Source organism: Lygodium microphyllum, chromosome 5, assembly GCF_053477565.2.
Source record: "Lygodium microphyllum isolate KBCC chromosome 5, Lygodium_microphyllum_v1.1.10, whole genome shotgun sequence".
NCBI lineage: Eukaryota > Viridiplantae > Streptophyta > Polypodiopsida > Schizaeales > Lygodiaceae > Lygodium > Lygodium microphyllum.
Genome location: NC_141139.1, coordinates 122,440,211 through 122,728,568, shown reverse-complemented (window position 1 = coordinate 122,728,568; position 288,358 = coordinate 122,440,211). Strand labels below are relative to the sequence as shown.

Sequence of the window (288,358 nt, the reverse complement as noted above, 5' to 3'; positions counted from 1 at the left end):
CCAGACCAGATCGCCAGATTCAGAGAGATGGCAGACCAGGAGCTGTCTGGGTCTTCATCGAGGCGCTCTGCTAGATGTGCTTCAGTGCGATCGGATGCTTCGGCTTCGAGCAGACGAGCTCGACGCTCACAACTTGGGCCAGAGGGAGGGAGTGCATCGGGATCAAGGGGATGCTGCAGAGATACAGAGGCAATAAGCCCGTGGTCGACACGGGATACAGGTGCGACTCCTTGCTCTCATGGCCCTTCCAGGGAGCGTGCCTCAGGCTCAGGTGGATGCTATGGAAACACAGATGCGGTGTCTCCATCTCGTCGTTCAGCTGGAGCTGCGTCACCTCCAGGATTTGTCACACCTGTGGGGACGTCTACTCTAGTTACTTCGACTTTTGCGCAGCCGTCAGCAGGCAGGTGGCACTCCTGTGGATGCCACTCCAAGAGATATTACCCCTGTCGGTACACCGGATGCACAAGGGTCTCCTGGATATGTCCAGGAGCGTGGACACATATGAGAGAGGACCCATCTTAGGTAGACTCCAGGGAGTTATGGATATCTAGTCGATAATAGGTCAGGAGCCATCATCATGAATGATGAGGGGAGGAGGGTGATGGCTCGCATGAGAGAGTTATGCCAATAAGTTTTTCGGCACAACGTATTGGATCATTGGAAGAACATACCAGAGGGGAGCAAGGACTACATAGTAGCATCCTTGCACGAGGAGTTTCCGGTGCCAACCGCAGTAGATAGATTCTCTACGGGCTGGATGATGGATTACATGCGTGCATACATATCACATAGACGATCTGACGCATGCAAGGCAATCAAGAGTGGGGCCGTAAAGCCTGAGTGGTTAGATGCGGACGACTGGCGCCGACTGAGGGAGGAGGCTACAAATTCTCCAGGACGTGGAGTCAGCAGCGCGAGGCGGCGAGGGAACGACTCGAGGCCGGAGTGGTCCATCATCTTGGGAGTGGCGGCCACCACAGGACATATTTGGAGGACTTTGTAAGTTTTTATTTTGTTTTTCTTGTTTATTTTTTTGAAAGATTCTTTGTACTGATAATCGTGTTTCTAACAATTAGCATTTTGTTTTCTTTGCAGCACTCCATTACAAATCGTGATCCGACTGGCTTTAAGACTCAATATGCAGAGAAGCACGGTCTCACTGCATTGATCGACTGATTGTATAGACGCGGCCGCCCTGTAAGTCACTCATCTTTCTTGTCCGTAGTTACCATGAGATATTTGAATGCATTATTATATGGTGGATTGATGTGTTGTTTCTTTTTTTGTAGAGTCCGTTCGATGCTCCTTTGTGGTGGGACGAGCTTTCGGGGGATGAGGATTTGTAGCTCGCCCTTGGATCCCAGGAGCTCATGCACCTTTATTTTTGAGTCGCCTGCTCTATGTAGATATTTTCTATGTATTAGTGATATCCTGTCATGATTGTACCAATCGCTTTTTATACAATCATGTATTTATTTCATGTATCAGTTTTATGATTTCAGTATACACTGTTTTTGTTTGCAAGCGCATTGTACACAGTAGTGCAGAAACTATTTTGTATGGCTCTCATAAAGCACATAGTGCTATATGTGGCACGGCAGCTTGCTACCTTGCCACAAATTTTTTTTTCCCTGTTACCGTCGCTATTAGCATCGCAAATTTTACTGCTCATGTCGCTATTAGCGTCATTATAGGTGTCACAAACCGTCACTATCAGTGTCGGTATTGGCATCGCTATCAGTGTCGCTATCAACGTCGCATTTGCGATACTGATAGCGACGCCAATACCGACGCTAATAGCAACGATAATACCAACTATTCTATGACATCGCCAATAACGACGCTTTTTGTGACGACGGGGGTAAATTTTGTTATTTGCATTTTTGTCGCTTTAAACATCGGTATAAGGCCTATATCTTGTAGTGAAAGAGGAGAAAACAACGAAAACAACAACAGTTATGGGTGGTTGTGGACCCTAAGAACATTGAGATCAAGAGCACTGGAGAGTTGAGGAATAAAGCATCAAGTCCATCCACCAATGAACCCATTGATGTCTCTTCTAATAGCAGTGAAACCTCAAACACATCCATGTGCTCTAAAAAATCAAAGCAGTCGTTACCATCAATGGTTGCTTGCAACACTCAATCCACCAACAACAGAACTCACATTGACCAATCAAGAGTGGATACAACACTGTCACAACAGGGTAACAAATCTATACCAGTCACATCTGAGGAGAACCATGACAAAATAGCAGTAAAATCTTAGGAAAAAAGCACAAACCCCAAGAGCATAAGCAATCCTAGAGTTGACCAATCTTGCTTATCTAGGCATGAGCCCCCAGCTATGCTAAAGCCTAGGGAAACTCCTAGAACCTTGCATGAGATAGCAACCGAGCAAGCCCTCGTTGAATATAGAAGTGTCACAGAATGCTTAACCGAGTTGGATACTAAACTCAAAGTATTCGCACATGTCTAAGTCCTTGCGGACATGGCTGCATTCCCCAAGAATCAGCTCGGGAAATACTTGATATTTCCCCTATGCTGGGAAGAGCAAGAACATCTTGACAAGCACTATGACAGGCTCCTGCATGAACACATGAGACTCATCTCTGACGAGGAAGCCGACAAACTATGCTTAAATGTGACAATCAATTATGTGTTTTGCCAACCAAATCTCTTAAAGATAGAGCAACTAAAGCGACAATTAGAGGGTCGAAGTCAATTTGAAAAACGTTGGTTTGAAAACCGCATTGCAATGGCCGAACTAGGAGCCCAGATTATGACAGTCTCAGAGGAGAAATTGGCCAAATGGCGGTCTCAAAGAGACCCAACCTATGTGGCACCAACTTTGTTTGAAGTGCTGACTGCCCTTCGGGGTACGGACTCAGCTGAAACTAGCCAAGAGTACTCTCTATCTGATAAGGTTTTCACTGAGGAGGAGTCACATGTTACCCATAGACTCGAACAAGGTTCCATGCTACTCGATGATATTGAGTAAGCTGCCACACGAGTACTAGATGTGTGTGCCACACTCCAGTACAATCCGAAGTTCTACAATTGGATTTTATCCTCGTGAAGTGACATGGATTTGTAAATATGTATATAAATAAACAATGAATTTTGTGACCCTATATAGACAATATCAACACACACAAGCAATGATTATCAAGCGCAAAGAGAAAAGTTGGGTTTGACAGCAGGCTAAGCTCTTTAGGTCCTCCTCTCACCACACATTTAGAAGTTGTGTGACCCGGCCAGGGACTAAACCATCCGAGTCCCAGCCGACATCTTCCCCACCCAGCCTCATAGGAGCCCCTCACCAGCACAGCCTCAATCGCCCAACCACCTGGACTCCCCCACCTCATGCAAATAGAGTAGCCCCTATGATATATAAGCAGCTTAACAAAGGCCATCCTGCCATAACTTTTTGTCTTTAAATGGTTAAAGGGGCATGCTCCCCACCTATATACACTTTCCTTACCTATTGCTAATATATGCCACATCTTTAACAAGCACCGGAATATGCATCGCAATGAGTATCATAGGATTTTGATAAAGTAATATCTTGACATGATTGCATCTATTCGTTGTATTTGAACCATGTGACTTGCATATACTCTCATGAAGTGACAAGTGGATGCAGGACAATGCAGGTCTTCGTGTGAACTTGTTCAATGCCAAGTCACCGCAAGACCACCAACCTCACAAAGAGCTGCAACAAAGCTATGACGTGTCTGCTTGTCCACTTCTGGGACACGTCTTAGCAGCCTATCAGGAGGGGAGTCTAGAAAGTGCCACCTAGCACTCACAAGGAATGTCATAGGGTTTGCAATATAGGTCTTCCTGAGTCTACCTCGAAGCGGAAGTATCCGGCCGTTCCCACTTACGACCGACCTGAAGTCAAGGTTTCTTTCCTATCATTTATCATAGTCTTGGAATACATCAAGTATCATGCCCGAAGGCTATCCCAGCAATCAGTAGGATTGCTGCTCCAAGTTTCGCCCGTAGACTAGTACACAGGCCTCGAGATCCCATCTCGAGTCATGTCGACCTCTTGTGTGGGATTCGAAGGCAAGGAATTTACAGCCAGAGCCTCCCCTAGCACCCAAGCATCCTCCCGCTCCAAGCAGCACCCACGAAGAGACCTCTCGCGATGGGTTCAGTCCATGTACCCGGTGTGACTAACAACCCCCTTGGATAGGGCCATGCAGGCAGTCGGAGGTAATTGAACCTACCTCTCCCTTCAAGCTATTAACCTGAAGCATTAAGTGTTTGGCCTTAAATTAGTTCGTTGTGCAAAGAAGTTCAAACAATGTGCCTAAGTGTACAATCATGATCATTTCTGTGGTTGTTCGTACGACCAATTGTTAAGGTGTGATTCCTTTTTCCCGAATACTCCCAACATTTGATCTTGAATCGTTCACAACCTGGAGAGATTCCAAGGGCTTGGCAAGCTAGGTTGTTTGTTTCCCCTTTTTCTTTGGGTTAGGGTTTGTACCCTACTGTCCCCAATTATCCTTACCTTAGGTCTCCTTGTGAAATAGATCTTGGACAACCTCGTCGTCCTCAATTGGTCAATTTGCTTCTTGGCAATTCACAATTTCCCTAAGTTTGAAAAATCGGTCCCCAAGAGAGAGAGTTGTAGTAGGGCGACTACTCGACTTCTTAACAAAACTAGCTTGTAATTAGATCTCACCTCCCTTGGCCTAAGATGTAGTAGTAGCATCTTATGATTTAGTTGCAATAGCATCTGACCTTGCAGACTAGTTGCATGAGATAGGTAGCAGTGCCTATCTTGAGGAACTACATCCCTTTGTCAATATTACTAGTATTCGTGTCCTAAGGCCTGGTACCCTCTCTTACTCGCAACATAGAACGATCTAAGTATGAGAATGCTGGAGGACTAACTCTGCAAGCGCAATACTAAGCAACATTTTAACTTAACTTAACCTATCTTTCATATTGAATGTAAATGTCATTTCATGCGTATTATATGATTTTCATCAAATGAAATATAACCCCTTTTTCTTTTCATACATCTACTTATGTGTGCAAGTTGCTTATGCATGCAAGTTATGCTATGTAAATTTATGATGTTATAAAAATATAATCTTTTCTTTTTCCATGCAAGTCACACGAATAAGAATGTAGTTGCTTATGCGAATTCTAAATAAAATATAACTCTTTTATTCCTCCCCATAGCAACTATCTATTCATTAATTAAACATCCTTCTATGAAATAACCTATTTACGGTCGTTACAAGGGGTTTTTTTAATTGCACAAATGTATTGTATACAACATAATTCATTCTTTCCAACGTAAATTACCCAATGCAAACCTTCCAGTGCACAAGAACATTGCAATTTATATTTAACCTATATGCGAGATGCAACTAGGACATTATTGCATAAGTGCATCTTTTAACACATGAACCATATATTCAAAAATGCAACAACCTTTCATCATGATGGTGCGAGAAATATAAGTACCTTGTCATGCGATTTAAAACTTTTCCGAACAACATTCCTACGATCTTTTTTTAAAACAAAGCGTTCTAATTAAGTTTTCCTTATGCGAATTTATACTTAATGCACCCATATCATGTGAAAACGAAAAGGGTGAATTTGATGGCACCTGAACATCTGCAGGAGGGGTATTATCGATTCTTGCGCTTTGGGTGGAGACTCCTACATGTGCCCCTCTTACTCCTGTGTGTGCTCCTCTTGTGTGGCGCTTTGGGGCCATCACAATTGGGACTTGGGAATAAGTCGGGCAGGTGGAGGGTGTGCTGAAATTTTCTGCAAGTTGGCAGTCCTCCCTTCCCGCAAGGGAACTCCCTTTGCGGTCTGCGGGGGTGAAACACCCCCTAGGAAGCTTTTTTTGTGGAAGCTTCTAGGAAGCTTCTTAAGAGACTTTTTTTTTTAATTTCTTGTTTTCTTGACAGGGGCCCTGACAACGTCGTGCTGAGAATGGCAATGAAGATGAAATGATAATGATGAGGATGGCCCTATCTTGGCAGCTTAGGGGGTGGCACAGCGTGTCAGGAGGAGGGGCGCGCGTGACGTGTAGGCAGAGCAGGAGGGGGGGCACCATTGAAGACCACCGGGGGGGGCTCTCCCCTTAAATAATGGGGAGGGGGTGGTTCATGAGGGGGGAGACGGCCGTCTAACGGCCGCCACCCCTACACGTAGGGGGTGCATGCCCCCTCTCCCACTCATACTCCCTCTCTCTCTCTCCCTGCCATGCTGTCGACAGGGGGAGAGAGAGAGAGGTAAAAAAATTTAAACCAATTTTAAAATTTTAAGAAGGGGGGGTTCTCATGGGGGAGGCACGGGAGAGATATTACATCCTTTCCCCCTTAGAGGAATCGAGATCTTCTCATCTCAAGAAGACCTGGGGGTATTGTTGATTGAGAGTATTTTCATCCATCCAGGTGGCATCCTCTTCGGGATAATCTTTCCATTGGATGAGGTATTCTCTCAAGGTCCTTGATCTCAAATGCCTCTCCCTAACATCTAGGATTCTATCAGGCCATAGCTCAAGGACTCCTTGGTTAGGCATTACAATTTGCTGATCATCAAGTACATGATCCAGATTAGATAAATACTTTTTCAATAGGCTAAGGTGGAATACATTATGAATCTTTAGAGTTGCGAGCAACTGTAGTTTGTAAGCATTAGGCCCTAGGCACTTGATGATCTTACAAGGTCCACAATACCTCGGACTTAGCTTCTTGTACTCTCCCAAGGACAATGAAGTCTTTTTAGGGCGTACCCGGATGAAGACCATATCACCTTCGATAAAGGATCTGTCTTGCCGTTTCAAGTCAGCGTAAGCCTGATAGCTTGAATGTCTTGTCTTATTGATTTGATTTGATCTTCCATATCTTCCAACATCTATCTTGAAGCTTCTACCCTCAAAGTTGGATCCGAGAAGTTCAAAGGGGTACGACAATCATGCCCATACAATGCTTGGAAAGGGGTCATCTGAATACTCTGTTGGTAAGAAGCATTGTAAGCAAACTCAACCAGTGGTAAGTATTGAATCCACCTTTTGGGTTCGTGACAACAGTATGCCCTAAGCATATCTTCAATGACTTGATTGACTCGTTCAGTTTGACTGTCAGTTTGGGGATGGTAAGCTGTGCTGAAAGAGAGTTGAGTTTCAATAGCCTCAAAGATAGCCCTCCAGAAGTGTGATGTGAAAAGAGAGTCACGATCACTAATGATTCTTCTAGGTAACCCATGAAGTTTGAATATCTCCTTGGTGAATAATCTTGCGATGTATGAAGCTTTATAGTTTGTCTTGACAGGGATGAGATGTGCGACCTTGGTGAGCATATCTACTACAACCAAAATAGAGTTATATCCTCCCTGAACTTGGGGTAAGCCAACATAAAGTCCATACTAATGAACTCCCATTTCATTTGTGGAATGTCAAGTGGCTGCAATTTTCCAGGCATTTTAACATGTTCTGCCTTAATGCGTTGACAAGATAAACATTCCGTGATATATTTGAGTACATCTCCCTTGAGCCTTTCCCAATAATAGCTCTTTCTGACCGTATTAAGGGTCTTGGCATAACCAGGATGCCCTGAGAAGGGGGAGTCATGGGCTTCAAAGTATCTTCTGCTTGAGAGTTTGGCTTGCGGGGATACATAACCTTGGCCTAAAGTAGACAAGTCCACTACTGATGGAGAAGTCTTGATACTTCATCTTTAGCTTCGGGTCTGGATCCTTGATGGGGATCTCCCTTAGCATTTTCTGATAGACTGGGTCATGATATGCCCCTTCTTTTGCTAGCTCAAGAATCGGGTTGTTTGGAATTGATACCTTTGTGGCTAGAGACCTTGATGTTGATGGATCTTGCAAAATTAGAGAATTTAGAAATGCCTTGTGACCGAGTGCATCGGCAACTACATTCTCTTTTCTAGGCCTATATTTGTTTTCAAAATCATATTCTTCCAGCACTTTGATCCATCGACATTGTCTCATATTGAGCTCATTCTGAGTGAAAATCCATTTAAGACTCTTGTGGTTCATTACTAAGGAAAATATGTTACCTAGTAAGTAGTGTCTCCAAAGTTTGAGAGCATGGATGACAGCCAACAGCTCCAGGTTGTGGGTAGCATGATTCCTTTCATGGCTCTTCAATTTTCTTGAAGAATATGCTACAGGATAACCTTCTTGCATAAGTACACATCCTAAAGCAAGTGCGCTAGCATCAGTTACCACTTCAAACTCCTTACTAAGATTAGGAAGTTTCAAGATGGGTGATGATACTAAGCTTTGCTTTAGTTTATCAAAGTTGGCATGTTCAGTAGGTGACCATACAATTGCTACTTGCTTCTTTAGTAGATCAGTCAGAGGTGCTGCAATCAAAGCATAATCTTTGATGAAAATTCTGTACCATCCTGTCAACCCAAGAAAACTACTTATTTCTTTGACAGAAGTTGGTGTTGGCCATTCCAGAACGTCTCTAACCTTATCTGGATCACTGAAATTCATTCTACTGATACAATGAATCCCAGATATTCAATCTATCACTTGAAAAATGCGCACTTCTTCTTCTTGGCATAAAGCTTGTGTGCTCTCATTGTTTCAAGAACAATGTGAAGCTAGGGTTCATGAACCTTTCCCTGTTTTGAGTAGACTAGGGTATCATCAAAAAAGACGAGTACGAAGTCATCAAGATAGGGCCTAAAGATATCCTGCATTAACCTGTTGAAGGTAGCAAGAGCATTCTTCAGCCCGAATGACATCACTAGGAGTTCGAAGTATCCATACCTTGTACTGAATGCAGTCTTCGGCATATATTCTTCTTTGATCCTTATATGATAATATCTAGATCTGAGATCTATCTTTGAGAAAATATTTGCCCCTTGAAGATGATTAAGTAATTCATCTATTCTTGGAATGGGGTATTTATTTTTTATGGTTGCTTGATTCAATCCTCTGTAGTCAATGCATAGGCGAAGCGTTCCATCTTTCTTCTTTTGGAACAACAATGGAGCTCCCCATGGAGAATTGCTAGGACGGATGTAGCCTTGGTCTAATTGTTGCTTGAGTTGCTCTTTTAGTTCGATAGCTTCCGGGATGGACATCTTATATGACCTCTTTGCGACCGGTGTAGCTCCTGGCACAAGTTTGATTTTGTGGTTTACTTTCCTTTGGGGAGGAAGTTTTGTCAGATCTTCAGGGAATACGTCTGTGTATTCCTTTAACCATGAAGGTTCTTCTCTAGATTTTTGATTCTGATCTAGCTTATTCAGCTTAATCAGATAGACAGGTAGACCCTTTTGAACACCTTTTATTATCCATGTTGCTTTTGCCAACTGTATTTTTGGCTTATCAACCTCACCTTGAGTCGTGACTAGTTCCCTTCTTGAAGCTTTTACCTTGATATTCTGATGGAGTTTGAATCACTGAGAATTGGCGATTTGGACCCTTCTTGTGAAGAGTGGCGTGAACCGTTGCCCTCTCAATGTCAACATCCATGGATGTATCTTCTTCATTGTCCAGCTCCTTGATGTAAACATTGGAGGTTCTCTCTCTAGCCATAACGGTTTGGCCATGAGCGGCTCTATTTTGACCTTGGAATTGCCCCTGGAGATGCCCTCTGCCAAGCTTGGGACACTCCCTCTTGAAGTGTCCGCTTGTTGCAATGGAAGCAATGTGGGTTGAGATCATTGCTTTGTGTTGGAACAAAGTTTTTGACAGCATTGACCCTAGCTTTCTTTCTTTGGCCCTGATTCTGACCCTGTACTCTCTTAGTCTGAGCCTTAGACATGCCCTTATTCTGATCTTTGTAAAGCCAAATCTTGTCGTTCCCTGGTTTGGTCTACACCTCCTGTATTGTTGGAGCAGCTCGAATGAGTGTATCTTGTAGGTCCATTGGGCGCATTGATTCCAATCGAGTATTTATGGGTGGATTCAACCCAATACAGAATTTTGACACCTGTTGTGTCATATCCATTGGAGGTGCATACTTTAGGAGTGAAACAAACTTCGAATAATATGCTTCAAGGGATAATCCTAGCTGCTTCAAGTCATAGAATTCATTCATCTTTTGTGTGCGGTAGGCAAGTGGCAGATACCTCCCTCGCATAGCTTTCTTAAGCTCATTCCAAGTGACTGTCCCCTCCGATATCTCTTGGCTCTACACCACTGTGTCCACCAAAGTCTCGCTTTACCTGTTAGCTTAAGTTTGGCGAGCATGGCTTGGTTAGCATGTGCACTTCCTGCCGCCTCAAAATAGTCCTCCATGGACTCAATCCAGATCTCGGCGTCGGCTTGAATAGTCCTTCCCTTGCCATCAAACTTGGGTGGCTTAATTTGTTTGAGAAGGAATTTCTTCTCTTGAGCCGCAGCTGGACTTAGTGCAGGACTCGGATTTGGAACCTACGCTTGGGGTTGCGTTTGAAAAATAAGATTCTTTATGTTAACATCTTATCATACATTCTCATATTACGTTAATATGACTAGCACAACTTTTTAGCTGAGTGATTTAATCACCTAACACCTCAGTTAACATTTATGATCAAGATAGACAATTGTAAAAAGTCTTATTTATTCATGAGGGCATATCCCTTTGAGTACATTTATTTGGATAAGTAGGACAGGCTGATTGATACATCAGTTTGGGAAAAATAGGATTGTGTTACAATCGGCTACAGGGACGGAATAATAATACGGAGTGGGGTCATGGATTTTGAGGAAACGGTAAGTCATAGGAAGCTTGGGATATCCCTTCCTTTGATACCCATTCTTCTCATAGTGCCCTAACACTTTGATTCTGTCAGCAGAGATCACCTGGGTCACTTCTTCATAGACATACTTGTTTTGATTGATTTGTCGACCGCTAACATACAAAGTTGCGTTTACGCGAGCTTCGATAAAGATGAACAGCTTCACGATCTTTAAATCCTCCATCCACTTGATTATCTTCAAGTTGGTTTGAAGGTAGGCGAGTCGGTGGGCTGCTATGTAGTATATTCCTGAGTCTCCCATCCATCTCCACTCTACATATAGGGGCGAAGGATTATAGATGCGGTCCAGAATATTCATCAAGCCAAGCCTCTAACGATAATTCGAAGCATGCATTGCAGTCATGAACATGACCTGGAACACCAAGAACTTGCTCCAAGCTTCGTGACTCTACAATGCAGCATCCATAAGTGAGTAAAGAAATGTTTTCAACAGAAGACACTGTTCTATTCTACTCACCCTCCCCTGTTTACCCCCTTATTTCCTTTTTTCCCCTCTATTAAGTTCCCTTATAATCTTTAGATCTCGTTGGTTCGCTCTGATACCAACAGTGACGTGTCCGCTTGTCCACTTGTGGAACACATCTTAGCAACCCATCGGGAGGAGAGTCTAGAAAGTGCCACCTGGCACTTGCAAGGAATGTCACAGGGTTTGCGATCTAGGTCTTCTCGAGTCTGCCCCGAAGTGGAAGTATCCAACCATTCCCACTTAGAACCGACCTGAGGTCAGGGTTTCTTTCCTATCAGCCAAGTCTCTAGGAAGTCGCTAGCGTCAAGCTCCAGATGAACCCCTTTGCGTAGGAACAATGGAGTCAAAGCGGATTTATGTTGCACTTGGTTTATGGAGAATGGGAAACGAGAGGGATGCGAAGCTCAACCTTTCTGCCCATAAGGCATAGTCCCATTCCGCTCCCCTAAAACAGCATAAATCAAGATTCTAACTCTACTGACTCTAGGTCTTCACAGTCTCGTTATCATGTCTTTTGAGAAAAGTTTCCAGCTAACCAGGACCACCCTTCTGTAGGATGGACCCAAGTCACATCCACCGCACTTTCCTCGGGTTGCTTAGTTATCTAATTACCTATCACATTATGTTTGACATGCAAAGGTAGCTTCCTTAATTAATCAATTTAAACACATGTTCCTTCGCTCAACTTAGGCACTGACATCAAACAAAACAATGTCAAGCAAGTTTCTTTTTCAAATATTTGACCTTTATTTATCATAGTCTTGGAATACATCAAGTATCATGCCCAAAGGCTATCCTAGCAATCAACAAGATTGCTGCTCCAAGTTTCTCATGTAGACTAGTACACGGGCCTCGAGATCCCATCTCGAGTCACATCAGCCTCTTGTGCAGGATTTGGAGGCAAGGAATTTATGGCCAGAGCCTCCCCTGGCACCCAAGCGTCCTCTCACGGTGGGTTCGGTCCATGTACCCGACACGGCTAACAACCCCCTTGGATAGGGCTAGGCAGGTAGTCGAAGGTAACTGAACCTGCCCCTCCCTTCAGGCTATTAACCTGAAGCATTAAGTGTTTGGCCTTGAATTAGTTCCTTGAGCAAATAAGCTCAAACAATGTGCCTAAGTGTACAATCACGATCATTTCTGTGATCGTTCATACGACCAACTGCTAAGGTGTGATTCCTTTTTCCCGAATACTCCTAGCATTCGATACTGGATCGTTCGCGACTTGGCAAGATTCCAAGGGCTTGGCAAGCTAGGTTGCTTGTTTCCCCTTTTTCTTTGCATTAGGGTTTGTATCCTACCGTCCCCAATTATCCTTACCTTAGGTCTCCTTGTAAAATAGATATTGGACAACCCTGTCGTCCTTGGTTGGTCAATTTGCTTCTTGGCAATTCACAATTTTCCTAAGTTTGACAAATTGGTCCCCAAGAGAGAGAGTTGTAGTAGAGCGACTACTTGACTTCTTAATGAATCTAGCTTGTAATTAGATCTCACCTCCCTTGGCCTAAGATGTAGTAGTAGCATCTTATGATTTAGTTGCAATAGCATCTGACCTTACAGACTAGTTGCACGAGATAGGTAGCAGTGCGTATCTTGAGAAATTACATCCCTTTGTCGATATTACTAGTATTCGTGTCCTAAGGCCTGGTACCCTCTCTTACTCGCAACATAGAACGGTCTAAGTACGAGAATGCTGGACTAACTCCGCAAGTGCAATACTAAGCAACATTTTCAACTTAACTTAACCTATCTTTCATATTGAATGTAACTGTCATTTCATGCATGTTATATGCCTTTCATCAAATCAAATATAACCCCTTTTTCTTTTCATACATCTACTTATGCATGCAAGTTATGCTACGTAAATTTATAATGTTATAAAAACATAATCTTTTCTTTTCCCATGCAAGTCACATGAATAAGAATGCAGTTGCTTATGCGAATTCTAAATAAAATATAACCCTTTTATTCCTCCTTGTAGCAACTATCTATTCAATAATTAAACATCCTTCTATGAATTAACCTATTTACGGTTGTCACAAGAGGTTTTTTTAATTGCACAAATGCATTGTATCCAACATAATTCATTCTTTCCAACGTAAATTACCCAATGCAAACCTTCCAATGCACAAGAACAGCGCAATTTATATTTAACCTATATGCAAGATGCAACAAGGACATTATTGCATAAGTGCATCTTTTAACACATGAACCATATATTCAAAAATGCAACAACCTTTCATCATGATGGTGCGAGAAATATAAGTACCTTGTCATGCGATTTAAAACTTTTCCGAACATTCCTACAATCTTTTTTTTTAAAAAGCGTTCTAATTAAGTTTTCCCTATGCGAATTTATACTTAATGCACCCATATCATGCGAAAACGAAAAGGGTGAATTTGATGGAACTTGAACATCTGCAGGAGGGGTATTATCATATCTTGCGCTTCGGGTGGGGACTCCTACATGTGCCCCTCTTACTCCCGCGTGTGCTCCTCTTGTGTGGCGCTTTGGGGCCATCGCAATTGGGACTTGGGAATAAGTCGGGTAGGTGGAGGGTGTGCTGAAATATTTTGCAAGTTGGCAGTCCTCCCTTCCCGCAAGGGAACTCCCTTCGCAGTCTGCGGGTGAAACACCCCCTAGGAAGCTTTTTTTGTGGAAGCTTCTTAAGAGGATTTTTTTTTTTAATTTCCTATTTTCTTGATAGGGGCCTTAACAACGTCATGCTGAGAATGGCGATGAAGATGAAATGATGATGATGAGGATGGCGACGGTCTTGATAGCCTGGGGGGTGGCGTTGCGTGTCAAGGAGGGGGGCGTGACGTGTAGGCAGAGGAGGAGGGGGGGCACTATTGAAGACCATGGGGGGGAGGGGGGGCTCTCCCCTTAAATAGTGGGGAGGGGGTGGTTCATGAGGGGGGAGACGGCCGTTTAACGGCCACCACTCCTACACCTGGGGGGTGCATGCCCCCTCTCCCACTCATACCCCCCCTCTCTCTCTCTCTCTCTCTCTCTCTCTCTCTCTCTCTCTCTCTCTCTCTCTCTCTCTCTCTCTCTCTCTCTCTCTCTCTCTCTCTCTCTCTCTCTCTCTCTCTCTCTCCCCGCCATGCTATCGGTAGGGGGAGAGAGAGAGAGAGGTAAAAAAATTTAAACCAATTTTAAAATTTTAAAAAGGGGGGTTCTCATGGGGGAGGCACGGGAGAGATATTACAAAAGCCACGCTGTCGAAAGTGAAAATCACCCTTGTGAGTGCCCACGTCGCATGGCCCAAAGCATGATCTTATCCACTTCCTCTTTCTGGGTTACACTCTACACTAGGCACTCATGACAGCTGTTACCTCAATTGTACCAACATTGCACGTTCCAAAGAGGGTTGCAATATCTCAAGTGTATCTCCCCATCTCAACAACTGCTTCTCTAACAACGAGGCTAGGACACAATCATCACTGTAATATCCATTTCCTGAGCCTTCGAAGCTTGACATTTTCCAACCCATTGAAAGGCTGATAGCCTCAACATATTGCAATGATTGTACTCAGGTAAGTCCAAAAAAAAAAAGAAAGAAAGAAAGAAAGAAAAGAGCACTAGAAAAAGAAACGAAAAAGGAAAAAAGAAAAGAAAAGAATGAAAAGATATGAAGCACCCACGATCATAGCACATCACCTAGGGGTCCTTAAATAAGGTACCTCCAGTGACCTTGGTCGGCTGGCTCCGTCCCTAGTCCCCTAGCCCTTTAGCATCACCCACAATTGTTCAGGATACATCAAGGGCAGGACATACCTAGGGAGCTTGTCTTGCCTATGGTTAGACCAGTCACCCTGACCCATTCACACGATTCCCTCCTGCACTCTACCTTAATACCATTGCAATCAATTGTGGTAAGCACTGCATGAATGGCCATGAAAATCACACTGTCCTCATCAAGCAAGTCCAATAGCTCTCTACTGAAAGTGCGATGTCCCTGTGTTCAATTATGCTACGTCGTGCAGTCACAGCGCAAAGGATGTCTCATACATTATTATGAGGAACCAGCCCGCGGTCTTCTAACTACGTAATATCTAAGTATGCACGAGCACTCATATAATATCTGCACCAAAATATATACACAGTTTGGGTCCTCAAGTGCAGGACAATACTCTCAGCTTGCTTAGAGTTCTCGACTTGTCTCCCAAACTAATTGAACTATGTCTTGTGCATGATAGAGAAGACTAGCACTACCCCTAGGGAGAGACCACCTATGAGAGGTTTTCAATTGCAGGTATTGAAGACTCCAACGAAAGTGTCATTCGCTCTTCATCGACACCCAACTCTGAATTCTTATCCTTTATGATCCTGCAAGCCTGCCAAGAATCGTCATGTGCAGAATTTCCAACAAATCAGCACTTGTGCTGGCCATCAATGCAATCCCCAACAAAGAATAATCCTACCACCAACTCCAACAACCCTACCACCAACCACCTAGGCCACCAACGTGCCCCCAACGACCTTCCTCCACACCACCACCACCACTCCTCCATGGCAACCACCGATGTCCCTTCCACCCATGTCTTCAGTGCAAGCCAAAGCCTACTACCTACGACGGTGAGTACCATGGGACTGACACTCGTTTAGGAGGGGGGTAATGTTAATCGTCAGACGAACAAGGTGGAAAATATAGAAAATCTAAAGCAGAAGACAAAGACGAAGGCAAAGTGAAACAGAAGACGAAAGCACGCCAAGAAAAATCTAGAAACACAAGAAGTGTAGAAAAGTCCTAAATAAGGGAAAAATGCGCACAAGGAAAAGAAGTCAATACTTTTGTAAAAGAGCGCAAGCATATCATGATTTAATTTAAGGAGTGTCGGGCTCTCATTGGTGCAATTTGTAAATGTAGAGGGCAGTGGAAAGGAAGCTAGAAAGATAGAAGGACAATGGGAAAAAGGGCCTAGGCCACGACCGGCCATGTAAAAAAGGGGATAAGGGAATGACTACCCAAAAGGGATTTAGAGTTTTGTATATAAAGTTGAAAAGTGAATGAGAAGCTCATTCTTGTGTGTGGCCAAAAGTGGGTCTCCTCCTCTTCTTCTTCTTCCTCTTCTTGCTTGCTTGAGCTTGTGCTTGAGAGAGGGAGTGTGAGACGTGAGGGAGTGAGTGTGTGAGGGTGAGGGACCGGGGAGGAGAAGCTCTCCATCTTCTCCTCTCTTCTTCTCTTCTCTTCTCTTCTCTTCTCTTGCTCGCAGCAATGGAGCTTGGAGCGTGGAGCTTGAGGATGGAGCTTGCTTGAAGCTTGCACTTGGATCGTGGAGCTATCGGAGTGTGCGGGAGAGGAGATAACTCGATCGGTATGGAGGTAAGCTCACTACACCCGTAGATATGGATGGCGCGTCGGCTATGTGAGAGGTAGCCATTAGTCCTCGGCTTGGAATGCTTGAAACAATAAGCAGTCCGTGGGTCTTGGTGGTTGAGCGAAAGCTCCCACATACGCAGTGGCTTATCAGATTAGCAGACTAAAGCAGAATTAAACCATTGGGCATCCTCCCATACATTAAAACAACCCTTGCAGGAAGAGACTATTGGCTGACATATTTGGTGGTCAAACCAAATGCTTGTGGGATCTCATACCCTCTACTATTGGGAAGACCTTGGCTTTTTGAAGCGAGAGCCAGGACGAACTGGTTCAAAGGAACTCTAACGCTAGGCAAAGGATCCAACAAGGTGGTGTTGAAATTGTATGGATCGCAAAAAGGCAATGGATCCACATCCCTCGAAGTCATAACAGATTCCTCCAATGAAGTAAGAGATGGTACATGAGGAGAGGAAGAGGCTTTTAAACAGATCTTTCCCAAGAAAACAGAGGCACAATCCCTAATAGTGGGCACTATAAGCCAACTACCAAAGGAAGCCAAGTCTTTGTCTATGGGAGAATACCTCCTGCCTCAACTAGAATTGACTTTTGAAATCACCTCTGACAGCGAAATAGAAGCATGGATAAACTGTTCTCCCTGTTACATGGCAGTTGCAGAGATAGTAGCAAAGACAGAGCCAGAGCCAGAAGCAAAAGAAAAAATAGACACAGAGGTTGAGGATCTGTTCTTCTCCTATAGAGCCTCTACAGAAACAGAGACAGAGCTTCCAGAGGAAGAGGAAGAAAATGAAGCAGGTTATGAAAGTGTGGTTGAAGAAGATCCTCTGATAGCGAATGATCTTGTTGATGTCCCTATAAAGACTTCAGAGGCCGAAGATCTCGGGGTTTTGGAGGGAATGACCATGGTTCCATTTGGGTTGACCAATGGACCACAAAGTATGCAGAATCTGTATAAGCAATGGATAAAAGGCATAAAAATTAAGTTCACCAGTGGCTCTTGTCACCCTGACCATACATTCTAAAGAAAAGATGAGGATGATGCCCCTTGTTAACAAAAGCTAGAACCATCAAAGCCACGGCTTATAGAAGGTCCGTGCTATGTGACATTCCTAGATGCATCCTCTGAAGATGAATCCCTAAGTCCAGAAGAAATCACCACTCATACAGAAACAAACAAAGCTCTTATACCCTTCCAGCAATCTCAACAGACAAATGAGTCATCTGTTCAGAAGGAGGACACTGGTTCTAGTGGAACATCAGACGATGACACTACTCCCTTGAAGGAGTCAAACCTCTATCCAAAAGCAATCCGTGGGACATTGATATGCAAAGTGGAAGGTGAAAGGCAAGTGATGTTCCTGGATACTGACGGTACTGAACGTCACCTGAAAGTGGGTCTCAATCTTCTAGAAGAATAACTAATGGTCCTACGAGATCTACTAAAGGAGAACTTAGACGTGTTTGCTTGGTCATATAAAGACCTAAAGGGGATTGATCCCACAGTATGCCAACATCATATTGACCTAGAGCTTGATACTAAACCTGTAAGGCAAAGAAAAAGGCGTATGAATCCTAATTATTTTGCTCTGGTGAAGGCCGAATTATTGAAGCTTCTTGAAGCCAAGTTCATTTATCTTGTGGCTAACAGTGAATGGGTCTCGCCCATTGTGGTTGTACCCAAGAAGAATGGAAAACTTTGAATATGTGTAGACTTTTGAAAGCTGAACTCGAAGACGAAGATTGAGAAGATTGCCGCCTTGACAGCACCAACAAATCTCAAGCGATTGAGAGGATTTGTTGGCCATGTGGAAGCAAGGCAGCCTCTCTGCAGAAGCTCCTAAGAAAAGATGCAGATTTTCTTTGGACTGATGACTGTGAAGAAGCCTTTAATACCCTAAAACAGTGCCTTATCTAGGCACCTATCTTGCAGTCTCCTGATTGGACGAAGGAGCTTCACGTGCACACAGAAGATGCATCAGTTGAAGGGCTAAGTGTTGTCCTATGTCAAAAGGGCCCCTCTAAATTAGATCAACCAATATATTATGAAAGTCGGAAAGTAACCGACCGTGAGAGAAACTACACACTGACAGAGCTTGAGTGCTTAGCAATGGTGTTTGCACTGGAGAAGTTTCGACACTATTTATTGTCAACGCATTTCAAGTTCTACGTGGATCATGAAGCCATGTCCTTCCTGATGAACAAAGTAGATGTCAAAGGACGACTGATGAGATGGTTGCTCCTATTTCTAAATAGTATTTTCCTGGCATCTCAAGCTGAAAGCTTCCATTAGAATCAGCCCCCTATACTTTGCTAGGCGGTGCAGTGTACAAGAGAGGCAAAGATGAAGTATTGCGAAGATGTGTTGCAGGAGATGAAATCGGCAGAGTATTGAAAGCATGCCATGACGAACCATGTGGTGGACACTTCGCAGGAGAAGCGACAGCCAGGAAGGCTCTATTGGCGGGATACTGGTGGCCCACCCTCCACAAGGCTACACATGACTACTACAAGAGATGTGATGCTTGTCAACGAATGGGGAATGTTGGGATAAAGGCGCCTCCGCCGTGCCGCCCCGTGTATTACTACACTGACAGTACCTGCCACTGCACACTGCAGGTGGCGGGTGCCCGTCACGTCACTTTATTCTTTACATTCATTTTTTAGTGACTAGTAAATAAAGGAAGGCCCGGTCACACATTGTGACTGTTGGAGTTTCCATTTTTTGTCTCTCTGTTTCTTGCTCTTGCTCTCCCGCCATAGCTCGCGTGCAAGCTTCGATCCTTCTCACCTTTCAACTGGTATCAGAGCTTGGCTTTCTCTTGCTCGAGCTCGACTCGGTGCTTCTCTACCTTCGCATCGACTCCCTTCACGTATTGGGTCTCCATCCCGGCAGCCATATCCGATCTCCCCGAGCTCCCTCACTCCCTGGCTTCCCGAGCACCTTCCCGGCCTATTGAGGCACCTTCAAGGCATTGGTACTGAGGTATTTGATCATTCTTTCAGGGTTTTATTTCAGTCTACAGGTTGCAAACAGCAAGGGCAGCCATGGCTTCAAACCCTTGAAGCTTATTCCCCTCATATTGTGCCTTACACCTATCAAGGCTCAAAGAGGCTTATCATAGGCCTTTGATAGGCCCTTCTTGAGCCCCCCATTACCCCCTTTTCAGCCCATGTGGAGCAGCAACAAGTTCAGCACCAACAGGGCAGATTGCACCATTTTTTTTTAGGTTGTTAGCACTCGTCTACTTCAGCTCCACACTTGGCCATTGCTTCTTGCTCTCTACCTTGATCAAGAGGGCTATTAGACTTCATGTTTGATGTCATTCAAGCTTTGGGAATTGGTCTTGATCATTCGGGGCTACTTTCTTCAGATTTGGGACTGTCATAAACTGACATAACAGGCTGAAAACAGGCCAGCACCATTGGCATTAGCATTTGTTGCTTATACTCCATTCCGATTGTGCTATTTGATGCCCGTATGCGGTCTACATGATGCCTAGTGCCTTGGGAATGTATGAACATGATTATGCCATGATTTTGGCCTGAAATATTGGCTGATTTGGGACTATTATTTACTGTTATACAGTGCTGGAAACAGGGCAGCCACACTTGGCATTGGCATTTGATACTTATACTCTACTCCGGTTACCTTGTTTGATGCCCGTATGCCGTCTACATGATGCCTAATGTCTTGGGAATGTATGCATTTGATTTGCCCATGATTTGGCATTGTTTTTGGGCTGGAAATTGACAGTTTTGGACTGTTTAGAGCTGCTGTACATGAGGGGGCTGAAGCTCATTTGTCACATGTATTGTTTCTCTATCGATACCGGATGTATGCTATGGGTTATGTCATGATGTATTATACTTTGGGGATCGACTTCGAACTCATGATCGTGATTCCAGAATGCTTTTGAGCATCGCATTTGCTCCGTTGTTATTGGTTTGTCATTGGCAGTTTGGTCGACTTGACTGGCATTTGGGCCACTTATGCCTATTGTCTGTACTTGACGGATAAGCTCTATGCATTACATGCTTTGGTCCGTGGTTGATGCCTCTTAGTTTTTCCATGCTTGACAGATATTTTGGAGCTCCGATTTGGATGTTTTGAGCACTTTCGACTCACAGGGATATTGACTTTGGCTTGCTACTGGATGTATTGACTTGACAGAGATCTTGCCATTGGGATTATGTCTTGCTTAGTGGTTGCTACATCAGTTGCTTCATGTATGTCATGCTCTTGGGAAGCGTATGACGCATTGACTTGGTCACTTGTCACTGGTACTTTGTCTTGGGTTGCTTGAGCCCTTAACTCATTTGTACACCTTTTGTGCCAGTGGGAGCATCTTGCATGCTTACTTGACCTTGAGCAGGGATTACATGCTATTGGAGCAGTCTATGTCATTGAGCAGTTATAGATGTATTGAGACTTTGGGATTATACTCCGACAATTGGATGTTGCATTGAGTATATGTCTTGGTTCACAGGATGCTTATGAGCTGAGTCTCAATTTTGGATCCGCTTTCTTTTGAGCAGACACCTATTTGTGTCAGGTTTTGGCAGTTGGTTCTACATTTTGCCTAGATTGTCTGGGGGTGTGCCTCTTACTGGTAGATGCTATTTGACATCTCTCGGTGTTATGCTCATGTATTTTCACTGTCATTTGGCTTTCCTTTGTCCTCTTTATGCCGGCTTTGGACCTAGCATTGTTTAGTTGACATTAGATCCAGTTTTGGGACAGTTTGCTCTCATTATTGCAATTCTGAAATTTATTACAGCAAGCATTTATTGGTGGAATGAGCAGTATTTTTTATGCTGAAATATCCTAATTTGGTATACCGCACCTAGTACTAAGTGGGCAGCATCTTTTGGCACACTTTTCTCGCCATTTGGAGCTCATTTCAGCGGATTTTGAGCATTTTCTGCAGTAAAACAGCCAGTAGTTTTACATTGTCTGTGCATTTCCAACTTGCATTATGGCATCCTCTCGACTGATAATGCCATATTTAACATCACCAAGTTGGATGGTACCAACTACTCTTATTGGAAGAGTCAAATTTGGCAGGTCTTGGTGCAGAAATCTCAGATTAAGCCACTTCGGTTGAGCGGGGAGCAGCCTGAAACTATGGACAATGACAACTGGCTTGAACTTGATGAGCTATGTAAGTCCACGATTGTATTGTCTCTCACTGAATAGTCCATTATAATGTATTTGAGGAAGCACAGAGTGCATGGGATCTATGGAATAAGATCAAGAATCTTTATGATAAGAAAAGTCCTGCGAGTCAGATGTACTGGTTGAAGCAGCTTATGGATCTACGCATGAAGGATAATGCGACTATGTCTGCTCACTTGAGCCAGTTCCATGCTATACTGAAGAACCTGACTTCGCAGGATATCACCTTTGGAGAGGAAATAACTCCTCTTTTCTTGCTTGGGACTCTGAATGAGTCATGGGATGTATTCCGCACTGCCCTATGTGCCTCTAGTGCTACTCTGAAACTGAATGATGTTGAGAGTGCTCTTCTGCAGGAAGAGGTTAATCGCAAAAACTTGGATTCCCCTCGTGTTTCACATGCTTTGACAGTTAGAGGCAGGAATGACAGGAATGATCGTGGTCATGGCCGTGGTCGTGACTCGTAGAAGGGTCGGTCTAAATCTAGTGGAAAGTTGCGTAGTAAGTCGCGTGGGCGCAACGCTAATGTCACTTGTCATCATTGTGGGAAAAATGGCCATATCAAACCACAATGTCATGAGTTGCGCAATGAGAAGTGCAAGGATAAGGGAAAAGAGAGTGCAAGAAAAGTCCTCTGATCGCAGCATAGTACCTGCGAAGTCCAGCGTCAAGATTGAAGAAATTAATGTCACGTAGACCGAGGATTCCGATGGTAGTGATGAGTTCATACTTGCAGCTAGTTCTTCTGATGCCTCACACTTGATTGAGACACCTAGTATGTATGCACAGTGCTGGTTATTGGATTCAGATGCGTCCTTCCATGTGACGCCTTACCATGAGTGGTTTCAATCTTACCGTACTGTATCTGGATCAATCAGACTTGGAGATGACAGGTCTCTTGATATTGTGGACTGTGGAGATATTCAGTTGCAGTTTTCCACTGGCAGTTCCTTTTTGCTCAGGGATGTACGTCATGTACATGCGCTTACACACAGTCTTATGTCTGCAGGACAGTTGGATGATGCAGGGTTTCATGTCTGTTTTGGGGATTCTGCCTGGAAGATTACCAAAGGTAGACTTGTGCTTGCTAGAGGTGCCAAGGCTGGCAGCCTCTATCCTCTTGTTGTATCTGGGTCTTCTATAGACCATGTTTTGGCAGTGGGCTCTATCCCACATGTATCACTTTGGCATGCTCGTTTGGGGCATATGTCTTTGAAGGGAATGAGAATATTGTCTGGTTTGCAGTATCTTCCGCCTTTGGACTATGCACGTTTTGACTCGTGTGATCATTGTCTTTATGGTAAGCAGAATAGGTCTACGCATAAGAAATCGGGTAGGCCATGCATGAGTGAGCCCTTGGCTTTGGTGCATTCAGATGTTTGTGGGCCCATGCCGTGTATGTCTATGGGTGGCGCAAAGTACTTTGTTACCTTCATTGATGATTTTTCTAGGAAAGTGTGGGCTTATCCCATAAAGCAAAAGTCCGATGTCTTGGCAGTCTTTCAGCGTTGGCTTGCTCTTGTTGAGAACCAGATTGGGTATAGGCTGAAATGCCTTAGGATTGACAATGGGGGAGAATATGTCTCACGTGCTTTTGAGCAGTTTTGTGATGACAGGGGTATTAAGCGTCAGTTGACCGCCCCTTACACCCCTGCCCAGAATGGTTTGGCTGAGCACATGAACAGGACTATTCAGGAGCGTGTCCGCTCTATGCTTGGCCAAGCAGGCCTACTATAGAGCTTTTGGGCTGAGGCAGTTAGTACGGCAATGCATGTCATAAACCAATCGCCTTCTAGTGGATTGGATTTCCAGGTTACGGAGGAAGTTTGGGCTGGTAAGCCACCCTCTTATGCGCATCTCCGTGTCTTTGGATGTGAGGCATTCTACCATGTGCCCAAGGACAAGAGGAGTAAGTTGGATCCAAAGAGCATTAAATGCATCTTTCTTGGTTATGGTGATTCAGGAGAGATGGGCTATCGCCTATGGGATCCGCAGGCGCGGAAAATAGTACGCAGCCATGATGTAGTCTTCCATGAAGACAAGATACACAGGCAACCTGAGAAGGTGGTTGAGATCCGTAGAGTGATCTTTCAGGAGGAGCCTAGAGCTCCTGCACAACCAGTTGGACAGCCTACAACTGCAGCAGATACTCATGGTTAGGGTGTTGGACAAGCAGCTGGGCAGGTAGCAGCGCCTGCAGTGAGACGGTCTACTAGAGATAGACGTCCACCTGATAGATTTCAGCCCTCTATGCATTATATTTTGGTTACAGATGCAGGAGAGCCTTTCACTTATGATGAGGCTATGCGCAGGGGTGACAGTCACTCCTGGGAGAGGGCTATGCAGTCTGAGATCGACTCCTTACATAAGAATGAGACTTGGGATTTGGTTGCCTTGCCTAAGGGCAAGAAGGCTTTGCCATGCAAGTGGGTGTACAAGCTGAAAAGTACCCCTGGACACCCCAAGCCGGCATACAAGGCTAGATTGGTAGCAAAGGGTTTTAAGCAGGAGCATGGTGTAGACTTTGATGAGGTCTTTTCTCCTGTGATTAAGATGACCACCCTGCGCTTGGTCTTGGCTTTGGTTGCTCAGCTTGACTTAGATCTATATCAGATGGATGTCAAGACGGCTTTCTTACATGGGGATTTGCATGATGAGATCTATATGGAGCAGCCTAAGGGCTTTGCAGAACCTGGCAGGGAGCACCTAGTGTGCAAGTTGAAGAAAAGTCTTTATGGCTTGAAGCAGGCACCTAGGGAATGGTATTATAAGTTTGATGCCTTTATGCAGTCACAGGGCTATAGCAGGAGTGCTATGGATTCGTGTCTTTACACGAAGAAAGCCTGTGATGGTTCATTGCTTATTTTGGTACTCTATGTGGATGATATGCTGATAGCAGGGAAAGCTCGTGATGAGCTAGATGCTCTTAAATCTCAACTGAAGAAGAGCTTTGAGATGAAGGATTTGGGACAGGCCTCTCATATACTTGGTATGCGCATTAGACGCAATAGGCATCAGGGACTCCTCTACTTGTCACAGAGGGAGTATATTCATAAAGTCATTGAGCGCTTCCGCATGCAGGACGTAAAGCCTATTGGCTGTCCATTGCCTTCTTATGTGAAGGTATCACAGGCCAATTGTCTGCAGACAGATGAGCAGAGGGCCGAGATGGCCCAGATCCCTTATGCTTCAGCCATGGGCAGTTTGATGTATGCCATGATAGCCACTCCTCCAGATATTGCCTTTCCAATTGGTGTTGTGGCACGCTATATGGCTACACCTGGTAGGAAACATTGGGATGCCGTGAAGGGTATCATGAGGTACCTGAAGGGCACAACAGATATGTGTATTTGCTATGGCAACCAGGATACAGGGGTCATGGGGTACACTGACTCTGATTATGCAGGACATGCAGATAGTAGGAAGTCCACTTCTGGCTATGTATTCACCTATGCTGGAGGTGCTGTCTCTTGGATGTCCATGGTTCAGAAGTGTACGGCTTTGTCTATCACTGAGGCCGAGTATGTTGCAGCCATTGAGGCTTGCAAGGAGGCCATATGGCTAGGCCGTCTAGTTTTGCTGACCTTGGGATTGATGCTATACCTACAATGCATTCGGATTCTATGAGTGCCATTCAGTTGGCTAAGAATCCGGTCTTCCATGCGAAGACGAAACACATTCAGGTGAGGTATCACTTCATACATGGTGTCGTGGAGGACAAGTCTGTTGACCTTGTCAAGATCTCCACTGACGAGAATCCTGCAGATCTGCTCACGAAAAGCCTCACTACTGAGCGCTTTGCCTTCCTCAGGAGATTGATGGGCATTGGATGAGATGCTGCCTTTCCTCATCCCTTGTACCTATGTACAGTTGTACTGTCTTTTTCTTTTCTTTTCTCTCTCACTGGGGCAGATTCGCCTTTAAGTGAAAGGTTGTTGGGATAAAGGTGCCTCCGCCGTGCCGCCCTGTGTATTACTACACTGACAGTACCCGCCACTGCACACTACAGGTGGCGGGTGCCCGTCACGTCACTTTATTCTTTACATTCATTTTTTAGTGACTAGTAAATAAAGGAAGGCCCGGTCACACATTGTGACTGTTGGAGTTTCCATTTCTTGTCTCTCTATTTCTTGCTCTTGCTCTCCCGCCATAGCTCGCGTGCAAGCTTCGATCCTTCTCACCTTTCAGGGAAACCCACCAAAATAAGTGCCATGCCATTGTACCATTTTCTTCCCCTAAAGCCATTCGAGAAGTGAGGGATTGATTTTGTGGGTCCCATTGATCCACCCACCAGACGGAAGCAAAACAGATATATCTTAGTATGTACGGATTATGTCACAAAGTGGTATGAAGCTAAAGCTCTAAAGCGGGATGATGGTAACAATGTAGCTCTGTTCATGTACGAGAATATTATTACCCGTTTTGGTAGTCCCCTTGAGTTGGTAAGTGACAGAGGTACTCATTTCCTTAACAAAAGTATGGAGGAGCTGAAGGAGCTGTATAAGATCCGCCATCGCAAGTCCACTCCTTACTACCCCAGAGCCAACGACCAAGTTGAAGTCACCAATCACATCCTTTGCTTGATCTTGACAAGAACGATTGCCACACATTGTCGCAATTGGAACCATCGACTTACAGAGTCCCTCTGGGCATACAGAACCTCCCATAAGGCAACTACAGGACAGACCTCTTTCAGGCTAGTGTATGGTGCAAAAGCCGTCTTCCCCATCTTCCCTGTTAATCTGGAATTGCCCTCTTTGCGAGTGACAGTTAAAGAATGCTTAGGAGATGATGAGTCACTGCAACGTCATCTCCTGCACTTGGAATGTTTGGATGAGATTCGGCGGATGGCCCTACAATGTATGGAAACCGTTCAAGCGCGACGTAAGGTCTATCATGACAGTTTCATCAAGCACAAGGAGTTCCAAGAAGGTGATCTTGTCCTAGACTATGATTTGAGATTTGGCAAGTTTCCTGGCAAGCTTCAACAATGGTGGATGGGCATGTACAAGGTACTTGCTGTCAATCCTAAATGGCTATGTTCAGGTGCAGACCGTTGATGCCTCCTTTTCTGATCAATGGCTATCGTCTGAAGAAGTACTTCCCTCCTTGGGGATCTTGACAATCACAGTCAACCTACCCTCTCCCTTTTGGGCGTCGCACTATCATTTTCTTCGTGCTTCTGATAGCCCTTATGATCTTCCTCATGAGGCGGTCTCATTCTGCTAGCCCCTCATAGATACCTCTCAACCCTACCTTGTTCTCTTGTCGTATGATCCAACAACGGTGGTGAGGTTGGTCTTGACACATGGTATTTCTACCATTCTCTCTATTAATGAAAAAAGAGAGAGAAAAAAAAAACACAACAGACAAAACTATTATAGGAGGAAAGGAAATAAATTCCCTGTCATAATAGGCCTTGTTCCAAGGAAAGGTGGAAACACCCTTGGGCGGGAAGCTAACTGTGGAAAAGGTGGTAACACCCCGTAGTTCAGGATAGCTGACTCACCAACAAAACCTTTCCAGCAAGTAATTTGAAGCCACCTCCCTTGGTATGCTGTCTCTACAATATCAATTCGTCTGACTTTCTTAACAGACGACCTTTCTTACAAATCATTGAAGTACCAGACTTATTGGCTGCCTCCCTGGGTACACCTCGTCTTCAATATCTTGATGACAACAACAGCCGACACGATCTTCATCACCAACCCCTTGAGTGATGTGAGCTTTCATCCTAACAGGATGGGGATGTGAATATGGACTGCCCTCTGTATCTATTAGTGAGCATGAGACAGAGGGTGGGCTGAGTGACCAATTTTTCCCTTCAAATCAAAAGAGAGGTGAGATGTGTGACTTGAGTGTTGCACGTATGCGATGGGCCTCTCAATGCACAACACACGATCAGTTCCTGTGCAGCACTGCACCATAAGGCTCTCTGGCCTTCCTTCTTGCATTGTATGTTGACACAGGATAGGATGCACAGTTGCAGCATCAAATGCGCACAAGGTATACAACCTCTGCACAAGTGACAATGAAGATTACATCAATGGGTTTCAGGAACGGGTTGCCCTCCTCCTGGATCTTTCAACAGAGAGTGAGACACAGGATAGGATGCACAGTTGCAGCATCAAATGCGCACAAGGTATACAACCTCTGCACAAGTGACAATGAAGATTACATCAATGGGTTTCAGGAACGGGTTGCCCTCCTCCTGGATCTTTCAACAGAGAGTGAGACAGAGGATGGGTTGAGTGTGACTGGTGTTTCTTCAATCAATTATTGAGAGGTGAGGATTAAGGGACGTTATGACAATTGGTGTCAGGTACATTTTTGTTTTTCTATGCACCCACGGGATGGGTCTCTGCCAGTAGCACATGACATGTCACTTTGTTTTATGCACTGCACTACAAGGCTCCCTGGCCTTCCTTCTTGCACATATGCCAGACGGGTTAGACGCACTGATGCACCATCAACTGTACACCTTGGCATACTCCCTCTACACCATTCCTTGGGGTTGTTCCTTCTCTTTTTTCATTTATCCCTTGTTGTAATGTTTTTTCATGTGAACGCATCCTACGATCACCAAAACCCACATTCCACCTTACCACCCTGTTCGTCCCTATGACCTGACCATTTTTCCTTTTTTCCACCCCTTGTTCTAACCACCGGTTCTTGAGTTATTAATTTTTGAAGCATTTTTCATAAATTGAATATTTTTCCATGTGAACACATTTTTATTGTTTCGGAACAACAATCTGATGTGACAGTCTTATTGTCCATCTTTCCCCTGACATTTTTTCTTTTTGCTCCCCATCCTTTCACTGCATAATTCATCTGACATTAATTTTTACGTGTTTTCGAGCTATTTTCGTACATATTTTTAACATTTTTCCATGTGAACATGTCCTATTTTCATCGAAATTCCAGTTTCATTTGAGTGCTGTGTCCTGCCAGCCTTTCCCCATATTTTTCATTTTTTCTCCACCCTATTTCGACTGCTGTATTTTTTGTTATTAATTTTTCAATATATTTTTGAATTTTTTTTTGTGTTTTTCTCATATGCACCCCTTCTAACTCCATCGGAAGTGAGTTTTGACATGACAGCCCTATGCATCCCCTTCCCACGGACATTTTTCCTTTTTATTGCCCTTCATTTTGCTGCTCAATTCTTTCCACGCCCTCCCTCCACGCCCTTCTCCCTTCCCTCTGCGCCTCCTCCAGTGCGCCCTCCACGCCCTCCTCCCTTCCCTCTGCGCCTCCTCCAGCGCGCCCTCCACGACCTCCTCCCCTTCCTCCGCGCCTCCCGCCGTGCCTTCCCTCCTCGCCCTTCGGCCGCCCGTGGCGTTGCTGCCTTCTCTCTCCCTCTTCCTCCCCCTCCGCTGCCTCTCCTCCTCCTCCTCCTCCTTCCCTTAACCTAACCTCCCCTCCCAACCTTAACCACACCCCCAACCAAACCTAACCCCCACCCTAACCCCCCTTCCTACCCATAACCAATTTTCCCCTACCCTAATCCCCCTTCACACCCCTACCCCATTACCCCCCTCCTAGCCCTCGTTCCCACCACCTCCACCTGCACCACACTTTCTTTTCCACACTTAACACTTCCATAAAACATCGTTCATTAGACTCCCAACCCTTTCTCCTCTCGTCTCCTCTTTCTCAAGCTAATAAACCATTAGAATTCCCCTCCTAAATCACCCTCAAATCATCCTTAATCGTAGTAGTAATGTATGAATCCTCACTACTCTCTCTCCATTATTGCTAGATATGATCTTATTTTATGAAGATTCTCTATATTTTTTTATAGGAGAGCTCTTGGACTCAAGCTATGGGGGAGAGAATGGAGACAACTCACCTATGATGGAACTTGATTAAGTACAAAATTGGTCAACAAAACATCTAGATGGAGCTTCCACATTGGTGGAACCGCCTTAATGCAGCTGTGGTAGTGTTAATTCCTATTCTATCTTAACCTCCTCCCTAAACACCCTCAACGCCTATATAAAGAGGCTTTCTCCTTTGTAATTTGCAAGAGAGAGCCAATAGGTCTTCTTTAGCCCTATTGAGCCTTCCCCATTCTCTCTCATGAGCTCATGTAGTTCATTCCCTTACTATAGCTTATGCATGCTCTACAATGTAATAAGCCCATGCTATTGGTGTCCATATTGTGTATATTGGTTATGTCTTGAGGGTTCTCCATCTCTTGTGCCCTCTTAAGTTTTATTGATTCATCCATTTTTTGTAGTTCTCTCTCTCTCTCTCTCTCTCTCTCTCTCTCTCTCTCTCTCTCTCTCTCTCTCTCTCTCTCTCTCTCTCTCTCTCTCTCTCACACACACACACAATTTTCCTCTCTTCTCCCTCATAAGCTCCTCTCCCTCTTGCATAGCGTCCTAGTCCGCTCTTCCATGACTAGGTGGTGCCCTTATCTCATTCACTTTGTGGTAGAAGGGAGTTTGGTATAGTATAGAGGCTGCCATACCGAATTTCCTTCGTCAAAGTGTATGAGGGCAAGGGATCAAGGAGAAGAAGCCCTCCATCATCTTCTCTCTTCTTCTCTTCTCTTGTCTCATGCGCAACTATGGAGGATGGAACTTGAAGGTGAAGGCTTGAGGTTGCTTGAGCTCGCATCTAGAATCGTGGAGCTACCCGATTACTTGAGGGAAAAAGCTACTCATTCGGGAAACAAGGTAAGCTCACTACACCCCCATAGAAGGATCGAAGGTACATCGGCTAGGTGAGAGATAGCCATCTGTGCTCGCTTGAAACGCTTGAAAGAATAAGTGATCCGTGGGTCTTGTTGGTTGAGCATGAGCTCCCATTACATTTTGGTTTCACATTTGGAACCAACGAATTCAAGCTTTAGCACTTGCGTGTCTCAAATCGAGTGACGAAGTAAGGGTTTCATCTGTGAGCTAGAGCTTGAGATAGGTAGGAGATTTGGGCTTTTAATGTTCAAAACAAGTAAGTATTTCAGTTTTTTTATGAGTAGACAAGTAGGAGGATTCATTTCAATATTTGTGCTTTGATTTTTGTTACATCTAGAGTAGGATAGGATTAAGAAATCGAAGGAAAAAACTTTAGGGTTTATGTTGTCAAACATGCTAAAATAGTGTAAAATCGAGGAAAAAAATATGCTTGTAATTTGTTGATAAGGCATGAGTATTAACGTGGCAGCATTTGGACATTAGGACAAGGGCTTAAGACCCAAGGAAGGGGGTTGAAAGGCTCATTTTCAGTTTTGCAGTACAGAGAGAGAGAGAGAGAGAGAGAGAGAGAGAGAGAGAGAGAGAGAGAGAGAGAGAGAGAGAGAGAGTGTGTGTGTGTGTGTGTGTGTGTGTGTGTGTGTGTGTGTGTGTGTGTTCTATCTTTCGGCGAATCAATCGGCTTTCCCAGGAGTTTTTCGCTTGGATTAGGTATGTAGAGACCATCTTGTGTATCTACCCTTGGATTCTGGAATCCTTGCTTGTGGACATGGCCAAAATTATTGCCACAAATCGGTTTTTTGTTGGCCGCCGTTGTTTGCATGCTGATGGAATCTGACACGGTGTCGTGTCACTATGCAGACACAGTGTGACAAACTCTAGAGTGCATCGTCATTTAGCTTTCTTACTAATCTAGAGAGTCAATGCCATATTAGTCATTAGTGTCAGTCCATGGTGTGGATGGTTCAAAACTACTAGATTTTTGGACAAGTTTAGCCTATTTTTGATATCTTGGATATTATTTCTTGTAAATATTCAAAAGCTATAGACAACTTCTAGAATAGGATGACATGTATTAAAAAAGCAAGTGACTTTCAGCCATTTTTGAAAAAATTTATGCAAAAAGAAGGATTGGCAAAATCGCACAACACACGATCATAGTTTACAAGCAACAAACAGCACTTCGAACTGGGAGAATAAGAAGAATTCTAACTAGGTATCTTGGTATTTTACCCCCCTATTGGAGCCAACAAAAGCAACAGATTGGCGATCTGAGCAGTAGAGAAGAAGCTACTGTTTGATGCATGTTTTTTTTTTACAATTTATTTATCTTCTCTGAATGTAGAAATAAATTGGCATGCTTTACCTCTATGAGTATTCTTCTACAGTTTCTATTTCTTTGAACCCCTTCTCTTTCATCAATTGCTCTCCCTGAATCTCCCTTCACCTTAGTGTCTCTTACCCTCGTGGTAGACTTTCAATTCCAAACACACCGACAGTGGTGAACCTGATGTGAAAGTCAACACTAGGTGTGTAACGATGGGGGATTTTGCATGTTCAAGTGGTGGTGATGTGTTATAACAGATGATTGCTTTGTTGTAGCAACAACAATAGCAGTAATTATTACAACAACAGATGCAAACTCGACTTGAAGCAGAAATAAGTGATTCCTTAGTTGCAAATGCATTGCTACATGTAGTAGTGGGATAAGAATTGAAGCAGTTTAAGGGTCAAAATATTTTTTAGAGAATAGTTTTTCTTGGAAGATGCAGGATTGGTAACTAAAAAGACATTTATAGATTGGATTGAAAAACCCAATAAAGGGTTGGCTGCTACAGCTTTGCTCCGTGAATTTGAAAGTCGGTATGTGGAGCAGTTGAATGCCGATGAGCAGCAATCATTGGAGAGTTAGAAAATTGATTTGTTTCTGAAGACTGCAGATCCTGTCTTGCAAGAGAAGCTACGTGATCGTTTAGAAGATCCCTATTCTGAAATTGGGCTGAAATTAGATTGGGCTAATGTAATTGAGGCACTACATATATTGGTAAAGAGAGAGTGGATGAAATTAAGATGGGGTACAAGCACCACATCTGCCAGTGCTCAGAAGGGGACTGAAATTGCAGCCAAGGCGCTTGTGGCTATGGCAGAAAAATTGGCTATACCTATTGGTCTGACTCTGAAAGGTGATGTTGTGGATGAATTAATCAAAAGCATGAGTGATTTGAGGCTAAATTTGACAAAACCCTATGTAAAGGTCAAAAAGTTGGATGTTAAGGTACAAGAGAAGGGCGAGCAATAGCCCAAAGACCGTACAAAGAAGGATACAAGAGGAAATACATTTGTGTGACAGTTTACAGCATAAAAAGCAAGATTATACACCCTACCATGAAGCAAAAGCAAAAAGGTCAGTCTTTTGAAAAGATGAAAAAATACACGCAACAAAAACTAGTTTTCCAATAGAGTCAAATTTTGAAAATGGTGGCATGTAGAAGAGGTTGGAAGAGATGGCAGCAAGGACAACATTTGTTGCCATAGATGCAGCCACATATGGGTTGAGAATTGAAAGGGACCAAGAAGCTCGTAAAGGAGTTATAGCTGAAGCAAAATCTTGCATTTGGATGCAGGCATTAGATTGCATGGAAAAAGGCAAAGTAACAAAGTTTGAATTGTCTGATGCAAGTTAGAGTATACAAGGGAGAATAGGATGGAGTGCACCAATGGATTCATTTTCAACCTATTCTTATTTGACTGAGGTTCATAATCAAAAAGCTCTTGTGGAAGAAAAGAGAAGAAGAGATGAGGACACTGTTGGTCCTTCCTCTTAATGCCCATCTAAATGCATAACATGAAGTAAAATGAAGCAGTAGAAAGAGACTGAAAAAGTCATATCTGAGCATGCTATGGAGGATGCATCTCAACAAAAGAAACAAGAAGGGAAGAAAAGGGGCAAGCAACCCAATTACAAGTTACAATCAGATCTTGAGACTGCCACAAACCTTAAAAAGGTCTTGGAAGATCGCATACTAGACAGTAGAGTGGAATTCACACTTGGCAAGTTCTTGGAATTGCGAAGCGTGAATTTCATGATACAATCATTGATATGTTGAAATGAAAAAAACAGTTTGATGGTGAAGTTTTGCAAGCATTGATACAGATTGACAAAGACATAGAGAAACAACTTCAAACGTAATACGATGATGCATGTAATGCTGATTTGGAGCAGGTTGATGTTGAAAATGGGTTAAATGGGAGAGTAGACAGCAAGCTTATGGCTGAAATTGGTCTTATGGATAGCAATAAGCATAGAAAGAAGGTTGTGTATAATGGGCATTATCCATCAACAAGTACATGAAGAAAAAGATACTCATTTTATTCCAAGCAGTCATTATTCACGAACGCATTGGGCTCATGCTATAATAAAGACAATTGTTAAAGTGGGAGAAAGAGAGACAACTTGCATAGCTCTCTTGGATCATGGTTCCAAAATCAATGTTGTGGCACGCAGCTTGTATGAGAATAGACGTTGGTTGACTGATGTAGATACGGGATGGCACATGGGGGCAGCAAACAATTCATTAGGGGATCTTTATGCAGCTTGTCCAAATGTACTCGTGACTATCGGAGATGTTAGGGATGAATATCATTTTTTTGTGTAGGATTCATGTAGTTATCCAGTGATTTTGGGGCAACCCTATATTTCAGAATCAAGGATGGAAACAAAAGCCTTGGATGATGGGTTTTTATATGCTCGGGTTGTTTGGAGTAAAGACAATACAAAGGCGGTATAGTTTCTCACTATTTGTGTGAATCATCCCTGCAATCGGGATAGGCTGCGGGATAATCCCATGCCACCTAATGCATAAAAGTTTAAGGGTTTTTAGATAGCACTGTTGTAAGCGAAGGCTATGCCAGTGCCTCTAGGAAGATAATTATGCCTCCAAGAAAGGGGAAAACTACGTTTGTGTCTAGATTGTAGAAATGGACATCATGTTTTAAGAATATTTTAGCCATGTGCAAGACTAAAAAGAAATATGTAGGATGGGTTGAAAAAGAGTTCAAGACATATGGTTTGATGGCTATGCAAATGAAGGTATTTCAAGGTTGTTTTCAAGGCTACCTGATGTTGATACAGTAGCTGAAATTTCTGCAGCAATTAATGCTGAAAACAGGGCAGAAAAAGAGGTTATTTATGTTGACACTTAGAGATGTATGAAGTCATTCAAGAGTTTTCTAAGCGTGAATGTTATGGACTACAAAATAGGGCTGAAGCAAGGGTGGATACAAAGTACAAAACAGTTGCAAAGAAGGTTAAGCCTGTGGCTTTGCCTTTACCACCTGAAAGTGATGGATTGACTGAAAAAGTGTCTCAACAGCCAAGTTTACAGGATCCACATGGAGTACGACATAAATTTACAGCTAAAAATTTACAAAAGATGAAAATTGGTGATACAAGCTTTCTTTTGCCTACAGAAAGAGCTTGTTTCTTGCAGATATTGGCAAGGCATGGGAAAGCCTTTCCGTTTCAGCCAAATGTAATTGGATCTGTTGATTCGAATGCACCTATGGTGATATTTACAATACCTCATGTGCCATGGAATTTAAAGCCTATTCCAGTACCTCGGGCATATTTGCCTAAGTTGGAGCTTTTGAAGAAGAAGATCAGGATGTGGATTTTGGAGCCCTCTTTAGCTCCATATTCGAATCAGTGGTTTACTACTCCAAAAAAGAATGGTTCTTTGAGGTTTATACAGGATTTACAACCAGTTAATAAGGTCATTGTAAGAAATTTTGGATCAAGCCCAATAGTGGATAAATTTGCAAAAGCATTTACTGGCAAGTCAATTTGCTCCATGGGAGATTTATATTCATGATATGATCAGTTCCAGCTTGCATTATAAAGCTAGGATATCACTACCATGAAGACACCACTTTGATTGGTTAGGATGTGTATACTTCCACAGCAAGCAACCAATTCAGTGGCGCATATGATGCCCTCAGTTGACCTTACCCTTTCTTGATGATGTACCAATAAAAGGGTGTGATATCCATGAGAAAAATGTAGAGATGAATGATCAAGGATGTAGAACGTTTGTGGTTGATCATATTGTTGATTGTGACAGGATTTTGAGCCGTCTTGAAGAAGTGCATTTGACTCTATCAGGACAAAAGTTGGTTTTTGGAGTGGAGGAAGTATTAGTTATTGGGCACATGTATGGACCATATGCAAGAAAGGCTTCACCAGTAAAGATTGATGCCATAAGCAGGGTGCAGGAGACATGTTTGAATATATCCAAGGTAAGAAGATTTTTGGGTGCATGCGTCTTTTACTTGATATGGATTCCGCATTTTGCTCATGTGGCTGAAAGTTTATATCAGCTCTTGAGAAAAGGGCAAAAGTTTTGGTGGGGTAAACAGCATATGAAGGCAATTCAAAAGTTAAAGAGCTTATTGATTTCAGCCCCAACACTAAAGAGAGCAAATTATGAGAATAGATAGCCTGTTATTCTCACTATGGATACATGCCCAATTGGTTGGTCAAGGGGTCAAGATGATGATGGTGGGAATAGATATGAAATTTAGTTTGGAGCAAAGGTCCTCAATGAATGGAAATGGTGGTATTCTCAAGTCAAAAGAGAGCTTTGGGGTGTAGTGACAACCCTTAAGTGTGATAGGGAGTATTTTATGGGAGCTCATGTAGTGGTAGAGACTGATTGTCTACCTCTGTTGGGCATGATAACTCCTAATGTTGCCATGTTACGATGGATTTTTTCATATATAAAGTCACTTAACCCTAATTTTCAACATATTGTAGGTAGAGAAAACCCCATGGCTGACATGTTTTTACGAGCAAGGTTTGAAGATGAAAAGGAGCTAATGGAAGAAGAGGACGATGTTATAGCTATTGAAAAATGACTTTATGACAACAGGGAATGAGTATGCAGCTGATGTTACTACAATTACATATCTGAAAACAACAAGTACATCTATCATTAATGCAGATATAGCTGTCATAACAATAAATACAATAGGTATAACTATTGTAATAGGGATTTCAGCAATAAGAAAAGAGCTTACAGCCATGGAGAAGAAATGGGCGCAGTAGAGAGAAAGCATCATCAGTGTTATGCTTCAATGAGAATATAATTTTTGGAAGAGTTGTATGAGGATGATTGGCTGAAAATAGACTAATATCTCAGCCTCATGACAAAGAAGACTGGGTGGTCTGAAGCTGAATTCAAAAGGATTAAAAGAAAAAATTATGGGTTTTTCTTGAAAGACGGGTATTTATGGAAGCATGCAAAGAAAAAGAGAGGAGCTCCAGTATGTGTGTTGGGAGATAAGGCTTCTCAACAACAGGTGATGCAGGAGTCTTGTACTTGCACGAGAAGACTTGACAAATCAAGTGGAACGTTGAGCTCTTAGTACAAAGACTAGTCAAGTAGTTTGCAAGTTCTTATTGGAAGAAGTCTTTTATAGGTATGGTTGTGTTGGTAAAGTGGTTGTTGATAGAGGAGAATTGGATGCAGATGAGGCTCGTGACTTCTTTTCATGATTGGGTATCAAGCTGGCTTTAACTTCAGTCTATAATCGTGAAGCAAATTGCAAAAGTGAAAGGGGTCATCTGCCTATCATTAAGGCATTAGCAAAGTCATGCAATGACAAGATGAAAGAGTGGCCAAGAATGTTACCTTTTGCTTTGTGGGTTGATAGGACAGTTCAGTTGCAGGGTATATGCCTACTAAAGTAATGTATGGACAACGAGGAGACTATTGCTACTTGGAGTGTTCTACCATGGGAAGAGGGTTTGAATAGAGAAGAGTTGTTGGTCCTACGCATTAGACAGTTAGAAAAACGGCTTGAAGACATTGAGAGCCATGAAAATTTTGAAGATTACAAGGATCAAGAACAAAAAGAGGATTGACAAGCGACACAGACTTCGACCAGGAGCTATACAAGAAGGGGATCGGGTGATGGTTATGATAGTACCTTGGAAAATCAGCATAGTGCTAGTCAGAATATGGCAAAGCAGTGGTTTGGTCCATATGTGGTAAGTTTCGTTTTTGACAATGCTACCTATGCATTAAATGAGATGGATGGAACAGCTCTAATGATTCCTGTGGTTGGAAAATGTATCAAACCTTTAAATGTAGGGAGTCTTCCAGTATATGAGTTGAAGGAGTTGGATATTGAGCACATGAACATGAGAATATGGACGAAGAAGAGGTAGAAGATGAAGACATTGACATGGCAGAGGATACGTCTTCTAACACTACAGATCCATAAGACTTTGGCACATACCGGAGGATGTGCAGGCTAAGAGGGGGTGGATGTTGTACTGCTACTCGGACACAATGTGAAAAACTCTAGAGTACGTCGTCATTCAACTTTCTTATTGATCTAGAGAGTCAATGCCATATTAGTCATTAGTGTCAGTGTCCGTAGTGTGGATGGTTCAAAAATACTAGATTTTTGGACAAGTTTAGCCTATTTTTGATATTTTGGATATTATTTCCTGTAAATATCCAAAAGCTATAGAAAACTTCTAAAATAGGATGATATGAAAAAAAAGCAATTAGCTTTCAGCCATTTTTGGAGAATTTTATGCAAAAAGAAGGATTGGCAAAATCGCTCGACGCACATTCGTAGTTTATAGGCAACAAACAACACTCCAAACTGGGAGAAGAAGAAGGAGTGATTTGGGAGAATTCTAACTAGGTGTCCTGATATTTTACCCCCCTTTTGGAGCCAACAGAAGCAGTAGATTGGCAATCTGAGCAGCAGAGAAAAAGCTACTGTTTGATGCACATTTTTTGTCTACAATTCTCAGGATGCAGAAATAAATTGACAAGCTTCACCTCTATGAGTATTCTTCTATTTCTTTGAACCCCTTCTCTTTTATCAATTTCTCTCCCTGATTCTCCCTTTACCCTATTGTCTCTTACCCTCCCGTGGTAGACTTTTAACCCTAAACGCTCTGACAGAATCAGACGCTCGGACATCCGATTCTCGAAATTCGGATGATCAAACTCACAAAAATCAAATACTTCTAGATTCCAATAGCCACTTTGGGCCGAGCCCCAGAATCGGCCCTCGGCCATTTGGCCCACGGCCATTTGGCCCAGTCACATTCTAACGCTCACATTTAGCTCACTCAGCCCAACTAAACTCAACCACTTGAAATTTGGCCCACTTGATTTGGCCCCATCTCACTCGGCCTGGCTAATTCGGACGATTGGCCATTCGATCCACCTTGCCATGTGGCATTCAGACAACCTTACATTCGGCCCTTGGACACTCGCTCTCAAATGTTTGGCCCTAATATGATTCGGTCCTATAGGCCACTTGGACGAGTCCAATCTAACACTCGAACCCTGCAATTCGGACCAGCTAGTGCGCTGAATCTAGAAATTGTCAGATTTGATTTTTGTAGGCCCTGACTGACCTGGACCATAGCCGGATGAACCCTCAAGAGTGATATAGATAAACAAAACACCTTCCTGGTGCAAGAAATGAGAGAACCACTGAATTACAAATCTAGCAATGATGCTAGCAAACTTGCTAGTTGTCCACCCCACTAAGAGCGCCAAACTGAGTCGTAGACCCTCAATTAGACCTTGATTGAGTGGAAAGACATAGCCTAGAACTTAGAGACCAACGAGAGCAACCAATGACCGAGCTTAAAGCCCTACTAGGCCGAGAACGTAGACGAGGGTGTTGAAGCTGCATTTACCATTCTACATTGCACCCACATTGTTTTTCGACACTTGAAGTGCATCTGAAGAAAAGCTGAAAGCCTGATTTTGCACAGTGCACAGAATAGAGTGCACACACACACACATAATGATGGTAAATTGAGGATTGTCTACAAATAATAAGAAACCCATTCAGACTTAAGAACTTGAACGAACCCATCAGTAGGAGAAGACCCTAAAACTTAAATGGGTGACCGAGAACCCCAAGTGATAGGACCAAGAGGAAGACGCGAAGTAGGAGCTAGGTGAATCAAAGGTCTAACATCATTGTTGGAGTGAATCCACCTGATTTAATCAACCTCATTGACACCCTCATAGAACAAGAAACTGCATATATGGTAGAGACCATCACGAACTACAGACACAACGAAGAGCTCAATCTAGGGGATTTCCTGTATGAACTCTACAGATGGTGAGCAAGTACGACTTGCAAACCTGAATGGACCACCATAATAAGCCAACTGAGAATATCATAGCGGACCTTGAAGAGGAGAGGAGACTAGCACACAGGAAGCTTTGCAAGGCATAGTGGCCTACAATCAAGAACAATAAGCTAGAAGCTTACGATAGAACATAGAAATGCAGGAGATCCAACAAGTGTTAGCCTTAGCAAACAGAAATTGATCAGGATGACCTAATGCGGAGAGAGAGAGCATGCTAGAAGGAGAACTTACGCTAAATAAGCTTCTAATGAAGTGAGATTAGACAACACATCTACAGAGTAGATCACAACAACACTTGGGGCCTCATTGCTCACAGGACTAGGAGTCAACCAAGGTTCAAAGAGCCAATCGAAAATCCCTATCATTGCTAAGAAGTTAGACAAGTATTAGCCAAACAACAATCCCTACAACTTTATAGAGCAGTTCGAGCAGGTCTATGAGGCCAACAACCTCACCGATCTTACCCAATGCTCGCAAGACTTTGGCCTATACTTAGATGATAAGGAAAGGACTTGGTATACCAGCTTAGGTGCCGCAAAATGTAACAACTTCAACCATCTCAAGAACCTCTTCATTAAGAGATTCTCGGAGGCTAGGTACTCAGACAATCTGATCATATAACTCATGAATGTGAAGTAGAGAGAGAAGGAGGATATCAGGGATTATGTGACCCATGTGAGGAGTCTCTTTAAGAGAATCCTGGCAAACAAACAACCCATAAAAAGAGCAGTATCCACGATCTTCATCAATAGAATACTAAGTGAGGAACTCTACAAGGCCTTGGCATGCAACTCAAGCTTGCAGTGAGACACACTAACTAGGGTATTTGAAGAAGCTATTCAAGTGGATGACCAGCTTAAGGAGAGGAGCTTCAGGAGCTCAAACCGAGACAAGGCTAGCTCTAGAACCTCAAAAAGGGCAACCACATTCTACGAACGGTCGGTCCCAAATAGCCAAGATAAGGGAAAGAGCGCTGAGAAATAATGAGGAAACCAATGCGCCCATACATCCAATGTGTATATTGTGGTAGAAACTACTTGCTAGATGAGTTTCAAGACCCCAAGTCCTAACCTTGCGCCAATTGCGGTAGGTTCGATCACGATGCCATGCATTGCAGACTACCGAGATGACTCCCATACTCGCAACCTTATAACCAGCCTTACCTAGGGAATGGGCCACAAAATTCCTTCAGGAGGGGAGCCCCATTGGCTCTCCCAACACCTAATGACGCTAAACTAGTCATTCCTAGGATGGAGATAAATCCCATAGGTATACACCAGCCACCTGGACCTTTCGTAACCTATCCATCGAGCAATGCTCCAGTCGACTATGTGGAGGAGCCGAATGATGATGAGCCCTATGTGAACCCTTACATCTTGTATGACGAAGAGGGCAATCCAATCCTCATGGATGATCGACCAGTACTATCGGTGATGGTGCTAGGTAGAGGTAGAGGCAGAGGCTTAGGAGGATAGGCCCAAGAATAGATTTCTTGTTGGATTTACAGTCACCCAGGACACATCTCCTCACGTTGCCCCAAACGAGAGCAAGCTAATCAAGAAAAGGTTGATCTTAGGTGCCGAGAGTGTGGAATCACTCACTTGTTTGCCAAATGCCCTAGATGAAAGCCACCCTCTAGTGTGGTGAACAAGCCATCAGTACCATTGGGGCTATTTGGAGTTGAGACATTTGACGAAGAGGACACATCTATCTTGTTACATGTCATGACTTGGGCACAGATGAAGCAAGCTACCTGGACCCAATAATCTAGACGCAGCCTCAATAGGGGAAAGAGTCATAGGAAAAGGAAGAAGAGAACGAAGGCCAAAGTCACACTTAAAACGGAGAGTGCTACAACACTACCCACAAGAAAAGAAAGTCACTGAAGTAGAGGCAGAGACATTTGCTTCAAGGATTGCTGAGAAGGGGAGTGCTAGGGTGGGGGAGTACCCCAACCCAAAATGCTAGCTCGAAGCCATAAAGAAGGTTAAGGAGTGGGTGAAAGAGGCCCATGAGCACCTAAAGGATGCTGAGCCCATCTTAGAGGATGAGAGCATGCAATATTGCTAACATCTCTTGCTCATAAACATGTAATTGACGCTCCTTCTTATCAAGCTTTCAGCTCTCATAAGCTATGACTCCATGATCTTGATATAAAACAGTCCCAATTCCTCTTCCACTAGCATTCGCACATATGATAAACTCCTTAGAGAAATCCGGGCATACAAGGATGGGTGTTGAAATTAGGAGAGATTTCAACTCATTGAAACTTTGATCAGCGATGGAGTCCCAAAAGAAAGCCTCCTTTTTTAGTTTGTCCATCAATGGAGCCGCCACATGAGCATAATTCTTGATGAATCTCTATTAAATAATGATACCCAAGGAATCCTCTCAAAGAGGTTGCATTCATAGGAGTAGGACATTCTTTAACGCATTTTACCTTATTGGGGTCCACTCTAATGCCTTGCTCTCCCACAACATGGCCTAAGTATTCAACTTCATTTTCCATGAAAGAACACTTTATCATCTTGGTAAAGAGTGTGTGTCTTCATAATGTGTCAAATACCTCTCGAATATGCTTCAAATGATCATCCTTGGATTTGTTATAGATTAAGATGTCATCAAAGAAAACAAGGACTGTTTTGAACAAGAAGGGCTGCAATAATTTATTCACGAGGGCTTGAAAAGTAGCGGGTGTGTTGGAAAGCCCAAATGGCATAACTAAGAAGTGGTATAACCCTCTTTTAGTCCTAAATGCTATTTTGAGCTCATCTCCTTTCTTCATTTGAATTTGATGATAACCAGATCGAAGATCTATTTTGGTGAAGACCTTTGCATATTTAAGCTCATCCAAAAGATCATCAATTCGGGGAATAGGATACCTATTCTTGACCGTTGAATTGTTCAAATCCCGATAATCAATACACATGCAAAATGACCCATCCTTCTTTTTGACTAAGAGCATGAGAGAGGCAAATGGTGATTGACTTTGCTAAATTAAACCCATTTGCAACAATTCTTTGACTTGTCACTCCACTTCTTCCCTTTCAAACATGGACAACAAGTGATAGGGAGGTTTGTTGATGGGCTTTGTGTTAGGCAACAAATCAATAGGATGGACAACCTCTCGTTTTGGTGGTAAAGATGATGGTGGCTGAAATAAATCCTTGTATTCCTCCAATAGCTCTTCCAATCTTGGATCCCTTTTCTAAGAAGAAGAAGATGGCTGGTTTGTTGATTGCCCTTCATCTACTTTCGCAAGTAAAAGATTGAAGATGCATGACTTGGCATTGATTTCTTTTCGCAATTTCTTCATGCAGATGAGTTCTATTTGTTTGTGGTTTGTGCCTTTCAACTCTATGTGCTGTACTTGCCAATTAAAATCCATTTGCATTTGCTCCAATTCTAAGGTGAATTTGCCAAGTGTTTTTAGTCAATTACATCCAATGACAATGTCAATAGGCCCCATATCCAAAGTAATCAAATCTACATTTATTGTGCAAGAGGGCGATAACTCAATTGAAGTACATGGACACACTTCTTTACTAGACTCATATGCACCATTGGCAACTTGTATCCACAAGAAAGAATCCATATCAATGGGTAGCAACTTCAGCCCATTCAAAGATTTGGTGTTGACATAGCTATGAGTGCTGCCCGTATCCACTAAAATATGTGCAACCTTGCCATTAATGAAACCTTTGAGTCTAAGTGTATTTTCCTTTTTGCAACCAGTCCATGCATCATGTGAGATGGTACACAAGGAAGCATGAGAATCATGAGTTCCACCTGGATCAAATGGAAATCCATCCATGGGATCATAAAATTCTTCATTGGTGGCATGCTCTTCTTCGTGAATCTTTTCAACCATTGGGTATGCATCAACATGCAGTAAATTTCCCTCTTGATCTTCTTATTCTTTAACTTCCGCATCTTGAGTGATCACCATGTTGATTTTTGAGTTCTTAGCTTTACACTTCAGATTATGATCTTGTGACCTCTTCTCCCCACATTTGAAGCATAATCCTTTTGCATGCATTTTTCTAAGCTTGTCGTGAGGAAGGAAGTTGCTATTAGAACTATTTTGGGGCAGCTTAGGAGCATTTTCAGCTCTTGAAAAAGTACCTCTTGGCTCAGCCACATTTTTGAAAGTTTGCCCCTATTTTTGCACAAAATTTCCACCCTGTTTAGAGGCATAAATAGTGGAAAATATTGGCACTTTGCTGATATAACTGTTTTGACTATTATAACCTTTGTTTTTTTGCCTAAAAGAGTCTCTTGATTGGTTGAAAACTTGCCCATACTTTGTAGGTTGATTGGAAATATTATTACCCATACTTCTTTGCTAGAAATTTCTTGCATCTCTCTTGTACTTCAAGGAATATCTTTCAGCCAATTGTATGGCCTCATGTAATGTTTTTGGTTGTTGAGCTCCTACCTCTGATGATAGAACAGGGTCAAGACAAAAAATGTATTTATTCAGCTTAGCAAAAATCTAAAATGCATTCAACATACATGGAGAGATTCAAGTAGGTATTGAAATAGTCTTTAGCGGACATTCCTCTTTGAGTATGTGCCTAACCTTCAAGATGAAGAGCCGAGAAATAAATCTTGGCTTCTTCACTTCTAGGATAAAGGGTGAAGTACAATCCAAGCTTATCGATGCACTCCTCCCATTTCGAAGGTGAAGCATTATCTCCTTTGAAATTAGTGATATTGATCTTTTCCTTATATTCTTTTTCATTAGAAAATGACTGCTCATAAGAATGATATCTCCATGAATCTTTGTTCCATGAATTTTGCCTAAAAGTAGGTGGCCCAAAACCATGAGATGAAGGTTGTCCATTTGAAACATACTCTTGGTTTGGGATGTCATGAGCTGATCTTCGCTCATCATGCCTTCCACCTTCATGAACTTGATTGTTGACTGCATTCCCTTTTTGTGCATTTGAGGGCTGATGATAAAAAGTCTTGTAGAAAGGGTCACATCCATGATAATCATTATTCCATCGAGTGTTGTCTTGTTCCCCTTCATGTCTATGATTATCTTTTGGGCTGCTAAACTAAGGCCTTGGGGTATGAATGCCATGAATTTGTGAAGGATGATGGTTGCCCCTCACTCTAGATGGTTCTCCCCTTTCAAAAGTGTGCATAACCGGCTAAGACTTCTCTTTGCTTGGATGGGAAGGATTGCCAACAAAGGAAATTGCATGGAAATCTACAATAGTTTGAGGTTCTCTTTGTGGCTTGCTTCCAATTTCCTTAGTTCTTGGAATAAAGATTTGTTGCTTTGCTGCAAATCAGAGATTCTTTGGTTTACTTGTGCCATCCCTTGCAACAAACCTTGATTCATATGTGTTAATCCTTCATTCAAAGCCTTCAAATCCTTAGAAAGGCCGTCATTGGCATGTCCCAACTCTTTTGACAATAAGAGATAATCATTCCCTACATGCTCTTCATGTATGTCATGTTGTCCTTGGTGTGTGCTGTAAACAATCCCAATGCTTAAATCTTCATCTATTTGTTCAATATTATGGGCTTCATTTGTGTAATTTTAATCCTCTTGAAAGTAATTGACACCATCATTCAATGCCTTAGTAATGGGATCTTTCTTCTTATTCCTACCCATTAGGAGACAGTGATGTAATACTAGACAATTTGTCACTTAATCCCTTTTTTCTCTCAGAATATGGTACCAATCCCAATGCTTAATAGCTCTATGGGAAGCTTATTATATGGGGATATACCAGATTTCAAAAGATATGGACTCAGGTTGGATACTTTGAGTGGAACAATGTAGAAAATTAGCAATAACTTGAGCTCCCGATATTAGATCACCAAATTTTTTTATTCAAATCGAAGCTTAGGATTCCCTCTTCAAATGGAGCTATCAATTTCTCAATTTGGATTAGGACATAATTTTCTATGATTGAATCTTCAGGTCTAAACATGAGTTTCTTGCACCCTATCCACCACCTGTAAGTACCTTGTAAGTACCATGTAAGTACCCTGTTTGACCTTGTAGGAATACCCTGAGTGGAAGAAACCCTTATAAACCACTATAGAAACCAAAAGAGGGTTATGGGGCACCAGGACCCACTGTTAGGGTTTGGATCAGTGGTGTGAGCACCAGAGAGAGAGTATTGCCAAACCTGTTTAGGGTTAAAAGGCCCACTTTGGGGGCTACCAAAGCCATATGGGGCCTTGAATAATTGTGCCCCCTACAACCCGCAACACGATGCTGATCTTCACATTGTCAAAACTACACCTAATTTTGGAAATGTGGCAATGCCATGCTGTATGGCAATGAATGCCAAGTTTTGAAGTGCCAAGATGCTGCATCCTGAGTTGAAATGTGGCTACACCAACTCCTCTAGGGTCTATAGGTCCAGAACTGGCTATGGAGGTTGAGAGGATAAGGTGAGAAACCACACACATGTGTGCACTTAGGTCAAGTTGGAGTTAGGGGAAGCTTATTGGATTAGAGATGGCTTTGATACCATGTTAGAATATCAGAGTGGCAATATGGAAATGTGTGTACAAGAGGGAGAAGAGGGCTCAAAGTATAAGAAAAGGATCTTGCTAAGTAAGTTGCTCAAGTACAACTAGAGTACACTCTCTCATCTATTGAGAGTGACCCTTATGGCTGCTTATATAGCCTTTGAATGGCTAGGGTTAGGATTTTCGTGCCCTTTAGTCCATTCACATCATCTCACCTTCTCTTATGCATCCTTGCTTACACAGGGTTCCCATGCTATACTTCTAACATTAAGCAGTCAAGCATTTCGCATTTTCCTAATTCTAGTGCCTTGAAGGAAAACTCTCGACTTATCAAAACCACCCATCCATAGGATGAACCCTTTAGGGGTTTTGCCCTCCTGCTTTTCTCAAGGGTGTGTTTTAGTTATTTAATTATCATAACACGTTAATGTTTGACATGTGAAAACAACTTCTCTAATTAGCCATTAGCATTGGTTTCTTTACATAATTTATTACATAGACACAAAGACAATGTCAAACAACCCTTTGAAAGCTATTATGAAACAATATATTCATCCTACATCTTCTCTAAGGTACAATGCCAACTCGATATTCTATCCCTTAATCCAAGGCTCTTGTCTAAATCTCATGGCACATGATCCACCAATCTGCCATTATCTAGCATAAGGGCCCTCTAGGAAGTCCATCATGGACTTGTAGGCCATGGACCCAAGGGATTTATGACCACATCCCCCCCTATACCCTTATCGCTTCCTAGCCTAATGTCTTCCCTGTGGAAAAATCTCTCATATTTGGGGTTGGTCCTAGCCTCCAATAAGGTCATACCATCCCCTTGGTGAAGGGCTCCCACCACTAACCTTGGGGGAGATTTAGTGTGTGACTAGAAATCTACTCATGAGGATACAATAACTTTTGTACAAATACACAACCAAGGCAATTAGCCTATCAGCAACAGCTAGGAAAACATAACTTTTCTCTAATTTCAACCAAACAATCACTTTGATTGTTCCATAAAAATCAATTCAATTTATCTTTGGATAGGAAAACCATCTCTTCCCCAAGTCCATAAGCCTTATCTTAAAAGACAAAGTTAACAAACCAAAAAGAGATCCTTTGGATACTTCGATAAAGAAGATGCAATCCACAACATCACAAACTTATTCCCTAAATGGTTCAACATTTCATCATACATAAAACCATGCATAGGTCTTTCTTTATTCTAACCCCATGAATAGCCTTTATTTTTAATGAGTGATTGTTCCTTCATGTTTCTAATCATCTTTTAGGATTTCAATGGGCTCTAGACTTCATCATTATCTGATTCTTGGGGAAAACCAAATGCTAAACTTGTGCGACTTCACTTAGCTGTGCGCTCATCATCTACTTGATCCAACTTAGGACAATTGTCTTGGATATAGTCTAGCTCATTGTGTAAGGGAAGGTCAATGATTGGGGCCGCTCTTTCAAATGTTCCCTATTTCACCACACTCATGACACTTCTTGTTGTTGCCTTGGTCCATTGAGTCATTGTAGTCTTCTTCAGTGTTTGTAGGGAGGTAGATATCTTCAAGAAGTTGCTCTCATTGAGCCCGATCAAAGCTTTGTCTCATATAAGAGTGTCTTGCAAGTTAATCAGCCTTAGGGACTCTAGGTGAGTATCCAATGGCTGGTTCAATCCATGGTAAAAATCCGCCACCTTATTGAGTGACATCCATAGGTGTATATTTATGCAGTGTCATAAACTGAGAATAATAAGCCTCTAGGCTTAATTCTAACTGGTGCAATGTAAATAATTTTTTTCATCTTGATGGTACGATAGGAAGACAACAAGTATCTCTATCTTACAACCTTCTTGATATCTTCCTAGCTTATAAGGGTTTCGATGGTAGTATTGTCTTGGTACCACCGTTTTCATCATAAGTGTACCTCACCTATCAACTTTAGCTTGGCAATCATGGCTTTGTTGGTTGTGCTTATTCTTGGCACATCAAAATAATATTAGGGTGTTTTGATCTAGATTTCAACATCAGTATCCACATCGGATCCTTTCCTCGTGAACTCATGCAACTCGATTTTTTGCTTCAAGAGGGATTTCTTTTCCTGAAACTTGGCCTTCATGGTTAGGGAAGGTACTTGATAACAACCAAGATCATAGTGTTTAAAACATCCCTTTAGGGTGGCTTTAGCTCTCTTTTTCTTGAACTCATAAAACAAATCATTAGGCACATAGGTAAAGTTGTTTATTTTTGCACTCATAACATTTTGCTCTGATACCACATGTAACGTGCCCCGATTGAGAACCTCTCAGTGATACAAATTTTAGTGGTCCATTAAGAGATATTCCTAAATGACATTGCTCGAGATTCCTTGGAAGAACATTAGGTTTATTATCTAGGTTTTCTCGAGTTCACTTCGCAATAGAAGGTCTCGGCCATAATCCACAACAGTCGACTTGAATCTAGGTTTCTAATTTGATAATAAGGTCACCTAACACCTTATCTAGCATTAGTCTTTGAGCCACTACATTTGCAAGTCAACTCAAACTGAAGTAGATTAATGCTGCACTTGGTTTATAGTGAGGGAGAAGCTAAGAGGAGCGATACACATCAATCCCTTTACCCATAGAGTATAGTCTCGACTTCGGTTCCCTAAAACACTATTGATCAGGACCTAAGATGACATACTAGGTAGCCTTTTCCTAGTTCTATCACCTTGAAGGAAAACTCTTGGCTCACTAAGACAATCCATTAGTAGGATGGATCCGTCAAGGGTTCCATCCTCCTGCTTTCTTGGAGAGTGTATTTTCGTTATTTAAGAATCCTAACACATTTATGCTTAATATATAAAGATAGCTTCCTTAATTAGCCATTAACGCTGGTTCCTTTACGTAATTTATTATCACAAACATAAAAACAATATCAAACAATCCTTTAAAAGTAGTTATAAAACAATTGCATGTGAGTGCACCCTTGTTGCTTAGAAAGACAAAATTTGCTCCCATGTCCAGATGCTAAGATCCTAGTGTTCACCATAGATATTTTTGGTAGTAGATAAAAAAATCTTGAACTCAACTCTGATTTTCTGAACACTAATTCTCCACAAGTACAGGAATAAGAACAATTTTGTATGAGTGTGGACAAGTGTATAGAGTAAAAGCACCCCAAAGGAATGTCCTTCGAGGTGGAAAGTTGCTTGGTCTGGGAAATCCAAGAACTCCACACATAGAGAGAGTGATGAATTCCTCGCAGTGAGAAATGGGACACGCTCGATCGCAGCCGCTGAGTAATTATCATCATCACCACCATGCATGCCCTCCATGGAAGCTCGAAATTTATACATGGACAATTCGATTCAGACAATTTCAGAGTTGGGTTTGGGGTTGATCCTGCCGGTGCCCCCTCGGTGAACTGCATCGGTATGTATAGACAGCCCGCAGCTTGCTTGAAGTCCTTAGACGATCGCCCATATACTCCCTTCTTCAGACGAGAGGGTTTCCTGCATCCTCCTCTGGGCTTGCCCAAGGTGGTTGTAGCCAGAAAGAGGAAGAAGAGGAAACTTAGGTTTGCCAATCCTTTGCTTTCAGCACTAGGGCAGGACATCTGGATGCTGCCGGCGAGAAACTGTTGTTGCACCTGCTCAATTCCCAGTTTTGCAAATGGATTGGCCTCCACTTTTCACCCTGCATATCGGGTCCCAAGATGCTTTCCATATGGATTAACCTCCACTTTTCACCCTGCATATAGGTTCAGCTTGAGACCAAGGAACCTCCACGGTTTTTTAAGCTTCCTGGATTCAATACCGAGAACACAGACGAATAATTTCAATTTGCACAGAAGTGTAACTTGCCAGTGCCAAAGCCAGATGCGAGATGCGGGCCGCTCTATGGCGACTATGGCTGGGCAGTTTCTGCTTGGTAAGGGCACTCTTCTTCTTAGAGGCTTTGCCATTGCTGGGGCAATGGTGCTACTTGGAATTTTGTCAGTATATGCACAGGCCAAAGCCCAAGCTCACATAGAAAAGCATGTTCTTCCTCCAATTGCAAATGTTGTGGGCGCTCAAATTGGTCGCAATGTCAGGTTTGGCAAAGTTCAAAGTGTATCGCCATTGGGTATTACCTTGGAATTTTGCTCAGTGGGTCCTCACAATGAGGAATTTTCATGCGGGGAATTGCCCATTGTTGAGATCCGAGTGCGCCCTTTTGCCAGTATTCAGAGAAGACAGGTCATACTCAATGCTGTATTGGTTCAGCCCAATTTACTAGTGTGCCAAAAGGAGGATTGGACTTGGCTTGGTTTGCCAACCCCCAATGACAAATCATTTCATCGGTCTAGCTCTGAGCAGGGCCTGGACTTTCGCACACACACCAGGCGGTTGTCAAGGGATCAAGTTGCACTTAGGTTAGCTACATGTAGACGTGAAGATGCAAAGAAATCAGCCAGTTCTGGTTATATTCTTTCTGATGAACAACAATCATCTACCAAGTTGGAAGGATTTCAGAATGCTGATGTGGATGGTAGAGGGAGTGATGCAAATAATTTGGAATCTGAAATCATAAGGAAGCATGGTGCACAGCAAAGGAGTGGGGACTTGGAAAGGAGCTGGTTTGAAACAATGAGAGCAGAAGAGGAAGAGAGCCTGCATCCTACAGAAAATGTTTCACTCAATAGAAAACCCAGCTTTGGCAGGTCATTTGTTCTGTGCAGATCATGGTTAGATGAACATTTAGTAAAGCCAGTTCCATTGTTCAAACACTGGAATTCTAAAACTTCAATAAAGAAAGTGGAACTTCGGAGGCGGAATCTTGATGTTAGTGCTGCAGCTGCAAGAGCCTTCTTCGAAAAGTCGGAATCATTGAACACGAGGTTAAATACAAGAGGAAGGAATCACAGGCTGAATACTGAAGGTTCTTTTTATTCTCAAGTTGAAAACATGACTTCTGCAGACGCAATCAATGGAACAAACAGTAGTGGTATTTCACCTACATCTTCTGAGCCTCTGCAGGAGTTTCAGGAACTGCCACGTACTGTTGATTCAGATCAAATAAGAGAGTCAGATAAAATGGTGGATAACATAAGAAAGAGGTCAGAGGAACAAAGTACAATTGAAGATAGTAGAAATGACACCATGAATAAAAGCTTTTTATCAACAAGTGAAGGATATACACATGGTGATTGGCTGAAACCTGATGAGTTAGGTGAGAAAGGTGCAGCATTGTCAGTGTCAAAGCTGTCTGGAGACTCCATTCTAGACAATACAAATGGGCAAGTTGATATATGCCTAGACAATATAGCAGATAAGTTGTCTATTCTTGATATTGGAAAAAACAACACTCAAGCTATCAATTACGGGCATGAAAATTCTGGGTCAGATGGTCTTGGAGGGAATCAGTATTCTGGAAACAATGAAGATGGTGGAAGGTTGTCTTCTAATCCATACAGTCGGCATGCAATCCTGTTGCCTCGAGTTGCAGGTGATGTCAAAGCAGATGCTGGCCAGGCACCAATTCCTGAATTTGCTAATTTAAGTTCCTACAACCATGGCCGTGTAGATACCAGGCCACCTGAAGGAATTCCCTTGATAGAGAAAGACATGCGAAAGCATGAGTTGAAAGTCTCTAATAACAACCAAGGGATACGAACCAGAGCCATTGTAGATAGTCTTGTTGCGCAGGCGAAAGCCAACCTTGAAGCAGCCCCTTTGCAACATTGGTTACCTGTGACACTTGATTCTGTCTATATAAGAGATGGAAGTTTGATGCTATTGGCATTTGGAGATCGTGAACCAAGGTAATGGTGTCTACTGGTGCAGTTCTATTGCAATGCTACTCCAGGTTATGTAGGATTGTAATAGGATTTTGACCCAGTGTGAAGTTCCATTTATTTTGTGCCCCCATCTGAATATCATATTATTGTCTTGCCTGGCTGTTGTAGTTGCCTGCAGTTTGAGTTTTTTTCTCTGTGCCATCACCTCTCCTGGGCTGGCAGAGCTGCTCTGCTATCTAAGTCTACATGTCTGCGTGCTACAATTTTTGTTTTGTATTTTTGCAAAAAAAGAGGATATTTTATTAATTGCCCCTTTAGGACAAGAATGATAAAAGTATAAAATAGTCTCTGAGGCAATTGCTCACACAAGAATTTCTAGTAAAAAGGCTATGTGAAAAGCCAATCTGTTGGTCTATATGCCAGACCATCTATGGTTCCAGGTGGGAGTAAGTGACTGTATCCCATGTCTCAAGGAAAGCATTTCTATTCCCCCTCATATGATCAGAGCATTTAGGACAAGTGCTGTTATCCATCTCCATTTACTGGCAGACCTCTTGAATTTTGTGGAGGAGTTGTTAAAAAGCAAGAAGCAAAGCATGTGTGGAGATGCTCTAGGGTTTGCAAAAGAAACACTGTGTATGAACACAACTGAAACACAGTGAACAAAGACACTAATGCAAAAAGCAAAACTGAAGAACGAAGATGAACTGAATGAATGAGTAATGCTGAATATTGAATGAATAAATGCACACAATGTTCAAAGGCATAGCGGTCCAATAGCAGATGACTCTTCTGGAAGCAGGCTGAGGGAGGAGTGTCATGAGAGTGCCATCCTCTGCTGGTGATGGATCTTGAGTGCAGCAACCACTATGTTGAGGTAGAAGATGATTAGGATGCAGTAGACTGGAGCTGAGGGTGATGAAATGCAGCAGATGTGGGCAATCATACATTGTATTCGCAAACTAATTGAATATTATATACAAAGACATTGGATGTGGTCGTAAAATTTATTACAGGGAGGTGACATCTCATCCCAAGGAGGAGTACACCCTTTGTGGCCAGTTAGAAGAGTTCGCGGGGGCATGTGATAGATGGAGTACCTGATCCAATCCACCACTTGGAAGGCACTACCAAATCTATACCATCAATACCAAAGGAGATAGGCAGCCTTCCAGACTTTCCTACAATCTTGGAGCCTGAGATGGAGGCAATGATCGATGCATTGATGCCCATGGATGTCGAGACATGTGATTCACTTAGAGAGGAAGCATCCATACCATTATATGATGGGTGAAGGCTGTGAACAGTGTGGCAGCAGGGTGGAAACCAAAATGCAACAGGTCTTTGAGATTGGAGAAGGTAAACACAGCAATGTATTGCCTGGCAATAGTCTAGATGTTGTTGGAAATGAAGCGCAACAGTGAAAATAAACACTAGGGGGTAGACAGCAGCAGGCAGTATCATTGATCCAGAATATCAGAGTCCAGCCTTGCTGGGCAAACTTGTGGTCCAAGGACTTACCCCAGGCAGACAGATGTTGATAGTCCTTCTCTAGGAGGGCGTTTAGGAGTGCAAACCTTGCCTAGGTGGTGTAGTGGAGACCATCCCTTAGGTCGATCACCTTCTCGTGATGCCTGTGGGATAGTTGGAGGCTATGGGGGGTGTCCTACTTCATCTGGTTTCTTGCACATGGGGGCTTGGCAGTAGGGAGCTGGTTGGCCCAATGTAGCAGGATGGAGTTTGCAAGCATTGTCCATAGTAGTGCTTGGAAACTCCAAAGCATTGCCCTTGGGCATATGAGGCAGCCCAGCTGGTGTGGAGAGGGGTTTACTGTATTCTCCATCATGTGGCGCCTAGCATGCGGTGCATATGTTGGGGGCCTTCTGCTGGCAGGTGGTAAGCCAAGGCCACCACTTACTGTATGAAATTGAGATGTATGACATGATCTTCATCATCAAGGCAAGTTCTTGTGGTGTGGTCGGCTTGGATGCATCATCCATCTGTCAGGTGTTGGAGCTTGCAGCAGAGTGCTTAAGAGGTGTGGGAGATAGTTGGGAGCTGCACAGGGTAGCACATCTGGAAGGCATGCTGCCAGCTGATTTTTGGCGGTGAGTGCCTCTCCGTATTCGCGACCTTGGTAGAGCTCTAGACATCCATCATCCATTCCCTCTGCAGCCATTAGGGTGATTTGCGGCCCGTTACGAGCTCTGACATCAGTTCTTATGCACTCGGGGCGGCCATGGCCTGTTTTTCATGATGAAGGCTGGCAGCCCCCAATGGCAGTATACTCCTCCGTGGCATCTTTCCCACATATCTCCTAGGCCTTGTGAGGCTTGTATATATGATTGTTTTGTGACCTTGAGTCACGCTCCAGCTAGACTACTGAGCACATGTACTTTGTAAAATTCTTTTGAGCAATAATTAGCCACATTTTTACCACAAAAGAAAAGAGGGCTCACAAGGATATTTACCACTCTCAGTATACCAATTTTGATATCATACGATAAGTTTATGATCTCCATATCAAGACGAATGGCTGGAAATGAACATGGTGACCCTATGCCTGCCTATAAAGAGACGAAGCACTGAATTTTGTAGCAGATGAGAGTAGCCCATGACTTGGGTTTGGAGAAAGAGGGATTCTTTATGTGTAGAGCAGCTCATAGGGGCTGTTTTGAAGGTGTGAGAGGTTTTTTTGTGCTATGAAGGCCTGCTCCTCGTGTGAGAAAGGGGTAGTGGTTTACATTTTATGCAATGATATTGTGTGTTTTAGGTCTGGTATAGCAGCAAGGAGGGAGCTGTCCTCTTTTTGAGATTCTAGGTGAGTGATAGTGAGTTTGAAGAGAAGAAGGCTATTTCATCTAGCTTCCTTTCCCAGTATGAGGTTTCTATATCTATCAAACTTGAGATTTGAGAGTCTAGAGGAGACAAGTTCATGAACTTTTGGAAGACCAAATTGAGTTGCAAGTTGGAGTTAAAAGTCTCCTTGAACTGCTTCTTGGGGTTTGTGTTTGCATGTCTGTGGTGAAGAGTTTTGATTTGTGGGAAGCTTTGAGAGTTTGGCTCCCAAGTCCTTTGGTGGTATTCTTGTGTTGGTGTTATTGTCTTGCTTGATTTCTTGTTGTATGCTCCAAAGATGCTCATCTTGATTGTGTGTGAACCATGGATAATGGGTAGTGGATTATTAGTTTGTGTATCTAGATTCCAAGTTTGAAGGAGTTCTGATGTCAGATAAAGTGACAATCTTTGTGTACACGGTGCTTGATAGTCTCTCTTATCCCATGTATTTCAATCATGGCGTTAGAGGTGTGACCTTTCTTATGGAGATATAGGATTTTGTCAATGAACTTGCCCTTATACATCGAGTTCGGTCATAGTCTTGATGCTCTACATGTGTTTCTAGCTATAGAGAGGCAAATCAAACTTTGTAGTAGGCTATTCCTTATATGATCATCAGCTTTATCTAATTTTAGCCTTTGAGTTATATCAGTTTGGTGCCTCTCCTTGAAGAACTTTCTTTCATAGCCTTTGTACCATGGAATTCAAGCTATTTTTTGGTACAAAGGAAGATGTACTCCAATTTGTGGAAGACTTTGAGGTGACTTGCATCACAGGGGAACTAAAGGAAGACAAGTGATTGATGCTCTTCAATAACAAAATAAGAGGAGTAGTAGGAGAATGGTGTGGGAAGCTTTGTGAATTTGGCTCGCAAGTCCTTTGGTGATATTCTTGTGTTGATGTTATTATCTTGCTCGATTTCTTGTTGTATGCTTTGAAGATGCTCCTCTTGATTGTGCGTGAACCATGGGCAGTGGATTGTTAGCTTGTCATAGTTGTTAGGTACAAAAGGTACAATACTGTACGGTACAATATGATGGGAGTGGATACATCTTACCTCATACATCAATGATCATACAAAAGGGGCAGGTTTTGTTGTACTTCAAGGGGACATTTTTCATATTAAAAGGGGGAGGAAAAAAAGGGTTAGTTTTTTCATACTGAATCGTATGAATATGTACAGCTTGATACCATATGGTTGGTTTTGTACTAGGTATAGATGCAACTATGCAATTTGTGTATTGAGATTCCAAGTTTGAAGGAGCTCTCATGTTCAAATAAAAAGAGAGTCTTGGTGTACATAGTGCATGATAGTCTTTGCTATCCTATGTAGTTTAGTCATGGCGTTAGATGTGTGACCTCTCTTAGGGAGATATAAGCTTTTGTATACGGACTCACCCCCACATTGAGATCTGTCATAGTCTTGATGCTCTACATGTGTTATTGGCTATAGAGATGCAAATAAGATTTTGTAGTAGGCTATTTTTTATATGATCATCACCTTTATCTATTTTTAGCCTTCAAGTTGTGTTAGTTCATCTCTTTTTGGTGCTCCCATGCTTATGAATAGTTCCTCACAATGTGTCTTAAGTGTGGAGGCCAAGACTACTATACATAGATGAAATCCAAGTGACTAGAAATTCAAAACAAGGAAAATATGATTCATTGCTGAAGAATTTCTGCTAGGGAAAATATGAGTTCCAGACTTGGTCTCTAGAGTCCACCCAAGCTCATTGGCAGCATCTTTAGTCAAGACAAGAACATGACTTGAATGGATGTTGTTTCTTTGTACATCGCATGTAGTCAGCTTGGTTGGGAGTGTGGCTTTCCGTATCTTGGATGGTTCTAACTCAAATCACAACTATATTATAATAACCCATGAATTTGCTTCTAAGCAAGGGGATTGCATGGATTTATAATTGAAGCTGCATTTCTTCAAAGCCATAGGGTTGAATGGTTTTAACTTGGAGCTTACAATCCTTTCAATCCATGATTCTTGTGATGATGACATGGACTCTTTTCTGATCATGGAGATTAGTGTATCCATTTGTCACGAGGACGTGAAATTTTGATGCTTTGCTTAGCATTTGATTAAAAGATAATCAAATGTGCAAAAGTGACTTGCACATGTGATGTGTGGGTTAGCCAGAATTTGTTAGCTATAAATGTTAGTGGTGACACTAGGGAATCGGTATTAAATAGTCCGAGACTACTGAGTGCTCAAGATTACTTGGGTGATAAATTGGCCTAGTCAATTTAATTGTTGGAAGATCATATCACTTTTCTGAGCAGTCATTTTAGGCCTCCAAATAGTAGGCGATTGAAGGAATACACTCTAGGACAAGGTAGCAACTAGTGACCAATTTTTGGCGTGATGAAATTTTGAATTCTCTCTCTCTCTCTCTCGCATTCTGTCTCATCCGGTAACATTTCTCATCCTTTCTCAGTAAATTTCAGCAATTCCAGCCACGAGAGGTGGAGATTTTGATGAATCTTTACCGTAAACCCTAATTTACAAGAGACATTAGGGTTTGACAACCACCTTGGGAAGCATGCTCAGAAATGAAGTCATGGAGACTTGAATTTTAGTCATTGGAATTGGGGATTTTGGAAGATTCAAGTGGCCATTTAGCTACCAAACATTTGGGGTAGAATTTCACCCAAGGAGCACAATTGAAAGCCAATCCATGAGCAAGCCAAGGGATAAATTGGTTTGAAGCCTTGCTGGTCATTTATGCCAGCAAAAGGCACTCGGATTAGTGGAGAAGATTAAAGAATCTCAGTGTACTCCATCCACTTGCAATAAAAGATACAAAAATACCACAAGGGGCCCCAGTTTTGGGACCAGAAGGTTGTTCATTGTCCAAGATTAAGTGGTAAATTTGTATTTTGAGTTTATGTGATTCTTTGCTTGCTATAATTATTGATTAATTGGGTTATTACGACCATCTCCGAGGAGGAAGGCTAGTTTCATGGTTCTGTTTGCAGGGACACCATAAACTCTCTTGAAGTGGTAGGCTTGAGGCACTTGATTGAAGGTTAGAAGCTTTGCTCTAGTGCTGAAATTGTATTGAACTGAGCTTTTATAGCAAGAATGTCTTCTTACAGTGAGATGGAATCAACTAATGATGATGCATCTCATCCTGAAAATGCACATACTGAAGGACAAAATGCAATGCCTAATCTTGGACAAGGCACTCAGTATGGATAGCAAGCTGAGAATGAGGGAATTGGACAAGAGGTGGGCTCTTCTTATTAGAATGTAGCGAATGTGGAAGCATATGGACAAGATGAAAGGACAATGAACAGAGAGAAGAGGGAGAGAGAGAAGAGACAATAGAATGCAAAAATTTGCAGTAAATAAATGCTAATGTGGGAAGAAGGCAGATATACAAACAGGCTGTTGAAGTATCTTTGCAAGCCTCTCTCTCTCTCTCTCTCTCTCCACCTAAAAATGACAAGTGTGGTGACCTATGCAGGCTGCCTATAAATAGCCATAAAGAAATACAATAAAATAATCAGGTCAGCCAGTTTCAAATTGGTCGACTGCTGCAAAATTGCAATCACTGAATAAAATAATGAGAAAAATGCAGCACATCACTGTTAGCTGCCACATGGCAACTTGGTCAACATGCTGAGCCTACTTGATTGCCCGGTGAAGCTGACGAACACTTTAGATTGCATAGAACTATCTGACTTGATAAAAAGAAATGCGTAACTATGCCCGAGAGAACTAACTGTACAATAGTAGCTCGACAATGCCTATCTAGGGGTGAATAAATCTCTAACATCCCCTCTTTGATCCTGGGTAGGGCATAAGGCTTAGGGATCTGGAGTGTTGTTGAAGAACGGTTTGAGGAAGAGCCTACATTAACAAATCTATCAAGTTGTCCTCTGTCTTGTAGCAAACCACATCAACGGTTCCATTTAAGATCTTCTCGTGAATAAAATAGTAGTGTGTCTCAATGTTTTTTACATAGAATAATTGGTTATTTTATGCTTAAAAGATAGCCAAAACACTTGGGAAAGCTTGCAAAACATCCATATACCTTTGGGAGTGCTGAAATATCATTAATACATTAGTTTTATACTAGTTTGATATTTGGATATGTGTTGCTTGGCTTTGCAGGGCACTCCTTTGTAGTTCATTGGTCTATTTTGAGCCTTTAGGTTGAGTATTCCTTGTGGTTTTTGGTATGTATACATACTTCTATTGATATGGCTTCTTGATCAAGTTTAGAGAATGCAATGTTCAATATTGAAAGGCTTGATGGTACAAACCTTTCATATTGGAAAGAACAAATATACAATGTATTGGTCTAGAAGCACATAAAGATGATCTCTCTACTTATAATGTTGGAAAAAGAGGATGTGTCAGTCTTTGAAATAGCTATGCATGCATCATTGTTGGCATCGAGGATATACACTCATCATTGTTGGCATCGAGGATATACCCCTTTATTATTCAATTTGTAAATAGTCTCTCGATCTAGCATGGAATAGAGGATTCTATGCCGAAGCAATGCTACTCTCATTGTCACAATGTAGTGTAGTAGGACTTGTTTGAGGATAGCCAAGCTCTCCTAACATTTGCCAAAGCTACACTATCTCACGTGGTGGAAGATGCCGCTCGGTACTCCGCCTCTATAGATGATAGGGCAATTGTGGGCGGCTTCTTGCTACTCCAAGAGATAGCACTTGCACCCAAAGTAAAGCAATAACTTGTTGACCTCCTGTGGTCAACATCTTGAGCCCAATCTGAATTCGGTCAGCCTTGGAGAACCAAGGCTGAATCTCTTGAACTTGCTAGGGCTTCCTCTTCCTGTCCTCAAAGAGTCTCACCTGTTAGATGTGAGGAAAACTCAAAATATTCTAAAAAAGGCTGAAGACACAGCCTTCTCTCCTCCACCATTAGCAAAAACCTGTAAAAAACGGCAACTTCACTCCTTCCCCGCGCTTCACTTGTTCACCTGAGCCGTTGAATGCTGAAAACGCAAACTTGTGTTGCGAAGAATCCTCCCATTCAGGTGTGCCAACAATCAATCAGCCCTTCTATGCTGCTTGGATATCATGTCAAAGTGTAGCAAATGCGGAAGCATACGGAAAAAAGTGAAAGACCATGAATGTGAGAAAAGGGGGAGAGAGAAAAGAGATGCAGAAATCTGCATTCAATGAATGCTGAAATGAAGAAGCTAGATATACAAATGGGTTGTTGAAGTATCTCCTCAAGCTGATCTCTCTCTCCACCACTTAAAGACATAAGTGATGAAAGTAAGCTGCCAACTGACAATAAATAGAAGGGAAAGGGGCAATAAAATAATGAAGGGGCTAGCAAAATTGGTGGACCAGCACAAAAACTGCCGACTGCTGCAATAAACAATAAAATACTCAGCAACCAGCCTCTTGCCTGCCATGTGGCACTACCACCTGCTTGGCTAATGTCGATAACCTACCCAGTAAATGATGATTGCATTTGGCGATTGCTGGAAATGCCCAAAATTGACAGGAAAAATGGATAACTCCACCCAACAGGACTAACTACGCAAACTGTAGCCTGAGAATGCTAGTCCAAGAGAATGACTATCTCTAACAACCTACCGTGGCTGATGTAGGGGATTGACTAAGGATGTGGAGAGCGGTGGCCACTGCTTCGGCCCATAGACACTCGAGGGGTTTGCTGATGCTCCATTATAGACTGCGCCATCTTGATCATAGTGCAATTCTGTGCAGGGAATAACATCTCTATGCTTCTTGCCACGAATGCAAGATACACATGGTGGGTGGCTCACCCCAATCTCCGGCAATCCATGCACAAGTTGACCATGAGCTGCCTTCCAAAGGTAGTCATAGTTGAAGTGGCCGAACCAAGCATGTCATAGCTTGGTCTGAGTTTGTGAAGAAAGAAAAAGAGAAACAAAAGTTGATGAAGTCCGCATCTTATAGCTCCATTCTCCTCGTGACTTGCACAAAGAACTTGTCGAGAATGTTCACTAAGAACTCGGAAGAGTCCTTATCAAACTCAACTGTTAGGCCAAAAGCACAAATCTTGCTCCTGAAAGAAGATGATATCCCAAGCCCAGCACATAGAGAACTTCGAATGTGTGGGCACTACCTTGCCCATCCAGAATTAGTTGCATATCACCTTTGCCTTTGATAGGGACCAAAGGGTTGTCACCTATGAGAATTTTCCCATGCATTGGATGCATATGGGCAATACCATCTGAAGAAGGAGTTATTCATGTGGTAGGAAGTGCCACTATTTACAATCCACTTATGAGATTGGGAGGCCAACATCATTGCATTAGTGGCTCTTGGGGGAGCATTCTCAATCACCTCCAAATGGAGGAAGGTGGTTGTTGGCCGATGAAGGAGCAAGTACCACTCCAGAGTCTTTTGTATGTTTCTTCTTCTTGGTGTCCTCCTTGTCCTTGTCAAGGCAATCCTTCTTCCAGTTGTAAAGAAATACCCTAATACAGAAATACAAATAACAATCGTACGACAAAGCACAGACTGATAGAAGAACATAGTTAGGGTTAAGGTAACTCAGAGACAATGAACACAGTGAATAAATGAAATGATATGACTACTGGTAGATAGAGAAAATTCAGAGTTTTGTCACAAAGAATGACTGAAAATCAGTCAAGTGTAGTTGTTGCCCTGCCACAACAGCATGTAGATGCAAAGAACTGAAGAAAATCAGTCATTTACTGCTGCTGCCTTGCCTCAACAGCCTGTAGATGCTGTCTCCTGCTGTTGATTGGTCTTCTTTTGCCCCTGGCTGCCTCAGAAGGTCCTCCAATGGCTGCAAATCAGACCAACAGCCTCCTCTCCCTCCCTCTTGCAGGCTGAATGTGACTCCAAACTGATCACAAACTCATTGTAAAACTGACCAGCAATCAGTGCAAAAACTGATGCACAACTGATCCAAAAAGTGACAAAAAACGCTTCTCAAGCTGATTAAAATCTGAGTTGAAACTAATCAGAATTTTTGTCTCAAAATTGAGGCAAAATTCATACTAAATTGATCATAAGCTGATGCAAAAGTATAGTTCCAGTGCTTGGACGAAACTCATACTCATCTGCATACATCTCACAGTGACTAGTACACTAAGTAGTGAGCTCATGGCAAACATACTGTCAACGCAGTACCTTAGATGCGTGCTGAATACATCTGAGAACCTCTACATACGAGAGCTGTCCATAACTGGAGGAGGGGAAGTGCTACCTCCCCCTTGAGCATTAGGCATACTCCGGACCCTTGTTCTGCTGATCCTGAGGGAGCCCGAACTAAAGTCGGCTCTAACTGAAAGGCATCTAGGTAAAGTTGCAACAACTGAGGATGGTCTGTCAAGTCATCCTCTTCCATCGATTTGGCATCCATTGGTGAATAACTCTAAAATTTCACCAAGTGTCTCCTAAAAACTTTACCTTTGACCATTCTTTCCTTATGTACCAAAATCTGCTCAGGTACCAAAATCTCATCTAGCTCCTCAACCTCAGGCTGAATTTCAGCATACATATTCTTTGGCACATCACCATGAAAAGGCCTCAACAAACTGACATGAAAGGCATTATGTATCCACCAATGTGGAGGTAATTTCAGCCGATATGCCACATCGCTGATCTTCTCCAACACTTGGAAGGGCCCATAGTATCTCATACTCAACTTCGGATACAATCTTTCTCTTCCTTTCATCTTTTTCAGCCTCGTCTTTTCAAAACGTAACAATACATAATCACCCTCTGCAAATTACAAAGCACGTTTGTATCAATCAACTGCCCTCTTTTGCTTTTCTTGCGATCTCTGAAGTGCATATTTTATCTTTGCATAGGCTACATCCAAGTTTTCCACATAACGATCAGCCTCAAAGATCTTATCCTTAGTTTGCAGAATAGGTGGTACCTTGTTGCCACCCTCAACCACCTCAAATGGAGCTTTGCCCATAGAACTATGCACTTTGTTATTGTAAGCAAACTCAACCAAGGGCAAATACTGCTCCCACTGTGTCTTGTGGTCTGAAACATAGCACCTCTAAAGATCTAACACTGTGGAATTTGCTTCCTCAGACTGACCATCTGTTTGCAGATGGAAGGATGATGAGAATTTCAGCGTGGTACCCATATTCTCAAACAAGCCCTTCCAAAATAAACTGGTCATCCGAGGGACTCGATCACTAATGATGGACTCTGGCATACCATGATATTTAAAGATGTGCTGCAAAAACAATTGTGCCATATGATCATCCTTTATTTTCTTCCTCACTGGAATGAAATGGGCTTGTTTGCTAAACATGCGAATGATAGTCTATATCCCATCATTCCCTGTAGGTGTCAGGTGTCTTAGGAAGCTCAAAAATAAAGTCCATTGCAATGCTCTGCCAAGGCCGATCTGGAATAGGCAAGGGCTGCAATAAACCTAGCAACTTTTGCCTATCGTGCTTTATCTTCTGGTGTACGATGCATGTCTTAACAAACTGTTCTACATCATGCCTCAAAGCTAGCCAATAAAAGAAATGCTCCACTACCTTGACCGTGGCATCAATACCTCTGTGTTTTGCATACGGAGGAACATGACTTTCAGTGATAACTCTAGGCCTTAACTGCTTTGTGACACATAGTCGTCCATGCATCATTAGAAATCCATCTCTTAGCACAAAGTGTTTATGCCTTTGGCCATTGCAAAGTTGATCATAAACATTAGCAAAGTCTGAATCAGCAACATATTGCTCTTTCATGGCATCCAACTCAGTGTAATAAACCATGCTGACAGCTGAAATTTGTGGCTTACATGACAGTGCATCAGCCACAACATTCTTTTTACCATCAATATGTACAATCTGAAAATGAAACATAGAGAGAAAATTTGCCCATCTCATATGCTTCTCTGACAACTTTGTCTGCGTCAAAAAGTACCTCAAAGTTTGATGGTTGTCTGTATTGTAAAATTAGCCCCCAACAAATAATGTTTCCACGTAGACACTGCATGAATTACAGCCAAGAGCTCTTTCTTATAGACCTGCAAATTCTTTTCTGCACCATGGAGATTTCGGCTCTCATAAGCCACAACTTGGCTGTCATAAGAATAGCCCTAATACTGTTACCACATGCATCACATTGAACTATGAATGACTTCCTTAGATCGGGCAAAACAAACACAGGATCTGAAGTCATCTTTTCCTTCAACTTTTCAAATGCTGAAATTTCCATTGTTGTCCATCTAAATGGCACATTCTTCTTCTGCAAGACATGCAATGGAGATGCAATTTCAGCAAACCTGTGTACATACTTCCTGTAGTAAGAACATAAACCCAAGAAGCTGCGGATCTCATGTACATTCCTTAAAGGGGTGGCCATGATCGTATTGCTTCAATCTTTGCAGGGTCCATGCCAATACCATTAGCCGATACAATATGCCCCAAAATGTGGATTTCATGTAAAAAGAATTCACTTTTCTTGTCATCATGTTGTATATAAGGTGATCCACCTACATGTGGCAGCCCCATCCTAACATTTCTTGGCTCTCCTAGCCCTATATCATGTGGGTCTAGTTGTACATGGCACTCACATGGTGACTGTCAATCTCTTGGAATATAACCCGATATATCTCAATTGTCTTGATGGATCGTTTATGCATCAACTCCTCAGTATCCATATCCAAGAAAAATGCACTTCTTAGACTCAATATCATGGCCGTTCTATTTGTCCTTAGAAATGTGTATGCAAGCCTCACATCCAAACGCTCCCAAGTGATCATAAGAGGGTTTCTTACTAGAGACAATCATGTCATCAAAGAAAGTGCCCACAAATACTCTATGTGGCCTGAAGATACGATCTTATCATCCGATTAAAAGTGGCAGGAGCATTCGTAAGTCCAAAAGGTATAACAAGAAACTCATACAATCCAAAAGATGTCCTAAAAGCTGTCTTAGGCACATCTTCTGGTCTAATGCATTTCTGATGATACCCACTTTTCAAATCTATACGGCTAAATATGGTTGCCCCTTGTAATCTATCCATAACATCATTGATTCGAGGAATCAGAAAGCGATTTTTTGTTGTGATCTTGTTCAAAGCACGATAATCAATTCACATATGCCATGAACCATCCTTTTTCTGCACCAAAAGCATTGGAGAACAAAAAGGAGATGAGCTGGGCTGAATCAACCCTTTTTCTAACAGCTCATTTACCTGAGTTATAATCTCTTGTTGGGCTGCACTGACTCTATAGGGTGGCTTATTAGGTGGGCTACTTCCAGGGATAAGATCTATGCCATGATCTTCTGGCCTTTCAAGCGGTAGCTGCCCTGGAAGTGACTGAGAGAAGCAATCAGCATACGTTTTCAGAAATGACATGCGATCCTTTTCTAACTTAGATGACATGTTCCCAATATTCTCACTATCATCTTTATCCTTAGTAAAAACCAAGTACGTTGAAAGATGATTTTCATTACTTTAGAAATGGCAGCTGTGCAGATACAACAGGGACAGATTCACCTTTTAACTTTACATCAAGTGTGAGTACCTTTCCCTTATGTTGAATAGTGATCTTTTTTGCACGAGAATCAATCATTACATGCATACAGTGACACCACGGCATACCACGGCATACCAAGCAATACATCACAATCGTCAAGTGGAGCAATGAAGAACTCTTCACTGTCCACATATCCTTGAATGTGCAACCGAAGCTTTCCAATGAGTGGTGTGACACGCTCTGCATGGCCTTTACATGCCATTCCAACTTCCCCCATGGGTCCCATCTCATCCTCTCTGATGCCTAGACGGGCGGCCATGTCAACAGAGATGAAGTTGGCTCGTGCACCATATTTTGCTCCATGCTCTGCACAACTCAGTAGCATCACCATTGGGCTAATCACTAATAACATCGGGCACCAATCCCAGTGATGTTTTAGGCTTCTTTCCTTTAGAATCTCCTTGATTTTTTGATTTTCCAGCTTGTTGCCTATTGGGACAGTCCCTTGCAATGTGACCCTCTTGTTCACAAATAAAACATTTATTTGCAGCCATCAATTTCCTACGTTGTGTCAATGTTTTCGAGCCCTTTCTTTGTTATTTTGGCCGCTTTTCAAGCTAATATTCAGATCTGCCCCTTTTCTCAGCCTTAAACAACTTTTTATTCGGCTTCTCCCCACTCTCTAGGAAGCCCGAATCCTTCCCACGCAGCAAAGCATCGGCTGTAGCAGCAATCTCTATAAGCTGAGACATGCTAGACACGGTGGATTTAATACAAAAATCCATGATTCCTTTGGGCAGCCCACAAACATATTTTTCCACTTGCTCATGAAGGGGTACGGGACGATAAGAAGTAATAGGCAGCAATGCATCCCAAAACTTCTTATTATATTGCTCCAAATTCTTACATTCCTTAGTAAGCAACTTATTCCAAGCTTTCATGATGTCCACCTCAAAGATACTTGTCAACCAATTCGATGGAAACATTTGCTTGAATTGTACCCACGTTGATGGTGCTCTACCTTGCATCAAAAGAGTGGACCACCAGTGTAATGCATTCCCTTTCAAGAAAGTGGCTGCCTTTCAAATCTTTGAGGACTCCGTGAAGTTCCCCCTTGAATAGGCTGCATCAAACTGCAGAATGAAAGTCAAAGCTTTCAGCCTATCTTGTACACCGCGGAAGGACTCAAACTTCACTCCTTTTCCACCCTCATCATAGTCTTTTGTTGCCCCTTTGGGTGTTGAGTTGTCATACACTGGTTGCTGCAAAAAGGGTGCATTTGCTAAATTCACATTAAAACCAATGTGACATGGAGCATTTGCATGACCAACATTCATTCCTTGAGCCCCATAAGCATTCGGGGGTGCAGATGCTGTACCAAAGATGCTACTTTGTGCCCCAGGGATCAAGCCAATGCTGCCATACATAGGGTTTTGCATATTTCCAGCCATACCCATATACATTAGGCCTTGCACTCCATGCATTGGTTGCTGCATACCATAGCTTTGGGAGCTTCAAATGAAGGGTTTGGCATTCTCTTCGGTACATCTTGCTGTCCTGAAGGTGTAGAGGACATCTTCTTTTTCTTGCCTTTGCTGTCATTCTTTGGAGCATTCAAAAATCAGGTAAATTGAGGATCCTTTGCCAATTCAACAAAGAGATTTGCTGCTGTCCTTATCCGATTCTTGAACTGGTCATCAAATTCCTCTTCACTTTGCTGTTCATCAGCCTCCTTATGCCTTGAAGGCCGTGCATCTTGCCCAACAGCAACATTTTCAGCTTGCTGTCCATGGTCTGAGCCTTGTCCAAGGTTAAGCATTGCATTTCCTTCATTCCCATATGAATGTTCATATTGAGAGGCATCATCATTGCATGAGTCCATCTCAGTGTATGAAGACATATTGCTGTAATTTCTCAGCTGAGAGTAAAAATCAGCACTAGCACAAAGCTTTGGCTTGCAATCAGACGCCTCGGGCCCACCAAATCAAGGGATTGAGTGGTATCTCGGCAATGGAACCATGAAACCAACCTTTCTCCTCGGATAGGATGGTAAATCCCTGATTACAACTTAATTACAATAGCAAACAATAAATGCAAATTTGAAAATACAAATTTACCTACTGATCTTGGACAATGCACACCCAATTGGTCCCAAAATTGGCGCCCCTTTCGGTAATTCTTTAGCTTTATCGAAGAAAAAGTTGACTTACAATGGGATTCTCCCAATCCCTTTCAGTATTTCAACTCCCCTTGCTGTCCAAAGTGACCAACAAGTCTTTAATCTATTTTGCCCCTTGATTCGGGCATTCAATTGGTCTTCATCCACTTCATAGACGATGGAAATGCCAAACTCAATGACTGGCTAGTCCTCCACTTGAATTCAGCTGAAATTCACCTTCAGCAGCCTTGTTGAATCCAAGTCTTGGAGCTTTTAATTTCTAGCATGCTTCCTAAGGCTGTTGCTAAACCCTAATTTCTACAGCAGAGAAATTTGCAATTTCTCAGTCTCCAAGGGTCCAAATGCTAAGATCTTGGGAACAAGCTATGAAATGGCTAGGAGATGAGAGGGAAAGCTGTAGAGAGAGAAAATTCAGAGTTTTGTCGCGAAGAATGACTGAAAATTAGTTAAGTGCAGTTGCTGCCTTGCCACAACAGCATGTAGATGCAAAGAACTGAAGAAAATCAGTCATTTACTGCTGTTGCCTTGCCTCAACAGCCTGTAGATGCTGTCTCTTGCTGTTGATTGGTCTTCTTTTGCCCCTGGCTGCCTCAGAAGGTCCTCCAATGGCTGCAAATCAGATCAGCACCCTCCCCTCCCTCTCTCTTGTAGGCTGAATTTATAGAAATGTCTCTCTCCAGTCTCTAAAGACGTTTTTCAGTCTTGCATGGGTATTTTTCACAAGTGGCAGCCTTCCCAAACGGTTTTCCCAGCATTTTTCATAATTAAATATTAATTTTCAGCCTTAAAATATTGAAAATTAATCTAATAATTATTTCGGTGCCCTGAAAAATAATATGACTAGCCAATAATTAAATTGGCTAGGCAACTTCCATTCCCAAGTATCTCTGCGTCATCTTTGACCATCAGATTGGCATTAGGTACCATTAAATGCCATTTCTTTAGTGTCACCAACAACTGATACTTATGGCCAGATGGATGACCTAGGCCAACAACTGGCACCAGATACCACCAAGTACACGTGGAGCATAACTTATAGCAACTTTTCCCTTTGACATCCCGTGATTTCTTCGAGTCCTGGGCTTGCAAATTTACTTTAACCCCAGTTGCGTCTCACATGTGCATCATTTACTTAATCATGTGATTAAAAATTAATCCACATGTTAAGTGAGGTTTCAAAAATACATGTCCTCATGACAGTTGCAAATCATTTTTCGTCCTATTGAGTATCCGTGTCCCAATATAGGAGAGTGATATGGGATGGTCAGATCCAAGACCTTCACAAAACAAGCATACTATCCCTACCATTATTGGGTGTCGGTGAAGAAGGAATATAGCTAAGGTGTGGGTATAGTAAATATGTGAAGTAAGTAAGACAAGCAAAGCAAGCAAGCAAGCTAGGGAAAGACTGCCTTGGAGACTGCCATGGGCAATGCCACGAATATGGTGGATCTAGAGTCGACCACTCTAAAGGACCGAAAAGGGATGAATGCACACATATGCATGTTTAAACTTTACATGAATAGAATGCCAATGCATGGGGTAATGCAAAGGGAGATGCAAGATGTCATGCTTACGCAAAATGCAATGCAATGGTGCCACTTGGATAGTGCCCTTACAGGGAAATTGTTCACTTGTCCAAGCTCCCTTTTACAATCATATTATCCGGACAATGTGGATGAAGTTACAACTGTCCATAATACAATACAAAAGAATAAATGAATGAATGTCTAAAAACTATAAGCATCATCGCTGTCACTATCAAGAGAAGAAGCTGCTTCCTCTCAAACTGGAAGGGAAAGCAAGAGGGAAGTACCCTCTCCCCGTCAATTTGAAGAAGTAGGGGAGGGTGTATCCAAGGCTCAAGCTAATCTTGGGTAGCAGGTACTGAAGAACCAGCCGGTTGATTGCTTTGGTCAAGATATTTGCAAAATTATCTGACGAAGGCACAAACTCTAGGCGGATAGTACCTAGCTCAATTTGCTCTCTGGAAAAGTGGAAGTGGACTTCCACATGCCATGTTTGTGGTGTGATGATCGGATTGCCTGCAAGGGCAATAGCACTCTGGTTGTTGCAGTAGACAACAGTGGAAGAGTCACAAGGAAAATGAAGTGTGACTAGTAATCTCCTCAAGTGCAAAATTATCTGACGAAGGCACAAACTCTAGGCGGATAGTACCTAGCTCAATTTGCTCTCTGGAAAAGTGGAAGTGGACTCCCATATGCCATGTTTGTGGTGTGATGATCGGATTGCGTGCAAGGGCAATAGCACTCTGGTTGTTGCAGTAGACAACAGTGGAAGAGTCACAAGAAAAATGAAGTGTGACCAGTAAGCTCCTCAAGTAGATGGCCTCAGTGGTGCCATTGAAGAGAGACCTATACTCAGTCTCGGCCATGGAAACTGTCATTGTCTCCTGCTTACAAGTGGACCACGAAATGGGACCTGTGCCCAAGGTAAAGAGGTAGTCGCCATGGGAACACTAGGTGTCAGGATCTCCTGCCCAATTAGAATCAGTGTATCCTTGTAAACATAAACTAGAACCATATGCCAAGCCATAAGAATAAGTATACCGTAAATAACACAACACACGAAGACATGCAATCCAATGTGACATCCTAGGTGCTATGAAATATTGATTGAGTATGCTAATTGAGTAAGCCAAATTTGGCCTAGTGTGAATTAACCAAAGAAGTTTCCCTACAACAGATCGATAGGTGTGTGCATCAAAGGGTTGACCTAGGGTATCCTTCAACAAGTGAACAGTAGGATCAAGAGGCCGTGTCTGATCCGAAGTGTGTTGTTTCATGAGCTAAAGTGCATACTTCTGCTATGACACAAAAATATAGCCCCCAAATTGAACTACCTCCATTCCCAAGAAATAAGACAACAAACCAAGGTCTGTCATCTCAAAGGTAGCACTAAGATTGGCCTTAATTTTTGCTATGGCAGCAAAATCTGAGCCTATGATAAGTAGGTCATCAATGTACAGGAGGATATAGCTAACCACCCTCGGGTTCCCTGAAGGCGAACCTGGTTGCTGCTCCACATAGACTTTCTCCTCCAAATAACCATTGCGGAAGGCACTCTTGACATCCATCTGATATATCGACTAGCACGTGACTAGCGCGAGAAGTAACCGAAAAGATATCAACTGCGCAGTAGGGGCAAAAGTCGCTTCATAATCCATCTGATTAGCGCTAGTCCCATCCAGAAGCTTCTCCCGAATGACTTCTTGTGGCCAGTGACTAGCGCGAGAAGTAACTGAAAAGATGTCAACCGCGCAGTAGGGGCAAAAGTATCTTCATAATCAATGCCATGCTTCTGTTGAAACCCTTGCACTACAAGAGGTGAGCCTTATACTTGTTTAAAGTCCCATAAGCTTTTAGCTTGGTCCTAAAAATCCACTTTGTCCTGATGACTTTCTTGTGGCTTAGACGATCGTCCAAGTCTCATTTTGGTCAATACTCTCTAGCTCCTTTTCCACTCGCCATTGAGGATGCTAATGAGCTTCTTGCTATGTATCCGGCTTAGAATGTGCTATGTAATCAGCTGTAAATAGCGACACAAATGATGCATGAGGAGCAAGCCGGGTAGATCGTCTAGGTCCCTTTGGAGTGGAATCCAATGGTAGGATTCTCGAATCCCGCATGGTCTGTTGGTACCAGTGAGGTAACTGTCAGAGTGCAGCGATGCGGAAGCGTAGGACAAAGATTGAGAGAGAGTGAACACACAGAGAGAGAGAAAAGGAGACATTGTAAACATAGAAAATCTGTAGTGTAGTATGGTGTATAAGAGTGCAGAAATATACTCATGGGCAGAGAAAATATCTGTGTGTGTCTCCGGCTTGATGACCTCGATCTCCGTCAGCCCGAGCACAATCTGTCTCAGCCAACAGATCTCAAGACCATAATCTGAACGAATGACTAAGTGTACCACCAGCTGGCTATTTATAGCCAGAAAATAAAGAATGCCTGCATCAGGTCGGTTGCATGTAGCCGACTGAATAAAATAATGATAAAATAGTCCAACTGCAGCCTGCACTGTCCGATTGCAGCTGTTGATGTGGCACCCTGCTGACGTGGCACTGTACTGCCTGCTGCTGACGTGTCCTTTGCTTGCTGGCTGGGAAAACATGCTGTACCAAACCCTAACTGTGCAGAAACTCTCACATAGCCTGTCCAGGGAATGACACTACCTCTAATACCCCCTCTCAGATCCTAGACGAGGCATCAGACCGAGGGATCTGGAAAGCTGCTGAAGAAGAGCATGGGGAAGTGCCTTCGTGAACAAATGTGCAAGATTATCCTCCGTCTTGCAGTACTCCACATCAATGGTCCCATCCAGAAGCTTCTCCCGAATGAAGTGATACTGGATCTCAATGTGCTTTGTCCAGGCATGGAATATAGGATTCCGTACTAAGGCAATGCAACTCTCATTGTCGCATCGCATAAGAGTAGGACAAGTCTGGGGGCAGCCAAGCTCCTCCAACAATCTTCGAAGCCACACCTTACATGTGGTGGAAGACGCTGCCCGATACTCCGCCTCAGTAGAAGAAAGGGCTACTGTGGGCTGCTTCTTGCTACTCCAAGAGATAACACCGGTACCCAAGGTAAAACAGTAGCCTGTAGTAGACCGCCATCGGTCCACATCACCAGCCCCGTAGTGACAGGAACCGGCCAGAACGGCCCCCCGGCACGTGGAATCGCCATCCCCGGAATGTATCCGTCATGGACTGCGTTCCCAAATGATGGAACGTTCCCTGTCCCGTTTCAGACAGGAAACGTAGCAGGGATCCCTGCTGCATTCCCTGTTTGAAACGGGACAGGGAACGCCACGTGGCAGGCGAAACTTACCTGCGCCCGGTCGCCCGCATTCTGCATCCGCCTGTGCTTCGCGTTCTACTCCCGCCCGGCGCCCAGACTCCTGCCTGCATCCTGCTCTTCTCGTTCTACTCCCGCCTGCATCCTGCTCTCGGGACCCGCCTGCATCCTGCCCCGAGCAGCCAGCGGCCCAGCCACCTTCATTCTCTTCCTTCTTCTTCTTTCTTCTCTTCCTTCTCTTCCCTCTCTTCCTTCTTCTTCTTTCTCTTCTTTCTCCTCCCACCTCCAACCTCTTCCTTCTCTTCCTTCTTCTTCTTTCTCTTCTTTCTCTTCTTTCTCTTTCTTCTCTTCCTTCTCTTCTTCCTTCTACCTTCTCTTCTTCCTTCTTCCTTGAACCTTCTTCCTTCTCTTCCTTCTTCTCCTCTTCTCTTGAGTCTTCCCTTCTCTCTCGACTCTTGAGTGAGTCTTGACTCTTGAGCCTTCTCCCTTCTCTCGAGCCTTCAATTTTTCCTTCTCTCGACTCTTGAATCTTCAATTTTCAGCCTGAAATCATAAATGGCTTCATCTTCCTGCCTCGCTCGTCGGGTTGGTGGTCGAGGAAGAAGGTCTGATGATTGGTCATGGTGGGAAGAAGTAAATGCTGACCGCCCTTTGAGTGGTGGAGGATCTCGACCATGGACTTGCAAGCTTTGCCCATACAAGCGAACTAGTGGAGCAAATAAGGTAATCCATTGAGCCGAGTATTTGTATTTCAAATTTTTATTGATTTTTTTCCAAGTTCCTTAAATATTAGAATATGGACTACCAATTGCCACTTGTTCTATTTTAATATTTATGGATAATCAGGTCCGAGCTCATCTCCTACATGAGCCAAATTCAGAGGTGCAGTTTTGTCCAAATGTGACCTTGGAGAAGCAAAGGGAGTTTCGTGACTGTGTAGCAGGTCAACAAGCTTATCTTGCATCTAGACCACGACATGTTGCAGTTGACCCTGCAACTTTTGTGACACCATCCCCATCAGATGTATCTAGAGCAGGGTCAGTATCAGGAAGTGCTACCTCCACACCTACTGCAGGCATTGCATCGGCCATGGCATCAACAACGCCACATGTTGCACATAGACAAAGCACACTTGATGCTAGTTGGGATCCCAAGAAGAAGGAAGAGGTGGATACATCAGTGGCACGCTTTTTTTATCATGACCACATTCAATTTCGTGCAACCAGGTCAGAGTATTTTAAATTGATGTGCAAGAAGATTGGTGAGTATGGCCCTTCGTATGTACCTCCATCATCAGAGACCTTATGCACCACTTTGCTCGATAAGGAAAAGTGCCTTGTTGAGCAAGCAACAGTGACTAGAAAGAGCATGTGGGCTAAAAATGGAGTTTCCTTGATTGCTGATGGTTGGAGTGATACACGCAAGCGATCCATTCATGGTATAGTTGCTTATTCTCGTGGAGAAACGTATTTCATATCTTCACATGATGCATCGGGGACAGGAAAGTCAGCAGATGTACTTGCAGCAGAGTGGGTTACGGGTGTTGAGCTTATTGGCCCAGAGCATGTTGTGGGATTTGTTGCAAATGGAGAGCCTGCAAATAGGGCAGCAGGTGCTATTATTCAGGGATATTATTCGCATATCACAGTTTCATATTGTATGGCTCATTGCTTGAACAACCTACTAAAGGATATTGGTAACCTGTCATGGATTGCACCTGTCATAGAGCAAGGAGCTCAAATGGTTAGCTTTGTTTTGAATCACCAGTTTCTTCGCCATCACTTCTCTTTGCGGTTGAAGAAGACACTTTTAAAATACTCTGATACCAGATTTGCCTTTAACTTCTTGATGCTAGGCAGGTTAAGAGAATGCAGTGGTGCCTTGAGGCAGTTATTTCTTAGTGATGAGTTTACCTCATCAACATTGGCAGATACTCCTACAGGTATCTTATGCTTGGAGAAAGCAAATAACTCCACTTTTTGGGATGATGTAAAGCGGATAGATGCTATGGTATCACCCATTGTACATTTATTGAGGGTTATGGATGCTATGCAACCTTGCATTGGCAAGGTATATGAGGCTATGGATAGGCTGAATGAAAAGTTGCAGGAGTTGGCACCAAATGATGAGGCGTATGAGGAAATACACCATTTAGTTGTGACGAGGTGGAACTCCTATAGCTCACCCATGCATGCAGCTGCATTTGTTGTGGATCCTGAGTTCCAGGGCAAGGGTCAGGAGAATGACACTGAGGATATGGATGCATGGAGACTTATATTGTCTCGTCTAGTGCCTGATCATGGCACTAGACGAAAGATCAGAGATCAGCTTTCATGTTATAGGACCTTTTGGGGTTCTTTTGGTTGTGGGGATGCACAGGAGGATCGCTGTAAGATTGGAGTAGCTTTGTGATGGGAGGACTATGGTTCGGATGGTCCTGAGTTGCAGCAACTAGTCATCCGTATTTTGAGTCAGTCAGTTAGCTCCTCTTGTTTGGAGCAATTGTGGAGTACCTACGCTCACATTGCTTCAAAAAAGAGGAACCATCTTGGTGTGGAGAGGGCAAACGATCTAGTATTCGTTAGTGCTAATTTGAGGATGTTATGTAACAGTATGAAAACAAAGCCTGATCCATTCACAGAGTGGGAGATGCAGCAAGAAGAGGAGACACATGCTGATGTTGAGGAGATGCAGCAATTCATGGTATACATGATGATGAGACTGGCACTTCAGGAGTGGCTAGAGCAGCCTCAGATCATGATCATGATCTTTGATTTAGCTTACTTATCACGAGTCTCATGATACATGAGTCATGACACATTTACATTATATATGATATTATGATCATTGATGACACTGTGACACTTGGGCTGTTGACAGTTGTGCCATGCCGATATTATATTTGTACTTGAGTCTTGCAGTCTTGCAGTTGCCCTTTGGGCTATTTTGGCATGCCGCATTTTGCTTAAGTCTAGAGATTAGACTTTATATTTGTAGTCTTTTTTGGGGCAATGAGCATGTTCTTTCAAAGATTAGACTTCAATTTCATATTTGTAATCTTTTAAGTTTTTTGGCAATGGTACCATAGGCATGTTCTTTTAGCTTAGACTTTAAAGTTTAGTTCATTGTCCATTGTTTTATCATTTATGATTTTTGGCATATGCATTATGGATTTTATTATTTATAATTGAATAGCTTACCTCTTGAGCCTTGTAAGTTGCAATTCAATTTCTAATGAGTAGTTTTAGAATAATGCATGATATCTTAAAGTTAAAACTTAAAATGATTTGTCCTTGTGGACTATATACCTTGGTTTTAAGTTTTAACACTCCAAAGTCCACATGGATTATAAGTGAAATATTAATTTTTTTTCATGAATTTTGATTTTTTAAATGCCGTTCCCGTTCCCACGTCCCCCCTGTCCCCGTCCCCGTCCCCGTTCCCTGTTCCCGTTCCCCGTTTCATGTTTCTATGACCAGCCCAATCCGAGTCGCCCCAACTTGCAAAAACAAGATTTGAAGCATCTGTACCAGCTGGATAAGAAATCCTGAAGTCAGAGGTCCCCCTCAAATACCAAAGAATCCTCAAGGCAGCCTGCCAATGCACCTGTTGGGGTTCACTCATGAACCCCGCCAAAAGACCCACAGAAAAACAAAGATCAACACGAGTGTTGAGAAGCCAAATCAAGGACCCAATCAACTGACGATAGCGGGAAGCATTAGTCACGGGAGAATTTGAGTGTGAAGTGGCCTTCCAATTCGGGTCCATAGGAGTAGTAATGGTTCGACAAGTCTCCATCTCAAAAGTCACCAAGAGCTCCTGAACATACCTTTGCTGAGAGATGAAAATCCCTTTCCGAGACTGATAAATCTCGTGACCCAAGAAGAAACGAAGAAGCCCCAAATCCATCATCTCGAACGTCTGATGTAAAGTTATTTTGGTTTCTTGGACTTTCTGTGTATGATCCCCTATCAGAATCAAATCATGAACATACAACACAAACAACACACGACCAACCTCGGAAGTGTACACATAATGTTGCGGATCGGCCTTGGAGCGCCCATATTCCAACTTCGACTGAAGAAATGAGTTTATCTTCTCGTTCCATGCGCGAGAGCCTACTTGAGGCTATATAAGGCCTTCTTCAACTTGTAGACTTTCCCATCCGAGGACCCAAAGCCATGAGGTTGCTCAACATAGATCTCCTCTTGCAAGTCACCATTGAGAAATGCCTTCATATCCAACTGATAGATAGGCCATCGCCTATGGCCAGCCAAGGCAAGAACAGCTCGAATAGTCGCCATATGAGCAGTGGGGGAAAAAGTATCATGGAAGTCAATGCTTGGGCGCTGAGCAAAACCTTTAGCAACAAGGCGAGCCTTGTGCTTGTCCAAAGAACCATCGCTAAGGTACTTGGTCTTGAAGACCGACTTGACACCAATCACCTTTTTGTGAGAGGGATGAGGCACAAGAAACCAAGTGCCATTCCTCTCAATAACCTCCAACTCGGCTTCCATAGCGTTCTGCCAATGATCAGACTGCAAAGCCTTCTTCACTGAAGTGGGCTCACGATCCTGCATAACACGGGTCATCAAACAATAGTTAGAGCAAAGAAGCTCCGAAGAATGTGCTTGATTCCTCCGTGATCTCCGTGGTCCATCCTGCGGTTCCCACTTCTCAGGGACCCCCTCGATCCCTGAATCTCGGAGTGTGTCATGGGCCCAACGAGGAGGAGGCCAGACATCTCTCGGACCTGTCCCCATTGCTCTCCATCTGCTAAAGACTTGGTTACATCCACTGACGGAAGCTCCACCTGGGTGGCTGGTGGAAGAGAAAGCTCTGAATCAAAAGAAGAATCTCCATCAAAGAACTCTGGCTCCAAAGGAATTGTCTCAGGAGCCCAACTCTCCCGTGGATCTCCAAGAACGAGGTACTCCTTAACCCCCCTTGGTGGCCGGAACTTCCACGAACCGTACATCTCGGCTCGTGTAGACATCCCGCTTGACGGGATCAGACATACGATAACCTTGGAACTGGGAGCTGTAGCCAACAAAAACCTGTCGTTGGGAAGCCGCCTCGAACTTGTCACACTGTGTCTTCGAGATGTGCGCATAGGCGTCACACCCAAAGATCATGAAATAAGAGACATAAGGCTTAGACCCAAAGTAAGCCTCAAAAGGTGTCATCCTGTCAACAGCCGAAGTGGGAGATCGATTGACGACGTGAACTGCGGTAGCCACTGCCTCGGCCCACAAAAACTGAGGTGTCTGTTGTCGGTTGTCGGTGCTCCATCATGGTGCGTGCCATCTCGATCACACTTCTGTTCTGCTCCAAAATGCCATTCTCTTGAGGAGTGTTGGTGTTAGCAAACTCCTAGTGAATGCCCCAATCTGCACAAAAACGAGCAAACTCATTAGACATAAATTCACCGCGCTTGTCTAAACGCAAGGTCTTCAATCGCCAGCCAGATCGATTTTCCTTAAAAAGAAGCCAATCCTTGAAGTGAGAGAAAGCCTTTGACTTCAAAGTCAAGAAATAGGCCCAAGTCATCTTGCTGTAGTCATCTACGATCAACATGAAGTACAAGCTCCCCTTCAGGGACTTAGTCCTCATCAAGCCACAAAGATCCGTAGATACAAGCTCCATGGGTGCAGTAGACCTCCTCGAAGCTGTGTTGGGATCCAAGGTGGGTACCACCACGTCCATTTGGAATCAGCTGCATCTCACTCCGTGCAGCAACAGATACAAAAGAGTTGTCTCCAGTGAGAATCTGCCCACGCAAAGGTCGCAAATGGGCAATACCAATGGGAGAAGGAGTCATGTGGTGGGAGGTACCACTGTCCATGATCCACTCACGAGCTTGGGGGGGACTGTCATCGCAGCATCAGAAGTCTTCGGTGTAGAGTCCTCAATGATTGCTAAATGTAGAAAAGCAGCTGATGAGGGTGCAGCCACTGCTCTAGAATCCTTCGTGTTCTTCTTGTCTTTGTTGGGGCAATCCTTCTTCCAGTGACCGGTCTTACCACAAATACGGCAAGTCGATTCCTTCTTCTTGTCCTTCTTGGATTTGTTGTCCTCCTCCTTCTTCTTTTGGTCTTTCCCCTTCTTCTGAGAGGCTTGACCAACCAAAGCCTCCGATTTGGAATTCAACTATTCCTCTTGGCCCAAGACCATAGGAACCAACTCTTCCCACCGAAGAGTCGACTCCCGCCCTGATGCAATAAGAGCGGAATAGAAAGTACCGAATCGTGGCGGAAACTGGGACAGTAAAGTGATCACCATGTCTTTGGAGGAAATAGCCTTCCTGCAGTTTGAACATGCATTTAAAGCTGTCGAAGCTTGTTGATGTGTTCCCGAAGCGAAGAAGACCATGGACAAGGTCTGCATCTGCACCTCCAAAGAAACCCTCTTCATCAAGGTCATCCGGTTGTACATTTGGTCGAGCTCCAGCCATATCTCTCGAGCCACCGTCAAGTGCTCGATGTGAGCTATCACAGATGTAGTGCAAGACAAAAAAAGAAAAGAACGAATCCTGGCATTCAGTTTGTTCCAATGAGACTGGTCCTTGGTCAACTTTGCATGAGCACTGGAAGAGAGTTTGGACAATTCTAGCAACGAGGGTCGGTTGATCTCCTCCAACACAAGCTCCTCCAAATCGTAAGACTAAAGGATGGCCAACATCATCACCCGCTAGATGCGGTAATTGTCACCATCAAGCTTTTGATCCGATGGAAGAGCTGGTAGGATAGGCACCTTCCTGTCCATGATCGCTTGGAACTCCAAATCAGCCTCTGTAGACATGTTCACCTGCAATGCTTGCACAAACGCAAAATCAGCCCCCTCTGATTGTGTAAACGCAGCCTGTTAGGGCTGGTTCCTCCGCTGCCCAAATCTTCTTCACTTGCTGGAGGTGATGAAAAGGTAAAATCTGCAGTGGAAGGCCTAAAACGCAGCCTTCCTTCCCTTCGAACAGCAATAACCTGCAGCAAATTCACCAGTTACACTCCTTTCCCGCAAGCCCACCCTCGCTTCAGCCTTGATTCGATGCGCAACCCTCCCGCTCATCCTCGAATCCTGGAAACTCAGCCTTGTGTCGCGCTGAAATCTCCTCTTCAGACAGGTTCAACGCTCAGTCAGTCCGTCTTCACTGCTCTGATACCATGTCAGAGTGCAGCGATGCGGAAGCGTAGGACAAAGATTGAGAGAGAGTGAACACAGAGAGAGAGAGAGAAAAGGAGACAGTGTAAACACAGAAAATCTGCAGTGTAGTATGCTGTATAAGAGTGCAGAAATATACATGGGGGTAGAGGAAGTATCTACGTGTGTCTCCAACTTGATGATCTCGATCTCCATCAGCCCAGCACAGTCTGTCTCAGCCAACAGATCTCAAGACCAGAATCTGAATGAATGACTGAGCGTGCCACCAAATGGCTATTTATAGCCAAAAAATAAAGAATGCCTGCACTAGGTCGGCTGCAGTAAATGCAGCTGACTGAATGCACCCTGCTGACATGGCACTGTACTGTCTGCTGCTGACGTGTCCTTTGCCTGGCTGGGAAAACATGCTGTACCAAACCCTAACTGTGCAGAAACCCTCACACAGCCTGTCCAAAGGATGACTACCTCTAACAGTAACAGCTCTTGTAGAGGGGGACCTGGGAGCTGAAGAACATGCAGGAATGTTAGGAGCGAGAAGTAGACCAAGCTTAGTAGGCATGATCTCCGATGATGTGGAAGGAGGAATCGGATCGGAATTTAGTACAGAGGACTGCACGATATCCCTCTCGTAAAAAATGACCTCTCTTCGAACGATCACCTTATTTGTCCAAGGTTCAGGCTTTCGCTTCAGAGGAATATCCAACAAAGATAAGGAGATCAGCTCGGGGAGTGAGCTTTCCTATCTTATCATTAGGTGTGTGTGTGTGTGTAGGCATGACATCCAAAGACTCTGAAGTGGGAAATGACAAGTTGAGAGCCAAAGAATGCCTCATACGGGGTCTTCTGAGGAAAAGCTGCAGTCGGGCACCGGTTGAGGATGTACACCGAAGTGTTAACAGCCTCGACCCAAAGGCGCTCAGGGAGCTTTCATACGAACAGTATAGAGCGTGCCATTTCCATGATTGTTCTGTTCCTATGCTCTACAATTCCATTCTGAGAGGGGGAGTTGGTAGAGGTGAGCTGGCGAGATATGCCATGCTACTGTAGAAACTCGGAAAACTCGTGGGAGATAAAACTCACCACCGCTATCACTTCTCATGCAACCAACATGACGTCTAGTCTGGTTATGAACCAGCAGCACCCAAGCAAAAAAATATGTGAAAGCATTTGACTTATGCTTAAGGAAGTACACCCACATGTATCTAGAATGATCATCCACTATCAAACAGAAGTACAGTGCACCGTTCAAGGTGGCAGTGGATGTCGGCCCACAAAGATCAACACGAATCAATCTAAGAGGCACCTCAATACTATGTGTTGACTGCTGAGGGAATGGGGTACGGTGCTGCTTCCCAAGCTTTATAGATATCTCAACCTAGCTTTAGGTGTGGAAGGCCCTTAACCAATGCACGGTGTGAACACTGAAAACTCATAAAGAGAGTCATAACCAAGATGCCCTAATTGAAAATGCCAAAGACGCTCATTGTTCGTAGGCTCCCAAGATGTGGCTAATGCCTAGAAGCTATGGATCACGGAGCCTTCGGCTGTCAGCTCGGTCAGAAAGTGTGTCATGTGGTATAGGCCATTAGGCTGTGCCTCACCGCGAGCTATCACTAAACCGGTCTGAGAGTCAAGGACCTCGACTGCGGTCGCTGTAAAGAAAACTACTCGCCCCAACCGGCAAAGCTGTTGAACAGATAACAAGTTCACCCCAAGCTGAGGGACATGGTATACATTGTTTAGCGAAGCCAGATCATCTGGACCCTTGTTAGTGGCAAAATTGATGCAACCTTGATCCTGAATCTTGACCGGGGAGTTGTTTCCTATGCAAGCCTGCATGGCTGCAAGGGCTCAGGTATGGAAGATGTCCTCTATATGAGTCATGTGATGGGTAGCTCCATTGTCCACAATCCAAACAGGAGCTGAAGTGCTCGGCTGTGATGAGTGGGCCTTTGCGGTAACCTCGTCGGGAGGCAACTCACACATATGAATGAGACTCGCATCTAATATCTCCACGGAGATGATGTGGGCCGCTGTAGACCAGTTAGACAAGCCCTCTGGAGTTGAAAATGTTGTCGACTAAGATGGTTGAGCGGTGGCAGTATGTCACAAGGACGTGAAAATTTGATGCTTTGCTTATGTTTAATTGACATTTGATTAAAGGATTAATCAAATGTGCACTTAAAAGATGCACATGTATTGCACATGTGAGGTGCAAGCTACTTTTTCACAGTTGAAGGCCAAAGGTCCTTGTGAAAAAGATAGGTGTCAAAGGAAAAAGTTGTAACAAGTTACACTTGTTAGATTCTAGGTAAATTTTGGTGTCAGTTTGCACCTAGGACCATTAATTGGCCATTAAGTGTCAGTGGTGACACTAGGGACTAGGCATTAATTAATAGATTAATGCTTGTCCAAGGGTCAATTAATGCATGGGACCACTTTGGGCTGCAAATGGCCTAGCCAATTAATTTTTGGATGGGCAAGGTTAATTTTCTGGGCATGGATTAAGGGCTGAATTAATTTTCAGAATTAATTAATTCTGAAAATTTATTAAATGGCTGGAAATTGCTGACAATGGAGTAAGAAAGCTGCCACTTGGCAAAACTTTCCCACGCAAGTGGGGGAAAGGCTAAATAGGGCTGAAGGGAGAGGGAAATCTCGTTTTTTCATTTTGGAGCTGTTGGAAAGAGGTGCTGGATTGTTGCTGCTAGCTTTTGGGGCCAACTTCCAGCCATTGGAGACCATTTTGGTGATGGAGATTGCATATTCTTGACCTTGGGAAGTTGACAACTGCTGCTAGTGCACTTTCTCCTGAAGATCACAGTCTCTGATGCTCCTATTGTTGGTGGTGCATCCGTTTGGGGTTGGTACAGCAGGGCAGCAACTGATTTTGATCAGTTCTTCATGACAAATCTCAAAATTTTCTCTCTTTACAGCATTCTCTCATCTCCTTCAGCCTATGCTCAGCCATTCTCAGCAATTCTCAGCCATTTGGAGGAGATTTCAGCCATTTTTGGTGGGCTGATCTGTAATTTCTGCAGTAAACCCTAATTTACAGCAGAAATTAGGGTTTAGCAGCCACCTTGGGATCCGTGCCAGAGTTTGAAGGCTCAAGGGACTGAAATCAGTAGAGCTGATAATTGAAGATTATCAAGGGATTTCAGGAGCCAGCCCATCCCAAATTGATTTGGGGTAGCATTTGGCCAGCCAAGGGTCAAATTGGAGAAGAAGTCCTGGATGAATCAAGGGGCAAATGACCCAAAAGGCTTGTTGGTCATTTATGACAGCAAGAGCAATTGGTTAGCAATAGAGATTGAAGAATCTTAAGTTGTACTCCTTTCAATTGAATGAAAGCTAAAGAAATACCGCAAGGGGCGCCAATTTTGGGGCCAACAGGGTGTCTATTGTCCAAGAATGTTATGGCAAAGTGTGTATTTCATTTTATGTGCATTTATTTATTGTTGTAATTAACTCTTAAATCAGGTTATTACCACCCATTCCAAGAAGGAAGGTGGGTTTCACAGTACGAGTTTGACCTTTAAACCGTCCCTTGCTATCACTCTACCTTCCCTGTTGGGGGTTGCCCGACTGAGGGGCGGGGATTTGAGACTTGGGTTTTGGTGCTGTGCCTCTTGCCTTCGATCGATACTCGTCGTCAAAATGGCCAGCCTTTTGACAATGTTGACAATACCTATTCTTTTTAGGTACATTCTGCCACCCGGGTTTGAGTTGTGACTGGGAGTTTTCTTGTGAATTCCCGGACTGATTTTGTTTATCCTACCCTTGTTACCCCTTCTAAGAATGAGCAATAAGATCCCCCTCTGAGGTAGTATTCACATGAAATTGTTTGAACAACCATGCATAACGCAAGAGTTAACATTCAAATTCATAGAAAGTAGGCATGGTGGGCTTGGAAACTATACTTTCCACAAAATTGAAGAATTTCCTGGGGAATTTGTTTAGAAACAGTGCGACCTGATCGTCAGAGGACTTGGGAGTCCCCATAGTGGAGAATTTGGCGAGAAGATGCCGATACTTAGCCAACTTGACTTTCAAGTCATCCCGGTCAGAGATTTTGAAATTTTGAAGCTCATGGTCAAGATTTATACGACGAGCCCTATCCTGAGCTGCATAACGGTCAGTCAAGTGTGCCCATCGCTCTGACGCTAGGTCAAAATGCTGAAGTTGAGAATGAAACTCAGGCAATAAGCCCTACATCAGCTCGACAATAGAGGAGGCATTCCTAGCCTTCCATGAGCGGACGATCTCATATGGAATAAGTGCGGGATCGGGTGATCCCAACCCCTGTACAAGATTCCATAGGTTCTCTGTGGGGAATAAAGGTCCTCGTGCCTTTAAATGTGCTCGGGTGTGAACACACCCTTAGCACTTGTACTTACACATATGTATCTATCTAAAAACCTAAAGCGGTACACTCGTCATTGTACCCACAAAACGTGCACACTCTCTACTCTGCTCTCTCTCTCTCTCTCTCTCTGTCTCTCCGTGCGTAAGGAACACCGACTGTCTTGATCTTCGTGCCTCTCGGTCACTACAGACTGGTATTAGAGCTACAGTTGAGGTGTTTTGTACTTTTCGGAGTTTGTACAGGTCAACGGGTTACGTCTCTGTCAGGCGACAGTTTCAGGGTGTAGGCGTAGGACAAAAACGTGATCTCTAGACAGACGATAGGTCGTGAGCTGCAGAAGGCGGGTTGTGGAGAGTGTGAGATAGGGCTAGGCTCCAACGAGGAGACGGGACCAGCGGGGCATCGGGTGCGCAACGAGGACAGGGTGTTGAGCAACAGCTGACGAGCTGCACACGGGACGGGCCTCCACACGTGACGAGATGGTGTTAGGCAAGCTACACACGTGACGTAATTGTGGATCTTTCGTGGCGTGACAGGCATCTGGCTAAGGTCAACAGCCTATTTTTTTTGTTTTCTTCTTCTTTTTTTATCCCTTTTTGCCGGGTGTTCACACTTACAAGCACACATAAAAATCTGTCTTAAAATTTGGGGGTTTTTCCAAATTTGTGCCCGACACGCATTGCAGTGTTCTTTGGACCAGAAATTGCAGACATTGAATGCGCATGCCTTAGAATTTTTTAGGGGATTCTCAAATGCAAGCGAGATTTTTTCTTGGATGAGTCAATTTCACTGAAATCTGTGCAATCTTGGCCCGAAAATTTGGGGCTTTTCCCGGATTTGGGGATTGTGATGCAAGACAAGACAATTTGTCTTAGAAATTGTAGGAATTTTGTGACATCTTGCCTCCGACATTTGGGGCTTTTCATGTACATGCACAAATTGGGCTGAAATTTACCCAATTTCTCGACATTGATGCACATTGGACCTCGTACAATTTGGGGTTTTTGCAGTTTGGGCAAAATTTGTGTACCATTTGGTCATTTCATGTACATGCAGGTTCAATTCCATGTAATTTGGACATCCAACACTTGGAAAGTTTGGGAGTTTTGCTGAAATTGCTCTATTTTGGCCAAATTGGTTTGTTCTATGCATGATAGAGAAAATGCAGATGTGTGTTTGATGCTTTGAGCACAAAAATTTTGGAGCTTTTGACCGTGTGTGTCAAATTTTATGCCCGTGGGTACAGGTACAACAGAAATTGCAGCTAAAATTTGGGATTTCTCATGTAATGTGATGCATATGCGCTTGGAACAGCTGTAATCAGTTGTGGAATGCTTGTCGCACATGGTTTGGTGCTTTTGAAAATTTAATTTCAGATCTGAAATCTTTACTTCTACGTGGTCATCTATTGCTGGTTGGTACTCGTTTGTACCTTGGTCATTTGAGTGACAGTTTGGGATTGCATTTGCTGAATTTTTTGGTAACATTTGGGCTGAAAATCATGGCTGGCAGCAATGACAGCAGTAATCTCATGCACATAAAGAAGCTTGAAGGAGCACACAACTTTGTAGTTTGGCAAAAACAGTGCTACAATATCCTGTTGCAAAAGAAGTATGCAAAGCCGATTAAAACCAAAGGGGCAAAGTCCGTAGACATTGAACAGGAAGATTGGGATGAGTTAAATGAGCTTGTACACTCAACCATCGAGCTATTGATTTTTGTTGCCTTGTTGTTTAACATTGAAGGTTTGGATTCTGCATATGCTATATGGATTCGTTTGGAAGAACTGTATGCATAGAAGAGTGCTACAAGCAAAGTGTATTGGTTGAAAAAGCTTATGGATTTGCGTATGAAAGAGGGTACAACAATGTCTACTCAGTTGAGTGAGTTTAACTCCATTTTCAGCCAGCTGGTTGCCTTGAAGTTTTTGATTGATGAAGAATTTAAGGCTGCGTTTTTGCTTTGTACTCTTCCAGAGAGTTGGGATACATTCATTACTGCTATGAGCAATTCCGATGCGATTCTTTTGTATGCTGATGTAGAGAGCGCTCTACTCATGGAAGAAATGAATTGGTAGAACAATGCATCCAGTAAGTCTTCTAGTGCTTTGCATACTAGGGGCAGATCACAACAGAAAGGCAAAACTGATAGCAAGGGACACAGTAAATCATGTGGCAAAGATATTGAATGCCACCATTGTGGTAAGAAGGATCACTTTAAATATGATTGCTACAAATGGAAGAAAGAGAAAGAAAAGGGCAAGAAGACAGATGATAGCAAGGAAGAGAAGAAATAAGGTTAACCCAAGAAGAGCAGTGCCAAAATTGAAGAAGTAAATGTAGTCACTCATGACAGTGAGGACAGTGGGAATGAGGTACTCTTGGTATCTTCACACTTTGGTGCACATGCTTTACTTGCAGATACAGATGAGGATATGCATACATGGATTCTCGATTTAGGTGCTCCCTTTTATGTCACCCCTCATCGAGAGTGGTTCTTTGCCTATACAAGGGATCGACATGGTGTTATCCATCTTGGGGACAACTATGCATGTGACATTGCAGGTGTTGGCAGTGTGTAGTTTCAGTTTCAGCATGGCTCTATCTTCACACTTCAGCATGTATGGCATGTACCTCAGCTCATGAAGAGCTTGATTAGCACAGGGCAGCTAGATGATGATGGTTTTCATACCACCTTTTGTGATGGAAAATGGAAGATCTTTAAGGGATCTAGAGTGATTGCCAGAGGTTGTAAAAGTGATACTTTGTATCCTCTACATGTATCTAGTGTCAGTGATCGTGTTGTTGCCGTGACCGATCAGCCAAGCGTTTCTTTGTGGCATGGTCGGTTGGGACACATGAGTCAAACATGAATGAAAGTGCTTTCTCGTTTGGGTTACTTGCCTTGTCTTCGTTATGCTGATTTTGAGCATTGTGATCACTGTATTTATGGTAAACATGCACAGATGTCTCACAAAAAATCTATTTCTTTGAAATCTTCTCCTCTAGAGTTAGTACATTCAGATGTATGTCAGATGCCAGGATTCTCTTTAGGGGAAAATAAATATTTTGTCACATTTATCAATGATGCTACACGAAAGGTATGGGTTTATCCTATTCGTAGCAAGGATGAAGTGCTTGACAAGTTTAAAAAATTCTTGGCATTGGTTGAAAATCAAACGAATAAGATACTCAAGTGTCTTCGCTCTGATAATGGTGGGGAATATGTATCCAAGGCCTTTCAGGCATTTTGTGATAGCAAAGGGATAAAGAGGGAGCTCACTGCCCCTCATAATCCACCCCAAAATGGAGTTGCAGAGTGTATGAATCGGACCATACAAGATAAGGTCCGTAAAATGCTGTCTCATGCTGCATTACCCGATGGTTTTTGGCAGAGGTTGTTATGACAGCCGTACACTTGACTAATCGGTCACCAAACAGGTCTTTGGGGGGGAGGGAGGGAGTTTCCCAAGAAGCGTGGTCGGGCAAGCCACCTTCATATACTCACCTAAAAGTGTTTGGCTGCGAGGCTTTTGTGCACATTCGTAAAGAAAAACACAGCAAACTTGAGCCAAAGTCTTGTAAATGCATTTTCCTAGGATATGGTGACGAGGGTGAAATGGGGTATAGACTGCGGGATCCCGAGAAAAGGAAAGTAGTACGCAACAATGATGTTATCTTCTGGGAAGATCGCATGCATAAACAACCCTAAAAGACTGAGGAGGTCCGTAGGGTTATATCCCAGGAAGAAATACATTTTGGACAACAAAATGTGCTTGCTGTACAGCATCAAATACTTGCTGTAAATGAACCTGTAAATGCAGAAATTAATGCTAGAAATAATCAACCAGCTATTGCCCATGATAATGAGCCACTACATGTGCAGGGACAGCCAGGACAGCAAGCTGTTAATGCTGATTTGCAGGCTGAAATGCTAGGATAGCAAGCTGAAAATGCTCAACAGCCAGCAAACAATGATCATAGGGTTAGGAGGTCATCTAGGGCTACTAGACAACCTGATAGATTCATTCGTGGTGCAAATAATGTGGCTGATTATGTCATGTTGACGGACTGTGTTGAACCGTCTTACTTCAAGGAAGCAATGGACATACAGGACAGCAACAAATGGTATAAAGCCATGTTGTCAGAGATGGAATCTCTTGAGAAAAATGGCACTTGGGACTTGGTGCAGTTGCCTTAAGGGCAGAAAACACATCGGAGGAGTGTGTTTTGCCACTAGAAATAGAGCTCCCCACTGTGCGTTTTGCCCTCAATCATTCATTGGGAGAGGAAGAAGCGTTACCGGAATGGTATACTTCTTTAGCATATTTGATGAGTTTGGATTGCAAGCTTTGCTACATCAAGAAGTAGGGAAGAGGCGAATGAAAGCCCTTCGTGATCTTTGAGCTAAGAAGTATAAATTTGCGAAAGGTTAGTTAGTGCTGTATTATGATGCTCGTCGGGAGCTCTTTCCAAGAAAATTGGAACCCAAATGGGATGGGCCATATAAGATTGTGCGTTTAGGAAAGAATGGCTCTACGGCCCTTCTAGCAGATTTACAAGGGGTAGAGTTCAAGACTAAAGTTAACTTTATTAAGCTAAAGCCTTATTATGTGTAAGGGCTGCCCATGCTAATGGGTTTACAAGATGAAGGTTATTTCTGGTTCCTCACCAAAGTACAAAGCAAGATTGGTTGCAAAAGGGTACAAGGAGGAACATGGAATTGACTTTGATGAGATCTTCTCTCCTGTAGTCAAAATGACTACATTGAGAACCATTTTGGGCTTGGTTGCAGCTGAAGATATGGAGCTCATACAGATGGATGTAAAGACTGCATTCTTACATGGTGATCTGCATGAAGACATATATATATACAATAGCCTGAAGGGTTTGTGGAAAAAGGGAAAGAGAAGATGTTATGTAAACTCAAAAGGAGTTTGTATGGGCTGAAATAAGCACCAAGAGAATGGTATCATAAATTTGATACATTTATGCAATCTCAAGGTTTCTATAGAAGTCAAGTAGATCACTGCTTGTACACTAAGAAGGCAATAAATGGCAGCCTAATTATCTTGGTTCTCTATGTTGATGACATGCTGATTGTTGGCAGGAATACTTATGCCTTGGACTCACTAAAGCAAAGTGTTCATGGCAGCTTTGACATGAAGGATCTTGGTGATGCAAATCACATTCTTGGCATGCGAATACTCAGAGATAGGTCAATAGGCTTACTCTATCTATCTCAGCAGGAGTATATCTCCAAGGTTTTGCAACATTTCAATATGGAGGGGAGGAAAACAATTGGGGTTCAATTGCCTCCATATGTGAAACTCAGTGCAGAGGACAACCCTACATTTGATGATGAGAAGGTTGAAATGGCTAAGATACCATATGCTTCAGCTGTTGGCAGTTTGATGTATGCTATAGTTGTTATACGTGTTGACATTGCCTTTGCAGTGGGAGTGGTTAGCAGATACATGGCAACCCTTGGCAAGAAACATTGGGATGCAGTGAAAGGTATTATGAGATACCTCGAAGGCACAAAGGAGTTGTGCATCTGCTTTGGGGAGCAAAAGGCATCTGTTGTTGGCTTTACGAATGTAGACTATGTTGTTCATGCGGATTGCAGGAAGTCCACTTCTGAGTATGTGTTTACTTTCATAGGAGGAGCAGTCTCTTGGATCTCCAGGCTATAAAAGTGTGTTGCATTGTCTACTACAGAGGTAGAGTATGTGGTTGTCATTGAGGTATGCAAGGAGGCTTTATGGCTTTCACTTCTGGTGGGAGAGCTTGGCACCACGGAGTTACCTGTTCTCCATTGTGATAGTCAGAGTGCTATCATGCTAGCACGGAATCATGTCTTTCATGCAAAGACAAAGCACATACATGTGAAGCACAACTTTTAGAGATGTACTTGACAGCAAAAGCATTGACCTTGTCAAAGTGCAAACAGATGATAATCCTGCAGACCTTCTCACGAAGGGTCTTCCAGCAGAGCGGTTTGCTCATTGCCGACAGATGATGGGAGTTGGATAGATATATGTATTTCAGCTTTGTATATACATAGACTTAGCTAATTCTTTTCTCCTCTTAAGGCACATTGCCTTTAGGTGGGAGGTTGTTGGGAATAAAGACCCTCGTGCCTTTAAATGTGTTTGGGTGTGGACACACCCTTAGCACTTGTACTTACACATATATATCTATCTAAAAACCTAAAGAGGTACACTCGTCATTGTACCCCCAAAACGTACACACTCTCTACTCTGCTCTCTCTCACTCTCTATATCTCCGCGCGTAAGGAACACCGACTGTCTCGATCTTTGTGCCTCCTAGTCACTACATTTTGTGAGTCAAGGACATGTCTCATCAGATTCGACCAAGGGTAAAGTTTGACCCGTTGAAATGAGTCTTGTCATTAAATGCATGGTTGATTGAAGATGAGGTAGAACCATGAGGTGTCGGGAAAGTGGGGTAATATGGATAGGGAGGGTAAGAGGGTGGTAGTGGAGTTGGCCGATAGGAAGGAGGAAGGGGAAGAGTGGATAGGCTGAATTAGGCTGTGAGTGTCCAATGAGTGCCGATTGAGGCGTAGGCATTGGAACATGAATGTTTCCATAAGGTGGCGATGGAGGTGGAGGCACTGGGACATGGAAGCCTTGCCCAAAGTTCTGGCAGGGGCACAACAGAATGACTAGAAGGTCCACTAGGTAATGCTATGGAGGCAAGTTGAGGTACCAACTGATCCACACTTGGGAGAGATTGGGGGGGATACCCATGTTGCAATGATTCCGAAAGTGTGTGAGAAGGTAGAACACCACTCGACTGGGGAAAGGATGAGATCCGAAAGGCGGTACCTATGTTTCGATAATTCCCTGGTGTGATGTGTAGTGCAAGATAAGGTATTTGAAAAGGGAATGTAAATGGTGTAAATGGAAGTGCAGAAGTAGCAGAAGAATGTGGTGGGATGGGTGGGTTTTGAATTTGTGGTGTGAAAGGTGCAGATGTATTTTGTTCAATTTTACCATTTAATGATTGAAAATGAAATGATGATGATGATGATGCACCATGCAATGTAGAAATAGGAACAACAAATTCATTCTAATTTTGAGAAGTAAACTGAAAAGAAGGAAGGGTAGAAGAAGAGGCGCCTAGCTTTTTCTTATAATCCCCACGATGTGTGTTAACATACAAGAATTGATCCTCAAGAGAATCTTTTCCGTAGTCAACGGATTGTACTTTTTCTTCCTCACGATTTCTACTAGTATATTGCAAAGTAGAAGAGGTAAAAGATGAAGGAACAAAAGACGAATCTAAAGTACATTGCATCTGAGTGAATGGAAGAGGATGAAAGAATGGAATATACTTTGGATCTCTTTCTCCAAAAGGGGGACCCATCCTTGATGGAGGTCTCGACGGCCCTGCAATATCATCAGATTTATGTGCAACATCTGAAGAGAGAAATTCATGCATACCTTCATTGAGTAGCTTTTCTTGAAGGGCAATCATTCGATCGAGCTCCTCAATCTTCTTCCGTCTAAAAGCCATGATCACATGATATTCTTTAGTGGATAACTTGTATAGCTTTTCTTCTGTGTGGTTAGAAGTGTCTTTCATCATGTCGGAACTTTGTTGAGCAAGCTGATCTGCCCACTCTCGCTCGGTTCTAGGCATAGTTGGTTTTGGAGACTGAATTGGTGTTGTTGTGTTCGAAGTCATTTGAACCTATTGTTGTTCTTGCATGTGCAAAGAGCTTTTAGATCAAAGGCCTAGGTTTCTCAGAGATTACCAGACTTTGATACCATGTAAAGAAATACCCTAACAGAGAAACATAAATAACAATCGTATGTCTAAGCACAGATTAATAAAAGAACATAGTTAGGGTTAGGGTGACTCAAAGACAATGAATACAATGAATAAATGAAATGATATGACTACTAAATATACAATGCTCATGTAGTAAACACACCATGCAGTGAATGAATACTGAACCTCGAACTCATGTATCTCAAGGATTAGGGTAGAAATAATGAGCTGGAGAGTCTGTCATACTTTGAATGGATCTTGAATCGTAGCAAGGCAGCCTTTGGATGTCAAACTCTAGCAAATGCGGCCAAGAAGGATCTGATGTAGATGGTAGTGTAGGAGCGAGAAAGACTAAAAATGTAGGTGAGGAGAGAGAAATACTAAAAACGCAGGCTGTAGGAGAGAGAAAGATTAAAAACGCAAGAAAAACCAGCAACAGCAGTCAGTATGCTAAAATCAGCTCCGAACAGTGTGGTAGGTTGGAAACAGGCACTAGAGTGTAATAGACAGCAATGACCAGCTTGGACCGCAATGTCCTCCGCGTCCGGGGTGTGGGCAGCAAGCTAAAATACCTGAAATCTATGTAAATGAGATTGTTTTCTGAATGGAGAGTGATTAGAGAGAGAGAGAAGGAAGGAAATAAAGATTTATTAACGTGTCTAGAAGGCTAGGATGGCCTATGAGACCATAACCAATACAACTGGTATCATCATCTCTCATCAGAGAAGAAAAACAAAATTATGTCTAGATCTACATGATAAACTGAAATGAGAAATGAAAAATAAGGAAAGAGTATAGAGTATCTCCCTCTTAGTCTATGGAATCCACCAAAACTTTTCCAGCTATCTATGAAAAATAAGCAAAGAGTATAGAGTATCTCCCTCTTAGTCTATGGAAGCCACCAAAACTTTGCCAGCTATCTTTGATTGAGTCAGCATGGTGATCTTCGTCTGTAGCGAGCAATTATGGCACAAATGTGTCGCATATGAGTATGCGATGTTGTCGAGCAGGTACAATAGGGTGTCGTGCTACGCATAACGCTGTAGCTCAGTCTACTGTGATGCCACCTGATGATGTCCCTCAATGGTGCCTATCAGTAGGAGATGTAGTGTCTAAGGTGGTAGTGGCCGGGGGTTAGCTATACTAAAAAAGTCTATAACTACTCTTTGGAGGTGTGGACGTGGCTGAGATTGGCTTCGATTCTATAACAATGCTACTTTGCGCCGTTGGAGCTTCAATAAGAAAAGACCCAGACATCTCTGGTCATCATAGTCCATCACCTGTCTCAATGGTCTAAAGCCCTGCTTAAAGAGGCAATGGTAGCGGCCTCGGATATCGTAGTATATAGTACATCTACAAATGTAGTGCTCCTTCGTCTTTGGCTCCCATTCACAAGTTGGTATATCCTCTCATCTACTGCAACACGACTCTGTTGACTTGTCTCAATAATTAGCTGATGTGATGAGGTGCGGATCTATCCAATAGCAACTCGAAGCCCATGAGAGAGTTGAGCATCCATATATCTCGGCCTCACTATGAGACCATCATGGGAAAGATGCAAGAAGTGACACTGGTATTGTGCCATCTTCGTGCCTAATGGGAAAGGGGGACTTGGACCAAATCCTCTTTGTCTCCACTTTAGTGATATCTACTGTGATCACTCTATTCAACTCTGAACGGGTGAGACTCAAAGTGGGACAATCAAGACTGTAATCGAATGGTGGCAATCTGTCTATATTCATGGCATGCAAGTTCAGCCATGTGCTCATATGTGCGTACCAACACTGGCTATCTCCCTCTGCTACAAGCTATCTTGAAGACTCCAAAGCTAGCCTAGAGAGAAGAACGGATGTGGGCATTTGGATTATCCTAATGTGCTTGTACCTTGAGCAACTCAACTTTCTCATCATCAGCAGAAAGCTTGGAAGGATCGCGAGCTATAGGACACTCACTCTATAGTCTCAGCGCGAGTTTTGCCAAATCATAGGACTCCAAGATGGCAAGCATCATTACTTGCTAAATATGGTAATTCTCCCCATTGAGCTTCTAATTTGAAGGAAGAGCCAGAAACACGGGGACCTTATAGTCCATAATAGCTTAAAACTCCACGTCAATCTTGGAAGACATTGTCACGTGAATAACATGCACAAAAACAAGGGCAACCCCCTTTGAATCCGCAAATGATGCTGAAAACGCGGCCTTCTCTCTTTCATGAACAGCAAAACTTCACAAGAAGAAACAACTTTGCTTCTTTCCTATGCTTCACCTATTCGCCTGAGCTTCTGAATGCTGAAAACACAAACTTTTGTTTGTGCTGAAAGCTCCTGTTCAGGTTTGCCCTTGATCAATCAGCCCTTCAATTTGCTCTGATGACATGCTCTGAAACCATGTCAGAGTGCAGCAAATGCAGAAGCGTATGGATAAGATTGAAAGACAATGAACATGAGAGAGGAGGGAGAGAGTAGAACACAGAAATTTGCAGTAAATAAATGCTGAAATGGAGAAGGAAAATATACAAACGGGCTATCAAAATATCTCCGCAAGCCGAATCCCGATCTGTCTCTCCAATTGAAAAGGACAAGTGCCACCTATGCAGGCTGCCTATAAATAGGCGTAAAGAAATATAATAAAATGATTGGGTTGGTCAGAGTTTAAATTGGCTGACTGCTACAAAATTGCGATCACCTGAATAAAATAATGAGAAAAATGTTGTGCAGCACTATCAGTTGCCATGTGGCAACCTGCCTGCAAAACTGCAATCGCTGAATAAAGTAATGAGAAAAATGTTTTTAGCAGCACTGTCAGCTGCCGCGTGGCAACTTGCGCAACATGCTAAGCTTGCTCAACTTTGTGGTGAAGCTGATAAATGCTTGTAGATTGCATAGAACTGTCTGACTTGATAAAAAGAAATGCACAGTTGTGTTCAAGAGAACTAATTGTACAACAGTAGTCTAACAATGCCTCTCTAGGGGATGAATAAATCTCTTAACACTTCTAGGCCTCTTAAAGTTGATGACTTGCAAGAGAAAGAGGAATTTGAAAAGATCAGCTAAGGACAAAGCACCACCCAACGATTTCACGGGTATACTACATACATCAGAATGCACTAAGTCCAAGACATTGGACTTACGGGAGACACTAGAGTAAAAGGAAATTTTAATTTGCTTTCCAAATTGACAGTCATTACAAAAATCAAGTTTAGAGCCTTTTCCATCAACCCTCTTCAAGGAGATAAGGATATCAAGTCCTTTCTAGCTCATATAGCCTAATCTCTTGTGCCACAACTCCAAATGATAGCCAATTTCAGCAACTGCAAGAAACTTACCATTCAAAGCTTTACAATGCAGACAATACAAAGTGCCCTTCTTGGTTCCTTTTGCAATTAGCATGGAACCCTTTTTCAATTTCCACAAACCACCACCAACAGTGTAGTGTAACCATGCAAGTCTAGCTATCCAACAGATAGTAAACTCTTCTTGATGCGAGGCACATAGGATAGTGTACAGTGCCTATCCCATCAATGTTGCAAGCATGGTTATTTCCAAGATATGCTTTTCCATAACTGCCTGCATTGAACATAGCAAAACACTCCAAGCAAGGAGTTACATGGAAAAAGGCACGAGAGTCTACAATCCAAGTCTGAGTGACACCATCATCAACTGACAAAAGTGCATCAATCACATCAGCCTTGGTAATCTGCATATCTTACATGTGACATACAAGGGTATCATAATCTACTGCACATAGTACATCAACCTCTGTATCCGAGAGCTCCTCTATGACTACACTAGAGGCCACATTGGCCTTTTCCTTGCCTTTGGCTGCCTCAGATACATTTGTCTTATCCCCTTTCTTCTTTTTGTCTCTTGCAGTCTTATTTCTCTCTTGTTCCTTCTTGTAGTATCTGCAATAAGGCTTCTTGTGGCCCTTCCGACCACACTGATTGGAAGTAACATCACTATTTTCTTTTCCTTTGCTCTTGCTTTTGCTTCTCTGTCCAACATTTGCATTTTTCTTTTCAGCCTTGCCTCTAACATTGTGAGCTGAGTTGCTGCCTTCTTTACTAGACTTACGTCTAATTTCTTCATTCAAGATTGAACCCCTCTCACCATCATATGAGAGATTGGGGTTATTACTGAGAGAAACTACCAAGGTCTCCCAAGAATCAGGCGGTGTCATGATCAGAAAGATCGCCCTCAACTTATCATCAAAATCCAAATTGGCATCCTTGAACTGATTTAAAATACCAGTAAATGCACTCAAGTGCTCAGATGCAGGCTTGGACTCATTGACCCGCATATTCACCAACTTGTGTATTAAATGCACCTATTTAACAGGTGTGGTAATCTCATAGGTAGTTTTCAATTTCTCCCATATTGCATGACCAATATCTAAGCCCTCAATGTTTGTCAAAATTTCATCAGTGACACCCATCTTTATATAAGCCACGGCCTTTTTGTTGACTTTGGCCCAATTTGCATCAGACATTTGTGCGGGTTTATCTTCCTACAAAGCATCCTCACAATCCTTCAAGAACAATATGCCCTGCATACGGTCTTTCCAAAGGTCAAAACCCTGACCATCAAACCGTTTGATTTCCATCAGACTCTCAATGTCAACTCTGGAAGAAGTTGCAACCATTTTTATCGCAAATACAAGTGTAAATGCACTGAACTGCAAGAGCACAAGCTTAAACCAACAAATACAGTGCTGTTCTTGCCCAACCAGCAATAAACCCTTAGCTGTTTTTACATAAACCAGCCACCACATGGGCAAATACTGCAGAAATTTACCAAATTCTGCACAAAATCCCAAATTTCCAGGTCCAACAGTGCATAAATGTCAGGCAATCTTACCCAGCTGAACAAAATTTCATCAATACATGAAAAGCCCCAATTTTTCTAGGTCCAATGTCAGGAAATTTTACTTGGATGAGCAAAATTCCAACAAATTTGGCAAAATCCTCAATTTAACTGAGGTCAACATGCACAATGTATGCAATTTCTGACACAAATGTAATTGTCAAGCATAAACAACATCAAATCTGGGAAAAGCCCCAACTTTGTGGAAGCAGATTTGCACGGATTTAAGATGTGTGCTTATGCGTGTGAATGCCCGGAAGAAGAAGTAAAAAATGAGCTGGAATTTCTGATTTAAAAAAAATGCGTTGTATTGCGTTCGTGCAGTGGGCCCATGCCTCCTGTTGCCTGCCTACTGGTGTCGCGACCTGTTGCCTTCCCGTTCAACGGCCCGTCACGCGACGCGTGATTAGAAACGGCCCATATCGCTCGCTGGCCTGGAGCCCACATTACCCGTTGGGGACTGCCGCTGAGCCTCTGCGTGCTCCTGTTTCTTGTCGTTGGTCCTGGTCGTGAGCAAGTCCCATCTTGTCCGCCTTCGTGCGCTTGTCAGTCTGCAACTTGGTTGGCAGCTTCTCGCGTGTCGAGCTTGCAATTGGTGACTAATGCCTGTGGCTTGCGTGAACCATTGTGGCTTTTATACTAATTGTTGTGAGTGCGCATATAGAGGAAGCGTGAAGATTTGCAGGAGTGTGCAAGTGAGTGAGAGTGACAGAAAGAGAGTACGAGCTGATTTGGGTGTACCAACAATGTGTTGGTACACACAGAATAAAATGTATTTATACTTGGGGCACGCAAGGATGCATTCACACGTACAACATAATAATACACATATACGATACACAGAGGTGAATAAAGGACCTTTACATCCCAACATGCTAGTCAATTTCGACAGCAATAGGCACTTGGATTAGCATAGGAGATGATATAATTTAAAGAAATACAGCAAGGGGTGCTAATTTTGGGGTCGACAAGGTGTCCAATGTCCAAGATTAAAGTGGTTAATTGTGCATTTTCAGTTTACATGAATTTTATGTTGCTTATATTAGTGCTTAATCAGGTTATTTACCACCCTATCAGAGGAAGGTTGGTTTCAACCCATGTATAGTAATGTTGGCATGATATTGGGACTTTGGCAATGCATACATGTGCTCCATTGTATTTCGGATTCATGATATTGATGTTGGTCATGCAAATGTCCCTTATAGTGCTGGTCATGAGGGAAATGCAGCCAATGTACCATTTTTGGCAGTAATGTGACAGTCCCAATAATCTTCATTGTCTAGAGGGACAAAGGTCTAGAACTTGGTGGAGGTTTTGACACAAGTGAAGTTAAGGTATTGGAGCACTTCTTTTATTGGCCTTCTTTGAGAGAGAACGCAAAGTAGTTTGTCAACACATGCATTGTATGTTAGAAAGTGAAATATGATAAGCAAAGGATGTTGGGTTTATTGCAGCCCTTGCCTATTCTAGATAAGGCTTGTTTGAGCATTGCTATGGACTGTATCTTTGAGCTTTCTAGGACACAGTCACGAGGACTTGAAATTTTATTACTTTGCTTAGCATTTGATTAAAAGCTATCAAATGTGCAAATGTGACTTGCATATGTGAGGTGCACGTCAATTAGTTCATGGTGTGGAACCTAGGACCCCAAGATATCAGTTGGTGCCAAAGGTAAAAGTTGTAATAAGTTATGCCTGACAGGTACGGACTGGGTGGTACTGGGTGTTAGAACTTGGCTTAGAATATTTAATTAGCCATTAGTGTTAGTGGTGACACTAGGGAACTAGCATGAATTAATTAGTTAATGCTAGTTTTGGGCTAATGAGTGCTTAGGATCAATGAGGTGATAAATTGGCCTAGCTAATTTAATTGTTGGTTGATTATATTAGTTTTTTAGGAACAAAAATATTTATTAAATTATTTTTTAGAATTATATTCTGAAAATTAATTTAAAGGGCTGGATAATGCTGGAAATTTAGTTTGAAAGGCAGCCACTTGGCAAAACTTGCCCACATAAGTTTGGGAAAGTTGAATTGGGAATGAAGAGAAAGAAATCTCATTTTTGCATTTTTGAGCTATGGGGAAGAGGGGTTGGTGGACTGCTGCTGTCTATTTGTGGGGCCAGCCAACCGGCATTGAATTTGGGGCTAATTTATTTTCCAAGGAGTACGCGTGAAGATCAATTCCTTGGCAAATTAAGGGCCAAATTGATTTGGAGGCTTGCTGGTTATTTATGACAACAAGGGGCACTTGGATTAGTAGTGGAGTTTGAAGAATCTGATTTGTACTCCATCCATTTGCAATATAAGTTAAATAATTACCGCAAGGGGTGCCAAGTTTTGGAGCCAATAGGTTGTCCAATTTCCTAGATTAAGTGGTAACATTTACATTTTCAGTTTATGTTAATCTTATAGTTGCTGTAATTAGTGTTAAATCAGGTTATTTACCACCCTATCCAAGAGGGAAGATTGGTTTTAGACACCTATGAGGAATGATGTGATATTGACCATTATTTGTAGGTTCAATAAGCATGCAAATTTTATTTCCGCGAGGAAGAAAATAAAGGCTGATCATATGGCACATTTATTTTTGCAACATGTGTTAGTATCATAGCATGCCAGAGTCAATCATTAGTGATCAAAATCCTCGGTTGACCATTTTGTTTTGGAAGGAGCTATTTGAAAACATGGGCACCACATTGAAGCTGTCTTTGTCATTCCATCCACAAATTGATGCTCGGTTTAGAAAAGGCAAATTCTAGTGTTTGATCTCTTGAGATGCTATATATTTGAGTTCGACCCATAGTGGGAGTTGTATTTGCCTTTGGTAGAGTTTGCATACAATAATACAGTGTATAGCTCCATTGACAAAGCTCCATTTGAAGTTGTGGAGAGTGGCAATAAACTACTTTCTATTCTGCACACAAAAGACATTTTCTTTGAGGCTGATCGTTATGTGGAAAACATGGATGTAGCCTATTCAAAGATTAAGGATGCTCTTCAGAGGTCTTAAGAGAAGCAAAAAAAGGCAGTTGAGCGCCATAGATCTGCTTTGTAGTTTGAAAAGGGTGATTATTTGTTGCTGCATTTTGAAAAGGTAAGATTAAAAAAGATGAAAGGTAGAGAGAGGTTGTATCTAAAGTTGAGTTTGAGATATTTTGGGCCCTTCTAGGTGTTGGAGAGGATCAAGGATATTGCTTATAGATTGAAATTGCCTCCACATTGGTAGATACACAATGCCTTTCATGTGAGCTTGCTGTGACCTTTTCATGATGATGTGTTTGAGGATGTATTTGTTGAAATTCAGCTTGAGGTTGAGGATCTGGATGAAATATTCGTACTTGAGCAGAGTTTGACACATAAAGAGAGAAAGATCAAAGGTAAAGTTTCTAGAAGATATTTGATGTAATCTCAAAATTATTCACCAATGGATGCTAAGTGGAAAGAAGAGGACGACTCCGTAGACCATCCTTAGTTATTGCAGCTTTACCTCCAAGCTTTTCAGCTAGAGCCGACTTTGGATTAGGCTCAATTAGATCCAATAGAGCAAGTGTCCAGAGTATTGCTTGATGCTCAAGGGGGTGGTAGCACTTCCGCTTCCCTAGTGATGGACAACTCTCATGTATAATGGACGTTGGATGTATTTGGCATGCATCCAAGCAATTGTACTGACAATATGTTTGCCATGTGGTCACTATTCAGTGTATAAGTCACTATAGTTGGTATGCATATGGTATGATTTTTCACGTACAACTTAGAAACTATACATTTGCATTAGAGAACATTAGTGTGGATGGTATACATTAGTGTATGATCATCAAAGATTGATTATTAGTCGTTGATTTTTATTGGATGATTATCAGTTGTCAGTGGTATTCAATTTGTTTTATGGATAGCAGTATGTATTATGAATGCCATTGAAAGTTTAATCATGGTTTATGTTTAGTTTTAGCTTTGCTATGGTTGTTTGGCTAGAATAGTTGAGATATGCTAATGAGAGATGCATTCTATGAGTTTTTGGTAGAAGTTTTGGATTCTTTATAAGTCTTATGTCTTGGTTTTGTTGGCTGGAAATTCTTCAGCAAGTGTTTGCATTAGCATGGTTGAGCAATAGTGGTTGATATTGTTTTTACTATGATGCCTTACGGAAATTTTAGGGCAATATAATTTGCTTTGGCACATTGTAGTGCAATCAAGGATGATTGCAAGGATTTCAAGGGGAAGGTTTGTCTCAAGAGGATATGAAATTTTGATGCTTTGCTTAGCATTTGACTAAAGGATAATCAAATGTGCAAATGTGACTTGCACATGATATGTGCAAGTTAGTTATTTCACAATGTGGGACCTAGGATCTTGAGATATTAGTTGATGCCAATTTGATCAAATCTTGGTGTGATGAAATTCAGAATTTGCTCTCTCTATGGCATTCTCTCTCATCCTCTAGCCATTTCTCATCCTTTCTCAGTAAATTCCAGCAGTTCTAGCCACGGGAGGTGGAGATTTTGATGAATCTATGTTGGTAAACCCTAATTTACAACAGAAATTTGGGTTTGATAGTGACCTCGGGAAGCATGCTTATAAAGACTTGAATTTCAGTCATTAGAATTGGGGATTTCAAGAGATTCAAGTGGCTATTAAGCCAACAAACATTTGGGGTAGAATTTGTCACGCAAGGAGCACAATGGAAGGCCAATTCCTGAGCAAGCCAAGGGCAAATTGGTTTGAAGGCTTGCTGGTCATTGATCACAGCAAGAGGCACTTGCATTAGTAGAGGAGATTAAAGAATCTCAGTGTACTCCATTCATTTGCAATAAAAGATAAAGAAATACCATGAGGGTCATCAGTTTTGGGGCCAACAAGCTGTCCATTGTTTGAGTAAGTGGTAAATTTTTATTTTCAGTTTATGTGCTTCAATTGCTTGCTTTAATTATTGATTAATCAGGTTATTACCACCCTCTATGAGAGGAGGAAGGCTGCTTTCACAATTTCTAGATTTTGATGGATCTTACAACTTTTCTTTAAATCTGCTTTCTTGATTCTCTATAGGAACTTACTTTCCAAGATCGTGTAGCCAAGCTTTTTCACATGCTGTGGAATCTTCATGTTAGCGCTTAATGTTTACTTTGGTGACATTGGCTTTTGGTTGAATGCTAGTTGAGTTTCTCTCTTCATTTTTCAGAGTGATGGAAAAGATCAATGGACAAGTAAAATTTGGGAACAAATATGAGCAGATTGATGTGCATATTGCTGGTAAACTTAATACGTGGCGGACAAAAGTGCCAGGATGGGCACGTGAAAGGGACGGAGGCAGGCTTCTTGTGAAAGTCTTTGCAGATACTCGGCAGCAGAAGTGGCATGTGAAATTGAAGGGAAATAACTTGTTTGCTCCAGTTAAGACTGTCAACCTGAAGCCCAGCTTGATTTGTAGCCTTTTTCAAAAGTTACTCTTTTGTTTGATAAAATGTATCACATATCATTGTTTTGATCAAATGGCAGTTATTGGAAAGGCTGTTGGAAATACCTTTGGATTGGTCGGATGGGCGAGCTTCAGGTGAGGTAAGAGGATTTTACTCAGAGGAATGTAATTTATTTGGTATTCGGATACTTCTGATTTATTGTGTGAATCTGGAAGTATTTCTTGACCTTGATGCATGCTTGTGCAGCTGAGTATATGGGCGTCTAAAGGAGATTCTTTTCCCAATCTGGCTGGAAGATTGAATGTTTCAAAATTAGGTTTCCGGATTTGGGAGTCGCCATCTGCATTTAAGGTGTTTAAAAAATCATCAGTGCTCATCACTTACAATTCTAGTTGATGTTTAATGTTTTTCAAGGCGAGAATTTGGATCATGAGATGCTCATATAGGTAAACCAGATGTTTGATAAGCCTAATGACCGGACTACATATATCAATAATATGCAACAGTATGTTGACAAGAAATGTGGCCCTTTTATTCAACCTTGAGGTTCTTGTATGCTGACAATAAATATAATTTTCATAGCACTTGTGTTAACTATATTGGGGGGCTTTTCTTACTTCATGCACTCTCAAGTTCAAGAACAGTATTCAACCTTAAGGATTTTTATATTCACCATGAATGCATATATATAGCACTGTTGGGGACTTATTATGTCGGGTATCCTTCATTTTTCAAGTACTCTTAAGGGTTAGCATTGTTAGGCCAATTTGAGGTTCCTAAAGTTTGGGTATCCCCAATCTCGTTATCATATGAAAATTATTTCAAAATACAGTATATAAATCCCAAATTGAGAGTTATGCAAATACATGCACATTCTAAACTTTCAATTTACCTATACACATTGCAAAAACTTTTCAATTTCAGCCATCTTGCTGATTGTAACTATTTATTCTAGCGAATCTGGCCCACACTAAAAGGCATTGACTGTTTTACTATGCAAGTTGGCCTTGATATTGGTGTCCTAGTCACTAACACATTGCAAAAACTTTTCATTTTTAGCGATCTTGCTGATTGTAACTATTTGTTCAAGTGGATCTAGCCCACATTGAAAGGCATGCATCCTTTTTTGTCCGCAAGTCGGCCTTGATATATTGGTGTTCTAGTCACAGGTGTCCAATTGGTTTTTATACGTGGAAGTGTGCACCATCTTTTGTGAATCAACTCAAGGGATTTGTCAATGCAGGATACGAAGATCATATTTTCTGCTTGTAGAACGCCCTTTACAACCTCAAGCAGGCCTCCTTTCATGGGAATTTGTCTACACCTAGCTAGATGCAACTTTTTATTTGTATTCAGTCGATTCTCTTTTATGCTGCATTATGTTGTATGTGGAGGATTTGATGATTATATTTTCTACATTGGCATGGCTAATTGTACTCTATGACCACTCCTAGGTGTCTGTACTCTAGTTGATTCTCTTTATGCTTTATATATTGTTTATGGAGGGTGGATTCATTATAACTTTCTACATTTGGTTTGCTAATTGTACTTTGTTAACAATGTATTTGAACTCCAAGCTCATGCTTGATGATGGTTTAGAGCTGATGGATGGCACCAGGTACTGTAGTTTGTTGGGTCCCTTATAGCTAGCCAGCACTAGGCTGGACATCTCCTTCTCTATCACATCTGTGAGACAGTTTCTCTTCTCATTACTTATTGGCAGGCTTGTGTGTGCGCACTTTAGTAACAAGAGTGTTGGGGGTAAAGGCGCCTCTGCCTAGCCGCCCGTGTATTACTACACTGATAGTACTTGCCACTGCACATTGCAGGTGGCGGGCGCCCGTCACCATTACTTTATTCTTTATTCTTTTAGTGACAGTTTGAATAAAGGAAGGCCCGGTCACACATTGTGACTGTTGGAGTTCCCATTTTGTGTCGCTCTCTTTCTTGCTTTTGCTCTCTCACCATAGCTCTTCTAAGCAAGCTTCAATCCTTCTCACCTTTCAACTGGTATCAAAGCTAGGCTTCCTGACTTCCCGAGCTTGGTTCGTGGCATTCTTAGCTTCCATTCAAATATCTACAGCATTGGGTCTCCTCGGCAGCCATAGCCGACCTTCCCAAGCCTCCGTCACTCCCCGGCTTCTCGAGCAACTTCCCAGCCTATTGAGGCACCCTCAGGGCATTGCTACAAAGGTATTAAAGTGTTCTTTCAGCGCTTTTATTCAGTTCTCAGGTTGCAGTCAATTAGGGCAGCCATAGCTCAAACCCTTGGAGCTTGTATCTTGCTCCCTCTTGCATTTTGGCACTTGAGGCTTGTTGTGTGCCTCCCTGGGCACCCCTTGGACCCTCTCATCATTATCATTGAGGCCACGTGGATGTACAGTAATAGAAGCATACATCAGCAAATTTGTGCCATTTTTTTGGCTAATCTGGACAGCATAACACAACAGCACACCTACTCCTCAGTGATGGCTATGTCATACTTCTTCGGGCTTGGCAATGCACTTGGCAACAATGGTCTCTAACATGTGTTGAAGCTTGCTGGATCATTGGCATTGGATTTGGGTCTGATCTCTACATTTCCAGGACTGTTTACAGCAGTCCCACAGTCATGTTATGCAGAAGTAACATTGGCATCTAATGCTATGCTTGTTTGGGCACTTCTACTTAACGGGTTTGGTACCTATTAATGCCTGATTGTTCGGGGGATACAAGGCACATGTTATGCCATCATTTTGGACTGATTTGCTTGCTGAAAATACTCAGTTTTGAACAGTAAATCACTGCTGTACAACAGTGAGTTGAAGCCTATTACTTCATGTTTGGTTATGCCTATTGGTTTCGGGCTATGTCTTTGGGATATGCAATGAAGTATTGACATTCGGGGTACGACATCGAGCTTGTCTTTGGTTCCGGATCTTCATTTGAGCTTGAGCTCAACTTTGGAATGTATTTGATGCTCCATCTTGGATGTACATATGGCATGTATGTTACCTATGTTTGACCAGTCTTGACATGATTGGCCTATGCCACTACTACATGCTAGTTACATTGTTTAGAGCCGATTGCTACTAGTGCCTTGTCTTGGCTTGTATCTGGATTTCCGGAACTCACTTGGGATATTTCTTGGCTTGCCAGAGTTGTATTTGGGATATAGTTGATGTCTATGGATGCTCTAATTGGAGGCTACAGAGCCTATATGCTCATGATGTCTTATTGATATCTGGTCTTGGATCTTTCATCACTGGTGCTTTCATATGCCTTTCTTGAGCTTCTTGGCTTGATCCATATGGCTTTTGTGCCGGTGGGAGCATGTTTGGATGCTTGACAGACATTGAGCAGGTGGTCTATGTTGCTGAGCTTTGAGTCTTCTGAGACTGGGATATTCTTTACTTGGATGTTGCATGGTTGATATGCCGTGGTCCGCACACATGTACTTGGGCTAATTTGGGCTTTGCACTCCTTGAGCATACACCTCTTTGTGTCAGGTATTGCCAATGTTGTGTACACTTTGCCCTATTACACAGGGGGTGTGCCGGCTTACTGACAGATTCGTTTGACATGCTTGGATGTTTGCTCGATGTTCGTATGACTGTCATATGTTGATTTATGTCCGCTTGATGCTGGTTATGCTTTGACAGTCAGTGGTTGACTTGGTGCATTGATTTTGCCTATAGTTTGTTCTCATTGTACCTGACTGTAATTTATTATAGCAAGCATTTATGCATAAACTGATGTGGAATTTTCATACTAAATCATCTTGATTTTATGTACTTTTGATGGTACTTGGTAGGCAGCATCATTAGCTATCAGTTCGTAGTCATTTTGCCTTGGTTTTGGTGGTATTTTGGCTTTTTACAGTAGAAAACAAGCAGTTTTGAACTGTCTGTACTGTTTTGGACTGCATTATGGGTTTTTTTTTCCACTGATAGTGCTATCTTCAACATCACTAAGCTTGATGGTACGAATTATGCCTATTGGAAGAGCCAAGTTTGGTAGGTATTGGTGTAGAAATCGCAAATAAAGTCACTAAGGATGCATGACGAGCAGCCTGAAACTATGATTGATGACGAATGGGATGAGCTTGATGAGTTATGCAAGTCCACCCTCATCTTCTCTCTCACTGAACAAGTGCATTATAATGTGGTTAAGGAAGCACAGAGTGCTTGGCAGCTTTGGGATAAAATTAAAAACCTCTATGACAAGAAAAGTCCAGCAAGTCAGATGTATTGACTGAAGCAGCTTATGGACTTGCGCATGAAGAAGAATATGACAATTTCTGCTCATTTGAGCCAGTTCCATGCTATTCTCAAGAACTTGACTTCGTAGGGTATTACCTTTAATGATGAGGTTACTCCATTGTTATTTCTTGGGACTCTAAGTGAGTCATGGGATGTATTCTACACTGCCTTATGTGCTCCTGTTACTCTTTGAACTTGCCTGATGTAGAGAGTGCTCTTCTGCAGGAAGAGATCAACCATAAGAATTTGGATACCTCTCGTGTATCGCATGCTTTGACTGTTAGAGGCAGAGATGGTAATGGCAAGAATGACCGTGGTAGAGACTCGTAGAAGTCTAGGTCCAAGCCACGTGGTAAGTCGTGCAGCAAGTCTCGTGCGAGAAATGCTAATGTGATATGTCATCATTGCGGCAAGAAGGGTCATACACGCCCATAGTGTCATAAGTTGTGCAATGAGAAACACAAAGAGAAGGAGAAAGACAAAGTACATGAAAAGTCCTTTGATTGCAATATTATGCCTGCGAAATCCAGTGTGAAAATCGAGATAAATGTCATGTAGACTAATGACTTCAATGGGGAGTACATACTAGCAGCTACTTCTTGTGATACTATGTCGTTGACCGATGTTCACTCTATGTATGCGCAGTGTTGGCTTTTGGATTCTGGTGCTTCATTTCATGTTACACTATGCCGTGAGTTGTTCCACTCCTATCGCACTGTCTTTGGTTTAGTTCGCTTGGGTGATGACAGGTCACTTGCTATTGTTGGTATTGGGAATATATGACTGCAGTTCTCTATTGGCAGTACTTTTCTATTACAGGATTATGCATGTCATGTACCTGCACTTACACGTAGTCTTATGTCTGTAGGGCAACTTGATGATGCTGGGTTTCATGTTTCATTTGGGAATTTTACTTGGAAGATCATCTGTGGCAGCCTTGTGCTTGCTAGAGGTGTCAAAGTTGGTAGTCTCTATTTTCTTGTAGTTGATGGGTCCTCTCTTGGCTATGTTTTGTCAGTGGGTTTCATCCCACATGTATCTCTTTGGTATGCCCGTTGGGCCATATGTCCTTGAAGGGAATGAAAATGCTCTTTGGTTTGCAATACTTATCGCTCCTTGACTACGCATGTTTTGATTCATGTGAGCATTGTCTTTATGGCAGACAGACTAGGAATACACATAAATAAGAAGTTTGGTAGGACAGACATGAGTGAGCCCTTGGCATTGGTACATTCGGATGTCTGTGGACCCATGCCCTGTCAGTCTATAGGTGATGCAAAGTATTTTGTGACGTTCATTGATGATTTTTTGTGTAAAGTTTGGGCTTACCCCATTAAGCTTAAGTCAGAAGTCTTGGCTGTGTTTCAGAGATTGCTTGCATTGGTTGAGAACCAGACTTGGCATAGACTGAAATGCCTTAGGACTGACAATGGGGGAGAATATGTGTTACGTGCTTTGAGCAACTATGTGATGAGAGGGGTATTAAGCGTCAGTTGACTGCTCCCTATACTCCACCTTAGAATGGCTTGGCTGAGCGGATGAATAGAACCTTTCAGGAGGGTGTACGCAGTATGCTTAGCCATGCAAGATTACCAAAGAGCTTTTGGGTTGAGGCAGTCAATACAGCTGTGCATGTCATAAATAGATCACCTTTTAGTGGTTGGATTTCTAGGTTGTAGAGGAGGTATGGACTGGAAAACCTCCGTCTTGTGCATCTATGTGTCTTTGGATGTGAGACATTCTGCCATGTGCTCAAAGACAAGCGTACTAAGTTGGATCCTAAGAGTGTCAAATGCATTTTCCTTGGCTATGGGGATACATGTGAGATGGGTTACCACCTCTGGGATCCGCAAGCCCGGAAAGTCATCTGTAGTTATCCATGAAGACAAGATGTATAGGTAGTTTGAGAAGGTGGTAGAGATACGTAGGGTTATATTCCAGGATTAGCCACGTGCTCTTGCACAACCAGTTGGACAGCTTGCAGCAATAGTTGGTACACATGGCCAGGGTGTTGGACCAGCCGTAGAGCCTGCCGTGAGACGTCTACTAGAGATAGACGTCCACCTGATAGATTTGAGCCCTCGATGCATTATGTCTTGGTTACAGATGCAGGAGAGCCTCTCACCTATGCTGAGGCTATGCGTAGGGGTGACAGTCACTCTTGGAAGAGGGCTATGTAGTCTGAGATAGACTCCTTGCATAAGAATATGACTTGGGATTTGGTTGCATTGCCTCAGGGCAAGAAGACTTTGCCATGTAAATGGGCGTACAAGCTGAAAAGTATCCCTGAATACCCCAAGCCGGCTTATAAGGCAAGACTTATTGCTAAGGGTTTTAAATAGGAGCATGGAGTTGACTTGGATGAAGTCTTTTCTCCTGTGGTTAAGATGACCACCCTACGCTTGGTTTTGGCCTTAGTCGCGTAGCTTGACTTGGACGTGTATCAGATGGATGTCAAGACTACATTTTTGCATGGGGATTTGCATGATGAGATTTACATGGAGCAGCCTAAGGGCTTTGCAGAACCTGGCAGGGGCACCTAGTGTGCAAATTGAAGAAAAGTCTTTATGGCTTAAAGAAGGCACCTAGGGAGTGGTATCATAAGTTTGATGCCTTTATGTAGTCACAGGGTTACAACAGGAGTGCTATGGATCCGTGTCTTTACATGAAGAAAGCCTGTGATGGCTCATTGCTTATTTTGGTACTTTATGGATGATATGCTGATAGCAGAGAAAGCTCATGATGAGCTGGATGATCTTAAATCTCAGTTGAAGAAGAGCTTTGAGATGAAGGATTTGGGATAGACCTCTCACATTCTTGGTATGTGCATTAAGTGCCACAGGCATCAAGGACTACTCTACATTTTCCAGAGGGAGTACATTCATAAAGTCCTTGAGCGTTTTTGCATGCAGGACGTAAAGCCTATTGGCTGTCCATTTTACCTTCTTATGTGAAGGTTTCACAGGCCAATTGTCCGCAGACAGATGAGCAGAGGGCGCCGAGATGGCCAAGATTCCTTATGCATCAGCTGTGGGCAGTTTGATGTATGCCATGATAGCCACTTACCCAGATATTGTCTTTGCCGTTGGTGTTGTGGCACGCTATATATATGGCTACACCTGGTAAGAAACATTGGGATGCCGTGAAGGGTATCATGAGATACCTGAAAGGCACAGCAGATATGTGTATTTGCTATGGCAACCAGGATACTGGAGTTGTGGGGTACACAGACTCCAATTATGCAGGATATGCAGATAGTAGGAAGTCCACTTCTGGCTATGTATTCACCTATGCTGGAGGTGTTGTTGCTTGGATATCCAGGGTTCAAAAGTGTACGGCTCTCTACCACTGAGGCCGAGTATGTTGCAGCCACTGAGGCTTTCAAGGAGGCCATATGGTTGGGCCGTTTGGTTCATGACCTTGGGATTGATACTATACCTACGTTGCATTTCGGATTCTATGAGTGCTATTTAACTAGCCAAGAATCCGGTCTTCCGTGCGAAGACGAAACACATTGAGGTGGGGTATCACTTCATATGTGGGGTCGTGGAGGACAAGTCTGTTGACCTTGTCAAGATCTTCTTTGATGAAAATCCCGTAGATCTACTCACGAAAAGCCTTACTACTGAGCGCTTTGCCTTTCTCAGGAGATTGATGGGCATTGGATGAGATGACAGTTTTCCTCATCCCATCGTACATGTGTACATTGTACTGTCTTTTTCTTTTTCTTTTCACTCCTCACTGGGGCAGATTCGCCTTTATGTGGGAGGTTGTTGGGGGTAAAGGCGCCTCCGCCTAGCCGCCCGTGTATTACTACACTGACAGTACCGCCACTGCACACTGCAGGTGGCGGGCCCCCGTCACTATCACTTTATTCTTTATTCTTTTAGTGACAGTTTGAATAAAGGAAGGCCCAGTCACACATTGTGACTGTTAGAGGCCCCATTTTGTGTCTCTCTTTCTTGCTCTTGCTCTCCCGCCATAGCTCTTCCAAGCAAGCTTCGATCCTTCTCACCTTTCAGAAAGAAGTAACAGTTCTCTTGGCTCAAAACCATTGAGGCACCACTGCTTGAAGCTATTAAGATTCAGATTGGGCTGGTGACATCAACACCAAGTGTTCTCATGGGGAGTTACTGCATCACTCTCGGCCCATGCTCATTTGTTGGTCCAGGTGGAAGCAGCTTACAGTTGCAGTTCTTCATCAAAGGCAGAGTATTGGCCAGGTTATGTTGTTGCCACCCTTCAGCTATTGTACCTTCACTAGTTCCTTTAGGAGTTAGGGCACTCCTAGGATCAGCCTTCCACCATGTTCTTCTAAGCTTGAAACTTGGTTTTCGATTGGAGAACCAACCGCATTTTGTTCTCCTATTGCTATTCACTCCACTTTTGTACCTTTGCTTTCATCACAGGTTGCATAGGGGGGATCCAAGAGATCATTGCCAGACATCAGTCAAGGGTCCCATGCATTTAACTTTGGAGAGATTGATTACATGGTAGACAGATCTTTGAGGAACCTCATCAGCTGAAGGCTATTACCTCATATCCCATTGTCCTTCTCACCCTTATGTGTACCTTTTGGCAAATCTCTCTGGCACTTTCTTTTGCACACTTCAGACAATTGTATTTCATTAGATATATCTTGTAACATTTGGTCAATAAGTCATTTTGGCTGTTTGTAGAAGTTCATATAACATTGCTCAACAATATTCTCCTTGAATTTTAGTCAAAATCAGTTGTGTTTATAATTGTGTCTCTTCAAATTTCTCTAAAGGGCTTGAATGTTTTAAATCAATAACATTTACATAACCTAAATATTGGAGATTCCAATTTTAAATTAATTATGTTGGATGTGGTGCTAACACAGATAGGACGGCAAAGGAAGGGTGCCGATGCATGCTTTTTACTGGGTCCTCTTGGGTCGTGCAAAGATGGCACTCTTGTTGTTGGTCATGCTTTACCAATGTGTTTTGAGGCACCCATGTGACTAGCATAAACGTGCTCTCTCTAGATCTGAGAGACCTAGAATGAGAGGATGACCAGGCAGACATAACAATAGGCTAGATAGGTACTGCTGATGTGGTAGAGTCTATCAATAGGTTAAGATTCATGCCTCTGATGTCTGACAGATTGTTTTCCCCACCAATTCATGATTTACTAGTAAGCCAGATATGCAAAGTCCTGGGGATAACCTTCTAGATCTAGTCTAGCACTCTATTAGATTTGTGACCCTACTGATAACAGGACTCCCAGCTGTTTGCTTTCATCCTTGGGTGCACTCGTATTCTTGGGCTCTTGATGTCACTCAGGCTGTACATTTTATGATCAAATCTCAGCGCTCTCCTCTTTTCTGCCTATGTGAGTTGAGTACTTTTGCTGTTTTATGCTAGCATTTGTTAGTGTTAGTCACAAATGCTCTCCTATGAAGAAGAGTCTAAAGCTTGCCCTAAAGCTTTGGGATACTATGAAGTACTAATCTGCTAACATCTTTTGCATGTCGAAAAGATGGTCATGAGGTATGTGGATGTTGTTCTCTTCCATATTTGTTCACTCCCTCAACAGTTACTGGTGGACTTTTGGAGGGATTACTGACTTAAGTGCATTCATATATGCTGCAAAGTGTTCTTGGTTTATATTGAATTTGCTAATTCTTCAAGCTCAACATGATGAGACTTTACACTCTATTTAATGACTCTATTTATTGTGTGGAAAGGTATTGTGGATGTGGTTCAGGTTCTGACTACGAGGATCTGATTTTTGTGCAGGATGTTAAGGGTACACTATTTATTCAAGGTCAACGATTGTTCTTACATAATACAAGTGGGTTCTTTGGTGCTGCCCCTTTGCATGTTTCTGGAGACATGGATCTCAATCCAGATGGTGGTGAATATCGTCTTGTTTGTCAGGTTATTACTATGTCAATTCAAACAACTGGTTCAGATAATACAGTTACTGTGAACCACATTGTAAATGTGATTCCTAATTTCTGAAGTCTTTGCTGAGGCAAAAAGGCAAGCTACCTACTAAGGGTGCTGTTTTGACAATCTATGTAGGAATCTAAAAACAACTTAATATAATAACTTCTGACAAGTTTAATTTATAGACAAGCTTAGCCATTCTTGGCAAGCATAAAGAAGGTCTAGGTAGCTTTTGAAATGCATAGTGGCTCAGTTTGGGTCTGAAGTTTATTTTCTGACACATCTTGCTTTTTGTATTATTCCTTAGGAAATTGTGATAAATTTATCGGAGTAGATGAATATGAGACATCCTTCACTTTGGGGACCCAGATTGCATTTGACAACACACAACGATAAAAGCCTCTTGTGCTACGGTATTAGCCATTGGCAAGCAACATGGTCTTTCTTTAATTGTTGTCCATGTGCATCTGTGAGTGGCCCTGGCTGTTAGATATTGCAGCTGTGCTTGCAGATGATGTTTTTCCTATTGTCATTTTCGGCATAGGGAGAAATTGGAGCAAGCACAAGGCATGAATTAGTCAAAGAAGAGCTACAGTTAATTGAGATGTGGTTATGCCTAATATCGAGAGAGAGAAACCATCTGAAAGGAAAAAGAGGCTAGTGGTATCTCTCTAGTTGATACAGATATCTTTGGTGCTGGGAATAGCCGTTCCAGTGCTTTGGAATGCTTATTCATGCTTGATTGTCTGTTTCATGCCTGTTTGAAGCCATATCTTGGCCATTCTCTTGGTTACAACCGTGAGAATAGAGTGGTTTGCTAGTCTTTTAATAGATCCAAGCCTACTATACTGGATCCCATTCTATTGTGGGAGGCATCTGCTCATCCATCAGTAGCACTAATCATTGGTGACCAAGGCTCCCTTGAGCCCAGCACATGCCTTGCATGGACCACTATTCTTGTATATCCATTGACCAACCACTCGCTGCTCGTATATGCTGTCCTGCCCACCATAGGTCATGTCAAATGTATGTAGACACTTGTCACCTATGTGTGATGGTCCGGCCCTTGGAATCCCGCGCTGGGCACTCCCACGACCCCGTCCAGGCTCCAAATGAGCACTAGACCCGCCGGGCTGCATCGCGACGCCACCAACTCAACACGACACGGCAGGATCTCAACACGACATGGAACGCGTCATGGAACTTACCGAAGGCACACTAGTTTGCAAAATGGCCCATCTAAAGGGCAGGAGCTCATATTCATAACAAGGAAGCATGTACAAGGTAAGCCGGAGGCACAAGGGACCATGTCATGGGTGAGGGTGGACCTATCAATGCGCATCCAACACGACTCGACACCGTGGGATGAGGGAGCTACAGTACACCATTTTATGGATTACATCACACAATACACTTTTCAGTTTACTTCTTTTACATCTACGTCCCCTTTTCTATTATTTGCGCATATGCACTTGTAGTTATGTATATGTGTATGAACACACATGCACACACGCACACACGCACGCATGCCCATCTAGTATATGACTTTACCCAAAGGTGTCAAGTTATTATACATTGGTGGCTGCAAAAATGGTGGCCTTGGTGATGCCATTGCTGCATTTGCATCTAACACATGCTGAGTAGGGCCTTCCAACTGACCAAACATTCAAGTTTGCATTCTTGGCTGCATGCCAATGTTACCATACATGCCAGTGTGCATTTTTGGGCTGCAATGCCCCATGATAATTCCCTGGAACACCTAGCATACATGGCTGCAATGTTCCATGATAATTCCCTGGAACACCTAGCATGTCAATGTTACCATGCGTGCAAGTGTGCATTTTTGGGCTGCAATGCCCCATGATAATTCCCTCAAATACCTAGAATACATGGCTGAAAACCAGCTGCATTTTGCATGCCAATGGCATCCATACCCTAAAACTCTGATCTACCCCCAAAATAACTTGGACGGGTAGGTGGTTGGCTGAAAACTAGCTGCATTTTGCATGCCAATGGCATCCATACCCTAAAACATTGATCTACCCTCAAAATAACTTGGACGCATAGGTGATTGAGGAATTATTTGCTGTCCTTAAGGAATATGTTGCACATAATCCCCTAATGGACGAACATGTTGTCGAATTGGAGTTCATTTGCACATTGGCACTCAACACATGGTTTGAGTCACTAAATGCTAGGAATGCTTCAAGACAACAAGCAAAAAATGTAATTGGTGAGCATGCAATTTACTTACATGCAACTCCACAAGTACAAGGTGTTTAGGAAGCAAATGTAATGTTCAAGGCACACTTGGCAAGTGTTGTTATGAGCTTGCAGCAGCTGATTCAGCAATCTCAATCGGCTGAATTTTAGTCAATTCCTGATATTAAAGGGAAGAAGGTTGCTTTGCATTATAGACAGCCAAGTGTGGCTCATGGGGAATCTTTTCGATCAAAAGTATTGCATACACTGGCACCTGTAATGCCCAATATGCGAGGAGCTCCATTTCAATAACATGTTTGTCCATTAGGGAGTAATGTACAGCATATTCTTGAAGGGCAGCAAAAATTTCCTCAACCACCTATGTGTCTAGGTTATTTTGTGGGTAGATCATTGTTTTAGGGTATGGACACCATTGGCATGCAAAATGCAGCTGGTTTTCAGCCAACCACTTGTAATGCCCACCGTGCAATACTTGTTGTACACTGTTTTCAGTGAGTATAAACCTTGCTGTAACTAAACTAGAGCAAGCCAAAATGCATGCGTTTCCTCCACAAGACAATTAGAAGCTTACCTCCTTTAGAGAGACGGTGATGTCTTGGCACAACAGAACCATGAAATTGGCCTTTAGAAGTCCAAAGCAGAGTAAATCAAAATTTAGCAAAGACTTAATTCAGCTTAAGAGAAAATTCAGCAAGAAAAATCCACACATAATTGGAGCTAGAGTAATCTTGCACTACACATGGCATTGTTGGCCCCAAAGGGAGTTTTTTTAAGTTCTTGTGATGATATGTTTTGTGTAAAAATCATCTTCTTTGTAGTACTCAATGTGATGTTGATGTCTAGGTGCCCATATTTTTGGCTAGTATGTCCTTCAGTTTTTCTTTGGCATCCATGCAAAGGCCACCCCAAGCCTCAAGGACTCCTACTTGGCGTGCACCATGTTTGTCCCACGCTTCTGAAGCCTCATTAAACGGTCTTGATAGTGATAGTGTTGATGTAGCTCCATTGAATCAAGACCTTGACGAGGCATTTCGTGAGTTTGAGATGTCTTTGTTCAATTATTCAGTATCATTTTCAGTATTTCTTTAGATTATTAATGTATGCTTAAAATAGTTCACAAATGGCTATATTTCAATGATTTCATGTAGCACAATTGATCCGTAGGTGCACAATGACCTTGTCATTTTTAATATTAGTATTGAATTGACTGTAGTTTTTTTAAAATTGCGAACGAACACTTCAGCCTACCAAACCTAGAAAATGATAGCGATCATTTAAACCCAATTTCATAGAGCATAGACAATTGTTTTATATAAGTCTCATACAATCTCACATTGTTCCTTTCTTAAATGGAGGTATTTCTCATGATGAAATTGTGAGAAATTCACTTTCTTCTTAACAAAGCTGTCTAGAAAGTGCACAAGGCTTGAGATTTTGAAGCAGAAGAGAGAATTTTAGCATGTAGTGTTGTAATGACTTCTTTTTATGATATCTACGTGGAAAAAGAACAGCATAGTTTGCTATGAATGGAATTATAATGTTGCCCAATGGATTCCCCATGCTAAGAGGAGAATATTGATTGTTGTCCAAACTCCATAATTTCATTCATGTTATCAGCTCATGTTCCATGGTTGGAACTTGCAATTTTTATAGCAAAGAAGAGAAAAATGGTTGTCTCCAAACTTGAGTTGCTTAAATGAGAGAGGAGGAGGCTCCAAATAGCCAAGATCAAGTTTCTAAAGGAGTAATCAGTTGCTTCTTAATCGAATCTTGTTTTCGATAAAGGCCCAATTAATGATTTCATCATTAATCTAGTGAGTTGCTCATTGAACCAAACTTAAATAGAGGACTACTTACTAGGAGTAACTTTAAATTTAACTCAATTCTAAGGTGTAAACTTTCAATTCAATGAAAGTTTTACATTGTATTTTGTTTCCTTTGCCCTATCCTTGTACCACATTGTGTGCACACTTTTCCATTGCATGCCCAAAGTCAAATCCTTCATTGCCAAGCAATGCTCAGCATGCTAAGAGCTAGGAATACTAGAATTAAAGATCATTTCATTTAAAAATCCTAGTAATGTTAAATTAAATCATTAAGTTTATTTCTCATTCTGGTGACAAGCGATCCATTAGATAGTCCATATCTCTTGCTGCTCTTTGTGAAGGCATTGTCTTATTTCCGTCACTTGAGAATCAACATGTTGAGGGGCTTCAAGCTTATTGTGGTGGAGTTGTTGGACTCGTGTCACAAGGATATGAACTTTTGATACTTTCCTTAGCATTTGATTAAGTTATTAATCAAATGTGCAAATGTGAGATGCACATGTTGTGCAAGTCAACTAAGTCACAATGACATGGCAAGGACCTTGAGATGTTAGTGGATGTCAAAGACAAAAGTTGTAATAAGTTGTACTTAACAAGTACTAGGTGGTACCTAGTGATCAATTTGGCCTAGATAATTTTATTAGCTACTAATATTGGTGGTGATATCAAGAACTAGGGATTAATTAATTAATTAATACTAGTTTAGGAACTAATAATTGCTCAAGAATGCTCTGGTGACAAATTGGCCTAGCCAATTTAATTGTTGATTGGTGGAATTACTTTTTTGAGTGAGAAATAATTGGCAAGTTAATTTTCAAAATCATTATTTTGAAAATTAATTTACTAAGGTTGAAAATTGTTGGAGAATGGATTAGGAAGGCTGTCACTTGGCAAAACTTCCCATGCAAGGGGAAGAAGGCTGTAAAGTGGTCATTCTAGTAGCTAGCTTGGTGGAGGTTGCCATAGCTGAAACAAGGCATTCTAGGCCAATTTTAGCCATTAGAAGATCCTACAAGAGTTGGTGGCCTTCCAAGAGGGCCTATAGCAGCAAGTGACAGCTATGGAGATTAGCTAGCAGGTGGTGATAATAGTTTGGACAGATGATAGTAGCAAATGTACTTTGGAATAGGGTAGCAACTGATTCAATTAGTTTCCGTCAATGAAACTCTGAAATCTCTCTCTCTCTCTCTCTCTCTCTCTCTCTCTCTCTCTACCACATGAGGAGAGCCAGACAAGACCAGCCACTGCCTCAGGAGGAGGCCACCTATAAGGGATGGGAGCAGATGGAGAGACCCCTGGTACTTATGATCTCATGGATGATGTGGAGCAAGCCCTCTATGCCACATGAGATCATTAGAGTAGAGATGGGGGCACCGCCCATCGTAGCTAAGGCCCTCTTCCAAACAGTGGCCTTCTTGCACACCGACTATGGGACTTGCCTTGGCATTAGTACCCTTGACTCACGCTGGAGTCGTCCACACAGCTAGCACTGCAAGGGGACACTGAATGTTGGTATGCCCGAATAGAGACCTAGCTATTGCTACATGGCCTACACATGGGCCGCCTCCCCCCACTACAATACAGCCTAGATTGCTCCCACCTGGAGCTTAGCTGGGAGGAGGTGAACCGCATCATCAGAATGAATGTCATTCAGCTACACACGACCAAGACATGGGTGACTTCTACAGAAGACCTAGGGACAAAGAAGGCTTTCTACCGGGAGCACTTTTTGCACATATCCCCGAACGACTTCATTACTTGCCCAAGCTACATGGATACACACTTGTCCCATGGAGTTAGAAGTGCCATCGGATAGATCCGTACATCTTCACACCAGCTACGGGTCGAGATAGGTAGATACGGGGCCCACCCCCTCCCCCTAGAAGATCGGATTTGCCAAATCTGCTAGCTCGAGCTGGAGATAGAAGAACACTACATATGTAGGTGCCCAGCGTACTAGAGATCCGGGGACGCTTCCAATGCCTGTTCAGAGAAGGATTCGGGCCACTCTCTAGAGTGATGGATTTCAAGGATCAGAGATGCCTTGGGCTCTTCCTGCTAGAAATACGGCGCCACAAAGACCACCTCCTCCAGACGTCATAGCAGAGACAGGGAGCCACCCAACGCCTGCTCACAGAATTCTACCGAGAGCCAACTACCATCCCCACCCCTGAGTCCCCACCAGCCCCACTGACTTCCTGGCCGCGGGGGGCCACCCTAGCCATAGCCACGGCAAGAAGCAAAGCCCGGCGTCCACGCCCAATTGGCCCCCGCCCCCAGAGGAGGCACATGTCGAGGATACAAGGGATACTATGCCGCCATCGGAGGGCCCTACCCCGCCGATTCAGCCTTTCGATGTTAGATAGACCCATGTGGGAATTTTAGGATGACCAAGCTCCATGAGCAGTTCCACACCATACTTGGAACACATACGAATTGTACCCAGCCTGTATACCACCTTGTACCTACTCAATTGGTTTATCATAGCATTAGATGGTAACTTTACTAGGACCTGGAAAGTTTCCCAGACATTTTGTATGTAACGTTTTGGTTTCATAGGCCACCTTGGCCTTTCGTAGACGTTAATATAACTTTCTTTCTTTCTTCTTTTCTACAGTGGTCGTTCTCATTCTGTGGCCATTTCTCATCTTCCCTTAGCAAATTTCAGTGATGACTACAACCATTTGGGGTGGAGAATTTGAAGATTCTTTGCTTGTTGTAAACCCTTATAGTTGAAATTGGGGTATGACAACCACCTAGGGAAGTGTGTTCAAAATTTGGGCCGTAGGACTTGGTATTCAACAGCTAAAGTCTGAGTATTTTAGAGAATTCCAAGAGGTAGCCAGCCAACATCAAATTTGGGGTCGAATTTGTCATCCAAGGAGCAGGGTGAAGGTTAATCCCCAAGCAAAGCAAGGGGCAAATTTGTTTGGAGGCTTGTTAGTCATTTATGATAGGGAGAGGCTTTTGGATAACAAAATAGATCGAAGAAATCTCAAGTGTACTTCATTCAATTAACAATTCAAGTTAAAGAAATACTGCAAGAGGCAACAATTTTGGGGCCAAAAGGCCATCCATTGTTCAAGATTAAGTGGTAATGCCGCATTTTCAGGTTATGTGAATTTTATCCTTGCTATAATTAGTGTAAATCATGTCATTACCACCGTTCCTCGAAAGGAAGGCTGGTTTCATAGAGTATGTTGACGATATAACATTATATGTTGAGAATGGTGAGTTGATCTCGAAGAAAGTGAGATTGCATTGGAGTTGTTTTGTATTGCATTAGCTAGAAAGATAAACTAGCACAAGTCAATTTGTTTTCTTACAGATCGCTACTTGAGCACTGATTTGGGAGTTCACTTGGGTTTTAGATGGGTGAGCAAGGGGCAAATAGTCAAATACCCAAGGACTCCATATCACAACAGCCCAATAGTTTGTAGTTGTGCTAGATTCTTCGAGTGCAACTTAGACCTATTGGAGTAAAGCTTGTCTTTTTGTGCTGCTTCGAGCTTTAGTGGTCAACTAGGTGCTATTGGTGATGTCCTAGGATATAGCTTCATGTAAGTGCTCCTCTCGACCGTGTTTCTTAGTTATACCACTTAGGTTTGAACTTCCTTTGATCTAGAGTATCAAAGCTAGGCCCTTTTAGGCAAGTGGATTCGAGAACTCGTGCCAAGTGGGTAGACTTGGAAGCTTCTCTTTTAGGAGGGCTTCTAAGAGTTCTATGCCTATCTTAGAGATTGGAAACCATTCGTGAGGTGGGTCTTCACGAGGTGCTGACCATCCTCCCTAGACAATGTTTTATTCACAGTTTTTGGAGTTTGGCAAAGCCTACAGAAGTTGTTAGAGTAGAGGCCCCCACTTTATCGGGAGGAGATCGACAGACAATTGATCATATGCAATTGCAAGTCAGGGATAGAGACAAGTTGTAGCTTAGGGAGTGTGTGCACATTTAGTGGGTTGCTTGGAAGGTTGAATCTATCGGCTCTTGTAGAGTTTGGAGAGATATCTATAGGGATGCAGCCTTAGGGACCCTTTAGCAAGTGATGGTAGTAGGGCCTAGACGGTTGGAGATTGATGCATTGATCTCACAAGAATGGCTCGCTTCCCCTCACCTTTAGCATGCACAGTTTGGCCTTGATTGGTGTGGGCAGCCTAGCTTTTACCATTGGCCGTCCGTGAGCAAGTACCAGGTAGAGTCAAAGGTGTCCCCTAGATACGTTCTTCACCACATAGGAGGGTGGCAGGTTAGCACTGAATAGAAGAAAATAGGGCTTAGCTGCACTAGCTCTAAATAATATAATTAGCCATGCCTTGTTTACAAAAAAACAAAGGAACCCTAAACTGTCATTGGCAATGTTACATTCATGAAGTCATGAAACAGATTTCACTTCATTTAGCATAAACAAAGATACAGACAACACAGATACTCTCACAACAAAGTTCATCTCACATACTCTTCATTCATAATTTCATTGTGCATTTCATATTACTGTAGATGAGATTTTACAGGTGCTTGCAGACTTAATGGCAGGTCAAGTTCCAATTACATAGAGTTGCCATGCACACATACATATGTAAGATTCTTAGTATGCTATGTGAAGGAAGGTAAATGTTATTTCTCAATGCATGAATTTGGTTTCTAGGAAATGAAATGTCAGTTTGATTTTGTTCAATATATGTTTGATTTTAAGATTGACTTATATTGCTGTGTTAACAGGTTCCTAATGTGGAGGTAAATGCTTTGATGGATACACTTAAAGCTCGACCACCATTGTTTCCTGTAAGTAATGTAGTGAATGATCTCTATCAAAATGTGAGAAATTATGTAATATGTTTAAAGGTGTTGTTGCCTAATGGCCTAACTGCATCTAGCTATTCACATGTACGAGACTATAGCCTACGAGGCCAGCAATAACCTCCCATCTTTGGCAAGATTCTAAAATGCACTATAATCCTAAAAGTTTGGAGTGAGTATAATGCTGACTTGTTTTTTGTTATAATATGGAGCATGTTTACTGCTGACCTTATGACTTAATTAAAGCACTTGCATGCCATAACATTGCATGTTCTTTCAAAGCTATACAAAGGTAGAGATGAAGCAACCCAAAAGTTCTATGCGACACCAAACAAGTTGCAACAGTTGATAAGTCTAGACACTTGAAAACTTCAACTTTAGCATGAACCTGAAGTAGTAAAATACTTGCACTTTGATGTGACACAAAGCTGTTAGATCTGACACAAAGCTGTTAGATCAATGTATGACAACTCAAGTTGTCCATTAGAGGAGCTTGCTCCAAGGCTTGAGTGATATAAAATACACGATGATAAATCCCAATAAATAAATCGAGCAAGCACATGTAAAGAACATGGTGCCACACTTGCATATGAATGTAGATTAGATGATGATTCCGTAGGGATTGTGTTTTACCATGCTTTTGGTTTGCTTTCTTACTCTACAATACGCCCAAGTGACTAGTGAAGATCACTGCAGTTAGTGATGTAATTGCAAACACAAATTATATTGTAGAGATGTGCAAACTATTAAAAGCTTGGGGATAGTTACAATGTAAGCAAGTGCTATAGACCTTGGGGTGAGTGAAAACTTCATTTCCTTGATGTTGGCTAAAGAGATTGGATTAAAGAATTAAGAGATGAAGACTTTTTTAAAAGTTCGTTAGACTTTAAATGCCAATGAAGGTGACACAGTGAAAACTATAATTCCCTACAGTCATCTTGAGTAACACAAGACTAGAATCTTGACCCTCCACTCTTTAGTCTCTTGAGTTGTCTAGAGTCTAGAGTGCTATGTTGTTTGATGATCATTGATTCATTTTTGCACCTTTATCCAATTTATAATGACTCATGACATTTTGTGATCTTAGTGGGCTGATTATAATGAAAATCATCCCATATCCTTGGTTCCCTTGTCAAATGTCAATGTTTTCTATGCTTGTTTTTCAAAGTATAAGCTTTATTGAAATGTTTACAATTTATATTCAGGTCCATCTTACCATTTTTATATTTTTCTAGTTTTTTTTTGGGAAAAAAATTAGGGTTACGTGTGATTCAGTTGGGGGTCCAAATCATACTTCGATTATACTTTCATACCCATATATGTATGAAATATTGAAACATATGTGAACAACTATCTTGATGATGACACAAAGCCTCCCATGGGACTTGAAGAGCTGCTATGTTGTAGATAAGGAGAGTATATTAGAATGTGGAACTCATCACCTGTAACGTGTCCACTTGTATCTTTAGGACACGTCTTAGCAGTCCATCGGAAAGGGTGTCTAGAAAGCTCCGCCCGACACTCCCATGGAATGTTACGGGGTTTACGATCTAGGGCTTTCCGCGTCTGCCACGTAGCGGAAGTATTCCGTCCGTTCCCACTTAGGATCGACCTGAATTTGGGTTTTCCTAACAACAACTAGCGTCGGACCCAAGCGAACTACTTTACGCAGAAACGCCAGGTCTGAAGCGGATTCACGCTGCACTTGGTTCAAGGAGAATGGGAAGTGAGAGGGAGGCAAAGCTTAACCTCTCTGCCATAAGGCATAGTCCCATTCTGTTGCCCTAAAACAGCGTAAATCGGGTTTAATCATAACTCTAGGTCAACGCTCTTGTTGTTCGTGTCCTTTGACGATAATCCTGCTGTTCCTCGTGATTTGAGAAAAGTTTCCGGCCAACCGGGACCACCCATCCGTAGGACGGACCTATGGCCCATCCTCCGCACTTTCCTCGGGTTGTTTTAGTTATTTAATTACCTAACACATTAGTTGGACATGTAACAACTAGCTTCTTTAATTAACCCTTTAGGCACTGGTTTATTCACATAATCTTATCACTTGATATAGAAAAACAATATCAGACAAGTTCCTTATTAACAGGTTATCATATTTATCTTTGAAATACAAAGAGTCCAGCTCGTAGGCTTATCCACAATCTGCCCGAAGGCTATCCAGCAATCCACAGGGATCACTAATCCAAGTTTCCGCCTGTAGACTAGTATGCGGGCCTCGAGATCCAATCCCGAGTCACGTTAGCCTCTTGTGCAGGGTCCGGATTAGAAGACGCCGTTTGATGGGTAAAATAGTCCCATGGATTAGATGTGACACTAGTGCAACATGTTGCAAAGTCGCATGATCTTGTGATTTGATCACAAGGGAATAGCCAAATCCTCGGAATGAGATTGGCATATTCTTGCGCAAGTTTATCTTGCAAGAGGATGAGTAGTGATCGTGACACAGCACCTTTCTTGGGAAAAGAACCAAGATAGGGGATTAAATAATTGCTTGGAAGCAAATGACCAATCAGTAAATTGGAATAACATATTTACTGCTAACAGAGCTTAAGGTATTGGTTAAGTTGGGTTAATAGGATACAACCCTAACCCAAGGACATAAGGGTTAACAAACAGACCCTTGGGAATCTTTCCAAGTTCCAATTGATCCCGGATCGAGTGCTGGATGCATTCGGAAAGAATGATTCACTCCTTAGCAGTTGGCCAAAATAACGACCACTAGAAATGATTGTGCTTGTAACAGTTTAGGGAGCACTGTTTTGCTTTGCTTGCTCAAAGAATTAAATGATGAAAAGATATCTAATGCTTCAGGTTGAAGGCCTGAAGGGAGAGAAAGCCTCAGTTACCCGCGACTGTCTGCCTAACCCTAACCAAGGGGGTTGTTAACCGCACCGAGAAGGTGGACCGACCCCGCCGCGTGAGGTCTCTCCGTTGTGCGCTACTTGGAGCAGGAGGACACTTGGGTGCCAGGGGGGGCTCTGGCTGTAAATCCCTCGCCTTTCAGGCCCTGCACAAGAGGCCAACGTGACTCGGGATTGGATCTCGAGGCCCGCATACTTGTCTACGGGAAGAATCTTGGATTAGTAATCCCTGTGGATTGCTGGATAGCCTTCAGGTGGATTATGGATAAGCCTACGGGCTGGACTTTATAAATGTATTTCAAAGATAAATATGATAACCTATTGAAAAGAAACTTTTGTGACATTGCTTTTGTATATCAAGTGCTATGATTACGGCGAGGGATTTATGGCCAGAGCCCCCCCTGGCACCCAAGCGTCCTCCTGCTGCAAGTAACGCTCAACAGAGAGACCTCTCGCGGCGGGTTCGGTCCACTTTCCCGGCGCGGTCAACAACCCTCTTGGTTAGGGTCAGGCAAGCAGTCGGGGATAACTGAAGCTGCCTCTCCCTTTAGGCCTTTAACCTGAAGTATAGATATCCATTTATCTTTTAATTCATTGATCAAACAAAGCCAAACAATGCTCTCAAATCTGTAGCAAGCACAAACAAATTCCATTGATCGTTTTTGTTGGCAAACTGCTAAGGAGTGAATCCTTCCTTTCGAATGCATCTAGCACTCGATCCGGGATGACTTGCAACTTGTCAAGATCCCCTATATCCTGGGTTAGGGCGTACCCTATTAACCCAACTTGGTCAAACCTTTAGTTCATTGGGTACTTCAGTTTATCGGCTGGTCTTTAGTTTCCAATTAATCTTCCTTTCTCAAGAAGGATACTAAAGTGTTCATCCTCTTGCAAGATAAGTTGCGTAAGGATCTGCCATCCTCGTTGCGAGAATTTGGCCTTTTCCTTGTGATCCAATCACAAGACCATATGACTCCGCACTTGCTGCGCAAGTGTCGCATCGTACTATGCGACAATGGAGTCATGAAACAATCTGCTTCAGGTTCTTTAGGCTGACACCATTAGACTTAGGGTTTCTAAGTTTCATCTTTGTAAGATTTTTAGGGACAAACCCTAGTTCACTTTACGATTACAATTCACTGTCCTTACATTTAGTGAATGTGGGCAAGTATTTAAGGTATAGGTGTTTCTTGGAATTTAACTTATTCCGAACGAGTATTCCGCGGCCTAGGTGTTTTAGGTTTTATGCCAATTTGGTTAACTCTAGAAGATAATTTCGAGATTACTTCCACACGATTCGTTGACTATGCGTAAATTGATTTCTTAACCCTAACTTATCGGTTTGAGGTCAGGCATAGGTTAGGTTAATTTCAACTAATCTTCCCTTTTCTTTTCGCAAAAAATTCATGCTAAATAAGCAACCTTTTTCTTGCTAATATATGCAGTTGACAATGATAATTTCATAAAGTTTATGCATTGTAAAAGTCGTTTCATGCTTTGCACTTTCCATGATGATTCATTGCGATATGGGTTAATAGTGCGAGATGCAGTTTATACTTCTAGGCTTAATCGAAGTATACTATTTCAATGGATAATAATCTAATCTTATAATTCATTTCTATGCATAAGCTTATTGTTAGAAATGCTTTTATGCTTTCTTTATTTTGCATGTTTCATTAGAAGTATTAACGACTAAGTTTCTTCGTCGTGAGCATCTAGGACAAAAATATATCCTATTTCTAACAATTAACCTTGCATGATTGAATTACAACAATATCAAATAAAAATTAGGAAGGAAAACCTGGGTTTGGGGTGAGATATCCACGTGGATGCTCGAAGATGACCCTCCCGCGGTTGTGCCTTGGACTTTCTTAGGAGGCATCGCAATTGTGATTTTTCGGACGTGGAAGCAGCTTTACAACTCTTCTTTGGAATTCCACCGTCGCTCCCTTGCACCGTCCATTGAAAGTAGTTTAGAAGGCTCACTCGAGGCTTTTTGAGTGGAGAAGGAAGGTGTCAAAAACCCTCAACACTCTCATCTCTTTTACGAGTGGGAAAGAAAAAAACAAAGCCCAAGGGTAATTTGAAAAGGGCAAGGAATGGCTAAGGGGTTTAACCACGAGGAGGGGGGAGGGGGGAGTAATCCCAAAGTCCAAGGGAAAGACTTAAGGAAATTTATATAGTACTTTTTGGAGGGGAAAGGGACTTATAAAGCCCAAGGGAAAAGGCCTTATAGGGGGTTAAAACCGGGGAAGGGTGTGGTGGTTTTGAAGCCAAGGAAAAAAAAAAAAGGGGCTTAAGGGATTTTAAAACCCGGAGGGGGGTGGGTTCCAAGGCCCAAAAGAAAGGGGGCTTGTAGGATAAACATGGGGGGGGGGGGGGATGGTTCCAAGGGGAAAAGGGCTTAAGGGGGTGAAAGGGGACTTATGAAGCTCCCTTCTAGAAGCTTCCTGCGTTGGCGGGTGCTCACAACAGATACTGGATATGGCGCGAAGGGTGGCGGCGCTGCTTATGTGGATGCTCGCCGCGGCTAGCGTGGCAGTGGCGGCTGATGTAGTGACGACGCCCACCACCCCCTACACGAACCTGGAGGAGCTGCAGGCAGTGTACGAGATGATGGCGGCGACGGGAAACGGCTGGGCGACTGCCATTCCGGACGTGTGCAGGGGGAGGTGGCATGGTATTGAGTGCCAGCTGGACGGCAGCGGCCCTCCGTCTAGCGTCACGGAAGCCCACACCCTCTCAGGATGCTGCAGAGTGCCGTCCCCTCTCTTCTCGATCTCCCTCACGTATTCAACTACCTCAATGGCAACGTCTCCTCCTATTTAAATAGGGGAGGGGAGGGGGATTCTCCCTCTCGACGTGGTGAGAGGCATGGCACTCCACACCTGTGAACTCCCACCGAGGAGCTTCTGCCTTGTTGCTGTTCCCCTCCCCTTTCAGCACAACAGTCGGCTGGGGAGGGGAATATATATATATATATATATATATATATATATATATATATATTTTTTTTTTTTTTTTTTTCATTATCCTAAAAATTGCCATATCAATATCCCCCTTTCCTATAAGGGTAGTTCACGTGAAGAAAGAAATTTGGAACGTTACATCACCTATTGGAGGGGGCTAGGGGTGGTAGTGATGGGGGTGTAAGAAGGGGTGCTAATGGAGGGAGGAGGGCGATGGTGGGGTTTTGGGGAGTGAGAGCGCTGCTAGGAGGTGAGGGTAGAGGCGGAGAGGGGTGGAGACCAAGGGTGAGTTAGAGGGTGATGGTGCTTATGCTAACTAGGGGTGCAGCTTGCAATTCTCCTACTACTATGTTGCGGATGAGAAAAGGATAGTGGGATGAGAAACTAATCTGTTTTTGGAGGGGGGTTAGGGGTGGTAGTGATGGGGGTGTGTGAGAAGGGTTGGTGATGGGGGGAGGAGGGTGATGGTGGGGATTTGGGGATTGAGAAGGTTGCGAGGGAGGTGGAGGTGGGGAGGTGTGGGGGGTTCGAGGGTGAGTTAGCACGTGATGGTGTGTCCATTGAAGTGAAGGCTTTTTATGTCCTAGGATGCTAGATGCATGCTTATGAGGAATCTCTAGGATTTGCAAAGTAGGGGATTTGAGCAGTGAGAAGGTTGCGGGGGAGATGAAGGTAGAGGCGAAAAGGGGTGGAGCTGAGGGTGAGTGAGAGGATGATGGTGCTTGTGCTAATTGCAAGTGTTGCTTGTAATGTTCTTACTGCTATGTTGTGGATGAAGCGAGGACAGTGGGATGTGGAACCCCACCTATTGGAGGGGGCTGGGGGCCGTAGTGATAGGGGTGGGGATGTGAGAAGGGGTGGTGATGGGGGAGGAGGCTATCATGAGGACATGTATTTTTGAAACCTCACTTAACATGTGGATTAATTTTTAATCACCTTGTTAAGTAAATGTTGTGCATGTGAGGTGTAAATGGGGTTGGAGTAAATTTACGAGCCCCGGACTCGAGGAAATCACGGGATGTCAAATGCAAAAGTTGCTATAAGTTATGCCACACAGGTACTTCGTGGTATCTTGTGTCAGTTGTTGGCCTAGGTCATTCATTTGGCCATAAGTGTCAGTTTGCTGATACTAGAAAAGTGGCGTTTAATGGTACCTAACGTCAATCTAATGGTCAAAGATGGCGTAGAGACAGTCAAGAATGGAAGTTACCTAGCCAATTGAATTATTGGCCAGTCAGATATTTTTTAGGGCACCGAAATAATAATTTTTTTTGCAAATAAAGTATGGCTCTGATTCTGAACTGATTTTGCAAGCTTTCGAGAGCTTGACAAGTGTCTATGAGCTGGTATCAAGCATGAAAGATACATGTAGACTGATTGTGGACAGTCCCTGAGCCATAGGCGCAAGTGGTTGAAGTAGGTTGACTTATCAAACGAGCCATGTTGAACATTATAAAAAGGCACACAAGCTTTGATCACGGGGGCCTCTATGGTTGAACCAACTGCTTTTCTTCTCTCTCCCCCGCATCGCAACTTGTACTACGTGTTGGCCTTTTACCCTTCTCTTATACACTCGTTTTCATTTGAAGACCTTGAAGATTTATGGTGGTAGAAGCTCCATGCACAAAGGACTGATGCTGCTGGAAGATCAAGAAGGCAGGCCCTTTGAAAGAAGATTATCAAGACTTTTTACACAAGCTGCTGCTGTGTCATTCTCTTCCCAGTTTTGAGGCTTATAAAGATAGACCATGGGCCCTAACTTGCATTTTTAATAGTCAATCTTGCTAACTCTTTGTATTGAGTTAGGAAGAAAAGCAAAAGATGGATACAATTCTCAACTGATTGCACTACTCATGGTAGGGAAAATATAAAGATTGCTTATTCTAATCATTTTTGAGGAGGGAAGGCTCTTTTGTTTTTGAAAAGAAGGAAAGGAAGAATACTCTTGAGGCCTTGATGTGTCAATTGCAAAATCTTGTTTAAACTAATCCCGTGGGCTTTCTATAAACCTTATATCACAAGAAGCTATAGTTGCATTGCAAAAACTCACGTGTCTGATTGTGTCATGAACCTTGGGTTCAATCTGTGCATGTAAAAGGAATACCCTTCAAAATTGTGTTTGAAACACATTCTCTATATGATTGTTTTATTACTAATAAAGACTCTGCAACGGCAAGCTTGTGTTATAATCCTTGGCATTCTCTGAAGTGGGATCATCGACATAGTATCTTGTAATGAAGTAATGCATGTGTGATGCACTTGACATTCTGTAAAACATATAGCATTTTCTTGTGAATCTCCAACAATTACTTTGTAAAGATTTCTCTCTACTTGATCTTGGCCTTATAACCTACAGTTTCAGCTGTAATACTTTACGGATGTCCTTGTACTGAAGTTGTTTCCTGGCCATTCTCTGGTGAACGGACACTCATCCATGAATTGCCTCCTTATGTTCAAAGTGTTGTTGCCCTGAAAGAATTGCCCGAGGAAGTCTATGGTGTCTCAGTGGTTCCGGAATAAGAATCCCTGGCATTCTCCCAAGTGGGATCATTGACATAATATCTTGTAATGAAGTAATGCATGTTTGATGTACTTGACATTCTGTGAAACATATAGCATTTGCTTGTGAATCTCCAACAGTTAGTTTGTAAAAATGGCTTCTACTTGATCTTGGCCTTATCACCTACAGTTTCAGCTGTAATACTTTAAGGATGTCCTTGTACTGAAGTTGTTTCCTGTCCGTTCTCTAATGAATGGACACTCATCCATGAATTGCCTCCTTATGTTCAAAGTGTTTTTGTCCTGGAAGAATTGCCCAAGGAAGTTTATGGTGTCTCAGTGGTTCTAGAATAAGAATTTGCACTATGAAATTCCCATTTGTAAATGTCTTACTTGTAAGAAAGTCTTGTAAATGCCTCCAAAAAGAGCACACCTGATGTACATGTTCAGAAATGCAAGAGGGTAAGTCTTCCTGAGAAAAATTTCTGGCTGTTCCACTTAAAAAAGTTTGCTTTGAATTGTAATTGGAGTTCCGATGTTTGTAAGAATACGGATATATTCAAGGGAAAGTAACTATAGAAGGCTGTTTTGTGTTGCTATACTGACTCCCATCAGCGGAAGGTGTGGAGGTTAGCCACAAGATGGCATAGGCGGAACTTCAGGCACAGTAGGCAGGGCACTGGTGACAGTGGGCAGAGCAGGCACAATTGGCAGGTGCAATAGGCATAGCAGGCACAGGAAGTGGACCAGCAGGTGGAGCTGCAGGAGCAGCTGGCAGTGATAGCAGGGGTTGTGTGAGGCGACAGGGAGGGGGGTGAGAGCTAGGTGAAACGGAAGGTGACAAGAGGGGAGGGCAAGGGAGTGTGTGGTTGCAGCACATGCACGAGGAGGTCTCATCATGTCCTCAGTTCAGATTGATTGGTAGACATTAACTACTTGTATGGTTCGTATCATTCTCCGATGTGAATGTTGAAATTAGAATCAAGAATGTATTAAAAAAAAAAACAGAAAGAGAATTGCATTGAGGATAAGTTTTAACTTTATGAACATACGTAAACATGTTTCCATGCTTTGATCAAAGGCATGGTTGTCGAATTTTCTTACTGAAATCATAGTTTTACTAAGTCGTGGTGAATATGGAGGGTTGACAATTCTCATTTATAGTCTATATGAAGTGAGAATGATTTATCATTAAACGAAGGGATGCTGCTAATCACATTGACATGGTCAAGCATTATGTAATATATCAAATGGATAAATGCAATTTTTTTTTTAAATTTTCCCTCCCCAAAACCGACTGTCGTGCTGTAAGGGGAGGGAAATAGAATGGAGGACTAAGCTCCTTGGTGGAGCTCGGCGCCTTCCATCCCCATGCATATTGACACATAAGGATGGGGAGGATTCCCCTCCCTCCCCTATTTAAGAGAGGGGTTGCTGCCTCGATGGGGGTGTGGAGAGGACGACGCTGCCCAGACTCGCAGTATGAGGAGCTGAAGTGAGGAGGAAGAAGCTCCTGCCGCTGTGGAGCCGCCGTGCAATAGGGGGTTGCCAGTCAGAGCACTGCCACCTGTGGCATAGGACTCTTCCTGCACCGTGAGGAAGAGAGGGAGCCGCCTGCAGCCGTCGACTTTGTTCCTCGGCCAGACAGAAGCGCCATCAGGCCGTCACCGTCACGGTGTCAATCTCCCTCTCCTGGCCACGTGTGAAGCTTAGAAGCTTCTAAAAAGAAGCTTCTAAGGGGGCTGGATAAGCCCCCTTTCATCCTTTCACCTTGCACCTTTTACCCTTTCACCCCCGGGTTTTTTTAAATCCTCCTAAGCCCTTTTCACCCCCCCTTGTGTTACCCTTCATCTTTCCCTCCCCTGGGTTTCAAACCCCTAAGCCTTTTTCACCCCCGTGTCCACACACCCCACCCCCCCCTCCCCCCTGTAAGGGCTTTGTAGCTATACCATGCCGTTGCTACCGATTGCACCTATATAGGGAGTAGTAGTGACTCAAAGCCCTGCCTTGTTTCCACTCTACGTGTGATTCCCTATGCCCAGTGGTGAACCCTCTTATGTGCGGCGTCACGAGGGTGTAGTCCTGGGATGTGTCTATGTTGTCCCGCTTTTGGATTGAATAATACAAGAGTATACCTTGAGCTCATATCGTGTTACCTTTCTGTGCCGTGTTGAGTGCGTAACGAGTGCAGGTTTATCACACTTGGTATCAGAGCAACTCTTGCTCGGAGTGAAGGAGTGCTTACGGAAGCAGGAGAAAGGATCCAGTGCCCCAAAGAGATCGAAGTCGTAACGACCCACAGCGCGATGCCCCGCGTCGCGACGCCCCATGTCGCGTCGCCCCACGTCGCGACGCCCCCCCCTCCCCCCCCCCCCCCCCCTCGACGCGTCGCCCCGGTGTGACGCCCCAACCGCGACATCCCACCATCTGAAGACGTGACGCGGCTTCCCCGCGGCACGACCCACACCACCACCGGCGAAACGCGGCTTGTCCGCGTCGACACCACCACCAACCACATGGAGGACGAAAGGGAGAACGTCACCCTTCCAACACTGGAGGAGAGAAAGAAGAGTAGGGGACAAGAATGGAGAGTGGCCCAGGAGGAGAAAGTGGCCGGGCTAGAAAGACAGTTAGATGGTATGTCAGGCATGCTAGAATCAATATGGAGGAACATGCAGATGAAAGAAGAGGAGGAAGAAAGGAGAAAGAAACTAGAAGTAGAGCAGGGCTATAGAGAATGGGTGATTCAACAACAAGAAGAGGAGAAAAGACACCGAATGCAAGAGGAGATGGATAGAACGGGTAGAGAAGAGACATCTAGGAGGGCGCAAGATACAAGGAAGGAGAAGGAGAAAGTAGTAGAATTAGGAAGTAAAAAGAAAGACAAGAAGAAGGAGAAGAAGCACCATCGCAAAGAAGAGGGAGATATCAGTAGTTTAGAGGATGATTATGGAAAATTCAAGATGCCCCAACCCGCCAAGTACAAGGGAGAGAGGGATGGCTTGGTTTTGAAGAAGTGGATCGCAGAGGTGGACAGATACTTAAAGTATTCACGAATTACTGAAGACAGGAAGGCGGAGGTGGCAGCCATTTACTTGGAGGAGGACGCTGCCAGTTGGCTCTTGCTAGAACAAGAGCAGGGCCACACAATCTATTCGTGGGAAGAGCTCCAGGAAGAACTGAAGGACTACTTTATTCCAAAGCTGGAGAAATTCAAAGTGAGAGATGAATGGAGGACCTCAAGCAAACACAGGGAAAGATGAAAGAATATGTCAGCAAATATAGGCAGATCATGCTGTAGCTACTAAACATGGATATAGATACTAAGCTACATGGATTTTTGTTTGGGATGCAAGAATGGGCGAGAAGAGATGTGGAGAGACAAGAGCCAACAGGCTTAGCAGAAGCTATGAGAATGGCCGAACGACTGGTGGATTTGGAAGGCAGAATAACAGCACAAGGAAATCAAAACAGGTTCAACAACAACTTCAACAACACCTTCAACAACAACAACTCATGGAACCAGAGGCCCAATGCCCCTAGAGGGGCATTCATAGATACACGGAGCCAAAACAACACGACCACCACAGCCGTATCACAAACCGCCTTAGTACCGAGAGGAGTAGCAGGAAGATGGGGAAACAATCACTATAGGCCAACCCCTAGTACATCATGTGGGCCAGCAGGATCAAACACGTCATGGTGGAGACCCCCAGGCCCGTCCGTCGGAATCAGATGTTTCAAATGCGGGGGTCCACACTACCAAAACAGATGCCCAATAGAAGATACAGCTTCGTCAAGTGGATCAAGGGTGAATGCAACTAGTGCATATGGAGGAGAAGAACTACAACCACCGCGAATCCAGGAAATCCCTAGTGGGAGTGAAGAAAGCATGGACCACCCAAGGGTAGGGTTAGTTAGCGCCCGACCCCAATGCATGGCAGCCAGAGTAGCAGCAGTCTATCATCTATACATCAAAGGCCAAGTGGGCGAGGGTAACCAACCCATCATGGTGGACACAGGAGCAACACACAACTTCATGACACCAGGGTGTGCAGCAAAACATGGACTAAAACTGTCGAAGGCCCCAGAAGGACTAACAGTAACATTCACACAAGGAGAAGCCAAGGAGGTGAAACAAGTCTTTGCAGTCCAAGTAGCAGCCGACAAGTGGAAGGCGAAACTCAACTTCTTAGTAATCCCCATGGATGATTTTGAAGTGATACTGGGATTGGAATTCTATGACAAGTATGTCATTGCAATGTTTGGTAAAGGTGTAAATGAAATGATGTTAGATATGCAAGGAGAAGGCGTCAGAGTACCATGTGAAAGAATGCAACTACTTGGCAGGACCCCAATCAAAGTGCAAATGAAGGAAAATAAGCCAGGAGTAGCTTGCCAAACAATGAAGCAGACTACAACCCAACCAAAGGGCCAGACCCAAAGTGTACCGGTCCAGGGGACCGTTATCAGGCCACGTATCATGACTTGCAGTGCCAAGCAAGTCGAAAAATCAGTCAAACAAGGAGATATGGTCTATCTATGCATGATCCGACCGATTGAAGAAGAAGAAAGTGGCAAGAAACCCAGACAACTAAACAAGAAAACAGAAGTGGCAGAAATACTGAAGAGTTCAAAGATGTGATGCCAGCAGAGTTGCCCAAGGGTCTATCACCCAGGCGAGATGTAGATCACAAAATTGAGCTAATCCCCGGGTCGGCCCCACCAGCCCGAGCTTCCTATCGCATGAATCACACCGAACTAATGGAACTAAAGAAGCAATTGCATGAGTTAGAAGAACAAGGATTCATCCGCCCTAGCAAATCCCCCTTTGGTGCTCCAGTGCTATTTGTAAAGAAGAAGGATGGGGGACTCAGACTCTGTGTAGTTTATAGGGCCCTTAACAAAATCACCATAAAAAACAAATACCCCATGCCCCTAGTGGAGGATCTCTTAGATAGATTACACGGGGCCAAGTACTTTAGCCGAATTGACCTTAGATCCGGATACCACCAAATCCGCATAGCAGAAGAAGATATCCCCAAAACAGCATTCCGTACCCGATATGGTAGTTTTGAGTGGCTAGTACTAGGATTCGGCCTAAGCAATGGGCCAGGCACATTTTGTGGCCTCATGGATGGAGTCTTTAGACCAGAGATAGATATCTTTGTCATTATCTACATAGATGACCTCCTAGTCTACAACAAAACATTAGAAGAATATAAGCAGCACCTACGCCGAGTTTTTGAGAAACTGCGGCAGCACCAGTTATATGCCAAGCCCGAAAAATGTGAGTTTGCAGTAAAAGAGTTGGAGTTCTTAGGCTTTATTGTAGGAGCAGATGGAATCAAAGTGGATCCTAAGAAGGTCGAAGCCGTCCAAAGATGGCCCATACTCAAGAATGTAAGAGAAGTGCGGGAGTTCCTCGGCTTTACAGTGTTTTGCCGAAGATTTATAAAAGATTACAGCCTCATCACTGCCCCCCTCTCCCACCTCACCAAGGAAGATCACCCTTTTACATGGGGGAATGCGCAACAGGAAGCCTTTGAGCAGATGAAGAAGTGCATGAGCCAAACCCCTGTCCTAAAGGTGCCAAACTTTACCAAACCCTTTGAAATTTCCACAGATGCATCCGACTACGGCATAGGAGGTGTCCTGGTACAGGAGGGCCACCCCATTGCTTATGAGTTAAAGAAGTTTACTGGTGCTGAAACAAGGTGGAGCACGCATGAGAAGGAAATGTTGGCAGTCATATACTGCCTTAGAAAATGGAAGCATTATGTTCAAGACAAGCATACAGTCGTCTTCACCAACAACATCTCCCTCAAATACTTCCAATCTCAGCCCAAATTATCGGCAAAGCAAGCCCGCTGGCTAGACTTCCTAGCCGAATTCGACCTGGAGATTAAACACAAACCCGGCTCCACGAACAAGATAGCAGATGCATTGAGCCGGAAAGCAGACCTAAAAGCTGTCAGTGTGGTCAGCAGCAACTTCATAGAACTCGTCAAAGAGGCCCTAGAGCAGAACCAAGAAATGCACAAAATAATCAAAGATGTGGAAGCAGAGAAGACCCCACACGGAATGCATACCTTAGAGGAAGGAATCCTCTTTCTAGGCAAGAGATTGTATATCCCCAACAATGTGGAATTGAAGAAACTTATACTGCATGAAATACATGATGGCAAGATTGGAGGCCACAAAGGGCAAAGCAAAACCTTGGAGGCCCTCAGGAAGCAGTTCTTCTGGCCAAACATGAAGGAAGAAGTAATAGACTACATCAAAACTTGCCTTGCCCCACTTGCCAAATGGTCAAAGCACCATGATCAAGACCAGCAGGTCTACTACAGCCATTACCAGTACCCAGCCGCCCGTGGGACGTCATCAGCATGGACTTCATTGTGGAACTACCTGAGTCCCATGGGTACACAATCATCTTTGTAGTGGTGGACTATTTTTCCAAACAAGCTCACTTCATCCCAGTCAAACCACCACTGAACGCCAAGGAGGTAGCACGCCTCTTCTTCACACATGTATTCAAACTTCATGGCTTACCGCTGGCTATTGTATCAGATAGAGATGGAAGATTCATGAGCGACATGTGGAAGGAACTCTTCAAGACTCTGGAAACACAATTGAGATTCTCATCATCCTTCCACCCAGAGACAGATGGACAGGCATAACGAGTCAACCAAGGCATCGAAGATTATCTCCGAAGCTATGCTCGAGTAGACCAGAAAGATTGGGCATTGTACCTTGATGTTTTGGAATTCCACTATAATAGCTCCATACACTCGGCAACCGGGTACACTCCCTTCGAGTTAGCAACAGGAAAAGAAGTCATAACACCATTGGCCTTAGCATCCGGAGTGGCCAAAGCAGAAGATCAAGATGCAGAAGAATTTTTGAAGAAGTGGAGAGACCACAATGCAGCAGCTAAACAAAGCCTAGAGCAGAGCAAGATCACCATGACAGAGCAAGCAGACAAAAAGAGAAAGGCTGTACTATTCGCCAAAGGAGACATGGTCCTAGTGAGCTCTAAGAATATGTCACTTCCCAAAAACATGACCCCCAAATTCAATCACCGTTACTATGGACCCTACTGAATCACTCAAGTGCTGAACGAAGTTACCTACAAGCTGGACCTGCCAGATAGTGTTTGTGTTCATAACGCATTTCATGCTCGTCTTCTGCGCAGGTTCTATCCCGACAACCAATGGGGACGGTGCGTACCAATGCTCCATTCCAATGGTCCCTTCGAAGTAGAAGCCTTCCTCCGACGCCGGGAACAAAGAGGCTTTCTCGAATACCTCACCAAGTGGCGCGGGCGTCCACTCAAGGAGGCCACTTGGATCTCAGAAGCGGAGGCCCGCGAACGCGGAAAGGATGCCTTTGCCCTTTGGCTCGAGGAGAACCCCCCAGCTCCTTCCAACGACCCTTGAGCCTTCCTAGTACCTCAACAATAATGCGGTTCTCAAGCATAGACCCAAACGTGCCCCACTCCTCAAATGTAATCGAGTCGAGGGTGGACCCGCATGGTAGCAACCATCCAAAAAACAACTCCAGTAAATAAAAAAGCCCAAACGTCCTAGTGCGGCAGACACTGGCCAGTCTGATAGCATAGACTGTGTTAAGACCCCGCGGTCCCTTAGACCGGCAGACACTGACCAGCTTGATAGGAAAAGCTGCGTTAAGACCCCGGACGAGTCAAATAACAAACGCTACCCTTAGATTGCTGAGGTCAGCAATCGAGTAAGCGGGGGTGAGTGTAAGGGCTTTGTAGCTATACCATGCCGTTGCTACCGATTGCACCTATATAGGGAGTAGTAGTGACTCAAAGCCCTGCCTTGTTTCCACTCTACGTGTGATTCCCTATGCCCAGTGGTGAACCCTCTTATGTGCGGCGTCACGAGGGTGTAGTCCTGGGATGTGTCTATGTTGTCGCGCTAAAGAAACTAGGGTTTGTCCCTGAGTTTCTTAAAAGAAAATAATAAAGCTAGAAAACCCTAGGTAACAACGTCAGCTTAAAGAAACTGAAACGGATTGTTTCGTAACTCCATTATCGCATAGTACGATACAGGACTTGTGCAGCAAGTACGAAGTCATATGGTCTTGTGATTGAATCACAAGAAGAAAGGCTAAATTCTCGCAACAAGGATGGCGGATCCTTACGTAAGTTATCTCGCAAGAGGATGTATACTTTGATATCCTTCTGAGTAAGGAAGGTTAAAAACCAGAAACTGAAGTATCCGATGAACTGTAGGGTTTGACCAAGTTGGGTTAACAGGGTACGCCCTAACCCAGAAATATAAGGGATCTTGCCAAATTGCAAGACACCCCGGATGGAGTGCTGGATGTATTCGAAAGGAAGGATTCCTTGCTTAGCAGTTTGCCAACAACAAAAATGGATCAATGGAAATGTTTGTGCTTGCTAGAGATTTTAGAGCACTGTTTGACTTGTTTAACCAATGAATTACAAAATAAATAAGCACCTTTACTTCAGGTTGAAGGCCTGAAGGTGAGAGGCAGCTTCAGTTACCCCCAACTGCCTGCCTGACCCTAACCAAGGGGGTTGTTGACCGCGCCGGGAACGTGGGGCAAACCCGCTGCGAGAGGTCTCTCCGTTGAGCACTACTTGGAGCAGGAGGATGCTTGGGTGCCAGGGGAGGCTCTGGCCGTAAATCCCTCGCCTTCCGGGTCCTGCACAAGAGGCTAATGTGACTCGGGATTGGATCTCGAGGCCCGCATACTAGTCTACGGGCGGAAACTTGGAATAGTGATCCCTGTGGATTGCTGGATAGCCTTCGGGCGGATTGTGGACAAGCCTACGGGCGGAACTCCTTGTATTTCAAAGATAAATATGATGATGATGATATGTTAATAAAGAACTTGTCTGATATTGTTTTTCTATGTCACGTGATAAGATTACGTGAAGAAACCAGTGCTTAACGGATTAATTAAAGAAGCTGGTTGTTACATGTCCAACTAATGTGTTAGATAATTACATAACTAAAACAAACCGAGGAAAGTGCGGAGGATGGGCAATGGGTCTGTCCTACGGTTGGGTGGTTCCGGTTGGCCGGGAACATTTCTCAAATCTCGAAGAACAGCGGGATGATCGTCAAAGGACACGAACAACAAAAGCGTTGACCTAGAGTTATGTCTTACCCGATTTACGCTGTTTTAGGGGAACGGAATGGGACTATGCCTTACGGCAGAGAGGTTGAGCTTTGCACCCCTCTCGTTTCCCATTCTCCTTGAACCAAGTGCAGCGTGAATCCACTTCGGACCTGGCGTTTCTGCGTAAAGTAGTTCGCTTGGGTCCGACGCTAGTTGCTGTTAGGAAATGACCAATCAGGAAGACCCTAATTCAGGTCGATCCTAAGTGGGGACGGCCGGAATACTTCCGCTACGTGGCAGACGCGGAAAGCCCTAGATCGCAAATCCCGTAACATTCCATGGGAGTGCCGGGCGGAGCTTTCTAGACATCCTTTCCGATGGACTGCTAAGACATGTCCTGGATGATACTAGTGGACACATTACACATTATGAGATGGAAGGATGACTTGATTGTATTGTGGGTTGCAAATCCAACTGCGACATCAATCAGTCCCCTTGTTCCAAACACTGCTATCCTCTTTATGGATGTGGTATGAGTGCAACAAGTGCCAACAGCTTGAGCATGACTACTCCATAGGAATCTCTCACCTTACCTGCCAGTGGATCATCATGGTCCCATGAGCATAGTTGTTGCTTAGATGTTGCTTAGATACCAATGAAGTGGCCGCTGGCACATACACAGGCCATACCCATGTGGAGTGGAACATAGAGGGATGGACATTAGTCTCGGTTCTCAGTCATAGAGCCAACGGGCTCACTGTTGAGTTTAGGATGAGTAGCACAATGGGCAATGCACACTTCACTAAAGCTGGTGTCCTGTAGCACCAGCCCAACTATCCCGGTGTGTGGACATGATGGCCTTTGGGCCTAGAGTTGAAGGCTGGTGATCACATAAGGTGTGGCACAATTGAGCCCCTGAGCCCTATTTATAGGACAAATTGAATGTCCCAGTCACTAAGGCTGCTTTCACATGTAGTCAGTAACTGATCCAGGGCTATGACAAATGCCATGGGCACCAGTCCCAGATGTCTAAAGCAACAAGAAAGCTAGATACCCCTCATATTGTTTAAATCCTGAGGTCTCTTTGGCAACAAAGAGCATAAAGTACGATATTGAGAGGAGCAAATGCTTTTGTGGGTAGAAAGAAAGAAGGAAAAAGTAGTGGTAGCAGAAACAGCTTATCAAAATATGCAGTATTAGGTTGTTCCTATATTGAACATGTTAGGAATTATCCAGTAGCATTTTTGGTGCTAAAACCGTTTTTCTGGCCTTTAAATAGGTCCACAAGCTGGCTTTGGGAACACTAGCTCTTGGATTGGGGTGGGTAATTGGTTCATGCACTGAAAAATCTGTTGTGATTGGGCACCCTTGACTCATGGGATCTCTTTCACAACAGGCCTTAGCTTGAGGTTAATTAGCATGCCTCTTGATCCACTGTTTATATCTATGTAGCTGTTTAGCACGTACTTTCATAAAGAAAACACTTTTAACCTATCATACTTACAACTACAATGCAAGGATCTGTTTTGAAATAATGCAGAGCATCTATGAATACACCTGGCTTGGATTATACATATGAATTTTTTAAAGTGGCCTTTGTAAAGCTCTATCATTAAAAGATTAACAGTTGGCAGGTGCAATCAAAGCAGCTGTGTATTGCCGAGGGCCTCTAGAAGTGCCTGTATTTGCAGGAAGTGCAGAGATCTCAAAGAAGACTGTTGGCGCTGCTCTGAATAGTTGGTCTAGCATTGCGACTGAAGCTATCAAGAAACATTGGGATCAGGGGGCAGTGGCTGCTTTTGATAGGATCCCTTTTTCTTATGCCTCAGCAAACTTTACATTTGATACAGATAATTGTGTAGGTGGATCTGAAATCATAATTGAAAAGAAAAAGTACATGGTATTGTTTAGATTAGGCCAAGTTTTATTTCATGACTTATATTGTCTGTCTTGGAAATGTCAGAGTGCAGATCTCTATGGCATTCGTGCAACCCTGGTTGATGGGGGCGAGTTACGTGGTGCTGGCAATATGTGGATATGCCCGGAGGTTAGATTTGTCATTTTTTTCCAGCAATCTTATCTTTTATGGCTGCTGCTCTTGGTATTGTGAACATCTAGTGTGCTTTGAACAATATTGGCATGGAATTTTCCTGGAGTTACTCTCTGATTTGTGTGAGCAAGCCAACTTAAGTACTTTGAATTCGGCTACATGAGGTAGTTGTATGCCAGGTTGCCAATAGCTGTGTTCATTATTTCTGATACAACCACCTTCAAAATGGTAAACTGAATAACCAAGGAGCTGTTACTGAGAACTCAAGAAGCTTTCTTTTCTGTTTGTATATCCTGAGACAGCTTATCAGTAGCAGTGTTCATTGTTTCTAATGAAACCACCTTCAAAATTGTAAAATGAATCTTCAAGCAGCTATTTACTAAGGCCTCAAGAAGCTTTGTTTAAGTTTTTCCTTTTCTAGTTTGACAATATCTCTAAAGTTTTCTTCAGGCTTTCCTTTTGTAGTTCAACAATATCTCTAAAGATCCTGATAATTTTTTTCCCAGCATTATACCAGTTGGTGCTGATTGACCATGCTATCTATTTATAGAATAGCCTCTCCATCTGAGCAGTACCCATCCATACACGAATCCCTCTTGAATATCACTTGATGTTCTCTTCTAGGTGGAGACCTTTTCATTGCTTCCCCTTTTCCAATGGTCTCCCATATTTTGGAAATCTGGAAGATCAACTTGACATTTCTCTCTAAAGATCAGTATTGAACTTGAGTATAACTCAATTCTTTTATCATGGATATCCTAGTAAGGGAAATTAAAATGCTGCCTAAATCAGTGTTGTATAGCAGTTGGCACTACTCTGATCCTGCTCATCTTGATTCACCTCTCCAACTTGGTGGTAGTATATTGTATGAAGAGCACGTTGCAAGGTCTGTCCAGAAATGATCCTCCATATCCACTTCCTAGCCTGCACGCTGCCTAATAACCTCCAGCCAGGCTTCCCCTGATGTACTTTTTTTGTTTTATCATATCTGGTTCAAGGGTTTTCTAAACTCTAACAACTGACTCAGTGACACAATGAACTCGTTTACTATCATATGGTAATTTTTCATTGTTCTAAGTTGTAGTTTTACAGATGCAGATTCCTTGCATTCACTTTGGGTTCACATGTTTTTTTTCGGGGGAATCTTTTTCTTGATAAACAACTCATTTTAATGTGCCAATGGGCAGAAGATGATGTGTTATCTTTGTATTCTTAACAGGGTGAAAAGGATCCATCAGCAGTTAATATGGATGTTTCAGGACAAGTATTTTTTGATTCAGTTGTCCAGAATTATCTGCCAGAGAACTTTAAATCAGCACCTGTGAAACTTGATTATGTGCATGGGGATGCAAAGATATGTGGCTCTTTACTACAGCCGTAAGATATTATTTTGTAAATGCAAACATGCTGTTTTTGAGGTTTTGTTTTTCTTGCATCTAAGCAGGGATCTTATTTCTCTTTTGTTTGGTTTTATGTTGTTGCTAGTATTTTTGATATAAAATGGAATGCTCCTGAAGCAAAGGGGGCTTTTAATGGTGTCCGTGGTGACATCAACATCTCCCATGAGGCAATTACAATCACTTCATCAGCTTTTACTTTTGATCTCTTGGCTAAAATTCACACAGCGTACCCAATGCCTGTTTCTGGAAGGGTGATGAGAGCAAGTAACCTGAGGCCTCCACCCCCTGACATTGAAGGTTTGGATGTTGACCTTCGCATGCGGGGTTTTGACTTTTTGGGATTGACCCCATCAGAGTCATTGGGGATGCCTTCAAATGCAGAAGGAATCCACACGAAGGTAACTGGGCGGGCAAAGTTTCAAGGTCGTGTCGTTAAGTCACAATATGATATTGAGAAAACAGTTATGAAGGAGAAGAATGGTGGTGAAACAACCAAAGAGATAAAGGCCAATGGAATGTCAGGTGTGGCTGGAGACATTGTGCTGTCTGGGTTAAAGCTCAACCAGTTTCTGGTGGCACCTCATCTGGCTGGAAGTATGGAGATATTTCCAACAAAGCTTAAGGTTTGTTGTCGTGCCTGCTTATAACAACTAGCTAAGTGTTAGTGCTAGACTAACTGGCCTCTAGACTATTACTTTAACTTAACTTCGAATTGGTCACAATCCTTACTTATCAGCTATTGTTTACTTTTGACATTATCAACCAGTGAAATTGCAACTTTTTGTTAATAGATCTTTACTGGGGTTGGCATGCGCGTTTTGTCATTGTAACAAATTTCCTTCTGTTTGTGCTATTGCAGTATCCTTGAGTTTTCTAATCTGAAATTAGGTGGTGGTACAGGTAGGTTATCAGCGTTTTTTGTGGAAGTATAGGGTGAACAATCTTTTCAAGGATCTTCCACAAAATGCGATGTGTCTGTGCTTGCCGACTTATTATGTTGCACTCCTGTCCCTTTTACAGCTGAGAAGGGGGCAGTCCAGAATGCATTGCCTTTGACTGGCACTCACATCTGGAAAAATAGAAGATGTCGTCATGCTTGCAAAGTGTGTGCAACAAGCCGGTTATTAGCAGTCAAACAGGTTAACTTCTAGGGCATGCAGACAAACTGTCCCAAAGTCTACACTGTAATCTCTATAAACTGTGTAAAGGTATTTCTTGTCACCTCCAATGGTTTGCAGAAAACAGGAGCACCATGGCATCTGAGTTCTCCTTCCCGACAGACTGCTACCCAAAAATTGCATGCTAGTTTAATCTAGTGAAGAAATGGACTTCACCAAAGCCACTCAGCTAGATGGAGTGTTAAGAAGGAACCTCCTAAGTTGCTGTGCCTCTCACTATAATGGATTTACAAACCACTTCTTGCAACTGTTTGAAGCATCCTTACCCTCTCTGTAGAACATCCCCAATTATTGTCTCCAAAACGTTGACTTTCTGTCTGTAAGAAGTCTGCAAGCAAGGGGCTGATATGGACGATCTTGGTTTGGGTCGGTGCCACTTCCAGGACATGAACTGTTCAATATCTGCTCTCATGATGGCCACTTTTCACATGTGAATGGTGAACTTAAACTTTAATTCTCATGTGATGTAGCAGGGTGAATATTGAGGTGCCTTGGAAATAGTGTCTACATCGACACATGTGCTTGTGGGGATTATGACCTGGGCTTTTAATATGAGTGCTTTGCCTTCATATCTTATTATCTATGTGGGGAAAAAGGGATGATTGAGCAGTTTTCAGGCTCCAATGCTTGCTGCAGTATGTGTTCTTGAAAGCCAATGCTAAGGCCTCTAGTTCTCATCTCTGAGATTTGCACTTGATGCTAGACTCCCACAGAGTTCTGGTGCGGGAATGCCTCCTAAAGTGTGCGCAATAGAAGCACCTTCCAGGGGACCACAAGCTATAGGAGTTCTTGAGAAGGCACTCATGAGTTTGCACTACAACAATTTGATTTTGCTGGTCAATCCACAATATCGAAGCCCCTATTGTCCCTGGATGATTGACTGCTGAGGAGGCTGAATCGGGCTCTCCACTTCCTTGCTTGATAATTGTTTGCTATGCTAGTTTGATCCACCTGGCCTATGCACAAGCTAGAGAAAAGTCCAGCAAGAGTTAATGTACTGCTTAGTAGCCTGTACCATTGTACATGCTGGGCTTCATTATTTTCAAGTTTAGAAGCTTCTTTCTAATGTTTAGGAGCAAAGATTCTGTCTCCTGGTCAGGATCATTGTTGATTCCTGCATTCTAAAGACTACGACACAAAAACCTAATTCAAACAGCATGTTTTGCAGTTCTGTGTCGCTGGAATATTTCCAGTGGTTAAGCTTGGGTAATGGAGAAATCTGATTCACTAATTTTGGTGTCTATAGATGGTAGGATAGCGAATCATTTCACGTAGGACTGCCATTATGCTAGATGACAGATGCTTAGAATTTATGTGATGTGCTGATGGCCAGATAAGAGGAAACCTTCCATTCTAGATATTTTAGATGTTTGGTGAGAACTCATCCCTTTTCAGGACATCATAAAGTTCTTAGCTTTCCAGACTCTGATGCTGCTGGGAACAATGTCATAAAGTTCTGTACAGGCAGTTGTTTCATCCACATTTTTAAACAAGTGTGCCAGATCAAGAGAAAGGACAAACCAATTCACAGAAAAGAAATAGAGGGAAAGGAGAGCAATGAATTAAATTCTTTGAAAATCTTAGCAATGCACTATTTATGGAATCAATTTGCATGAGCTTCAGCTTATAGGAAGCACTTTTCAGTTACCAGTAAATTTTAAGGCTGAAAATGGTTAAAATTTTGGCTTGTAGCTAAATGAATTGTGAATCATCCTGGGGAGCATTTAATGTATAATAACTTATTGCTCACCGCTTTTAGTTACAGTACAATTGATGTCTCCTGTAACTCATGAAAATTGTGATGTTCCCTTCCTACATTTTGTTTGCAGCTTAATGCTGTTGGGAGAGCAGATGAACATTTAAGGGTTGAGTTTGCTGGAAACCTGAAACCTGACAGGGGAGATCAAAGGTCGATGTTCAATGCCCCTAATAGTGAGATGGGCAAGACAACAATACTTTTCTCATTAGAAAGGGGCCAGTTGCGAATGCACTTGCAGTATCAACCAGGATATTCAGCAAAGTTAGAGGTATTTCCACTTTCATATTCATGTGTTTAGTTTACCAATCTGAAGAAGTTGTTCTGGTTAGCAATCCTTCTTGATCATCAAGATTGATCCTGGTTAAAGCTCAGCTTAAAAGCATGGGATTTGGTGATAGGGAAGGCAATATTCTTTATTTGAAACTGTTCAATTCAGGTTCAATGCATGCTTAGTTCTGGTATTTTCAGGAAAACAAAATTCTATTAATAATTCCTTGTAGAAAAAACCCTGAGGCAAAATACAAAGTGCAAGAACTCTATAAAGAGTAACGAAGTACATCACAAATACAATGTTTTGTGTGAACAACTGATCTGGTGCACTATAATGCCAAACCATCTAAGGGGTGTAGTGTTGAAAAGAGCGCCTGAGTCCCAGGTCTAAGTTCTTATATTTCTCTTCGTTAGCATTGCCCGTTAGGGCATATATTATGAGAATGGTGCGGTGGCAAAGTGGTGCTTGTCCCAAAAAAATTACTCACTGTTAACTTGACTTAAGGGCCACTTGTAAGCTTATGTGTGTCAATCTATTGCTTTTGAGAAGAAGGTTTTTCTGAGAAAATAATTAAAAGATGAATAGAATCCTCCTTGCTTTTCTCTCTCTTTCTTTGTCTCGCAGCATTACACACTCATTGGATGGCGTCTGCAGGCTGCTGCCTGTAAACCCTGAATCTAGTGTAGATCTCTGTCCTGAATCAGCACCTTTGCTTAGAACTACAAGTCTACACCTATGCCGAAGGTCATGACCTGGATTGCATCTCTGCCCTAGAGCAGCACGAATGCTAGTTGTTCGTGACTTGGACTACAACTGCCTTCAAGATGTGCATCAATAGCATTCTTGTCTTTGAGGTCATCGCCTTGAATATGCCATGAATCTTTACCCTGATGCTGCAGCACATGTGTCCTATTGCCAGGAGAGAGAGAGAGAGAGAGAGAGAGAGAGAGAGAGAGAGAGAGAGAGATTTTTTGCTCTTAATGGAGGGATTACGGAGGAAATTGCCTTATCTTGGTCTCTTTGGCAAGGCTGTCCTCTCAGCCCTTTGCTCTTTGCGTTGGTAACTCACCCGATGCTCTCATTATTGGATAAGTTGGCAGCTCAAGTTGAGATAGTTGGCTTATCTCTTCCCTGTGGTGACTAGCTTGTGGGTCAATCTTTGGCAGATGATTCTTTTGTGTTCCTCAAGGCTGATCGCACTAATGTTAATTGGGCAATGGTGGCATGGAATCTTTTTGCTTTGGCATTGGGTCTTCACGTTAATTCTCAGAAATCTACCATTCTCTCTTGTACGGAGAATGATTTGCAAGCCTTGGGCTGGAATGGAATTGTGATCCCAAGGGGCAATATAACCAGACACTTGGGATATCCTATTGGTGTGGAGGTAGCTCCCCATGCCTTGCTGGAATGGATGGCCTCCCGAATTCAGACAGGTTCATGTACTGGAAATCTCAGAGCTGGCCTCTATATGTTAGTTTAAAAGTGGCTCAATGCATTATGATTAGTATGATTTTGTTCTTTTTGCCATTGCTTCCTTGGACTAAGAAGTTCCTTTTGAATTTGGTCCAACCTATCAGATTCATGTTGTGGAAAAAGAAAGGCAATCGTTTGGGTCAGGTATGGATCTTGTGGCAGCATTTGACTACTCTGAAAAGGATGGGGGGTGTAGCCTTGTTGGATGTTAATTTGCATATGGTTGCTTTGAGGCTATCCCTTTTGCAGAGTCTATTTATTCAGTGTCATCCTTGGTCAGATATTGCTAAATTCTTCATAGAAAAGACTAGCATCTCTCATGATAGCATAGTTATTCATGCTTCCTGGTGGCATGTGCTTAATTCTACGAGGCCTATTAAGGTCTCCTAGTCTTATCTCCTTCCTCATTTGATTGCATCCTGGCAGGGGATGCTTCGTTTTGCAGTTTGGCATCCTCCTGATATTTGCAAGGAGGAAAATGCGCTGCAAGGAGAAATACTGGCTTCCTCAAGGTTGTTGGATTGGCCTCAAAAAGATTTGTAGCGAGACAAGTTTAATTGGATGGCTAGGTTGGGGTTGAAGACAACTCTTGATGGTGTTATTCCTGGGCAGCCCCGTCTTTATTCTTTCAGGCGTATTTGTCCAGTACTTTAGGGTGCCTCGTGGATATAGTGACATTTGGTGTCCATACAGGACAGTCTGTAGAGGTGCTCTCCTTTGCGTGCGTTACAACCATTGTATGCATGGCGTGAGTGGATGTTTGTGCTTCTTGATGATTTTGAGAAAAGGTCAGCTAATCAGATATATATCATCAGATGGTGGAAGATAAGAGATGGGTCACTAGGAAAGTTAATAAGTTATGGTATCTTCGGGATAGCAAAAAGAAGTGGCGGGAAAGATTTATCCAGCTTTGGAAGTCCAAGGTTCCGTATTAGGATAAAGTGTTCATGTGGAGGCTACTCATTGGGGGGTTGGAATCATGTGGAGGCTGCTCATTGGGGGTCTTCCAACGGGAGATGTGCTCTGTGCCCGAAAGATCTCTGCAGGTCATTGTGTTTTCTGCACTACATGTGATGAGATATTGCTTCACTTTGTCTCTTGCCCTTTTTTGCGAGAGATCTGGAATTTCATTTCTTGAGTGTGGTTGTCTCGGTAACTCAGCACTGCATACTAGCTCGTTCGTGGATTATGGGAAATATGTCCTCTATGTCTTCTTTGCATTCATATTGTTCCTATCTATTCCATTTCCTTAGATGGATAGCCCTATGGCATATATGGCGTACTCAGAATGCCTTTATTTTTGATTCCGCATCGGGCATCCATAGGCATGTGGTGCATGTGCGTGGATTAGTGTTATGGCAAATCTTTTCTATGATGTCAATTGACCTGGTTCTTCCGGATATTGCTGCTCCCTGGCTGGCGATTGTTCGCTCTACTCCAGCTGTTCTTTCTGTGTCATTTATTAGTGCTACTCATGTAATAGGTTGTTCTAATAGCTTGCAGGCCTAATGTAACTATTTTCAATGAGAGAGAGTTTATGTCTGTTACTTCTATGCTGGCCTGATGGTCTGATGTAAATATTTACTACTTAAGAGAGAGAGATTATTGTTTACCACATGGGATATCCTATTGGTGTGGATGTAGCTCCCTATGCCTTGTTGGATTGGATGTCATCCCGTATTCATAATCGGTTCATGTACTGGAAATCTCAAGGCTGGTCTCTTAATATGAGACTTAAAGTTGCTCAATGTATCATGATCAGCATGATTTTGTTCTTTCTACCATTGCTTCCTTGGACTAAGATGTCTCTTTTCGAATTGGTTCAGCCTATCCAATTCATGTTGTGGAAAAAGAAAGGGAATCGTTTGGGCCAAGTGTGGATTTCATGGCAATATGTGACTACTCCTAAAAGGATGGGGGGAGTAGCTTTATTGGATGCTAATTTGCATATGGTTGCTTTGAGGCTAGCTCTTTTGCAGGCGTTATGTGTAGGGAGTCATCCCTTGTCAGATATTGCAAAATTTTTTATAGAAAGGACTGGCATCTCTCATGGTAGCACAATTATTAATGCTTCTTGGTGACATGTGCTTAATTCCACGAGACCTATCAAGGTCTCCCAGTCTTTTCTCCTTTCTCATTGAATCGCATCTTGGTAGGTGCTGTTGCATTTTGCAGTTTGGCTCCCTCTTGATTTTTGTAAGGAGGAGAATTTGTTGCAAGGGGAGGTGCTGGCTACCTTGAGGTTGTTGGATTGGCCTGATAAAGATTTGCAGAGAGGCAAGTTTAATCGGATGGCTCATTTGGGGTTGCAGACAGTCCTTGATGGTGTTATTCTTAGGCAAGCACATCTTTATTCTTTTCGGTGTATGCGTATTCGTCAGCATTTTTGGGTGCCTCAAGGATATCACGACATTTGGTCATCCATACAAGACAGACTTTTGAGATTCTCTCCTTTGCCTGCGTTACAACCATTGTCTCCCTGGCGTGATTGGATGTATGTGATTTGTGATGATTTTAAGAAAAGGTCAGCTAATCAGATATATCATCAGATGGTGGAGGCCAAGAGACGGGTCACGGGTAAGGTTAACAAATTTTTTTGCAAGTAAAATGTGGCTAATTATATTACTTAGAAGGTTGATTACAATGAAGTGCACATGCTCAACAGACTAGCTGGAGGTGATGCAAATCACAAATACATCATGTATACAAGCCTATCAAGGTGGTCTGGGGGGGGGGGGGGGGTGTTAGCCTGCTCTTATTTAGTCTCAGTCTGTCATCTCCTGGTTGTGAGCTCCTGTCAGAGTCTGACAGGAGACAGAGGAGCTCTGTGAGTGTGTTTTCAGGCTGCCTTAGTCAGCATGCAGCCCTGGGCATTTTACAGCCCAGATCTGGGCTGTTTTTGGGGTGACTGCCCATTATTTTGGGCAGTCGGACCAGAACTGGCCAGTCGGACCAGATCTGGCCATAGTCGGCCAGATCTGGCCAGGTCGGCCAGTTTTCTGGCTGGGGGCTATTTATAGCTGCCCCCCCAGTCAGACCAGCATTCATGCTCTGCAGGTACAGCACTGCACCCTCCAACTCCGTCTCCGGCATTGGTGCTGCCTCTGCTTCCAGTCTGTCCTGGTTCCCTCACTGACGCTCCGGGCTGCGTGCAGGGACTGTTCTGTCCATTCCAGTGTATTCAGCATTCATCTCAGTCAGTGCAGATTTTCTTCCTTCATTCTCTGCTTCCTCTCTCCTCTCCTCTGTGTTCGTGTTCTTCTTTCGCTGCGCACTCTCACATGGTATCATCGCCTGATTGAGAGCACGGAGGACGAGAGAAATACCTTACTGCTGCTGCCCACAGTTCCACAACAGCCAGGCGATTCCTTCAGGTGGCTGCCAACAGGTCTATTCCAGCCAGGCGATTGCATCAGAAGGCTGTACAGCGTGCGTTTGCTGCCAGGCGACCTCTTCTGCTGCAAGGCGACCCTCCTCCAGCTTGCGTTTTGCTGTTTTGCAGGTCGCTTCTACCCCGGCTGCTTCTATCCTGCTGGCGACCTCTGTCTGGGCAAGTTCCCGGTGCTGGTGGTCTCGATTCTGGTGTTCTGCATCAGATCTATTTGCGTTTTGCAGATCCAGGTGCTTGTAGGCACTCACTGCCTGCATCTTGGTGGTTGGTGACCACACTGTTGGTCCTATTTCGACAGCGGCACAACTTTCTTGGTATTTTGCAGATTGGAAGATGTCTTACCAGTTTTCAGGCTTTGAAGACTCAGAGGATGAGCTTCTTTCTCATCATTCCTCTGAGCGGAGGAGGGACTATCGTGAAGTTCGTCATCGGGAAGACCCTCCTCGCACTCGTCCTTCTTCAGTCCATGCATCTCAGAGGGTTCCATCTACTGCGAAGGTTTCTTCAGTGAAGACTGCATCAACTGTGCGGATGCCTTCCTTGATTCCCTCTATCCAGGTGCCGATTCTCCCTTCCTTTCCGAAGGAAGACAAGTTGGTGGTTCCAATGATTCCCTATGGTCATGCAAGGTGGCTTGCATCCTTGATACCTTTGACCTTTGGGATCTTGTTTCTTCGCCCATCGACCGACCCCCTGTGGATTCGTCCGATGGCACCTCTATGGACCGTGCAGCCTTATGGGATAGGTTCAACTCTCTTTTTATGAGTCTCCATGATTCAGTTCTTGTACATGTTCACAGGTTAAAGACCGCGGCGGAAGTATGGACAAAGCTTGCGTCTTTGTATCAGCACAAGACATTTGCCCACAAGATTTCCCTGGAGAAGAAGTTGCGGATGCTCAGTCTTGATGGTTCTTCTTCCATGAAGGAGCACATCACGAAGATGGAGGATATGCGAGGCGAGCTAGCCTCTCTTGGTCGTCTGATATCGTTTGAGGATATGGCGATGATTCTGTTGACTCAGCTGCCATCACCCCGATATGATGTCTTCTACACCAGCCTCATCACTACGAGAACCCGTGAGACTCTCCTATGGGAGGAGCTTTTCCCGCTTGTCTTGGAGTATGACGAGCGACTCAAAGAGGTGGGAGCCAGTGGCTCCACCAAGGCATTTACGGTTGCCACAGGTGGTGGCAAGAAGAAGAAACAAAAGAAGGAGAAGTCCAAGGACAAGAAGGAGGAAGATAAGAAGGATGCGAAGGAGAAGAAGCCCAAGTGTCCCCATTGTGGGAAGGGCACTCATCTCGAGGAGAAGTGTTGGCAGAAGTATCCCCATTTGAAGCCTAAGGAGAAGGACTCGAAGGCGGCCCCAGCCACAACAGAATCTGCGTTTGTGCATCTCTTTGTTGAGGAAGCCACTGCCCTAGCTTCTACCACACAGGAGAAGCCTTGGCTCGTCGACAGTGGAGCATCTTCACATATGACCTTCCGTCAGGATTGGCTTCAGGATCTTCGTTCCAGAGGGGGTACAGTCACCATTGGTGACAATTCTACAGTTCCTGTTCATGGAGTGGGGACTTTACCTATGTTTTCTGACCGGCGGTCTTCCTCCGCCAAAGTTCTCTATGTGCCTGATTTGGGTTTTAACCTATTATCTGTGCATGGTCTTACTCAGTTAGGTACCCGAGTCATTTTTACTCAGGATGCAGTCACAGTGGAGGATGCTTCTACAGGTGATGCCCTTTGGTCAGGTACACAGGAGGGTGGGGCTTTATACGCTCACAGCCTTGGCTGCGCAGACTTCCCATGAGCTTGGGCTGCTCTGGCATGCTCGGTATGGTCATTTGAACCTTGATTCTCTTCGCCGGGCTTCTAGGAGGAAGATGGTGGAGGGACTTCCTGATTTCCCTCCTCTTCACACTTTGTGCCCTAGCTGCTTGAGGGGCAAGCAGCACAGGCAGCCTCACCCGCAGGTTGCTTCTAGGAGGGCTACTTCACCGCTTGAGTTGGTTCATACCGACCTTTGCGGACCTATGGGCACGGCCTCCCTTGGGAAGGCCAAGTATTTGATGCTGATTGTGGACGACTTTAGTCGTTATGTGTGGCCTTATTTCTTGGAGTACAAGAGCGAGGCGTACTCCCGTTTCTGTGAGTGGCAGGTGTTTGTGGAGACCCAAACAACTTCCAAAGTCCGTGGTGTTCGAGCTGATCACGGTGGAGAGTTCACTTCTCACCTTTTCTCTCAGTTTTGCAGGGATCATGGTATTCGGGTGGAGTATTCCCATCCGAACACACCATCAGAGAATGGTGTGGTGGAGCGTGCGAATCGGACCATGATTGAGATGGCCCGATCTATGCTGGAGCATAGGAGTCTTCCTCATTTCCTTTGGGGTGAGGCGGTGGCTACAGCGGTGCATATACGCAACCGCTCTCCGACTTCGGCATTACAGGACATGACTCCATATGAGGCTTTCTTTGGAAAGAAGCCTTCCGTGTCCCATTTTCGCATCTTTGGGTGCGATGCTTTTGTCCATGTGGACAAGAAGAAGAGGAAGACGAAGTTCAACTCTAAGTCGAGAAAGCTTATCTTCGTTGGTTATAGTACGACCACGAAGGGATATCGGCTCTACGACCCGACAACGCGGTAGGTTGAGGTGAGCAGGGATGTGATCTTTGATGAGGCTTCGGCCTCTGAGGATTCGATTGATGGTTCTATTTCCGATGTTGCTTCATCATCGACGGACCCCCCCCCCCCCCCCCCCCACCTTCTCTCCCTTCACTTCCTTCCAGGATCACCCTTAGCATCCCCCCTATTCCTCCTCCTCCTTCGGCTTCCCTTTCCCCTTTGGTGGATGTGCCTTCGTCTTCTACGAGCTCTTCTACCGCCTCTTCGGGATCTTCACGGGATATACAGCCTTCTTCAGATGCGGAGGATTTACCTTCACTCGGTGAGGGGGAGTCCCTCTCCGATTTGGGTGTTTTACAGGTTCCGGAGACCCCCCGGTCTCCCTCACAGAAGGAGTCTCTCAGGATTCCTTTATGGTATCGCCGGCTCATGCAGGATTCCGGTGTTACTCACTTTCCGACTTCTTCTACCGGTCCTCGTCGATCAGCCCGTTTACAGGCCCAGCGAGACAGTTCACTATGTGTGAACTATGCTCTTATGTCACAGATTCTTCAGGATTCCGAGCCTTCCACTGTGGAGGAGGCTCTTGCACAGGATATTTGGAGATAGGCTATGCAGGCCGAGCTCGATTTCATCGAGCGAAACCATACGTGGGCGCTTGTTCCGCGTCCCGCGAAACGGAAGGTGATTGGTGTGAAATGGGTCTTTAAGACCAAATATCTTGCAGATGGCTCCTTGGACAAGCATAAAGCTAGGCTTGTTGCCAAGGGTTTTGCCCAGCGTGCAGGGTTGGATTACTTTGAGACTTTTGCTCCTACAGCTAGGATGTCCACCATCCGAGTGCTTTTGGCTCTTGCTGCTCACCACCGTTGACCTGTCTATCAGATGGACGTCAAGTCTGCTTTTCTGAATGGCGTTCTTGAGGAGGAGATTTATGTTTCACAGCCTCCTGGTTTTCTTGTGCAGGGGAAGGAGGATCATGTCTACAGGCTGCGGAAGGCTCTTTATGGCCTAAAGCAGGCTCCTCGTGCTTGGTACCAGCGGATTGACCGCTTCTTTCTACAGAGTGGCTTTGCGCGCTCCGCTTATGATCCCAACCTCTACTTACGGGTTGTGGATTCTCTTTTGGTGTTCCTCCTCTTGTATGTGGATGATCTTATTATTACAGGGAGCGACACTCAGCAGGTGGAGCATACACGGTCCATTCTACAGCAGGAGTTTGACATGACGGATCTAGGGATCCTTCACTTCTTTCTAGGTCTGGAGATCTATCAGATGGCACAGGGCATTTTTATCTCGCAGCACAGGTACATCTCCGAGCTTCTTTCGGAGTTTGATATGGCTGAGTGTCGGCCTATCTCATGCCCTATGGACCCTGAGTCCAAGCTTTTGACAGTTGGAGTTCCTCTTACCGATCCCACCCGTTACAGGTGCCTTGTCGGCTCTCTTATCTGGCTACTTCACACTCGGCCGGATATCTCCTTTGTGGTGGCTTTATTGTCTTCCTTTATGCAGACTCCTACCCAGGATCACTGGCAGGCGGCCTTGCGGGTTCTTCGCTATTTGCAGGGGACTCGATCCTTTGGGATCATGTATGGAGATGGGATTACCCTTTCTGAATAGAGTGATTCTGATTGGGCAGGTGATGTGGGCAGGTTATGCTTTCACCCTTGGATCTGGTGCTGTCTCTTGGAGCAGCAAGAAGCAGCCTACTGTGGCACTTTCTTCTACAGAGGCTGAGTATCGGGCCCTATGTTCGACCGCTATGGAGGCAGTTTGGCTCCGTCGCTTACTCGCGGAGATTGGCTTTTCCCAGACCGGACCTACGGAGCTGCGCGTGGATAATCAGAGTGCTCTTGCTCTGGCCAAGAACCCGGTGTTTCATGCTCGTACGAAGCACATTGAGGTTCAGTATCACTATGTTCGAGAGCGGATCGTGGATTCGGAGTTGGTGGTGGTCTATTGTCCTACGGCGGCCAATGCAGCTGATCTCTTTACGAAGCCTTTGCCTCAGGCTTCTTTGCTTGATCACATGCGGTTCTTGGGTCTTCAGACTCTCCCAGGAGTTGAGAGGGGGTGTTAGCCTGCTCTTATTTAGTCTCAGTCTGTCATCTCCTGGTTGTGAGCTCCTGTCAGAGTCTGACAGGAGACAGAGGAGCTTTGTCAGTGTGTTTTCAGGCTGCCTTAGTCAGCATGCAGCCCTGGGCATTTTACAGCCCAGATCTGGGCTGTTTTTGGGGTGACTGCCCATTATTTTGGGCAGTCGGACCAGTTCTGGTCAGTTGGACCAGAACTGGCCAGTCGGACCAGATCTGGCCATAGTCGGCCAGTTTAGCTGGTCGGCCAGTTTTCTGGCTGGGGGCTATTTATAGCTGCCCCCCCAGTCAGACCAGCATTCATGCTCTGCAGGTACAGCACTGCACCCTCCGTCTCCGTCTCCGGCATTGGTGCTGCCTCTGCTTCCAGTCTGTCCTGGTTCCCTCACTGACGCTCCGGGTTGCGTGCAGGGACTGTTCTGTCCATTCCAGTGTATTCAGCATTCATCTCAGTCAGTGCAGATTTTCTTCCTTCATTCTCTGCTTCCTCTCTCCTCTCCTCTGTGTTCGTGTTCTTCTTTCGCTGCGCACTCTCACAGGGGGATGGGGGTAAGAAGCCATGGAGGGGGGGTGTATCGCCATCTGGGGCTGCTCGCCTCCATCGTGAAGAACAGGTCATGGTCGCCCCAAGTGAGTAGAAAGTGAAGACGGAGCTTCTGATGAGCTCGAGACTCGCCCTGCACCTAGTCCCAACGCTCGTGGAGGGAGTGGATCATGGAGGTCCAAAGCTCTGCCAAAGTTGCATATACTGAAAGGCACTCCCCTCTGAAAACCACTTGAGAGTGTGCCTTCTGAATGTGCCATCCTGTAAGACTCCCTATGATCTCCCATACCTTTGAGCGCTTTACTGTGGGATCCAATACTTGGCGGCTGGGTAAAGCCTCCAAGCCGACCACTGCACAAGATCCATCCTCGATGAGAAAAATCATGTCCTGCATCTCGGCCTCATACAAAAGGTGACACCCTTGGCTGAGTGCGTGCCAACAAAAGGCCCCCACGAGATACATCCAAGGTTGGGTGTCACATGACCGAGAATACGGCTGGCTCCTCTCCACACGAGCTGTGCCGCCTTGCAAGACCAAAGACAGTGCTTTGGAGTTTCCAAGTGCTGTTGTGGACAACGCTTGCAACCTCCATCCTGCTGCATCTGAGCCAACCAACTCCCAATAGCCAGACCCCCATGACTAAGGTTAATAAATTATGGCATATTCAGGATAGCAAAAAGAAGTGGCAGGAAAGATTTATCCAGCTTTGGAAGTCTAAGGTTTCGTATTAGGGTAAAGTGTTCATGTGTAGGTTGCTTATTGGGGTCTTCCAACTGGGGATGTGCTGCGTGCCCATAAGATCTTTGCTGGTTGGTGTGTATTCTGCACCACATGCGATGAGACAGTGCTTCACCTCTTTGTCTCTTGCCTTGTTGCTAGATAGATTTGGAGTTTTGTTTCCCGTGTGTGGTCCTTGGCGGCTCAGCACTAGATATCAGCTCGTTCGTGGATTATGGGAAAGATGACCTCTCTGTCCTCTTTGCATTCAGATTATTTGTGCCTCTTCCATTTCCTTAGATGGACAGCCTTGTGGCATATTTGGCGTACTCGAAATGCCTTTATTTTTGATTCAGTATCGGGCATCCATGGTCATGTGGCCCGTGTTTCTGGTTTGGTGTTATGGCAGATCTCTTCTATGGTGTTAGCTGATCTGGTTTTTCTTGACATTGCTACTCCTTGGTTGGATATTGTCGGCTCCACACCAATTGTCTTTTTTGTGTGACTTTTCTGTGTTAGAGTCTTGGTAGACTTTCATTTGTGTCTGTTCTTTGTTAACCTAATGGTCTGATGTAAATATTTACTACTTAATTCAATTATCTTCATGAAAAAAAAAGAGAGATTAACATCTACAAAAGGCCAAATCGGCCTATGAGACCAAAATGTTACATCTGAGAAGTCAGGGAGTTTTCCAAGTCCCAAAAGAGCTGTTATCTAATGCTATGACTAGCTAAATGGAAAAAAAAAACAACAAACAATACATAGCTGACGAGTAAAAAATGATGTCTAGGCTAGATACAATGTTGAATTGCTCAGAAGGCACTCTCATCCCAAGATATCTCTTATGGGTGTATCTAACATAGAGAACTTGAAGCGGTGGGACTTGTTCCCTTGATGATGATGTAGTATCCTCTATATCTATAGATGATGCCTCCTACAGGGGCATGGACAGGTTGGGTGTGGATGACGAGCTCTGCATCTCTTTGTGGTTGTGTCTAGGGTGGTCCCTTGTTGAGGAGCTGCCAGTTGGTCCGACGAGGGCTTTGTAGTGGAGCGAGTAGTCGATGCTTTGTAGAATTTTGTAAGTGTATGCTGGTGTGCAGCTCCTTGTCTTTGCTCTTGGGTTGGTAAAGGGTGCTCTTTGTGATGGCATACCTCCTTTTTGAAGAGGCCGAGACATCACTGATATGGGAAATCCATCACACTAGATAGTGGCCCAAATCTCTCTATAAACACACAATGGAAGTGCCCTCTAATCTCATAATACATCGGACATTTGCATAAGTAGTGCTCCTGTGTCTTTGGATCGATTTGACAGAGTTGGAAAATCTTGTCCTTTGGGGGAGGGAGTTTGCACCTATGTACTTGTCTTGATTTGTAGATGGTGCGAGGATGTACGGAGCTGTCCCCAATAGCGCATTGTATCGTATCCCACGAGACATGTGTGCATCCATGTATTTGGGGTGGAGAACAAAGCCATTGGGGGATATGTGTAGAAGATGATTTCGGTAGAAAGCCATCTTTATCCATAGATCCTCAGTAGGTGTCACCAATGTTCTGGTTGTGTGTATCTGAATGATGTTCATCTTGATGATATAGTTGAGCTTCTCTTGGTTTAGCTCCAAGTGAGGGCAATCCAAGCTGTTCTGTAGCGGTGGGATGTGATCCATGTGTAATCCATGTAGTCATAGTTATGCCTCTGTTCGGGCATACCATCGCCCAGTATCCCTTTTTAATGCTAGTTGTTGAGACGACTCTAGTGCAAGCTAGGAGTATCTCTATCTTGGCAAGGTCTAGAACCTATGCAGGAAAGTCATTGTTTGGAAGAGGGCCTTTGCCACTATGGGTGGTACTTCCATCTTTGCTTTGATAATCTCATGTGATACATAGGGCTTACTCTAAATCATATGTGAAATCATTAGTTCTAGGTGTCTCTCCATTTGCTCCAGCCTCCCACCCCTCACATATCTCCTATCCCCAGGTAATGGCTGATCTTGTGTGGCTCTCCTTGTGTGGTAGAGGCTCGACCCCATATGGGGCCCTCATACAAAAGTGCTGGTGTGACCAAAGTGTCAAGCCAAAGCTTCGTTTGAGGCTTGTGAAACTGTATGTGTGCGCACTAGCTCTCCATCGATCCTAGAGCCTCATAGGCTGAGGTTAGTCTATTCTTTGTTGCCCTTCTCAAAGTGAATCTCAACCTTGAAAATGTAATCCCCAAGTAAACATATTTTTGGACTACCTCCATTGTCTTCTCTCCATATGTGAAATGGGCTATTGATTAGTGAATCCACTAGGGGAAAGTATTAAACACCATAACCTTTGTTTTTCCAAGGTTCATTATGAGATCTCTGTCTTGACAGAAGGCATTTATTGCATTTAAGTGGCGCTGCAATCCCTTTAGTGTGCTGGAGATAAGGACTATGTTGTTGGCCTAGGCATGGAGCAATTGTGCAATTAATTTAATGGAAAATGAATGAGAATGAAAGCATTAATCAATGCACAACAATACTCGATCACGAATGAGAAGAAGTATATTAATGAGAGAGAGAGTACAATGCTCGAGATGATCACATTGAATAATGCCATAGTTTTGTGCTAATGAGGCACGAAGTATCTTTAAATAATAAAGATGAAACCCTAACAGCTTAATTGTCATAGAAACCCTAAAATAAACCCTAACCCTCCACTTAGTGCCTAGGACACTAGGGGCAACAATTGCATTTAATGATAGTTTAGATGCGCAGGGAGCTCATATCATGGATCAAAGGGCATCAATGCATATCTTAAAAGTTGTAATTTGACCAACATTGGTCTAAGTGACAAGCATGTCATCAACATAAAGCACAAGAATAGTAAAATCAGATCCCTGACGTCGAATGTTAAGAGTAGCTTTGGTAGGGCTATTCTGAAATCCAAGATGCAATAGATGAGAATGTACATGGACATACCAAGCGTGTGGAGCTTGCTTTAAACCATACAAAGCCTTCTTGAGATGAGAGACTTTGTGTTCAGAGCCTTTAACTGCAAAATCCGGAGGTTGAGAAACATATACCTCTTTAGGGAGATATCCATGGAGAAATTCCATCTTGATGTTCAGCTAATGCACCTCCTAATGAAAGTGGGCAGCAATGGCGATAATACTCCAAGTAATGTGAGAGGTAGCGGCAAAGGTCTCCTCAAAGTCGATTCCTTGCTGTTGAGCATAGCCCTTGGCAACAAGGTAGGCTTTGTACTTGTCAATAGAACCATCTGATTTTCTTTTAATTTTGTAAATCCATTTGGTACCTATTGCATGCTTGCCGTGAGGCAAGTCACATAGCTTCCAAGTGTCATTTTGATGGATGGAGTCAATCTTTGCCTTCATTGCTTCCATACAATATCATTTGAAAAAGTATTTGTATAGCATAGAGGCTCTTCATTGCATGTTGTAGCCACTAGTGCACATGCATAGAGGCTCTTTTAGGCTGCTGAATTTCAGCCCTTATATGCTCCGAATGATCAATAATAGCGGGCTGCTCTTTAAACAAGATATCATGATGCTGTCGTGGTTGAAAATAAGGATGAATAGATTGCCATAATGTATCTGTAGATGGTAGAAATGAAGGTTGAGAAGAAGGATCAGCCATGGAACCATTATGGAAAAGCGGTAGTAGGCTGTCAAAGATGTCTGAAGCATCAATAGTGGGCTGTTTTTGTCATTCTAGCAAGGGGTGAGAAGCATTTTCAGCAAAGATAATGTCTTTGCTGCTGACAATAACATTGCTTATAGAGGGTTGACAAAGACAATACCCTTTACTTTCAATACTATATCCAATAAATATGCAATGAACAGCCTTATCATCTAGTTTATGCCTTTTCTAAGAAGGCATATGAGCATATGCCGATGATCTGAAAATCCTCATATGAGAGAGAGAAGGCTTGGAGCTAGTACATGCCTCATAAGGAGTGATGGTGTGTAAAGCTCTTGTGGGACACCTGTTCAAAACATAAGGGGCACATAGAATAGCATTGAACGGTGGCATGTTGTACACCTTCCTTCTCTTTTTCTTCAAGTCTTCAAGTCCAACATAATTGCTTTCTACAAGCATCAATGCAAAGGATCTCTAGCACCACGTATGGAAAGCATCCTCCAACAAGGTATATTGAGATTGTGTCCACATACATTTCCTCCATATGTTCTTGAGTTCTCCTCATCCTTTTGCAAGTTCTCAATGCATTCTCTAGGCTTATGGTGCTTGAGTCCTCCATGTGCATCATCCAATGAGATCCCTATCTCAAGCTCTTATTCTATCTAATCAATGCCTTTTGCACTCTTCAAACTAGTATCAGAGCATTGGAAAACGTGTTTGTGTGCTCGAGGACCTGTGCAGGCAGTGTAAGAATAGAAAGAGATCGAAGTTCAGTTGAGAGTAGAGTAGACAGTGTAGAGTGTGAGAGCATGATACCCAATACAAAAATTATAAGTGTAAGGTGCAAGTACAAAGTACAACCCTTAAACCTTAGGGTTGTAAGAGGGTGTTCACACTCGAAGAGTGTGAAACAGGAGAAGTGCCTAAAACTGTGTAACATAGGCACACAAAATAAAACGAATAAATCTAGAGGAAAAACCCTCTTGTACGAAGAGTAAAAAGTGCCCCATTGTCATATTGGAGATCACCGACACTCCTTTGTGAGTGTAGGTGTGAGTCAAACCCAATAAACCCCCTTGGAGTGAAGAGCGATCAAGATACAAGGGTCATTCACCAAAGGAGATCAAATTTAAAGCATTGTGAAATGCTTCAAATTTTTCATGAGGAAAAGCTTTGGTGAAGATGTCAGCGACATTACTAGTGGTAGGACAGTAGACAAGGTTGATATCACCTGCATGTAGTCTCTCTTTGACAAAGTGATAATGGATCTCAATGTGTTTCGTGCATGTATGAAACGCTGGATTTCGTGCCACTGCAATGGCACTCTGACTGTTTTTTTTTGCAAATAAAATGTGGCTGATTATATTACTCAAAGAAATTGATTACAATGGAGTGCTTATGCTCGATAGACTAGCTGGAGCTGAAACACAAATACATCATGATTACAAGCCTCTCAAGGCGATCTGGGGGGAATGGGGGCAAGAAGCCATGGAGGGGGGTATATCGCCATTTGGGTTTGCTTGCCTGCATCACGAAACACAGGTCCTAGCCCCCCCAGGTATGCATAAAGTGGCCATGGAGCTCTTGATGAGCCCTGGACTCGTCCTGCACCTGATCCCAACGGCTGCGGAGGAAGTGGATGATGGAAGTCCAAAGCTCCGCTAGGGTCACCTGTGCTGAAAGTCTCTCTCCGCCGAAAGTCTCCTGACACCGCGCCTTCCAGATATGCCATCCAGTAAGACTCCCTATGATCTCCCATACCTCAAAGCGGTCTGCTGTGGGCTTCAATACCTGATGGATGGGTAGAGTCTCCAACCCGACCACTGTGCACGATTCTGCCTCAATGATGAATATCGTGTCCTGCATCCCGGCCTCATAGAGAAGGTGACGGCCCTGGCTGACTGCCTGCCTGCCAACAGAAGGCTCCCCATGAGATATATCCAAGGTTGGGTGCTGTACGACAGAGGATGCGGCATGCTCCTCTCCATATGAGCTGCGCCTCCTCACATGACCAAAGGCAGTGCTTTGGGGTTTCCAGAGGCTGCTGTGAGCAACGCTTACAATCTCCCTCCTTTTGCATCTGGGCAAGCTAGCTTGCCACCGCCAAGCCTCCATGTACCACCAGCCATAAGAAGTACGATACCCTCCTTGGCCTCTAGCTATCCCATAGGCGGCGCCAGAAGGCCCGTCGGAACGGCTCCGTGATGCTGTGCTCCATCGAGTACCTGCTACGTGACGACGCCCAATCCATATCCTCTTGCATCAGTACGTGTCTGCCAATCTTGGCAGTGTACTCTAGGAACCTCTGTGGCTTCATGGTGATTGCAGTGGTCAGCCATAGCCACTCTCCTGGATCCCACTCCAGCTCATCAAGTGGTCTGTCCTCCCAGATCCAAAGGTGCCACTCCCTGAGCTCCTTCCAGAAAACATAGGGGTCCAATCGCCATGTCTTCCCCTGAAGGCCCACCACTCGGATCCTCCTCCATGAAAGGGCAGCTATCCCCTCATCCTGTTGCCATCTGTCAAGGGCCAGACACCCCCTCTCCTGAACGGTGAAGAAAGTCCCTTGCGGGGCACCGCCCACTCTACCTGCTACCTGTAGGGGGTTGCCTGCTGGTGAAAATGTGGTGGCCCATACCTCCCCAGGCTCTATCAGCACTCGTATCGGGGGAGCAAGCCACTCCGGAGGTATTGCTGTGTCTATCTCCCTTTGCCTCAACTCCACTCCTCTCTGGCAGCTTGAAACTCGCTGCAGCACCTCCTCGTCCGCCATCTTGTACACCTCCCGCCATGTCCTGATGGTACGAACCGGGCCGGCCTCCCAATCAGCCCATTGGATGTGGGGGCACTTGCCAATCTGTGCCCCTTTCCAATCTTTGACCTGGGGGTTCCAGATCACCGGCTGATGGTCTATCTCTTCCTGGCAGTCTGGGGGGCTCTGGATTAGGGCCTTGCGGAGGCCTTGCCACACGCGGAGTAAGCTGCGTAGGAAAGGTGATCGGGAGGGGGGGGTGATTTGGGCTGAAGTGAAGATCCATCTCAAGGACAGCCTCCACTCGTCGCCAAGCCTCGGTCTACAATCCTGAAGACCCTCCTGCAATAGGACCTTCCAGGTTTGCTCTCCCGGTGTGAGGCCGTGGACAACTAGCTTGCCCAAGAGGGCTTTACTCTGAAACTATGGGTCTATGATCCCAAGCCCTCCCTCTTGACCGATGCCGTATGATGGTCGCCCACGCCACCTTGCTCCGGGAATCCCTGGAGCCATTTGATCTGGACCAAAGGAAGTTCCGCACTAGGCGGCGAAGCTGCACTATATAGGATGAGGAAAAGCACCAACACGAGGCGATGTACCAGGCCGTCGCTAGGAGGACCTGGTTAACCACCTGGGCTCGGCCTGCTAGTGAGAGGCGAGCCGTGCTCCAGTAAGTCAACTTCCTCCAAATAGAATCAAGGACTGGAAGAAACTGTTGGGTGGGAGTGATGTCGAGTCCCACTTGGAACACTAGGTACCGGACGGTCTGCCCTCTACTCACCCATCTAAATCCTAGGTGGATGCCCCACTCGGTGCTAGAGCCCGGATCTGTGAGGAAACCAACCGGCTTTCACTAGTTGATTTTCGCTCCCGTTGTGGAACTGAACACCTCAAGAGCCAGCCTCACTCTCTCCAACATTAACTCATTGTCCTCTATGTAGTGCTGTATCATCTGCATACTCCGAGTCTAGCAACTCAGTCTCCTCTCTCACGGGAAGTTGGAGGCCGTGTAATCTGCTCACACAGGACCTGAGGAAGTGAGATATCGCCTCTGCAAAGAGTAGGAGCAGGTACGGGGTCAGGGGGCAGCCCTGCTGGATCGATCTCTCCAGCGAAAACTCCTCCCCTCGCCTACCACCTATGAGAACCCTGCTGGTGGCCGATCTGTAAAGTGTGGCGACCCCACGAATCCAAGCCTGGGGGAAACACAACCTTACCATGGTGCCCTCTAGGAAATCCAATCCACCTTATCATAAGCTTTCTCGAAATCCAAGAGTAGTACGGCCAGTCTCTGCCCACTGTGCTGAGCCCACTTTGTCGCCTCAAAGAAGGTGAATACATTGTCCAGGATACTCCTATCCTGAACAAAGTCTGTTGGTGTATCATGGATGATGTCTGGCAGCAGGGGGCGTAGTCGCCTACCAATCATCTTTGCCATTGCCTTATAGGATACTGACAATAAGGTGATCGGTCTCCATTGGGAAAGCTCCAATCGGTCTCCCCCTTTGGGGAGAAGACTGATAAGGCTTGCTGAAAGGTTCCCTGGCATCTGTCCTGAAGTGAAGATCTCTTGGAAGGCCATTAGTAGGGGGTCCTTCACCACTTCTCAGTAGGTAGTAAAGAAGGCCTTACAGAGGCCATCCTCTCCTGGGCATTTCTGCTCGTCCTGTGTATGGAAAGTCTCCTCTAGTTCCTTCTCTGTGAAGGGGGCATTCCATCTCCTCTGTGACAAGGGACGGGATGTGATCCCAGACCTGCTGCCTACATCGCTGTCCTCTAGCTGAGGCTGTCTCTTGCTGGAAAAGGCGCCTGTAGTAATCAGTGGCAATCTCCATCACCTCGTCTGGGCTTGAACGAGTCCTCCCATACTGATCTTGAAGGCTGCGTATTTGCACTCTTGAGGTGCGAGGCTGGTGCACTTGGAGAAACTCTCTGCACATCGTGTCCCCCTTCCGCGCCCAAAAAGCTACTTAGGTGCCGAAAGAGAACTCAGAGCACTTGTCCTATAGGCCAGCGAGGGCTGCTCGTGCTCTCACCTCCTCTGCATGGAGGGTGGGGTCCCCTGGTGCCTCCTATAGTAATCTCTGCGTGGCTGCAAGGTCCCGCCGGAGCGCTCTCTCCTCCTCCCAGCTCTGCTACTTGGCCTGTATGGCTGCCTCTTGGCAGATTCTGCTCGACTCGGCTAGGACCTCTGCAACCTCCTCTGCAATCCGGTCCCTCTTGCCCCACTCCCTAGTCCAGAGCTGCTCTATCTGCCTCGTCACCTCCTCCCTCCTATAGATCGAGTCAGGGATCCTACAGGATCGAGTGTCTAGGGCAGATGCTGGGGGATCTAGTGTCAGGAGAACCGGGCAGTGATCAGACAACCAATTGCCCAATTTTGGCCCCCATGAGAGCCTCCCCACTCTCCCACATAAAACCTGTCCAATCGCTCCAACAGGACTTCACCTAGCCGCCTGTATCCCCAAGAGAAGTCCAACGACCTCTCCCTCGTGTGGAAGGCAGGGTCTCTCCAGGCATCATGTGCACCTACTGCCAATAGAAATATCTCCCATGCCTCCTGCTCCTCCCTGGTTATGCCCTGATAGTTTCTGCCTCTGCCCTGCTGGTCCTCCAAAGCCACCAAGTTGTTGAAGTCTTTTCCAACGATCCAGGAGTCCACCTCTGGGAGTCCATCCACGATCTCCACCCAGAACCTACTGTGTGCTAACCTTTTGTAGGGGCATAGACATTGAGGACTCCGAGGCATGAGTTCCCAATATCCAGTGTGATCCATAGAACCCTCCCTGCCACTATTGTCCCGTGGTGTCGTACGCAGGTGGTGAGACTCGGGCCAATAGAGGTGCATACGCCTCCACTCTTGCCGTGGGCGCCTATGGCGTGCTCTCAATAAGTGTGCGAGCTGCCCGGGAGTACCTTCCCTACCCACTGGGCCTGGGAGGGGGTGAGCTTGTGCTCCTGTAAAAGTAAAATGTTGATCCGTCTGGCAAGGGCAGGCTGCAGCTTCTGCCGAACAATCAACTTCTTGGATCCACGTGCCCCACTGTAGTGGAGGCTATTCACATTCCAGGATGCAAGGTGTAAGCTCATGAGGAAACTACGACTGACCGAATAGACATCTATTCGGTGTGGAAGCTGCTGATGAGGATGAGAAGTTATGGGGCATGCAGGTACGCTTTACTGCAGGTCTAGACGGCGAACTCCAGTCCCCTATGGTGGCCCTGGACCGGACCATAGAGGTGATAGATGCTGCAGGTGGTACAATCAGTGCATCTATCAGCCATGCTGAGAGTTGTGACTCCGTGCATTGGTAGAAACAGGCCGCCTGTGCCAGGGGCCACTCGATCACATCCCTCAGAGCCCTCCACTGTGGAGAAAGATAATGCTCAAGTGTGGGACCTCGGCACCAGCCCACAAGTTAATGTCCATTATGCTACCACGCCATTGTTGTGCAAACAGAGCTTGTCCGTCTTCCCCCATCCACTGGGAGATATGGTCCGCCACCTGACTCTTCAACTCCTCTATCTGTGTCGTTGTCCAATCCCCTGAGTGAGAGGACTAAAAGAAGAAAGAGTAGTTTGGTCCATCCGGTGGTGCTAGTAGATGGACCTTGCCCCTCCTTGATTTGCGAACCACGAAGATCCCCATCTCTAGAGGTAGTGGGAACACTCCGCGCTCCGTAACTCTCAAGTAGGACCACTGGCAACTGCGGAAAAACTCGTGGCAACAACTGTGCTTGTCTTGGGAAGGTGTGACGGGCGACAAGGGCAGATGAGCTAGTGGCTGTGTGGGAGGGGGAGGACTGCTGGTGCGAGGAGGATGTAGGCGTGCGTGGCTCATCCCCTCTTGTGGGATGAGCGGGAGTGGTTCTGGGGGGGATCACCTGCAATACGTGTGGATCAGGGGGAGTGCTCGGCAGGGGAGATGGTGGGGGGGAAGAGGGTCGAGGGATGGTCGGAAGTATGTGGCGAGTGTGGGGGAGGGGGACTGGTGGCCCTGGAAAGGGGGGGGGGCTGTGGGCCAAGGCTAGTGGGGGGAGCTTGGGAGGTGGTGGAGGGTGGGTGTGGGGGTTGTGGGATCTTAGGTGGGGTAGTCTGTGGCACGAGTGGTGGCTGTGGGGGACTGCGATTCTACCGGGTGGAAAGGGCAGGGGGGGCCCTGCGGAGTACTCTATCCAGGGGGCATCGCCCGCATTCCTGCGTCCTGCTGTGTCGAGGCTGCGACTGAGGCGCTGGCTGCGGCCCCCCCTGTCGTCTCCCTCTCTATCGTCTCTGGACCCATGTGAAGCCGTCAACGTCCACCTGTGGACCTGTCGCCGGAGCCGCCTTGGCCCCGAAACGCGTATAGTCTGCTGCGCGATGTCCAAAGTCATGGCAGTGTAGGCATTGCCCTGGTTGCCTAGTCACAATGACCTGCTGCGTAAAGGAGTGACCTCCAGCCTCAATCTCGAGGAACTTTGATATACTTTTTGTGTCTTTCACGGCCACTCGTACCTTTGGGACTCTTGCAAGTGTCACTGCATCTGCGAAGGAAGCAGGGAGAACTGTGCCAAAAAGCCATCCAAAGTCCTCCACTAACTGGCGGTATTCTACCGCGAGTCCAAGAAAAAGTAGGGTGTCTGGATGTCTGAGAAAACTGTTGTGGAGCACAAATGACTCCACTGTGAAGCCGCTATACCAAGGAACCATGTAGATGATCCCCTTCGTGGAGGCATCGGGCGAGCTCTCCACCAACTCACGGGCTGCGTTCGCAGAGGTGAGCCAAACCATGAAGATCCCTCTGCCCATTAGCACTACCTCCAAGATTTGCGCTGTGCCAATGCGCAGCGTGGAGTGGAGCCAGTCCCGCAGCTGGGCTCTCGATGGGGAGTGTCCGACAACCTGACCAAAGATCGTTGTCTCTTTCAGCTCCAACTCTGTGGCCCAGACGGCCAAGAGTTGTTCCTCAGAGAGGATGATGCGCAAGGTGTTTGACTAGGGGGCACTCGTAGAATGCGCTGGCATCTAACCAAAGGTTTCCATTGCGCGTCCCAACTGAGGACCTACCACTCACGCTGCTGCGCTGTCGGAGGAGGGGGGGATATGTTGCTACAGAGGGAGGGAGCGACTGGAGGGGAGGAGAAACGATGGCAAGGAGGGGGGGGGGGTGGGAGAAGCTTGTTTACACGGTGATGGAAGTGTTGGGCCCTGTTGTAATCCAGCTTGTATCGTGGCGGTGGGGTACGGAGGGGCGGTGAAATAGATCCTCAGGCGGGAGGGGACATTGCAGGTTTAGGCGAGTGGACAGGTTTTCAGATGGGGCGGCAGAATCGTGTCTGCAGCGGGGGAGGCGAGGCGTGTAGGGGAGGGGGGGAGGGGCAGACGGCTTGGTGTCGGGCAGGGACTGACGGGGGGGCGCTGAGAGAAGGATAGAGGGGGGTCTGTGCTGCGTGCTAGGGGGGAAGATGGGGGGTCGCGCTGGGGGGAGACAGGGGGCAGGCGGCACAGAAGACGGGGGGGGGGGGGGGAGATGGCGGGGAGCAGGCGGCATAGAAGATGGAGGGGGGGATGGTGGGGAGCAGGTGGCACACGCCACGGGTCAGCGGGGGGGGCACATTGGCGATGTCGAGGGAGATGGAGCAGCAGCGCGATGGTAGGAGCCGTTTTGTCTTCGATGCATGGCACTCTGAATGTTAGTGAATAAAGGAGTAGGCTTCGTCAGATACATCCAAATTAGCTAAGAAGTGTCTAAGCCATACGCATTCAACTGTGGTAGTGAAAGCTGCCTTGTATTTAGCTTCACATGACTATGTGGCAACTGTGGATTGTTTCTTGCTAAGCCAAGAGATGCAAGATGAGCCAAGAGAGAAACAATTGCCACAAGTGGAGTGACGAGAATCAGAATCATGAGCCCAATCAGAATCACTGTAAGCATGTAAGTACAGTGGTCCCTCCTTGGCATAAAGCAACCCAAGAGTCCTAGTACCCTGCAAGTGATTGAAAACACGCTTGACAGCTTGCCAATGTGACATGCGTGGTTGATGCATATATCTGCTCAAGGTTGAAACTGCAAATTGTATGTCCCTAGTGTTGCACAGGTAGATAAGACATCCAAGTGTTGGAGCATATGTATGGATATCAAACAAATCATTGCCATCATGGAAGGATAGCTTCGAGTCCAGTCTCCATTGGTGTACAAACTGGCTTGCAATCTTGTAAAACAAACCTCTCAAGAAGTCTACCAATGTATCTAGTGACAATCCAATGCCTCTAGCATCATGAATGAATTGGATGTCTAAATAATAGTGCAAAGGCCCTAAGTCTAACATCTCAAAAGCTTGATGCAAACTTTGTTTTTCTCTTTCTCTCCCTCTCCCTCTCCCTCTCCCTCTCTTTCTCTCTTACTCTCTCGTTTCCTCTCCTAAACAAGCAAAAAAGAAAGTGATTTAAACATTAAACAAACAAAAGGGAGAGAGAGAGAGAGAGAATGCACTCTCCCTCTCTTTCTCTTTCTCTCCCTCTCCCTCTCCCTCTCCCTCTCCCTCTCCCTCTCCCTCTCCCTCTCTTTCTCTCCCTCTCCCCCTTCTTCTCTTTCATTTCCTCTCCTAAACAAGCAAAAGAGAACGATTTAAACCTTGAACAAGCAAAAGAAAGAGAGAGGGAGACTCACCAATGAGATATGGCAAGCGTGGGGCGGCTTCTCTTTGCAATGAGGGCTCCTCCTCTCCTTCGCGAACAACAGCGGCGGCGGCAGCAAGTCTTCTTCCTCTTCTTCTCTCACAAAGCCTTCGCTCTATGTAAAGGGTAGACTCTGATGAGCTGTTTATGAACCCTTGGCTGAGTAAAAAGGCATCAATCTTTGCATAGCAAGCTCTTTGCTTTCAGCATACATGTGGCCATCTCCATGAGTGACCGATCCTTCCTCTTCGCAATCCCATTCTGCTATGGAGTATAAGCAGTAGTGTACCGATGAACCATGTCCTTTTGCTTCAAAAAAAAATTCAGCATAGAGGACATGTATTCCCCCCCTCGGTCCGAATGGAGAGTCTTCACCCTACAATGAGATTGATTTTCAGCAAGTGCTACAAAAGCCAAAATGCATCATATACTTCTAAATTTTTCACCAAAGAGTAAACCTTGCAGAAATGAGTAAAGTCATCAATGAAAGTGACAAAATAGTAATAGCCACCCAATGACTTTGTCTGCATAGGGCCATAAACATCTGAGTGTACAATCTGTAACCTGGTAGTGGCTCTAAAAGCAACATCATGGGGAAACGAAAAACAATGCATTTTCCCCAAAATACATCCCTCGCATAAGTGGTTAGGAGGTCTCTTTAAGAGAGGTAAACCATCAAGCATTTGTGTATGTTGCATAAGCAATAAGCTACCATAGTTTACATGCCCCATGTGAGTAGGCCATAACTCTGTTGTGACATAGCAGGATTAAGACTGAATGCTAGATAGATTGAGTGATCAACTGAAAAAGCATCCAACTCATATAACCCATGACATAGAGTGCCAGTCAAAACCAAAGTCATGTGTTTCTTATATCTCACCATGCATCTGTCATCATCAAAGGTGACCTGCAAGCTACACCTTGCCAAAGAAGAAATAGATAAGAAATCCTTGTTTATACCTGGCACAAACAAAGCATCTTGCAAGCGGAGAATAGAGCCATCAATGGTTGTCAACACTATCTCCCCAATACATCTAAGAGAGTATGATGCACTGTTGGTACACTGTACAAACTAGACAAACGGGGCTGCAATAACATAAGCAAACAACTATGTGCCCGCATCCTTAGTAGAGCTAAATGCTTTATTAGCCTAAGAAGAGTCATAATTGCATGTGTAAAAACAATAGTCACTGTTTGCAACAAAGGATGCGGACTTAGTACCAGTAGAAGGTGCATCAGAAATAGACATCCCTGACTCCTTGGCTATGCGCTTTCTACACTCAGTGATGTAGTGGCATGGCTTCTTGCAATAGTGGCACTTGCCCCTCTTGGCTTGCGTGCCCCCTGTTTCTTATTGCCCAGTGAACTGCTTGAAGTCCCAGAGCTTTGCGGAGCATTCATTGCTTGGCTGCCCTTGCCCTTCTACCTTGCCATAAAAGCCTGCTCGGAGGCTATAACATCCACACCATTGTTCTTTAATTTCTACTCTTCCTCTAAGAGCAAACTGATCAACTGAAGGAAAGTGAGTGGCCGTGGGAAAATCCTCATGGTGAGGTTCAAGGCCATATGAGGGGCCAACTACGAGGGCGGCCATGAATTCAAGGTAGTAGATATCAATTGTGCATCTGAGTAATACTCATCTACATTCATAAGTTGCTCATGCAAGTCATGAATTTTGTTTAGATCATCTTGCATAGAATCATCCTTATCCATCTTCAATGTCTCAAGTTCTTTCTTCAAGAAAGAGATGCGCATCTCATGTCAAGTTCGTTAGTCGTGGAGAGACAGAGAGAGTGATAGAGAGTAGAGCAGAGAGTGAGCACGTTTTTAGGTACAATGACGAGTATGTAGGTCTAGGTTTTTTAGATAGATATATATGTGTAAGTACAAGTGCTAAGGGTGTGTTCACACCCAAGCACATTTAAAAGGCATGAGGGCCTTAGCAGGTATTTGCTGTTGTACAGCGGGCACATTTTGGTGTCCAAAAGGTATTTCTTCCGAGAATACAACCTTATGGACCTTCTCAGTCGTTTCGGGCTATTTGTGCATGCGATCTTGCCAGAAGATAACATCATTGCTGCATATTACTTTCCTTTTCTCGGGATCCCACAATCTATATTCTATTTGACCCTCGCCACCATATCCTAGGAAAATGCATTTACAAGACTTTGGCTCAAGTTTGTTGCGTTTTTCTTTACGAATGCGCACAAAAGCCTTGCAGGCGAACACTTTCAGGTGAGTATATGAAGGTGGCTTGCCCGCCACGCTTCTTGGGGAACTCTCCATCCCCCCCTCCCCCTCCCAAAAGACCTGTTTAGTGACCGATTAATCAAGTGTACGGCTGTCATAACAGCCTCTGCCTAAAAACCATGGGATAATGCAGCATGAGACAACATCGTACGGACGTTATCCTGTATGGTCCGATTCATATGCTTTGCAACTCCATTTTGGGGTGGATTATGAGGGGCAGTGAGCTCCCTCTTTTTCCCTTTGCTGTCACAAAATGCCTGAAAGGCCTTGGACACATATTCCCCACCATTATTAGAGCGAAGACACTTCAGTGTCTTATTCGTTTGATTTTTTATCAATGCTAAGAATTTTTAAAACTTGTCAAGCACTTCATCCTTGCTACGAATAGGATAAACCCATACCTTTCGTGTGGCATTATCGACAAATGTGACAAAATATTTCTTTCCCCCTAAAGATAATCTTGGCATTTGACATACATGTGAATGTACTAACTCTAGAGGAGAAAATTTCAAAGAAAGATTTTTTGTGAGACGTCTATGCATGTTTACCATAAATACAATGATTACAATTGATACGTGGTAACCCGTCAGACGAAGAGCAGAATCACTCGCGATGGCGGACTGACTCCTCTTGAATAAATCAGTGGCACGAGACATTCGTTTCTCCTCCCAACCTCGCCTAGATGGTTGCTCGCACCTCCCTTCTCGTTTCCTCTGCCAGCTGTCCACTTCAGGTGAGTCCTACTATTCTCGGACTCTCTAACTCTCTAGGCTCCCCTAGACCCCGTTCGGGTGCCCAAGGCCCCCGGACAGTCATCCCTCGCGCATCTCTCCCATAATTTACCTTATTAATGTAACATTTCCTTCCCCTTAAGAATCGGTTTTGTCCTCGAAAACGATACTTGGAAGGTCCAACTGTAAATTGGCAAACCTTTTCCTTAGGGTACTTACTCGCTCCCATGTTGAGCGTTCTTCTGAACAATCTTTCCACTTAACCAAACATTCTTGGTAAATAGTATTCCTTGTTCGTCTGTTACGAACATTTAATATTCTTTCTGGTTCATGTGGATTAGATTGGTCATCTAGTAGCTCCTCAACGTTATCATTTAAGATTAGATTATCCAAATCACCTAGCTTCTTTCTTAGTTTACTTACATGAAAAATTGGATGTATTTTACTACTAGCAGGTAGTTGGAGCTTGTAAGCCTATTCTCCCACCTTTTTAAGTATTGTGAAAGGACCACAATACTTGGGTGAAAGTTTTGGACATTGTCCCGTTTTCATGGTTTTAGTTTGTTCAGGCACCTTAAGATAGACCAATTCTCCTTCTTCAAAGGAGATGTCTCTTCGGTGAGGGTCTGCATATGCTCTAGCTCGATTTTGAGCTTTCTTAATATTTTCTTGAGCAAATTTTAACATACTATTCATATCCTCCAAAAAATCCTTGGCTGCCTGAACCTTTTCCTTATGCAGTCCTACTGCATGAGGAACTCTGGGCTGAAACCCATACATTAACATAAATGGACTATATCCAGTGGAAGAGTGCTTGGCACTATTATATGCAAACTCTGCTATCGGTAGATACTCTTCCCAATTAGTTTGCCTTTTACTTACATATGCCCTGAGCATATCTTCAAGGATTTGGTTAACCCTTTCAGTTTGCCCATCAGTTTGCGGGTGGTCCGCCGTACTCATGCTAAGTTTAGTATTCAATTTCCTAAATACAGCACACCAAAATTGACTATCAAATTTTCTATCCTAATCAGAAGCTATATTTACCTGAAGGCCATACAATCGGTATATGTTCTCTACGAACAATCTAGCCAATTCTGGTTTTTTAACATCTGTTGAAGTTGGAATAAACCTAGCCATTTTGGTTAACCTATCCACAATCACCCACACAGAGTCGTGCCCCCTCTGTGTTCTGGGTAATGCAACAATAAAGTCCATGGAGATACTCTCCCATTTTCCCGAAGGAATCTCTAATGGGTGGAGAAGTCCTCCCATTTTCAATCTTTCAGCTTTATTAACTTGGCATTTATTACATTTGACCACATAGTCAAGGACGTCCTTATTCATTCCAGGCCAATAGAATTGCCTTTTAATAAGACTACAAACTCCTGGATATCCCGCGCTAGGGGTATCATGACACTCAAAGAGTATCTGGCGCCTTATTTTATCTTTCGGGACACATACCCTACCCTTATAGAGTAAATAACCATTATCAATGGTAAAATTCTTCCACTTGAATCTCATTTGAGCAACCCCTGATGCTCCATATCTTTGTTGAACATCCTCAGATATTCCTTCCTCAGTGGAGGCCCTTCCACCTGGATCCCCATTTTCAATTGCTTCCCAAATGTTGGATTATGCTGGATCAACCTGACATTTCCCTTTTAAAGATTCAAGCAAATCGGAAGTGAACTGAGTAAAACTCAATTCATTTATGATGGGCATTCTGCTGAGTGCATCAGCTACTACATTATACTTTCCTTTTCTATACCTTATCTCATAGTCGAACTCTTGGAGGAGTTCGGCCCATCTGGCTTTATGCCCTTGTAGATCTGGTTGGTCATTAAGCCACTTAATGCTTTCATGATCCGACAAGATCAAAAGTTTGGCACCGTACAAATAGTGCCTCCATTTCTTCATTGCATGTACTATTGCATACAGCTCCTTCTCATAAACAGAATAATTCCATTTTGCACGGTCTAATTTCTTGCTTTCAAAAGCAACTGATCGATCTTCTTATAATAAGACTGCGCCTATCCCCTTATCACTGGCATCGGCTTTAACCACAAATGGTTTATTGGGATCCACAATTAATAGTACTGGAGCTGTAGCAATAGCTACCTTAAGTTTTTGAAAACTTTCATTTTGGTATGTTCCCCAATTAAAACTCTTCCCTTTCCCTTTAAGTTGGTCTGTCATTGGAATAGCTATTTTGGCATAATCTCGAATGAATCTCCGATAAAATCCAGATAATCCTAGGAAGATCTGTAGCTTTTCCACGTTTCTTGTGGCCATTCAATAATTGCCCTTACTTTTTTTGGATCCATCTTGATTCTCTCTTTCGAGATAATATGCCCCAAATATTTGACCTCTTGTGCGAAGAATTCACATTTAGTTTTCTTCGCATAAAGGGAATGTGTTCTTAACAATTGGAATACTATTCGTAAGTGTTCCAAATTTTCTTCTCTTGATTTACTAAAGATCAAGATATCATCCAAGAAGACTACTACAAAATGTCCTAGATAGGGCCGTAACACACTATTCATCAGCTTCATAAAAGTGGCTGGTGTATTAGTGAGGCCAAAAGGCATCACTAAAAAATCATAATACCCATATCTAGTATGAAATGCTGTCTTAGAAACATCATGTGCCTTAATTCTTACTTGGTGATAGCCTGATCTTAAGTCTATCTTTGTGAAGAATTTTGCCTCTTGTAATTGATCAAATAGATCTTCCATTCTGGGCATAGGAAATTTATTCTTCACTGTTATCTTGTTAAGTGCTCTATAATCAACACAAAGTCGCATAGAACCATCTTTTTTCTTTACCAATAAAATTGGCGAAGCCCAAGGTGAATTGCTGGGTTGTATAAACCCTTTATCAATGTAATCCTTAATTTGTCTTTCAACTTCTTGGTGTTGTGTTTCACTTAACTTATAAGGTGGTTTAGAAATAGGGTGTGTATCCTTATTTGTGTCAATTGGGCGATTTATATCACCCTTATCTGGTGGAAGGCCACTTGGTAAATTAGAAGGAAATACATCTTTAAATTCATCTAACAAACCACTTAATTCATTACTTACATTCAACTCACAAACATAAGAAAATTGTTGCTTTATATTACAGAAAGTAAAAGTGTTTTGCACAAGAAGAGACCATAACATATATACCTCACAAGCTTCCTTCTTTATGAGCTTCTGAACTTTAGTGTAACACAACAAATGGTTATTAGATACTTTGAATCACAAAATGGTTCACCTTGAATCACAAAAGTCTTACCATCCCTTTCAAATTCCAGTATATTATGATGATAACTACGTTTTAAGGATGGTTCCAATCCCCATAGCCACTCCCTCCCTAAAGCAATATCGGCTGTTTCCATATTCATAATTTGGAAATCAAGTTTATCTTTATATCCTTGAATCTCAATTTCCAAATTGGATACCATTGTATCCCATATTTTATTATCTTGACCTTGCATCATATGAACAACATATTGATGCCCACTCTTTTGTTGGGAAAGTTTCAATTTTTTGATAAGTGCATAATTTATGAAATTGTGGGTAGCAGAGTCATCAATCATGACTCTAACCCTCTTTCCAGCTATCAATCCATGCACTCTAACTAAATCATGTGGCCCAAAAGTAGGCTGCCACATAGTTGACATACAACACTTGTGTTGTACATCCTTGTGCAAAACCTCTAAAGATTTATACTTTTCATGCCCCTTTAATTCTAGGGTCTGCACTACATGGATTTGTTTTTCTTTTCCCTTGCCCTTGTCCTTATCCTTTCCTTTATCTTCCCCCTTTTTCCTTTGAGGGTGATTCTAGGCAGGATGGTTAGGGGATAGGTAATTGAAACACAACCTTTCTTTTTTGGCCTTATCAAAGTCATCTTGGCTTAACTTTGGCCTTAAATATTGTTTCTTTTCAAAGGGTTGTTTCTTGCCCTTAAGAAATGACATTTTCCTTTTAAATTTGCTTACAAATTTTGAGGTTTCCAATTCCTTAGTCTTGGGCTCCGTATCAGTGAGACTAGTGAGTGTACCTGGACGCGTACTATCTTCATTCATTAATGCAAATTTAATTGCCTCTTCAAGCGTCTTAGGCGAAGTCCTTTTCACTTTCTTTTTACAGGCCTTATCTAGTCCCCTAATGAATCCTCGTCTTTTGGAATTCATCTATTTCTTCCAATTTGAGGATTATCTCACGATATTCCTCCAAATATGTCAGTAGGGGTCTTCCCTTTTGTCTCACATAATCCCAATCTTCCCAATTTCTTTCCATTTCATTTTCAGGAAGGAATTCTTTCAAAAAGACCGATTCAAATTGAGCCCAAGTTTTAGGTATTTTATTTGCCTCCTTTAAAGTTCGCCACCATTTATACGCCTTTGGCCCCAAAGTTAAACTGGCCTCCAGCGCTTGGAGATGTGGTGGAGTATTTTTAAGTTTGTGCAAATCTTCCCATTTTTGGAGAAAATTAAAGATAGTGTCTTTATTTCTATCTTTTTCCTCCCCGTGAAACTGAGGGGGTTTCATATCTTTTAAGACTGGATTATGCCTCAACTTTTGGTGGGGTTCTTTAGGATCTCGCATAGTCACATCCAAATCTTTCGATGAAGATGGAATATCCGAGGTTTCTAGCTTATTTTTATCCCTTTATAGTAATAAAGTTAATTGAGATTTTATTTCGGTGAGTGTTTGAGTTAAAAATTCCATTTGAACCCCCTGTGCCTACACATGAGCAGTTAGATCATCAAATTATTCTCGTGTGGCAAAAAATTCTTCCCATTGCTCTTCTTGTATCTCCGTTTCATGGGGATCTACCATAGGGTGGTCCCCAGAACTAGAACCCTCAATTACTCTCTCTCTCCCTTTCCCCTCCATTAATACACTGGAATTGGAAAGCAAATATAAGAAATTTGTGTACAAAGTGAAGTACTTCCCTGGTTATAGTGATAGGGCAGCTGTTGATGGCTTTTAGTAATAGCCTCGAAGAGTGAGGAATAATTCGTATTTCCCAAACTGAGCCAGTCACGTTGACAATAAAGCTTATTGGCAGGAACACTGAATAAGGAAGGGCCTAAACACACCCCCTCCCCAACGGGTCACATGAACCCGATGTATCCCTGTTACGTGTGAGATTCGTCTGACTGGCTTCGTCCAACTGGTCACGGGTTTTACTGCCGTTCGACTGCGCTACATGAATTCAATCGTGTATGAAGGGATACGGGCCAGTGTGACGTATGACATGTGGGCACCGTCTTCTCGTCTGATACCCGTATAACGTGTGACGTGTGGGAGCCGGTGAAGACTGCTCGAATCTGGTACTCGTGTGACGTGTAATGTATGTGCGCCGGAGAAAGCCTTCACTTGAGGACAATTGAAAGCTTTCGTGGGAGACGATTAAAGCAGGACCCGGCGGCTCTGATACCAGTGATACGTGGTAACCCGTCAGACGAAGAGCATAATCACTCACGATGGCGGACTCACTCCTCTTGAACAAATCAGTGGCACGAGACATTCGTTTCTCCTTCCAACCTCGCCTAGATAGTTGCTGGCACCTCCCTTCTCGTTTCCTCTGCCAGCCGTCCACTTCAGGTGAGTCCTACTATTCTCGGACTCTCTAACTCTCTAGGCTCCCCTAGACCCCGTTCGGGTACCCAAGGCCCCCGGACGGTCATCCCTCGTGTCTGTCTCCCATAATTTACCTTCTTAATGTAACAACAATGCTCAAAATCAACATAACGAAGACAAGGCAAGTAATCCAAAGGAGAAAGCACTTTCACTCCTGTTTGACTCATGTGTCCCAACCGGCCATGCCACAAAGAAACGCTTGGCTGCTCGGTCACGGCAACAACATGATCACTCACACTAGATACATGTAGAGGATACAAAGTATCACTTTTATAACCTCTAGCAATCACTCTAGATCCCTTACAGATCTTCAATTTTCCATCACCAAAGGTGGTATGAAAACCATCATCATCTGGCTGCCATGTGCTAATCAAGCTCTTCATGAGCTGAGGTATATGCCGTATATGCTGAAGTGTGAAGACAGAGCCATGCTGAAACTGCAACTACACATTGCCAACACTTGCAATGTCACATGCATAGTTCTCCCCAAGATGGACAACACCATGTCGACCCCTTGTATAGGCAGAGAACCACTCTCGATAAGGGGTGACATGAAAGGAAGCACCTGAATCGAGAATCCACGCATGCATGTCCTCATCTATATCTGCAAGTAAAGCATGCGCACCAAAGTATGAAGAGACAAAGAGTATGTCACTCCCACTTTTACTCTCATCAGTGACTACATTCACCTCTTTAATCTTTACACTGCTCTTCTTAGGCTGACTGTCCTTTTTCTCTTCCTTGCTATTGTCTGTCTTCTTGCCCTTTCCTTTATCTTTCTTCCATTTGTAGCAGTCACGTTTAGAGTGACCCTTTTTGCCACAATGATGGCATTCAACATCTTTGCCACATGATTTATTGCGTCGCTTGCTATCAAATTTGCCTTTCTACTGTGATCTACCCCTAGTATGCAAAGCACTAGAAGACTTACTGGATGCATTATTCTGCCGATTCATTTCTTCCATGAGTAGAGCACTCTCTACACTAGCATACAAAAGAATTGCAATCGAATTGTTCATAGCAGTCCTGAATGTATCCCAACTCTTTGGAAGAGTGCAAAGCAAGAAAGTAGCCTCAAATTGGTCATCAATCAAGAACTTCAAGGCAACCAGCTGGCTGAAAATGTAGTTAAACTCACTCAAGTGAGTAAACATTGCTATACCCTCCTTTATACGCAAATCCATAAGCTTTTTCAGCAAATACACTTTGCTTATAGCACTCTTTTGTGCATACAGTTCTTCCAGTGGAGTCCATATAGCATATGCAGAATCCAAACCTTCAATGTTAAACAGCAAGGTATCAGAAATCGATAGCTTGATGGTTGAGCGTGGAAGCTCATTTAACTCATCCCAATCGTCTTGTTCTATATCTGCGGGCTTTGTCCCTTGTGTCTTGATCGGCTTTGCCTGCTTCTTTTGTAACAGGATATTGTAGCACTGCTTTTGCCACACTGCAAAGTTATGTGCTTCTTCAAGCTTCTTTATGTGCATTAGATTACTGCTGTCATTATTGCCAGCCATGATTCTCAGCCCAAAAGTGACCAAAAACAACAAATGCAAGCGCAAAACTGTCACCCAAGTGATCAAGGTACAAACAAGTACCAACTAGCAATAAATGACCACTTAGAAGCAGAGATTTCAGATCTGTAAGTAAATTTTCAGAAGCCCCAAACCATGTGCTATAGCATTCCACAACTAATTACAGCTGTTCCAAGGGTATATGCATCACATTACATGAGAAATCCCAAAATTTATTTGCAATTTCTGCTGTACATGTACCCACGAGCATAAAATTTGACACGAACGGTTAAAAGCCCCAAAATTTTGTGCTTAAAGCATCAACCACACATCTGCATTTTCTTTGTCATGCATAGGACAAGTCAATTTTGCCAAAATAGAGCAATTTCAGTAAAACCCCCAAATTTTACCAAGTGTTGAAGTGGAAATTGCATGGAATTGAACCTGCATGTACATAAAATGACCACATGCTGCACAGATTTTGCCCAAACTGCAAAAGCCCAAAATTGCACGGGGTCCAATGTGCATCAATGCGGAGAAATTGGGTAAATTTCAACCAAATTTGTGCATGTACATGAAAAGCCCTAAATGTCGGAGGCAAGATTTCACAAATTCCTCTAATTTCTGAGACAAATTTGCTTATCCTGCATCACATTCCCCAAATCTGGGAAAAGCCCCAAATTTTCTGGCCAAGATTGCATAAATTTCAGTGAAATTGACTCATCGAAGAAAAAATCTCAAAAATATTCTTAGGCATGTGCATTCAATGTCTGTAATTTCTAGTCTAGAGAACACTGCAATGTGTGTCGGGCACAAATTTGGGAAAAACCCCAAATTTCAATACATAGATTTGCCTTTTGTGCTTGTAGGTGTGAACATTCGGTAACAGGAAGAGGAATTTAAAAATTTTGGAAGGGAAAAAATGTCGGATGACGGGTCCGTTGACTCGTCAGCGATGACAGCACCTGTTGCGAGAGTCAGCTGCCGCGTTGGTCGTCAACCTTGTCGACCCGCCACGCACACCTGCCAGCCGTCACCCGACTCGCCAAGCCAACAGTTGTTTGTTAGCTGGAGCCTGGCCCTGTCGCACTCTCCACAACTCGCCTTCTGCAGCTCACGACCTATTCAATGGCTGCTTGCACGACTTGTTGCCCACGAACTCACGACCTAAGGTTGCTTGCCAGCTCCTGCTCGAACTCCAAGAAGTACGAACGCCTCAACTGTAGCTCTGATAGTAGTATGTAGTGACGGGTCAGACATGATGATCGAGACAACAGGTGTTTGTTAGTCGCGGAGAGACAGAGAGAGTGATAGAGAGCAGAGCAGAGAGTGAGCACGTTTTTAGGTACAATGACGAGTGTGTACCTCTAGGTTTTTTAGATAGATATATATGTGTAAGTATAAGTGCTAAGGGTGTGTTTACACCTGAGCACATTTAAAAGTCACGAGGGCCTTTATTCCCAACATCTTCATCAATATTTAGCAATAGCTCAATAAGATCTTTGATGCCAATAAGATAGGCATCCATATGACCTCCTCCTTTCATGTGAACGTGTTCAAGTTGCTTACGTAGGTAAGAAACGTGCGCTTCATTGCACACTTGATATAATGATTCAAGCTTATCCCATGCTTCCTTGAATGTTTTGCATGATCAAATGTGTGGAATGATGGCTCTCTTGAGGGATAAGCAATTAGGGTATACACTTGGGCATCACAACTATCCCATTTAATCTGGTCTTAAATGGGAGGTGCTGTCAAAGAAGATTCGACATCATGAGAGCCACCTAGTGATGTGGAGGCTGGAGGTGGTGCCGGTGTTGAAAAAGCTAATCTTTGCTTGGTGCCGTTTGCAGTATGCCATAGATTCTTCGTGACAAGAACATGTCACATCATAGCACACTGCCATGTATATATATCATGGGAGTGATCTGTATGTATTTGGATGAAGTGAGCCTCTTGATCTCTCCACACGACCTGCATCATATGTTGTAGCTCCTCATTGTATAATACAACCACTCCTCTAGACCCTCTGGTCCCCCATCGTGATAGGGGGCTCTAGGGTGGCATGTTGTCTCCCATTTGTAGTCTCTCACCTCTGGGAAGTGGGTGCTCGGACTTTGGTAACTGCTTGTATAAACTCTGGTTTGTCTTTGTATACAAGATAATGGCTTTGCTAGTGAAGGTCTCTTGGAATAGCTTTGCATCAATCCTCATGGTTTCATTACAATTTCACATTGTGAACTTCAAGTGTCTCATAGGCCAAGCCCCTTTATTGGCACCTATTTGTGATAATGATACGTCCATCTCTGTATATTTTCCATTTTCTCGGGTCTCCATAGTCTAAGGCATGCATTCCCTGTGGTGGGCCACTTGGGCAGGTGTGAGATCATCCTCAAGTTAGACTTTTTCTTCTTTGAGATCCTTGCTTTTGGAGAGGAAAGTTTGTTGTGTGACTGTCTTTAGATCAACAAATTTGAGGATAAGGGGTAGGTCATTTTCTTGATCCTTGCCTATGTGCCATGCGTTCTTCACAATGCAATGCTTGATCTTGGATAAGGTATGCAACATGGACAGCAAGCTGATAATGTTGGTTTAGACCAAAATGTAGGTCCTTCTAGGCCTTTAGAAGCTGATGATTAGCAAGAGGAAGAGGAACTTGATGACCATCTTAAAGACAATTGAGTATAGCAAATGAAATGCTTATGCGATTGGCAAATGATTCTCAATTCATGCACTTTTTGAACCCCTTAATGGAGGGCAGCGAAGGGAAGAAGAGCAAATCATCTTCAAGAGCTTTGGGATAGCAAAATGCATCTTTGAAGAGCCAATACAACAACACGATGTTCCAAACGTGGGTAGTGAGCATAAGCAAATGTTGCTAGTGGGGCAATGGATTTATATGCAAGGACAACTAGGAAGTGCCAATCCAATGTTTTGTGAAGAGAAGGGCATGTTTGTAAGTATGGGGCAGCCAGGTTACTTTGGTGGTGGCACTAGTTTCCATGCTATGGTGGGTTAGGGACCACATATGGGAATGTATGACGTAACTTATTATCATATGCAGCACCTAATGTGTGGTGTGCAAGGCCCAATCTATCTGCGTATGGTTGGTAATATGCATGTCTGTTACGTGGATGTAAAATTTTATTGCTTTGCTTAGCATTTGATTAAATGTGCTAATGTCACTTACACATGTGAGCTGCTAGTTAATTATTTTACAGCGTGGGACCCAAGACCTCAAGATAATAGCTGGTGCCAAAGGCAAAAGTTGTATTAAGTTATGTTCAACAAGTACTAGGTGGTACCCGGTGTCAAATTTCGGCCTAGACCAATTTATTGGCTACTAATGTCAGTGGTGATACTAAAGACTAGGCATTAATTAATTAATTAATACTTGTCCAAGGGCTAATAACTACTCATGGATACTTGGAAGACAAATTGGCCTAGTTAATTTAATTCTTGGCTAGTGAAATTATTTTTCTAGACACTAGAATAATTATTAAATTGTTTTTTAGAATTAAGTATTCTGAAAAGTAATTAAACAAGCTAGATGATGCTAGAAAATGGGATTAGAACTTGGTAAAACTTGACCATGCAAGTGGAAAAAATGTTGCTAGGGGTTGATGGAAGTCTATTCTAGCCATTGTGAGAGAGAAGGAGGCTGTTAGAGTGCAAGGAGAGGCTGCTGATGTGATTTGTAGCCACTAGGGATCAATCCTATAGCATGTGACAGCAGTATGGGGTCCTCCAGGGATAGGTGACAACAACCCAAGTTCTTTTTGGTGCAAAATAACAGCATACAAGAGGGGGCAATAATCTGCCTAGTGGTCCTAGGCTGTAGGTGATAGTTTCCATGGCTGTTTGAGTAGGGACAATAGTAGCTTTTCAGTGTTTCTCGCGATGAGAGTCTGAAATTTTTCTCTCTACAGCTTTGTCTCTCATTTCCCAGCCATTTTTCAAGTTATCTCAATATTTTCCAACAATTTGAGCTATCAAAGGAAGAGATTATTGTCAATCTCTGCTGCAAATCCTAATTTACAGCAGAAACTAGGTTTTGACAGCCACCTCAGGATGCATGCTTAGAATTGAGGGTCTAGGACTTGAATCCAAAAGCTGAAATTGAGGAATTTGAGGGAGATTCAAGAGGCCCACTAGCCAATATCATATTTGAGACTGAATTTGTCTTTCAAGGAGTAAGATGAAGACCAATCCCTTAGCAAATCAAGGGGCAAATCGGTTTGGAGGCTTGCTGGTTAGTTTTGATGGCAAGAGGCACTTGGATTAGTGGAGGGGATTAGAGGATCTTAGTTGCACTCCTTCCATTTGCAATATAAGATAAAGAAATATCGCAAGGGGCACTAGTTTTGGGACCAATAGGATGCCCAATGTCTAAGATTAAAGTGGTAAAGTGTGTATTTTCAGTTTACATGAATCTTATGCTTGTTGTAATTAGTGCTTAATCAGGCTATTTACCAACCTATCCGAGGAGGAAGGTTTGTTTCAGTTGTGACCTGCTGTCTCGAGGAGGAAATAGACAAAATGGCTGCTACCAAAAAATGAAATGCAAGGCATCCTAAATGTTTGGAGGATCACAACTAGGCAGAGAATGCATAGAGCTGGACATGCATGACTCTAGAGCTCCAATTGTCCCTGTCAGACTCTGATTAGAGCTCACAAACAGGAGATGACCAGCAGAAATTCAATGAATGCTAATTAATGGCGCCTGCAACATCCTAATGGTGCCTATAATCTATTAATCACATCAATGTAGACGAGGCAGCCTGGATTAAGCTCTTATGTTAGACATCCCCATGTCCTACTCGCTACAGATTTAAAGTGTGTGGATCCAACTAATCTTTGATGGAACTCCTGTGTATCTGGCCCTTGATTATGAAAGCAGTCACTATTTTGTGCTTGATCCTACTCATTAATGGCTCGTAAGATGAAGAAGTGGTCAAGATTGGATTATTCCTGTTTAAAACCAACTTGTCTAGCTACTCTATGCCCATGGTTGTATTCCATTTTCTCAATTTATACTCAAGAACAACACCAGAAAACTTGGCTGTGGATGGCTAGTCATGATCATCGTGTAGTTGTTGGGCAGTTTGAAGTTTGGATGGAGCAGTAGCATGCTGTTGGTGGGTCATTGGAGAGAAATCTCTCACATAGTGCTCTACTAGACACACGTCTTAGCAAGGTAGGCCAATAGGTCCCTTGCATGTGAGAAGTACTCAGCAACCAATCTGGCATAATCCTGTGCTATTCCATTCTGCAGTGAGGCAGTAGCCAGAGAGCTAGCCAAGAGGAGGGAAAGAAGGGGTGGGGGGTTGTGATTGGGTGTGCTTTGCTTTTTTTTGGGGGCGGGGGCATATGTCTGTACCAGCACAGCAATCAGAGAGGATAGAGACAGGTAGGTAGGAATGGCTGGGGCGAGAGAGGTAGGTGGGTTTTTTTTGTTTTTTGGGCTTTGGGGGGGGGGGGGGGGGCACGACTAATCACCACAGAGAGGTGTTTTGCTTGAAGTGCACTGAAATGCCTAGTTTGGAGGTTGAAGATATATGCAGGGTGCACCTGCATTTGTTTATGATGCTTGAACCGTCTTTTCATGTCCATTGTTTTTAATCAATGAAGGAGAGGACGGTTGACCATCCAGAGGTACCCTAAAGTTGTTGGGAAAATCATTTTGCAGAAGTGAACAGTTTGGCTGAGACAGGCTGAAAGGTTTGAAGCATGATGTTTCGTTGTGAGAGTGACTGCAAGCATCGATTGCTGATCAATGGGAACAGGGAAATAACATTTTTGGTAGAACAATGTGACAAATCTTTGGCAGATTAAATTGCCACTCAAGAAACAATGTTTGTCTTTGATGCAGCTGGATGCGCTGTTCCTTGGGAGTCTCAGGCATTTGCTATGGCGAGTTATTGTAGCTAAAGAATTTTGTACTATATCTTCATGGAACTGACCTTTCTGTGCTCCCTGTCATGAAAATATGCATACTGGTTTTTAGTTGCTTTCCAGGGTGACACTTTGACAGCTCTAGAGAATTAGACATCTGTTCTAGTGTGCAACTAACAACTTTCTTAAAAAGAAGATAGAACCATATACATGTGTGCGTGGCTTGTGTCTCCGATCTATCTAAGATCCTGTAGCAATAAGAAACCTTCATCTAACATGTGCCAAACACAACCATATTTATGCAATTAGTTGATGTGAACCCTGTAAGGCCATAGCTATCATAATAGAGCATACTCCCTGTACCTTGAATAATCTATTCCCTCATAGACATTTTAGATATATTTTGAAAGATCTAAAGATGGAATGCTCGTGTAATGTGGGGGTTGGATCTAGCATTAGAGTAGGGACTAAGCATTGCAACAAATGGGAGTGCATTTTTCCAGAATAAGGCAGATTTTCCAATGTGATTTTTCCAGGTGCGTAATTTGCAGCTTGATGAACTTGAGCTGGCTTCCTTGCGTGGTATTGTCCAAAAGGTGAGTTTTCTTTGTTCTTCTATTCCTATAGTACTTCTTGTGAATATGCCACACTTCTTCCAGGGTGTAGGGGAGGGATGATGTATTGCGCATGTGCTCTGAGTAAATCTGCAGATGGCCCTTCTTTTCATAATTGTAGCCTATTGTTAGTGCCTGCATAAATCATGTATTTTTTAGCTCTGGATATTTTAAATGGTATATATGATTATGCAATTCTCAGCTCATCTTCTGTCATTTTCTTGTGTTATAATCATACCCATAATATGTTATATGAATCTAACTCACCATGGGTAGTGCATTTTTCGGAAATTTCTTGGGGCCTGAAAATACTGAGTCAAGACAAACAGCACATCGATAAGGCTTTATGTAAACCTGTTTGTGGAAGATTGTTCTCTTTGATTTCGGATCAGGACCCTTTGGTCTTGGAGGGTAATCATAGCTGTGGCAGCTGTCCTATTCAGGGATCATGCACACCATACATCAGCCTATGAAGAGTTCATTAGTGATAGGTAACTAGTTTGATGTGATATGATGCTTGAAATTGCACTCAGGCTGGTTAATTATGGTTTTCTGACAACTGATTAAATTTAAAAACAGTGGTTTTAGATGTGAGGCTAGAATGAAGCCCTTCAAGTATTAATATTTGTACCATATTGTAACTTTGTGTGTGGCAAAGTGTTCATCAGACCATGAGGAGGGTTTCCGAACCTGTTTAGTGACTCCAAACCTGGAAAACTTAGAAACAGCTATTTAGAAGAGAGAAATTATTCAAATTCCAAAAAAACTTAGAAGTATCTTAACTTTTCTTATCAGATCTCTTTTTTTTTTTTTTTTTGGGGGGGGGGAATGGATAATTGTATTAACTATGAAGGATGTACAAGAGTAAAATCCAATCAAATAGCTACTTGCACAGGATATGCATACCTCAGAATAGGATGGATTGCAAGAGCAAAGAACGAGGGACTCAAAGACACCTTTGTCGAACACATTTGGAAAGTGAGAATGGCTTAGTAACATACCATTGAGCATCACCTGTGTAGATGAGACTCGATTGGTAGTGTGGAGAAAGTTTGAGATTTTGGATCCTAAATCCATTTTCTGCACGAATGGGGCCATAATGGACTGATCCAAATGGTCAAAAGATTTCTCTAAGACCAATCGAACCATCCTGCTTAGTGTCCAAGATGTTGCGCTCTCTAAAAAAGCTATCTGGGGGGTAAGATCCGACATCAATGGGGCTAGTCTACTGATCACCTTTGCAAGGATCTTTTAGGTAGTTCCAAGCAAAGTGATCAGCCTCCTCTGTGTGATCTCTAGCTTATCTCCACTTCATTTGGGAATGAGGTGAAGCAGACCCTTAGAAAGTCTCTTTGGCATAACCCTTGATGCCATAATCTCATGGAAAGTTGAGATGAGTCCTGTGCTGATAAGATCCCAGTAGCTCAAAAAGGACTTCTCTAATCCATCTTCTCCACTTGCTTGAGGGTAGTGCTAGAAGTGCTTTCTCTGGCTCCTTCTGTGTAAAAAGGCATCAGATGTTTGCTCATCTTATGTGTGACCATCCTCCTAGTGCTCCACCATACTCTCTCTGTCCCTCTCATAGCCCAAGGGTTTAGTCCTAGATCCTAGCAAAGTTATGTGGTACTATGTAGCCACCTGTCTAGCCTCTAGAGGGCTATGTACAATGGATCGTTTAGCTCTCCTAAGTCTTTGAATATGTTATCTAGAGTATTTTGTCCTTGTGGTGTGGAAACACTGGAGTGGACTCCTTAGACTTTCTCAAAGAGAAGTATCTGAATTGTGAGTGGTCTCAGAGGCTTGTGGCAGGTATGGTGTCTACTAGGCCACCCCTATTGCAAGCTCAGTCATCCACATAAAATTGGTGTATCATAGAGAAGGTCCTGGTTCCTACTGTTTTGTCTCTCTTGTAGAAGTGATGTGAGTGTGAAATAAGAGCTCCTCACAGCTTGATTTCCTCCTCTAATGGTCTCTACGTATCTACTCCTATCCTCCAAAGCCTCCACCATATCATGCCACGCAGCACACTAATGTGTGGTAAGGACAGTGAATGCCATTATAACTGGATGGTCAAGGAAAACTCAAAATGTGTTCACTATAAAAACAATGCAAGAGATTGATCCTATTACATTGGTGGCCAGAATAGGAACAATGGGCATGATAGGAACAAGGAATACTACGCCGATCTTATATAGAGCATTATGCAACCAAGGGCCATCGTGCATCACCTCAAAGCCTTACTTCTTCTACACATGATGATACAGAGATGCATACATTGCAACTAGAAAATGCACCCTGGGATATAATAGTTGATGCATGTTGTTATCACTCTAATGCATCATGTTAACCACACTAATCCAAAAATTGGTCACAATGTTGGATCATCAATACTAACACCATAGAACAACCCAATCCTAAGGTCCATGCCGTGAAGATCATCATGGGGGTTTGTTTAAGCCTCTCACACCAGTGTGGCTTTGCAGCCCATGTGTGTCTCTGTTGCCTCCTTACATACACTTTCAAGTTTCCTCTCTGGTCGGCAGTAGCTCTGCCGTGTAGCAGGTAATGGGGCAAATTCCTCAAAGTATGCATCCAAGTTCTCCACCTCTTACTCACTCTCTGGGTCTCCTCAATTTTCCCCATCTATTCGGTATCAGGGACCTGTGATGGAATCAACTCCAAAGCCTTTTCCTTGTGACTAGAGAATCCAAAAGATGGTGGTGCATTTGCAACATGCCACATCTCTTGAGGGGCTACGGTGTCACTGCCTTTGAATCATCGGCTTGGTTATCGCTAAGAAAGGAGCTATTGCTATTTGGGGCTGTGGAATCTCGAAGATAGCAAAGTTATGTGCATGTTAGAGTTGTCCACGTTTGATGGGACAAATTGGATGGGTTCACCCGTCCAATCTGTCCGATCTAGTATGACTCATCTGATCCCGCCCAAAGGCATCTGATGGCTTCATTGCGCCAATCAACTGCATCCCATCCGAGGTGAAAGTGGCCATTTGGTGACTGTTTTCTGCGCCTTTTTTGTTTCATTTTCTCTGACAACTCTCTCTTCTCCAACAACTTTCTTCTCGTCTCTCTCTTACAATCTTTTTTTTGTTAATAGATAATTGTATTAATCACGAAAAAAGTACAAGATGACAAGACATAAGGTGGAGGATGGCTCTAGGCCATCGAAGATAAGGCCATACCTATTTCCCATACACTCACTCTCTCTCTCTCTCTCTCTCTCTCTCTCTCTCTCAATCCCAATCTCTCCTCTCTTTGGTTCTCCCTTTTCCTTTCTCACCAAAACACTCTCCTCTATAAAAATCTCTTCCTCTTCTCCATGTCATTTATACTTTCTAGTATCTACTCACTTGACTCTTGAGCTTTCCACACTCTCTTAGCACTCTTGCCATCTCAAGCTCTCTACTTCCTCAAGCTATCTCTACTTCACCTCTCTACCTTTCCTACGTCCTCATGCTCTTTCTACTCTCTCAACCTCTCTCTATCTCAAGCAATCTCTACTCCCTCAACCTCTCTACCCTTTCTACTCCCTCAATCACTCCACCCTCCACCTTCTTATTCTCCACATCCACCCTCTCTAGTCTCTATCCCCTATTCTCAAGCTCTCCTTCCCTCTCCACATACCCAATCAGCAATGGCACCCCCTCTTCATGAGGTCTTTTATTTGCATTGTGCCTACTTTGAGCGAGTGAAGGAGAAATCCAACACTTGCAACTGGCAATGCAAGGATCACTCCAAGATCCAAAAAAATCTCATCCGTCATGTGTCTTCTCATTTACATATGCAAATTGGAGGGGAGGCCACACCATGCTTGGGCATTCCTGAAGATGTCTACCAAGAATGTTGTTGGAAATACTTGCCATTGAAGTGGCACAAAGATGTCTTAAGGGCAAGTGAGGAGGTGGTGTCTCCTCATCTTGAGGCCTTGGATACAAAAGAAGATCCCTCTCCAATTGTCTCTGTTTCCTCCGTTGGAGAGGCCTCCTCTATTCCATCGAGGGAAACCCATTCAAGTGGTGTACATATGCAGAAGAGGCAAACCACACTTATCCAAGCAATGGGTCAAGTATTTGGTCCTTTCTCATTTCTCAAGGGGAGGCAAAGGCAAGCCGAAATAGAGATTGTACGCACCATAATTGAGTGCAATCTCTCTTTCCACATCCTTAAAGTGGATCGATGTAAGCGGATGGTGAAAGCCATTTTTGCCGTTGGTTCATGTGAGGGATGGTATAGTGTCACATATCATGACGTGTGCATAAAGAAACTTGATGAGAAGAGAGAGAGGATGAATAAGTCATTTGAGTCTGTGCGTACTAGTTGGGTGAAGTATGTGTGCTCTATCCTATCTGATGGATGGAGCAACTATTAAAAAAAGGGGATTATCGACATCCTTGTCTCTTGCCCTCTTGATATGTATTTCCTACGAGTGGTGAATGTCAACACAAGGGGAAGGAGAACCGTAAGCTCCTTTATGTATTGGCACTCATCATAGCAAGCCATCATTGGGGTAATTGATTTGTTTATTTGTTTACTTGCAACTTTCTAAATTTATTGATTCTAACTTCATTGTGTGTGATCATGTAGGTAGGTTCATAAAACATTGTGCAAGTTTTCATGGACAACACCTCTAATTATGCCTTTGTGGGACGGAAACTCAAGGCCAAGTTTTCATCCGTAGTATGGACACCATGCGATACACATTGTCTAGAACTTATGGAAGATATAGGTAAGTTGGAGTGGGTGAAGAGGATTGTGGATGACACTTGTACAATTGTTGTTTTCATTAATGCCCTTGTATGATGGTAGAGGATGGAAACTCAAGGCCAAGTTTTCATCCGTAGTGGACACCATGCGATACACATTGCCTAGAACTTCTTATGGAAGATATAGGTAAGTTGGAGTGGGTGAAGAGGATTGTGGATGACACTTGTACAATTGTTGTTTTCATTAATGTCCTTGTATGATGGTAGAGAGCTTTATTTGGATCATTATTTAATGTCGGGGTGCCACCCGAGCGACTTTAGTGGGCGCCACTTGAGAGAGTTGCGGCATCTCTTGAGACAGTTTGTGTGTATAAATATGGCATTGAATTCCCTCATTCTTCCTCCCACACATTCATTCCTTTTGATACACACACTCTCTCTCTTCCATATTCCTCTCTCCTTTCTGCATCCTCCAGTGCCGTTCACACCCCGTGAGGAGGACATTAGGGTTCGTGGCTTTTGCATCCATCTCCACCTAGCGTATTGCAGCCTACATCATTTGGCGTTGGCCCTCCTCACCTGGCATCATCATTAGGATTTATTTGCAGTAGATTCTAGCTGTTTACAGCAGGTTACACCCTCTTTATCAGCTGTCCCTGCGTTTTTGTGTTTTCTTCACTCATGAAGGGCTGTGTCCAGCAGTTGCTTGTTTGCAGCCACTTACACGGAGAGATCTTCATCAGATATTCTTGCATTTTCTTCTCCAACTGGCTGCCCAGCAGTCGCCTTGATAGCAGCCATCATCTCACAAAGGTTTCAGCATATGCTTCAGCTTCCACAACTCTTGAGGACTGCGTTTTTCTCCCTCTACGACCGGCTGTCCTTTCCTTTACCATTTAGCATTACCTTCGATATCCTATTGCCGAAGGACTACGTTTCGCTCACTTTGTTGTGTAGATCCCCTATAGGTGCTACCGCTTGATTCAAATAGGACAATGCAATTATCTTCAAAGCTTTGACTGTGATGTATCATTAGCTTGATTCACTTAGCATGATTCAATGATTCATCATTCATCATCATCTTCTTCTTTTTGTGTTTTTCAAGTTTCACTTTTCTCTTAGTGTTTGCCATACACACTCTATGTTTCTTCCTGCAAATCCTACTGTCTCTTTGGTTTGCTTTCACAGCAATCATATTTTGACAAGAGAGTGTTCCACATTAAGAGACCTTTCATGGGACATGCAAAAAGGGAGAGATGAGCGAGGGTTTCCCTTCAGAGATGTTCCATAGGACATTAAGAGACATAGATTAGAGGGTCCTAGAGAGGGCTATTGGTGATCCTTCTCCCTTCTTTCAGTCCTTACCAATGCAAGGAGGAGAATCTAGAAGATAAAGATCAAGGTGATTCCAACTATGTCACTAGTATTCGTATATATGCTATCACCCAACCTTTCTTCCCATGCTTGTACATGAAAGTTTTAGGAGAGTTCTAGGCCAAGAAAGCTTTTATACTTTCTTTAGCTTTTTTGCATTGGGGAGTTTGGCAACATACACTTGGTTTGGCTTTGGTAAAGTTTTAATAGCATGTGCTAGATGTGATGCAATTCAAGAGACTCAGGGACAATGCATTTGGGTGTGCCCAAAGAGTACAAGATGCTTGGAGAAGATGTCTCAAACAGATTTTCAGGGCACCAAGGGAGAGATGATAGTGACTTGAAGAGTGTTAGCTTGGACTATGAAGAATGTGATTATAAGGACCTCCACAAAAGCATATCTTTTCAAAACCTGATGTGAGTCTTCTATGCTTCGAACTTCACTTAGACCAAGTGGATTCTAGAGTAGTGCTGCAGATCAAGGTCATTTCTAGCATTACATGAATATATTAGTGAGATGTAGTGTGGCCCACATAATCGCGAGTTTTAGTATTGAGAGGTCTTGTAGAAGTTTCATATGGAGGAAACAAGAAATGCCAAGAAACAAGTTTTGTACAAAATCAATTAATAGAAGTTTCTATGGTAAATCTTTGCCAAATCATATTTCATGCTAGAAGCTAATCCATCTCACATGAATAAAGAAAAGCTGTGTGTTGATCGTTTTAAACACTTTGTCTTTACGCCATGTGAAAGTCACATGTTTTTGTCTTTTGAAGATGTTCAAGCTTTAAGAAATTTGTTTTAAGCTGTAACCTTTCACAAATCTTGATGCATTCAAACTTCATGAAACGGATCTTTGTGCCTCACAAAGTAAGGGCCTAAGGCTATAAACGAAGAGCGCTCCTCCAGTTGTCGACTATTAAGACTCAATGTTCATATGTGGATAGATATCATGAATACTTTTAAAAGCAGGTGGGAGAGATTAGAGGGGGCTTTGAAGTGCATGAGGGCGGTATGTAGGGATCTCTCCCATGATTTGGCACTACAAATAGGCTTATTGGTTTTTTGTGAGCCCTTGTACTAGACATTCTCCATTGGCAGCTGCAAGGAAGTTCGGGCAATGCCCATATTTGAAAGACAAACAAAAATATGAAAATATATTGTATATCTCACATAAATTGAGAATAGTGCCTTTAGCATCCTCATTGACACATGGTTCAAGACGTTCTCTCTGTATTTAGAATATAGTTAGTATGCACAATGCCCAAGTCGAATCACTGTACATAGCTCGTAGGGCCCTTTCAACAAATCTTTTGTGCTAACACATGGGACTGTGGTCTTCTTGGGACAATGACTACAAACTCTCAAATCAAGTTCTTCATTGATATGTTCTTTTCATGTGAGGGTCAATCATGGGCATGGACTTGGCAGTTCTCATTGATTAGGAAAAGGCATGGACTTGGCAGTTCTCATTGATTAGGAAAATAGTCTTTCATAAATCCATGTCTTTCATAAATCCATCACACCCCTCAAAACATGTCCATACTCCAAGATGACAAGGATAAGGAAAATGAAAAAATGTCCCTTAAATTTCATGGAAATTTCCAAAACGCGTGCCGAATTTCAAAAATACAAAAATATTTCACTTGTTTGGTCAAACTATGAAAGTGATGCAGTTGATTCTTTTCTATGCCCAAAAATCACATTAATGAGCTCAATAAAAATGACATTTGTTTCCTTGAATCATAAGTTATTTCCTCCCATTAGTGTGTGATACCATCATATCATCTTTCATGCTGATGGTTATGCTCACAAACCTTGAAACCTAGTGATCTATTGACCAAGTTCTAAGAAAATCATTAGAGGTATATTGAAAATTCTTGTAAACTAGAGGAGCATTATTGGAATTTCAGCCAAAATGAAATGGTATATTGGAACTTTGACCAATCATGAAGGGATTTTGGTAATTTTAACGAAAGGTAGGGTTTTTTTTTTTTTTTTTTTTTTTTTTTTGGGTAAAATGTCCAAAATGCATCATTTGGGGCCGTTCCTAAATCTTGGGCATCTTGGATTAGCCTAGAATTGCTAAACCAAAATATATTGATTATATAAACTGGTAAGTTTCCCAGGTTGACAGTTTTTGATTGAATTTGGTTGCCTTCTTCTTTGGCAATCCTTAGCCCAAGGAAAGAAGACACTAGAAGGAAAAGTGTCCTAACACAACTGTCATTTAAGTTTCTAAGTGTCCCTTCACCTAGATAGCAGTTCAGGTTCAACCATATGCAGTAAGCTTGATTTCAGGGATAAACTTGTTTTTCTCCAATTTACATACAGTTATACTTTTAGGAGAAGATGATGGTATCTGTGTGTCAATGCGAGAAATGCAGTTGATATATTATTTGTGGAGTTCAATTATGAGTCCAAAATAGTGGATTGACTTTAAATTATTTCATGTGTTGATGTCAACCATAGGGATGGTACATTGGCCCTGAACTGAAAAATACACCCAAAACATTGTCAATGTTGTACTATTTGAGTATGAATTTAGTGCAGTGTTTTGACTTGCTGTTTTGGTGCCATTTGAATGATTTCAATGTGTTGATGTTACACATAGGGATGGTATGTAGTTGGTCCTGAGTCGAAGGAATGCAGCAGAAACTTTGTACTTTTTAAGTACTGCTTTAATGCAGTATTTTCACCAACTTTTTTCAAGCTAGTCACATACTTCCTTCTGTCCAGGCAGAGACACAGTTGAATTTTCAGAAAAGAAGGGGTCATGGCAGCTTATCTGTTCGCCGTCCACGATTCAGTGGTGTGCAAGGAGAATCCCTTGATCTTTCATGCCGATGGTCTGGTGATGTGGTAACATGATTTCACCTACTAAAGAAGATTCAGATGAATGAAAATTGGTAGTGAAGCAACTTCATGATCCCAAGTTGGAGGCTATCACTTTCAGTGTGTAAACAAATTTTATATGTCATTTCAGATTACCATAGAAAGATCAGTTTTAGAGCAAGCTAGCAGCCGATATGAGCTTCAGGGGGAATATGTTCTTCCTGGCCCTCGTGATCATGCTTTTGCAGAAAAGGATAAAGCAGATGGAGCTTGGAAAACTGCTATGGCAGGACAGCTTGGAAGCTTTATAACCTCATTAGGACGTTGGCGGTTACAACTTGAAGTGCCAGGTGCAGAAGTTGCAGACATGCTTCCAGTAGCACGCCTTCTCTCCAGGAGCAGTGATCCTGCTGTGGTGTCAAGATCCAAAGTATGAGCCTAGATTTGAACCGGCAACAAGATTTTATTTCAGGTTTGCTAAATGTGGACTAATCATGACCTATACTGTTCTTGTTGTATCCCTATTTTACAGGAGCTTTTTATGGAAGGAATGCAGCAAGTCGGCTTTTGTACAGAGAATTTAAAGCAACAACTGGAGGTATATCAGTAGAAATTATCAGCTTGCGTTAAACAAATGATAGATGTGAGTTTTTGCCTGTGAAATGATCTAGAGAAGTGTGTGTTGATAGAACATAAGGAGCAGCAAAACTTTGCCTGCTTTAGAAGAAGGATCTCAGGAATCTGTGCAACTACCTGGCCTAGCAGAATTAAAGGGGCATTGGCACGGCAACTTTGCTGCAAGCGGTGGAGGGAATGGTGATACAAGTGTATGCTTTCTATTCTTCCCTTGAGCTTGTTATGACTGCTGCCTATACAAGTGTATGATATATTCAAGTGGTTGTCAGAGGTAAACTCTAGGTTTGCTTCAACCAACTTTACACTTTGCAGCTTTTGATTTTCTTCCCAGGTAAACGAGAATATTGAAATAAACTATCTGGCATGCTCTCCTCCTTCAAACTGTTTTTATGAGATGTTCTTCAATGAAATAGGGAATACGAAATAATGCTTCACAAGAGATACAAGTTCTGAACCAATATATAAGTCACCTCATGGTCAAAGAGAAGAATAATCATATTCTAGTAGGAATCATTCCAAGTGTCTGTAAAAATGTTTATGCTTTTTATGTTCCGGAGTATACCAGCTTTGCCCTGCATGAGATCCTTGTAGGAGTAGAAGCAAAAGGATAGCTCCTGAATTCATCACTAATGAACAACCTGTCTCAGTACATTTTACTCCCTCTGGCAACCCAACATCAAGAAGTTAAAGCAAATTGAGCATTGGAGTTCTTGAGGAGAATCTTTCTAGACTTCTTGGAGAACTCATGGCAGAAAACTGGTGACCACGTCACTGGCTCTAGTAATAATCAGCTCTACCCATGAAACGTTGCTGACATTGTTTAGAAGATTATTCAAGAAGTGAAGCATGCAAAAAGAAGTTATAATGTGGTGGTAATGCTCCTCAACTATAGCACCAATATCTCTATTTGCTAGCTACCATCAGCCTTAAGTGTGACCACATTCTCTGGCCCAACCATCTCAATGCTGTCTATCCACTCAGGGGCTAGTACATTGGCACTCTTGCCTGTGCCCAAAGCATCATGCAATGAAACAAAAAAAAAACATTTCAGAATGAGAGCATGCTCAAGCCCCTTATGATTGTCACTTCATCCATCTACAATCAAAGTCACTCCATTGTGTGCCCAGAGTGGCTTTGTGATCTCTATAGCTTATCTAATAACTACTAAACATATTACATGTACGGGCATTCACACTAAGTCACTTCATGACCATTGTGACTAATGCTACTAGCCCCATTGTGATGTCCAAGGATATCCTCGAGAAGGAAGTGGAAAAATGACTCTTCAATGAATGTACTGGCTCCTGAGTAGCCTCTACCTCCAAGTGGTTCTTCCACTTAACCAAATACTTGGGATGAATGGCCTGGTGGGGTTGCTACCTTGAAATTGAGGATAGGACTAAAATTTGATTGTGATTTGCAAGAGGCGATAATGCATAAAATTTGATCTTTGCATGGACTCATGATCAGCTTGTGGCTTATCTTGACACTTTGAATCTTCAACCAGAGAGAGAGAGAGAGAGAGAGAGAGAGAGAGAGAGAGAGAGAGAGAGATGTCCGAGTGCCGAATGAGATCTATCTGCCAATGCAAGAGAACTTTAAGCCTAGCAATATGTCCCTGAACATTAGAGGTTGAATAAAAAAGAAAAGCATTCCGAATGGTCGAATTGTGCCAACAGCCCCGGTATCTAAGAAAGTGAAACAAGATCTTCATATGTGATTGTGCAGGTGTGGGGTGTTTGGGCCGCACAAAAACCCAATCAAAAGGGCTTAGCGAGAAACCAACCACTGCTCACCAAACCGCTGACAAGAGTGACCAGATTTTCTTAGTGAGAGGGCAAGAAATAAATCGATGACGGGCCGATTCCACACTGGTGGTGCAAAAGAAACAATTGCCATTGGAGATTCAACGCTTGGAAAGGGCTGAAGCAAGAGGAAGACCACCAATCATCACCCTCCAAAGAAAGACCTTGCATTTGAAAGGTGTCTTGTTCAACCAGCCCTCCATCACAGTTACCTTCCACATGACTGAGATTTACGCAATCCCTATATAGTATTAGCTTTAGTAATCAGCCATTGATGATCTTTAATCAAAAGATGATACACCTGGTTAGCGAAGGCCTTTTCCAAATTCTGCCCGCCTGCAAGGTCCCAGTCTTGCTAGGGATGATTCGAAGCAAGGGCAGGAAAGGGTCGTCTGCTCTGGAGCACCATCAAAAGCTGTCCCCATAAATCACAGTATCCACGAGGGATCCTGAAAAGCCTCCTGGCTGTACGAAACGATATCAACACATTGCGACTGGCAAGGGTGGCATTTGCAACTGAAGTCAAGCCGAAACGTGCCATGCGGTTAAATTTTGGTCTGAGCTCATGTTTGCCTTCCCAAGAAGGCAATCGCGAGGCTGCCAACAATTCCAGTTGAAAAGAGTTAGTAGCTAAGCGGTCCTCCATTGGATGCCACTGAGCCTTCTGGAGTACCAATTTCCAGGAACATACCAAATGAGCAAGTAGAAATGATGAAGGACTAGAAAACTGGGAGTCTGCATTAAGAACATGCCACCAGGAGCTCCGAATTTGGGTATTACCATGCACAATCCCGTGATCCTCAAGAAAATAACAGGCTATAAAGACCCACGGGTGATGATCCAAGCACATGGCACGAAAAAGAGACCAATGGAGTGCCAACATATAAGTTTCGGCATCCAAAATAGCCCCTCCACCCATGCGTTTGGGGGTACATGCATGTGACCAAGAAATCCATGAAATGCCTGCATGCAAGGAGTCCTTCTTCCATAACATAAAATGAATGTACTGAGTAAGAGCATTCAATGTAGTAGTAGTCCAAGGCAGCAATGGCAAGAAATATGTGAGCATTGGCAACATAATTGTTTGAGCCACTTTAAGGCGAACATGGAAGGGCCAAGCCTGTGACTTCCAATACAGAAACTTAGCCGCTAGTTTCTTAAATCAACATGAACTGTTTGCTATAAACTGAGAATTACCAATAGTAAATACATGCTTCATTTCATCAAGAGGCGAGTACACCCTCTGAACAGCACTACTGTGTAGCCCCGCATTACAACAGTGCTTAATGAAAATCCAGGTCTTTGAATTCCCTTGCATTTGGAACCAAAGGAGACTCTCGAAGCGTATCACGATTTCTAGGATGATTAACACATTAAGAAATTGGACTGCTTTCCTCCCATCTTTGCTTCTGACTCTTGCATAAGCAGAACCATCATCAAGTACCTTTCTTTCCATATGCACTCCTGTAATATAAGGCTGTTCCAAAATCACTGCATATGAGGAATTATCTTGCACAAAGAAGTGTTGCTCTTTCTCTACATCACCAATCGTCACTTTTACATTAGGACATGCAGCATAGAGCTCCCCTGAAGAGTTATTTGTAGCCCTCATTCGCCAACCATGAGCAGTGTCTACAGGCCATGCACCATTTTCATACAATCCCCGTTCAATGACATTTATCTCAGACCCATGGTCAAGTAAAGCAACACAAGGAGTTTCACGCTCCCCTATTTTCACTCGTGACAATGGAACCACGGGGAACAACCATTCCCTGCCAGTCCAATGACTGCAAATTTGACTCTGTGCAACTGAGAATGGATGATTTCAAAGCATTGATATGAATACCAGAAGCATGACCAAAGAGAGTCCAAACATCCAATGGTTTGCGAAGATTATCCTTGTCTGCACGCAAAATCATAAAGCTGTCATCAGCCAATGATTGACTAATGAAGTGTTGTCCAAAAGGAAGAGACAATCCAGCTAATTGAGTAGAAGCTGCCATATGAGATAACATCGAAAGAACCGGATGAGTTGCAAGGGCAAAAAAGAGAGGACTCAAAGGGCAACCCTGTCTCACAGAGCGTGCAAGGACAAATGACTCGGTAATACCACCATTCAGCATAACTCGCGAAGAAGCCGCAGCACTAATGGTGTAGATCAAACGAGACATCCGAGTACCAAAGCCCATAGTAGACATAAGTTCTGCAATGAAAGACCAGTCTAAATAATCAAAAGCCTTTTCCAGGTCCAATTGAATCAATACCACCTCCTGATTAGAGTGCCTTGCATAGTCAATAGCCATTTGCACATTTAAGACATTATGCATAATGTTTCGGCCCTTAATGAAACCATATTGAAGAGGATGCACAATGGCAGGAAAATGCTTATGGAGCTGATTCGCTATCACTTTGGAAAAGATTTTATACATAGAACCCATCAAAGAAATTGGTCGCCAATGTTTCAACATAGATGGCGAAGGAACCTTTGGAAGCAGTTTGATAAATCCTTTCCATGAGGAAGGCATGAACCCCGTTTCCCAAACCTGCTGAAACATAGCCGTCAATGGTTTCACTAGTCGGGTAGCAAAAACCTCAAAGAATTCATTGGTGAGACCATCCCAACCGGGACTTTTATCCTTGGGCAAGTGTAACAAAACATCCATAACCTTTGCCTCACGAATATCTGTCTCCAAAGTAGTTTGCATGTCATGTGGAACTTGATTGCGGACCAAATCATAGAAAACTGAGCGGGTATGAGTAATTTGGTCAGAAGGTGAAGGAGTAGAATCAAGAAGATCTAGAAAATAATTCCTACACATATTCACAATAGTCTGAGTATCAATGACCATTTGACCCTCTGCATCCTGGAGTCTAGTCATATTCTCTCGAGTAGGAGATGCATGGAGAGCTCGAAAGAACTTATGAGTCTGACAAGCACTATCTTGCAAATTCTCAGTCAAATTTTGCAATTTGGCCTGCTGATTAGATTTCAACTGAAACTCTTTAATAAGATCAGCCAAACACATAGCCAATGGCAGCAGAAATACATCATCTGGAGTCTCCACCAGTAGAGAATGGACCAAAGCCAGTAATGCCTCCACTGCTTGTTGACGCCGCCGACAAAGAGAGGCATGATGGATCCCATACTGCTGAACCACCCGCTGCACATTAAAGAGCAATCGTTCAAAAGAAGCATTGCTCTCAGAGGAGAAGTTCAATAAAAATCTATCAATCAATTGCTCCATATAACCCTGAAAGATTGAATGCTTCAAATAAGACGAGTTGAAACACAAAGGGAGTCTATCCAGAAATTGCTTAAAAGGTGCAATGGGTTGTACAAGCATCTCAAACTGTAGAGGAAAATGGTCTAACAAGGCATATTGCTGCAACACTTTCATTTCCAGCATCTCAGGAAGAAAAGCATCATCCTGCATGATGTACATGCGGTCCAACCGTGACCATGTAGTTGTATACTGCGCAACCCCTGTAGAAGAAGGGTGTAGCCATGACCAGAGAGCTTGCTTAAGTACAGCAAGAGCAAACACATTCCACACACGGCTTTCCGGAGCGTCCATCACCGAATGCTCTGATTGGGACTGTGAAGGATCAACACACATATTAAAATCCCCCATAAAAAAACCCCGTCTGCCAAGTGACAAGGAGGTATGTAAAGTATTCCAAAGATCCTGGCGGAATAAAGGGTCATTTGGAGCATAGAGCCCAAGTAACCATAAGATCTCTCGTTCAAATAAAACTTCAATCACCACAAAACGACCATGTACATCATTTTTAATAAGAACATGCTGATATTTCTCATGTACAATCATAAGCACACTAGAATAATACATGGCATGTGTCCCTGCATAAAACAAGCGAAACCCATGGCAATCCACAACTTTTCCTGCTTCACCGTGACTCTTGTGCTCAACAGTATACAAGACATCCCACTAATTCTCATGCAATAAACTCCACATGGCATGTTGCTTATTGCGAGAACAAATGCCTTGCACATTCCACGTGGCTATGTTCATGTGTATTCGAAAAAGAAAATCAGGAACGAGGCAAAGCTTGCCTCGATTTAACCTTTTCTGCTAGAATGTCAAGGACTCCCTCATCCAAAAAATTAGCTAACACGGCAAAAGAGTTATGATGGCTAGATTTAGAGGTAGACGGTGTATCCACTGTCTTGGGGATGGAACGGGGATAACGACGATCCCATGGGGTAATCACGTTACCTCTAGCATCAAAAGCCAACTTAGCAGGTGGGCCCTTCGGACCATCCTTATATACTTTCCTAGTGGGCTGATTGCGAGGAGCAGAAGAAACCATAGCATGAGTAGTGTGCTTTGAAGACAACATGTCTTTCCTGCGCATATAAGTACGCAAGGAATCTTGTGAAGCATTAGGTATAGTATCCGCCATGCCAGCATCAAACCTTTTATCTTTTTTGGCACGTACATCTACCGAGTCATTGTCACGGGAATCCAAACCCGAAACATATTGTTTACCTTTATCCAAAACTTTAGGTGGCTGGGTCGCATCTTGCGACGGAACATCAAGCACCATATCTTCCATGGAGGGCAAAACATGCTCAGCATCTGAAGTCGGTTGCTTCGTTGGACATTCGGCCATAAAATGCCCCAATTTTCCACACGAAAAACAATGCCCTGCAAAGTTACCCCATTTCAAACGAAAGTGCAAAGGATGCATGCTAGAGCAATTAAGACGTAACCAAGCAGGCCTTTTCCGAGCAGTGTCCTATAACATACACAAACGGTTACGATTCGTGGCCCTTAGGCTCGAGGGAACCAAAACCGTGCCCACAACAGCCATGGCATCCTTTAACAGTGGCCAATAGACAGCCGGACAGTTTTTCACTTCAACCCACACCGGGCATTCGTGTTGAAGCAAGCGCTGAAAATCTGCCATTGGGCGCCATGGCATAACATGGACCAAACGGCGATCAAAGAACAATGGCAATTTAGTTAGCAGATCGGCACGATGCTTCTCAGATTTCAACAGTACCTCATAAAAGCCTCGGGGCCCAACAAAAATCTCTTCAACACACTCCCCTTGTAGTAGACTTTGCAGCCACTGGCGAATATAAGAAAGCACTGGGATCCTACCAGTGAAGAAGAGTATAATAGCACGTTCATAAAACACTGAGAATGAGCACAAAACATTTTTAGGATCCACAGTGGCTTCCAGAACATCTTCAGTTTCAGAGTCAGAAAACGCTTCATGATTATGTTGAACATAGTCACCAAGCAGAGTGTTGGCAAACTCCAACAAATACTCCCAGTCAACATCCTGAGAATCCACAGAATCAGAAGCAACTTGAGCATAAGAACGTTCCTGATGATCCATTGTATCTTCCGAAGTATGCTTGGTGCGTTTGCCCGCAGGGTGGAAGTCAGAACCAGGTGGTATCTCCTCTGTGCAAGGAACCATATCCTCTGGTTCCTCTTTTTCAGAATCCGGACCAAGGGCTGCCACCGTTTGGTCAATAAAGGCCATGTCCAGACCAGCCATGCTGTATCACCACTCTAACAAGAGATCTGAAGCTATTTGCAGGGCGCTCTCTCTCTCTCTCTCTCTCTGTGCACATGACCTTTGTGATCAGGCACTCCCTTTCTCAGACAATGTCACTTGCTGGCTAGGGTTTACTGCAGCGCGAAACGGGAATAAGGCAATGTGGATTTTGGTTGTGCTGCAGGGTATGATGTGTTTTTTCTCTCGGGTTTTGGGGGGTTTGAACACGGGTCCTGAAATGGCATTTTGGCTGTACCATTTCAGCCTAACTGAGACAGTGTTTAGGGGGTACTATGGTGTATGAGCATGTGGAGGAGCTTGGAGCTCCCTTATCTGTGAGAGGTAGTCTCTTTTTGCATGTTTGCTGTCTTCCTATACTAAATACTAATGTTTTTGGACCTCCACAGGAGCTTTTTGGATATAAATAGTTTTTCAGTTTGTTCTTTTTTTTTGGGGGGCAAGTTTCTAAGAGCTGTTGCACCGCATTTGTTAGGTTCAGAGTGAACTCATTATGTCATTCATGTTCTCGTAGCAGAGTTGTGAAGTGCCTCCTCTAACAGACGTGGAGGGGTCCTCTTAGTAGTGGACCAAAATTCAAATCCATGCACATCACCATCTAGTCTCCCCATGGGAAACCTACGACTTAGTTAAACATGGGAATCTCAGTTCTACTTCATAAGGAAAGTGTGGACAAGTCACCCCTAACAGCAATCTAATACGCACCTAAGAAAGACCACTTTGTAATTAATCAAAGGCAAGAGTTGTAAAATATTACAGGGCGCAGTGAACAGAATCTGAGAAAGAGATAGAGAGTACACAACAGATAAGAGGAGAATCAGTAAATTCTTTAACTCCAAACAATTGATACAAAGATGGCTCTGTCCACCCGTGCACTTCCACTGTGTGAAGCTTAGATGGCGATCTAGACAGAAGATAGGTGAAGAGCTTAAGGCTAGCTGGAACAACAACTCTGATTGGGTGAAAGATGAGTGATGGATGGCTGTGAAGGGGTTTAGCTTTTATAGCCCGCGAAGGCTGTTAGGTCGGCCTGACCGACCTACCATATGAGTCTCCACTAGTCGGCCAGGGAATATTCCCTTTACCATCGGGCCGGGGGCGCTGCTTCCGGACCCCCACCAGGGGGGCTGCTGGCCCCCCTAGGACCCCCCAGCCAAGGGCCGCTTCTGCGGCCCCCAGACCCCAAAATAGGGGCTCCTTTTAACTCCCTTACCCCGCAACTCGATGCAATGCGCCTTGAGTTGCTACCAGCTTAACCACTCCATCTAACCCAAAGATTAGACCCACAATGGTCACCTTTTTGCCATCCGGTCACATAGACCTCATCTGATATACAAGTCAGGACTCAACCAATGTCCGGGCTCACATTTGGCTTCTCCTCATAATGAGGGCCTTACAACTTTGAGCACCATGGATCATTGGTAGCACCTAATGAGGGTGGGGCATTGATCATATCTAACACCCCCCTCAATGTCCACCCATAGGTGAACTATCTCCTCATTGGTAGCACCTAATGAGGGTGGGGCATTGATCATATCTAACACCCCCCTCAATGTCCACCCATAGGTGAACTATCTCCTCGGCCCAATGCGGAGTCTCTGAAGATGAACTTGAAGCAGATCCTTCGTAAGTGCTTTGGTGAAGATATCTGCTCCATTCTCCTCTGTTGGACAGTAGACCAGTTCCACTATCCCATCCTCCATCAAATCACACACATAGTGATACTAGATCTCTATATGTTTGGTGCGTGCATGAAACACTAGATTTTTGGCAATGGCGATGCAACTCTGATTGTCACATCTCAGCACAGTTGGTTCTTTATCCTGCACTCCCATATGCCATAGAATCCTTCTCAACCATATTGCTTCACATGCAGCAAAACAAGCTGCCTTGTACTTTGCTTCGGTAGAAGACAATGCCACTGTTGGTTGCTCCTTACTAATCCAAAAGAAAATTCCTGAACCCAAAGAGAAACAATAACCAGAAACTGACTTCCTGGAATCACTGTCTCCTGCCCAATCTGAGTCACAGTTCCCCACAAGAGAAGTTCCGAAACTGTATGTGATACCATAGTCAAGAGTTTCCTTCAAGTATCTGAGCACCCGCATCCCAGCCTTCGAATGACTCTCACGAGGTTTGTTTGAGAACCTGCTCAAAACACCAATAGCAAAACTGATATTTGGTCTGGTGTTACACAAGTAGATCAGACTGCCGACCAACCTTCTATACCTCCCAATGTCTGCTAGTGCTGATGTATCCTCGACTGATAACTTTGCATTCACCTCCATAGGTGTAGCTATCTCCTTGCACTCGGTCATGCCAAATGCCTTCAAGATCTCCCATGCATACTTCTTTTGAGAGATGAAGATCTTTCCTGGCTCTTGCTAGAATTCAATCCCCAAACAATAGTGCAGCAAGCCCAAGTCTGTCATTTCAAACTTAGAACTCAAAGCCTTTCGAGTTTGGTTGATCATATCTTCATAGTCACCTATAATAAGAAGGTCGTCCACATATAGGACAATCACTACAGACTTTTTACCATCCGTGTAAACATACAAGTTAGCATCTGAGGCACATCTTTTGAAGTTGAGGTTAAAAAAAAACTTATCTATCCGCTGATACCATGCTCTCGAGGCTTGTTTCAGCCCATACAATGCCTTCTTCAGCTTACACACTTTGTTCTCAGAATGGGGTGCCTCAAACCCTGGTGGCTGAGCCACGTACACCTCCTCCTTGAGGTCACCATTTAAGAACGTTGACTTAACATCCATTTGATACACTGGCCACTTCTTGTGGGTAGCCACTGCAAGTACCGTGCGAATAGTGGTCATTCTGGCAGTTGGGGCAAATGACTCTTGAAAATCAAACCCTTCAACTTGTGAAAATCCTTGGGTAAGCAGTCTAGGTTTGTACTTTTCTAAGGTACCATCAGCCTTGTACTTTACCTTCCAGATCCACTTGGTGCCAATAACCTTCCGCTTTGCTGGTCGATCCACTAGCTCCCAAGTGTCATTCTTCATTATGCTGTCATACTCCGCTTGCATAGCAGCCTTCCATGATGGATCTGCAAGTGCTTCTTCTAAGTCAATTGGCTCCTTTACTTCTCTCATAATCTCAACCATCAAGGCCATATTGACTATGTGAGCAGAAGCCCTCCTTTGCTCCTCTATTCTCTGAGACCTCCTTGGTCCGTCTGCCTTCTCCTCAACAGATGCAAGCATAGGATTATTGTGGTCATAGAGCTGCTTCACCCAGCGCGGCAATGGCTTTTCCGGTGGGGTGATGTTAGGTTGGTAAACTTTTTCCTCATCATCTGAAGATGATGCTTCCTCTTCCTTAAGGATAGGGACAGCTCTCGGGACAGGTTCATAGTGGGCTACTTCTTCGCTTGATGATAAAGTGGAAGAACTTGCCTTCTCCTCCTCCACTGTATACGGCTCCACCTTGAACACCACATCACGGCTCGCGATGATCTTCTTTGCCTCTTGGTCATATAATTTGTAAGCCTTCTGCTCATCACTATAACCCAAGAAGATATATTTTCTGCTTTTTGGTTTTAACTTGTTTCTCTTCTCATCTGGAACATGTGCATAACATTCACATCCAAAAATTCTAAAATGTGAGACAGATGGTTTCTTACCAGTGTAAGCCTTATGAGGTGTTTTTCCCTTGAGAGCCTTTGTGTAGCTCCGATTTAGAATGTAGAATGCAGTATTAAGAACTTCAGTCTAAAAATGGTTAGGCAATCCCTTGTCCTTTAGCATGCATCTTGCCATCTCCACAATGGTGCGATTCCTGCGTTCCACAACACCGTTCTGCTGAGGTGTGTGAGGCATCGTCAATTGACGCTTGATCCCTTTGTTCTTGCAAAAGCCTTCAAACTCCTTTGAGTTGAACTCACCACCACCATCTGTTCTAAATTTCTTCACACTTTTCCCTGTTTCATTCTCAACAAGTTTTAGCCATTCTTTCAACTTACCAAAAGCTTCAGCCTTATCACGAAGGAAGTACACCCACATCTTTCTACTGTAGTCGTCGATAATCAACATAAAATAAGAAGATCTCCCCAAGGCCTGTGTAGGCATCTTACCACACAAGTCAGCATGCACCAACTCTAGAGGAGCCTGTGCTCTATTCTTGCTTTCTTGTGGAAATGCCTTTCTCTGTTGCTTGCCCATCATACAAGCTTCACATGGTTCCTTCAATTCAGTTATTGTAGGTAGGTGAGCAACCATACCTTGCTTTTGCATCTCCTTTAACACTGCAAATCCGATGTGTCCAAACCTTTCATGCCAAAGCTTACTTGTACCCACTCCAGCGGTGGCTGTAAGAGGACTTAGCTCATACAGGTTGTTCCTTCTTTCTCCTTTGCCAACAATTATGCCAGCACTATCAAGAATTTCTGCACCTGTCTTCTTGAACCTCACTTCATGACCAAGATCAGTTATGGCAGTAAACAACTGATAACAGATTTCTCCTAATTTCGGGAACATACAATACATTTGAAAGCTTTTTGACTTCACCATTTGCAGCAACAAAAGAAATAGTACATGTGCCCGCAGCAGGGCATTTAGCATCATTTCCAACCGTCACAGTGATGTATTATTGTAGAGGCTGCATAGAACTGTATAGACCTTTCTTGTTGGTCATGTGACGGGAGGCCCCACTATCCAACACCCATGAGTCAGTGGTAGATTCTTCTTGCGCCGAGGAGCACACTTCCTCAATGGTCGCCATGAATAATTCCAACTCTGCTTCAGCCGTATTGGCTGTCTCTTTCCCTTTACTTTTAAGGGTATCATTCTTTTCATCTGCCTTCTTGACACGACAATCTGCAATTGCATGTCCTTTTTTCTTGCAGTAGAAGCACTCTCCTTGAAACTTCTTGCCACCCTTTTTCTTTTTGTCACCATCATTTTTTGTGGAGGAACCACCTTTGCCTTTTGCATTGGCAGAGAATACAGCATCTCCATTGTTGCTTTCTTCTCGGGCTTTCAGCCTCAACTCCTCCTCCATCAATAATGCACAAAACTCCTCAAAAGTCAAAGCTTGAGGTCTCACCTGAGTATTAAGGGCAGTTACTAGTCCATCAAACTTTTATGGACAAATCCGAAGACACCTCCGAGCTAGCTCTTCGCTAGTCTTTTATATCCCAGCGCCAGCCATCTGGTCGCGCAGATTCTTAATCCGAGTGATGAATGCTTCAACCATTTCTTCTTTAGCAAACTTCTCCGCTGCTAGTTGATTCTTCAAGTTTTGAATCCTTGTTTGGTTTCGTGTTTCATACTGACTCCTTAGTACACTCCAAGCCTCTGATGCTTTGGTTGTATGCTGAATCAAAGTCAGAACACTGTCAGAACAGCTTGTAACTAAGGCACACCATGCATCTGCATTCCTTCGTTTCCAAGCTCGTAGAAGATCTGCATTCGGAGGAATCATCACACTAGGATTTGATGGATCGGGGGTAGACTGTGATTCTGCATCAATCCCCAGCACAGTCTCCAGAAGCTCATAAGAATCAAGGATAGTTGTAATTTTGAATTTCCACAAGGTGTAGTTTGTACCATCTAACTTGCCTTTGCTGTAGGTTGGTGGACGAATCCTCAGTATTTGAATAGCTGGTACAACAGTACCACCTCCTGCACCGCTTTCTGATGCACCAGAACCACTTCCGGAAGTCGACATAGTTTCTCTTTGCTGTTGAAGCCTTTGCCTCTTACACACTCTCCGATCTCTAGAGCCCCCTGGGCTCTGATACCATGTAAAATATTACAGGGCGCAGCGAACAGAATTTGAGAAAGAGATAGAGAGTACACAACAGATAAGAGGAGAATCAGTAAATTCTTTAACTCCAAACAATTGATACAAAGATGGCTTTGTTGACCCGTGCGCTTCCACTGTGTGAAGCTTAGATGGCGATCTAGATAGAAGATAGGTGAAGAGCTTAAGGCTAGCTGGAACAACAACTCTGACTGGGTGAAAGATGAGTGATGGATGGCTGTGAAGGAGTTTAGCTTTTATAGCCCACGAAGGCTGTTAGGTCGGCCTGACCGACCTACCATATGAGCCTCCACTAGTCGGACAGGGAATATTCCCTTTACCATTGGGCCGGGGGCGTTGCCCTCGGACCCTCGCCAGGGGGGCCGCTGGCCCCCTTGGGACCCCCCAGCCAGGGGCCGCTTCCGCGGTCCCCGGATCCCAAAATAGAGGCCCCTTTTAACTCCCTTACCCGGCAACTCGATGCAATGCGCCTCGAGTTGCTACCAGCTTAACCACTCCATCTAACCCAAAGATTAGACCCACAATGGTCACCTTTTTGCCATCCGGTCACATAGACCTCATCTGATATACAAGTCAGGACTCAACCAATGTCCTGGCCCACATTTGGCTTCTCCTCATAATGGGAGCCTTACAACTTTGAGCACCATGGATCATTGGTAGTATCTAATGAGGGTGGGGCATTGATCATATCTAACAAGAGTGAGGTTAACACTGCACTTGGTTCAAAGAGAGTGAGAGACGGGGAAGAGTGTAACTCGATCCCTCTACCCATAAGGTAAAATCTCTGCTTTGGCCCCTAAAATGATGTTAAACTTGCTAACTAATCCTATCGACATTGGGAGGGTTACGATTTAATCAGCTCTATCTAGTGTTGGAAAGTTACTCGACTTATCGGGTCCACCTAACCATAGGCGTTCGATCGTCATGATCGAAGCCTCTCACTTTCCTCGATTGGGTTTGCTTTAGTTTTTTGATTAGCAAAGCATACTACCACGTTGTATGGACATATAAATAATAGCTTCCTTTTATTACTCAGTTAAACTGGGTTCACTAAACTCAATCTTTAGCACATAATAAACAATTCGGGAATCAAATACTTTATTTTATAATAACAAGCAGAACCATCACTTTGCAGAGTGGTACAAAATCGTCTTTTTGTAAAAAGGCACTGTCGAGCCTAGGATGGGACCTTCGAATCTCATAGGATTGGGTTGTATGTGATCGCACTCCATCCACGGTCAACAGGGAATTTACTGGCTCAGAGCCCCTCTAAGCTTCCTTGAGTCCATAGTTGCCCTCGTACGTAGTACGAATTGGTTCGTACTATACGGTTCGTACCGTACCTTACCGTACGAATTCGTACAAAAAAAACAAGCAATTTTTTTTTTGGTTGTTTTTACGTGGTTGTTGTTGGTGGTGGTTTGGGTTGTTGACTGTTGTTGTTGTTGTTGTTGTTGTGGTGGTGATCTTGTAGCCTTGATCGATCAACCAAGAAAGGGAGTGGAAGCTTGATTAGACTCCTCATACATGTTTTGTTATGATTTATCCTAGAGCCAAAGGCCATACATAAGGTATTCAAGCAGTTCCATACGTTTCTAATTGATGTCCCATCATTTTTCACAATATGTTAGTGTCATCAATAAATAAATTCAGCACCATTTGAGAATCATCAAGTAGCTTAATCCTATTGATTTTACCTTTGTTCACAGCTCATTTTGCACCACCCAACCCAAAGCATTAGTACACATTGCTAATAAAACTAGGCCAGAGGATAGCTTGGCCTAATGTACCTTCTGAGAGTACACGAATTAGTGAATGTATCATCGGTAGCTACTTTAGCCTTAGCAATGCCAAACAAAACCATAACAAAATTCATAAATCTTTTACCAAAACCTTTGGTGGTTTGTTTGGTAACTGTTGGTCTCACAGGTCATTTTGGCCTCTTGTAGACATTAATAAAGCATCTCATGTCATTTCGTCTCTCTCTCTCTCTCTCTCTCTCTCTCTCTCTCTCTCTCTCGCGTCTCTCCCTCTCTCTCAACCTTTTCTCTCAAGCATACATGCCTCTTATTTGTATGATTATTCATGTATGATGTATCCACTCCTGTGTATGCACTCTTAAGTTATAGCGCATGTTGCGCATGCGGCATATGCTATATAGGTTTTGGCGTGTTACCCTCAAGTATTCATCTTATATACTCCAATAGCATTGCTATTTAGACTTTAAACATTTGTTCTATCATCTATAGTTCAAAATAATGAAGTGAATATTTTTTTCGTACTAATATCGTACCGTACCTTATAAAAACTTAAGGTACCATTTAGTACCTTACGGTACCATACTTTTTGTACCTGACAACTATGCCTGAGTCTCAGAAGCCGTCCTACATAGCAGGGGCACTTATCACTCGGCTCTTTGCCTTCTCAGGTGCTCAAGTGATCAAAAACCAAAAACACCTATCTCCCTCGGGAGCATAGGACCCTCACCCGTTGGTGAGTTTTTCCACACTCTGCAGAGTGTTAGGGAGCATTGGGTTGGGGATCCCAACATCCCGAACCACCACAATCCACAACTCGTCTGGCTGTTACGAGCACGCAATCATAAGAGACAATTCATCATTCACAAATCCAAAAGCAGCCATAACCATAAAACATTTTAAACACACTTCTCAATGTATGCGATGCATAGAATCTACCGCCCTCATCAATTCCCGTGTTCTTTCCTAAAAAGCAATTGATAATACTAACATGTTTTTGTAAGTTTAAGTAAGTTCTAACTAATCGTAATCTATGTAACAAACTTATCCTATGGGATTTTCTAACATTACTAACTTATCCCTCATTTTATTGTAAGATGCAAAAAAGAAATAACATAAAATAGAAAAATTAGAAACTTGTAGAGTTAATAGCTTAAAAGTAATCATTTCGTGATTATCTCCGTTCGGCCATCCATCGTGATTACAGGGTATGACCGCATTCTCGGTTTGTTGTGGAATGACCGGTCCTTTGGGTTGAATGGATTCGGGGGTAACTTCTGCTTGCGCCTCAGCAACGTGTTGAGTTCCCTTAGTAGCGACTACTTCCTCATGTTGGGGAGTTCTCCGAGCATGACCTCCCTCAGCATCTCGACGTCTTTTGGGAGCCATGGAAAAAGCTTGATGGATTTGAGTAGTGCTTCCGCGTAGGTGTGGAGAGAGAGAGGCTTGACTGATTGTAGTAGCAGAGCTTCGTCGCGTCAACAGCAGAGAGACTTCTGCATTGGTTGTTATTCTAATGTGACACCCTACCTCTATTTATATAGTAATCAGGGGGAGGTAAAGAGAGAACGCTTGCTTTTAGCATTTCAATGACATCATGTCAGAGGGGTTCCGTTGGTTGTGCGTGAGAAGTTCCCACTAGCTTGTAGGAAAAGCTTCCTGGGAGGTCACCCATCCCAGCAGTGTCGTCAACCAAGTGCACTTAACTGCTAAGTGACTATCCACTAGGCTAGTTCTTTTTGTTGTTCTATATTACAAACATAGTTTTAATAAGCTTGTCTTGGGAGGGTTTCCCAAGCCTTCCTTCTATGAACTGGCATATAATATCTCATCAATTATCTTCATAGTTAGGGCTAGTTTTAAAAATGTGCAATCTTTACCATTTTGTTTTCAACATAAATTAATTTCTGGAATGTATATGCACATTGTTTATTAAAATAAACTAAGTAACAGGGACATTACAAGAGCTGTCTTTTTGTTTCGAGTTTTGTAATTTTTAACAAGCAGTTCTGCAATATCCAGCAGCTCAGGATTCACATGGTATTATCATTTCATCCCACTCTGGCAGTGGTGCAAATGCAACCCTAGTGCTAGCTTGTGCAAAGTAGGAAAGGGAGAAATGACAAGGTGAGCACAGCTGGGTGGGTTGGAGGAAAATGGCAGGTGGAGGTGGAAGGTGATATATGCATGCAGCAGGAGTGCACGTTTCCAGGGAGTATCACCCCTCTTCAGATCTAGTCCAGTATTGGTGCACTGTGTACATGTGTCCCTACTGCTAGCTTGCTCTGTACTGGAACTCTAACCTAATGGCATATCCAAGCCTATCCCATTCGAGTTTCTCTGTTTAATCCTGCAAGCAGTTGTCAGGTACACAAGGTAGGTGCCAGGACTTAGGTGTTGAACAGGGCTAGCTGTACTAACACTGAAATTAATGCTATATTCTATTGCCTATTGCCATGTTTTTGTGTGCACAGTCAGGTGGGTTAATGATTTAGCCCAGGATACTATATTGCAGCATGAAAGAGGGACTTTTTTAGTTATGAAAGTAAATTTTTGTTTGGGCTTTCCTATTCACATTGATGAGATAGTGCCTAGGAAAGATATGATAGACAAGGACTGTTAATTTCAAGTTTTCTTTCTCTTTGTTTTTATGAGAACAGGCTGATTTCGATTTTCATGGAGAAGAGTGGGAATGGGGAGCTCACAAAGTTCAACGTGTTAGTACAGTGGGGAGCTATAATAACAATGATGGTCTCCAGTTGGATAAGATTTTCATTCAAAAAGATACAGCCACTTTACATGCAGATGGAACTCTTCTAGGACCAAAGTCTAATCTGCACTTTGCTGTGCTCAATTTTCCAATAGGTTTGGTTGCTTCATTGATGCATGCTATACAGTTATCAAAATTCAAGCCAGTTCCTTATCCAGCTACAAGAGCACCGTCAACGTCTATAAAAGGTATACTGTACATGGAGGGAGACTTACGAGGCCCTTTAGCTAAGCCACAATGTGATGTACAAGTTAGGCTACTGGATGGAGCTATTGGAGGAGTTGATCTGGGCCGTGCTGAGGTGGTAGCTTCTGTTACTTCATCTAATCGCTTTAACTTCAATGCAAAGTTTGAACCTGCAGTGCGAAGTGGGCATGTGTACATTCGAGGTAGTCTTCCATTAGAAGCAAAAGGCTTAGATGCCATGGAAGATGATGATGCACAGAAACAGATCATAAAGATGAAAAGATCACGGGGTTGGAACAGAAACAAGAGTAAGATCACTGATGAGAGTGATATGGAAGAAAAGAAGCTTGTCCGTGATAGGTTAGGTGATGAAGGGTGGGAAGTGCAGCTTGCGGAAAGTCTCAAAGAGCTGGATTGGGAATTTGCTGACAAGGGAGCAGTACAAGTTGATGCAGCTGTAAAAGATGGTGGCATGATGTTAATAACAGCACTGTCACCTCATCTTCACTGGCTTCAGGGCAATGCCGATTTGACACTACAGGTGTATTTTCTCAACCCATGCTCAATTGGCTTCATCTGATTTTGTTAAGTACTTGCTAGTGATGACAAGTTCTTAGTAGTGACTAGAAATTTCAATATAATGCATCTTGAGAATCTCTTTCATAGTCTTGTACTGTTTTAGGTTAGGGGAACAGCAGACCAGCCAACTGTGGATGGTGTGGCAGCATTTCATAGAGTTTCAATTTCCTCTCCTGTTCTCCCACGACCGTTATCCAATTTTGGGGGCACAATACGAGTGCTTAACAATCAGCTGTGTGTGGAGGGCCTTGAGGGGCGTGTTGGAAGAAAAGGCCGTCTTTACGTGAAAGGAAAGCTTCCCCTTAGGGCTAGTGACTCTTCTGTCACAGATAATATTGAGTTGAAAGCTGATTTACTTGAAGTACGAGCAAAAAATGTATTTAGGTAATGCACATTTTTGCAATTATCACCTTATGTTTATTTTCCATGTAGCTATGACATTCAAGAGTTGACCAGATATGGTAATCAGTGGACAGGTGGACAGTCAAATTGGGGTGACAGGGAGCCTGCTTGAACCAGTTGTGTCTGGAATGATCAAGCTCAGTCATGGAGAAGCATACCTTCCACAGGAGAAGGGAACGAATATGGCTGCATCAAACCTTGCATCCAGCCTAAGAGGGATGACAGCTGGTGGAAAACTAGCTGGTTTTGCTCGTAATGAAGTACCATCATTGCCTGATCATCTTCGAGAGTCCCAGTCCCCTAATGGTAAGTAACCATACTATCTCTATATATGTTATTAGATGTTGCTTTTGTGACATGTGTGAAGACATCTCGGTTTTGGTTGCAGGCTCTGAAGAGATGGAGGACAAAAAAGAGCAGAGACAGTCTCTTGTTGCTGTGGAATTGAGAAATCTGAAGCTCTATCTTGGGCCAGAACTCCGAGTTGTGTACCCACTGATCCTCAATTTTGCAGTTAGTGGAGAAGTTGAGCTGAATGGTCTGGCAGATCCTCAATATATAAAGCCCAAGGGTACTCTGACTTTTGAAAATGGTGATGTGAATCTGGTGGCAACTCAGGTGCATCTACTTTATCCTTTATTGATCCATCAGCTCTGAGTTTGAAATAAGTCACTTTAATTAAGGATTAGCCATTCAAGATAGTAAGGCTTATGTGTTTACTGATGGTCCTTTTCATACGATCTCAAGGCATTTTCGTGTTTTTCTCTGTTTTGCATGTCATTTATAGGTGCGTCTCAGTCGGGATCATGCTAATCGAGCTAAGTTCGAACCAGAGCAGGGCTTGGATCCTAGTCTAGATTTAGCATTAGTTGGAGCTGATTGGCAACTAAAGATCCAGGGACGAGCTCGAAACTGGCAGGATAACCTTGTGATCACGTCAACAAAATCTGGCGAGCCAGATGCTTTAACTCGAACAGAGGTGCTTTCTTGTAGAAATAATTTAAGTCATGTTTTCTCAAATGTCTAATTGCTCAAAAAGTGAAATTTCTAGGTTACCAAAAGTTAGGATATCTTGGTTGCTTAAGCTTTTATTGGCTTCAGCATCGCCATGCCAAGGTATGTTATGTCCAAGTTTCGATACCTTCAGCATGCCATAAATTTGACTAAAGTGGAGTGGTGCCAGCCATTTTCAGGATAAATTCTTAGTTTAGATCCCTGAAAAATATGGTTCTTTCTCTCATACTAACAAATAGACACTTTAAAATTCTGAAAAATTTTATCAAGTACTTTGTTTACAGTAACCAAAGCATCCAGTAGTCAGTTGATCACCTGATGAAAGTCACTACTAGCAATTGAACACTGCAATATGCTACAGAATGACAGACCTTGGGTTGGTTTACAGGAACCAAAGCATCCAGTAGTCAGTTAATCATCTGATGAAAGTCACTGCTAGCAGTGCAATTGAACACTGCAATATGTTACAAAATGACAGACCTTGGGTTGGGTTTATGTATATTTTCCTCTATACAAGCAACTTTTACATTAAGTACAATGAATGCCATGACTAGCAACAAGATGTTTTCCTATATTGGCTATTGAGGACAAGTTGGATGGAACCAATTATCCACTTTGGACTTAGATGACGTGTCATGTATTGGTTGTAAACGGGCTTTAGAACATTGTGCAAGGAATTGAAAAACGTCTTGATGGTCTGTCGGAAACTGTAAGTGTAGTGGAAACAATAGAAATAGATGATGTTGAGGATGTTGCAAGTTCCATTTCTGCTCCAATAAATGCTAGAGCACCACCACCACCTACTCCTAATAAGCAGATTTGCTGGGATGATAGAGATGCAAAGGCTCATGCTTTGATTGCATTGTCTATTAAATGTACCATGATCCCTTATACTCACTCATGTAAGTTATCTAAGGATGCTTGGAATATACTTGCATATTTATATCAACAATATTGCAGGTTCCAATTCTGCTCCAATTAATTCTAGAGCACCACCACCACCTACTCCTAAGCAGATTTGTTGGGATGGTAGAGATACAAAGGCTCATGCTCTAATTGCATTGTCTATTAAATGTACCATGATCCCATACATTCGCTTATGTAAGTTAGCTAAGGATGCTTGGAATATGCTTGCATATTTATATCAAGAAAGAAATAAGGCCTATATTGCTTTCTTGCATAAGTAATTAGAGAGTGAACGTATGTATGAATGTGACTCTATGGATAGTTTTTTGACAAAGATCAAAGAACTTAAGGAGCAATTGATCGCTATAATGAGATTTTGCTAGACATGTCACTTGTGCAGACTATTCATTTGATGAGTTAGTTTTTGTTTTGCTACAAGGAGAACAATCTCGGAAAAACAGATCAATTATGTGTGTTGCATATCAAGCTTTTGTGGCTAGTTAGAAAGGTAAAGGAAAAATTGCATTTTCTACTAGTAATAAGTAGAAATCTATAAATGTTGTTTAGACAAAGAAGATTGACAAGGATGAGAAGAAAAATGAGAATAAAAACTATTGTAGGTATTGTACGGCAAAAGACCATGTCATTAAAGACAGTCTTAAACTCACTATGAAAGAGGCTAGGAAGAAATAGGCTAGCATGGCTGTTGTAGATGCCTTTCCTTTTAAGTTAGAATCTGCAAATTTTGTGTAGGCTACAGAGCGGCCATTTTGTGCAAAATGCAATTATGACCCTTATTTATATGATTCTTGCATGTCTGTTGTGGATTTAAATGTATGGTGCTTTGATGGTGGTGCTAAGAAGCATATTACTTTTCTATAGAGTGTGTTCACTTCTCTTGACCCTGCCCCTAACTGCAATATTGTGACATATGGCAATAACTCCTCTCATCTTGTTAAAGGAGTTAGAAAAATTATGCTAACTACTGTTAATGCTAGTACTTTTGTACTTGCCAATACTTTGTATGTACGAGAGATCAAGAAGAATTTACTATTGATCATTTAAATGACAAATGGGCTTAATGATTTTATGAAAATGAACTCTAATTCTAGTATCCCTAGCTCTTGGCACAATGACCGTTGCCATATTAGTGAAAGACTTGACACTCGGGCGTGTGGAGAAATACCCTAACATAGAAACTTAGACACAATTAAACAATAAGAACACAAATTAATAAAAGAACATAGTTAGGATTATGGCAGTAGTTACGATTATGGTAACTCAGAGACAATGAACACAATGAATAAGAAGCTGAATAAATGTGAATAGAATACAATGCTCATGTACCAAACACACTATGCAGTGAAGGAATATTGGCCCTCGAACTCCCATGTCTGAAGGATGGGGGCAAAGAGTATGAGTTAGAGAGCGTATTGTACTTGAATGGATCACAAATTGCAGCAAGATAGCCTCCGTCAGTGTCTAGTACAGCAAAGGCAGTAGTATAGATAGCTGTGGGAGAGAAAATTTTGAAACCCAGTAATGAATGGAGTCGAGCAACAGAGGTGACAGCTGCGGAAGGATAAATGCAGCATCTAGGTGGTGCAATAGAACAAGACTGCAGCCATAGAGTAGAAATGCATCCTTGGATGAAGTCATCGACAGCGGACCTTAGCTCTAGTACAACAAATGGAGCTTCTAGGTGGTGGCTAGGCAGCAAATGCAAGGTGTGGACGATGGTGATTAGTTGGCGATAGGACAATGAGGAGAGGATAGTGAGAACAAGGCTACAGACTGGTACTAGATAAAGGTAGATAGTGTGGGGTAGTTTCGGTTAAGATATCCTCCACGAATGGGGTGTGGGCAACAAAGCTCTAGCTTTTGCAATCTGCAAAATGGAGATTGACTCAGTGGGAGGACAACCTTTCTATTTATAGATGGTTTTAGGCCTCCCAAATCAGGGTTTGTGTGTGGGACATTGAAACTCTCTAGGATCGTGCTTGTTTTTATAAAAAGTTTAAATTCATGAATTAACTTGAGTTTTGGAATGATTTTTTAGCTCAGCACCGCCCCTTAAGCCCAAAACTGGAACGAGAAAGGGAATGTAAACAAGTCCAAGCCCTTTTTCTTTTCTTTTCCTAAAGGGGTCCACCCCAAAGCAGCCACGACATCAAGCAAAGGGTGCACCTCGATTGCCCATTGACCCATTGAGGATACAAAGGCGCTAGTTATCTTACCAAGGGAGCCCAATTGTTCACCCCAAAGAGGATAGAGCATTGGACAAAGGGTGCTTCTCGCCTACCAAGTGGCCTACCAAGTCTTGCAAAGATGGATGGAAACACAATGGACTTAACAAAAAAAAAAAAAAACACTTTTGTTTTGTTTTTCAAAAGATTTATGAGTAAGTGAAGGTTTTCCATGAGTTCTTGGTGTATTGAGTAACAATTCCCTAAAGGGAGAAAGATAAGGGATAATCACCCCCAAGACCTTTACAAAACAAACAAGACTAACTTACCACTATTGGATATCAAAGATGAAGAAGAGAAAGTGGGGGGTATGTGTTGAGCTAACATAAGCATTACATGTTGAATTAGCCACAAAATAGCCCCAAAGCTTAATTAATCAAAACCATGAAATGGTGCATGGTTTGAGGGAGTTTTAAAATGGTCTGTGGTATGAGGTCGTGAAACTTTCTATAAATAGGCATGTTGCCCTTCATTCAATTTGAATGTCGATTTGCAGGTTTCAGACTTTCTAGCTTCACTGTCCACACCGAGTTCCCAAAGGGCATCTCATCCAAAGCTGCCCATTGCTGTCTATATCAGTTTGGCGCTTGTTTCTTGCCTCCATCAACATCGATTTCTATTGTGTTTGCCAATCAACCACATGGTCTATAGCTTGCAAACTGCTAAACTGCTGTGTTAAAGAAACTCTCACATGTTCCACCAACTTTTGACAAGATCATCAAGCACACAACTCATTACCTTGTGGGCATATTGTGAAAATTCTTGTATATCAAAATTTTCCTTTGCCTCATCTTCTACTACACCAAATGCTTGCATGCATCATTCAACATAAGGAATCCATGCATATACCTTCAAATCCACATTTCCATGAAAACAACCCATTGTTGCAATTCAAGAACTGCCAAAGTTAAGAACCAAGCCACTTGTGGTGCTTCCCAGTGGGGGCACCAAGAATTATGTCGAGCGAGTGGTGGATGGCAAATACCCTAGACATAACTCGACGAGAAGAGACAAAGGAGCATGAGTAAGCGTTGTGGCTTGGTATTAGGTCTCAATAGATGCAATTTCTGATAGTTACAAGCCTTGGAGTAATGTGAATAGTGCAACCAAACAGGTAATCTAAGTAGCATAACCAAAGAAGATAAACTAGAAGACCCACCCCAGAATACCACCAACCACCCAATGAGAGGTATCAAAAACCACTATCTAGGGGCTAGAGGATACTCATCCCACCACGAGACCATAATACATATTTAAAGTGAAGCCTTGGAGTATCAAGGGCATAGCCAATATGTATTGAGAGAAACCATAGTTACCATGGATTTTGGAAGTATTTGCCTTCTTCAAAGAACCATATTGTACATGTGTGTACCAAAACTAAAATACATTGAAGTGTCTACAACAGCCAAGGAAACAATCAAAGCCTTTAAGCATCCAAGCTAGAAATGTTAGCTGCACATTGCCTTTGAGTTACCCTAACTCTAACTATGTTCTATCAGTTTGTGTTTTGTTGTACGATTGGTTTTGTGTTGTCTAGTTTTAGAGCATTTCTTCACATGGTAACAGAGCCAAGTTCTCTTTGAGATACCTAGGACTTTGATCGGAAAACTTATCTGTAGAAGCGGGAACAACACAAGGGTTAGTAGTGGGTCCTTCACCACTTCCAAGTAGATACTGAAGAAGGCCTTAGAGAGACTATCCTCTCCCAGGCATTTCTGTCCATCCTGTGTATGGAAAGCCACTAGTTCCTTCTCTGTAAAGGGAGCTAGGAGGGAGTGTCCCATCTTCTTTGTGATGAGGGACGCGATGTGATTCCACACCTGCTGTCTATATTGCTGTCCTCTAGTTGAGGCTGTCTCCTGCTTGAAAAGGCACCTGTAGCAGTCAGTGGCAATCCCCTGGCAATCCCCATCACCTCGTCTGGGCTAGAACGAGTCCTCCCATACTGATCCCGAAGGCTACGTATCTGCTCTCCTGCAATGCGAGGCTGGTGCACCTTGAAGAACTCCTTGCACATCGTGTCCCCCTTCCACGCCCAGAAGGCTGCTAAGGTGCGGAAAGAGAACTCCGAACGCCTGTCCTCTAGGCCAGCAATGGCTGCTTGCGCGCGCACCTCCTGTGCGTGGAGGGTGGAATCTTGTGGTGCCTCCTATAATAATCTCTATGTGATTGTGAGGTCCCGTTGGAGTGCTCTCTCCTCCTCCCAGCTCTGCTGCATGGCTGGTATGGCTGCCACTTGGCAGATTCTGCTTGACTCGACTAGGACCTCCGCAACCTCCTCTACGATCCGGTCCCTCCTGCCCTACTCCCTGGTCCAAATCTGCTCTAGTTGTCTTGTCACATCCTCCCTCCTATAGATCGAGTCTCAGGGATTCGACAGGATCGTGTGTCTAGGGCAAATGCCGGGGGATCAAGTGTTAGGAGAACCAAGCAATGATTGGATAGCGTGGTGCCCACCAACTGCTCAATCTAGCCTCCACGAGAGCCTCCCCACCACAGAAAAACTGTCCAACTGTTTCAGCAGGACTCCGCCTAGCCGCTTGTATCCCTAAGAGAGGTCCAGCAACCTCTTCCTCCTGTGAAAGGCAAGGTCTCTCCAAGCATCGCGTACTCCGACTACAAGTAGAAAGACCTCCCATGGCTCTTGCTCTCCCCCCGCCATGCCTTGGTAGTTTCTGCCTTTGCCTTGCTCGTCCGCCAAAGTCTCCAGGTTGTTGAAGTCTCGTCCAACGATCCAGGAATCCACCTCAAGGAGTCCATCTGCGATCTCCACCCAGAACCTACTACGTGCCCTAACCTCTGTAGGGGCATAGACATTGAGGACTCCAAGACACGAGTCCCCAATATCCAATCTGATCCATTGAACCCTCCCTGCCACTATCATCCCATGGTCTCGTACACAAGCGGTGAGACTCGGGCCAATAGAGGTGTATACACCTCCACTCCTGCCGTGGACACCTATGGCGTGCTCCTAGTAAGTGTGTGAGCTGCCTGCGAGTACCTTTCCAATCTGCTAGGCCTGGCTGGGAGTGAGCTTGTGCTTTTGTAGGAGTAAGATGTCGATCCGTCCGGCAAGGGAAGGCTGCAACTCCTGCTGAACAATCAACTTCCTGGAACCACGTGCCCCACTGTAGTGGAGATTATTCACATTCCACGATGCAAGGTTTAGCTCATGGGGAAACCTGTGACTAACCAAACAGGCATCTGTTCGGTGTGGAGGCTGTTGATGAGGAGGAAAAACTATGGGGCATATAAGTACGCTTTGCCGCCGGTCTGGACAGTGAACTCTAGTTCCCCATGGTGACCCTCGATCGGACCATAGGGGTGATGGATACACTAGGTGGTACTATCAATGCATCTATTAGCCATTCTAAGAGTCGTGACTCTGTACACTGGTAAAAACGGGCCGCGTGTGCTAGGGGCCACTCGATCACATCCTGCGGAGCTCTCCACTGTGGAGGGGCTCGAAAGATAATGCTTAAGTGCGGGATTCGGGCAGCACCATCCCACCAGTTAATGTCCATTATGCAACCGGGCCATTGCTGTGCAAACATTGCTAGTTCTTCCTCTCTCATCCACTGGGAGGTGTGGTCCGCCACCTGACTCCTCAACTTCTCTATCTGTGTCGTCGTCCACTCCTCTGAGTGAAAGGATTGAAGGAAAAAAGCGTAGTTTGGTCCATCTGGTGGTGCTAGTAGATGGCCTTGCCCTCCTTGACTTACGAACCACAAAGATCCCCACCTCTAGAGGTAGTGGGAACTTTCCGCGCTGTGCAACTCACAAGTAGGACCATGGGCCATTGCGGAAGAACTCTTGTGGCAATAGTTGTGCCTGTCTCGGGAAAGTGTGACGGGCGGCAGGAGCGAATGAGCTGGTGGCTGTGTGGAAGAGGGAAGAATGTTGGCGCGAGAGAAGGATGTAGGTGTGTGCGGCTCATCACCTCCTATTGGAGGAGGGGGTGTGGGTTTGGGGGGGATCACTAGAACCGGGTGCAGATCAAGGGGGATACTTGGTAGGGGAGGTGGTGGGGGGGAAAGAGGGTCAGGGGACGGTCGGAGGTATGTGGCGGGTGTGGGGGGAGGGGGGGGACTGGTGTTCCTGGAAGAGGGGGGACTATGGGCCAGGGTCAGGGGGGGCATGGGAGGTGGGGGGGAAGGGTGTGGGGGCTGTGGGATCTCAGGTGAGGTGGTGGATGGGGGGGACTGCGGTCGTGCCAAGTGGGGCAATCAGGGGGTGCTGCGGAGTGCTCTGCTGAGGAGGTGTCGCCCGCCCTCTTGCTCCCTGCTGTCAAGGCTGGGTCTGAGGAGCTGGTTGCGGTCCCCCCTGTCGTCTTTGGACCCGTGTGAAGCCGTCAGCATACACCTGTGGGCCTGTTGGCGGAACTGCCTTGGCTCCGAAACGTGTACAATCTGCTGCTTAATGCCCAAAGTTGTGGCAGCGGACGCATTGCCCTGGTTGCCTAGTCACAATGACCTGCTGCCTAAAGGAGTGACCTCTTGCGTCAATCTCCAGGAACTTTGGTATACTCTTTGTGTCCTTCACGGCCACTCGTACCTTTGGGACTCCTGCAGCTATCACTGCATCTGCGAAGGCAGGAAGAACTGTGCCAAAGAGCCGTCCAAAGTTCTCCACTAACTGGCAGTACTCTACTGCCAGTTCGGGGAAAAGTAGGGTGATTGGGTGTCTGAGAAAAGTGTTGTGGAGCGCAAATGTCTCCATTGTGGAGCCGCTGTACCAGGGAACCATGTAGATGACCCCCTTCGTGGAGGCATAGGGCGAGCTCTCCAGTAACTCACGAGGTGCGTCCGCAGAGGTGAGTCGAACCATGAAGATACCTTGGCCCATGAGGACTGCCTCCACGATCTGTGCTATGCCAATGCGCAGCGTGGAGTGAAGCCAGTCCCGTAGTTGGGCCCTCGATGGGGAGTGTCCAACGACCTGACCAAATATCGTTGTTTCTTTTAGCTCCAACTCTGTGGCCCGGATGGCTAAGAGCTATTCCTCAGAGAGAGGATGATGCGCAAGGTGTTTGACTGGGGGGCACTCGCAGAATGCGCCAAGGGTTTCCATTGCACGTCCCTGTTGGGAACCTAACAATCACGCTGCTATGCTACCGGGGGGGAAGTTGCTGCAGGGGGGAGGGAGCAACTAGATGTGGGGTGAGTCGATGGCGAGGAGAGGGGGGTTTTGTGGGGGGGGCGCAAGGCGGGCACTGTTGGAGACAGGGCGGGGGAGGGGGGGGGGAGCTTAGGGCGGGCAGGGCGGCAGGTGGATAGGGCGCAGGGCGGATAGGGTGGACAGGGCACAAGGCGGTGGGTGCAGGGCGGGCATGTGGCCACAAGGTTGGGGGGGGGGATTGGCTTAGGGCAAGGGGAGGGGAGTGGTGCAAGCGGGGGGCGGGGGGGGGGGGGGGGGAGACTGGTGCAGCATCGGATTAGATGGAGGCAGGTGGCAGCTTGCGACGTGATGGCGGGAGCTCGTGAAAAAGTTGTTTCAAAATGGCTTAGGGCGTTTGACGGAGACTAGAATCAAGCGCCAAATGGTAGCATACAACAAGAAGTTATGACCTTGATGTCCTTTGCAAACGAGGTGTGGGCACGAGAGATACGGCTCTTCAAACTTGAAAAAATGAGATTAAGGGCAAGTGGTGGGCTGCAGGCCTATTTATAGAAAGTTTGGGGCATCCAAATTAGGGTTTGGTATGTGGGACACAATTATTCTCTAGGATTGTTTTTCTTTTTAAAATAATAAGGTTTCAACATTAATTAATTGTGTTATGGGGCTGTTTTAAGTTAGGCTAATGTAGGCTCTTGTTTCGAAAGAATAGCCCACAAAGATCAAGAGATCAGCTCGAGGGGTGAGCATTTCTATCTTGTCATCTAGGGTGTGCGTATAGCATGACTACCAAAGACTGAAGTGAGAAACAATAGACAAGGAGCCAAAAAATTGTACGAGGTCTTTTTACGGACCACCGCTGTCGTACATTGATTAAGGATGTACACTGAAGTCTTAATAGTCTCAACCCAAAGGTGCTTAGGAAGCTCTACTACAATTAGCACAGAGCATGCCATATTCATGACTATCAGCTTCCTATGCTCGACCACTACATTCTATGCAGGGGAGTTTGTAGAGGTGAGCTGGCGCACAATGGTCTGCTCTTGTAGAAACTCAGAGAACTCATGGGAGGTAAAAGCACTACCAAAACCACTCCTCATAGTACCCGCATGACGACCAACCTGGTTTTGAACCGCTGGCAGCACCCAAGCATTGAAATAAGTGAAGTCATCTGACTTGTGCTCATAGCTTTTTCATACGGCACTCATAGGTTATACGGAGACATGTATGAAAGTATGATTGGAGTGTGATTCACACCTTGGGGCTGAATCATGTGTTGCCCTAATTTCAATATTAAAAAACTGTAAAATGTATCTAAACCTAGTATTTTATACTAAATTGAGTAAGTAAGCTAACAAGCTGAATGAAAACTAGAATCCCAACTGTGCTGACACCACTTGCACTTGCATGTAAATTGCCCTCCTCCACATTGCTACATTATAACTAATTTAGCTTGCTGAAATGTCAATGTCAGCTGTAACTTCAGAAATTTTAGAGATTTTATATTTCTTCAGTGCTATGAAACGTCATACCTCTATTAGGGGTCCAGAAACAAGCATGTTGTCATGGGGGTTCGTGCATAGTGAATGCAGTTTCTCAGGTGGTTTTAAACAATTTAAAATTTCTATTGAACACAGTTTGTCCAGAGTGAATGTAGTTTTTCATGTGGTTTTAAACCTGTTGAACACAATTTCTGACATGTTTTAAATGTGATAGTTGCAGGCATTTATACACTGTTGTTTAACCCTAAAAACTGGTTTTTTCAATAGCCAATACTAAAGGGGAAAAGAGTGTTTCTCAAGAATTTGAGAAGTTTAATGGCTGTTAATGTCAAAAATTTCTGAAAATTTTAGAAATTTCAGACTTCTAATCAGAAATTTCAGGGATCCTTAAGCTACATTAAAGGAAAAAAGTATCTTTCTCAACAATCTGAGAGTTAAATGGCTGTTAATGTGTGAAATTTCTAAAAATTTTCAGAATGTTCAGACTTTAGTACAAGAAATTTGCAACAGTAATCAGCCACTCAGACTTGAGAATCAAGATGCACAGGAAGGAGAGAAAGAGGGAGGGGGGAGAGAGAGATGCAGTCTGAAATTTCAGGCAGACAACATCAGCACTTTTAAAATATGAGAGAGAGAGGAAAAACATTAAGAAAAAGCTTACTCTCCAACATTGGGGCGTCAATTTCGAGGCTACAGTCTGAATTAACCTGTTGCACAGTCCGGGAGCAGGTTTTCCACATTTTCGGGTAGTGAGAAGCTAGGTGACAACAACCAACACCTTCCTAGGCGACAACCTTTTTGGCAAAATCATAACGTTTGCTGCTTATTCCAGCGCCGGCGCACACACAACCCCCCCCCCCCCCCCCCCCCCCCCCACACACACACACACACACAAAAAAAAAAAGTAAAAAAAGAAAAAGAAAAAAACGTATGTCGAGTATGAAACAGGATTTCATATGTTTTTCAGACGTTTGATTGGCCAATTAGACACGTCTAATAAGAACTATGCTTGTGCTTGAGAAAGTACACCCACATGTACCTAGAGAAATCATCCATAATAAAAACGAAGTACAATGCGCCATTCAAGGTGGTAGTAGATATGGGACCACAAAGATCTACATGAATGAGCGTAAAGGGTTCCTTAGCATAGGTGGTAGATTTCCGAGGGAAGGTTATACGATGCTACTTACGTAGTTGACATGCTTTATAGACCCAACAATAGGAGAGGCATTATGAGCCTTCCATGAGCGGAAGACCTCATATGTAACAAGTGTGGGATCAGGTTGGGGTTCCAACTTCTATACTAAATTCCATGTGTTTTGAGTCTAAGACATGCATCATCAAGCTTGACCAAGTGGTATAGTTTAACTTGTTGAAATGAGTCTTATCATAAAAGTATGCTTGGTGGACGAGGAGCCAGAAACATGAGGTGTCTGTGAAGATGGATAGGTGGGGTAGGGTGGAGGATAAGATGGTGGTGGTGTGGGTGGATAAGAAGGGGGTAATTGTGGATAGGTAGAAATAAGCTTTTGATTTCCAAAGAGTGCTGATTGATGCGGAGGTACCGGAATTGTCATGGTTCCACACGGTACTATAGGTGGAAGTGGAGGCACTTGGACACAATAGCCCTGTCCAAGTGTTGACTAGGGCACAATATAATGACTGGATAGCCCACTAGGTAATGCCGTAGAGGCAAACTGGGGTACCAAACGATCCACACTTGAGTATGCTTGGGATGCACTCCCAAAGGGATAACCCAAAAGTGTGTGTGGGGGAGGTTGAGCCTTTGTCATTGGTATACCACCTGGAAGCAAGTGTATAGAGGTCCTAAATGCTGTGCTTAAGTGTGCAGAATTCCTCGTTGTGGTGTGTGGTGGTAAATGTGGTGCACTTAATGGAACTGGAAAGGAAGGTGTAGAGGAAGAGGAGGGAGGGATGGGTGGGAGCCCAAACGGATTAGTGATAGATGTCGTGGGAAACATAGTTGGTTGCTTTTGTTCATTAAATGCATTGGATGAAGATGCACGTACTCCAAATTGACCATGAGAACATTGTTTGAAGAAAATGGAAGGGAAGGAATACTTATGAGTTCATCTTTCAACTTCTCACCTAGTTTTGAGATCATACAACAATACTTTTTTTTCTCATTACTTAGAAACTAAAGGTTATTTTGAAGAGTTTCTTCTTGATGAGCATCCCCCGGTTCAATAGAAGAAACAGAATCAGTTGGCATAGAGTCTAACATAATAGGGTTTGTACTTGGCATTTGAGAAGAGCACTATGGAAGTGAATTGTAATCCGAGCCACGTTTCACTTATAGATGGCCAATCCGTAGTGGAGATTCCAAAGGTCGTGCAAGATCATTAGTTCTGTGTACCCAATCTAACGGAGATAGCTCACACTTACCTTCAACCTCCTGTTGAGCCCTATGCATAAGGATGAGAGCATACTCAGGGACGGAAATCTGATATGGTCTTTGGACTCCATGGTAGTCCAATGGTTCTCTGCCCATGTTAGATTGGGTAGTAGAAAGTTGGCAGGCCCACTTGTGATCATTTCTATCCATGTTTAGCTATGGAGACTAGAGCGGTGGTGTGAATGTGTTTGAAGTCATGTGACCCTTTTGTTATTCCTGCTTGTGTAGATAAGCTTTTCGATCAAAGGCCAAGGTTTGTTAGAGAGTACCTAGCTTTAATATCATGTGAAGAAATGCTCTAAACACAAAAAACACAAAACCAATCATACAACAAAGCACAAGTTGATAAAGAGAACACTGTTAGGGTTAGGGTAACTTAGAGAAAGTGAAGACAATGAGTAATGAAGTGAATGACTACTGAATATACGATGCTCATGTAGCAAACACACTATGTAGTGAATATTGAACCTTAAACTCTCACATCTTTGGGATCAAGGCAGAGGTTATGAGCTGGAGAGTGTGTCGTACTCTAAATGGATCCCGAAACGCAGCAAGGTAGCCTCTGTGTTGTTGGGTTTGACTCATCCCTACGCTCATAGAGGAGTGCCGGTGATTTGCGGTAGGACAATGGGACACTTTTTACTCTCCTTATGAGAGGATTTTTCCCCTAGTTATATTATCTTTTATTTTATGTGCTTCTTTTACACAATTCAGGCACTTACCCTATTTTACAACTTTCAGGTGTGAATGCACATTAACAACCCTAAGGTTTAAGGGTTGTACTTTGTACTTACATTACACTCTTTTTGGTAATTGCATTGGAAGTCATTCTGTGTCTTTACTCTCTCACTCTCTTCACTATCAACTGTGTACTCTTAACTAAGCTTCGATCTTTCCCATCTCACATTTGGTATCAGAGCTCAGATTCAGCTCAGCCTCTTGCCCTGTCCAGTCCTATATCAGTAGCACCAACACCTTGGAGCTCAGTTGAGCCACCCCCTGGTTCATGTCCTTCCTTCTTAGCCTCTCTAGGCTCGTGAGCTCTTGCTCATCCAGTTGTTGTCTGCCAGCAGCCAGCACTTGTAGGGCTGCTGCACCCAGCCGCCCCCTGCACGAGCTCCTGCCTACAACGGTGCTTGAGCAGTCATTTGTAGCGCCACCAGCGCCTCCTCCAGCTCCAACACCGCAGGTTGGTGCCGCCTGCCCCAGCTCGTCCACTTGCGCCTTCTGCTCCAGCCTCCTACATCTCTGCCACCTGGTTGCCAGATTCGCTAGGTCTGCCATTGGCCAGCGCCACTTGTTGCAGGGCCATCAGTAGTAGGCCGCCAACACAGAAGTTAACAGAGACATTTATCTATTTTTTAACTCAAAATTTTGAATTTCAGAAAGGGGCTTCTTGCCCGGGCAGTCTCGTGTCTTGCACACATCTATTGAAAAGATTTCTCGGGAAGCAAACCAAAAATTTTGGGGCTTTTGGGACCAGTGCAGACATTGGTACATGTACTACAGGTTTAGTCTGAAATAGACTGAAATTGTGCATTTGGGACAACAAAATTTTGGGGATTTTGCATTGATTGTGTTGTTGAGCATTGTTTGTGCATTGGATAGCGTGTACATTGGACAGTTTTGACAGAGTGTGACAGATTTGTCAATTACAGTGTCGTGCATGCTGTAATTTTTGGAAATTTTCAGATTTCCGGGTTGTTTGAGCTTTATCCCTTGCTCTTGTGCTCTTTGAAATAGTGACATTTGCTATGGCCAATTAGGGACAGAGTGATGTATTCACATATGTATCCAAGGAGCATAGATTGGATGGCAATAATTATTCTCTATGGTCTTTCATGATGAAGAATGTGCTGATTGTGAAAAATCTTTGGGATTATGTTAGTGGTGAGAAAGTCCGTCCTCGAATTGTGGCTCTTGCAACACCTCGTGCAATAGGACGTGGTCAACGGGCCGCTCATCTCAACCACTTCCCCAAAGATCAACAACACAAAAGGCTTGGGACACATGGGATACTCAAATATTATCGCTGATTGCATTGGTAGTTCAGCGGTCTATAATCCCGCAGATACGGTCTGCAACTTCTTCATGAGAAGCATGGCTCACACTAGATCAAATGTTTGTTGGAAAAAATGAGACACGCATCTCTTTCTTGACGAAAGAGCTTGAGAATGTGAAGATGGATGAAGGTGATTCCATGCAGGATCATCTTAACAAAATTCAGGACTTGCGTGAGCAGTCAATGAATGTAGATGAGTATTATTCGGATGCATAATTGATCTCTACTACTATGAATTCTTTGCGGTGCTCTTATTTGGCCTTTTGCAGTCCTAAATCTCCCCATGAGAATTTCTCCGCAGCCACTTACTTTTATTCAATTGGTTAGTTTGCTCCTAGAAGAAGAGCAAACAAGAAAGAATAATGCGGTGGATGTAATAGCCTCTGAATAGGGTTTTATGCCGAGGCAAAAGAGCAAGGGCAACCAGTCTAAAAAATGCTCTGTAGAGTTTTGGAAGTTCAGGTACTTCATAGAGCAACAAGAAATAGGGGGGCACACAAGCCAAGAAGGGCAAGTGTCACTATTGTAAGAAGCTAGGTCATTACATCACATGGAATGTAAAAAGCGCATTGCCAAGGAGGAGTAGTTCGGGATGTTTGTTTTTGATGCATCTTCTTGTCTTTTGTTGTAGACTGTGACTATTGTTTCTATGCTTGCAAATATAAATCTTCTTGGGCTGATAGGGCATTTAGCTCTACTGAGGATGCTAGCACTTGGTTCATTGACAGTGGTACCCCTAGCTGCCCGCCCCTGCCCCGCCTGTCCCTTTACCAACCCCCTGCCTGTTATCCCCCCCCACCCCCCCAAGCAAGGCTCTACCATCCACCCCCGTCCTCACCTCCCCCTCCCCCCCGGCAGGCTGCCCCGCCCCCTCCGTCTTTAGGCCCGGCCCCGTCAGACAGACACACCACCTGCATTGAAAACAACAATCCCCTCTCCCCTCCAAACCCTCCCTCTAGTTGCTCCCTTCCTCTGCAGCAACTTCCCTCTCCGGTAGCACAGCAGCATGATAGTAGGTTCTCAACAGGGATGCACAATGAAAACCTCTGTTAGACGCCGTTGCATTCTGCGAGTGCCCCCAATTAAACACCTTGCGCGTCGTCCTCTCGAAGGAACAACTCTTAGCCGTTCGGGCCACGGAGCTGGAGCTTAAAGAAACAACGATATTTGGTTAGGTAGTTGGGCACTCCCCTTCTAGGACCCAGCTTTGGGATTGGCTTCACTCCACACTGCGCATCAGCACAGCGCAGATGGTGGAGGCGGTCCTAATGGGTCAAGGGATCTTCATGGTACGACTCACCTCGGCAAACGCAGCCCGTAAGCTACTAGCCAGTTCTCCCTATGCTTTCACAAAGGGGGTCATCTACATCGTTCCTTGGTACAATGGTTTCACAGAGAAGGCATTCGCGCTCCACAACAGGTTCCTTAGACACCCGTTCACCCTACTCTTCCTCGGACGCGATAGAGTATTGACAGTTAGTGAAAGACTTTGAACGGCTCTTCGGCACTGTCCTTCTCGCCTCTTTTGTGGATGTAGTGACAGCCGCAAGAGTCCCAAAGGTATGGGTGGCAATGAAGGAGACAAAGAATATACCACAGTTTTTAGAGATCGAGGCAGGCGGTCACTCTTCCAGGCGACAGGTTATTGTGACGGGTAGCTAGGGTAGTGCCTACGTTGCCGTGACTTTGGGCATCAGGCATCAGAGTGTATGCGCTTCGGAGCCAGGGCCCAGAGACGATAGAGAGGGAGACAGTTTTGGGGGGGGGGGGGGGGGGGGGGCGCACAATCAGCCCCTTAGACACAACCACGGCAGCAGGGTGTAGGAGGGTGAGCGTTGCCCCCCTGGTAGAGCACCACACGGCCTCTCCCTCCTCGTCCCACCCAGCAGAACCACAAGCCCACACATCCACCCCCTACGGAAGTATCACAAGCCACCCCACCTGTGGGCCTATACCCCCCCTCCTCCCTATGCCCTTTCCCCCTGCCGACCCTAGCCCACAAACCCCCCTCCAAAGCTTACCCCCCCCCCACACACACACACACACACACACCCGCCTTGTGCATCCGATCAGTCCCCCCATTTCTCCATCCTTGCCCTCCCCATCATCACCCCTACCAACCACTTCCCCCTTTCCCCCCCCCCCCCGGGATCTCCACCCAGTACAGGTGACCCCCCACAGGAGGGGAGGAGCCCCATACACCGACATCCTCCACTAGATAGGAATCTTTGTGGTACGCAAGTCAAGGAGCATCAAGGTCTATCTACTAGTACCACCGGATGGACCAAACTACGCCTTCTTTCTTCAGATCTCTCACACAGGAAATTGGACGACGACACAGATAGAGGAGGTGAAGAGCCAGGTGGTAGACCACATCTCCAAGTGGATGGGAGAAGGTAGATTAGCACTTTTCTCCTAGTAGTGGTCAAGTTGTATGATGGACATTAACTGGTGGGCTAGGGCTGAGGTCCCACATCTGAGCATTATCTTTCGAGCCCCTCTGCAGTGGAGAGCTCCGATGGATGTGATCGAGTGGCCCCTGGTACAAGCGGCCTGCTTCTAACAGTGTACAGAGTCTCGCCTCTTAGCCTAGATAATAGATGCACTAGTTCTACCACCAAGCGCATCCATTACCCCCATGGTCCGTCCGAGGGCTGCCATGGGGCAATGGAGTTCACCGTCCAGGCTGGTAGTGAAGCATATCCACATGCCTCATAGCTCCTTTTCTTCGTCAGCAGCTTCCACACCGAACAGATGCTTATTCGGTCAGTCACAGGTTTCCCTATGAGTTTACATCTTGCATCCTAAAATGTGAATAGCCTCCACTATAGTGGAGCACGTGGTTCCAGGAAGTTGATTGTTCGGCAGGAGCTATAGCGTGCCCTTGCCGGATGGATCGACATCTTACTTCTACAAGAGCACAAGCTCACTCCCGCCCAGGCCGAGCAAGTAGGGAAGGTACTCTCGGGCAATTCACACTTACTAGAAGCACGCCATCGGTGCCCACAGCAGGAGTGGAGGCGTATGCACCTCTATTGGCTCGAGTCTCACCACCTGTGTATGAAATCACGGGACGATAGTGGTAGGAAGGGTTCTATGGATCAGATTGGATATTGGGGACTTGTGCCTTGGAGTCCTCAATGTCTATGCCCCTACTAAGGTTAGGGCACTCATCAGATTCTGGGTGGAGATCACAGCAGGACTCCCAGAGGTGGCCTCCTGGATTGTTGGAGGAGACTTCAACAACTTGGAGGCCTTAGAGGACCAGTAGGGCAGAAGTAGAAACTACCAGGGCATGGTTGGGGAGGAGCAGGAGGCATGGGAGGGCTTTCTACTGTGACTCGCTAGCTTGGTATGTTTGATTTTGATTTTGCTTTTCCTTCCCTTGCTGCCCCTCTTGAGAAGTGATAGTGAGGGGTCCCCTCTAAAGATGTAGGGCTATAAAATTGACCGAACAACACTTAAATTCATAGAAGGTGGATATGATAGGCTATGAGATCATTTGTTGTGCAAAATGGAAGTATTTCCTCAGCAATGCCCTTAGAAAAAACACAAGCTAGTCGTCATCAAAGGACTTAGAAGCCCCCGTGGTAGAGAACTTGGCGAGAAGTTATAGATATTCAGCTAGCTTGACCTTAAGGTCATTGGCTAGTGATTTTGAAAATTTGGAGTTCATGGTCAAGTGTGATACAGTGAGTCCTATCCCAAGCCGCATATCGACTAGTCAATTGTGTCCATCGCTTGGATGCTAGGCCAAAGTGCTCTAACTAGGATTGAAACTTTCCAAGAAGATCTTGCATCGACTTGACAATGGCAGAGGCATTTCTAGCGTTCCATGAATGGGCAACCTTATATGGAGCTTGTGCAGAATCAGGTTGAAGTTCAACCCTTGCAGAATGTCCCATAGGTTCTGAGAGTCAAGTACATATCTCCACAGGTTCAATGAAGTGGTGTAGTTGGACCCCTTAAAATGAGGCTTGCAAGAGAAAGTGTGCTTGGTCAATGAAGATGAGGAACCATGAGGATGTCGGATAAGAAGTGTAAGAAGAATAAAAGGGTAGCAAGGAGGGGGATAGTTAGGAAGAGATTGTGGATAGGTAGAAATGAGCTGTGAGTGTCCGTATGGTGTTGATGGAGGAGGCCCTGGAACATGAATGTTTCCATAAGGTGCCGATGGAGGTGAAGGCACTCAAGCACCCAACTTCTATCCAAATATCAATTGGGGCACGACAAAGTGACCAATAGGGCCACTAGGTAAAGCCATGGAGGCACACTATGATACGGGTTCATCTATACTTGGATAAGTAGGGGAGGAACCCCATCCTTAGAGTAACCCAAAGGTGTGAAAGATGAAGGTTGAGCCTCCCCCAAAGGTGCGTATGCACTACCCAGAATGAAAGGTATAGAGGTCCTAAAAGTTATAATCACTCCTTGTATTCACATATATGAGTGGGTCATCCATTGGGGATCTACTATGTTCCGCATATGTCACTCTTGCTTCAAATTGGTCTTTACCAACATATTGCACTGAAGTAGGAGAAATAGGCTGAAAGTAGGAGAACGTACTTCCAATTTCACTCTTGAAGAGAGGGGCCCATCCTTAATGGAGCCTTTGATGCCTTTCTCTATCACTAGGCAGTTGGATGCTTGATTTACTTATATTTTGTAGTCTCACATATGAGTGTGTATGCATAAGCCCAAACACTAAGCATTGATAGGTACTGAAGTGGATATTTCGCTACTTGAGTGGTACTCAGTACCTTGGGCTGTTTTATCCCAAAGGGGGATCATTACTGCTAGATTTACATACTTTTTTGGAATTTGATTGGATTGATTGTTATGACATTGGTGTATCCAGAAGTGGTTTTTCTTCATGCTTAGCAATTTATGCATATTGTGGTTGAGCAAAAAGTAGTCCACTGTAGTTGCTTCTAGTTTTGAAGCTAAGTACAAAGAAATTTTCAGAAGTACGATTGAGTGTGTTTGACTCCGATACTTTTTGGCTGATTTGGATGTTAGATAGTCATCTGCCACTACCATCTTCAGTGATAGTCAGAGTGCATTGATAGTTACATAGAATCCAGTGTTCCATGCACATACTAAGCATATTGAGGTACATTATCATTATCTCAGGGGGAGACTTTCTATAGGAGAGAGTAGGTTGGCCTATGTACCAACATAGGACAACCTTGCAGATCTTCTCACAAAGGCTTTGCCTTGTGAGAAGTTCCAAGCTTTTCACAAAGCTTTGGACTTATTCCCCTTTGTGGATTGATCTAGTCTGCTAGGCTTGGCATTTCCCTATAGATGAGTGTGAGCTCTTACTCACTGCATAACTCCCAAGGGGGATTTGTTACCATATTTCAGTAGTTGTGTGTGAACAGACTCAGGATCATTGGGGCACTTCTTCCCCCTCTTTAGGAGGTTTTTCTGCCCCAGCTTTGTATATATTCCTATTCACTTTAGTGCATACTTAGTCTTGTAAATCTTCTTTGTTGATACTTCTCAATACACTTTGACTTATGCTCTCTCAAGCTTCTTGTTCCCTTAGCTACATACTTGAGCCTTTGACACTAATCAAGTGTAGACAGATTTTGTCATTCTCATTTTTTTCTCTTTGTCTGTCGTGAGAGAGAGAATGTGTCTTAAGCTTTGATGGTCTTTCTTGAGTATAAAATAAGTACCAAGGAGATAATGATTCCAAATGGATAGAACATGAACTATAGGACAAGTAGGTCCTCATAAGTTTACAATATCTAAGTGGAAAGAACCATGCAATATGAATGACATTTATGGCTATATCCTGCATGTTAGAGTTCCTTGATAAAGCATGTGCCAGTATTTTCTTCAGTCAAAGGTAACCAAACATGGACGAAATTTTTCAGTGCCTTGTTTGCTTGTTCTAATTTTCTTGTAATAGAAAGTATCTAAAGCTTTCTTTGTTGGTCCTGGTAATGAAATGAGTACTGAGATCCTGCTAGACACATGATTGTGCATAATAACTTGCTTTACAGTTCAGGTTGCCTAGACATAAAATATGTGTACTTGATCATCTTCAATCCTTACTCATTGCAACCTAGTTCTCCTTGCACTGTTAGATTAACCACGTGACTCACAGATTTCGTAGATTTGTAAATTATTTGTTGCTTCGCTTTTCTATACAGGCAACGAGAGTCTTTGAAAGTCAATTAGCAGACTCACTCCTTGAGGGTAATGGGCAACTGGCTTTTAAGAAGCTTGCAGCTGCAACTGTAGAAACATTGATGCCGAAAATAGAAGGCAAAGGAGAGTTTGGGCAGGCTCGCTGGAGGCTTGTTTCCGCTCCTCAGATCCCAAACTTGCTCTCCCTTGACCCGACGACTGATCCTTTCAAATCACTTGCCAACCTCTCTTTTGGAACAGAAGTAGAGGTGCAGTTGGGCAAGCGGCTTCAGGTATGTCTTGTGGTTCTCTTGTTCTGTAAATAACTTCTGCTGACATTTGTATAGCTTTAAATTACCTCTTGTTATTTGATGACGTCATAGTGCTTGTTCATCAAATGCTGTGGTGTAGATCAAATGCAACTGATTATTGGTGGTATAGACAGTCCAATATATAGTAGAGGGGTATGAGAAGATGTCTGCTGCCCAAGTACATTCCTCTGGTTTCTCTGTAACTGGCAAGTACTTGCTTTATATATACATGAGAATCCACTTTCCAGCCTTACGTGTGTCAGTTTCTTTGGAAAGGCACCTTAAGTCTATCTTCTCTATTGGCTGAGTGCCTGATGGTCTGTGGTGTCTAGTTCAGTGCCCATGTAGGTGTGAATTTTTTAACAGATGACATGATTTCAAACAAACATTGAGCACAGACTTTTTAGTTGAAGCACAGAGAAAAGATGATTCACAGGAAATTTGGCCCGACTTTTGTTTAGTTCTGAATGGTTTCTGATTCTCCTTTTCTTCCTTGTGCCATCTTGGCCAGATAAATGGTTGTTTATGGATGGAATCTTTTTTTGCTAGGATGTGTTTATATGTTGGTAGAGAAGTCACATAGTTCTGCAAACTTTTGTGACAGGCATCAGTTGTACGGCAGCTAAAGGAATCTGAGATGGCTACCCAATGGACACTATTGTACCAACTGAATAACAAGCTTCGTATTTTGTTCTCCTCTATCCCCTCTGTAGATAATCGCCTCCTATTTGAATACTCTGCTACCTCTCAAAATTAATTCTTCACCTCTCCATTTCAAGAGAGTGCAATTTTGTATTCTTTCTAATAAGCCCCTATTCCCATTTGTATATGCGGGATGTACAATAATTCCATGTAGAGCAAAGGGGTTCTTTTTCTTTTTCCTCTTTTCTTTTTCAGCAGTACAGTGATATAAATAATTAATTTCTTTTTGAATTTTGAATTTGAATTTCTATATTTTTTTATTTGCTAAATTTCTTTGCTCTGATACGAGTTGTAATGTACCTACTTGATCAAGGCCAAGTAGGCATGATATGTCGTCCATCGGATCCCAAACTTAGTGAAGTAGTATCCAAGCTTACCATGTAAGAGAAACATCTGGCACATCCAACAAAGGATAGACCCAAGGTGGGAATTGGCACACTAGGTCACCTATCAATCTTCTAGCATCTAGGAAGGGTAGTCACTTGTGTGAATACCCAAACTCAAAGTGGACTAGTATAACACCTGGTCTAATGAGAGTGAGAAATGAGGGAGAGTAGAATGGTGACCCTTTTTTTTTTGGGAGGGCCCCGGGGGGCACAGCAGCGGGAGGGTTGGCTTACATGTGCATGGTTGTAATATGCACCATGCGAAAATTAACACAGAAATTCTCTCAATGTTAATATTATCTAGGAAGGGTAGTCACTTGTGTGAATACCCAAACTCAAAGTGGACTAGTATAACACCTGGTCTAATGAGAGTGAGAAATGAGGGAGAGTAGAATGGTGACCCTTTTTTTTTTGGGAGGGCCCCGGGGGGCACAGCAGCGGGAGGGTTGGCTTACATGTGCATGGTTGTAATATGCACCATGCGAAAATTAACACAGAAATTCTCTCAATGTTAATATTCATGTTTGTCCATTTTCCAATTTTTGTGTATGGTACATCACCTGACACATTCAAGTTTTCTTCAAGTGTATAATAGCGTTTATGCTTTATCTTTTGTGTAGCCTGTATGTATCTTGGCTGGGAAACCAACTTATTACTTGTTCCTTATGCAGATCATGAGACTGCTCAAATTTGATGCCATGAAAAGAGCAGCTATTTATTTCTCAATGTTGTGGTTTCAGGCTCTAATGCACATTAGTAGGAATTTTGTTCCAAGAGAATACAGAACGCCAATTGCTTTAGCGTCAACATGAAATGACATTTTTGCTGGTTGTGATTGTTTGCCTCAACCCTTCTGTTAAAGCAAGTAATTACTGAGTCCTAATGTTATGCCCTGCTTGATGTGGTCATGGATGCTACGGCCAACCATGCATTCATTCTCGCACAATATTGCAGGTGAATCTACAATTAAAGATTATGTGTTAGGTAAATGAGGTCTTTCACTTGTCCTTTCAAATATACACAAGCATATTTTCCCTGAGCGATTTCATAGTTACATTGTGCATTAGTACCTATACATTAGTCTACCTTCAATTTGTGTGATCTAAGAATTGTATACATATTCAGAAGAGAATTGAAAAACTTGTGTGATCAAGCCCTAAGGCCAAAATTGAGTGATCCCTGCGAACCTCGCCAGCTCTGCTCAACTTGCCTATCACCTGCCTGCTTTGCTCAACCTGCCTTGTGCCTGTCCCTTCCTTGCTCTGCCTGTATGGTTGCCTTGTCTTTTGCCCATTTTCTATCTCTTGCTGCCACCTGCCTGCTCTATTCCTGCAGCCATCTCCTGCTTGCTGTGACACACACCACTCACACACACAAACACACCCCCCACCCCAGAAAAAAGGAAAAAAAGCCTACCTTCGCCGCTTGCAGTGGAGGAAACTGCGGTATGCCATGAGAACAAATTCACTTGAGGTGGAGCCCTATATGCTGCACCATATTTGCTACTAATGAAAAAGGCCTATCAATCAAGCAATGTGACTTTGAATACTAAAATGGGAGTAAAAAATATATGCATTGTGAGACATAACTATGCAAACATCCCCAAAAATGCAAAAAAGTGGAATACTATTTTCATGTGGAGTTGAACACGGTCTGAGAAATTTGCCTTGCCAAACACCCAATCACAGGAACTCAATATAGGTTCCACTACTTCTCACCAAATCTTTTACAGAAGAGACCAAATCTTCCTTGCCACTAGATAGGAAAGAAACCTATGATAAGAAGACTCCACAATATAGTGCGAAACACGCAAGAGCCATTAGAGAGATTTCATCTAGAGAGGACTGAAGCAAGAGATGAGCCACCTATTAGCATCCTCCAAAGAAAGACCTTGCATTTGCATGGAGTTTTATTGATCCATCCCTCCATAATAGTTGATGTTCAACATGCCCTTGAAGGCTCTAGACAAAATTATCCTTAGCTACCAACCAATGATGAATTCTTATTGAACAAGTGATAATTTGATTAAGTGAAGCACATTCCAAATGCAGTTGCCCCGTAAGTTTGCAATCTTGTTAGAGATTATTCAAAGAAAGTTTGAAAAAAGTTTGCTGATCATGCAAAGCTTAGGAAATGTGAGTTCTATAAGTCATGTTGTCCTTGAGGGATACAAAAAATCTGTCAAATTATGCAGGACATTAATACATGATGTGCTTGTAATGGTGCATCAATAGTAGAAAGGAATCCAAGTCATGCTATTCAATTAAACTTGGGTCAAGTATCTTATTTCCCTTCCCATTAAATTATTTGAGAAATTGCAAGCAATTGAGGTTGTATAGAATTGGAATGGGAATATGATTTTTTGAAGCATGACTTTTCATGAATAGACAAAATGAGTCAACAAAATTGAAGATCATATACAAACGACCTTATCAATATTGAGCACATGCCACCATGAACCATGTATTTTAGTATATTCATTCATAATACCCCTGCTAGTGAAAAAGACTTATTGATCAAGCAATGTGACTTTGAATATTGGAATGGGAGTAGAAAATAAATGCATTTCGAGTAACAAAACTATGCAAACATCCCCAAAGGTGTAAAAAGTGGAATACTATTTTCATGTGTGGTTGGACATGGTTTGAGAATTTTGGCTTGCCAAACACCCAATCACAAGGACCTAGTATAGGTCCCATGTTCACCATGTTCTCTTTTACGAAGGTTGTAGATAAAATTGGTATGGCAATTTGATATTTGAAGCATTACTTTTCATGAGAGTCAACAATATTAAAGATTGTATATCAATGGGTTGATGAATATTGAGCACATGCCACCATGAACCATTTGTTTTAGTATTTCCATGTATAGTACCCTTATCTTTAGGGGAAAAATGAGCAATGGGGACCCAAGATTGAGGATCAAAGCACATGGCTTGAAATAGTGACCATTGGAGATCCACCATGCGAGTTTCCACATTCGAAATGGCTCCACCGCTCATTCTTTTGGAAGTATAAATATGACCCCACGAAATTGAGGAAACATAGTGCATAGAGAATCCTTTTCTCAAACCATGGAGCGATGGCTTGAGTAATGTCCCTCAAGCTAATCCTAGACTAAGACTGAATAATTGTTTGCACCACTTTAAGGCGCACATGGAAAAATGTAGTAGATTTAGCTTACACCTTGACAGAAATCCATTCTAGCAACTCCTTAGGCAAAACATCATATTGCCTTAGGCAAAATACCATATTGCCTTTGCAAACCACCTCACCCTACCACCCTAAGGCTTGTAGATGATGTTCAATGCAATTAATAAGATGGTTTAGAAGTGCTAATGGATAGTATTGAAGCCTAACCAAACAAGTACCAGATATCTAATGCTTTATCGAGATTATTTCAAATCATGAAGGTATTATCAGTGAACGATTGGCCAACAAATTGTTGATTTGAAGAAAGAGACAAGACTACCAATTTTCCATTAGTAACCAAATGCAATAGCATTGCCAAAAGAGGATGCGTAGCAAGACCAAAAAACAACACGCTCGGAGGGTAATATGCTCTGTGTGTGTGTGTGTGTGTGGGGGGGGGGGGGGGGGGAGGGGGGATCTTTTGGCCAACAACTTACTTAGAAGCTCTTAATAGAAGTGATCGCAATGGAAACCTTTGAAGTCAGCATAATCTCAAGTTGCACTGCTATCAAACACCATGTATATATTTATCTTTAAGGTACAACTCCACAAGATCCAGACCATGGAGAGACGGGAGTCGTTTGTGATCTTTGGACAGGTTAGGGGCTAGTCACCTTCTTAAGTGAGCATCATGATCTCTATAAAGACAATATAGATGTCTCTATATTGTCTGTCAACATGAGTTGTGTATTCATTTTCTATCCTCCATAGTTCTTGCTGTACGGTACGATAAAATATGGTACTGAGTGGTACCTTATGATTTTATAAGGTATGATATAATATTAGTACAAAAAAAACATGATTTTAAAAAAACTATAAATCGTTAAAATGATAGAATATTCAACACCTCCTCGATGTTGAAGAGCGCTGAATGACCATGCCCGTGCTATCACCTACTCAAACTTCTCGTCTACGAGGATGCTCACTGTGAGTTTCACGAGTATCTATTGCTATAAGATTTCTATAGAGCTGTACAAAGATTCTCTCTTTCTCATCCATCTCCAGATATACACTTCGAAGAGTGTCACCTATTTACTTGGATGTAGTACCATTCACCTACACAATACATATAAGATTATAAATGCTAAAGTCTAAATTGTGAAGCATGAACTTTAAAGTTTAAAATCAAAAATTTTAAATTTCATGGTCAAGTGTTTGCTTGCTTTGGACTATCCATGCTCATCATAGCCCTCATCATGCGTATGTTAGTGTGGCAATAGACTAGCCGCTCTAACTATCATGTGCTAAGACAATTGCGAAACTTCATGTGATTGAGAGAATAGACACTCTAATTTCTCTCATACATGCACTCAAATAGCAATCCTGAGTAAATACTCTCATGGCTAAGGGTTGAAGGGTCTCCAAGGTGTATCCAAAGTTTTGTCGCCAAAATAAAGGCTTCACAAGTGACTCTTTTCTCCGACAAGTGAAGCAAAAGCCACATGCCCTCTCTCATTTACATAGCATCCTAGCTCCTTTAGCATTGCATTGTGGTCATCCACAAGTACTACACATGTCAAATAAGCAAGGTGGTCTGAATGGAGCTCTTTATCATCCATGATTTCAAGCGACTTGTAGGTCGGATATACCAATGCTACATAACCATGGATGGGCTTATGTATCCATGCCCATCTCCTCTCTACTATCTCTAAAGCATATGCATGATGTGTCCCTATGATCACCGTGTAAGCATGTTGTCGTGATGCTATGCGGACATAATGTGAAAAAGCATGGAATGCATCATCATCCGACTTTCTTATTAATGTAGAGAGTCAATGTGATTTGAGTCATTAGTGCTAGTGTCCGTCACACGAATTATCCAAAAATATTAGATTTTTGGATAATTTTAGCATATTTTTTATATTATTTATTGTAAAAATCCAAAAAGGCAAAAAAGCTTCTAGATTAGGATGGCATGCAAAAAGCAAGTTACTTTTTCAGCCAGTTATGGAATTTTTCATAAAAAAGACAGATTGGCGAAATTGCACGCATCACAATTTTCGTTGTTGACAGCCTGAAAACTGCACTTTGAACTGGAAGAGGAAGAAAAAGTGATCTAGGAGATCCCTGAGCAAGTGTCCTACAGTTTTACCCCCCTTTCGAAGCCAACGGAGCTATCAGATTTGGGTTCTGAGCGTAGAGAAGGAGATGTTATTTGGATGTGTTTACCACTTGTGTATTATTTTTCTTCTCTTCCATCTCCTATCTCTACTTCCTTCTACCTCTGATCCCTAGTGGATACGACCTTTCGACAAAAACCGCTCTGACATTGGTGAACTCGATATGAAAGGTTGTCAGAAGAAGGAAAGACAATATGGGACAACCTTTGAACACAATCTCCAGTGATGTTTTGCAATAGTTGGTGCAAAATATGAATATGCTTATATAGGTACAACAACACGTGATGCAAGCTTCTGCTCAAACAGAAAGTATTGTGATGAATGATTTGCAAGATGTTGAGCGTGAGATGAAGTTATTCAATGGTAGGAATGTATCTGTATATGTATATACCTATGCTCAAAAGATTGAATTCTTTGGAGTGGCTCAACTTGTATGGAGCCGGTATTTTGTACGTGTTACTGTATAACATGAACTGAAAGTGCGACTTAGTGAATTATATATGTAGGATGCTGACTAGTAGCTTTCAAGAAGACACTCAGAGAAGAATTTTACATTGAAGATACCAGTTTGATTACGTGCAAGACTTTTCAAGAGTGGGTTTTACAATCCAATAAGGGTCTTGTGGCTACAGAATTATTAAGAGAATTTGAAAGTTGATTTGAGCAGTTGGATCTTGCAAAACAGCAAGCTCTTGCAATCAGAAAATTGAATTGTTTCTACAGGCAATTGATCTTGAGCTTCAAGAGAAGCTTGATGATTTGCTAGAGGATCAGACTACAGAGACAGGTTTGAAAACAGAGTGGAGACATGTCAAGGAAGTTGTTACTACACTTGTGAAAAAACATAGAAGAAGAGAAAGATTGCATGTCTCTAGCTTGCTCGTTGTTACAGGAAAAATAGTTGAAGTATCCAGTAAGCCACTCACTTCTGTGGCTAACCGTATGGCTATACTTGCTATTTTTCCCTTTGATAGGGAAGATGTCTTGGATGAATTGGTCAAAGGGATGTGGAATCTTCAATTGAAGGTTGCGAAATTGGACGAAAAAGGATAAGAGGAAAGGGGACACGCAGCAACCCCTAAGCCAGGAAAAAGATGTATGTGGTGTGATAGTTTACAACATGGGAGAAAGGATTGTGCTGCCTATCAGCAGGCCTCCGCATAACAACTCATCTTTTGGAAAGATGGCAAGATCCATGCACAAGAAACGGAACTGCCTCTTGCTTTGAGTCTTGGAAAGGGAGATATGTAGAAGTTGTTGGAAGACTTGGCTGTTCGAAATGCTTATGCGGCGATACATGCTTCTACTTTTGGTCCACAGTTGGATAGAATGCATGGCCAAGTGATGATTGGTCCAAAGGTTGAAATATGGACACATGCTTTACATGTAACTGAAAAGAGAAAGGTTACTGATAGTGAAATGTCTCATATAGGGGGCAAGACATTCGTGACATAACTGGTTGGGAATCACCGGTAGATGCATATTTAGTGTATGCATATTTAGCAAAGGTACAAAACATGGATGTACTTGTGGAAGAGAAACAAAAGAGAGATAAAGATAATGCAGGGACATCTAAAAGAGTGACAAGACGAAGTGTGGATCAACCTAAAGCTACAAATCAGCCACCTCCCGAGCATGTTATGGAAGAGGTTAGTCAGGAGTAAAAACATGATATCAAACAAGAGGGCAAAAAGAAAGGCAAGCAGCCAGGATATAAGTTGCACTCTGACATTGAGACAGCTATAGATCTTGAGAAGGTTCTTGAAGAACGGATCCTAAACAGTCGCGTGGAATTCACCTTGGGAGAGGTGCTTGGCATCACCAAGTGAGAATTTCATGATGAGATCATTGATATAATTAAGAGAAAGCATCAGTTTCTTAGTGATACCACTAGTGCATTGCTGTAATTTGAAGAGGAAACTGGTTTGTTGGGTATTCGGGCTGAATATGAGTATGAAGTAAGTACTGGATTATCTATGCAAGATGCTACTAATCAGTGGGGACAGCATGTGGAAAAGAGAAGAAAGTGGCTGAAAATACATTGTCTTGTAGCAATATGCATGGTGAAGTAAGGCATATGCAACAATATGGGGAAGAGACTCTAGGATTTATTCCTTGAAGTCATTACACAAGAAATCATTGGGCCAGGGCTACCACTAAAATGGTAGTGAAAATAGGGAAATGTGAAACTTCTTGTGTTGCTTGACTTGACCATGGGTCTGAGATAAATGTCATTGAGCGTGGATTGTATGAAAATGGTGCATGGCCTGTAGACATTGATCATGGTTGGCGTATGAGGGTTGCAAATAATTCTTCGGGAGAGCTCTATGCTGTATGTTCTAATGTAAAAGTGACAATTGGTGATGTACAAGAAAAGAAACACTTCTTTGTGCAAGATAATTCCTCATATGCAGTGATTTTGGGACAACCCTATATTACAAGAGTGCGTATGGAAACAAAGATGCTTGATGATGGTTCTGCTTATACAAGAGTTAGAAGCAAGGATGGGAGGAAAGCATGTCAATTTCTTATTGTTTGTGTTAATCATCCTAGAAATCGGGATACGCTTCGAGAGTCTCCTTTGGTTCCAAATGCAAGGGAATTCAAATACTTGGATTTTCATTAAGCACTGTTGTAATGTGGGGCTACAGTAGTGCTGTTCAGAGGATGTACTCACCTCTTGATGGAATGAAGCATATATTTACTATTGGTTATTCTCAATTTACAGCAAACAGTTCATGTTGGTTTAAGCCTATGGAAGCTTTGTGCAAGGCTAAATGCATATCTATGAAACGGGCTACTAAGAAATTGAGAGCATTGGGGATGTCAGTTGAAAATGAAGGCATTTCAGGCATCTTTTATGGGCTGAATATATATGACACTATGGTTGAAATATCAACAACTATACATCCAAAAAATGAGGCTGAAAACAGAGTGTTGTCAGTATGTTCTTTGGACATCTTTGATGTTATAGCATTGTTTGCTCAGCAGGAAGGATTACAATGGGCTGAGACACTTGTGGAGATAAAGTATAAGACAATTGATAAAAAGATGAAACCAATTTCTTTGCCACTTCCACGAGAGAGTGAGGGTTTGTATGAAAAAGTGTCAAGGCAGCCAAGCTTACAGGATCCTAAAGATATAGGTCATCAATTTACATCTGAAGCACTACAGGAATTGAAAGTTGGTGTAGAAGGGTTTCTTTTGCATGCTGAAAGAGATTGTTTTATGTGGATGTTAGCTAGGCATAGAAAGGCATTTGCATTTCAGCCAACTGAAATAGGTTGTGTGGATCCAAATGTTGTTTCTCATATGGTGATATTTACTGTGCCACATGTACCACGGAACTTGAGACCTATTCCAGTGCCTAAAGCTTACTTGCCAAAGTTGATGGATTTGCTAAATGAAAAGATTTGCATGAAGATCTTGGAGCCCTCTTCAGCCCCATATTCAAATCATTGGTAAACTATGCCCAAAAAGAATGGGGCTTTGAGATTTATTCAAGACATGCAACCGGTCAATAAAGCAACCATAAGAAATGTGGGTGTAGGTCATGTGGTTTATGAATTTGTAGAGGCTTTTGCAGGCAGACCGATCTATTGTTTGGGTGATCTTTACTCAGGATATGTATTGGGGATAAAGGCGCCTCCACCTAGCCGCTCGTGTATTACTACACTGACAGTCACCACCATTGCACACTGTAGGTGGCGGGTGCACATCACCGTCACTTTATTCTTTATTCTTTTAGTGACAATTTGAATAAAGGAAGGCCCGGTCACACATTGTGACTGTTGGAGTTCCCATTTCTTGTCTCTCTCTTTCTTGCTATTGCTCTCCCGCCATAACTCTTGAGTACAAGCTTCGATCCTTCTCACCTTTCAACTGGTATCAGAGTATGACTTCTGACTCTTGAGCTTGGCTCGTGCCATTCTCAGCTTCCCATCGACTCCCCACTCGCATTGGGTCTCCTTCCCGGTAGCCATAGCTCATTCTCTTGAGCTCCCGTCACTCCCCGGCTTCCCGAGCTTCTTCCCAACCTATTGAGGCATCATCAGGGCATTGACATTGAGGTATTGCTTCATTATTTCAGAGATGTACCTCAATCCATAGGTCTAAATAAACAGGGTTTTCACAGGTTGTGGACAGCCATAGCTCATACCTCTTGGAGCTTCCTTTACCTGGATCTTGCTTCCAGTCTATCAAGGCTTGGTGTAGGCCTTCTTTGGCCCCCATTTGTGCCGCCTTTGGGCCCCATTGTTAACACGCGGGACAGCAGACCCTCCTACCCAGCTCATGTTTTTTTTTTGCACATGTTTCAAAATCTGGCCCAAAAATCACTCTTTTTGTCATATCTCAGGCATTCGGAATCCGATTCAAGCAAGGTAAGAGTCTAAGTTGGGGTTTGGCACGCTCCGGACGCGATGTTGATATCCGATTTGCCAAATTTTGATGACAGAATATTGTGCAACAGATTTCAGGTCTGAGACAGTATGTATTTGTATGCCTATGGCTTATGTGATGCTTCTACTGATGTGTATTGATACCGGATCACTTGTGGATATTATGCCTCTTATGTGAGATGCATTTGGAGCTGATTTAGCTCAGCCATTGACTGTTTTGAACAATCCCAGATTTGTCCAAAATAGGGCAGCCACCTGTTACTTCAATTTTATGCTTACAAGTCTTGACATTTGATGCCCGATTATGCCGGGTTGGTGCCTATACATACGGGAATGTATGCCTATGGATTTGAACTTGGATTGAGCACTGATTTGCTCAGTTTGTAGAGGTTATATGCTGCTGGAAACTTCAGGGCTGAAGCTATTTATGCTACAGTTGGGTTATGCATATTGGTCACGGGGTGCTCCTAGCTACTCGGTATGATGTCATGATGTATTTGGACTATGCCACATGTCTTATTTATGCTCCGGAATGCTTTTGAGCTGAGATTAGAGCTCGATTTGGGTTTGACTATCACTTCTTTGTAGTTGGCATTTCATCTATGACATGGTTTATGCCTGGCTACCCATTACGGGTTATGATGTCTTGGTGAATGCTTTATGCTTTGGTTGTGAATGGCAGTTGTTTGAGCTCGTCTCAACATTCATTTGAGTATTCCCTTGAGTAGTTGGACATTGACTTGGATTTTTCTGTTTGATCAGGGTCTTGATGACTCTTTGGTGTTGATTTATGCTCGTTTATGGCTGGTCATATCTTGGCTGTCATTTCTTGACTTGGTGCAGTGATTTGGTCAGCAATTGCCTCTCACAGTACCCCGATGTCATTTATTACAGCAAGCATATAACTTCGGACTGACATGGATTTTTCATGCTGAAATATTTTGAAATGATGTACTTTCACTAGTAATTGGTGGGTAGCAGCTTTGGTTACACTTTTCTCGCCATCTTCTCTCGATTTTGGTGATTTTTTTGTCATTTTCTGCAGTAAATAGCAGCAGGTTTGAATTGTCTACAGTCTTCCAACCTGCATTATGGCGAGTTTGTCCACTGATTATGCTATTTTCAACATCACTAAGCTTGATGGTACGAATTACTCTTATTGGAAGAGCCAGATTTGGCAGGTGTTGGTGCATAAAATCGTAGATCAAACCTTTGAGGTTGAGCGGGCATCCGCTTGCAACTATGCCAGATGAGGAATGGCTTGAGCTTGATGAGTTATACAAGTCCACTATTGTATTATCTCTCACAAAACAGGTTCATTACAATGTATTTGAGGAAGAACAGAGTGCATGGCAGTTGTGGGATAAAATCAAGAATCTCTATGACAAGAAAAGTCCAGCGAGTCATATGTATTGGTTGAAGCAACTTATGGATCTGCGCATGAAGGAGAATGTGACCATGTCTACTCACTTGAGCCAGTTCCATGCTATACTCAAGAACTTGACTTCGTAGGACATCACTTTTACAAAGGATGTCACTCCTCTTTTCTTGCTTGGTACTCTTAATAAGTTATGGGATATATTTTGCACTGCATTATGTGCCTCTACTGCTACCTTGAAATTATTTGATGTTAAGAGTGCTCTTCTGCAGGAAGAGGTTAACCGTAAGAATTTGGATGCCTCTCGTGTGTCGCATGCTATGACAGTTAGAGGCAAGAATGATGGATATGGAAAGCATGGCAGTGGCAGTGGTCGTGGACAGGATTCTCAGAAATCTCGGTCCAAGTCTCGTGGTGGGAAGTCACGTAGCAAATCCAGTGGCAGGAATGCAGATGTTGCTTGTCACCATTGTGGGAAAAAGGGCCATATTAGGCCACAATGCCATGACCTGCACAATGAAAGGCACAAAGATAAGGGGAAAGACAAAGTGGAGGATAAGTCTTCTGATTGCAGCATAGTGCCTGCAAAGTCCAGTTTTAAAATTAAAGAGATTAATGCTATGCAGCCTGAGGATGTTGATGATAATGATTATATCCTTGCAGCTTCTTCTAGTGCTTCACAGATGACCGAGATACACTCTATGTATGCACAGTGTTGGCTCTTGGACTCAGGTGTGTCCTTTCATGTGACACCTTTGCCGAGAGTGGTTTCATTCATACCGTACTGTTTCGGGTTCTGTGCACTTAGGTGATGACAGCTCTCTTGACATTGTGGGCATTAGTGATGTTAGGCTGCAGTTTCCTTCTGGCAACCGTTTCGTTATGCAGGATGTATGTCATGTACCTGCTTTGACACGCAGTCTCATGTCAGCTAAACAGCTTGATGACTCAGGTTATCATGTATCTTTTGGAGACTCTGCATGGAAGATCACTCGTAGCAGACTTGTGATTGCGAGAGGTGCCAAGGCTGGCAGCCTCTATCCCTTGATTGTATCCGCTTCTTCCCTTGATCATATTTTGTCTGTGGGTTCTATCCCACATGTATCTCTTTGGCATGCCCGTTTGGGCCATATGTCCTTGGAGGGAAAGTTTATGCTATTATTAGAGGCAAATTCGAGAAGATATTTGGGCTGATTTGGGCTGATTTGGGGCTGATATCTTAAGCCATATTCAGAGGATTAGCTACATCAGTGCTCTTTTAACTCATTTCTTGCTCTTCAGAAGACCTCTTGTCAAAATATACAAGTATTATGTGCCGCTATGGCAAGGCAATGTTTTGAGACCATTCATAGATGCTTTGAGTTGAATTAAGAGGAGATTTTTCTCTTTATTTCTTGGCTATGGTAACTTATCCATACTAGGATCTCTATTTGAAGCTATCTTGAAGCAAGTCTTTTTTTCTCCACAAGCTCATATTTGACTCATAATCTTTTGTCCCTATTAGTCTACATTAAATGTAATCATGCAAAGTTGATTCATGCTTTGGCATCATGTTTGATTGATGGGATGCAGAATTGTTTATGATACATGATAGCATATTGTACTTGAATACATATCTTTTGATTGCTTTTACAGTCAATAAAATAAGCTTAATTTGAGATAGATCTTATGAGGTAATACTCTTATGTTTTTTGCTAAGAACATGCAATTGGAAGCTCTATTAACATATTTGGGATCTTGGCTTGAAACCTTCAACCCTCTTCTTATCTCTACCATCTCCATAGTCTAAGCTCTTGAACCCTCATACATTCTTCTCTCTCAAGATCATGAAAGTACCTCTTGACCCTTTAATCATTCATTGTAATCTACTTATCTCTTGAAGACACATCTCCGTCTATCTTGTCCAGTTTTCTTGACAAATCCCTATGGCGACCTTTAAACCTACTCGCTTTGACATTGGTGAACCTGACATGAAGGTCAGTGTAAGAAAGCTCCAAGATGAGGGATTCTTTAGAAGATACTCTACAACAATTGGTGCGCATACTGCAGCAGACTCAGCAACAGCAAATCCAAATATTACAACAACAAAAACAAAGGCAAGACAAAGAGAATATTGATTCCACATCTATTAAGGCCCTAGAAAAAGTTGGGAGTGAATCAAAACAATTTAATGGTCAAAATGTCTCTGTATTCATTAGCTTGTATATTGAGAAAATGCTCTTCTTTGGCGTACCACAACATGCATGGAGTCGCTATTTTGCCAAAGCAGCCAAGCACAGTCTTCAAGAGAGAATCCATGGTCTTTTTCAGCAAGATGCAGATTGGGCTGCATTTTAAAAAGCCCTACGTGAAGAATTCTTCTTAGAAGACTCTGGCATTATGACAAAGAAAAGTTTTACTGTTGAGTTGAGAAACCCAACTGCAACAGCTCTATACCATGAGTTTGAAAGTAAATTTGGACAACTTGATGCTGAAGACCAACAAAGTATGGAAGGTTAGAAAATTGAATTATTCCTTAAGGCTACAGATCCCATTCTGCAAGAGAAGCTTGTTGATCACTTAGAGGGATGCGATTAAGATTGGGCTCTACTTCAACTTCAACAAATCTATTGATAGAGCCTATTCCACCTCTGAAAACCCTTATCCCTTTGACTAATCAACCAACTCTTTCTTTTTCTGTTCCTTCTAAAAATGATGTCATGAATTAACTCATTAAAAGCATGGGAGATCTTCATTTGAATCTTACAAAAATTAGTTCCAAGGTAGAGAAGCTGGATGTCAAAGTTGAAGAACAAGGACAATCATTAACTCAAAGACCCATGAGAGAAGGCTATAAGAGGCATTGTATTTGGTGTGATAGACAACAATATGACAAGAGGGAATGCACTGCATTCCGTGAGGATGAAACATAGAAGCATGTCTTTTGGAAAGACGGTAAAATTCATGTAGCTGAAATTGGACTTCCACTGGAGCCAAATTTTGGCAATTGCAATCAAGAGGATTTCTTGGCCATGTGGGCTACTACAGAAGATTTATTGCGCATTTTGCAACTAAGGCAGCCCATCTGCACAAGCTCCTAAGGAAAGAGGTGGATTTCCTTTGGACTGATGACTATGAAGAAGCCTTTAATATCCTAAAACAATGCCTGATCCAAGCACCTATTTTACAGCCTCTTGATTGGACGAAGAAGTTCCATGTGCACACAGATGCATCAGTTGAAGGGCTAGGTGCTATCCTATGTCAAAAGGGCCCCTCTAAATTAGATCAACCGATATATTATGCAATCTGAAATGTCACTGATAGGGAATGGAACTACACAGTGACAGAGCTTGAGTGCTTGGTAATGGTGTTTACACTGGAGAAGTTTCAACATTATGTACTGTCAATGCATTTCAAGTTCTATGTGGATCATGAAGCCCTATCCTTCCTGATGAACCAAGTAGATGTTAAAGGACGACTGATGAGATGGTTGCTCCTATTCCAGGAGTTCAACTTCGAAGTGGTAACTAAGCTTGGCCGTTCCCATGTCCTAGCCGATCATCTATCACGGATCCCTCAAACAGAAGAAGAGGAACAGGATGATCCAGACCTTCCTGATGCTTTCTTGTTTCTAGTTGAAATAGTTACTCCCTGGTATGTAGACATAGCCAACCTCTTAGCAACTCAATAGTATCCTCCTGGCATCTCAAGCTGTGAGAAGAAGAAGCTTCTGTTAGAATCAACCCCCTACACTTTGTTAGGCGGTGCATTGTACAAGAAAGGCAAGGATGAAGTATTGCGAAGATATGTTGCAGGGGATGAAATCGGCATAGTATTGAAAGCATGCCATGACGAACCATGTGGTGGACACTTCGCACGAGAAGCGACAGCCTGGAAGGCTCTGTTAGCAAGATACTGGTGGTCGACCCTCCATAAGGATACATATGATTACTACAAGAGATGTGATGCTTGTCAACGAATGGGGAAACCCACCAAAACAAGTGCTATGCCACTACAACCCATTCTTCTCCTAAAGCCGTTCGAGAAGTGGGGAATTGATTTTGTGGGTCCCATTGATCCACCCACCAGATGGAAGCAGAACAGATACATCCTAGTGTGTACGGATTATGTCACAAAGTGGTGTGAAGCTTAAGCTTTGAAGCGGGATGATGGTAACAGTGTCGCCCTGTTCATGTACGAGAATATTATTACCCGTTTTGGCAGTCCCCTTCAGCTGGTAAGTGACAAAGGTACTCATTTCCTTAACAAAATCATGGAGGAGCTGACGGAATTGTATAAGATCCGCCATCGTAAGTCCATTCCCTATGACCCCATAGCCAATGGCCAAGTTGAAGTCACCAATCGCATCCTTTGCTCGATTCTAACAAGAACGATTGCCACATATCATCGCGACTGGTACGATTGACTTACAGAGGCCCTCTGGGCATACAGAACCTCTCATAAGGCAGCAACAGGACAAACCCCTTTCTAGCTAGTGTATGGTACAGAAGCTGTCTTCCCTGTTGAGCTAGAATTACCCTCTTTGCGAGTGGCAGTTAAAGAACGCTTGGGAGATAATGAGTTACTACAACGCCATCTCCTGCACCTGGAATGCTTGGATGAGATACGGCAGATGGCCTTACAGTGCATGGAAACCACTCAAGCACGACGCAAGGCCTATCATGACAGCTTCATCAAGCACAAGGAGTTTGAAGAATGTGATCTTATTCTAGCCTATGATTCAAGATTTGGCAAGTTTCCTGGCAAGCTCCAACAATGGTGGATGGGCTCGTACAAGGTACTTGCTGTCAATTCTAACGGCTCTGTTCAGGTGCAAATCGTTGATGCCTCTGATGATCCTTTCCTCATCAATGGTTATCGCCTGAAGAAGTACTTCCCTCCTTGGGGATCTTGACAATCATAGTCGACCTACCCCTTTCCTTTTGGGCGTTGCACTGTCCTTCTTGTCATGCTTCTGATAGCCATTATGATTCTCCTCATGAGGTGGTTTCATTCTACTACCCCCTCGTAGAAACATCTTAATCAGACATTGTTTTCTTCTCGTTGATCCAACAACGGTGGCGAGGTTGGTCATGATATATGGTATTTCTACCATTCTCTTTCTTAAGAAAAAAAAAACACAAGAAGAAAAAAAAGGAAAAAAAAAAGAAAAAGAAAAAGAACAAAAAAAGAAAACAAAAACAAACAAAACAAACAAAACTGTTATGGGAGAAAAGGAAGAAATTCCCTGTCATAGCAGGCCTCGTTCCAAGAAAAGGTGAAAACACCCTTGGGCGGGGAGCTGACCATGGAAAAGGTGGTAACACCTCACAGTTCAGGATAGCTGACTCACCAGCCAAACGTCTTCAGCAAGTAATTTGCAGCCACCTCCCTTGGTGCACTGTCTCTACAATATCAGTCCGTCTGCCCTTCTTAACAGACGACTCTTCTTACAAATCATTGAAGTATGAGATTTGTAGGCTGCCTCCCTGGGTATGCCTCATCTTCAAGATCCTCATGACAACAACAACTGACATGATCTTCATCACCAACCCCTTGAGTGATGCGAGCTTTCATCCTAACAGGATGGGGACGTGAGTATGGGCTGCCCTCTGTATCTATCTGAGTGTGAGACAAAGGGTGGGGTGAGTGACCGGTCTTTCCCTTCAAATCAAATGAGAGGTGAGATGTGTGAGCAGAGTATTGCATGCACGGGATGGGCCTCTCAATGCACAAAGCACGATCTATTTCTATGCACTGCACTATAAGGCTCCCTGGCCTTCCTTCTTGCACTGTATATCGGCACAGGGCGGGATGTACAGTTGCACCATCAAATGCGCACAAGGCATACAACCTCTGCACAAGTGACAGTGAGGATTACATCAATGGGTTTCAAGAAAGGGCTGCCCTCTGTATCTATCAACAGAGCGTGTGATAGAGGGTGGGCTGAGTGTGACTAGAGTTTCTTCAATCAATTACCAAGAGGTGAGGATTGAGAGACGTTACGACCTTTGGAGTCAGGTATGTTCCCATTTTTCTATGCACCCACGGGCTGTGTTTCTGCCAATAGCACAAGACACATCACTCTGTTCGCTGCACTACAAGGCTCCCTTGCCTTTCTCCTTACACCTATGCCAGACGGGTTGGACGCACTGATGCACCATCAATTATGCACCTTGGCATACTCCCTCTGCATCATTTCTTTGTCGATTCCTAAACCGGATGTGAGCTGTGGGTTTCATCATTATTTCCTCGAGTGATATTAGTCATGGGGTGAGTGCTTGCTCTGTCATTCCATTTGAGTGATCGTGATTTGAGTGCAATATCCCTCGCCATCGACGAACTTCCTATGATTCTTTCAACCAGCTACCTTCTTGGGTGCTGTCGCATGGTCCCTACCACGAAGGACGAAGGAAGTGTACTGTGAAGACACCTTGTTACCTCCTACAGCCGACGACGCCACCAGATGCAACCTCGATAGTCGACATTCCTTCTCGGCAATATGGGCCAAGTTTTTCTAATCCTACACCTTCTGTTTTTTTTAGTGACGATTATGTCTTAAGTGTGGGGACGTCATGGTTGGTCTAATGTGAGGTGCCAAGTCCTTGATGTTTGGTTTATCCTTCCTGTTAAGGTCTTAAGTGTGGGGACGCGTTTCTACGCGTCCATGATGCATACCCCCATACATACACCATGTTCTAATCATGCATCTATGCCGTGATTTCATTTTAGCTTGATGGGGTCCCTTCCTCACCCTTACGTTTTATTTCACCCTGTCCTCGGGGTTGTTCCTTGACCGTTTGCCCTTATTCTGGGTTTTACGCTTCTTTCATACGAACGGATCTTATGTTCACCAAAAACTCAATCCAACCTTACAGCCCTGTTCGTCCCTTCGAACCGCCTATTTTTCCTTTTTACCAACCCCTGTTCCGACAGACAATTCTCAAGTCATTAATTTTTGAAGCAATTCCCATAAATTGGATAATTTTCCCATGTGAATGCATCTTTATTGCTTCAAAATCTGGATCTAATGAGTCGGGCCTGTCCTACCCCTTCCCCCTGATATTTTTTCTTTTTACTCCGTGTCATTCCGATGCATGATTCATTCATTATTAATTTTTTCAAGTTTTGGGGTCTTTTTTATGCCTATTTTTCACATTTTTCCATGTGAACTTGTCCTATTTTCATTGGAATTCCAATTTGATTTGACAGCCGTGTCCTGCCGGCCTTTTCCCTACTTTTTCCTTTTCCCTCCTCTCTTTTTCGCCTGTCGGATTTTTAGTTATTAATTTTTTCGAGTGTTTTTTAATGCATTTTTCGTGTTTTTTCCATGTGAGTCATTCCTAATTTTCCCAAACTGAGTTTTGATGCATCAGTCCTGTAAATTAATTTTCTAAGACATTTTTCCTTTTTACCGCCTGCTATTCCGATGCACGGTTCTTCCCGTATTAATTTTCGATTTCATTTTCGGGCCCATTTTTGGAATTTTTTTCCATGTGAATGCATTCTATCTCGCTCGAAACTGTGTTTTCTCATGATAGGGTTGTCAAACACATTGTTCTACACACTTTTCCTTCTTTCCATACTCATTCCGATGCGCGGATTTTTCGATATTAATACCCGTATGTGTTTCAAGATTTTTTTTTGCATTTTTTCCATGTGAACACCCTGATTTTGTCCCGAAACCCGTGTTGCATGTTTCCAACATTTTTCCCTCATCTCGTGGCCCATTTTTCCTTTTTACGGATTTTTGTTCTGACACACGGTTTGGATTTTATTAATTTTTCTTTATTTTTCTTGTTAACCATGTTTCTCGCCTCGTGCGTGAACGCGCCTGTTTTTGGTTTTATGCGCCTCGGGATGCCCTGTGGTGTCCGTGGCTTGCGCGTCCCCGTCCCTACCCGTTTGACTCCATCATTGCAAATTTTTTTACTGCTGCTCGCGCATGCGCATGGGCCAGGGATGTATTTTTCTATTTTATTATTTCTTTTAATTTTTTCATTATTAAAAAATACACACACAATTTACAAAAAATAGAAAAAAAAACAAACCATAAGAATAGAAAGAAAACCAAGCATTTAAAAAAAACTAAGAAAATAAAGAGAAGAAGAAACAAAAAGAAAGAAAAACAAAAGAGAAACACAAAAAGGAAAAGACAAAATAAAAAGAAGAAAAGAAACTGCATTATTTTTATTTTTATTTTTATTTTTTAGTTTTTTTTAAAAACCAGAAAAAAAAAGAGAAATTCCTTACCTGTCCGTTGCACGCGTCTCCTCCCTGCTCTTTCCCCTTCCTCTTCTTTCCTCCCTCCTTCTTCCTCCCCTTCCTCTCCTGCTCCTTCTTTCCTCCTCCCCCTCCTTCTCTTCTTTCTTCGCCTCCTTCTTCCCTCCCCCACTCCTGTCGGCCCGCTGCCCTGCCTCTCCTCCTTCTCTCTCTCCCTCAACCGCCTCCCCCTCCCTGCCTACTCTTCGCCACCCTCCCCTCGGCCTACTTCTTGCCCTGCGCCTCCTCCTCCCGACCTACTCTTCGCCACCCTCCCCTCGGCTGCCTGCCCTGTGCCACTTCTCTCGTCCCCTCTCCCGCCTCCTCCTGACGTCGCCCCCTCTCCCTCGAACTACTCCTCCCCACCCTCTCATCGGCCGCCACACCCCAATACCGCCACGCTGTCAACCGCCGCCTGTGCCGTCAACCGCCACCAACACCACCTCCTCCTCCTCCTCCTCCTCCTCCTCCTCCTCCTCTCCCACCACCTAACTGCCCAGGTCAGTTCAACTAACCCCCTTTAGTTAATTAATCTAACTTTAGTTAATTAACCTAACTTTAGTTAAACTAACCTACCTTAAGTTAAACTAACCTAACTTTAGTTACTAAACCTCCCTTTAGTTACCCTAACCCCACTATAGTTAAACTAATCTAACTAGGGTTAGGTCCCCACTAACCTAACTAGTGTTAGTCCCAACTAACCTAACTAGGGTTAGTCCCTACTAACCTAGCTAGGGTTAGTCCCTACTAACCTAACTCAAGTTAGTTCCACCCCCCACTAACCTAACCTAGGGGTTAGTTGACCCCAGTTAATTGACCCCAATTAGTTCCCCCCACTGACTTAAACCCTAGTTAGTTTCCACCCTTACGAACTGCCCCATGGTTAGTTGCTTACCCCACTAACTAACCCGTTAGTCTAACCCTAGTTAGTTAGGACTTGATTAACTAACTTAATTGACTAACCAACCTAGACTAACTTAATTGACTTACCTAGCCTAGACTAACTCAGACTAACCTAATCAACACTGACTAACCTAATTGGCCCAGACTTGACTTACCCTGACTTAATTGACTTACTTAGACTAACTTGACTTAGTTGACTTGACTTGACCTTACTTACCCAACTAATCTGATTTACATCATTTAATTGATTTAGTTAATTTAAAAAAATTATTTAAATTCAAAAAAAGTACAAAAAAATTTCTAAAATTTTTTCCATATTTTTACCATTTTTTGAAATATTTTTCAGGTGGAAATTAAGACAAATAAATTACAAAAAATTTTACTTTTAAAAATTCATTCAAAATTACTTGAAAATGGATAAAATTAATTTAAACTTAGTAAAAATATCGAAATAAATTCAAAAAAATCTCAAAAAATTCCACACACCCCTCTGCCCTTTTTCTACTAATTTTTCACTTAAAAAATAGTTTCATAAAAGGCAAAAATATTTTTTGCAGCACCAACAGCATCATAAAAATTCATTTTAAATCCTACAAACCATCTGAAATCTTGGTTTAATTAACATAAATGGTAGCCATTTCCTCCATGGCTGAAATTTTATTTTTTTCCCCTTCATCACATATCCATGTGCTATATATCTTGATTTTATTATTATCATTTAAAAATAAAAAAACTAAAAAAATAAAATAAACAAAAATAATATTTTTTTAAATAAAAACAAACAAAACAAACCAAAAACAAATAACAAAACAAATCAACCAAACCAAACAATCAATAAAAAACAAACAAAATACAAAATCAAAAAATTAAAAATACATTAAAAATCGACAAACCCACTAAGGTGTTTTATTTTTTGTTCAGTCAGTGGTCTTTGATTTTGTTTGATTGGATTCATTGCTTTTGGGAGACTCCTTCGTGCACCTTTAGGCCATTCCATACACACCCCTACCAGGTATTTATTTTGTGAGCTTTATTTATTTTCATTACTCCCTTAATCACAATTAATTGCTAAAATAAACTATTTATTCATCCATATTTTTCACGTGCATTCGTGCTAAACACACAATTTAATAATTTAAAAATGAACCAACCATTCACTTTGCACGCGCTACGTGCGCTTCAGAGGCACCTTAATTTGTAATAAAAATGAACCAATCATCACTAAAGAGCACGCGCTAGCAACAAAGCGCTCCACATCACTATTAATTTTTAATTAAGAAATTTGCATTTAGAGACCCAGTCTGAGAATCGTAGTCCGGGTTGCGCTAAATAACTGTTTCACCTTAATAATTTGTAATTAAAATTTTTAAGGAGGAACCGCCGTTTTTTTATTAAGGTTTATCACTTAATAAAATGTCACCCATTGTTAATAATTTTTTAAAATGAACCCTTCATTAAAATAATTTTCCCTTACTGTCCTTTTTTTTTCTCATTTTTAATAAACACACTTCGTGGGATGGGCGCGTAAAAGTCTTTTAATTGATACTGATGGTCAAGTCTTGAGGTATATTTTTATGGTAGTCTGATTTGTCTATGTGTTATGATTACGGGTGCGGTGTGTAGCTCTTTCTTTCTTGCATGATACGGGGATTTGGGTGTCTGTTTGTTGCATCGCATAAAGTTTTCAGTCGCATATGTGTAGAGGTCATGCCGAATTTTTTCTAGGATGTGTATTGTTTGGGGTGGTCAATGGGTTAGTTACGTCTATGTTTGTATGTGTGTCCTTATTTTTTATTGATTTTTTCAAATAGCCCTTTGGTTATTTTGCAGGCATTCTTTGTGACTGTCTGTGTTTATGGTGTGTGTGTTTTCCATTTGAATGGCGCCTCACGCTCCTCCTCCTATCCAGTATGTCCCGCTGGTTAGTAGGGATTACTCTTCCCTACTGGCTTTTGAGCCTATTGCGAAAGCAGGCCTCGCGACTTTCGTGGCTACTTCCTTCCCTTTGATTCCAGAAGATCCATCCATGTGTGATGAGTTCCTTGCCTCATACAGCAAGAAGTCGGGACTAGTCCATGGTACTTCCATGACATTGACACCCCGAGGGTTAGGGAAGGCTCTATCTCTTCCCTACAAAGGAGAGCCCTTTGTTATAGCTAGACAACTATTCTCCAACGATGAGATTTTGAAGCTGTTATAGAAATAGACCAAGGAAATTTTGGATGTCAAGAAAGTGATCAACACTTCAGGAGTCTCCTTTTCCATGATCACTAATCCTGTGTGGAAGTTGGTCTGCCAGTTTCTCCAAGACAGGTTTATGCCTGCCAAAACGTCATCCCATTACTTGTCTAAAGAGCTCTTTATAGCTTCCAGGATGGTGTTAAAAGGAGTAGCTATTGATTGGAGCACTTACCTACTCACAAAGATGGATCAACATTTCGTCAAAGTAACCAGGGAAAATGTCACAAACGTCACCTATGGATCCTACATGTATGCTTTCTTGACATACTCAGGCTTAAAGAAGGGTGTGCCTCCACCTCCTCCCTCTGATCCAGTAACTCCCTCTCCACCTTCAGAAGAGTTAGAACCTATTGATATAGAGGATCTGGATTCTCCTCCTTCCCTAGTCATTCAGCGAAAATGTTTGAAGCGGGTGGCAGATAGAGCTCCTTCAGTTCTTCCTTCAGTTACAATTCCTGCTACATCTGGCAGTGACCTTCATGCTTATCTCACATGTAACAACCTGTTCAGAGCACATAGAGAGGGTTCCTTGGACATATCAATCTCTTCACTGAACAATTTAGTGTCAGGAGATGCCATTCCATTCCTCTGTAAAGACATTCAGAGTTCAATTGAACTTTTAGTGTGTGACAGCCTGTGTTCAACAACTGTATGCTTTCTTTTATGAAGAACATCAAGTAGATGGAGCAACAAACCCACATGATTGAGACCCAAAGAGAAGAGATATCTTCTTTAAAGATTCAGTTAACAGAAGCTCAATCCGAGGTCACTAAAATCTCAAAGGAGAAAGAGAGGATGTCCAAAGAAGCGCAAGAGTTTCAGACTCTCTTAGATACAAAACTCTCAACCTTACAGACTGCTAAGGACACAATGGAATCACAAGCCTCCCAAATCAAGTAGTTGCAAGACCAACTAGCACAGTCACGGTCTGTTCCTCCAAGCCCTAATGTTCCCTTGATTCCTTCTCTCTCAAAGCAAGACTTGGCAGTTCTCCAAAGACAGGCTACCTTGTGTCCTTTATTCCAAGAAGAGGATGGAGCTCGACTGATTCTCTTACAGGACCTCAGATAAACTGGCCCATAATTCCAGGGGATTGGACAACTGCCAGTCAAGCATACCAGAACTACCTTCATTTTGCTCACCAATATTCATAATCTCTAGATCCTTCAGTGAGATTGACATCTCATTTTGCTTGGTATCTAGCATATATGCATAGGCATTCCCATAATGATCAAAATGCCATTCCAAAAATTTGTATGAATGTCAATGTGAACATTGACTCCCACCAGTTGGATGTCCTGTATTTTCATACTCTATGTCTCCCTAGCAGATATCTTGTTTTGCTAAAAAGGATGTGTTGTTTGTAGTTCTTTCAAAATCCTCCAAAGACATTTGTAGATGAATCCTTCTCTATGGATCGCTTTCGAAACCACCAAGCCTTCAAAAGGGATCATCTTCATTGATGCCTTTGGAATGTATCTTAGATGATTCTTAATTATATATATCTCTTTTTGGAGGTGTCATTCAGATGGTTGTGTTTGTGTTTGTGTGTGTTGTAATAATTGTGTGTGATGAGATCGTGCTGATTGAGAATAATTTGTTCGAGAGCTCTTTTCAAAAGATTGCTGGTGGATGAAAAGCCTATGGTGGAAAGCTGAAGAGAACCTCTCATATCCTTTACAAATTTGTTATGGTTTTTAAATGATTAATCAGAAGAGTTAATGAATAACGGAAGTGTTCCTTTAGTAGTATTTTTCTATCAGATACAGGTGATAAGTTGGGGTCGTGGTTTAGAGAGATTATTGAAGATTCGATGGAAGATAAAATTGAGCTCTTTAGTGAACTTATATTCTTCTTTTCCTTAGGTTGCAAGGACGCTTCCTTTCTAAGTGTGGGGATATGTTGAGAGTGGAAAAAGATTGAAAATTTGACAAATTTTTGTTATTTTTGAGGACTGAATGATTGATTTTTGATGGATTTAGAGTGATGTATGGTTGTTAAAGGAAGTATTTGAGAGTGTTTTGGATGATATTGATTATGTTTTGGAAGCTCGTGATGATTCTCAGTGGAGATATGAAGCTCTGTGATGTTCTGGTAGGTTCTGTTGAGCTTCTGATTGGTTCTGTATACCTTCTCTATAACTTCTGTTTTGTTTTGATTTTCTTATGTATAAAGCATGGATTGATAATTGATGAAGATTGAGATCTTTTGAAAGCTTATTGAATAGTTTTTGATAGTTTGGAATGGTTTGATTATGAGTTATGAGGTTTTGATGACCTTCTGTAACCTTCTGTAGAGCCTCTGTCTCTGCTCTGTCTCTATACTGTAACTGTATTGTAGCTACTCTGGTACTATAATGTAACTATTCTATAGACCTTCTATAAGTGTTCTGTAGAATGTATGTGTGACTTTGGGAAAGTTTTCTAACTTTTGGAAAGGATGAATCTAAGTTCAAAAGAGCTAAAACAAGTGGAAGAAGTAGCTGCTGAAGACTGAAGAGAAGACTAAGTGACAGTGACAGTAGTGAGCTGTGAAAAGACACTGTAGTGGCTCTAGTGACTCTTCATATCAGACATACCTCTTGGGAGGTGCATCCACGACCTAAGAAGGATTATTGAGGGTTATTATGATAGTATTGTAGTGAGGAGATGATGTACTATTGATAGAGAGAGAGAGAGAGCCAGAGATAGTCAATTCTATCAAAACAGTGTAACTGTATATGAGAGATTGAGAGAGAGAACTATGAAGACATTGAAGATGAATAATATGTGATTGATTTCCATTCAAAGATGGTGTATTCTTTTGTGTTCTTTATTATATTGGTGGATTCTATGAAGATTTTGAAGAATATGGTTGATTCTATCAAATCCGTAGGAGATCTCTACTATGATACTGCGTGAAGAATTGCTGTTTTCTTTGTTTTGATGATCAGAAGAATGAAATAAAAGATTGTTGATGTTACAAGATAGATTTTCTTGCAAGAGAATTCCCTTTTTCTTGGTGTTTCTCTTGGGGCTCCAGTTGTCAAAATCAGAGAGAAAGAAACACCATGTATGGCACTCTTAGACCATGATTTTGAAATAAACATCATAGCAAGGAGTCTCTATGAAAGTGGCGGATGGCCCATAGATGTTGATCCAGGCGGGCGAATGAGAGCTGTAAACAATTCTTCTGGAGAGTTATATGCTACATGTCCTAATGTGCAAGTAACTATGGGAGACATAAAATATAATTTTCACTTATTTGTTCAAGACTCTTGTAGTTACCCTATCATTCTTGGGCAACCTTATATTTTAAAGCTCACTTGAAAAAAAAGCTCTTGATGATGGTTCTTCCTATGCTAGAATCTGAAGTAAGGATAATGAACGAGCTGTCCAATTTCTTACTGTGTGTGTTAACCATCATCGAAACAGAGATCGATTGCATGATTATCCTATGCCTCTCCTAATGCCCGAGCATTCAAGGGTTTTCGGGCTGCACTGCTATAAAAGAAGGCTATGACAGTGCTTCATGTAAAAAGATTGTGCCTCCTCATGCTACAGAAACTGTGTCTCTAGCAAATCTATATGTATCTACAACCAATAGTATGGGCTGTTATAAGTCTCTTCTTGTCATGACTAAAAATGAAAGAAAATAATTATGTCATATTACAAGGGAGTTGCAAACTTATGATATAATGGCTGAAAATGAAGATATTTCAGGCATCTTTTCTGGGATGACTACTACAGACACATTGGTTGAAATATATGCAGCTATTCATGCAGAAAAATAGGCTGAAATTTTATCTATAGAGGTTTGTACATTGAATTTTTATCAGGAAATCCAAGATTTTGTTAAACAGGAATATATTGGTTTTCTCAACAAGACTGAAGCGCAAGTGGAGACAAAATGGATATGAAAGTTAAGTCTGTGGCTGTCTTGCTGCCTCTCCTAAAAATGAAGGGCTGACTGATAGGGCAGAAAATCAGTCAAGTCTTTGTGATTCGTCCAACATTGGACACAAGTTTACATCTGAAAGTATAAAAGAGCTCAAAATAGGTGATAATTCCTTCCTTTTGCCGGCTAAAAAACACTCTTTTATGCAAATGCTAATGAGACATGGAAAAGATTTTGCATTTCTGCCAAGTGAAATAGGCTATGTGGATAAACATTGTGGCTCCTATGGTCATTTTTATGGTCCCACATGTACCTTGGAACCTCAACCCTATTTTTATTCCAAGGACGCATTTGCCCAAGTTAGTGGAACTTCTAAATGAAAAGATCAGAATGAAGATTTTAGAACCTTCGTCAATGCCTTACTCAAATCAATGGTTTACCATGCCCAAGAAAAATGGATCTTTACGATTCATTTAAGATCTATAGCATGTTAATCGTGTCACAATCTGAAATGTTGGTTCGGGTTCAATTGTTGAAAAGTTTGTTGAAGCTTTTGCAGGGAGAGAAATTTATTCTATGGGTGACCTATATTCAAGATATGATCAATTTCAACTTTCACTAGAGAGCCCAGACATTACTACAATGAAGACACCTCTTGGATTGGTCCACATGTGTACTCTACCGCAGGGTGCAACAAATTCCGTGGCCCATATGATGAATGCTATGCAAAAAGTCTTAAGGGACTCTACTCCACAGCTTACTCTTCCTTTTCTTGATGATGTACCTATCAAGGGATGTGAAGTCTATGAAACGAATAAGAAGCTTGATGAACATGGCTGCAGGACATTTGTAGTTAACCATATTCACGATTGTGACAGGATTTCGACAAGGCTCGAAGAGGTTTATCTTACCCTTTCTGGAGCTAAATCAACTTTTGGGATAGAAAAAGTTCTAGTGGTCGGACACTTGTGTGGCCCCTATGAATGTAAACCTTCATGAATCAAGATAGATGCCATTAGCAGAATGCAAGAAAAATGCATAAATATTTCAAAGGTGAGAAGATTTCTTGGCACATGTGTATTCTATCTCATATGGATACCACATTTTGCTCATATAGTTGAAAATCTTATCAATTATTAAGAAAAGGCCAAAGATTCTCTTGGGGTAAAGATCATACTCTCACTATATGCAAATTAAAGAAGTTGTTAATTTCAGCCCCCACTCTCAAAAGGGCTGATTATTCAAATGATCAACCCATCATCCTTACTGTGGATATAAGTCCCATTGTGATAGGATGGGTTGTTGGCCAAGAGGATTTTGAAGGTAATAGGTATGCAATTCGTTTTGAAGCAAAAGTTCTCAATGAACATCAAATAAGGTATGCTCAAGTAAAAAGGGAATTGTGGGGAGTTGCAACAGCATTAAAGTATGATCGTGAATACTTTATAGGTGCTTTCGTAGTGCTAGAAATTGATTGTCTTCCACTCTTGGGCATGATTACCAACTGCTCTACACCCGACATTGCTATGCTAAGATGGATTGCATATTTTAAATCTCTTAACCCCAAATTAAATCACATTGCAGGAAAGGAGAATCCAATTTACTGACATGTTGTCACACGCAAGATATGACAATGAAGAGGAGTTGATGGAGGAAGATGAAGTTGAAGAGTCTATACTTGCTGAATTCCATTCCATAACTGCTGCTAATACCTTTTGAGCTATTGCATATGTAGAACCAAAGCTAAAAACAGTAAGTGTAGCCGATATTTTCTATGGTACAGCATTAGGTATAACAAGAACAGAAAAAGGAATTGTTGAAAATAAAAAAATAGTAGTAAAGAATAAAGACTTACCTATGGAAGAAGGGTGGTCAACTAGAAGCCAACATGCTCATTGCATTGCTCAAGTTCTAGCTCGTTTCCTTGAAGAAGATTGGCTAAAGATCGGCCAATATTTGAGCACAACGAAGAAAAAAGAAACTTGGATTGATGAGGAATTCAAGCATATTAAGAGAAAAACTTATGGTTTTTTTCTTAAATATGGGCATCTATGGAAGCATGCAAAGAAGAAAAGAGTGTCTATCCAAGTTTTAGGTAACAAAAGATTACAACAACAGATAATGAAGGAATTTCATGAAAGCCTATGGGCTACCGGGTGGCCATAGAAGCATATGGGGAACCTTTACTAAATTCAAAGGAAAATACTGGTGGCAGAACATGTATTGAGACATAGAGCTTTTTGTTGAAACTTGTTATATGTGTCAGATGTACTCTATGGTTAAGTATCGAGATGGGTTACAATCGACTTATTCCTTGTCTATACATTATAGATGGGTTATCGATCTTGTCACTATGCCTACAATGATATGGAATATGCGGTATTTAGTGCTTGCAAGAGAAGATCTAATCAATCAAGTTGAAGGTAAAGCTTTAACAACCAAGACCACTCAAGCTGTTTGTCACTTTTTGCTTGAAGAAGTATTTTGCAGATATGGCGGTGTTGGCAAGGTAACCGCAAATAGAGGAGAGTTGAATGACGATGAGGCACACAACTTCTTTGCTTAATTGGGTATTAAGTTGGCTTTAACATCAGCCTAACACCCGAAAGGCAATGGGAAAAGTGAGAGAGGGCATCAACCTATTCTCAAAGCTCTAGCAAAGTCTGGTAGAGGAAAGATCAAAGAATGGCCTAAAATGCTTCCTTTTACATTATGGGCTAGACTGGACTACTCACAGTGCCGTAACTTGCTATATGCCAGCTAAACATATGCATGGGCAGCAACCAATTATGCCAATTGAAGAATCTATTCTCACATGGAGTCTTCTACCTTGGGAGAAAGGCATCAATAGAGAAGAGTTGCTGACTTTGCGCATATGGAAACTAGAAAAAAGGCTTGAAGATGTTCAAGTAGCTATTGAGAAGCTAAAAATAGCAAGACTAAAGAACAAAAGAAGATTTGATAGGCAACAACGACTTCGGCCAAGAGCTATTCAAGAAAATGGCTAGGTGCTTGTCTATGACAACAGCCTAGACAACCAATACAGTGCTTCCTCTAGGAAGATGGTAAAGCATTGGTTTGGCCCGTATGTGGTAAAGGTGGTACATGACAATGCTACCTACTCATTGGCTGAATTAGATGGAACAAGTATGAAAGTATCAATAGCTGGAAAACGGATCAAGCTCTTCAAACGAAGAGAAGCATCTACCTATGAACTACAAGAATTTGAAGCAGGTCAAGGACTTGAAAATATAGAAGAAGAAGAAGAAATAGAAGATGAAGATGAATACATTACAAATAAAGCTCTCTCTTAAACACTGCAAATCCAAGGAAGTGGCACATGCCAGAGGATGTGCAGGTTAGGAAGGGGTGAGTGTCATGGGATTCTATGTACAGGATGCAAATAAGCTTAATATTTGCATTCATGAGTCTATTGATGACTAAACACGAGAGTAACTTACAATGTTTCCTAGGCTTGGAAAGCTTAAGTTTCATAAGTCTTCTTCATATGACATGGCATATATGTTATTGGAAAATATCATAGCTTGAATGTAAGCCTCATGTCCTGACTACGTGAGACTGTAAAGATGTTGATCCAAAAGCATGTGTATAACAAGTTCATTATGAAGAGAAATCACTTAGATAAGGAAGGAAGTTGACTAAGTCTATGCCCATGTGACATTGTATATGCCTTATGTATTTATATGAAATAAGACTTTGGCAAGAGATAGTGAAGATGTTAACAAGGAGAGCCACCACGATTTTTGGTGCAAAATAAGGCTGCAGGTTGGGAGAAGATAAGCTAAAGAATTTGAATCATGTATATGCTACACAAAGTGGAGTTTTACCATGCAACTCAAGCTTCGGAGTAAAGGAGACGAGGAACCTTCATCTCTTGCCAAGTAAGTAGCACTTTTATTCATGCTGGGAGAAAAAGAGCAATATTTGTCACTGTCCAAACAAAGCAAGAATAGGGTCTTTTTGGGCAGCAGCCCTTCTCTTCTTTTTGAGGATCACTCGTGTTCATTCTAGAGGACTCTAGAGCATTGGAAGGCTTGATTCAAGCTCTCTATTACATAGAGACTGTGAGAGGAGCATCAAAGGAGCATCTTGATTTCTCTGTATGGATGCCTTGGGTTGAATAGGCAGCCATAAACAGGGCACATAAGGCAACAAACTCTTCTGTCTTTTCCCTTCATCTATATGTTCATTGGAAGCTATCTACCGTTAGATACATGCTCTTGATGAGAGGGCAGCATTGTAGAATCATCAAGGTGCTATCTTGATTGGAATTTGGCTTGGGTTTGGATTGAAATAGGAAGCCAATAACAGGGCAAACAAGGGCAATAGGGTTTCCTTCTTCTCTCCTACTTCTACATGCTTATTGCAAGCTACCTATTGCTTATTACATGTTCTTGAATATAGAACTGCTTTTGTACTTCATCAAAGTGTCTTCTTCGAAGGTAGATGCCATGTGTATGGGCTGAAATAGGTAGCCACACAATGGATTTGTGGACAACAAGCCCTTTTTCTTCTCTATTGCTTCAAATGGAATGATAGACACTTGTATTTGGATGTTCTATGCACTTCGTGTTAGAGGAAGTTTATGCTATCAGCAGAGGTAAATTTGGGCTGATTTGGGGCTGATATCTTCAGCCGTATTTAGAGAATTAGCTATAGCAGTGCTCTTTTAACTCATTTCTTGCTCTTCAGAAGACCTCTTGTCAAAATATGCAAGTATTATATGCCCCTATGGTAGGGCAATGTTTGTAGACCATTCACAGATACTTTGAGTTGTATTAAGAGGAGCTTTTCCTCTTTATTTCTTGGCTATGGTAACTTATCCATACCATGATCTCTATTTGAAGCTATCTTGAAGCAAGTCTCTTTTTCTCTACAAGCTCATATTTGACTCATAATCTTTTGTCCCTATCAGTCTACATTAAATGTAATCATGCAAAGTTGATTCATGCTTTGGCATCATGTTTCATCATGTTTGATTGATGGGATGCAAAAGTGTTTATGATGCATGATAGCATATTTTACTTGAATACATATCTTGTGATTGCTTTTAGAGTCAATAAAACAAGCTTGATTTGAGATAGATCTTATGAGGTAATACTCTTATGTTTTTTGCTAAGAACATGCAGTTGGAAGCTCTATTAACATCTTTGGGATCTTGGCTTGAAACCTTCAACCCTCTTCTTATCCCTACCATCTCCGGAGTCTAAGCTCTTGAACCCTCATACATTCTTCTCTCTCAAGACCGTGAAAGTAACTCTTGACCCTTTAATCATTCACTGTAATCTACTTATCTCTTGAAGACACATCTCTGTCTATCTTGTCCAATTTTCTTGCCAAAACTCTACGGTGACCTTCAAACCTACTCGTTTCGACAACGGTTGAATATCATTGCCCCATACAATCTATCCATAAGACCATCAATTCGAGAGATTGAAAACCAATTATTTATTGTGATCTTGTTAATAGAAAAATAATCAATGCACATACGCCATGAGCCATACTTTTTCTGCACAAAAATCACTAGAGAACAAAAAGGAGATAAGGTGGGCTGAATCAACCCTTTCTCTAATAGCTCGTTCACTTGACCTATAACCTCCTCTTGATGGGCTACACCATTGACTTTGTAGGGTGGCTTATTAGGTGGGCTACTTCTAGGGATAAGATCTACACCATGATTTTCAAGCTGTTTAGGTGGTAGCTACCTTGGAAGTGATTGAGAAAAGAAATCATCATACATTTTCAAAAATGACATGTGATTTTTCTTTAACTTATAGATGTTCCCAACATTTGGGAGTGCAAATGCATTATCAAACGTGCTACTTTTTGTGCCCTAGAGGCATCAAGTCAAATATTTCCATACAGAGGGTTTTGCACATTTCCAGCCATACCCGAATATATTGGGCCTTGCACACCATGTATTGGTTGTTGCTACATATCCTAGGGATTTTTTTCATACATTTTCGTATGCGGTCGTCTAATCATAGCATGAAAAATCATGCTACCACCAAAGTATATCGGATGCCCCATCATAGCATGCATGCTCGGTTATCCAAAATCCATTGGAGTGGCATTTCCATAATGGCATCGCATTTACATACCTTGCCCCATAGGTACCAATTGTTTTGCTTCATTAACATCTTTGGGAGCTTCAAGTGAAGGCTTTGGCATTGCCTTCGGTGCACCTTACTGTGGAATGTGTAGAAGATGACTTCTTCTTCTTTCCTTTGCTGTCACTAAGGATCCTTTTCCAATTCCACTAAGAGATTTGCCGATGTTCTCATCCAATTCTTAAACTAGTAATCAAATTCCTCTTCATTTTGTTCGTCATCAATCTCGTTGTGCTATGAATGCCTTGCATCTTGCTCAATAGCAACATTTTCAATTTGTTGCCGATGGTTTAAGCCTTGTTCAAGATTAGGCATTGCATTTCCTTCTTTCCGATATAAGTGACCATAGTGATTGGTATCATCATTGACTGTATGAAGACATATTGTTGTAATTTCTTAGCCAAGAATAAAAATCAGTACTAGCATAAAGCTTTGGCTTTCAATTAGGGCCTCAAGCCCACCAAATCAAAGGTTTTAACGATATCCCAACAATGGAACCATGAAAACAGCCTTCCTTCCTAGATAGGGTCATAAAACCTGATCAAGAACTTAATCACAACAATTAATAATTAAGCATAAACTTAAATGCACACATTATCTTAACAATCTTGGACAATAGACATCCTATTTTTTGATATTTTTTAACTTCAATTACCAATGGATTAATTACAAGATGAGATTCTCCGATCTCCGTAGCTAATCCAAAAGCCCCTTACTGTATAAAATATTAGCAAGCAATTTGGTCCAATTGTCCTTTGAGTTTTACCCAGAACTTGCATAAATGGAACCATCAATTGGCCAAATGCTGCCCCAATTCATAATGGATGGCCTATCATCTAAAATCCATGTTAATACAATAAATTGCAAATGTTTTCTTTAGTGTACGATGCCTCATCCTATTGACACGGGTCCCGATGTGGTTGATAAACCCTAATTTCTACATAAATTTAGGGTTTACAGCGAAAATCCTCCTATTGTTTGCCAAATATGGTTGAGATCTGCCAAGAATAGTTGAGAAATACTAACATCTTTTGAGAATTCACTAGAGAAGGTGAGAGAAAGCTAAGATGAGAAAGAAATGTGATTTTCCTCACGAGAAAATCCCAAAAACTGCCTCCTACCTGCTTCAGCCTACATTTAATGTAGTCATCTACTATTAAGCACCTCCAAACTGCTATCACTTGATCAACAATGCTATTGCCAACCCTTGGAAGGTGTCTCCTTGCTATCCCCTACCTCCTTAGGCCCGAGTGGCTATCTTTTGTAGCGAATTGATATTCTCTTATTAGAAAATGGACCAATAGCGCCCTCCCTCTCTCTCTCTCTCCTAGGTTGTAAACTAAGTCAATGGTTTAGACCCAACCCCCCAAAACGTTTTCTCAATTTGCATGGATATTTTTGCAAAGCGGTAACCTTCTAAATACACTTTTCAGCATTATCTAGCCATTTAATTAATTTTTAGAACCTTTGTTAATCCAAAATTAAATGTCCCCATCCATAATTAAATTGGCTAGGGCATTTGCAACCTGGAGTGATCTCGAACATCTGTTGGCTCTTATATTGACATTAATTAATTCATTAATGCTAGTGTCTAGTGTCACCACTAACACTTAGGCCAGACAACTATTCTAGTTGAAAACTAACACCAAAACTGACCCCCAAAGCCTTCAAGATGAGTATGGGAGAGTTAGGTCTTGCCGAGAGAAGATGATGGGATTTGCAAGACTACTTGCTATTGATAGCTATTCATGTTGTTTGGGCTCGTATTTATGCATGTCTTTGATAGTTTTGTCATTGTATGAGCATTGCTTGGATATTTTTTTATGAGCGGCAGTAGTATATGCTTTTGGCATCATTTGGAGATGTTTATGGAGGCTTTTGCTTGATGTATGACATGCAAAAGTTAGGATTCCACATTATATATATGCAAGGGCTATGTTAATGCTATTGGGCTCTCATAATTAAGTGATTGACACTTTTACTCTAGTGTATAGTTTTACTGCTGCATTGGACATATTGTGGGTTTGTTACTTGTCGAATTTGTGGTTGCAATCATGTTGAAAACATCACAAATTACTCAAATTTCTAGTGATAATCTTAGAGAGAACAATTATAGTGTACGGTCATATAGGATGGAAAACTTTTTAATGGGGAGAGGTCATTGGGACAATGATAATGGTTTTAAGCGCTCCCTTGAAGGAAGCGGGATTGGGAGTGAATGCCATCTTTAATGATGGATGAGATGGGGGGTGATCCCTCTTTACATCCTTTTTAGAATAGGAGTTGCTCCAAGCCTTCCAAAGACTAGACGTGCTAAGAAGAGGAAGGGATTTCGAAGGTGTCATTTTTCCTTTGGAAGGTCCCAAGTGAATAACCCTTTCTTGAGAGCCTTTCAAAGGGGTGGGTTTTTTCTTCTTCTTCTTTTTTGGGGGGGGGAGACTAGAGATTACTCAGTGATGTCCAATCACCTTGTTGTTATTAGTAGCTTAGAAGACAAAGATCATCCAGGACTCAGTTGACCACTGTAACTTGACACATCTTTGAGGCTAGAGAGTGGGCCCAACACAGTGTGCAAAAGATTTCCATGCTTCTTTTGGACTTTAAGAATACCTATGAAAGCATTTTTTGGGACTTCTTAGAGGGTACCATGGCTAGTTAGGCTTTCATCCAATGGATCAATGGGATCTTAGTACTTTACAAGTCCCTTGGAAGCAAGGTGATCATACGAGGGTGGAAAGGACTAGAATCTATTTTCAATAGTCAATTTATACATAGGACTTCCCTTTGGCTCCATAGCTCTCCCTAGTCTTTATGAAGGTGATGACCTATTTCCCTCATGCAAGAGTCTGTAGGTTGAGGTGTCTCAGGTTGTTTGTGCAGAAAAAGGAAGAGTTGCTAGACTCGGAGAGTGTAGGTGGCATTGCCTTATATCTTGAAGATGATGAGCTAATGTTGGAGAGAAAGATTAGTATTGGAGGTGTTCTGCATAACAAGAGGTGTGAATAGCACCTACCATAAGTTTGTTTTCTTTCAGATCACAAATGATTAGAGGTTTTATAGTTAGATACCTAAACTACCCTAGTAGATTGTGCATGTGTTTGACTTGATTATGTGGAAGGTCACCCATCATCAAACACCACTAAGAGGGAGGCTTGTGGATTATTTATCAGAGTACAAGAGCTGAACCCTTTTGGACAAGCTATTTGTTCAAGGGCTCATCCTAGGTGGGCTAACTTAGCTCCTTCAGGAGGGCTTCTTGAAGCGTCACCCCATCTCAAAGGAGACTAGAGACCATCTTTGAGGTGGACCTTCACCAAGATATTGACCACCCTCGCTTGATTATATTTTTTTATGAGTTTTGCAAAGCTTATAGAAGATATAAGAGTAGAGGTCCCCATGTTAGGAGAATGATAGATAGCAAGTCATATGAAATCCGTAAGTCTAGGATCCCTAGACAGGTTGTAGTTAGGGAATTGCATGCATGTTCAATGGGCTATTTGGAAGGCTTGATTTTCTTGTTTTATCAAGCTTTGGAGAGAGAGCTTTACAAAGACACAAACTAGGAGGTTCTTCAAAGAAGTGGGGAGGAGGAGGGGAGTAGGAGCTAGACAATTGGATATTGACGTGGCAAGCCCTCACGAGTAGCTTGCACTCATTATGAGTTATGCAAAAGGATCTTAGTTGGGCAAGTTGGTTCTCACCATTAAGCATCCTCGTATAGGTAGTTGGTAGAGTTAGAGGTGCCCCCTCCCCCGAAACCTCCATGTAGGAGGATGGTTGGCGAGAACCATTGAATAGAACCCTTTTAGACATACTTTTTGGAGACACCAATGGGATATATATCCTAAGGCTGGGGCTCGAATAGCCTTAGAACGTATAAGATCCTCGCTTGAATAGAACCCAATCTTAGGTGCATTGCCTAGGATGCTCTCAATTGGCAGGTCGTTGGCCAAGGACGTCATCCACTCTTTGAGGCTCAGGTAAGTTACTCATGAATATATGTGTGCATCACGTGGGTTCAAAATAAGGTATTTTTAAAATACCATTTTTATACATTTTTTTTAACATACAAAAGGGTATAATATAAAGGGGTTATTTACAAATTGAATAGAAAAGGGTTATATTTTATTTAGGAAAAATTCACAGATAAGCATATTTATAAATAGGCCTTGAACGCACGTGATGTAGAGGATATACATATAGTTACTTCCCCGAGCTTTGAGGCTAAGATGTTTGGAAGAATCATCACATTGAGGCCAATTTGTGTAGTTGTGGGGTTGGAGGCTCAGCCCAAACTAACAGCTATTGGAGCCTATTATGTCACTATTAAAGGGGTGGGAGATTATTGGTAGCCTCACAGGGTGGCACATCAAGAAGGCCTTGCTATTAATTGATTATTAACAATGAGAGCATTTCAATACATGTCACTTTGGTGGAGCCCTAGTCCTCCATTATTCGATTCATAAAGGCCATTGAGGCCATTGGAAGCAAGTTTAAGGGGACTCTTTATCAATGGGAACTTCAATAATAGTTCTTTGACACTTTCAATAGTTGCCATAACAAGTTCCTTATCCTATGGGATGACAAACCCCAATGATTTTACAGTCCACCATGTCTTCTCTCTCCCATCTCCTCGCCCTAGACCACCTTAAGAGGCCCTCCAATATTAATAAACCGAGCCTTTTTTTGACCCACCAAGTGATAATACCGTGGAGGTGATTTAGATCTCGATGAAGGCTTGGAAGATCTATTGAACTACAGATCTTGCTTAGATGCATCCAAGATACACAACAAATGAGTACTCATGTATTGCTTCTACTTCTTTGGATTGCTTGAGGGAACATTTTGAAACCTATAAAGAAGTGTTTAATGGATATGACTGTGAAGAATGTAACAAATGTTGTGCTTGTACAAACTGTAGACAAGATATGGTGGAAGGGAGCTTCTTTGGCTCTCCTCTATTTTAATTCAGTATGCTACATACTGAAATGACCAAGTGCACGTTACATTTTGGCACCACACGTGCGCGCCTTTTCGGGTAATGTACGGCATGAGGCATGAGACACCTGTGCGTATACGAGAAAATTATATACACATGTTTGCCACATATGGTAATGTATGGCATGAGACGTCTATGTGTATACGAGGAAATGGCAAGCTGTACCACCATGGAAGTGCAGCACTAAATGCCTGTCTGAGAAGGTAGACACTGGCTTCACATATGAGCGGCACGGTATGATCAGCGGCAGGAGGCAAGTCTACCACCTTGGAAGGGCGACACTAAACACCTGTGCAAGAAGGCGTACCCTGGCCTCACCTTACCTTGGAGTTTGCTGTACTTCATGCTCAGGTAAGGCAAAATAGTGATGCCTTGTATTCTGGCTGGTTGCATCAATGGTCTTTCTCGACCACTCCTTCCCTTTAGTTCACTGCTCCATCATAACCCTTGTTCCTGTACTTACACAGTACTTCACGTACTACGATGAATGGAGCCTCTCTTGACACCTTGTAATTTTCGGTTTCATTCGCTTACCCTTTGTTGTCTGTCCATCTATTCATTTGGGTATAGAAAGCATGATTTTGGCACATTTTGTGGGTTCATATTGTCTATCTCTTGTTATAACACACAATTCTGGAAATGGTGCTAAAGTTGCAGTCACGCCCTTTAATCTAATCTATGGTTTCACCATCTTTTGACATTGGTCTTTGTATTGGCATGTGGATTTACTTCATAACCTTCATCATTCAAAGATTCATTGTTCACACCCTAGCAAGTATCATCTTGTGATAAGTGCACTATACACTACAACTCATTGAAGAGAGTCCGATAGACTAGAACTCATTGAAGATGCTTGATTGTTCGCACCCTAGTAAGTATATCACACCCTGGTCTAATAGACTACAACTCATTGAAGAGGGCCCGATAGACTAGAACTCATTGAAGATGTCTGATTGCTCGCACCCTAGTAAGTATAATATTATAAGTGCAATATACACTACAGCTCATTGAAGAGGTCTAATAAACTCTCATTGCTACTTAGGTGGGCTGCATTTATTGTCAAATCATACTTCATATTATGCCTAGCATTGCTAGTACAAAATGAAGTACTACATGTATTGATTATTATGATGGTTGAATGTTAATATAAGAAAGGGCCTTTTATTTATCTCCCTTGAAAAGTTGTTCCAAAAAGACAACTTTAAATGCTTCTCATGGAGTATCCCTGCTTAAAAATGGTACACGGTTCATTCCTACAAAAACTGATCCACTCATATTGCCATTAGTACTTAGATTAGCGCAAACTATCCAATATATAAAACACCTTGACAATCTACTTTGTTGTAATCCAATTATGGTTAATGGATCTTTTATGTACCATGATCAGACTTTGAAGGAATCCTGTATGATATGGCAAGACAAACGTGGTAAATCCTACATATGCCAAGGACTGGTCCATATTATGGCATCATCCTGCAACAAGGATGTGGATGTGCACTAAATGCTTGTAAGTGTTTTTGGAATCGTTACTATCGTAGAACCTTCTATTTATGTTACTATTGGTTTTTCCCTTGGAATACTAAAAGACAAGGCCTATAGTCTTGGATGACTTAGACTCAACCAACATGGAAGATTAGTGCTATTATAAGTAGCATAGCTTTCATACTACTTGCTTAGGAAGCCAACATCAATGTAATCGTGGCATCCAATAAGTTGCAGCTACAGTTGTTTGTCATGAGGAAAAATGTTATGAAGCGGAACACGTGGCAAATCTAGCAAATCAAATCTCAATCAAAAATAACTTTATGACACACATAATAGAACTTGTGGAAAAATCTAACAAATCAAACATCTCAACTATTAAATACAAATAACATTATAATACATAAGAGGATTTGAATAACTCAATAGATTGAGAAAAACAAGAGAAAAACACACGATTAAGCCCAATCTCCCCCATGGCAAAAGCCATGGTTTGCCATCCTTAATTATATATTATAGTTTCACATGGATATTTGCATTCACATATTACATATAATTACAAAGAAAGTACACATATCAATTGAAATACAGAGTTTTAAGAGTTAAGAGGTATCCTGTAACATGCTACAAAAAAATCTGTGATTTGAATCTTGACGTTTTCAGATCACCATCACGTCCAGAGCGTACCAAAACCCCCAAAGCGACTCTTGAAGCTCTGAATTCCGATTCCAAATTAGGGACAAACGAAAAAACTTAGTTTTCACTCTATTCTCTTGTTTTGCGCGTGATCCGGTTGTTTTTATAAAGAAAGCCAAAAAAACCTTCTAAAACTTAACCACATTAAGAAAATAGCAAGGTATTCCATAAAGAAAGCTTATTTCAATAAAAGCATATCTTAAATCTCGTATTCTAAAATAATCTATATTAAAAACAAATAAATTAATAGTACTAGGGACAATGATCTAATTATTACTAAAGAAGTTTAAACTTATAACTTACAAATACAGTAATAATTTTAATAATATGATATCATATAAATATATAATATTGTATATTATACTAAAGATAACTCATCATAATTATGAAATTTACGCTTGGACCTACGCTAATGCCCAGTGCTACCCAAATCCATCGCTACCTGCTCTATACATCAACTGAAGCATTCACAATTGTTTATAAATAAAATAAACAAACAATAGTGAATACCTAGCACTCTTCAGCTACAAATAATTAAAATAGGTTGGAACACTGTCCTAATCTTAATTTAATTCGAGTGCGCACTCTAAACTCATAAAAGCTTAATTAATTAATATGAATTTTGTGGAATCACCCACATGTACATTAATTGATAAAACACTCGAGAAGGAAAAGCATTCCAATCAACTTCTCGCACAAGAAATCCACCTTATGTACGAGCCTCGGTCAACAAATAAATTTTATAGAATCCACCGTAAAATCTCATGGAATCCACTGTGACTATGCCTCTTGGCATCATATTCCCGGGGTGGGATAGCAATTGTCCACAATTGCTATTAGCTGCTCAATGTGGAGCTAACAGTGTAGGATAAGCACTAAGGGTGCGGGCTGTCATCCGTTACATGTCTTCAACTGAATGGGTTTTTTTTTTTGGAATTTTATCAAGAATCTAGTATAAAATAATGAATCAATTAGAGTCTAATTGTTAGAAAACAATTGATTCTAATAAGATTAAAAACTAGTGTTAGTGCCATAGATATCTTTCATGGAAGTAAGAGAGTCAAAAGATAAGATAGAAATATTATGAAAGCTAGGTCTCATACTCAAAGTATCGAAAATAACAAAAAAAATTGTTATTCTAGTTTAGTAGCAAGAAAAAATTTAACTAAGAATTTTTTTAAAAAAAGAAGAAGTAAAAGACTTACCTATCTTACCTTGACTGGAAATCTCTATCTTTACAAGAAAGCGTGAATTTGCAACAAAATTAGGAAGTTGAAAGATTTTCCAAATTACTTTTTTAAAAAACTTGTTAGTCTCAAATTTTATCAAATCAAAAGATAACAACATTAAATGCATACTATAATCATAAAAATTTAGAGTGAGAATCATATTGCAAGCCTACTTTGAATAAAAACAACTTATATCTTCTTGTAAATCAAGTGAGTCTATAACTAGAGAGTTGGAGCTTATAAGGAATTTTACAAAACATTTACTCATGACTAAGACTAACATTTAAAAAGAAACATATTAAAAATAAAGCTAAAGTTAGATAAAATACTAGTCTCTTGGTAAAAAATAGTAATATTCGAGTTCTATGGCATATTTAGATATGATTATCTTTTAATATATGCATATTTAGACAAAACCATGTCTAATATAAGTTTTAGGTCTTTGTACAAGCTAACACTTTTTCTTTAGGAAGTATACTCAAATTTCAAATGGATTAAAAGCTATCCTACTAGGAAATTAGATGTCTGTTTATAAGTTGAAATTTACAAATTTTATCGTCTGGGTTAATTGCCAGACCTACTTTCAAGATAAATAACTTTCTTTGTAGATAGAATCAAGTCATGATGATAGCTAGAGAGTTGTAGATAACAAAAAGGTCTACAATTCATGTCCCTATGATGGGTTACCAAATTTGAAGGTAAGGTCATAAAAAATAGGACTCAAAGTTGGATACTACACAGTTTTATGCATACTGTTGTGAAATTTGTATTTAGGGTGACTTTAGGACTCAAAGAACTCATTAAATATTCATAATTTGTAAACTATGTGTCTAATAACAATTGTAGATCTTTCTGAGGGCTAAAACTTCTGTTTTTACACCATCCGCAAAATATGAAGCAAAATATGAACCAGTAAAAAGTTACATTACCTGAAAAATAGTTGTTTGAGAGGATTTTTATGGTGAAGCATATGCAATAGCTAGTCTACTTTCAAGTGCCTCTTCTATATAGCCTGCTATATAAATAAAGACTTAATATGCTTAAACTTTAAACTTTTATAAAATGAAACAAAGCTATGATTTACTATGAAATAAACTTCAAAATCTTTTTTGCTATAACATCTTGTTTGCATAGCTAAGTCCATGCTATAATCCAAATTCAGAGAAGAACAAATTGGATCAATTCGAGTCAATCATCTGTGGATATAAGACTGTCCAAAACACAAAAAATACAATTGTAATATTCATCTGTAGTGATTTTTCTTGTAGATTGTGATTGTTCCATGATGTTCGCCTTTATACACTAATATCGTACAATTGAAAACTCGGAGTGTAGCCAAACTCTGATACCAATGTTATGAAGTAGAACACGTGGCAAATCTAGCAAATCCAATCTCAATCATAAACAACTTTATAATACACATAATAGAACTTAGTGAAAAAATCTAATAAATCAAACATCTCAACTATTAAATACAAATAACATTATAATACATAAGAGGATTTGAGTAACTCAATAGATTGAGAAAGACAATAGAAAAACACACGATTGGGTGCAACCTCCCACATGGCAAAAGCCATGGTTTGCCATCCTTAATTATATATTATAGTTTTACATGGATATTTGCATTTATATCTTATATATAATTACAAAGAAAGTACAAATATCAATTGAAATATAGAGTTTTAAGAGTCAAGAGTTATCTTGTAACATACTACAGTTGCTGCAAAAAATTATGTGCTCTGAATCTTGACGTTTTTGACATCACCATCGTGTTCGGAGCATGCCAAAACTCCCAAACAACTCTTGAAGCTCTAAATTCTTATTTCGGATGAGGGGCAAACGAAAAAACTCGGTTTTCACCTTGTTCTCCTGTTTTGTACGCAATCTTGTTGCTTTTATAAAGAAAGCTAGAAAAACCTTCTAAAACTTAACCACATTAAGAAAATAGCCAGGTATTCTATAAAGAAAGCTTATTTCAATAAAAGTATATCTTAGATCTCATATTCTAAAATAATTTATATTTAAAAATAAATAAATTAATAGTACTAAGGATAATTATCTAATTATTACTAAAGAAGTTTAAACTTAAAACTTACAAATACAATAATAATTTTAATAATACAATATCATATAAATATATAATATTATATATTATACTTATGATAACTCATCATAATTATGAAATTTACACTTAGACTTATGCTAATGCCCAGTGCTACCCAAAGCCACCACTACCTGCTCTACACATCAACTGAAGCATTCACAATTATTTATAAATAAAATAAATAAACAATAGTGAATACCTAGCAATCTCCAGCTACAAATAATTAAAATAGGTTGGAACACTGTCCTAATCTTAATTTAATTCAAGTGCACACTCTAAACTCGTAAAAGCTTAATTAATTAATATGAATTTTGCGAAATCACCCGTTGTGGAATCACCCACGTGCATATTAATTAATAAAACGTTTGAGAAGGACAGGCATCCGTGTCAACTTCTCGCACAAGAAATCTACCTTATGTACAAGCCCCGATCAACAAATAAATTTTATAGAATCCATCGTAAAATCTCATGGAATCCATTGTGACTATGCCTCTTGGCATTAAAAAACCTTGACTCAAATAAGAAATTGGTGTTCTTCTCTAGCACTACCAAGCTAAAATGGTGTGTACCATGGGACTACCTATCTCTATGTTTGGGAGGTGGTCCCCTCAGATTGCACCTCCTAGACATAGATCCCATGAAATTCACTATATGTATATCCTCTATATCACATGTGTTCAATGCATATTTATAAATAATCTTTATTTGTGAACTTTTTAAATAAAATATAACCATTTTTTATTCAATCTATAAATAACCCTTTTACTTGGGAATATGTAAAAATGATATTTTAAAAATCCCTTATGTTGAACCCATGTGGCACATGCATATATTTATGATTGTAAATCCCCCTTAAACTTGCTGATACATGATGATCTGGTGGGCTTTTTGGCATGCGTTTGTGAGCAACATTTTTGCCTAGACACGAACATCATGCCATACATTACACCTAAGATGCCTTTTTGGGTAAAATCCAGGATGACAATACAATATTACTTGGGGATAGTCTCAAATCATTTACACAATACTCCCCCATCTCTAGCCTCTAATTAGTTTATCATTCTCATGGGATGTCATGAACTTGGACATTGGGTAAGAGCTTGCATAATTGACAAGACCAAACGATATTGGACTCTTACCTACGGAGTTGAATGCAACCCCTTACAAGGAATGTTTTAATAGCCCCAATACGATAACTAATTATGACATCCATTACTCTCGTACAGTCTCTCTTGACAGTCGGGTTACAAAAGACCTGATAGTTGCTTCAACGCTACAGATCGATGCCTTTGGAAATACTCGCTAATGAATGCGCAACCTACTTGGTTATGGCGGCCTGTTGGCTTCACAAGCCTCTTGTGTGCTGTGTGCTTGGGCCGTGTTGGTGCATCTATCTAATCTGTTATCCTCTGATAAGCGAGTCTTCTGGCAGGAAGCAAGTATGCTTAACGCTTGCAAGATCCAACACCATGGAAGTGCCGTGAAAAATGCTTGTTTGAGAAGGCAGATGCGCTTCACATTTTGAGCAGTTGGATATATTTCGTAAGAGGCAACTCTATCACCTTGGAACCATAGCACTAAACACACGTGTGAGAAGTCATACCCTAGCCTTACCTTCCTTTCTACTTCACCATACTTCATACTCGGGTAAGTTAAAATAGTGATGCGTTGTATTCTAGCTAGTTGCATCTATGGTCTCTCTCAATCACTCATGCCCTTTAGTTGCATGGTAGCCCTTGTTCCTGGACTTAGACACTACTCCATGTGTTATGATGATTACCTTATTATGGCTCTTTTCGATGCTAATGATATCGGTTGTTAAGGTTGCTTAAGGCAGGCTGTTAATATTTTCTACCCACTTTCTTCATGCTATGGTAAGCTTGCAGGTTGCTTGTAGTGTACTTGTTTACTTGTGGCCTTCTTGGGGTACAAAGTCCATCCAATCATATAAAAAACCACGTGCACTGCTACTTGTATGGCTCATGAGTCTAATATTCCTTAAACTCCTTTGCTTAGTAATCTTGAGGACACTCTATGTTATACAACAAATGATGCGAGAAAGCATGGTTGATAAGGTATATGATCAGATATGGCAAAAGGGATGGCAACCAAGTTGTGCTTTTGACACTTGCAATGTTGGTTTGTATGCTTTAGTCCTTACTAATCATCACCTTGGTTGAATTGCATATACCAAGGGCAACTTCTCCATATCTCTTTGCATACCATGTTCTTTTATCCATTGGTTTGTTGTAACAATGTAACTTAATGTTCAACACATGGAAGCTCTCTTGTATACACCTTGTCACTTCCAGTTTCACTCGCTTACATTTAAAAAAAATTCTATACATGTATTCATTTGGGTATAAAAAGATGATGTTGATATATTTTATTGGTTCATATTGCCAATCCCTTTTCATATAACACACACACACACACACATGTATATTATTACTAATGGTGCGAGGAAAGCATAGTGCTACATGTCCCACTTATTCAACATGTACATTACTCCACCTATCATGTATGAGCTAATGGATAGAGTTTAGTATCATGTGAATCATATCTGGCAACACTCCCATTCAAGCTCAAGCAACGAGGAGAGTGAGTGCTTAAGCTTGCATCAATCAAGTTGTACACCCATAGCTTTTCAAAAGGACTCTATCTTCTCTCAAAGCAATGACTTGGTCAAGATATTTGCAACATGTTTCTTAGTAGACACATGCTATAGGTCTAAGCCTTAATTTTTACTATGGCAGTATAATATGAGTCAGTCAAACATCAATGTATAGTAGGATATAGTTGACCCCCTCTAAAGTAATATGGACATATAAGTTCGAGTTATAGGGGGGTAGAATGGTATTCATGAGGTCTAAGGAACTCATCCATCCTCTAGAACCAAGACCGTAATGCTTGCTTCAGTCCATAAAGATCCTTTTGAAAGTGATAGACCTTATCTTTCTGGTCAATAGAAGAAATTTTGGGTGATTTCTCCACATAGACTTCCTTCTCTAGATAACCATTCAAAAATACACTTTTAACATCCATTTGATGATAGATTAGCCAACCATAGTGAACGGTGAGTGCAACCAATAGATGAGATGATGCCAACCACGTAGTGGCATCAAAGATCTCTTCATAACGGATGCCTTACTTCTATCGAAACCCTTGCATCACAAGGCAAGCCAACCTAAAAATTCACTCCATCCCAATGACTTTCTTGTGGCTCGAATGATCCATCAAGATCCAAGTCTTGCTTTGGTTAATTATCTCAAGCTCCTTTTCAAGGGCTCTCACCATTGGGGGTGCTAAAGAGCCTCTTGGCTCAAAATGTGCTATGTAATCAGCCATAAACAACATCACAAATTATGTCTAAGAAGGTGCAAGCTAGGTTGATCTTCTAGGGCCCTCTCAAGTGGAATCCAGTGGAAGGATCCCTAAATCTTGCATGGTCTACTAGTACCAACAATGAGGTAACAAGTGGCATGGAGGGGGACTTGGGAGCTCAAGAATCTATGGGTGGGTTAAGAGCGAATGATAGACATGGTTTAGAAGGCATTATCTCTGAGGGAATAGTGTGAGTAAAGGGCACAGAGTCTATGCAAAAAGTGCACAACGTCCCTTTCATCAAACATTACATCTCTCCTATAATGATCACCTTGCACTGAGCGTCTTTGGTATTTTTGACTTGGACATCTCGAATACAACTATATTTATGAGTTGTCATGTCGACATATGGTTGATGGCCTTCCATGCCTAAAGCTAACATGGGATATTTGTAAAGATTTTCAACTCTTAAGAAGCATCACCATATCCCATTTCCTCAGCAATCTTAAGATAGAGCTAAGGTGCCTCTTACATCGACTTGGCCTATAGTTTCCCACTTTGGAGTCTTTGGGAGTCATGCCTACACATACACCCCTTATGATAAGACATGCAACCTCACTCCCCTAACTATCTCTATATATAACTCAATGCTTGAGCTATGTCAAAGAATCCAGCATGAAAGAGTGGGGTCAAGCTGCCTCTGGCGAATTACACCCTCTCAATATTCCTCAAATAAAGTGAGAACATATTAGTATTGACTTTATAGTGGACTTATCCCTTGTACAAGGAGGGTATGATTCCATCTTGGTGATTTTGGATATGCTTACTAAGGTAGCTCATGCCATCCCCATCAAAACAACTCATAAGGCCTCAGACATAATTAGGATATTCATCAAGGGAAATTTGCAACTACATGGATTCCCAAAAAGGATCATCAGTGATCGTGACACTCTCTTTACCTCTAAATTTTGGACCATTCTCTTTTAGGCCATCCAAATCCAGCTATATTTCAGCACAACTTATCACCCCCAAATGAATGGGAAAATTGAAAGCGTCAAATCAAGTTTTAGGTGATATTTTAAGATACTATTATAGTAGTAGGGAACCAAAGAGGTGGCTTGAATGCTTCCCATTGGTAGAATACACCTATAATGCTTTATTCCAACAAAGAATTGAGATGACATTGTTCCAAGTAGTATACAGGCAAGAGGGCTTATCCTCTCTAAATTTCTTTGATTCCACTATAAAGGTAGAAAGCCTCCAAGAAGATGCTAGATGACATGCATGAGTAGGTCAAGGCAATCTATCATGACATGAAAGAAACCTAGGATCAAGAGAATGCTTAAGACCCAAAGAGATTAGGTAACATGGACTTTCTAAGAGTTCAACCCAAGAAAAGTTAATTATCTCTTGGGAATTCAAAGAACTTAGTCCTAGATATTGTGGGCCTTACAAAATCTTAAAATATCTTAGGAAACACATGCCTATAAGTTAGCCCTAACTCCTCATCTAAAGATCCATAATATATTTCATGTAAGCCTATTGAAATCCTATGTTTCCAATCTTGAGCATATCCTAGGTGATGAATAGATTGTAATGTCGACCCAAGGGATCCTTGAGGTCTAATCAGAGAGAGTTTTGAAAATTAGGGATAAGCCCTTGTAGTCATACATTATGAGAATACCTAACCTAGTGGAAGGACTTCTTGGAAGAAGTTCATCCTCTGAAGAAATCACCTCTCGGGGTTATTTTTATTAATTATCAATTTTTACTACTTTATTCTCATTAACAATTATTTTTAAAAGATTATTATTTATCTTTTTGAGTTATTTTGACTTATTACCAATTTTTAGTCATGATTTAATTAAACATTTTTAATTTTTAATTATTTTTATTTTTATTTTTATAGAATTTAAAAAATTAAGTGCCCCAAGGATCATTATTATATTGTGTATTTTATCCTAATTTTTGGTATATTTTAAACTTTTTTTTCAAAATTTTAACTTAAAAGTTTAATTCATTTATTTAAAAAATAATAGTACTTGTGTATGTGTGTGTGTGTAGGAAAAAGAAAAAAAGAAAAAAACAATGCTTTTATTGAAAGCTCCAGTAGAGAGACTCCCACAATCCCCCCCTTCCCTTCCCCCCGCGCCGTCCCCCCCCCCCCCCCCCCCCCCCCCCCCCCAAAACCCACTTTTTCTTTTCTTAAAAAAAGGAAATAATTAAAAATTTTCCTTAAAGATCAATAGATATTCTGTTTTTGTCTAAACCTAACTTAAAAACGGAAACTCCTCCTTAGTAATAAAATGTAAGATGCTAGGAATACATGTATTAGTGAGAAAGAGTTATTAATAATGCTTGGTCATAGTGACATAGGTATAAAAGGTGTGAGACATATAATGTTTGGCATCTTTGATCATTATACAATTAATGTCTCTCATCTCACCTCCTTGTTCATAGCTTTTATGGCTTCTCTCTCTCTTATTTTCTATCTTTCTAGTATTTCTCTCTCCTCGTCACTCTTTCTCTCTCCTCTTTCCTCTGTCTTCTGCTCTTGTTACTCTCACCTCTTAGCCCTCTCCTTGATAAGTGGTATTAGAGCATTGATCTTTAATCCATTTGGTACAATCCTTTCTTTGATTTCATTTTGAGTCTTATTCTTCCTGGTTACTAAAGGATAGGGTGTCAATTGGGAAAACAATCAAGTGTAGTAACCAAGGAGATCAAGGACAACTACTCAGATTTAACTAGAGTACTTGAAGGCAAAGTTGGAGGCATCTTGGACAAAATGGCAGGTTGTGCATCAATAATAAGCTATTTTGGAGATAAAATGGTTAAAGGCAGAGTGAATAGAGTTAGTTTTGGTTAGACATCCATTTATTTTTCAAGACAAGCTTTCTCTTTTCTCTCTCTTTCAAGCTTTTGGCTGAAGCTTTCATAGTTCCACATCTTGCTCTCTAGTGATCTTCTTTCAATCTTTGACCATGGGGCAAGAATCTTACACATCTAGAGCATCAAGTAGAGCACTAAATAGGTTGTATTCAGCTGGAGGATAGCCATAGGAGTAGCCCCAAAATTTTTTAGGGCAAAATACGCTACCTATACTAATTAAATCCTTCATCTACAACTCGTGCCTCTCTGATTCCAACTCTCCTACCAAGCTTCTAGCAATCATTACTAACACTTTGTAAGTGATCTTTAGCCTTCTTCTTCATTCTTTTTGCCCAAGGATCTCTGGAAACCCTAATACATAGTAGGGTGGCCATAGTCTCAAAACTGGAAGCTCCAATTTCTTCAATCTTTGGCTCTTCCCGACCTTCTATGCTTCTCTACCATCATTTTGGAGTAGGATAAACTTCAAGATTAAAGGCATTTCAAATATTTCAACATATTGAGCCTCTTGAAGCTCATATTAAATGTTTATTTTAGGGCTTTCCTTTAAGAAACTTGAATCTTCAACATTCAAGCATTCAAGCTAGCCGAGGCCATTGATTCTTTACGGATTCAATCTTGTATGGATTGATTTTATGGATTCTTGGAGCTTTATGATGGATTCATGGTGGATTATGGTAGATTCTTCAAATATTGGATTGAAGCTTGCAATAATCATCTTCTTCAAGCTTGATCAAGGTATTTCACTTACTTAATCTCTAAAATATCTCAATATCCACTTGCTTTAAGCTTTTTCACTTGTTGATGGAAGATTATTGATTAATGAATTCTCCAAATTGATTAATAGATCAAAGATTAGTACTCTTCTCATTGATCAGAGCCTATTACATTGATTTTCAACATTCATTTAAATATTATTTCATCATGGGTATCATTTACAATGCCTTGATGCATAACCCTAATTTGATTGTCTGATTTTCTTTGCCCAAGGTTGAAATATTGTAAATGATAAATGCTAGCAATTAGTGAGTCATTAAATTGCATTGGTAAGACCCTCAACCAACACTCATTTCTTCATTCCGATCTTTCATTGATTAATCATGCATATCATTGAAGGCTGAAAGAAATTTTCAATTATGAATTTTATCCTTGATTGATTAATTAGAATGCTATTGTCATGCTGATATTTCCACCGAGGAAAAAGGTCGATGCTGGGGAAAATAGTGGGACAATAGAGAGGTGATTCTCTCCTACTATTAAATATCTTGAAGGGTACAACTAACTAACCCAGGGAAAACTTTTCCCACCTCCCGGTGATTCGGAGCCCCTTGTCGTATTGCTATGCGAATACAATGTGAAAAAACCTAGAGTGCATCATCATCCGACTTTCTTATTGATCTAGAGAGTCAATGCCATATTAGTCATTAGTGTTAGTGTCCATAGTGTGGATAGTTAAAAAATACGAGTTTTTTTTTTACAAGTTTAGTCTATTTTTTATATTTTGGATATTATTTCTTGTAAATATCCAAAAAAGATATATAAAACATCTAGAATAGATTGACATGCAAAAAACAAATGGCTTTTCAACAAATTTTGGAAGATCTTATGCAAAAAGAAAGGGCTTCTAAATTTGTATGGTGCACGATCGTAGTTTTTAGGTGCATCAAGTAGCACTCAAAAGAAGGGGTGATCTGGGAGAATTCTGATGAGGTGCCCTAGAGTTTTACCCCCCTTGTGAAGCCAAAGGAACCATCAAATTTTCTGTATGAGCAGCAGAGAAGAAGCTAGTATTTAGTACACATTTTTGGTCTACCAGGGAATTCTAGGAGATCTAATGCTTGGAGATTGCTTTCGAGTAGTCCCAAACAAGGATTTTGTTTATCTTCTTAGGTTCTATCAATACATAGTGCTTTGATTCATTGAGCTTTATCTTTATCTTGTGTACCTCTTGTCTATTCTTTTTCTTCTCTTCTATCTCATATTCTCTACTTCTTTCTCTCTCTAATCCTCGGTGGATACGACCTTTCGACTAACACCCCTCCGACATTGGTGAACCTGATGTGAAAGGTCGCCAAAAGAAAAGACATGATGGAAGAACCTTCAAGCACAACTTCTAATGATGTTTTGTAGTAATTAATGCAGAATATGAACATGCTTATATAGGTATAATAACAACAACATGTGATGCATGCTTCTACTCAAACAAAAGCTGTTGTGATGAATGCTCTACAAGTAGTAGAATGTGAGATGAAGTTATTTAATGGTAGGAATGTATATGCACATGTGCATATCTATGCTCAAAAGATGGAGTACTTTGGGGTGGCTCAATTTGCATGGAGCCAGTATTTTATATGGCCTGTACATGTATTGAAAGCCCGAGTTACTGAATTGTACATACAGGATGAAAACTCTGTAGCTTTCAAGAAGACACTTCGGGAAGAATTTTACATTGAAGACACCA

The 288,358-nt window shown here is 42.7% G+C and overlaps 1 protein-coding gene and 1 pseudogene across 5 annotated transcripts; both read left to right on the top strand.

Moving 5' to 3' along the window:
- The first annotated feature begins 49,318 nt into the window (after positions 1-49,318).
- EMB2410 (embryo defective 2410) lies at positions 49,319-236,539 on the top strand. Of its 5 annotated transcripts, XR_015690932.1 has the most exons (24): positions 49,325-51,946; positions 101,603-101,813; positions 101,920-101,979; positions 102,087-102,191; positions 111,844-111,984; positions 120,766-120,828; positions 139,932-140,162; positions 140,268-140,351; positions 141,574-141,731; positions 141,840-142,377; positions 144,762-144,959; positions 185,414-185,473; positions 194,325-194,447; positions 194,572-194,850; positions 194,953-195,018; positions 195,110-195,247; positions 212,610-213,446; positions 213,588-213,868; positions 213,954-214,192; positions 214,275-214,504; positions 214,674-214,865; positions 235,312-235,581; positions 235,700-235,805; positions 236,204-236,340. XR_015690932.1 is itself a non-coding variant. In XM_087678344.1 (23 exons), the coding sequence occupies exons 1-23, from the start codon at positions 49,464-49,466 to the stop codon at positions 236,354-236,356; spliced, it is 7,140 nt and encodes a 2,379-aa protein (XP_087534470.1). In that variant the 5' UTR covers positions 49,326-49,463; the 3' UTR covers positions 236,357-236,539. The 5 variants fall into 5 exon arrangements, 4 of the variants coding, with proteins under 4 accessions (XP_087534472.1, XP_087534471.1, XP_087534470.1 ...); XM_087678344.1 differs by lacking the exon at positions 235,700-235,805 and having other exon boundaries at positions 49,326-51,946; positions 236,204-236,539; XM_087678347.1 differs by lacking the exons at positions 49,325-51,946; positions 235,700-235,805 and having other exon boundaries at positions 101,675-101,813; positions 101,920-101,974; positions 236,204-236,539.
- On the top strand, positions 72,789-75,306 carry LOC148036356 (uncharacterized; annotated as a pseudogene).
- Positions 236,540-288,358: the final 51,819 nt, after the last annotated feature.

What these genes read in the sequence shown, in the direction of transcription:
- EMB2410 (XM_087678344.1), top strand. Translation starts at nt 49,464, where the DNA reads ATGCATGCCCTCCATGGAAGCTCGAAATTTATACATGGACAATTCGAT. An exon ending in AGTCGCCATCTGCATTTAAG is followed by an intron (nt 102,192 to 111,843) that starts GTGTTTAAAAAA and finishes ATTTTTGTGCAG; the next exon opens with GATGTTAAGGGTACACTATT. An exon ending in TGAATCTGGTGGCAACTCAG is followed by an intron (nt 214,505 to 214,673) that starts GTGCATCTACTT and finishes TGTCATTTATAG; the next exon opens with GTGCGTCTCAGTCGGGATCA.